Source organism: Mytilus galloprovincialis, chromosome 3, assembly GCF_965363235.1.
Source record: "Mytilus galloprovincialis chromosome 3, xbMytGall1.hap1.1, whole genome shotgun sequence".
Classification (NCBI taxonomy): domain Eukaryota; kingdom Metazoa; phylum Mollusca; class Bivalvia; order Mytilida; family Mytilidae; genus Mytilus; species Mytilus galloprovincialis.
The window spans coordinates 968-289,325 of NC_134840.1; the positions used below are offsets into that span (position 1 = coordinate 968).

General features: G+C 29.1%; 3 protein-coding genes and 3 long non-coding RNA genes across 12 annotated transcripts; 4 read left to right on the plus strand and 2 right to left on the minus strand.

Annotated features, from left to right (window-relative positions):
* The first annotated feature begins 8,592 nt into the window (after positions 1-8,592).
* Positions 8,593-28,523, plus strand: LOC143066882 (uncharacterized). Its single transcript, XR_012975766.1, has 4 exons — positions 8,593-8,731; positions 9,882-10,038; positions 26,614-26,691; positions 27,318-28,523. It is a non-coding gene; the product is annotated as an uncharacterized LOC143066882 (long non-coding RNA).
* Positions 28,524-40,964: 12,441 nt separating this feature from the next.
* LOC143066883 (uncharacterized) lies at positions 40,965-140,876 on the minus strand. Of its 4 annotated transcripts, none has more exons than XR_012975769.1 (4): positions 140,796-140,876; positions 70,612-70,768; positions 42,797-42,874; positions 40,965-42,170 (listed from the first exon to the last, which is right to left on the minus strand). XR_012975769.1 is itself a non-coding variant. In XM_076239692.1 (4 exons), the coding sequence occupies exon 1, from the start codon at positions 73,285-73,287 to the stop codon at positions 72,358-72,360; it is 930 nt and encodes a 309-aa protein (XP_076095807.1). In that variant the 5' UTR covers positions 73,288-73,701; the 3' UTR covers positions 40,965-42,170; positions 42,797-42,874; positions 70,612-70,768; positions 72,306-72,357. The 4 variants fall into 4 exon arrangements, 1 of the variants encoding a protein (XP_076095807.1); XR_012975767.1 differs by lacking the exon at positions 140,796-140,876 and adding an exon at positions 71,919-72,078; XR_012975768.1 differs by lacking the exon at positions 140,796-140,876 and adding an exon at positions 72,000-72,071.
* On the plus strand, positions 82,414-114,061 carry LOC143066884 (uncharacterized). Its single transcript, XR_012975770.1, has 5 exons — positions 82,414-82,587; positions 83,738-83,894; positions 110,907-111,068; positions 111,713-111,823; positions 112,846-114,061. It is a non-coding gene; the product is annotated as an uncharacterized LOC143066884 (long non-coding RNA).
* A 4,388-nt stretch (positions 140,877-145,264) lies between the features above and the next one.
* Positions 145,265-150,143, plus strand: LOC143066276 (uncharacterized). Its single transcript, XM_076239270.1, has 11 exons — positions 145,265-145,329; positions 145,577-145,649; positions 146,338-146,375; positions 146,622-146,694; positions 147,032-147,192; positions 147,771-147,968; positions 148,177-148,336; positions 148,524-148,625; positions 148,725-148,760; positions 149,599-149,654; positions 149,896-150,143. Exons 1-10 carry the CDS (start codon positions 145,294-145,296, stop codon positions 149,646-149,648), a joined length of 927 nt encoding a protein of 308 aa, XP_076095385.1. The 5' UTR covers positions 145,265-145,293; the 3' UTR covers positions 149,649-149,654; positions 149,896-150,143.
* A 6,457-nt stretch (positions 150,144-156,600) lies between these two features.
* On the plus strand, positions 156,601-261,595 carry LOC143066885 (uncharacterized). 4 transcript variants are annotated; one of them, XM_076239693.1, is made up of 6 exons: positions 198,868-198,960; positions 199,510-199,550; positions 234,712-235,963; positions 237,501-237,657; positions 259,701-259,778; positions 260,405-261,595. In XM_076239693.1, exon 3 carries the CDS (start codon positions 234,982-234,984, stop codon positions 235,909-235,911), a length of 930 nt encoding a protein of 309 aa, XP_076095808.1. In that variant the 5' UTR covers positions 198,868-198,960; positions 199,510-199,550; positions 234,712-234,981; the 3' UTR covers positions 235,912-235,963; positions 237,501-237,657; positions 259,701-259,778; positions 260,405-261,595. The 4 variants fall into 4 exon arrangements, 1 of the variants encoding a protein (XP_076095808.1); XR_012975772.1 differs by lacking the exons at positions 198,868-198,960; positions 199,510-199,550; positions 234,712-235,963 and adding an exon at positions 156,601-156,760; XR_012975771.1 differs by lacking the exons at positions 198,868-198,960; positions 199,510-199,550; positions 234,712-235,963 and adding an exon at positions 236,192-236,350.
* LOC143066886 (uncharacterized) lies at positions 190,138-226,037 on the minus strand. The gene is made up of 5 exons (XR_012975774.1): positions 225,878-226,037; positions 224,571-224,727; positions 192,068-192,229; positions 191,313-191,423; positions 190,138-190,290 (listed from the first exon to the last, which is right to left on the minus strand). It is a non-coding gene; the product is annotated as an uncharacterized LOC143066886 (long non-coding RNA).
* Positions 261,596-288,358: the final 26,763 nt, after the last annotated feature.

Below are 288,358 nucleotides of genomic sequence, written 5' to 3' on the forward strand. Positions count from 1 at the left end.
TGTTTTGAAAAAGTAATAAACAAAATTAAAGTGTACTGTCTCTATTTCCGTCGGAACTGCAATTTCTAACTTTTTTTACCTAGATTAATTTAATTCTTGAATATGACAGCAATAAAACAAAAATTAAAATGACCTGGGATTCAGTAAGCTTAATATATATGTAAGATAGCTACATAGTTTGATGAAAATCCAAGTTGTTTTGAAAAAGTAATAAACAAAATTAAAGTGTACTGTCTCTATTTCCGTCGGAACTGCAATTTCTAACTTTTTTTACCTAGATTAATTTAATTCTTGAATATGACAGCAATAAAACAAAAATTAAAATGACCTGGGATTCAGTAACCTTAATATATATCTAAGATAGCTACATAGTTTGATGAAAATCCAAGTTGTTTTGAAAAAGTTATTAAAAAAATTAAAGTGTACTGTCTCTATTTCGTCCAAACTGCAAATTCTAACTTTTTTTTTCCTAGATTAAATTAATTCTTGAATTTGACATCAATACAACAAAAAATAAAATGACCTGGGATTCAGTAACCTTAATATATATGTAAGATAGCTACATAGTTTGATGAAAATCCAAGTTGTTTTGAAAAAGTTATTAACAAAATTAAAGTGTACTGTCTCTATTTCGTCTGAACTGCAAATTCTAACTTTTTTTACCTAGATTAAATTAAGTCTTGAATTTGACAACAATACAACAAAAAATAAAATGACCTGGGATTCAGTAACCTTAATATATATGTAAGATAGCTACATAGTTTGATGAAAATCCAAGTTGTTTTGAAAAAGTAATAGACAAAATTAAAGTGTACTGTCTCTATTTCCGTCGGAACTGCAATTTCTAACTTTTTTTACCTAGATTAATTTAATTCTTGAATATGACAGCAATAAAACAAAAATTAAAATGACCTGGGATTCAGTAACCTTAATATATATGTAAGATAGCTACATAGTTTGATGAAAATCCAAGTTGTTTTGAAAAAGTTATTAAAAAAATTAAAGTGTACAGACTCTATTTCGTCCAAACTGCAAATTCTTGTTTTTTTTCCTAGATTAAATTAATTCTTGAATTTGACAGCAATACAACAAAAAATAAAATGACCTGCGATTCAGTAAGCTTAATCTATATGTAAGATAGCTACATAGTTTGATGATAATCCAAGTTGTTTTGAAAAAGTAATAAACAAAATTAAAGTGTACTGTCTCTATTTCCGTCGGAACTGCAATTTCTAACTTTTTTTACCTAGATTAATTTAATTCTTGAATATGACAGCAATAAAACAAAAAATAAAATGACCTGGGATTCAGTAAGCTTAATATATATGTAAGATAGCTACATAGTTTGATGAAACTCCAAGTTGTTTTGAAAAAGTTATTAAAAAAATTTAAGTGTAATGTCTCTATTTTGTCCGAACTGCAAATTCTAACTTTTTTTACCTAGATTAAATTATTTCTTGAATTTGACAGCAATACAACAAAAAATAAAATGACCTGGGATTCAGTAACCTTAATGTATATGTAAGATAGCTACATAGTTTGATGAAAATCCAAGTTGTTTTGAAAAAGTTATTAAAAAAATTAAAGTGTACTGTCTCTATTTCGTCTGAACTGCAAATTCTAACTTTTTTTACCTAGATTAAATTAATTCTTGAATTTCACAGCAATACAACAAAAAATAAAATGACCTGGGATTCAGTAACCTTAATATATATGTAAGATAGCTACATAGTTTGATGAAAATCCAAGTTGTTTTGAAAAAGTAATAAACAAAATTAAAGTGTACTGTCTCTATTTCCGTCGGAACTGCAATTTCTAACTTTTTTTACCTAGATTAATTTAATTCTTGAATATGACAGCAATAAAACAAAAATTAAAATGACCTGGGATTCAGTAACCTTAATATATATGTAAGATAGCTACATAGTTTGATGAAAATCCAAGTTGTTTTGAAAAAGTTATTAAAAAAATTAAAGTGTACTGTCTCTATTTCGTCCAAACTGCAAATTCTAACTTTTTTTTTCCTAGATTAAATTAATTCTTGAATTTGACATCAATACAACAAAAAATAAAATGACCTGGGATTCAGTAACCTTAATATATATGTAAGATAGCTACATAGTTTGATGAAAATCCAAGTTGTTTTGAAAAAGTTATTAAAAAAATTAAAGTGAACTGTCTCTATTTCGTCCAAACTGCAAATTCTAACTTTTTTTACCTAGATTAAATTAAGTCTTGAATTTGACAACAATACAACAAAAAATAAAATGACCTGGGATTCAGTAACCTTAATATATATGTAAGATAGCTACATAGTTTGATGAAAATCCAAGTTGTTTTGAAAAAGTAATAAACAAAATTAAAGTGTACTGTCTCTATTTCCGTCGGAACTACAATTTCTAACTTTTTTTACCTAGATTAATTTAATTCTTGAATATGACAGAAATAAAACAAAAATTAAAATGACCTGGGATTCAGTAACCTTAATATATATGTAAGATAGCTACATAGTTTGATGAAAATCCAAGTTGTTTTGAAAAAGTTATTAAAAAAATTAAAGTGTACAGACTCTATTTCGTCCAAACTGCAAATTCTTGTTTTTTTTTCCTAGATTAAATTAATTCTTGAATTTGACAGCAATACAACAAAAAATAAAATGACCTGGGATTCATTAACCTTAATATATATGTAAGATAGCTACATAGTTTGATGAAAATCCAAGTTGTTTTGAAAAAGTTATTAAAAAAAATAATGTGTACTGTCTCTATTTTGTCCGAACTGCAAATTCTAACTTTTTTTACCTAGATTAATTTAATTCTTGAATTTGACAGCAATACAACAAAAAATAAAATGACCTGGGATTCAGTAACCTTAATATATATGTAAGATAGCTACATAGTTTGATGAAAATCCAAGTTGTTTTGAAAAAGTTATTAAAAAAATTAAAGTGTACTGTCTCTATTTCGTCCAAACTGCAAATTCTAACTTTTTTTTCCTAGATTAAATTAATTCTTGAATTTGACATCAATACAACAAAAAATAAAATGACCTGGGATTCAGTAACCTTAATATATATGTAAGATAGCTACATAGTTTGATGAAAATCCAAGTTGTTTTGAAAAAGTTATTAAAAAAATTAAAGTGTACTGACTCTATTTCGTCCAAACTGCAAATTCTTGGGTTTTTTTCCTAGATTAAATTAATTCTTGAATATGACAGCAATACAACAAAAAATAAAATGACCTGGGATTCATTAACCTTAATATATATTTAAGATAGCTACATAGTTGGATGAAAATCCAAGTTGTTTTGAAAAAGTTATTAAAAAAAATAATGTGTACTGTCTCTATTTTGTCCGAACTGCAAATTCTAACTTTTTTTACCTAGATTAATTTAATTCTTGAATTTGACAGCAATAAAACAAAAAATAAAATGACCTGGGATTCAGTAACCTTAATATATATGTAAGATAGCTACATAGTTTGATGAAAATCCAAGTTGTTTTGAAAAAGTTATTAAAAAAATTAAAGTGTACTGTCTCTATTTCGTCCAAACTGCAAATTCTAACTTTTTTTTTCCTAGATTAAATTAATTCTTGAATTTGACATCAATACAACAAAAAATAAAATGACCTGGGATTCAGTAGCCTTAATATATATGTAAGATAGCTACATAGTTTGATGAAAATCCAAGTTGTTTTGAAAAAGTTATTAAAAAAATTAAAGTGTACTGTCTCTATTTCGTCCAAACTGCAAATTCTAACTTTTTTTACCTAGATTAAATTAAGTCTTGAATTTGACAGCAATACAACAAAAAATAAAATGACCTGGGATTCAGTAACCTTAATATATATGTAAGATAGCTACATAGTTTGATGAAAATCCAAGTTGTTTTGAAAAAGTTATTAAAAAAAATAATGTGTACTGTCTCTATTTCGTCCGAACTGCAAATTCTAACTTTTTTTACCTAGATTAATTTAATTCTTGAATATGACAGCAATACAACAAAAAATAAAATGACCTGGGATTCAGTAAGCTTAATATATATGTAAGATAGCTACATAGTTTGATGAAAATCCAAGTTGTTTTGAAAAAGTTATTAAAAAAATTAAAGTGTACTGACTCTATTTCGTCCAAACTGCAAATTCTTGGGTTTTTTTCCTAGATTAAATTAATTCTTGAATATGACAGCAATACAACAAAAAATAAAATGACCTGGGATTCAGTAACCTTAATATATATGTAAGATAGCTACATAGTTTGATGAAAATCCAAGTTGTTTTGAAAAAGTTATTAAAAAAATTAAAGTGTACTGTCTCTATTTCGTCCAAACTGCAAATTCTAACTTTTTTTTTCCTAGATTAAATTAATTCTTGAATTTGACATCAATACAACAAAAAATAAAATGACCTGGGATTCAGTAACCTTAATATATATGTAAGATAGCTACATAGTTTGATGAAAATCCAAGTTGTTTTGAAAAAGTTATTAAAAAAATTAAAGTGTACTGTCTCTATTTCGTCCAAACTGCAAATTCTAACTTTTTTTACCTAGATTAAATTAAGTCTTGAATTTGACAGCAATACAACAAAAAATAAAATGACCTGGGATTCAGTCACCTAAATATATATGTAAGATAGCTACATAGTTTGATGAAAATCCAAGTTGTTTTGAAAAAGTTATTAAAAAAATTAAAGTGTACTGTCTCTATTTCGTCCAAACTGCAAATTCTAACTTTTTTTTTCCTAGATTAAATTAATTCTTGAATTTGACATCAATACAACAAAAAATAAAATGACCTGGGATTCAGTAACCTTAATATATATGTAAGATAGCTACATAGTTTGATGAAAATCCAAGTTGTTTTGAAAAAGTAATAAACAAAATTGAAGTGTACTGACTCTATTTCGTCCAAACTGCAAATTCTTGTTTTTTTTCCCTAGATTAAATTAATTCTTGAATTTGACAGCAATACAACAAAAAATAAAATGACCTGGGATTCAGTAACCTTTATATATATGTAAGATAGCTACATAGTTTGATGAAAATCCAAGTTGTTTTGAAAAAGTTATTAAAAAAATTAAAGTGTACTGTCTCTATTTCGTCCAAACTGCAAATTCTAACTTTTTTTACCTAGATTAATTTAATTCTTGAATATGACAGCAATAAAACAAAAAATAAAATGACCTGGGATTCAGTAACTTTAATATATATGTAAGATAGCTACATAGTTTGATGAAAATCCAAGTTGTTTTGAAAAAGTTATTAAAAAAATTAAATTGTACTGACTCTATTTCGTCCAAACTGCAAATTCTTGTTTTTTTTTCCTAGATTAAATTAATTCTTGAATTTGACAGCAATACAACAAAAATTAAATGACCTGAGATTCAGTAACCTTAATATATATGTAAGATAGCTACATAGTTTGATGAAAATCCAAGTTGTTTTGAAAAAGTAATAAACAAAATTAAAGTGTACTGTCTCTATTTCCGTCGGAACTGCAATTTCTAACTTTTTTTACCTAGATTAATTTAATTCTTGAATATGACAGCAATAAAACAAAAAATAAAATGACCTGGGATTCAGTAAGCTTAATATATATGTAAGATAGCTACATAGTTTGATGAAAATCCAAGTTGTTTTAAAAAAGTTATTAAAAAAATTAAAGTGTACTGACTCTATTTCGTCCAAACTGCAAATTCTAACTTTTTTTTTCCTAGATTAAATTAATTCTTGAATTTGACATCAATACAACAAAAAATAAAATGACCTGGGATTCAGTAACCTTAATATATATGTAAGATAGCTACATAGTTTGATGAAAATCCAAGTTGTTTTGAAAAAGTTATTAAAAAAATTAAAGTGTACTGACTCTATTTCGTCCAAACTGCAAATTCTTGTTTTTTTTTCCTAGATTAAATTAATTCTTGAATTTGACAGCAATACAACAAAAATTAAATGACCTGGGATTCAGTAACCTTAATATATATGTAAGATAGCTACATAGTTTGATGAAAATCCAAGTTGTTTTGAAAAAGTTATTAAAAAAAATAATGTGTACTGTCTCTATTTCGTCTGAACTGCAAATTCTAACTTTTTTTACCTAGATTAATTTAATTCTTGAATTTGACAGCAATAAAACAAAAAATAAAATGACCTGGGATTCAGTAACCTTAATATATATGTAAGATAGCTACATAGTTTGATGAAAATCCAAGTTGTTTTGAAAAAGTTATTAAAAAAATTAAAGTGTACTGTCTCTATTTCGTCCAAACTGCAAATTCTTGTTTTTTTTTCCTGGATTAAATTAATTCTTGAATTTGACATCAATACAACAAAAAATAAAATGACCTGGGATTCAGTAACCTTAATATATATGTAAGATAGCTTCATAGTTTGATGAAAATCCAAGTTGTTTTGAAAAAGTTATTAAAAAAATTAAAGTGTAATGTCTCTATTTCGTCCGAACTGCAAATTCTAACTTTTTTTACCTCGATTAAATTAATTCTTGAATTTGACAGCAATACAACAAAAAATAAAATGACCTGGGATTCAGTAAGCCTAATATATATGTAAGATAGCTACATAGTTTGATGAAAATCCAAGTTGTTTTGAAAAAGTTATTAAAAAAATTAAAGTGTACCATCTCTATTTCGTCCGAACTGCAAATTATAGCTTTTTTTTTACCTAGATTGAATTAATTCTTGAATTTGACAGCAATACAACAAAAAATAAAATGACCTGGGATTCAGTAACCTTAATATATATGTAAGATAGCTGTATAGTTTGATGAAAATCCATGTTGATTTGAAAAAGTTATTAAAAAAATTAAAGTGTAATGTCTCTATTTCGTCCGAACTGCAAATTCTAACTTTTTTACCTCGATTAAATTAATTCTTGAATTTGACAGCAATACAACAAAAAATAAAATGACCTGGGATTCAGTAATCCTAATATATATGTAAGATAGCTACATAGTTTGATGAAAATCCAAGTTGTTTTGAAAAAGTTATTAAAAAAATTAAAGTGTACTGTCTCTATTTCCGTCCTAACTGCAAAATCTAGCTTTTTTTTACCTAGATTAATTTAATTCTAAAATTTGACAGCAATAAAACAAAAAATAAAGTGACCTGGGATTCAGTAATCTTAATATATATGTAAGATAGCTACATAGTTTGATGAAAATCCAAGTTGGTTTGAAAAAGTTATTAAAAAAATTAAGGCAGTGTCTGCGCTCACCCGCATGCGGGTACGAATAGTCAAATTGCCGTTCTAGGCTGCGCGTACCCACATCCGGTTTTCTAATAAAATGCCATCGAATCGGGAATGAAACGTGAAATATGTACGAAAATTATTGATAGTATGGGAATTTCGTGTAGAACGAGTGAAGAATATGAAAAAATAATATTTTCAAATTATATTTATTATTTAAAATTAAAAGCACAATGATGGAAAATTAAACTGTACAGTCCCTGAAAAGAAAAAAAAAGAAAAATAAAACTACTAAAATTAAAGCTGGAGTTTATAAAAATTAAAGAAGCAAGTTATAATATCAATTTAAACCAATTACAATAGATTCATGTCACTAATTAAGATTTGTAACATATGATTGTTTTGGCACAGATTTCAACCCCGGGCTGCACATTTCAAATGTTGCCAGCCTACGTTCACGTTTCATTATTCATTATTACTTGCTTCTTTAAATTTAAATTTTAATAAACTCATGCTTTAATTTTAGTAGTTTTATATATTTCAAAATTTTAGTTTCTGTGTTATATTTTACTTAAAGATTAATTCAAAATATCATATGGGTATATTTTTAATTTATAAAAAAAATATTCTTTAAATTTGCATTAAAATTTTATAATAGTATTACTTTCTATCATGTTTTTCTTTTACAGGGACTATTTTCCATCATTGTGCATTTAATTTTGCAATGATTTCTATGTATCATTATTTAATAAATACAATTTGAAAATATTATTTTTCATACTTTTCACTCGTTCTTCCCCATTCTATCGATAATTTCCGTAGATATTTCACATTTTATACTCGATCCAATGGCATTTTATTAGAAAACCGGATGTGGGTACGCGCAGACTAGAACGGCAATTTGACTATTCGTACCCGCATGCGGGTACGCGCAGACACTGCCAAAAATTAAAGTGTACTGTCTCTATTTCGTCCGAACTGCAATTGCTATACATGTAATAAAGTCCATCATGATAATATTTTTTTTTTCAAATCAGATGTGAGTAGCAGACGGTTAAAGATGACCACAAGGTCTGTATGTCCATATTAACAACAGTGATTAATAATGTCTACATGGTCTTCAAGAACGTCTTAGTAATAACTGCTGGTACTTTTTTTCTGAATATTTACGATTTAATTTCTCGTGCTTCATTTTTCCCAATTTTTATTTTTCGTGCTACGTTTTTGCGATTTTTATTTCACATTTTCCGTGTTCAGTACCACCCTCAATTAACGTAGCGATTGGTTTTAATTCTAAATATACATGATACCGGGTTCTGGAAACTATGTTATCTCTGTCCATTCCGATTGGTCCTTAAAACCGGAAGTTCCCAGGGCAATACTATAGAACATGGCGCAAAAACAAATAGAAATACACAACTGTCGAGGGAAAAGGGGAGGTATGGGCTTATCAAGAATAACCCTTAGTGGAAACGTATCTTGGTTACATTAAAGACCCTTAACATGATTGAATAAAACAGGTGAGCAAAAGGGACAAGTGATATACGGGTCAAACTAAAGCTGGGATCCTGTCAAAGTACCCCTCTGGTCAAACAGTGAGAACGAACCCTGTCCTATGATCTATCAATATTTCCCATAAACAATAATATAATACATACAATACAATACGGCCGCGATACCTGAAATATAAAGTGTTCATATGCATAGTCCGTTCATAAATATAACAGTGCAGCTCAGAGTTCTGGAACACGAAAATGAAAGTGAAAGTAGAAATGAATTCTCTGATCAACACAAGAAAAGAATGAAACATGATACATAAAAACCTACCAATCTTAAATCCTACCCTTAGGCATAACAGTATGTCCAATATCAGTCTGTGCTGTTCTATTTCGATATTTTTTGCATGTGTACTTAAAAAGAAGGTGTGGTATAAATATGATTGCCAATGACACAACTATCCACAAGAGACCAACATGACACAGACATTAACAACTATAGGTCACCGTACGACCTTTAACAATGAACATAGTCAGCTATAAAAGGCCCCGATATGGAAATGTAAAACAAATTAAAACGAGAAAACTAACGACCTTATTTGTATAAAAATATGAACGAAAAAACAAATATTTAACACATAAACAACCACTGAATTACAGGCTCCTGACTTGGAACAGGCACATACATAAATAATGTGGCGGGGTTAAACATGTTAGTGGGATCCCATCCCTTCCTTTAACATGCACTTATAGGTGACATCTAAGGAACTCGCCAGAGGGTTTCCTCAGGCTAAATATATGTCATCATTTATCACAGAGTAAGCCTGGATCTGGCCACACTTTACTGAAACTTACTACAACTCAGCCCAATAAAGTCCTATGAAGCAGTAAGTGTGGGTACGTGGCCACACTACACTGCGTTATACAGATAAAAGTTAACTATCTTAAGTAAAACCAGCAAACATGCAGAAGAACGATTTCTGCTGATCATATATATATATACACATGAAAATAAACTGTAAATATCGAGGAAATATTTTAAATTTTAAATTTCAGGACATTGAATTAGCTCATATTTTTATGCCGATACATATGTATAAACAAAACACTTTTAATATTCCTTTAAATGATGATTGATGTCTACCTGTGTGACTTTTATATTTTAATCTTTCAGATATATGTACTTTTGAACTGGTGGTGGAAACTCATTGATTGAGGTGCTCCTTTATTGGAGGAAGTTCTGGAATACAAGTTACAAGTTGATCAAAGATCAGGAAGATGTAAAAAAACAGTTTTAATACTTTTTATGGACAATCGGTGAACATTTTTAGGTAAGATTATGTGATTATCATTGATAAAAACAAACAAATAACATCATTAATGATCGATCGGAGGCTGTTTGTAAGTACAAGGGATAAAAAATCAACCATGTTTGTGGAATGATTTTCTCTGCACACATGCATTTCCGGTAGGCAATGTTTCAATATAAATATTGAATAATAACTAATTTTATTTAAAAAAATAATGATTTTGAGGCACATATATGTAGGTAAGAATGGTTTACATTGAAAGATATAAAATTTATCAGTTTTATTAGAGGAACATATAAAACAAAAGTCAAAGGATAGCAGAAAGAAACACTGAAACAGATTGAATTGCAACAATATATATATAAAATAAAATGGGAAGCAAATACAAGAAAGGTAGCATTTTTGGAAGAGGTCTAGGGAGACGCAGAAGATTTAAAAGAGTAAAACATTTGGGTAGACCAGTATGAAATTTAAAGGCAGAGAAACCAAAAAAAAAAAACAGTTTGAAGTTGAAAATATGCAAAATCATACATGTGATTGACTGTGAAACTCAGATCAAATGCATAAACACCTTGGATTCAGTAAGATCAATATATAAATAAGATAGATGTGTAATTTTATGAAAATCAAGAGTTGTTTGGAAAAGTTATAAATAAAATTAAAGTTTACTTTCTGAATTTAGTCTGAAGTGCAAATTAGAGCTTTTTTGACGAAGATTATTTGCCCTTTTGAATTTGACAGCAATAAACTGAACTGGATAATAACTTGGGATTAAGTAGGGTCAATGTATTACTGACATAACTGTATAGTTTAATGAAAATCCAAGTTGGTTTGAAAAACTTATTAAGAAAATTAAAGTATACTATCTGAATTTAGTCCGAATGGAAATTCAAGATTTTTTGACGAAAATTATTTTAATTTTGAATTTGACAACAATATCTGAAACTGCCTTGTTACTTAGGATTTAGTTAGATAAATAAATAACTCAGTAAGCTGGATAGTTTGATGAAAATCCAAGGTAATTTAAAAAAAAGTCTTTGGTTACATCTTCTGACATCAGACTCGGACTTCTCTTGAACTGAATTTTAATGTGCGTATTGTTATGCGTTTATTTTTCTACATTGGTTAGAGGTATAGAGGGAGGGTTGAGATCTCACAAACATGTTTAACCCCGCCGCATTTTTGCGCCTGTCCCAAGTCAGGAGCCTCTGGCCTTTGTTAGTCTTGTATTATTTTTATATTAGTTTCTTGTGTACAATTTGGAAATTAGTATGGCGTTCATTATCACTGAACTAGTATATATTTGTTTATGGGCCAGCTGAAGGACGCCTCCGGGTGCGGGAATTTCTCGCTACATTGAAGACCTGTTGGTGACCTTCTGCTGTTGTTTTTTATTTGGTCGGGTTGTTGTCTCTTTGACACATTCCCCATTTCCATTCTCAATTTATTTCTAAAAAATTGAGTCGGACAGCAAATTTTTTTTACCAAGATTATTTAAATTCTTGCATTGACAGGAGATTGTACTACATTTACTATCTTAATCAATCTGAAATGCAAATTCTAGGTTTTATGACAACGATTATTTTTATTTTTGAATTGAGGCAATACACAAACTACATGAGATGTATAATTTGATTTAAATCAAAGGGTTGTTAAAAAAAGTTATCAATTAAATTTTTAAGTGTACTATATGGGTTAGTTGGAACATCAAATTCTTGTTTTTTGATTTGACAAGAATATTAATAAAATAAAAGAAGTGTCACTTTCATTGAGGTCAATGTAAATCATACACACCTGACTCTTGTAAAACTTTCAATTTTGTAAAAGTATTCCTCTGTATTTTCCAAAAAAAAACAGAATTGTAATGTCTTTGTATAATTTTCTAATAAAATAGAAAATATTAGCATGTATTTTTTATGCCACATCAATATATTAATTTCTGAACTTAAATTTCTTCTCATTTATGTCTAACAAACCAATCTGAAGTTAGAAAGTAATCAATTATTAGACCAGTTAAAAAATGTATAGATCTATTCTTTAATTCTTTTGTTTCATATAATAATTAACTTTTTTTAAATATTCAAATGTGTTATTTTAACCCAATTAGTATGAGTGTGAATTTATTTACTCAAAGGTCCTTTTATCTCTTAATTAGCCATAAACAATCACAAAAAGAATGAAAAATCAAGGTAGATAATTATTTGGATTAAAAATAAAACATATGAAATTAAAGGGAATATAATTAAATTCTTTTAAGTGATTATTTGTTTTGATAAGTAATTTGTGCATCTTTGTGATTGTAAATGGCTAATCAAGAGATAAAAGGGCTATTTGAGTTGAAGAACTCATACTCATACTCATACTCATTAGGTTAAATAAACACATAAGCATATATATAAAATGTTCATTTTAATATGAAAAATAAAAAAGAATTAAAGAATAGCTATGGATAAGGTAAACTTTTCATTATTGTAACTATACTATATTATATATTTAAAATATTATGTAAAATTGAGAATGGAAATGGGGAATGTGTCAAAGAGAACAACCCGACAATTAAAAAAACAACAGCAGAAGGTCACCAACAGGTGTGTTTATATAAAAAAATAATAATATTAAAATAGGTATCAATAGGTACCAGGATTATAATTTAATGATTTTTTAATTTATAATTTATTATAATTTATAATTATAATTAAAACACCTGCAATATAAACATATTGTAAGTTTTGTATTTACCAATTGTGTCGTGTTTTGTGATTAAGATTTAGAAAACCAGTTTTCCACTCATTTACAATATTATTCTACTCTTAAGCTATTAAAATAGTAAGCAAACCTAAGCTTACTGAATCCCATGTCAATTAGTTATTTGTTGTATTGCTGTAAAATTTAAGAATTAAAGTTATCTTGGTATAAAAAAGGTAGGATTTGCAATTCGGACAAAATAGAGATATTACACTTTAATTTTTTTAATAACTTTTTCAAATCAGCTTGGATTTTCATCAAACTATGTAGGTATCTTACATATATATTAAGCTTAATGAATCCAATGTCATTTAGTTTTTTGTTGTATTGCTGAAAATGAAAAATTTAAAAATTAAATTAATCTAGGTCAAAAAAGCTAGAATTTGCAGTTTGAACAAAATAGAGATAGTACACTTTAATTTTTTTAATAACTTTTTCAAATCAACTTGGATTTTCATCAAACTATGTAAGTATCTTAGATATATATTAAGCTTACTGAATCCCATGTCATTTAGTTGTTTTTTTTTATTGCTGAAAAATTTAAAAATTAAATTAATCTAGGTAAAAAAAGCTAGAATTTGCAGTTCGAACAAAATAGAGATAGTACACTTTAATTTTTTTAATAACTTTTTCAAATCAACTTGAATGTTCATCAAACTATGCAGCTACCTTACATTTATATTAAGCTTACTGAATCCCATGTCAATTAGTTTTTTTGTTGTATTGCTGTAAAATTTAAGAATTAAAGTTATCTTGGTATAAAAAAGCTAGGATTTGCAATTCGGACAAAATAGAAATAGTACACTTGAATTTTTTTAATAACTTTTTCAAATCAACTTGGATTTTCATCAAACTATGTAGGTATCTTAGATATTTATTAAGCTTAATGAATCCCATGTCATTTAGTTTTATGTTGTATTGCTGTAAAATTTAAAAATTAAATTACTCTGGGTCAAAAAAGCTAGAATTTGCAGTTCGAACAAAATGGACATAGTACACTTTAATTTTTTTAATAACTTTTTCAAATCAACTTGGATGTTCATCAAACTATGCAGCAATCTTACATATATATAGTTTTACTGAATCCCATGTCAATTTGTTATTTGTTGTAATGCTGTAAAATTTAAGAATTAAAGTTATCTTGGTATAAAAAAGGTAGGATTTGCAATTCGGACAAAATAGAGATATTACACTTTAATTTTTTTAATAACTTTTTCAAATCAACTTGGATTTTCATCAAACTATGTAGGTATCTTAGATATATATTAAGCTTACTGAATCCCATGTCATTTAGTTTTTTGTTGTATTGCTGTAAAATTTAAAAATTAAATTAATCTAGGTCAAAAAAGCTAGAATTTGCAGTTCGAACAAAATAGAGATAGTACACTTTAATTTTTTTAATAACTTTTTCAAATCAACTTGAATGTTCTTCAAAGTATGCAGCTATCTTACATATATATTAAGCTTACTGAATCCCATGTCAATTAGTTATTTGTTGTATTGCTGTAAAATTTAAGAATTGAAGTTATCTTGGTATAAAAAAGCTAGAATTTGCAGTTCGAACAAAATAGAGATAGTACACTTTAATTTTTTATTAACTTTTTCAAATCAACTTGGATTTTCATCAAACTATGTAGGTATCTTAGATATATATTAAGCTTACTGAATCCCATGTCATTTAGTTTTTTGTTGTATTGCTGTAAAATTTAAAAGTTAAATTACTCTAGGTCAAAAAAGCTAGAATTTGCAGTTCGAACAAAATGGACATAGTACACTTTAATTTTTTTAATAACTTTTTCAAATCAACTTGGATGTTCATCAAACTATGCAGCTATCTAACATATATATTCAGCTTACTGAATCCCATGTCAATTAGTTTTTTGTTGTATTGCTGTAAAATTTAAAAATTAAAGTTATCTTGGTATAAAAAAGCTAGGCTTTGCAATTCGGACAAAATAGAGATAGTACACGTTAATTTTTTTAATAACTTTTTCAAATCAACTTGGATTTTCATCAAACTATGTAGGTATCTTAGATATATATTAAACTTAATGAATCCAATGTCATTTAGTTTTTTGTTGTATTGCTGAAAATGAAAAATTTCAAAGTTAAATTACTCTAGGTCAAAAAAGCTAGAATTTGCAGTTCGAACAAAATGGACATAGTACACTTTAATTTTTTTAATAACTTTTTCAAATCAACTTGGATTTTCATCAAACTATGTAGGTATCTTAGATATATATTAAGCTTACTGAATCCCATGTCATTGAGTTTTTTGTTGTTTTGCTGTAAAATTTAAAAATTAAATTAATCTAGGTAAAAAAAGCTAGAATTTGCAGTTCGAACAAAATAGAGATAGTACACTTTAATTTTTTTAATAACTTTTTCAAATCAACTTGGATGTTCTTCAAAGTATGCAGCAATCTTACATATATATTAAGCTTACTGAATCCCATGTCAATTAGTTATTTGTTGTATTGCTGTAAAATTTAAGAATTGAAGTTATCTTGGTATAAAAAAGCTAGGATTTGCAATTCGGACAAAATAGAGATAGTACACTTTCATTTTTTTAATTACTTTTTCAAATCAACTTGAATTTTCATCAAACTATGTAGGTATCTTAGATATATATTAAGCTTACTGAATCCCATGTCATTTAGTTTTTTGTTGTATTGCTGAAAAATTTAAAAATTAAATTACTCTAGGTCAAAAAAGCTAGAATTTGCAGTTCGAACAAAATAGAGATAGTACACTTTAATTTTTTTAATAACTTTTTCAAATCAACTTGAATGTTCTTCAAACTATGCGGCTATCTTACATATATATTAAGCTTACTGAATCCCATGTCAATTCGTTATTTGTTGTATTGCTGAAAAATTTAAGAATTTAAAGTTATCTTGGTATAAAAAAGCTAGGATTTGCAATTCGGACAAAATAGAGATAGTACACTTTAATTTGTTTAATAACTTTTTCAAATCAACTTGGATTTTCATCAAACTATGTAGGTATCTTAGATATATATTAAGCTTAATGAATCCAATGTCATTTAGTTTTTTGTTGTATTGCTGAAAATGAAAAATTTAAAAATTAAATTAATCTAGGTCAAAAAAGCTAGAATTTGCAATTCGGACTAAATAGAGATATTACACTTTAATTTTTTTAATAACTTTTTCAAATCAACTTGGATTTTCATCAAACTATGTAGGTATCTTAGATATATATTAAGCTTACTGAATCCCATGTCATTGAGTTTTTTGTTGTATTGCTGTAAAATTTAAAAAATAAATTAATCTAGGTCAAAAAAGCTAGAATTTGCAGTTCGAACTAAATAGAGATAGTACACTTTAATTTTTTTAATAACTTTTTCAAATCAACTTGGATGTTCTTCAAACTATGCAGCTATCTTACATATATATTAAGCTTACTGAATCCCATGTCAATTAGTTATTTGTTGTATTGCTGTAAAATTTAAGAATTAAAGTTATCTTGGTATAAAAAAGCTAGGATTTGCAATTCGGACAAAATAGAGATAGTTACCCTAACCCTAACCCTAACTTAATAACTTTTTCAAATCAACTTGGATTTTCATCAAACTATGTAGGTATCTTAGATATATATAAAGCTTACCGAATCCCATGTTATTTAGTTTTTTGTTGTATTGCTGAAAATTTTTTAAATTAAATTAATCTAGGTCAAAAAAGCTAGAATTTGCATTTCGAACAAAATGGACATAGTACACTTTAATTTTTTTAATGACTTTTTCAAATCAACTTGGATTTTCATCAAACTATGTAGGTATCTTAGATATATATTAAGCTTACTGAATCCCATGTCATTGAGTTTTTTGTTGTATTGCTGTAAAATTTAAAAAATAAATTAATCTAGGTCAAAAAAGCTAGAATTTGCAGTTCGAACTAAATAGAGATAGTACACTTTAATTTTTTTAATAACTTTTTCAAATCAACTTGGATTTTCATCAAACTATGTAGGTATCTTAGATATATATAAAGCTTACCGAATCCCATGTCATTTAGTTTTTTGTTGTATTGCTGAAAAATTTTAAAATTAAATTAATCTAGGTCAAAAAAGCTAGAATTTGCATTTCGAACAAAATGGACATAGTACACTTTAATTTTTTTAATAACTTTTTCAAATCAACTTGGATGTTCATCAACTATGCAGCTATCTTACATATATATTAAGCTTACTGAATCCCATGTCAATTAGTTATTTGTTGTATTGCTGTAAAATTAAAGAATTAAGTAATCTTGGTATAAAAAAGCTAGGATTTGCAATTCGGACAAAATAGAGATAGTACACTTTAAATTGTTTAATAACTTTTTCAAATCAACTTGGATTTTCATCAAACTATGTAGGTATCTTAGAAATATATTAAGCTTAATGAATCCAATGTCATTTCGTTTTTTGTTGTATTGCTGAAAATGAAAAATTTAAAAATTTAAAGTTATCTTGGTATAAAAAAGCTAGGATTTGCAATTCGGACAAAATAGAGATAGTACACTTTAAATTTTTTAATTACTTTTTCAAATCAACTTGAATTTTCATCAAACTATGTAGGTATCTTAGATATATATTAAGCTTACTGAATCCCATGTCATTTAGTTTTTTGTTGTATTGCTGAAAAATTTAAGAATTTAAAGTTATCTTGGTATAAAAAAGCTAGGATTTACAATTCGGACAAAATAGAGATAGTACGCTTTAATTTTTTTAATAACTTTTTCAAATCAACTTGGATTTTCATCAAACTATGTAGGTATCTTAGATATATATTAAGCTGACTGAATCCCATGTCATTTAGTTTTTTGTTGTATTGCTGTAAAATTTTAAAATTAAATTACTCTGGGTCAAAAAAGCTAGAATTTGCAGTTCGAACAAAATGGATATAGTACACTTTATTTTTTTTAATAACTTTTTCAAATCAACTTGGATGTTCATCAAACTATGCAGCTATCTAACATATATATTCAGCTTAATGAATCCCATTTCATTTAGTTTTTTGTTGTATTGCTGTAAAATTTAAAAATTAAATTACTCTGGGTCAAAAAAGCTAGAATTTGCAGTTCGAACAAAATGGACATAGTACACTTTAATTTTTTTAATAACTTTTTCAAATCAACTTGGATGTTCATCAAACTATGCAGCAATCTTACATATATATTAAGCTTACTGAATCCCATGTCAATTTGTTATTTGTTGTATTGCTGTAAAATTTAAGAATTAAAGTTATCTTGGTATAAAAAAGCTAGGATTTGCAATTCGGACAAAATAGAGATAGTACACTTTAATTTTTTTAATAACTTTTTCAAATCAACTTGGATTTTCATCAAACTATGTAGGTATCTTAGATATATATTAAGCTTAATGAATCCAATGTCATTTAGTTTTTTGTTGTATTGCTGAAAATGAAAAATTTAAAAATTAAATTAATCTAGGTCAAAAAAGCTAGAATTTGCAGTTCGAACAAAATAGAGATAGTACACTTTAATTTTTTTAATTACTTTTTCAAATCAACTTGGATGTTCATCAAACTATGCAGCTATCTTACATATATATTAAGCTTACTGAATCCCATGTCAATTAGTTATTTGTTGTATTGCTGAAAAATTTAAGAATTTAAAGTTATCTTGGTATAAAAAAGCTAGGATTTACAATTCGGACAAAATAGAGATAGTACACTTTAATTTTTTTAATAACTTTTTCAAATCAACTTGGATTTTCATCAAACTATGTAGGTATCTTAGATATATATTAAGCTGACTGAATCCCATGTCATTTAGTTTTTTGTTGTATTGCTGTAAAATTTTAAAATTAAATTACTCTGGGTCAAAAAAGCTAGAATTTGCAGTTCGAACAAAATGGATATAGTACACTTTATTTTTTTTAATAACTTTTTCAAATCAACTTGGATGTTCATCAAACTATGCAGCTATCTAACATATATATTCAGCTTAATGAATCCCATTTCATTTAGTTTTTTGTTGTATTGCTGTAAAATTTAAAAATTAAATTACTCTGGGTCAAAAAAGCTAGAATTTGCAGTTCGAACAAAATGGACATAGTACACTTTAATTTTTTTAATAACTTTTTCAAATCAACTTGGATGTTCATCAAACTATGCAGCAATCTTACATATATATTAAGCTTACTGAATCCCATGTCAATTTGTTATTTGTTGTATTGCTGTAAAATTTAAGAATTAAAGTTATCTTGGTATAAAAAAGCTAGGATTTGCAATTCGGACAAAATAGAGATAGTACACTTTAATTTTTTTAATAACTTTTTCAAATCAACTTGGATTTTCATCAAACTATGTAGGTATCTTAGATATATATTAAGCTTAATGAATCCAATGTCATTTAGTTTTTTGTTGTATTGCTGAAAATGAAAAATTTAAAAATTAAATTAATCTAGGTCAAAAAAGCTAGAATTTGCAATTCGGACAAAATAGAGATATTACACTTATTTTTTATTAACTTTTTCAAATCAACTTGGATTTTCATCAAACTATGTAGGTATCTTAGATATATATTAAGCTTACTGAATCCCATGTCATTTAGTTTTTTGTTGTATTGCTGTAAAATTTAAAAGTTAAATTACTCTAGGTCAAAAAAGCTAGAATTTGCAGTTCGAACAAAATAGAGATAGTACACTTTAATTTTTTTAATAACTTTTTCAAATCAACTTGGATGTTCTTCAAAGTATGCAGCTATCTTACATATATATTAAGCTTACTGAATCCCATGTCAATTAGTTATTTGTTGTATTGCTGTAAAATTTAAGAATTGAAGTTATCTTGGTATAAAAAAGCTAGGATTTGCAATTCGGACAAAATAGAGATAGTACACTTTCATTTTTTTAATTACTTTTTCAAATCAACTTGAATTTTCATCAAACTATGTAGGTATCTTAGATATATATTAAGCTAACTGAATCCCATGTCATTTAGTTTTTTGTTGTATTGCTGAAAAATTTAAAAATTAAATTACTCTAGGTCAAAAAAGCTAGAATTTGCAGTTCGAACAAAATAGAGATAGTACACTTTAATTTTTTTAATAACTTTTTCAAATCAACTTGAATGTTCTTCAAACTATGCGGCTATCTTACATATATATTAAGCTTACTGAATCCCATGTCAATTCGTTATTTGTTGTATTGCTGAAAAATTTAAGAATTTAAAGTTATCTTGGTATAAAAAAGCTAGGATTTGCAATTCGGACAAAATAGAGATAGTACACCTTAATTTGTTTAATAACTTTTTCAAATCAACTTGGATTTTCATCAAACTATGTAGGTATCTTAGATATATATTAAGCTTAATGAATCCAATGTCATTTAGTTTTTTGTTGTATTGCTGAAAATGAAAAATTTAAAAATTAAATTAATCTAGGTCAAAAAAGCTAGAATTTGCAATTCGGACAAAATAGAGATATTACACTTATTTTTTATTAACTTTTTCAAATCAACTTGGATTTTCATCAAACTATGTAGGTATCTTAGATATATATTAAGCTTACTGAATCCCATGTCATTTAGTTTTTTGTTGTATTGCTGTAAAATTTAAAAGTTAAATTACTCTAGGTCAAAAAAGCTAGAATTTGCAGTTCGAACAAAATAGAGATAGTACACTTTAATTTTTTTAATAACTTTTTCAAATCAACTTGGATGTTCTTCAAAGTATGCAGCTATCTTACATATATATTAAGCTTACTGAATCCCATGTCAATTAGTTATTTGTTGTATTGCTGTAAAATTTAAGAATTGAAGTTATCTTGGTATAAAAAAGCTAGGATTTGCAATTCGGACAAAATAGAGATAGTACACTTTCATTTTTTAATTACTTTTTCAAATCAACTTGAATTTTCATCAAACTATGTAGGTATCTTAGATATATATTAAGCTTACTGAATCCCATGTCATTTAGTTTTTTGTTGTATTGCTGAAAAATTTAAAAATTAAATTACTCTAGGTCAAAAAAGCTAGAATTTGCAGTTCGAACAAAATAGAGATAGTACACTTTAATTTTTTTAATAACTTTTTCAAATCAACTTGAATGTTCTTCAAACTATGCGGCTATCTTACATATATATTACGCTTACTGAATCCCATGTCAATTCGTTATTTGTTGTATTGCTGAAAAATTTAAGAATTTAAAGTTATCTTGGTATAAAAAAGCTAGGATTTGCAATTCGGACAAAATAGAGATAGTACACCTTAATTTGTTTAATAACTTTTTCAAATCAACTTGGATTTTCATCAAACTATGTAGGTATCTTAGATATATTAAGCTTAATGAATCCAATGTCATTTAGTTTTTTGTTGTATTGCTGAAAATGAAAAATTTAAAAATTAAATTAATCTAGGTCAAAAAAGCTAGAATTTGCAATTCAGACAAAATAGAGATATTACACTTTAATTTTTTTAATAACTTTTTCAAATCAACTTGGATTTTCATCAAACTATGTAGGTATCTTAGATATATATTAAGCTTACTGAATCCCATGTCATTGAGTTTTTTGTTGTATTGCTGTAAAATTTAAAAAATAAATTAATCTAGGTCAAAAAAGCTAGAATTTGCAGTTCGAACAAAATAGAGATAGTACACTTTAATTTTTTTAATAACTTTTTCAAATCAACTTGGATGTTCTTCAAACTATGCAGCTATCTTACATATATATTAAGCTTACTGAATCCCATGTCAATTAGTTATTTGTTGTATTGCTGTAAAATTTAAGAATTAAAGTTATCTTGGTATAAAAAAGCTAGGATTTGCAATTCGGACAAAATAGAGATAGTTAACCCTAACCCTAACCCTAACTTAATAACTTTTTCAAATCAACTTGGATTTTCATCAAACTATGTAGGTATCTTAGATATATATAAAGCTTACCGAATCCCATGTCATTTAGTTTTTTGTTGTATTGCTGAAAAATTTAAAAATTAAATTAATCTAGGTCAAAAAAGCTAGAATTTGCATTTCGAACAAAATGGACATAGTACACTTTAATTTTTTTAATAACTTTTTCAAATCAACTTGGATGTTCATCAAACTATGCAGCTATCTTACATATATATTAAGCTTACTGAATCCCATGTCAATTAGTTATTTGTTGTATTGCTGTAAAATTAAAGAATTAAGTAATCTTGGTATAAAAAAGCTAGGATTTGCAATTCGGACAAAATAGAGATAGTACACTTTAAATTTTTTAATAACTTTTTCAAATCAACTTGGATTTTCATCAAACTATGTAGGTATCTTAGATATATATTAAGCTTAATGAATCCAATGTCATTTCGTTTTTTGTTGTATTGCTGAAAATGAAAAATTTAAAAATTTAAAGTTATCTTCGTATAAAAAAGCTAGGATTTGCAATTCGGACAAAATAAAGATAGTACACTTTAAATTTTTTAATTACTTTTTCAAATCAACTTGAATTTTCATCAAACTATGTAGGTATCTTAGATATATATTAAGCTTACTGAATCCCATGTCATTGAGTTTTTTGTTGTATTGCTGAAAAATTTAAAAATTAAATTACTCTAGGTCAAAAAAGCTAGAATTTGCAGTTCGAACAAAATAGAGATAGTACACTTTAAATTTTTTAATAACTTTTTCAAATCAACTTGGATTTTCATCAAACTATGTAGGTATCTTAGATATATATTAAGCTTAATGAATCCAATGTCATTTAGTTTTTTGTTGTATTGCTGAAAATGAAAAATTTAAAAATTTAAAGTTATCTTGGTATAAAAAAGCTAGGATTTGCAATTCGGACAAAATAGAGATAGTACACTTTAATTTTTTTAATAACTTTTTCAAATCAACTTTGATTTTCATCAAACTATGTAGGTATCTTAGATATATATTAAGCTTAATGAATCCAATGTCATTTAGTTTTTTGTTGTATTGCTGTATCTTTTGTAAATTTTTTCATCCTTAGTGCCAAAAACAACGGAATGATAATGCTGTTGTATAATATTCTAACAGAATTTAACATTACAATTTTAGACAACATGTTTTGAATATAAATTAAAGAAAATAAATAGTTCACTTTTTATTGAGATCGATATAGATATTACTCACCTGACTCTTTTAAAGCTATTAATTTAGTAAAATTATTCATCCGTATTGGCAAAAAGAACAGAATTTAAATGTCGTTGTATAATTTTTTAATAAAATAGAAAATATTAGCATCTTCATTGTATGCGACATCATTTGTTTGAATTTCTTTTCATTAATGTCTAACCATATATATCAAAAAGAAGATGTGGTATGATTGCCAATGAGACAACTGTCCACAAGAGACCAAAATGACACTAACATTAACAACTACAGGTCACTGTACAGCCTTCAACAATGAGCAAAGCCCATACTGCATAGTCAGATATAATAGGCCCAAATAAGACCATGTAACAAACCAATCTGAAGTTTAAAAAGTAATCAATTATCAGACCAGTTCAAAAATATATATAGAAACAAAAGAACTTTTGTCACTATTTAATACTTTTAGCAGAAATATAAGTAGCTTTAGACTACTGGAATTTTCATTTTTTGTAAAACATTTCATCTTTAGTACCAAAAATAACAGAATTATAAAGCCGTTGTATAATATTCTTACAGAATTAAACATTACAATTTTAGACTACATGTTTTGAAATAACTAAATATGAAACCAGTTCAAGAATATTAATAAAATAAAAGAAATAGTGTCACTTTTTATTGAGATCGATATAGATATTACTCACCTAACTCTTTTAAAGCTATCAATTAAGTAAAATTATTCCTCCGTATTGGCAAAAAGAACAGAATTTAATGTTGTTTAGTTTTCTAATAAAATTGAAAAAAATAGCATCTTTGTTTTATGCAATGTCAATTTTTTTTTCATTTCTTAACTTAGATTTCTTCTCATTAATGTCTAACAAACCAATCTGAAGTTTATAAAGTAATCAGTTATCAGAAACGTCAGGAATATATAGAAACAAAAGACATTTTACCACTATTTCATGCTTTTAGCATAAAAATAAGTAACTTACAGATGACTAGAACTTTCATTTTTTTTTAATTTTCATCCTTAGTGCTTCAATAACAGAATGATAATGCCGTTGTATAATATTCTAACAGAATTAAACATTTTTCTATAATGAGAGTGCAAGAATATTAATAAAATAAAAGAAGTAGTGTCTCTTTTAATTGAGATTGATATAATTATTACTCATCTGACTCTTCTTAAGCTATTGAATATAAAAAAAACTTAATTTAGATGTTTTCATATAAAATTCTAATAAAATTGAGGGAAAAAAAATGCAATTCTAAACATACATTTATATTAATAAAATAAAAGAAGTGGCATCACTTTTTATTGTGATAGATATGAATATTACTAACTGAAATATTACTTATTTCCATTAATGGGACAACATATTTGCAATTGAAAACTAAAAATTCTTCACTTTCATGTGTAGCAAATCTGAGGTATAAAAATACTCAAATGTCAGGCCAGTACAAAAATATTGTAAAAAGGAAAATCACAAGTAAAATTACAATCATCTTTTATCATTTTGGACATCAATTTAGATTATAGACTCATAGAGCTCTTGTTTTTTTTGTTTAACTATTCATCGTTACATAATTAAACATAATTAAGATGACGTTGTATAGGATTTTAAAACAAATGAAAATTTAGGCACTTCATTTGCATGTGGCAACTCATTTTGCCATTTAAAACTACCTTTTTTATATATATAAAATCTATTCAGTGGAATAAAAATACCCAAATATTAAGGCAGTAAAAAATAATAATAAAATAAAAGAAGTATTGTCACTTTTTAATTGTTATGGATATGCATATTTCTAATAGTACACTTATAGAGCTATCAGTCTTGTAAAACTATTCCTCCTTAGAGAAAAAAAAAAGAACAGAACTTTTATGCAATTTTATTGAAAAAAGAAATATTGTCACTTTTTATCATTATCGACATAATTAATGCTAACATTTGACTTATAAAGCTCTTTATTTTTGTAAAACCACTCATCCTTATGGACATAAAGAACATAATTTAGATGCCCTTTGTATAATTTTCTAAAACAAATGAAAACTTGGCACTTTTTTTGTGTGTGGCAATAAATTTTGCAATTTTAAACTTAAATTTCTTTACCTTTATGTCTTAAAATCAATTCTGTGGAGTATGAATTACCAAAATATGATGGCAGTTCAACAATATTAATGAAATAAAAGAAACTTTAACTTTTTATTGTGATGGATATTCATATTAATAACTGCATCTTTTTGTAATGTCACATCATTTTTTTTTTTAATATTTTTTTCACATTTAGGTTTAACAGACCAATCTGAGGTTTAAAAAGTAATCAATTATCAGACCAGTACAAAGATATTAGTGAGAAAAAGAAATATTGTCACCTTTAATCATTATTGACAAAGTTAATGCTAACCTTATACTTATTCAGCTCTCTAGTTTTGTAAAACCACTCTTCCTTCAGAACAAAAAGAACATAATTTTTAGGCTTTTATATGATATACTGAAACAAATATACATATTGGCAACATTTTTTTTGTGTGGCATCAAAATTTGCAACTTTAGACTTAAATTTCTATACCTGTCTTAAAATCCATGTTGTTGAGTAAGAATTACCAAAATATTGTGGCAGTACAAGAATATAAAAAAAAAGAAGTATCGTCACTTGTTATTGTTATTTATGTACACCCTACTCTTATACATCTCTCTTTTTTTGGTAAAACTATTCTTCCTTAGGGAGAAAAAGAACAGATTTGTAATGCTGTTGTATAGTATTTTAATAAAATGGAACATATGGCACCTTTGTTTTATGCAACAATAATTATTAAATTTCTAAACTTAAACTTCACATTTATGTCTACATAAATCAATCTAAGTTATGAAAAGTACCCAATTAGCAGACTAGTTCAAATTATATAAATAATCAAAGACATATTGTTATTATTTAACGCTATCAACATACATATATGTAACTATAGACTACTGTAAATTCAGAAATTAATGCGAGGTTTTTATTATTGCAAAAAATGCGACAGAGTTGTAAACGCAATAATTTAAACTCGCATTTTGAAATATCTTATATCAATTAAACAAGATTTTTCTCAAAATCGTATAAATTAAAATCGCATTTAAGTCTAAAATGACAAAATTGCCATGATAAATGCACGCAATGATTTCTGATTTTACAGTATTAGAATACTCAATTTTTGCAGAACTATTCATCCTTACTGACAAAAAGAACAGAATTTTAATGTTCTTGTAAAATATTCTAACAAAATTAAAAATATTGATATTTTTTTTATATTGTGAAACAACATGTTTTGCAATTTCGAAAGTAAATATTCTTCACTTTTATGTGTAAATTTCCAACATGAAGTATAAAAATGACTCAAATAACAGACCAGTACAAAAATATTAATGAAAAAAGGAAATATTGTCACTTTTAATCATTATCGACATGATGCTAACTCTAGACTTATACAGCTCTCTTTTTGTTGTTCATCCTTGAGAACAAAAAGAACATCATTTAAATGTTGTTGTATAATTAACCAGCAAGATTAGAAAAACATTTTGGCAAGTGACTTCAAATTATTCAATTGTAAACCTATTTTTTTTACCTATATTTTTAAAAATCATTTCTGTGAAAAAAAATAACCAAATATGAAGCAATTTCATGAATGTTAATAAAATAAACAAAAGTATTGTCACTTTTTATCCTGATTAATATAAATATTATATATATAATTGTCCCCTAAAAATGTGATCATATATTTTAAATGCTTTGTTTTAATATTTCAGACTTATAAGTGTGTCATCTGTACAAAGGATTTTAAATCCAGATATGCTCTACGACGACATGAGAGATTAGTGCATAAGGTAATTATATGGTACAAAATCTTTAAGCAGTATCAAACATGAGTTGATTTTATATAATTGTAATTTGTGTCATACAAATGTAACAGTGAAATGAAATTATATCATATAATTTGTTTCATACAAATGCAGAATGAGATTTCTGGTTTTATTATCGACAATGTTAATGAGAGATATCGTTCTGATTGCATCTGGGATATCTGCACCTATCTTTATCAACTGTTTATTCAAGTTCAATCATTTATCAAATTTCAATAATGGTTTAAATTTTATTCAGTTCTTCGACTATGGATTTTACCTTATTGTACAGAAACGAAAATATGTGATATACTATAAGTCATAAGTTAAAAAAAGTAGGGATCTGTAGACAATTGCATTGTGACAGTTGTTATCCATTCGTTTGATGTGTTTGAACTTTTGATTTTGCCATTTGATTTGGGACTTTCCTTTTTGAATTTTTTTCAGAGTTCAGTATTTTTGTGTTTTTACTTTTTAAACATTTCAAAATCGTATGTATTGGCGTGTTGTTGAACATTTGTTTTTGTAAGATTTTATTAGATATATTAATTGATTACCAATACAAGATATTTTAAGATAACAACTTATATTTCATTTTCATATTTATACAGGCTGGACCACCTTCAACTCCAGCAGTGTCACCTGCCCCAGCAGTGTCACCTGCCCCAGTGTCACCTGCCCCAGCAGTGTCACCTGCCCCAGCAGTGTCACCAACCCTAGCACCGTCACCAACTCCAGGTGCAGTTCAGATAGTAGACTTCAACGACATGTTAGTAATAGACACTCATTTAGATCTGCTGCAAATGGAGCCTTCAGTATTTCTTTTATTTTCAATCCCCCATATGTCTGAGGAGTAGGTCAAAATAACCACTAATACATAGTTTAAAAGGAACATTCTTTATCTTTGAAAAAATTACAATCTTTGTTTTTGTTAGTGTATACTTGTTAGAATGTTTGATGTAAAAATGTAAATATAATTTAACTGTAGATATATTTTTTTCAGTATTATTTTTATTTTCAAACCCCCATATTTCCGAGTAGTAGGTCAAAAAAATAACCACCAATGCATCAAATACAGTCTACCACTTTTTTTTTCGAGCTTAAGAGAAGTTTCCGTTGTAATTATATAGCAGACCAAGATAAACATATGAATCTTTAATTTCAATAATTTCATTACATAGTTTAAAAGGAACATTCTTATGAAACTTTCTCTTTGAAAAAATTACAATCTTTGTTTTTGTTAGTGTATACTTGTTAGAATGTTTGATGTAAAAATGTAAATATAATTTAACTGTAGATATATTTTTTCCAGTATTATTTTTATTTTCAAACCCCCATATTTCCGAGTAGAAGGTCAAAAAAATAACCACCAATGCATCAAATACAGTCTACCACTTTTTTTTTCGAGCTTAAGAGAAGTTTCCGTTATAATTACATAGCAGACCAAGATAAATATATGAATCTTTAATTTCATTACATAGTTTAAAAGGAACATTCTTATGAAACTTTCTCTTTGAAAAAATTACAATCTTTGTTTTTGTTAGTGTATACTTGTTAGAATGTTTGATGTAAAAATGTAAATATTATTTTTTTAGTGCTTGTTTTTTGGGTCTACTTTTTGTGCTATGTGAGTGTGGAGTAGTTTGTATGTGTTATTTATAAGGCATGAGTGTTTGTTTTGAAATGAAATGCAAGGTTTTTAGTGCTAACTGTATGAGAGTGTACGTTTTAGTGTTTACTTTTGTTGTATTTGTTAACTGCATACATACATGTATATTTTGTTGTGAATATCACCACAAATAAAAGATCCATTACTGTTTTGTTCTTATTTCTCCATGAACAATTCATTTATTTCCAGAGAAATAGATCATGAAAAAACACCTCAAAATCTAGCTCATGGTATTCTTTGTCTCTCTGTGTTGTTTCTTGTGTAGTAATTAGGTCTTTCCACTTTTCTGTGGAAAGACCTATTGTATTTGTTCTGATTATTATTATTATTATTAAGTCTTTCCACTTTTCTGTTTCAGTGGAAAGACTTATTGTTTTTGTTCTGATTATTAAGTCTTTCCACTTTTCTTTTCTGTGGAAAGACTTATTGTTTTTCTTCTGATTATTTTTTTTTTTCTTCCGCCTAATTTTGTTCTTGCGATAAATATTTGTTTCACAATATGTCGCTTAGATATTTGGTATATGATATTGAACAGTTTATGCGCTTTTGAAATTTACCCTGCGTAACCGAATACTTTTCTTTATAGGAGTTATCTCCCCAAACACTGTTTTCCTTGTGTTCACTACTCCTTCGCAACCGTAAAAGATTAAGACAAATTTATTTTACAAAATTGCTTGTTATATCCTTCACATGATTTGTCCTATTTTGACCGAAGCGATATGAACGCTCCATATGAAAGTTATTTCCCCTTATGCATTTAATATAAGTGATATGCATTTCTATCTTGTAAACCATAAGTGATAGAGACCTAGGATCTTTTGATTTGAGGTCCTTGGTCCAAAAAAATGAAAATTAGGTCAAGGTCAAAGGTGAAGGTCATATTCTAATATTTTAATTTGGCTCATTTCCACTCATTTCCAGAAACCGTATAAGATATCGACAAATTATTTTTTCTAAATTGTTTGTTGTGACATGTAGTAACACGTAAATTTTGATTGCAAGGGTACGTTGAACGTAAATGTGAGTTTTCTCCCCTCTGTTATTAAAAAATATGCGTATGGTGATATAACTCATTAACCAAATAAAATTAAGACCTATGGTCTTTTGATTTGAGGTCCTTGGTTTATGACCTTGAAATTGTTGTCCATGAAACTTTGGTGAATTGTTTATATCTATTGATGTAAGCTCCCTTTCAATTCTTATAAATTTCAGATTTTAAGTTTTGGATTTATGGGGCTTTATTCATAAAAAAAAGGGGTATTTTCAACACTTCGGACAATAACTCAAAAAGGCTTTCACCAATGTCCATGAAACTGGTGAATTGTTTATATCTATTGATGTAAGCTCCCTTTCAATTTTTATAAATTTCTGATTTTACATTTCTGTGTTATGAATTTTTATGCTTAAAAAAGGGGTGATTTTCCAATTTTGGGACAATAACTAACACTTTCACAAAATTTTATGCAATTTTGATGAATTGTTTATATCTATTGACATAAGCTCCCTTTCCATTTTTATAAATTTTAGATTTTACGTTTTCTTAAGTTATGAATTTTTATACTTAAAAAAGGGGGATTTTATGAAACTTTGGTGAATATATTAATGTAACATCCCTTTTGATTTGTATATATATTTCTAGTTGATCATATAAATTCATTTAAAGCATAAAAGACAAGTTAAAAGAGCAGCGGGCGTATCATGCGCTAAAGCGCAGCTCTTTATTTATTATTATTATTATTTATTTTTTTTTCCGCCAAATTTTGTTCTTGCGATAAATATTTGTTTCGCAATATGTCGCTTAGATATTTCTAATATGGTATCGTATAGTTTATGCGCTTTTAAATTTCACCCTGCTAAGGGGAACCATTTACTTTGTAAGAGTTATCTCCCTATTCCCTGTTTATCATCTGTGTGCATCTCCTTCGTAACAAAAAAAGATAGCAACAAAATTCCTTTTACATATTGTTCGTTACATCCTCAGGAATTTTTGGCTAATTTGGATCAAAGAGATTCGATGACATTTTATAGGAGTTATCTACCTTTACAAAATAAATTTGTCGGTATCTCATGTCATTTTGTGTTATGTTGTATTGCTGTCAAATTTAAGAATTTCATTATTCTAGGTAAAAAAAGCTAGGATTTGCAATTCAGACAAAATAGAGATAGTACACTTTGATTTTGTTTACAACTTTTTTAAATCAACTTGGATTTTCATCAAACTATGCAGCTATCTTAGATATCTATAAGGCTTACTGAATCCACTGTCATTTTGTTTTTTGTTATATTGCTGTCAAATTTTAGAATTAAATTATCTTGGTAAAAAAAAAGCTAGAATTTGCAGGTCGGACAAAATAGAGATAGTACACTAATTTTTTTAATAACTTTTTCCAATCAGATTGGATTTTCATCAAACTATGCAGCTATTTCAGATATATACTAAGTTTACTGAATCCCAGGTCATTTTGTTTTTTGTTGTATTGCTGTAAAATTTAAGAATCGAAAGATGTTTTTTAAATTTTTGTTTTTCGGTCAGTGTTTTACGTTAGGGTCAAGGTTACATGTTAGGGTTAGCTTCAGGGAAGTAACTTTGACGGGGGTAAGTGAGGTGACCTTTTTCAATTCTGCGAATGTTTGCCCTTTTTGTGACTGCGCATGCGTCAGAAATTTCAAAGTACAGAGTATGAAAAGTGCCTTTGACTTCAATCTTAAAACAGGTGTAGAATAGATTTGAGTAGAGATATTTTCTTAAAGTTAACTGTTCCGAAAAGATGCAAAGGCGATCTAGAGGATGGAAACTTATTGGTTTTACTAAAGTGTACGCCGCACTTTCCGACCTCTCTGAAGAAACGTTTGTATTATTATTCTTTTTTGGTCAAGGTTTTAGGTTAGGGTCAAGGTTATATGTTAGGGTTAGGTTCATGTTACTTTCAACTCTGCGAATGTTTGCCCTTTTTGTGACTGCGCATGCGTCAAAAATTTCCAAAATATTTCTAGGTACAGAGTATGAAAAGTGCCTTTGACTTCAATCTTCAAACAGGTGTAGAATTGATTCGAGTAGAGATACTTTCTTAAAGTTAACTGTTCCGAAAAGATGAAAAAGGAATCTAGAGGATGGAAGCTTATTGCATTGACTTAAGTGTACGGCCGCACTTTCCGACTTGTCTGAAGACACGTTTCTGGTGTTTTTTTTTTTTTTTTTTTTTTTGTCAGTGTTTGGGTTTGGGTCAAGGTAAGTGTTAATGTTAGGTTCAAGGTAGTAATTTCGACGAGGAAAGTGGACTTTGACGAGGGTAAGTGAGGTGCACTTTTTCACCTTTTCGAATGTTTGCCCTTTTTGTGACTGCGCATGCGTCAGAAATTTCCAAAATATTTTTAGGTACAGAGTATGAAAAGTGCCTTTGACTTCAATCTTCAAATAGGTGTAGAATGGATTCGAATAGAGATATTTTCTAAAAGTTAACTGTTCTGAAAAGATGAAAAGGCGATCTAGAGGATGTAAACTTATTGGTTTTACTGCAGTGTATGGCCGCACTTTCCGACCTCTCTGAGGAAACGTTTGTATTATATTTTTTTTGGTCAGGGTTTTAGGTTAGGGTTAAGTGTTAGGGTTAGGTTCAGGGAAGTAACTTTGACAAGGGTAAGTGAGGTGCCCTTTTCAACTCTGCGAATGTTTGCCCTTTTTGTGACTGCGCATGCGTCAGAAATTTCCAAAATATTTCTAGGTACAGAGTATGAAAAGTGCCTTTGATTTCAATCTTCAAACAGGTGTAGAATTGATTCGAATAGAGATATTTTCTTAAAGTTAACTGTTCCGAAAAGATGAAAAGGCAATCTAAAGGATGGCAGCTTATTGGATTGACAGAAGTGTACGGACGCACTTTCCGACCTCTCAGAAGACACGTTTCTTTTTTTTTGTTTTTTTTTGTCAGTGTTTGGATTAGGATCTAGGTAAGTGTTGGGGTTAGGTTCAAGGTAGTAATTTTGACGAGGGCAGTGGACTTTGACGAGGGTTTTTGAGGTGCACTTTTTCATCTGTTCGAATGTTTGCCCTTTTTGTGAGTACGCCTGCGTCAGAAATTTCCAAAAATAAATATCTATGTACAGAGTATGAAAAGTGCCTTTGACTTCAATCTTTACACAGGTGTAGAATTGATTCGAATAGAGATATTTTCTTAAAGTTAACTGTTCTGAAAAGATGAAAAGGCGATCTAGAGGATGGAAACTTATTGGTTTTACTGAAGTGTACGGCCGCATTTTCCGACCTCTCCGAAGAAACGTTTGTATTATATTTTTTTTTGGTCAGGGTTTTAGGTTAGGGTCAAGGTTAAGTGTTAGGGTTAGGTTCAGGGAAGTAACTTTGACAAGGGTAAGTGAGGTGCCCTTTTTCAACTCTGCGAATATTTGCCCTTTTTGTGACTACGCATGCGTCAGAAATTTCCAAAATATTTCTAGGTACAGAGTATGAAAAGTGCCTTTGACTTCAATCTTCAAACAGGTGTAGAATTGATTCGAGTAGAGATATTTTCTTAAAATTAACTGTTCCGAAATGATGAAAAGGCAATCTAGAGGATAGAAGCTTATTGGATTGACTGGAGTGTACGGCCGCACTTTCCGACCTCTCTAAGACACGTTTCTGGTTTTTTTTTTGTCAGTGTTTGGATTAGGGTCAAGGTAAGTGTTAGGGTTAAGTTCAAGGTAGTAATTTTGACGAGGGCAGTGGACTTTGACGAGGGTTTTCGAGGTGCACTTTTTCATCTTTTCGAATGTTTGCCCTTTTTGTGACTACGCCTGCGTCAGAAATTTCCAAAAATAAATATCTATGTACAGAGTATGAAAAGTGCCTTTGACTTCAATCTTTACACAGGTGTAGAATTGATTCGAATAGAGATATTTTCTTAAAGTTAACTGTTCTGAAAAGATGAAAAGGCGATCTAGAGGATGGAAACTTATTGGTTTTACTGAAGTGTATGGCCGCAGTTTCCGACCTCTCTGAGGAAACGTTTGTATGATATTTTTTTTTGTCAGGGTTTTAGGTTAGGGTCAAGGTTAAGTGTTAGGGTTAGGTTCAGGGAAGTAACTTTGACAAGGGTAAGTGAGGTGCCCTTTTTCAACTCTGCGAATGTTTGCCCTTTTTGTGACTGCGCATGGGTCAGAAATTTCCAAAATATTTCTAGGTACAGAGTATGAAAAGTGCCTTTGATTTCAATCTTCAAACAGATGTAGAATTGATTCGAGTAGAGATATTTTCTTAAAGTTAACTGTTCCGAATAGATGAAAAGGCAATCTAAAGGATGGCAGCGTATTGGATTGACTGAAGTGTACGGACGCACTTTCCGACCTCTCAGAAGACACGTTTCTGTTTTTTTTTGGGTTTTTTTTGTCAGTGTTTGGATTAGGATCTAGGTTAGTGTTGTGGTTAGGTTCAAGGTAGTAATTTTGACGAGGGCAGTGGACTTTGACGAGGGTTTTTGAGGTGCACTTTTTCATCTGTTCGAATGTTTGCCCTTTTTGTGAGTACGCCTGCGTCAGAAATTTCAAAAAAAAAATATCTATGTACAGAGTATGAAAAGTGCCTTTGACTTCAATTTTCACACAGGTGTAGAATGGATTCGAATAGAGATATTTTCTTAAAGTTAACTGTTCTGAAAAGATGAAAAGGCGATCTAGAGAATACAAGTTTTTGCAATTTGTGAAGGATTTTAATTTTAGAATGTAATGAACAAGTAAGAAGATCGTTAAATCGGAAAATGAGCTATGCACGATGAAAGTTTGGTGCGTCGATAAAAATTTCATGGATTCACTTGATAATTGTAAAGTTTCAAGTCTTTAAAAATAACACCCATTTGTAGAACTGATTATTTCGATCCTTCAAATATGCATGTGTAGAATAATAATAAAAAAAATATATTATTAAGTCTCTTTCATATAGATACTGTAGATTTGTATTTGAACATCGATTGCAAACATAACGTTCAGTGAGAAATATTTCATGTATTCGTACAGAAAACAAATCAACTTCTTTCAGAATACAATTGATTGGTTATTGAAGTAAATGATTTGCGACAGAATCAGTGACACTTGGCCAGAAGCTTACCTCTAAAATAAAGAAATATAAAAAAAGGTTTTCATACTCTGTACATAGATATTTATTTTTGGAAATTTCTGACGCAGGCGTACTCACAAAAAGGGCAAACATTCGAACAGATGAAAAAGTGCACCTCAAAAACCCTCGTCAAAGTCCACTGCCCTCGTCAAAATTACTACCTTGAACCTAACCCTAACACTTACCTTGACCCTCATCCAAACACTGACAAAAAAAACAGAAACGTGTCTTCAGAGAGGTCGGAAAGTGCGGCCATACGCTCCAGTCAATCCAATAAGCTTCTATCCTCTAGATTGCCTTTTCATCATTTCGGAACAGTTAACTTTAAGAAAATATCTCTACTCGAATCAATTCTACACCTGTTTGAAGATTGAAGTCAAAGGCACTTTTCATACTCTGTACCTAGAAATATTTTGGAAATTTCTGACGCATGCGTAGCCACAAAAAGGGCAAATATTCGCAGAGTTGAAAAAGGGCACCTCACTTACCCTTGTCAAAGTTACTTCCCTGAACCTAACCCTAACACTTAACCTTGACCCTAACCTAAAACCCTGACCAAAAAAAATATATACAAACGTTTCTTCAGAGAGGTCGGAAAGTGCGGCCGTACACTTCAGTAAAACCAATAAGTTTCCATCCTCTAGATCGCCTTTTCATCTTTTCAGAACAGTTAACTTTAAGAAAATATCTCTATTCGAATCAATTCTACACCTGTGTGAAAATTGAAGTCAAAGGCACTTTTCATACTCTGTACATAGATATTTTTTTTTGGAAATTTCTGACGCAGGCGTACTCACAAAAAGGGCAAACATTCGAACAGATGAAAAAGTGCACCTCAAAAACCCTCGTCAAAGTCCACTGCCCTCGTCAAAATTACTACCTTGAACCTAACCCCAACACTTACCTAGATCCTAATCCAAACACTGACAAAAAAAAACAAAAAAAACAGAAACGTGTCTTCTGAGAGGTCGGAAAGTGCGTCCGTACACTTCTGTCAATCCAATAAGCTGCCATCCTTTAGATTGCCTTTTTCATCTTTTCGGAACAGTTAACTTTAAGAAAATATCTCTATTCGAATCAATTCTACACCTGTTTGAAGATTGAAATCAAAGGCACTTTTCATACTCTGTACCTAGAAATATTTTGGAAATTTCTGACGCATGCGTAGCCACAAAAAGGGCAAACATTCGCAGAGTTGAAAAGGGCACCTCACTTACCCTTGTCAAAGTTACTTCCCTGAACCTAACCCTAACACTTAACCCTAACCTAAAACCCTGACCAAAAAAAATATAATACAAACGTTTCCTCAGAGAGGTCGGAAAGTGCGGCCATACACTGCAGTAAAACCAATAAGTTTACATCCTCTAGATCGCCTTTTCATCTTTTCAGAACAGTTAACTTTTAGAAAATATCTCTATTCGAATCCATTCTACACCTATTTGAAGATTGAAGTCAAAGGCACTTTTCATACTCTGTACCTAAAAATATTTTGGAAATTTCTGACGCATGCGCAGTCACAAAAAGGGCAAACATTCGAAAAGGTGAAAAAGTGCACCTCACTTACCCTCGTCAAAGTCCACTTTCCTCGTCGAAATTACTACCTTGAACCTAACATTAACACTTACCTTGACCCAAACCCAAACACTGACAAAAAAAAAAAAAAAAAAAAACAACCAGAAACGTGTCTTCAGACAAGTCGGAAAGTGCGGCCGTACACTTAAGTCAATGCAATAAGCTTCCATCCTCTAGATTCCTTTTTCATCTTTTCGGAACAGTTAACTTTAAGAAAGTATCTCTACTCGAATCAATTCTACACCTGTTTGAAGATTGAAGTCAAAGGCACTTTTCATACTCTGTACCTAGAAATATTTTGGAAATTTCTGACGCATGCGCAGTCACAAAAAGGGCAAACATTCGCAGAGTTGAAAGTAACATGAACCTAACCCTAACATATAACCTTGACCCTAACCTAAAACCTTGACCAAAAAAGAATAATAATACAAACGTTTCTTCAGAGAGGTCGGAAAGTGCGGCGTACACTTTAGTAAAACCAATAAGTTTCCATCCTCTAGATCGCCTTTTCATCTTTTCGGAACAGTTAACTTTTAGAAAATATCTCTATTCGAATCCATTCTACACCTATTTGAAGATTGAAGTCAAAGGCACTTTTCATACTCTGTACCTAGAAATATTTTGGAAATTTCTGACGCATGCGTAGTCACAAAAAGGGCAAATATTCGCAGAGTTGAAAAAGGGCACCTCACTTACCCTTGTCAAAGTTACTTCCCTGAAACTAACCCTAACACTTAACCTTGACTCTAACCTAAAACCCTGACCAAAAAAAAATATAATACAAACGTTTCTTCGGAGAGGTCGGAAAATGCGGCCGTACACTTCAGTAAAACCAATAAGTTTCCATCCTCTAGATCGCCTTTTCATCTTTTCAGAACAGTTAACTTTAAGAAAATATCTCTATTCGAATCAATTCTACACCTGTGTAAAGATTGAAGTCAAAGGCACTTTTCATACTCTGTACATAGATATTTATTTTTGGAAATTTCTGACGCAGGCGTACTCACTAAAAGGGCAAACATTCGAACAGATGAAAAAGTGCACCTCAAAAACCCTCGTCAAAGTCCACTGCCCTCGTCAAAATTACTACCTTGAACCTAACCCCAACACTTACCTAGATCCTAATCCAAACACTGACAAAAAAAAACAAAAAAAACAGAAACGTGTCTTCTGAGAGGTCGGAAAGTGCGTCCGTACACTTCTGTCAATCCAATAAGCTGCCATCCTTTAGATTGCCTTTTCATCTTTTCGGAACAGTTAACTTTAAGAAAATATCTCTATTCGAATCAATTCTACACCTGTTTGAAGATTGAAATCAAAGGCACTTTTCATACTCTGTACCTAGAAATATTTTGGAAATTTCTGACGCATGCGCAGTCACAAAAAGGGCAAACATTCGCAGAGTTGAAAAGGGCACCTCACTTACCCTTGTCAAAGTTACTTCTCTGAACCTAACCCTAACACTTAACCCTAACCTAAAACCCTGACCAAAAAAAATATAATACAAACGTTTCCTCAGAGAGGTCGGAAAGTGCGGCCATACACTGCAGTAAAACCAATAAGTTGACATCCTCTAGATCGCCTTTTCATCTTTTCAGAACAGTTAACTTTTAGAAAATATCTCTATTCGAATCCATTCTACACCTATTTGAAGATTGAAGTCAAAGGCACTTTTCATACTCTGTACCTAAAAATATTTTGGAAATTTCTGACGCATGCGCAGTCACAAAAAGGGCAAACATTCGAAAAGGTGAAAAAGTGCACCTCACTTACCCTCGTCAAAGTCCACTTTCCTCGTCGAAATTACTACCTTGAACCTAACATTAACACTTACCTTGACCCAAACCCAAACACTGACAAAAAAAAAAAAAAAAAAAAACAACCAGAAACGTGTCTTCAGACAAGTCGGAAAGTGCGGCCGTACACTTAAGTCAATGCAATAAGCTTCCATCCTCTAGATTCCTTTTTCATCTTTTCGGAACAGTTAACTTTAAGAAAGTATCTCTACTCGAATCAATTCTACACCTGTTTGAAGATTGAAGTCAAAGGCACTTTTCATACTCTGTACCTAGAAATATTTTGGAAATTTCTGACGCATGCGCAGTCACAAAAAGGGCAAACATTCGCAGAGTTGAAAGTAACATGAACCTAACCCTAACATATAACCTTGATCCTAACCTAAAACCTTGACCAAAAAAGAATAATAATACAAACGTTTCTTCAGAGAGGTCGGAAAGTGCGGCGTACACTTTAGTAAAACCAATAAGTTTCCATCCTCTAGATCGCCTTTTCATCTTTTCGGAACAGTTAACTTTAAGAAAATATCTCTACTCAAATCTATTCTACACCTGTTTTAAGATTGAAGTCAAAGGCACTTTTCATACTCTGTACTTTGAAATTTCTGACGCATGCGCAGTCACAAAAAGGGCAAACATTCGCAGAATTGAAAAAGGTCACCTCACTTACCCCCGTCAAAGTTACTTCCCTGAAGCTAACCCTAACATGTAACCTTGACCCTAACGTAAAACACTGACCGAAAAACAAAAATTTAAAAAACATCTTTCGATTCTTAAATTTTACAGCAATACAACAAAAAACAAAATGACCTGGGATTCAGTAAGCTTAGTATATATCTGAAATAGCTGCATAGTTTGATGAAAATCCAATCTGATTGGAAAAAGTTATTAAAAAAATTAGTGTACTATCTCTATTTTGTCCGACCTGCAAATTCTAGCTTTTTTTTTACCAAGATAATTTAATTCTAAAATTTGACAGCAATATAACAAAAAACAAAATGACAGTGGATTCAGTAAGCCTTATAGATATCTAAGATAGCTGCATAGTTTGATGAAAATCCAAGTTGATTTAAAAAAGTTGTAAAAAAAATCAAAGTGTACTATCTCTATTTTGTCTGAATTGCAAATCCTAGCTTTTTTTACCTAGAATAATGAAATTCTTAAATTTGACAGCAATACAACATAACACAAAATGACATGAGATACCGACAAATTTATTTTGTAAAGGTAGATAACTCCTATAAAATGTCATCGAATCTCTTTGATCCAAATTAGCCAAAAATTCCTGAGGATGTAACGAACAATATGTAAAAGGAATTTTGTTGCTATCTTTTTTTGTTACGAAGGAGATGCACACAGATGATAAACAGTGAATAGGGAGATAACTCTTACAAAGTAAATGGTTCCCCTTAGCAGGGTGAAATTTAAAAGCGCATAAACTATACGATACCATATTAGAAATATCTAAGCGACATATTGCGAAACAAATATTTATCGCAAGAACAAAATTTGGCGGAAAAAAAAATAAATAATAATAATAATAAATAAAGGGCTGCGCTTTAGCGCATGATACGCCCGCTGCTCTTTTAACTTGTCTTTTATGCTTTAAATGAATTTATATGATCAACTAGAAATATATATACAAATCAAAAGGGATGTTACATTAATATATTCACCAAAGTTTCATAAAATCCCCCTTTTTTAAGTATAAAAATTCATAACTTAAGAAAACGTAAAATCTAAAATTTATAAAAATGGAAAGGGAGCTTATGTCAATAGATATAAACAATTCATCAAAGTTGCATAAAATTTTGTGAAAGTGTTAGTTATTGTCCCAAAATTGGAAAATCACCCCTTTTTTAAGCATAAAAATTCATAACACAGAAATGTAAAATCAGAAATTTATAAAAATTGAAAGGGAGCTTACATCAATAGATATAAACAATTCACCAGTTTCATGGACATTGGTGAAAGCCTTTTTGAGTTATTGTCCGAAGTGTTGAAAATACCCCTTTTTTTTATGAATAAAGCCCCATAAATCCAAAACTTAAAATCTGAAATTTATAAGAATTGAAAGGGAGCTTACATCAATAGATATAAACAATTCACCAAAGTTTCATGGACAACAATTTCAAGGTCATAAACCAAGGACCTCAAATCAAAAGACCATAGGTCTTAATTTTATTTGGTTTATGAGTTATATCACCATACGCCTATTTTTTAATAACAGAGGGGAGAAAACTCACATTTACGTTCAACGTACCCTTGCAATCAAAATTTACGTGTTACTACATGTCACAACAAACAATTTAGAAAAAATAATTTGTCGATATCTTATACGGTTTCTGGAAATGAGTGGAAATGAGCCAAATTAAAATATTAGAATATGACCTTCACCTTTGACCTTGACCTAATTTTCATTTTTTTGGACCAAGGACCTCAAATCAAAAGATCCTAGGTCTCTATCACTTATGGTTTACAAGATAGAAATGCATATCACTTATATTAAATGCATAAGGGGAAATAACTTTCATATGGAGCGTTCATATCGCTTCGGTCAAAATAGGACAAATCATGTGAAGGATATAACAAGCAATTTTGTAAAATAAATTTGTCTTAATCTTTTACGGTTGCGAAGGAGTAGTGAACACAAGGAAAACAGTGTTTGGGGAGATAACTCCTATAAAGAAAAGTATTCGGTTACGCAGGGTAAATTTCAAAAGCGCATAAACTGTTCAATATCATATACCAAATATCTAAGCGACATATTGTGAAACAAATATTTATCGCAAGAACAAAATTAGGCGGAAGAAAAAAAAAAATAATCAGAAGAAAAACAATAAGTCTTTCCACAGAAAAGAAAAGTGGAAAGACTTAATAATCAGAACAAAAACAATAAGTCTTTCCACTGAAACAGAAAAGTGGAAAGACTTAATAATAATAATAATAATCAGAACAAATACAATAGGTCTTTCCACAGAAAAGTGGAAAGACCTAATTACTACACAAGAAACAACACAGAGAGACAAAGAATACCATGAGCTAGATTTTGAGGTGTTTTTTCATGATCTATTTCTCTGGAAATAAATGAATTGTTCATGGAGAAATAAGAACAAAACAGTAATGGATCTTTTATTTGTGGTGATATTCACAACAAAATATACATGTATGTATGCAGTTAACAAATACAACAAAAGTAAACACTAAAACGTACACTCTCATACAGTTAGCACTAAAAACCTTGCATTTCATTTCAAAACAAACACTCATGCCTTATAAATAACACATACAAACTACTCCACACTCACATAGCACAAAAAGTAGACCCAAAAAACAAGCACTAAAAAAATAATATTTACATTTTTACATCAAACATTCTAACAAGTATACACTAACAAAAACAAAGATTGTAATTTTTTCAAAGAGAAAGTTTCATAAGAATGTTCCTTTTAAACTATGTAATGAAATTAAAGATTCATATATTTATCTTGGTCTGCTATGTAATTATAACGGAAACTTCTCTTAAGCTCGAAAAAAAAAGTGGTAGACTGTATTTGATGCATTGGTGGTTATTTTTTTGACCTTCTACTCGGAAATATGGGGGTTTGAAAATAAAAATAATACTGGAAAAAATATATCTACAGTTAAATTATATTTACATTTTTACATCAAACATTCTAACAAGTATACACTAACAAAAACAAAGATTGTAATTTTTTCAAAGAGAAAGTTTCATAAGAATGTTCCTTTTAAACTATGTAATGAAATTATTGAAATTAAAGATTCATATGTTTATCTTGGTCTGCTATATAATTACAACGGAAACTTCTCTTAAGCTCGAAAAAAAAAGTGGTAGACTGTATTTGATGCATTGGTGGTTATTTTTTTGACCTACTACTCGGAAATATGGGGGTTTGAAAATAAAAATAATACTGAAAAAAATATATCTACAGTTAAATTATATTTACATTTTTACATCAAACATTCTAACAAGTATACACTAACAAAAACAAAGATTGTAATTTTTTCAAAGATAAAGAATGTTCCTTTTAAACTATGTATTAGTGGTTATTTTGACCTACTCCTCAGACATATGGGGGATTGAAAATAAAAGAAATACTGAAGGCTCCATTTGCAGCAGATCTAAATGAGTGTCTATTACTAACATGTCGTTGAAGTCTACTATCTGAACTGCACCTGGAGTTGGTGACGGTGCTAGGGTTGGTGACACTGCTGGGGCAGGTGACACTGCTGGGGCAGGTGACACTGGGGCAGGTGACACTGCTGGGGCAGGTGACACTGCTGGAGTTGAAGGTGGTCCAGCCTGTATAAATATGAAAATGAAATATAAGTTGTTATCTTAAAATATCTTGTATTGGTAATCAATTAATATATCTAATAAAATCTTACAAAAACAAATGTTCAACAACACGCCAATACATACGATTTTGAAATGTTTAAAAAGTAAAAACACAAAAATACTGAACTCTGAAAAAAATTCAAAAAGGAAAGTCCCAAATCAAATGGCAAAATCAAAAGTTCAAACACATCAAACGAATGGATAACAACTGTCACAATGCAATTGTCTACAGATCCCTACTTTTTTTAACTTATGACTTATAGTATATCACATATTTTCGTTTCTGTACAATAAGGTAAAATCCATAGTCGAAGAACTGAATAAAATTTAAACCATTATTGAAATTTGATAAATGATTGAACTTGAATAAACAGTTGATAAAGATAGGTGCAGATATCCCAGATGCAATCAGAACGATATCTCTCATTAACATTGTCGATAATAAAACCAGAAATCTCATTCTGCATTTGTATGAAACAAATTATATGATATAATTTCATTTCACTGTTACATTTGTATGACACAAATTACAATTATATAAAATCAACTCATGTTTGATACTGCTTAAAGATTTTGTACCATATAATTACCTTATGCACTAATCTCTCATGTCGTCGTAGAGCATATCTGGATTTAAAATCCTTTGTACAGATGACACACTTATAAGTCTGAAATATTAAAACAAAGCATTTAAAATATATGATCACATTTTTAGGGGACAATTATATATATAATATTTATATTAATCAGGATAAAAAGTGACAATACTTTTGTTTATTTTATTAACATTCATGAAATTGCTTCATATTTGGTTATTTTTTTTCACAGAAATGATTTTTAAAAATATAGGTAAAAAAAATAGGTTTACAATTGAATAATTTGAAGTCACTTGCCAAAATGTTTTTCTAATCTTGCTGGTAAATTATACAACAACATTTAAATGATGTTCTTTTTGTTCTCAAGGATGAACAACAAAAAGAGAGCTGTATAAGTCTAGAGTTAGCATCATGTCGATAATGATTAAAAGTGACAATATTTCCTTTTTTCATTAATATTTTTGTACTGGTCTGTTATTTGAGTCATTTTTATACTTCATGTTGGAAATTTACACATAAAAGTGAAGAATATTTACTTTCGAAATTGCAAAACATGTTGTTTCACAATATAAAAAAAATATCAATATTTTTAATTTTGTTAGAATATTTTACAAGAACATTAAAATTCTGTTCTTTTTGTCAGTAAGGATGAATAGTTCTGCAAAAATTGAGTATTCTAATACTGTAAAATCAGAAATCATTGCGTGCATTTATCATGGCAATTTTGTCATTTTAGACTTAAATGCGATTTTAATTTATACGATTTTGAGAAAAATCTTGTTTAATTGATATAAGATATTTCAAAATGCGAGTTTAAATTATTGCGTTTACAACTCTGTCGCATTTTTTGCAATAATAAAAACCTCGCATTAATTTCTGAATTTACAGTAGTCTATAGTTACATATATGTATGTTGATAGCGTTAAATAATAACAATATGTCTTTGATTATTTATATAATTTGAACTAGTCTGCTAATTGGGTACTTTTCATAACTTAGATTGATTTATGTAGACATAAATGTGAAGTTTAAGTTTAGAAATTTAATAATTATTGTTGCATAAAACAAAGGTGCCATATGTTCCATTTTATTAAAATACTATACAACAGCATTACAAATCTGTTCTTTTTCTCCCTAAGGAAGAATAGTTTTACCAAAAAAAGAGAGATGTATAAGAGTAGGGTGTACATAAATAACAATAACAAGTGACGATACTTCTTTATTTTTATATTCTTGTACTGCCACAATATTTTGGTAATTCTTACTCAACAACATGGATTTTAAGACAGGTATAGAAATTTAAGTCTAAAGTTGCAAATTTTGATGCCACACAAAAAAAATGTTGCCAATATGTATATTTGTTTCAGTATATCATATAAAAGCCTAAAAATTATGTTCTTTTTGTTCTGAAGGAAGAGTGGTTTTACAAAACTAGAGAGCTGAATAAGTATAAGGTTAGCATTAACTTTGTCAATAATGATTAAAGGTGACAATATTTCTTTTTCTCACTAATATCTTTGTACTGGTCTGATAATTGATTACTTTTTAAACCTCAGATTGGTCTGTTAAACCTAAATGTGAAAAAAATATTAAAAAAAAAAATGATGTGACATTACAAAAAGATGCAGTTATTAATATGAATATCCATCACAATAAAAAGTTAAAGTTTCTTTTATTTCATTAATATTGTTGAACTGCCATCATATTTTGGTAATTCATACTCCACAGAATTGATTTTAAGACATAAAGGTAAAGAAATTTAAGTTTAAAATTGCAAAATTTATTGCCACACACAAAAAAAGTGCCAAGTTTTCATTTGTTTTAGAAAATTATACAAAGGGCATCTAAATTATGTTCTTTATGTCCATAAGGATGAGTGGTTTTACAAAAATAAAGAGCTTTATAAGTCAAATGTTAGCATTAATTATGTCGATAATGATAAAAAGTGACAATATTTCTTTTTTCAATAAAATTGCATAAAAGTTCTGTTCTTTTTTTTTTTTCTCTAAGGAGGAATAGTTTTACAAGACTGATAGCTCTATAAGTGTACTATTAGAAATATGCATATCCATAACAATTAAAAAGTGACAACACTTCTTTTATTTTATTATTATTTTTTACTGCCTTAATATTTGGGTATTTTTATTCCACTGAATAGATTTTATATATATAAAAAAGGTAGTTTTAAATGGCAAAATGAGTTGCCACATGCAAATGAAGTGCCTAAATTTTCATTTGTTTTAAAATCCTATACAACGTCATCTTAATTATGTTTAATTATGTAACGATGAATAGTTAAACAAAAAAAAACAAGAGCTCTATGAGTCTATAATCTAAATTGATGTCCAAAATGATAAAAGATGATTGTAATTTTACTTGTGATTTTCCTTTTTACAATATTTTTGTACTGGCCTGACATTTGAGTATTTTTATACCTCAGATTTGCTACACATGAAAGTGAAGAATTTTTAGTTTTCAATTGCAAATATGTTGTCCCATTAATGGAAATAAGTAATATTTCAGTTAGTAATATTCATATCTATCACAATAAAAAGTGATGCCACTTCTTTTATTTTATTAATATAAATGTATGTTTAGAATTGCATTTTTTTTTCCTCAATTTTATTAGAATTTTATATGAAAACATCTAAATTAAGTTTTTTTTTATATTCAATAGCTTAAGAAGAGTCAGATGAGTAATAATTATATCAATCTCAATTAAAAGAGACACTACTTCTTTTATTTTATTAATATTCTTGCACTCTCATTATAGAAAAATGTTTAATTCTGTTAGAATATTATACAACGGCATTATCATTCTGTTATTGAAGCACTAAGGATGAAAATTAAAAAAACATGAAAGTTCTAGTCATCTGTAAGTTACTTATTTTTATGCTAAAAGCATGAAATAGTGGTAAAATGTCTTTTGTTTCTATATATTCCTGACGTTTCTGATAACTGATTACTTTATAAACTTCAGATTGGTTTGTTAGACATTAATGAGAAGAAATCTAAGTTAAGAAATGAAAAAAAAATTGACATTGCATAAAACAAAGATGCTATTTTTTTCAATTTTATTAGAAAACTAAACAACATTAAATTCTGTTCTTTTTGCCAATACGGAGGAATAATTTTACTTAATTGATAGCTTTAAAAGAGTTAGGTGAGTAATATCTATATCGATCTCAATAAAAAGTGACACTATTTCTTTTATTTTATTAATATTCTTGAACTGGTTTCATATTTAGTTATTTCAAAACATGTAGTCTAAAATTGTAATGTTTAATTCTGTTAGAATATTATACAACGGCTTTATAATTCTGTTATTTTTGGTACTAAAGATGAAATGTTTTACAAAAAATGAAAATTCCAGTAGTCTAAAGCTACTTATATTTCTGCTAAAAGTATTAAATAGTGACAAAAGTTCTTTTGTTTCTATATATATTTTTGAACTGGTCTGATAATTGATTACTTTTTAAACTTCAGATTGGTTTGTTACATGGTCTTATTTGGGCCTATTATATCTGACTATGCAGTATGGGCTTTGCTCATTGTTGAAGGCTGTACAGTGACCTGTAGTTGTTAATGTTAGTGTCATTTTGGTCTCTTGTGGACAGTTGTCTCATTGGCAATCATACCACATCTTCTTTTTGATATATATGGTTAGACATTAATGAAAAGAAATTCAAACAAATGATGTCGCATACAATGAAGATGCTAATATTTTCTATTTTATTAAAAAATTATACAACGACATTTAAATTCTGTTCTTTTTGCCAATATGGATGAATAATTTTACTAAATTAATAGCTTTAAAAGAGTCAGGTGAGTAATATCTATATCGATCTCAATAAAAAGTGAACTATTTATTTTCTTTAATTTATATTCAAAACATGTTGTCTAAAATTGTAATGTTAAATTCTGTTAGAATATTATACAACAGCATTATCATTCCGTTGTTTTTGGCACTAAGGATGAAAAAATTTACAAAAGATACAGCAATACAACAAAAAACTAAATGACATTGGATTCATTAAGCTTAATATATATCTAAGATACCTACATAGTTTGATGAAAATCAAAGTTGATTTGAAAAAGTTATTAAAAAAATTAAAGTGTACTATCTCTATTTTGTCCGAATTGCAAATCCTAGCTTTTTTATACCAAGATAACTTTAAATTTTTAAATTTTTCATTTTCAGCAATACAACAAAAAACTAAATGACATTGGATTCATTAAGCTTAATATATATCTAAGATACCTACATAGTTTGATGAAAATCCAAGTTGATTTGAAAAAGTTATTAAAAAATTTAAAGTGTACTATCTCTATTTTGTTCGAACTGCAAATTCTAGCTTTTTTGACCTAGAGTAATTTAATTTTTAAATTTTTCAGCAATACAACAAAAAACTCAATGACATGGGATTCAGTAAGCTTAATATATATCTAAGATACCTACATAGTTTGATGAAAATTCAAGTTGATTTGAAAAAGTAATTAAAAAATTTAAAGTGTACTATCTTTATTTTGTCCCAATTGCAAATCCTAGCTTTTTTATACCAAGATAACTTTAAATTTTTAAATTTTTCATTTTCAGCAATACAACAAAAAACGAAATGACATTGGATTCATTAAGCTTAATATATATCTAAGATACCTACATAGTTTGATGAAAATCCAAGTTGATTTGAAAAAGTTATTAAAAAATTTAAAGTGTACTATCTCTATTTTGTCCGAATTGCAAATCCTAGCTTTTTTATACCAAGATAACTTAATTCTTTTATTTTACAGCAATACAACAAATAACTAATTGACATGGGATTCAGTAAGCTTATTATATATGTAAGATAGCTGCATAGTTTGATGAACATCCAAGTTGATTTGAAAAAGTTATTAAAAAAATTAAAGTGTACTATGTCCATTTTGTTCGAAATGCAAATTCTAGCTTTTTTGACCTAGATTAATTTAATTTTTAAATTTTTCAGCAATACAACAAAAAACTAAATGACATGGGATTCGGTAAGCTTTATATATATCTAAGATACCTACATAGTTTGATGAAAATCCAAGTTGATTTGAAAAAGTTATTAAGTTAGGGTTAGGGTTAGGGTTAACTATCTCTATTTTGTCCGAATTGCAAATCCTAGCTTTTTTATACCAAGATAACTTTAATTCTTAAATTTTACAGCAATACAACAAATAACTAATTGACATGGGATTCAGTAAGCTTAATATATATGTAAGATAGCTGCATAGTTTGAAGAACATCCAAGTTGATTTGAAAAAGTTATTAAAAAAATTAAAGTGTACTATCTCTATTTTGTTCGAACTGCAAATTCTAGCTTTTTTGACCTAGATTAATTTATTTTTTAAATTTTACAGCAATACAACAAAAAACTCAATGACATGGGATTCAGTAAGCTTAATATATATCTAAGATACCTACATAGTTTGATGAAAATCCAAGTTGATTTGAAAAAGTTATTAAAAAAATTAAAGTGTAATATCTCTATTTTGTCCGAATTGCAAATTCTAGCTTTTTTGACCTAGATTAATTTAATTTTTAAATTTTTCATTTTCAGCAATACAACAAAAAACTAAATGACATTGGATTCATTAAGTTTAATATATATCTAAGATACCTACATAGTTTGATGAAAATCCAAGTTGATTTGAAAAAGTTATTAAAAAAATTAAAGTGTACTATCTCTATTTTGTCCGAATTGCAAATCCTAGCTTTTTTATACCAAGATAACTTTAATTCTTAAATTTTACAGCAATACAACAAATAACAAATTGACATGGGATTCAGTAAGCTTAATATATATGTAAGATAGCTGCATACTTTGAAGAACATCCAAGTTGATTTGAAAAAGTTATTAAAAAAATTAAAGTGTACTATCTCTATTTTGTTCGAACTGCAAATTCTAGCTTTTTTGACCTAGAGTAATTTAACTTTTAAATTTTACAGCAATACAACAAAAAACTAAATGACATGGGATTCAGTAAGCTTAATATATATCTAAGATACCTACATAGTTTGATGAAAATCCAAGTTGATTTGAAAAAGTTAATAAAAAATTAAAGTGTAATATCTCTATTTTGTCCGAATTGCAAATTCTAGCTTTTTTGACCTAGATTAATTTAATTTTTAAATTTTTCATTTTCAGCAATACAACAAAAAACTAAATGACATTGGATTCATTAAGCTTAATATATATCTAAGATACCTACATAGTTTGATGAAAATCCAAGTTGATTTGAAAAAGTTATTAAAAAAATTAAAGTGTACTATCTCTATTTTGTCCGAATTGCAAATCCTAGCTTTTTTATACCAAGATAACTTTAATTCTTAAATTTTACAGCAATACAACAAATAACAAATTGACATGGGATTCAGTAAGCTTAATATATATGTAAGATTGCTGCATAGTTTGATGAACATCCAAGTTGATTTGAAAAAGTTATTAAAAAAATTAAAGTGTACTATGTCCATTTTGTTCGAACTGCAAATTCTAGCTTTTTTGACCCAGAGTAATTTAATTTTTAAATTTTACAGCAATACAACAAAAAACTAAATGAAATGGGATTCATTAAGCTTAATATATATGTTAGATAGCTGCATCGTTTGATGAACATCCAAGTTGATTTGAAAAAGTTATTAAAAAAAATAAAGTGTACTATGTCCATTTTGTTCGAACTGCAAATTCTAGCTTTTTTGACCTAGAGTAATTTAATTTTAAAATTTTACAGCAATACAACAAAAAACTAAATGACATGGGATTCAGTAAGCTTAATATATATCTAAGATACCTACATAGTTTGATGAAAATCCAAGTTGATTTGAAAAAGTTATTAAAAAAATTAAAGTGTACTATCTCTATTTTGTCCGAATTGCAAATCCTAGCTTTTTTATACCAAGATAACTTTAAATTCTTAAATTTTTCAGCAATACAACAAATAACGAATTGACATGGGATTCAGTAAGCTTAATATATATGTAAGATAGCCGCATAGTTTGAAGAACATTCAAGTTGATTTGAAAAAGTTTTTAAAAAAATTAAAGTGTACTATCTCTATTTTGTTCGAACTGCAAATTCTAGCTTTTTTGACCTAGAGTAATTTAATTTTTAAATTTTACAGCAATACAACAAAAAACTAAATGACATGGGATTCAGTAAGCTTAATATATATCTAAGATACCTACATAGTTTGATGAAAATCCAAGTTGATTTGAAAAAGTTATTAAAAAAATTAAAGTGTAATATCTCTATTTTGTCCGAATTGCAAATCCTAGCTTTTTTATACCAAGATAACTTTAATTCTTAAATTTTACAGCAATACAACAAATAACTAATTGACATGGGATTCAGTAAGCTTAATATATATGTAAGATAGCTGCATAGTTTGAAGAACATCCAAGTTGATTTGAAAAAGTTATTAAAAAAATTAAAGTGTACTATCTCTATTTTGTTCGAACTGCAAATTCTAGCTTTTTTGACCTAGATTAATTTATTTTTTAAATTTTACAGCAATACAACAAAAAACTCAATGACATGGGATTCAGTAAGCTTAATATATATCTAAGATACCTACATAGTTTGATGAAAATCCAAGTTGATTTGAAAAAGTTATTAAAAAAATTAAAGTGTACTATCTCTATTTTGTCCGAATTGCAAATCCTAGCTTTTTTATACCAAGATAACTTTAAATTCTTAAATTTTTCAGCAATACAACAAATAACGAATTGACATGGGATTCAGTAAGCTTAATATATATGTAAGATAGCCGCATAGTTTGAAGAACATTCAAGTTGATTTGAAAAAGTTTTTAAAAAAATTAAAGTGTACTATCTCTATTTTGTTCGAACTGCAAATTCTAGCTTTTTTGACCTAGAGTAATTTAATTTTTAAATTTTACAGCAATACAACAAAAAACTAAATGACATGGGATTCAGTAAGCTTAATATATATCTAAGATACCTACATAGTTTGATGAAAATCCAAGTTGATTTGAAAAAGTTATTAAAAAAATTAAAGTGTAATATCTCTATTTTGTCCGAATTGCAAATCCTAGCTTTTTTATACCAAGATAACTTTAATTCTTAAATTTTACAGCAATACAACAAATAACTAATTGACATGGGATTCAGTAAGCTTAATATATATGTAAGATAGCTGCATAGTTTGAAGAACATCCAAGTTGATTTGAAAAAGTTATTAAAAAAATTAAAGTGTACTATCTCTATTTTGTTCGAACTGCAAATTCTAGCTTTTTTGACCTAGATTAATTTATTTTTTAAATTTTACAGCAATACAACAAAAAACTCAATGACATGGGATTCAGTAAGCTTAATATATATCTAAGATACCTACATAGTTTGATGAAAATCCAAGTTGATTTGAAAAAGTTATTAAAAAAATTAAAGTGTAATATCTCTATTTTGTCCGAATTGCAAATTCTAGCTTTTTTGACCTAGATTAATTTAATTTTTAAATTTTTCATTTTCAGCAATACAACAAAAAACTAAATGACATTGGATTCATTAAGTTTAATATATATCTAAGATACTTACATAGTTTGATGAAAATCCAAGTTGATTTGAAAAAGTTATTAAAAAAATTAAAGTGTACTATCTCTATTTTGTCCGAATTGCAAATCCTAGCTTTTTTATACCAAGATAACTTTAATTCTTAAATTTTACAGCAATACAACAAATAACAAATTGACATGGGATTCAGTAAGCTTAATATATATGTAAGATAGCTGCATACTTTGAAGAACATCCAAGTTGATTTGAAAAAGTTATTAAAAAAATTAAAGTGTACTATCTCTATTTTGTTCGAACTGCAAATTCTAGCTTTTTTGACCTAGAGTAATTTAACTTTTAAATTTTACAGCAATACAACAAAAAACTAAATGACATGGGATTCAGTAAGCTTAATATATATCTAAGATACCTACATAGTTTGATGAAAATCCAAGTTGATTTGAAAAAGTTAATAAAAAATTAAAGTGTATTTATTTGTATTGTAGTCCTGTAATATTATGTTGTCATTTCAATGTTATATTTAACTTTGCCATTAAAGTGCGAGGTTTGGCATGCCTTAAAACCAGGTTCAACCCACCACTTTTATTCCCCTTTAAAAGTGTCCTGTACCAAGTCAGGAAGATGGTCATTGTTATATATTGTTCGTTTCTCTTTGTGTTGCATTTTAACGTTGAGTCGTTTGTGTTTTCTCTTATTTTTGAGATATTGAGATAAGACGTGGCACGGTACTTGTCTATCCCAAATTCATGTATTTGGTTTTCATGTTACATTTGTTATTCTCGTGGTGTTTTGTCTGATGATTGGTCTGTTTCTGTGTGTGTTGCGTTTCGATGTTGTGTCGTTGTTCTCCTCTTATATTTAATGCGTTTCGCTCGGTTTTGGTTTGTTACCCCGATTTTGTTTTTTGTCCATGGATTTATGAGTTTTGAACAGCAGTATACTACTGTTGCCTTTATTTAATATCTCTATTTTGTCCGAATTGCAAATTCTAGCTTTTTTGACCTAGATTAATTTAATTTTTAAATTTTTCATTTTCAGCAATACAACAAAAAACTAAATGACATTGGATTCATTAAGCTTAATATATATCTAAGATACCTACATAGTTTGATGAAAATCCAAGTTGATTTGAAAAAGTTATTAAAAAAATTAAAGTGTACTATCTCTATTTTGTCCGAATTGCAAATCCTAGCTTTTTTATACCAAGATAACTTTAATTCTTAAATTTTACAGCAATACAACAAATAACAAATTGACATGGGATTCAGTAAGCTTAATATATATGTAAGATTGCTGCATAGTTTGATGAACATCCAAGTTGATTTGAAAAAGTTATTAAAAAAATTAAAGTGTACTATCTCTATTTTGTCCGAATTGCAAATCCTAGCTTTTTTATACCAAGATAACTTTAAATTCTTAAATTTTTCAGCAATACAACAAATAACGAATTGACATGGGATTCAGTAAACTTAATATATATGTAAGATAGCCGCATAGTTTGAAGAACATTCAAGTTGATTTGAAAAAGTTTTTAAAAAAATTAAAGTGTACTATCTCTATTTTGTTCGAACTGCAAATTCTAGCTTTTTTGACCTAGAGTAATTTAATTTTTAAATTTTCCAGCAATACAACAAAAAACTAAATGACATGGGATTCAGTAAGCTTAATATATATCTAAGATACCTACATAGTTTGATGAAAATCCAAGTTGATTTGAAAAAGTTATTAAAAAAATTAAAGTGTAATATCTCTATTTTGTCCGAATTGCAAATCCTAGCTTTTTTATACCAAGATAACTTTAATTCTTAAATTTTACAGCAATACAACAAATAACTAATTGACATGGGATTCAGTAAGCTTAATATATATGTAAGATAGCTGCATAGTTTGAAGAACATCCAAGTTGATTTGAAAAAGTTATTAAAAAAATTAAAGTGTACTATCTCTATTTTGTTCGAACTGCAAATTCTAGCTTTTTTGACCTAGATTAATTTATTTTTTAAATTTTACAGCAATACAACAAAAAACTCAATGACATGGGATTCAGTAAGCTTAATATATATCTAAGATACCTACATAGTTTGATGAAAATCCAAGTTGATTTGAAAAAGTTATTAAAAAAATTAAAGTGTAATATCTCTATTTTGTCCGAATTGCAAATTCTAGCTTTTTTGACCTAGATTAATTTAATTTTTAAATTTTTCATTTTCAGCAATACAACAAAAAACTAAATGACATTGGATTCATTAAGTTTAATATATATCTAAGATACCTACATAGTTTGATGAAAATCCAAGTTGATTTGAAAAAGTTATTAAAAAAATTAAAGTGTACTATCTCTATTTTGTCCGAATTGCAAATCCTAGCTTTTTTATACCAAGATAACTTTAATTCTTAAATTTTACAGCAATACAACAAATAACAAATTGACATGGGATTCAGTAAGCTTAATATATATGTAAGATAGCTGCATACTTTGAAGAACATCCAAGTTGATTTGAAAAAGTTATTAAAAAAATTAAAGTGTACTATCTCTATTTTGTTCGAACTGCAAATTCTAGCTTTTTTGACCTAGAGTAATTTAACTTTTAAATTTTACAGCAATACAACAAAAAACTAAATGACATGGGATTCAGTAAGCTTAATATATATCTAAGATACCTACATAGTTTGATGAAAATCCAAGTTGATTTGAAAAAGTTAATAAAAAATTAAAGTGTAATATCTCTATTTTGTCCGAATTGCAAATTCTAGCTTTTTTGACCTAGATTAATTTAATTTTTAAATTTTTCATTTTCAGCAATACAACAAAAAACTAAATGACATTGGATTCATTAAGCTTAATATATATCTAAGATACCTACATAGTTTGATGAAAATCCAAGTTGATTTGAAAAAGTTATTAAAAAAATTAAAGTGTACTATCTCTATTTTGTCCGAATTGCAAATCCTAGCTTTTTTATACCAAGATAACTTTAATTCTTAAATTTTACAGCAATACAACAAATAACAAATTGACATGGGATTCAGTAAGCTTAATATATATGTAAGATTGCTGCATAGTTTGATGAACATCCAAGTTGATTTGAAAAAGTTATTAAAAAAATTAAAGTGTACTATCTCTATTTTGTCCGAATTGCAAATCCTAGCTTTTTTATACCAAGATAACTTTAAATTCTTAAATTTTTCAGCAATACAACAAATAACGAATTGACATGGGATTCAGTAAGCTTAATATATATGTAAGATAGCCGCATAGTTTGAAGAACATTCAAGTTGATTTGAAAAAGTTTTTAAAAAAATTAAAGTGTACTATCTCTATTTTGTTCGAACTGCAAATTCTAGCTTTTTTGACCTAGAGTAATTTAATTTTTAAATTTTCCAGCAATACAACAAAAAACTAAATGACATGGGATTCAGTAAGCTTAATATATATCTAAGATACCTACATAGTTTGATGAAAATCCAAGTTGATTTGAAAAAGTTATTAAAAAAATTAAAGTGTAATATCTCTATTTTGTCCGAATTGCAAATCCTAGCTTTTTTATACCAAGATAACTTTAATTCTTAAATTTTACAGCAATACAACAAATAACTAATTGACATGGGATTCAGTAAGCTTAATATATATGTAAGATAGCTGCATAGTTTGAAGAACATCCAAGTTGATTTGAAAAAGTTATTAAAAAAATTAAAGTGTACTATCTCTATTTTGTTCGAACTGCAAATTCTAGCTTTTTTGACCTAGATTAATTTATTTTTTAAATTTTACAGCAATACAACAAAAAACTCAATGACATGGGATTCAGTAAGCTTAATATATATCTAAGATACCTACATAGTTTGATGAAAATCCAAGTTGATTTGAAAAAGTTATTAAAAAAATTAAAGTGTAATATCTCTATTTTGTCCGAATTGCAAATTCTAGCTTTTTTGACCTAGATTAATTTAATTTTTAAATTTTTCATTTTCAGCAATACAACAAAAAACTAAATGACATTGGATTCATTAAGTTTAATATATATCTAAGATACCTACATAGTTTGATGAAAATCCAAGTTGATTTGAAAAAGTTATTAAAAAAATTAAAGTGTACTATCTCTATTTTGTCCGAATTGCAAATCCTAGCTTTTTTATACCAAGATAACTTTAAATTCTTAAATTTTTCAGCAATACAACAAATAACGAATTGACATGGGATTCAGTAAGCTTAATATATATGTAAGATAGCCGCATAGTTTGAAGAACATTCAAGTTGATTTGAAAAAGTTTTAAAAAAAATTAAAGTGTACTATCTCTATTTTGTTCGAACTGCAAATTCTAGCTTTTTTGACCTAGAGTAATTTAATTTTTAAATTTTCCAGCAATACAACAAAAAACTAAATGACATGGGATTCAGTAAGCTTAATATATATCTAAGATACCTACATAGTTTGATGAAAATCCAAGTTGATTTGAAAAAGTTATTAAAAAAATTAAAGTGTACTATCTCTATTTTGTCCGAATTGCAAATCCTACCTTTTTTATACCAAGATAACTTTAATTCTTAAATTTTACAGCAATACAACAAATAACAAATTGACATGGGATTCAGTAAGCTTAATATATATGTAAGATAGCTGCATAGTTTGATGAACATCCAAGTTGATTTGAAAAAGTTATTAAAAAAATTAAAGTGTACTATCTCTATTTTGTTCGAACTGCAAATTCTAGCTTTTTTGACCTAGATTAATTTAATTTTTAAATTTTACAGCAATACAAAAAAAAACTCAATGACATGGGATGAAGTAAGCTTAATATATATCTAAGATACCTACATAGTTTGATGAAAATCCAAGTTGATTTGAAAAAGTTATTAAAAAAATTAAAGTGTAATATCTCTATTTTGTCTGAATTGCAAATTCTAGCTTTTTTGACCTAGATTAATTTAATTTTTAAATTTTTCATTTTCAGCAATACAACAAAAAACTAAATGACATTGGATTCATTAAGTTTAATATATATCTAAGATACCTACATAGTTTGATGAAAATCCAAGTTGATTTGAAAAAGTTATTAAAAAAATTAAAGTGTAATATCTCTATTTTGTCCGAATTGCAAATCCTAGCTTTTTTATACCAAGATAACTTTAATTCTTAAATTTTACAGCAATACAACAAATAACAAATTGACATGGGATTCAGTAAGCTTAATATATATGTAAGATTGCTGCATAGTTTGATGAACATCCAAGTTGATTTGAAAAAGTTATTAAAAAAATTAAAGTGTACTATGTCCATTTTGTTCGAACTGCAAATTCTAGCTTTTTTGACCCAGAGTAATTTAATTTTTAAATTTTACAGCAATACAACAAAAAAACTAAATGAAATGGGATTCATTAAGCTTAATATATGTTAGATAGCTGCATAGTTTGATGAACATCCAAGTTGATTTGAAAAAGTTATTAAAAAAAATAAAGTGTACTATGTCCATTTTGTTCGAACTGCAAATTCTAGCTTTTTTGACCTAGAGTAATTTAATTTTAAAATTTTACAGCAATACAACAAAAAACTAAATGACATGGGATTCAGTAAGCTTAATATATATCTAAGATACCTACATAGTTTGATGAAAATCCAAGTTGATTTGAAAAAGTTATTAAAAAAATTAAAGTGTACTATCTCTATTTTGTCCGAATTGTAAATCCTAGCTTTTTTATACCAAGATAACTTTAAATTCTTAAATTTTTCAGCAATACAACAAATAACTAATTGACATGGGATTCAGTAAGCTTAATATATATGTAAGATAGCTGCATAGTTTGATGAACATCCAAGTTGATTTGAAAAAGTAATTAAAAAAATTAAAGTGTACTATCTCTATTTTGTTCGAACTGCAAATTCTAGCTTTTTTGACCTAGAGTAATTTAATTTTTAAATTTTTCAGCAATACAACAAAAAACTAAATGACATGGGATTCAGTAAGCTTAATATATATCTAAGATACCTACATAGTTTGATGAAAATTCAAGTTGATTTGAAAAAGTAATTAAAAAATTTAAAGTGTACTATCTCTATTTTGTCCGAATTGCAAATCCTAGCTTTTTTATACCAAGATAACTTTAAATTTTTAAATTTTTCATTTTCAGCAATACAACAAAAAACTAAATGACATTGGATTCATTAAGCTTAATATATATCTAAGATACCTACATAGTTTGATGAAAATCCAAGTTGATTTGAAAAAGTTATTAAACAAATTAAAGTGTACTATCTCTATTTTGTCCGAATTGCAAATCCTAGCTTTTTTATACCAAGATAACTTTAAATTCTTAAATTTTTCAGCAATACAACAAATAACGAATTGACATGGGATTCAGTAAGCTTAATATATATGTAAGATAGCCGCATAGTTTGAAGAACATTCAAGTTGATTTGAAAAAGTTATTAAAAAAATTAAAGTGTACTATCTCTATTTTGTTCGAACTGCAAATTCTAGCTTTTTTGACCTAGAGTAATTTAATTTTTAAATTTTTCAGCAATACAACAAAAAACTAAATGACATGGGATTCAGTAAGCTTAATATATATCTAAGATACCTACATAGTTTGATGAAAATTCAAGTTGATTTGAAAAAGTAATTAAAAAAATGAAAGTGTACTATCTCTATTTTGTCCGAATTGCAAATCCTAGCTTTTTTATACCAAGATAACTTCAATTCTTAAATTTTACAGCAATACAACAAATAACTAATTGACATGGGATTCAGTAAGCTTAATATATATGTAAGATAGCTGCATACTTTGAAGAACATCCAAGTTGATTTGAAAAAGTTATTAAAAAAATTCAAGTGTACTATCTCTATTTTGTTCGAACTGCAAATTCTAGCTTTTTTTACCTAGATTAATTTAATTTTTAAATTTTACAGCAAAACAACAAAAAACTCAATGACATGGGATTCAGTAAGCTTAATATATATCTAAGATACCTACATAGTTTGATGAAAATCCAAGTTGATTTGAAAAAGTTATTAAAAAAATTAAAGTGTAATATCTCTATTTTGTCCGAATTGCAAATTCTAGCTTTTTTGACCTAGATTAATTTAATTTTTAAATTTTTCATTTTCAGCAATACAACAAATAACTAAATGACATTGGATTCATTAAGTTTAATATATATCTAAGATACCTACATAGTTTGATGAAAATCCAAGTTGATTTGAAAAAGTTATTAAAAAAATTAAAGTGTACTATCTCTATTTTGTCCGAATTGCAAAGCCTAGCTTTTTTATACCAAGATAACTTTAATTTTTAAATTTTACAGCAATACAACAAAAAACTAATTGACATGGGATTCAGTAAGCTTAATATATATGTTAGATAGCTGCATAGTTTGATGAACATCCAAGTTGATTTGAAAAAGTTATTAAAAAAATTAAAGTGTACTATGTCCATTTTGTTCGAACTGCAAATTCTAGCTTTTTTGACCTAGAGTAATTTAACTTTTAAATTTTACAGCAATACAACAAAAAACTAAATGACATGGGATTCAGTAAGCTTAATATATATCTAAGATACCTACATAGTTTGATGAAAATCCAAGTTGATTTGAAAAAGTTAATAAAAAATTAAAGTGTAATATCTCTATTTTGTTCGAACTGCAAATTCTAGCTTTTTTATACCAAGATAACTTCAATTCTTAAATTTTACAGCAATACAACAAATAACGAATTGACATGGGATTCAGTAAGCTTAATATATATGTAAGATAGCCGCATAGTTTGAAGAACATTCAAGTTGATTTGAAAAAGTTATTAAAAAAATTAAAGTGTACTATCTCTATTTTGTTCGAACTGCAAATTCTAGCTTTTTTGACCTAGAGTAATTTAATTTTTAAATTTTACAGCAATACAACAAAAAACTAAATGACATGGGATTCAGTAAGCTTAATATATATCTAAGATACCTACATAGTTTGATGAAAATCCAAGTTGATTTGAAAAAGTTATTAAAAAAATTAAAGTGTAATATCTCTATTTTGTCCGAATTGCAAATCCTACCTTTTTTATACCAAGATAACTTTAATTCTTAAATTTTACAGCATTACAACAAATAACAAATTGACATGGGATTCAGTAAGCTTAATATATATGTAAGATTGTTGCATAGTTTGATGAACATCCAAGTTGATTTGAAAAAGTTATTAAAAAAATTAAAGTGTACTATGTCCATTTTGTTCGAACTGCAAATTCTAGCTTTTTTGACCCAGAGTAATTTAATTTTTAAATTTTACAGCAATACAACATAAAACTAAATGACATGGGATTCATTAAGCTTAATAAATATCTAAGATACCTACATAGTTTGATGAAAATCCAAGTTGATTTGAAAAAGTTATTAAAAAATTTAAAGTGTACTATCTCTATTTTGTCCGAATTGCAAATCCTAGCTTTTTTATACCAAGATAACTTTAATTCTTAAATTTTACAGCAATACAACAAAAAAACTAATTGACATGGGATTCAGTAAGCTTAATATAAATGTAAGGTAGCTGCATAGTTTGATGAACATTCAAGTTGATTTGAAAAAGTTATTAAAAAAATTAAAGTGTACTATCTCTATTTTGTTCGAACTGCAAATTCTAGCTTTTTTTACCTAGATTAATTTAATTTTTAAATTTTTCAGCAATAAAAAAAAACAACTAAATGACATGGGATTCAGTAAGCTTAATATATATCTAAGATACTTACATAGTTTGATGAAAATCCAAGTTGATTTGAAAAAGTTATTAAAAAAATTAAAGTGTACTATCTCTATTTTGTTCAAACTGCAAATTCTAGCTTTTTTGACCTAGATTAATTTAATTTTTAAATTTTTCATTTTCAGCAATACAACAAAAAACTAAATGACATTGGATTCATTAAGCTTAATAAATATCTAAGATACCTACATAGTTTGATGAAAATCCAAGTTGATTTGAAAAAGTTATTAAAAAAATTAAAGTGTAATATCTCTATTTTGTCCGAATTGCAAATCCTACCTTTTTTATACCAAGATAACTTTAATTCTTAAATTTTACAGCAATACAACAAATAACTAATTGACATGGGATTCAGTAAGCTTAGGTTTACTTACTATTTTAATAGCTTAAGAGTAGAATAATATTGTAAATGAGTGGAAAACTGGTTTTCTAAATCTTAATCACAAAACACGACACAATTGGTAAATACAAAACTTACAATATGTTTATATTGCAGGTGTTTTAATTATAATTATAAATTATAATAAATTATAAATTAAAAAATCATTAAATTATAATCCTGGTACCTATTGATACCTATTTTAATATTATTATTTTTTTATATAAACACACCTGTTGGTGACCTTCTGCTGTTGTTTTTTTATTTGTCGGGTTGTTCTCTTTGACACATTCCCCATTTCCATTCTCAATTTTACATAATATTTTAAATATATAATATAGTATAGTTACAATAATGAAAAGTTTACCTTATCCATAGCTATTCTTTAATTCTTTTTTATTTTTCATATTAAAATGAACATTTTATATATATGCTTATGTGTTTATTTAACCTAATGAGTATGAGTATGAGTATGAGTTCTTCAACTCAAATAGCCCTTTTATCTCTTGATTAGCCATTTACAATCACAAAGATGCACAAATTACTTATCAAAACAAATAATCACTTAAAAGAATTTAATTATATTCCCTTTAATTTCATATGTTTTATTTTTAATCCAAATAATTATCTACCTTGATTTTTCATTCTTTTTGTGATTGTTTATGGCTAATTAAGAGATAAAAGGACCTTTGAGTAAATAAATTCACACTCATACTAATTGGGTTAAAATAACACATTTGAATATTTAAAAAAAGTTAATTATTGTATGAAACAAAAGAATTAAAGAATAGATCTATACATTTTTTAACTGGTCTAATAATTGATTACTTTCTAACTTCAGATTGGTTTGTTAGACATAAATGAGAAGAAATTTAAGTTCAGAAATTAATATATTGATGTGGCATAAAAAATACATGCTAATATTTTCTATTTTATTAGAAAATTATACAAAGACATTACAATTCTGTTTTTTTTTGGAAAATGCAGAGGAATACTTTTACAAAATTGAAAGTTTTACAAGAGTCAGGTGTGTATGATTTACATTGACCTCAATGAAAGTGACACTTCTTTTATTTTATTAATATTCTTGTCAAATCAAAAAACAAGAATTTGATGTGCCAACTAACCCATATAGTACACTTAAAAATTTAATTGATAACTTTTTTTAACAACCCTTTGATTTAAATCAAATTATACATCTCATGTAGTTTGTGTATTGCCTCAATTCAAAAATAAAAATAATCGTTGTCATAAAACCTAGAATTTGCATTTCAGATTGATTAAGATAGTAAATGTAGTACAATCTCCTGTCAATTCAAGAATTTAAATAATCTTGGTAAAAAAAATTTGCTGTCCGACTCAATTTTTTAGAAATAAATTGAGAATGGAAATGGGGAATGTGTCAAAGAGACAACAACCCGACCAAATAAAAAACAACAGCAGAAGGTCACCAACAGGTCTTCAATGTAGCGAGAAATTCCCGCACCCGGAGGCGTCCTTCAGCTGGCCCATAAACAAATATATACTAGTTCAGTGATAAATCGAGAGATTTGTCATTGCCGATCTATTTATATGAGACGTCCTAAAATTATACTCAATGCGCACTTAAATGAAACAGTTGCCACTTGACGTTTAACTATAAACAAAATCAATCAACCGACATAATAGATTCCAAGAAGAGAACCTCGTATACTTTTTTTTTATTAAATCATTGTAAATAGTACAAATGAATTCAGACATGTCAGTGTTGGTACGGATTCGTTGGTACTTTGATGATGTGGCATAATAGTTTTGTTTTACACGTACACCATCATGAACTCCTATATATGATGTGACTGTTATTATAAATAAAGAGATGAAATTCTGACATTCTCAATTTATTCAGAATATTTTTTGCATTAATGGTTTTCCAATATTATTGATTACGTCTACATTTACGGTCCTACTAAAATGTGAACAGGAGCGCCAGGAGAAGACATTAAGGCGCTCGGTACAATGGTATTCGGGTATATAGATTTGCAAATAAAAGTGCACATATGATCAGTTTTGGTCAAATAGTTTTGTTTTCCAAGTCAGCATGAGGTATTAAAACTACTGAAATTTTGTTACGTATCAATATTTTGAATAAAAGGAGGACACGCTGGTATCCTAAATTTATGCGAACAAAAATTTGTTGTTATTAAATTGCAATATTGCTGTCCATTGTCATGATTATATTATACAATGATTCCTGACATAAAAAATATGGCTGATTAATACTATGCGGGTATGCCATGGTGTATATAGATTTACAAATTAAAGTGCACATATGGTCAGTTTTGGTAATGCGGTCAAATAATTTTGTTGTACAAGTCAGCTGGAGGTATCAAAACTACTGAAATTTAGTTACGTATCAATATTTTGAATAAAATGAGGACATGCTGGTATTATAAATTTATGTGAACAAAAATTTGTTGTTATTATATTGCAATATTGCTGTCCATTGTCATGATTGTATTATACATTGATTCTGGCATAAAAAATATGGCTGATTAACTATGCGGGTATATAGATTTACAAATTAAAGTGCACAAATGGTCAGTTTTGGTGGATGTGGTCAAATAATTTTGTTGTACAAGTCAACTGGAGGTATCAAAACTACTGAAATTTTGATAAGATCAATATTTTGAATAAAATGAGGACATGCTGGTATCCTAAATTTATGCGAACCAAAATTTGTTGTTATTATATTGCAATATTGCTGTCCATTGTGATGATTGTATTATACATTGAATCCTGACATCAAAAATATGGCTGATTTACTATGCGGGTATATAGATTTACAAATTAAAGTGCATATATGGTCAGTTTTGGTGGATGCGGTCAAATAATTTTGTTGTACAAGTCAACTGGAGGCATTAAAACTTCTGAAATTTTGTTACGTATCAGTATTTTAAGTAAAAAGAGGACATGCTGGCACCCTTAATTTAGGTGAACAAAAATTTGTTGTTATTATATTGCAATATTGCTGTCCATTGTCATGATTGTATTATACATTGAATCCTGACATAAAAAAATAAGGCTGATTTTCTATGCTGGTATATAGATTTACAATTTAAAGTTCACATATGGTCAGTTTTGGTAATGTGGTCAAATAATTTTGTTGTACAAGTCAGCTGGAGGTATCAAAACTACTGAAATTTTGTTACGTATCAATATTTTGAATAAAATGAGGACATGCTGGTATCCTAAATTTATGCAAACCAAATTTTTTTGTTATTATATTGCAATTTGGCTGTCCATTGTCATGATTGTATTATACATTGAATCCTGACATAAAAAATAGGGCTGATTAACTATGCGGGTATATAGATTTACAAATTAAAATGCACATATGGTCAGTTTTGGTGGATGCGGTCAAATAATTTTGTTGTACAAGTCAACTGGAGGTATCAAAACTACTGAAATTTTGTTACGTATCAGTATTTTAAGTAAAAAGAGGACATGCTGGTATCCTAAATTTATGCGAACCAAAATTTTTTGTTATTATATTGCAATTTTGCTGTCCATTGTCATGATTGTATTATACATTGAATCCTGACATAAAAAATATGGCTGATTAACGATGCGGGTATAAAGATTTACAAATTAAAGTGCACATATGGTCAGTTTTGGTGGATGCGGTCAAATAATTTTGTTGTACAAGTCAACTGGAGGTATCAAAACTACTGAAATTTTGTTACGTTTCAATATTTTGAATAAAATGAGGACATGCTGGTATCCTAAATTTATGCGAACCAAAATTTGTTGTTATTATATTGCAATATTGCTGTCCATTGTCATGATTGTATTATACATTGAATCCTGACATAAAAAATATGGCTGATTTACTATGCTGGTATAAAGATTTACAAATTAAAGTGCATATATGGTCAGTTTTGGTGGATGCGGTCAAATAATTTTGTTGTACAAGTCAACTGGAGGCATCAAAACTACTGAAATTTTGTTACGTATCAGTATTTTAAGTAAAAAGAGGACATGCTGGCACCCTTAATTTAATTAGGCTAACAAAAATTTGTTGTTATTATATTGCAATATTGCTGTCCATTGTCATGATTGTATTATACATTGAATCCTGACATTAAAAATAAGGCTGATTTTCTATGCTGGTATATAGATTTACAATTTAAAGTTCACATATGGTCAGTTTTGGTAATGTGGTCAAATAATTTTGTTGTACAAGTCAGCTGGAGGTATCAAAACTACTGAAATTTTGTTACGTATCAATATTTTGAATAAAATGAGGACATGCTGGTATCCTAAATTTATGCAAACCAAAATTTTTTGTTATTATATTGCAATTTGGCTGTCCATTGTCATGATTGTATTATACATTGAATCCTGACATAAAAAATAGGGCTGATTTACTATGCGGGTATATAGATTTACAAATTAAAATGCACATATGGTCAGTTTTGGTGGATGCGGTCAAATAATTTTGTTGTACAAGTCAACTGGAGGTATCAAAACTACTGAAATTTTGTTACGTATCAGTATTTTAAGTAAAAAGAGGACATGCTGGTATCCTAAATTTATGCGAACCAAAATTTTTTGTTATATTATATTGCAATTTTGCTGTCCATTGTCATGATTGTATTATACATTGAATCCTGACATAAAAAATATGGCTGATTAACGATGCGGGTATAAAGATTTACAAATTAAAGTGCACATATGGTCAGTTTTGGTGGATGCAGTCAAATAATTTTGTTGTACAAGTCAACTGGAGGTATCAAAACTACTGAAATTTTGTTACGTATCAATATTTTGAATAAAATGAGGACATGCTGGTATCCTAAATTTATGCAAACCAAAATTTTTTGTTATTATATTGCAATTTGGCTGTCCATTGTCATGATTGTATTATACATTGAATCCTGACATAAAAAATAGGGCTGATTAACTATGCGGGTATATAGATTTACAAATTAAAATGCACATATGGTCAGTTTTGGTGGATGCGGTCAAATAATTTTGTTGTACAAGTCAACTGGAGGTATCAAAACTACTGAAATTTTGTTACGTATCAGTATTTTAAGTAAAAAGAGGACATGCTGGTATCCTAAATTTATGCGAACCAAAATTTTTTGTTATTATATTGCAATTTTGCTGTCCATTGTCATGATTGTATTATACATTGAATCCTGACATAAAAAATATGGCTGATTAACGATGCGGGTATAAAGATTTACAAATTAAAGTGCACATATGGTCAGTTTTGGTGGATGCGGTCAAATAATTTTGTTGTACAAGTCAACTGGAGGTATCAAAACTACTGAAATTTTGTTACGTTTCAATATTTTGAATAAAATGAGGACATGCTGGTATCCTAAATTTATGCGAACCAAAATTTGTTGTTATATATTGCAATATTGCTGTCCATTGTCATGATTGTATTATACATTGAATCCTGACATAAAAAATATGGCTGATTTACTATGCTGGTATAAAGATTTACAAATTAAAGTGCATATATGGTCAGTTTTGGTGGATGCGGTCAAATAATTTTGTTGTACAAGTCAACTGGAGGCATCAAAACTACTGAAATTTTGTTACGTATCAGTATTTTAAGTAAAAAGAGGACATGCTGGCACCCTTAATTTAATTAGGCTAACAAAAATTTGTTGTTATTATATTGCAATATTGCTGTCCATTGTCATGATTGTATTATACATTGAATCCTGACATTAAAAATAAGGCTGATTTTCTATGCTGGTATATAGATTTACAATTTAAAGTTCACATATGGTCAGTTTTGGTAATGTGGTCAAAAATTTTGTTGTACAAGTCAGCTGGAGGTATCAAAACTACTGAAATTTTGTTACGTATCAATATTTTGAATAAAATGAGGACATGCTGGTATCCTAAATTTATGCAAACCAAAATTTTTTGTTATTATATTGCAATTTGGCTGTCCATTGTCATGATTGTATTATACATTGAATCCTGACATAAAAAATAGGGCTGATTTACTATGCGGGTATATAGATTTACAAATTAAAATGCACATATGGTCAGTTTTGGTGGATGCGGTCAAATAATTTTGTTGTACAAGTCAACTGGAGGTATCAAAACTACTGAAATTTTGTTACGTATCAGTATTTTAAGTAAAAAGAGGACATGCTGGTATCCTAAATTTATGCGAACCAAAATTTTTTGTTATATTATATTGCAATTTTGCTGTCCATTGTCATGATTGTATTATACATTGAATCCTGACATAAAAAATATGGCTGATTAACGATGCGGGTATAAAGATTTACAAATTAAAGTGCACATATGGTCAGTTTTGGTGGATGCAGTCAAATAATTTTGTTGTACAAGTCAACTGGAGGTATCAAAACTACTGAAATTTTGTTACGTTTCAATATTTTGAATAAAATGAGGACATGCTGGTATCCTAAATTTATGTGAACAAAAATTTGTTGTTATTATATTGCAATATTGCTGTCCATTGTCATGATCACATGTATTATACATTAAATCCTGACATAAAAAATATGGCTGATTTACTATGCTGGTATATAGATTTACAAATTAAAGTGCATATATGGTCAGTTTTGGTGGATGCGGTCAAATAATTTTGTTGTACAAGTCAACTGGAGGCATCAAAACTACTGAAATTTTGTTACGTATCAGTATTTTAAGTAAAAAGAGGACATGCTGGCACCCTTAATTTAGGCTAACAAAAATTTGTTGTTATTATATTGCAATATTGCTGTCCATTGTCATGATTGTATTATACATTGAATCCTGACATTAAAAATAAGGCTGATTTACTATGCTGGTATATAGATTTACAATTTAAAGTTCACATATGGTCAGTTTTGGTAATGCGGTCAAATAATTTTGTTGTACAAGTCAGCTGGAGGTATCAAAACTACTGAAATTTTGTTACGTATCAAAATTTTGAATAAAATGAGGACATGCTGGTATCCTAAATTTATGCGAACCAAAATTTTTTGTTATTATATTGCAATTTTGCTGTCCATTGTCAGGATTGTATTATACATTGAATCCTGACATAAAAAATATTGCTGATTTACTATGCTGGTATATAGATTTACAAATTGAAGTGCATATATGGTCAGTTTTGGTGGATGCGGTCAAATAATTTTGTTGTACAAGTCAACTGGAGGCATCAAAACTACTGAAATTTTGTTACGTATCAGTATTTTGAGTAAAAAGAGGACATGCTTATACCCTTAATTTAGGCGAACACAAATTTGTTGTTATTATATTGCAATATTGCTGTCCATTGTCATGATTGTATTATACATTAAATCCTGACATTAAAAATAAGGCTGATTTTCTATGCTGGTATATAGATTTACAATTTAAAGTTCACATATGGTCAGTTTTGGTAATGTGGTCAAATAATTTTGTTGTACAAGTCAGCTGGAGGTATCAAAACTACTGAAATTTTGTTACGTATCAATATTTTAAATAAAATGAGGACATGCTGGTATCCTAAATTTATGCGAACCAAAATATTTTGTTATTATATTGCAATTTTGCTGTCCATTGTCATGATTGTATTATACATTGAATCCTGACATAAAAAATATGGCTGATTAACTATGCGGGTATATAGATTTACAAATTAAAGTGCACATATGGTCAGTTTTGGTGGATGCGGTCAAATAATTTTGTTGTACAAGTCAACTGGAGGTATCAAAACTACTGAAATTTTGTTACGTTTCAATATTTTGAATAAAATGAGGACATGCTGGTATCCTAAATTTATGCAAACCAAAATTTTTTGTTATTATATTGCAATTTTGCTGTCCATTGTCATGATTGTATTATACATTGAATCCTGACATAAAAAATAGGGCTGATTAACTATGCGGGTATATAGATTTACAAATTAAAATGCACATATGGTCAGTTTTGGTGGATGCGGTCAAATAATTTTGTTGTACAAGTCAACTGGAGGTATCAAAACTACTGAAATTTTGTTACGTATCAGTATTTTAAGTAAAAAGAGGACATGCTGGTATCCTAAATTTATGCGAACCAAAATTTTTTGTTATTATATTGCAATTTTGCTGTCCATTGTCATGATTGTATTATACATTGAATCCTGACATAAAAAATATGGCTGATTAACGATGCGGGTATATAGATTTACAAATTAAAGTGCACATATGGTCAGTTTTGGTGGATGCGGTCAAATAATTTTGTTGTACAAGTCAACTGGAGGTATCAAAACTACTGAAATTTTGTTACGTTTCAATATTTTGAATAAAATGAGGACATGCTGGTATCCTAAATTTATGCGAACAAAAATTTGTTGTTATTATATTGCAATATTGCTGTCCATTGTCATGATTGTATTATACATTGAATCCTGACATAAAAAATATGGCTGATTTACTATGCTGGTATAAAGATTTACAAATTAAAGTGCATATATGGTCAGTTTTGGTGGATGCGGTCAAATAATTTTGTTGTACAAGTCAACTGGAGGCATCAAAACTACTGAAATTTTGTTACGTATCAGTATTTTAAGTAAAAAGAGGACAAGCTGGCACCCTTAATTTAGGCTAACAAAAATTTGTTGTTATTATATTGCAATATTGCTGTCCATTGTCATGATTGTATTATACATTGAATCCTGACATTAAAAATAAGGCTGATTTACTATGCTGGTATATAGATTTACAATTTAAAGTTCACATATGGTCAGTTTTGGTAATGCGGTCAAATAATTTTGTTGTACAAGTCAGCTGGAGGTATCAAAACTACTGAAATTTTGTTACGTATCAAAATTTTGAATAAAATGAGGACATGCTGGTATCCTAAATTTATGCGAACCAAAATTTTTTGTTATTATATTGCAATTTTGCTGTCCATTGTCAGGATTGTATTATACATTGAATCCTGACATAAAAAATATTGCTGATTTACTATGCAGGTATATAGATTTACAAATTAAAGTGCATATATGGTCAGTTTTGGTGGATGCGGTCAAATAATTTTGTTGTACAAGTCAACTGGAGGTATCAAAACTACTGAAATTTTGTTACGTATCAGTATTTTGAGTAAAAAGAAGACATGCTGGCACCCTTAATTTAGGCGAACAAAAATTTGTAGTCATTATTTAAATGAATTAAACTATTGCTGATTGTAGCTGCATAGTTCAAGGATGTATAACTAACAAGGACGTATACACCTAACATCAAATATACTTATTTTCAAAAATATACATAATATGATTGAATTTGATATCGGAATATATATATATATTCAGTGCCTGTTATCATTGTAACCGAGATCGTTTTTATAATAGATAGATTGTCAGATCACAGATAAATTTGTGTTACGTTCTGTGCGTACTTATTTTCAATTATTTGTGTTTAATCCTGTTCATAAAACGGAAGTATTAATTTTCAAATTACTTTATTTTCGATGTTTCTACTACGAAACAAAGATATTAAAAATATATTTTTTTTTAAATCAACGAAGAGCGGTCCTGGTTACAAGTTAACTTAGTGTTGACCAGACCAGTCAAAAGTTAACTTGGGAACAGGTCTGGTTTTGATCGGATTTGTTCAAGCAGAAGTTAACTTTGTGGCAGGACCGGTTTCCAAGTTAACTTAGGTTAACTTTATGACAGGACTGGTTCCGAAGTTAACTTATGTTAACTTATGACAGGACTGGTTCGAAGTTAACTTATATCAATAGCGGACCTGTTTCCAAGTTAACTTTTTGGCAGACATAAAAACAGTCCTAGGTCCAAGTCCGCTTTTCAAGTTAACTAGATTTTGGTCCTAGGACTGGTCAGAGCAGTCCTACATTCGGTCACAGGTTAACTTTGACCAGTCCAAATGACTGGTTATCAAGTTAACTTGCTGTACAGGTTAGGAGTGCACCCATCTGTACATATATGTGCCTCAAAATCATTATTTTTTTAAATAAAATTAGTTATTATTCAATATTTATATTGAAACATTGCCTACCGGAAATGCATGTGTGCAGAGAAAATCATTCCACAAACATGGTTGATTTTTTATCCCTTGTACTTACAAACAGCCTCCGATCGATCATTAATGATGTTATTTGTTTGTTTTTATCAATGATAATCACATAATCTTACCTAAAAATGTTCACCGATTGTCCATAAAAAGTATTAAAACTGTTTTTTTACATCTTCCTGATCTTTGATCAACTTGTAACTTGTATTCCAGAACTTCCTCCAATAAAGGAGCACCTCAATCAATGAGTTTCCACCACCAGTTCAAAAGTACATATATCTGAAAGATTAAAATATAAAAGTCACACAGGTAGACATCAATCATCATTTAAAGGAATATTAAAAGTGTTTTGTTTATACATATGTATCGGCATAAAAATATGAGCTAATTCAATGTCCTGAAATTTAAAATTTAAAATATTTCCTCGATATTTACAGTTTATTTTCATGTGTATATATATATATGATCAGCAGAAATCGTTCTTCTGCATGTTTGCTGGTTTTACTTAAGATAGTTAACTTTTATCTGTATAACGCAGTGTAGTGTGGCCACGTACCCACACTTACTGCTTCATAGGACTTTATTGGGCTGAGTTGTAGTAAGTTTCAGTAAAGTGTGGCCAGATCCAGGCTTACTCTGTGATAAATGATGACATATATTTAGCCTGATGAAACCCTCTGGCGAGTTCCTTAGATGTCACCTATAAGTGCATGTTAAAGGAAGGGATGGGATCCCACTAACATGTTTAACCCCGCCACATTATTTATGTATGTGCCTGTTCCAAGTCAGGAGCCTGTAATTCAGTGGTTGTTTATGTGTTAAATATTTGTTTTTTCGTTCATATTTTTATACAAATAAGGTCGTTAGTTTTCTCGTTTTAATTTGTTTTACATTTCCATATCGGGGCCTTTTATAGCTGACTATGTTCATTGTTAAAGGTCGTACGGTGACCTATAGTTGTTAATGTCTGTGTCATGTTGGTCTCTTGTGGATAGTTGTGTCATTGGCAATCATATTTATACCACACCTTCTTTTTAAGTACACATGCAAAAAATATCGAAATAGAACAGCACAGACTGATATTGGACATACTGTTATGCCTAAGGGTAGGATTTAAGATTGGTAGGTTTTTATGTATCATGTTTCATTCTTTTCTTGTGTTGATCAGAGAATTCATTTCTACTTTCACTTTCATTTTCGTGTTCCAGAACTCTGAGCTGCACTGTTATATTTATGAACGGACTATGCATATGAACACTTTATATTTCAGGTATCGCGGCCGTATTGTATTGTATGTATTATATTATTGTTTATGGGAAATATTGATAGATCATAGGACAGGGTTCGTTCTCACTGTTTGACCAGAGGGGTACTTTGACAGGATCCCAGCTTTAGTTTGACCCGTATATCACTTGTCCCTTTTGCTCACCTGTTTTATTCAATCATGTTAAGGGTCTTTAATGTAACCAAGATACGTTTCCACTAAGGGTTATTCTTGATAAGCCCATACCTCCCCTTTTCCCTCGACAGTTGTGTATTTCTATTTGTTTTTGCGCCATGTTCTATAGTATTGCCGTGGGAACTTCCGGTTTTAAGGACCAATCGGAATGGACAGAGATAACCTAGTTTCCAGAACCCGGTATCATGTATATTTAGAATTAAAACCAATCGCTACGTTAATTGAGGGTGGTACTGAACACGGAAACACGTGAAATAAAAATTGGGAAAAATGAAGCACGAGAAATAAAATCGTAAATATTCAGAAAAAAAGTACCAGCAGTTATTACTAAGACGTTCTTGAAGACCATGTACTTACTTAGGTTTACTTAGGTTCGTTTACTGATGTATACAGGAACTACAGTCCCTCTTCAATCATCAGTCTCTATATCTAAATCTTCTCCACTTCCGGTGATTGGTGATTTATAGTCTTCGTACATCATTGTTTGGTTCTTCCAGTATTTGTCTAGTCTATTCTTAAATGTATTTGTGGTTGGTGATGTTACTATAATTTCGGGTAGTGTATTCCATGTTTTTACCACTCGTAGAGCAAAGGCATTCCTCCTTAATTCTGTTCTTGCTCTCTGTGGAAATATTTTCAGACTGTTGCCGCGTGACCCTGTTCGTGTTGTCATATCCTTCCATAATTTAACAAATTGTGCCGCCTCTTTATCATATTTTCCATTCAGTGTTTTATATAATTCAATCATGTCACCTCGGACTCGTCTAAAATTTAGAGATGGTAGTTTCAATTTTTGCAGTCTTTCTGAGTATGTTAAATTCTTTAATCCTGGTAGTTGTTTAGTTGCCCGGCGCTGCACATTTTCAATCATATCAACATATTTTATTTTATATGGATGCCATACTGAGCTTGCAAATTCTAAATGTGTTCTAACGAGTGTCTTGTATAGTGGTACAAAGGTATCTGTATCTAAATATTGAAAAGTTCTTCTCAGTAGTGCAAACATGGAATTTGCCTTATTAACTTTCTCACTTATATGTTTTTCGAAATTTAATTCAGAGTCAATAATTACTCCAATGTCTTTTTCTTCAGTAACTTTTTGTAGTATTGTCGATTTCAGTGTATATTTTGAGTCTGGTTCCGGTCCCGGTTTACCTATGTGCATATGTTTGCACTTGTCGGAGTGAAACTTTAATAGCCAGGTATCACTCCATTGCGATAGTTTATTTAAAGTCACTTTGTAATTGAGTTTTATCTTCTTTCTGACTAATTGTGTTAAAAATTTTAGTATCATCTGCAAAGAGGTATACGTCGGAATCAACCAGGTTTGGAAGGTCATTTATGAAAATTACAAAAAGTAGAGGCCCAAGCACAGATCCTTGAGGTATACCTGAGGTTACTTTTGTCCATGATGATGTTTTATTGTTTATTGAAACGTGTTGTATCCTGTCACTTAGAAAACTATCGACCCAATTCAGAACTGAAAGTTCTGTGCCATATGCTCTGAGTTTGTTCATTAGTCTTTTCTGCGGAACAGTGTCGAATGCTTTAGACATTGTTAATGGACATAAAGACCTTGTGGTCATCTTTAAGCGTCTGCTACTCGCATCTGATTTGAAAAAAAAATATTATCATGATGGACTTTATTACATGTATAGCATATACATATACAATAGATGTTGAATGGTAACAATGTATAAATTTCTATTATAGTACACAAGTTTCAAAAGTTACTATGCCTATACAAGGATTTCTAACTATACACATCCTTGGTCTATATGTCACCAGTTTACTTTGAGTTAGTTCCAGTTTACTTTTTAATCAAATGTGGAAAAGGCAAGAACGAGAAATTCGGAGCACCAACACGAAACACGGAAAATAAATAAGGGGAAATACGAAGCACGCACATCAAACCGAACAACGAGAAAACGAGAAATAAAACACCAAAACACGAAAACACTCGAAATTAAAAAGCTGAAAACGTTGCACGAAAATAACCCTTTACCACCCTCTTAATTTTACGGACACACTTATCGTTATAGTAACAGACACATATTATGTGTCCACGGACTTCCGGACGATGTAAACGGTTGGAGCAGAAGATTCTGAACCGCACAGCACACAGCTCACATTACCCTGACCATTTCGATAGCTAGACCATTATTACCAGAGCCTACCACTTGTGAACCATACCCATCACAAAGGGAGTATAAATAGTAAAACCATTTTATCATGTTTACACACGACGATTAACATCCAAGGGGGGCTCTGAACCGTTTTTGCTTTGGGATATTTATTCATAACATATTATAATATATTGATTTATGACTGATTAAATAGTCATTGCTAAACTTATAACTGTTTTTGTTATATTTTGTCTTGAAATGAATAAGAAACCAGTGTCTAAGACTCTTAAATTACTTAGTCCAGCTACCAAGGTTTGCAAGTTACCATTGCATGTTTCACAATTACCAGTGACAGATTATAAAAGGCCTACAACAAGGTTCTAGTGTTAAACAAGTAAACATACACACACACATTTAATTTAGCTTCGTAATGCTAGACCAGAGGCGTTACATACAAACAACGAAATATTAAGCTAGATAAAGTACCTTGACACATAAAACAAATATTGGACGAGGGTAAGGACTGAGCAGTTGCTATAAGCATGTGTATAAACTCTAATACTGAGACAAATATCCCCTATGGAAAGAATAATTGTCAACAAGACTGACAACCACACATACCATAGAGAACAGAGTTGGTCTTTTTAGAGATAATTTACCCATACTATAAAAAACGCATTCAAGTGTCGGAATAATGGGCTGTCGGAGTCATGGGTTGTCGGAGTAATGGGCTGTCGGAATAATGGTTGTCGGACTAATGGGATGTCACCAGCAGATGCTCCCAGCGCCATTGATGTGAAAATCCATGGATTTCGGGATATAAAGGCAACGCTCTAACCAATTGAGCCAAAGAAGATCTCCCCTAACTCAACTAGTTAGACTACCTTTATATCTCCAGATCTACAACATGATATTATGCGTGTCCAGATGTCTCAGTATGTTACTTAAACAATGTGTTCATGACAAGCAGATTGCATTTTTGTGTAAATAAAGGCAACAATAGTATACAACTGTTCTTAATATCAAAAATCGTTTTCAGAAGAAAACAAATCTGGGTGACAAACTATAACTGATGGAAATGTAGTAGGTGGTTTTCTATGCGTTAATGAATAACACCAACAAGAGCTAAGGGTTCTGATGCTTTATTGTACCAGTATGTAAATAACAAGTCTGAAATAGCAATACAACGTATATAAATAACACCATACTAAACGGCAACACACAGAAACGAACTATAGTATTACTATGGCAATTTTTCTGACTTGGGACAGGACATTTTAAGAAAAAAATTGTAAGGGTTTCGCGGAACCCAGTGTCTTGCCTACTTTTGCTGTAAATCGCAGGCCCATGAAAAATGAGGGAAAAAAATCAATAAAAATATTCCTCTTGATACTATCTTATGATTGTAAAAAGCTTCTGTTCAAGTTTGGTAAAAATCTAGGATAGTTGATGAATTTAATAAATGTTTAGAAAACTTTATCTGCAGACTGTATGTTATGTTAACTGGAAGAAAATCTAAGTCCGTTTAAAAGTAAAATACAGAAAAAATGGAGTTATCTTTTTACAAAACTTACTTCTGGATACTATCTTATGATCATAAATAGGCTTCTGTCCAAGTTTGGTACACTACAAGGATAGTTTTAAGAAAGTTATTAAAATTCTAAAAAATTTAACCACAGAGTGAATGTAATGTTTCACGCAGAAAAAACTAAGTCCATTTATAAGTAAAATACGGAAAAAAAGGAAATTTATTTTTACAATATTTACTTCTGGATACTATCTTATGATCATACACAAGCTTCTGTACAAGTTTGGTAGAAATCCAGTTTAGTTAAAGAAAGTTATTAAATTTTAAAAACTTTTACAACAGAGCTAGTGAATGTGGTGTTTCCCCACAGAAAAAATTAAGTCCATTTAAAAGTAAAATATGAAAAAAATAGATTTATCTTTTTACAAAATTTACTTCTGGATACTATCTTATGATCATAAACAAGCTTCTGTCCAAGTTTTGTTCTAACCCAGGATAGTTTGAGAAAGTTATTAAAATTTTATTGTGAACCCCATTAAACCTTTCCATAGATTCACCTGATAGTTACCTGTCCATTTAAACTTTTGGCAGTTCTATTGTCCCATTGAACAAATACAACAGGTATTGTTCTCTGTAAAGTTTATTCACCAGGACCTTTAAATTTCTTCTAAGAGAAATCTATCACTCATTGATTCATGTTTTCTTAAATTTGAGGATCGAGTGTATAATTAAATCTTAAGTGGAAAAAATAATTATAGTACATGTATGATATAGGTAAAACATGAACAGGTATGATATAATGGTAAAAAATATTTGCAGGTATATGTGGCACAATTAATATCATCAAAATAAAAGAGATTGGCACAATTTTAATACTTTTCCAAAACTGCAATTGGCCCAAATTGATTCTGCCCGAATTTAGTAAGATTAATACATCACCAAGGTAGCTATATAGTTTGAAGAAAATCCAAGTTGATTTGAAAAACTTATTAAAAAAATTAAAGTGTACTATCTCTATTTTGTCCGAACTACAAATTCTAGCTTTTTTTACCTAGATTAATTTAATTCTTAAAATTTACAGCAATACAACAAAAACAAAATGACCTGAGATTCAGTAAGCTTAATATATATGTAAGATAGCTACATAGTTTGATGAAAATCCAAGTTGGTTTGAAAAAGTTATTAAAAAAATTAAAGTGTACTGTCTCTATTTCGTCTGAACTGTAAATTCTAACTTTTTTTACCTAGATTAAATTAATTCTTGAATTTCACAGCAATACAACAAAAAATTAAATGACCTGGGATTCAGTAACCTTAATTTATATGTAAGATAGCTACATAGTTTGATGAAAATCCAAGTTGTTTTGAAAAAGTTATTAAAAAAATTAAAGTGTACTGTCTCTATTTCGTCCAAACTGCAAATTCTAACTTTTTTTTTCCTAGATTAAATTAATTCTTGAATTTGACATCAATACAACAAAAAATAAAATGACCTGGGATTCAGTAACCTTAATATATATGTAAGATAGCTACATAGTTTGATGAAAATCCAAGTTGGTTTTGAAAAAGTAATAAACAAAATTAAAGTGTACTGTCTCTATTTCCGTCAGAACTGCAATTTCTAACTTTTTTTACCTAGATTAATTTAATTCTTGAATATGACAGCAATAAAACAAAAATTAAAATGACCTGGGATTCAGTAACCTTAATATATATGTAAGATAGCTACATAGTTTGATGAAAATCCAAGTTGTTTTGAAAAAGTTATTAAAAAAATTAAAGTGTACAGACTCTATTTCGTCCAAACTGCAAATTCTTGTTTTTTTTTCCTAGATTAAATTAATTCTTGAATTTGACAGCAATACAACAAAAAATAAAATGACCTGGGATTCAGTAAGCTTAATATATTTGTAAGATAGCTACATAGTTTGATGAAAATCCAAGTTGTTTTGAAAAAGAAATAAACAAAATTAAAGTGTACTGTCTCTATTTGTGTCGGAACTGCAATTTCTAACTTTTTTTACCTAGATTAATTGAATTCTTGAATATGACAGCAATAAAACAAAAAATAAAATGACCTGGGATTCAGTAACCTTAATATATATGTAAGATAGCTACATAGTTTGATGAAAATCCAAGTTGTTTTGAAAAAGTTATTAAAAAAAATAATGTGTACTGTCTCTATTTCGTTCGAACTGCAAATTCTAACTTTTTTTACCTAGATTAATTTAATTCTTGAATTTGACAGCAATAAAACAAAAAATAAAATGACCTGGGATTCAGTAACCTTAATATATATGTAAGATAGCTACATAGTTTGATGAAAATCCAAGTTGTTTTGAAAAAGTTATTAAAAAAATTAAAGTGTACTGTCTCTATTTCGTCCAAACTGCAAATTCTAACTTTTTTTTTCCTAGATTAAATTAATTCTTGAATTTGACATCAATACAACAAAAAATAAAATGACCTGGGATTCAGTAACCTTAATATATATGTAAGATAGCTACATAGTTTGATGAAAATCCAAGTTGTTTTGAAAAAGTAATAAACAAAATTAAAGTGTACTGTCTCTATTTCCGTCAGAACTGCAATTTCTAACTTTTTTTACCTAGATTAATTTAATTCTTGAATATGACAGCAATAAAACAAAAATTAAAATGACCTGGGATTCAGTAACCTTAATATATATGTAAGATAGCTACATAGTTTGATGAAAATCCAAGTTGTTTTGAAAAAGAAAAAAAACAAAATTAAAGTGTACAGACTCTATTTCGTCCAAACTGCAAATTCTTGTTTTTTTTTCCTAGATTAAATTAATTCTTGAATTTGACAGCAATACAACAAAAAATAAAATGACCTGGGATTCAGTAAGCTTAATATATTTGTAAGATAGCTACATAGTTTGATGAAAATCCAAGTTGTTTTGAAAAAGAAAAAAAACAAAATTAAAGTGTACTGTCTCTATTTGTGTCGGAACTGCAATTTCTAACTTTTTTTACCTAGATTAATTGAATTCTTGAATATGACAGCAATAAAACAAAAAATAAAATGACCTGGGATTCAGTAACCTTATTATATATGTAAGATAGCTACATAGTTTGATGAAAATCCAAGATGTTTTGAAAAAGTTATTAAAAAAATTAAAGTGTACTGACTCTATTTCGTCCAAACTGCAAATTCTTGTTTTTTTTCCCTAGATTAAATTAATTCTTGCATTTGACAGCAATACAACAAAAAATATAATGACCTGGGATTCAGTAACCTTAATATATATGTAAGATAGCTACATAGTTTGATGAAAATCCAAGTTGTTTTGAAAAAGTTATTAAAAAAAATAATGTGTACTGTCTCTATTTCGTCCGAACTGCAAATTCTAACTTTTTTTACCTAGATTAATTTAATTCTTGAATTTGACAGCAATAAAACAAAAAATAAAATGACCTGGGATTCAGTAACCTTAATATATATGTAAGATAGCTACATAGTTTGATGAAAATCCAAGTTGTTTTGAAAAAGTTATTAAAACAATTAAAGTGTACTGTCTATTTCGTCCAAACTGCAAATTCTAACTTTTTTTTCCCTAGATTAAATTAATTCTTGAATTTGACATCAATACAACAAAAAGTAAAATGACCTGGGATTCAGTAACCTTAATATATATGTAAGATAGCTACATAGTTTGATGAAAATCCAAGTTGTTTTGAAAAAGTTATTAAAAAAATTAAAGTGTACTGTCTCTATTTCGTCCAAACTGCAAATTCTAACTTTTTTTACCTAGATTAATTTAATTCTTGAATATGACAGCAATAAAACAAAAAATAAAATGACCTGGGATTCATTAACCTTAATATATTTGTAAGATAGCTACATAGTTTGATGAAAATCCAAGTTGTTTTGAAAAAGTTATTAAAAAAATTAAAGTGTACTGACTTTATTTCGTCCAAACTGCAAATTCTTGTTTTTTTTCCCTAGATTAAATTAATTCTTGAATTTGACAGCAATACAACATAAAATAAAATGACCTGGGATTCAGTAACCTTAATATATATGTAAGATAGCTACATAGTTTGATGAAAATCCAAGTTGTTTTGAAAAAGTTATTAAAAAAATTAAAGTGTACTGACTCTATCTCGTTCAAACTGCAAATTCTTGGTTTTTTTTCCTAGATTAAATTAATTCTTGAATTTGACAGCAATACAACAAAAATAAAATGACCTGGGATTCAGTAACCTTAATATATATGTAAGATAGCTACATAGTTTGATGAAAATCCAAGTTGTTTTGAAAAAGTTATTAAAAAAAATAATGTGTACTGTCTCTATTTCGTCCGAACTGCAAATTCTAACTTTTTTTACCTAGATTAATTTAATTCTTGAATTTGACAGCAATAAAACAAAAAATAAAATGACCTGGGATTCAGTAACCTTAATATATATGTAAGATAGCTACATAGTTTGATGAAAATCCAAGTTGTTTTGAAAAAGTTATTAAAAAAATTAAAGTGTACTGTCTCTATTTCGTCCAAACTGCAAATTCTAACTTTTATTTTCCTCGATTAAATTAATTCTTGAATTTGACATCAATAAAACAAAAAATAAAATGACCTGGGATTCAGTGACCTTAATATATATGTAAGATAGCTACATAGTTTGATGAAAATCCAAGTTGTTTTGAAAAAGTTATTAAAAAAATTAAAGTGTAATGTCTCTATTTCGTCCAAACTGCAAATTCTAACTTTTTTTACCTCGATTAAATTAATTCTTGAATTTGACAGCAATACAACAAAAAATAAAATGACCTGGGATTCAGTAAGCCTAATATATATGTAAGATAGCTACATAGTTTGATGAAAATCCAAGTTGTTTTGAAAAAGTTATTAAAAAAATTAAAGTGTACCATCTCTATTTTGTCCGAACTGCAAATTATAGCTTTTTTTTTTACCTAGATTGAATTAATTCTTGAATTTGACAGCAATACAACAAAAAATAAAATAACTTGGGATTCAGTAACCTTAATACATATGTAAGATAGCTGTATAGTTTGATGAAAATCCATGTTGATTTGAAAAAGTTATTAAAAAAATTAAAGTGTAATGTCTCTATTTCGTCCGAACTGCAAATTCTAACTTTTTTACCTCGATTAAATTAATTCTTGAATTTGACAGCAATACAACAAAAAATAAAATGACCTGGGATTCAGTAATCCTAATATATATGTAAGATAGCTACATAGTTTGATGAAAATCCAAGTTGTTTTGAAAAAGTTATTAAAAAAATTAAAGTGTACTGTCTCTATTTCCGTCCTAACTGCAAAATCTAGCTTTTTTTTACCTAGATTAATTTAATTCTAAAATTTGACAGCAATAAAACAAAAAATAAAGTGACCTGGGATTCAGTAATCTTAATATATATGTAAGATAGCTACATAGTTTGATGAAAATCCAAGTTGGTTTGAAAAAGTTATTAAAAAAATTAAGGCAGTGTCTGCGCTCACCCGCATGCGGGTACGAATAGTCAAATTGCCGTTCTAGGCGCGCGTACCCACATCCGGTTTTTTAATAAAATGCCATCGAATCAGGAATGAAACGTGAAATATGTACGAAAATTATTGATAGTATGGGAATTTCGTGTAGAACGAGTGAAGAATATGAAAAAATAATATTTTCAAATTATATTTATTATTTAAAATTAAAAGCACAATGATGGAAAATTAAACTGTACAGTCCCTGAAAAGAAAAAAAAGAAAAATAAAACTACTAAAATTAAAGCTGGAGTTTATAAAAATTAAAGAAGCAAGTTATAATATCAATTTAAACCAATTACAATAGATTCATGTCACTAATTAAGATTTGTAACATATGATTGTTTTGGCACAGATTTCAACCCCGGGCTGCACATTTCAAATGTTGCCAGCCTACGTTCACGTTTCATTATTCATTATTACTTGCTTCTTTAAATTTAAATTTTAATAAACTCATGCTTTAATTTTAGTAGTTTTATATATTTCAAAATTTTAGTTTCTGTGTTATATTTTACTTAAAGATTAATTTAAAATATCATATGGGTATATTTTTAATTTATAAAAAAAATATTCTTTAAATTTGCATTAAAATTTTGTAATAGTATTACTTTCTATCATGTTTTTCTTTTTATAGGGACTATTTTCCATCATTGTGCATTTAATTTTGCAATGATTTCTATGTATCATTATTTAATAAATACAATTTGAAAATATTATTTTTCATACTTTTCACTCGTTCTTCCCCATTCTATCGATAATTTCCGTAGATATTTCACGTTTTATACCCGATCCAATGGCATTTTATTAGAAAACCGGATGTGGGTACGCGCAGCCTAGAACGGCAATTTGACTATTCGTACCCGCATGCGGGTACGCGCAGACACTGCCAAAAATTAAAGTGTACTGTCTCTATTTCGTCCGAACTGCAATTGCTATACATGTAATAAAGTCCATCATGATAATATTTTTTTTTCAAATCAGATGTGAGTAGCAGACGGTTAAAGATGACCACAAGGTCTTTTATGTCCATATTAACAACAGTGATTAATAATGTCTACATGGTCTTCAAGAACGTCTTAGTAATAACTGCTGGTACTTTTTTTCTGAATATTTACGATTTAATTTCTCGTGCTTCATTTTTCCCAATTTTTATTTTTCGTGCTACGTTTTTGCGATTTTTATTTCACATTTTCCGTGTTCAGTACCACCCTCAATTAACGTAGCGATTGGTTTTAATTCTAAATATACATGATACCGGGTTCTGGAAACTATGTTATCTCTGTCCATTCCGATTGGTCCTTAAAACCGGAAGTTCCCACGGCAATACTATAGAACATGGCGCAAAAACAAATAGAAATACACAACTGTCGAGGGAAAAGGGGAGGTATGGGCTTATCAAGAATAACCCTTAGTGGAAACGTATCTTGGTTACATTAAAGACCCTTAACATGATTGAATAAAACAGGTGAGCAAAAGGGACAAGTGATATACGGGTCAAACTAAAGCTGGGATCCTGTCAAAGTACCCCTCTGGTCAAACAGTGAGAACGAACCCTGTCCTATGATCTATCAATATTTCCCATAAACAATAATATAATACATACAATACAATACGGCCGCGATACCTGAAATATAAAGTGTTCATATGCATAGTCCGTTCATAAATATAACAGTGCAGCTCAGAGTTCTGGAACACGAAAATGAAAGTGAAAGTAGAAATGAATTCTCTGATCAACACAAGAAAAGAATGAAACATGATACATAAAAACCTACCAATCTTAAATCCTACCCTTAGGCATAACAGTATGTCCAATATCAGTCTGTGCTGTTCTATTTCGATATTTTTTGCATATGTACTTAAAAAGAAGGTGTGGTATAAATATGATTGCCAATGACACAACTATCCACAAGAGACCAACATGACACAGACATTAACAACTATAGGTCACCGTACGACCTTTAATAATGAACATAGTCAGCTATAAAAGGCCCCGATATGGAAATGTAAAACAAATTAAAACGAGAAAACTAACGACCTTATTTGTATAAAAATATGAACGAAAAAACAAATATTTAACACATAAACAACCACTGAATTACAGGCTCCTGACTTGGAACAGGCACATACATAAATAATGTGGCGGGGTTAAACATGTTAGTGGGATCCCATCCCTTCCTTTAACATGCACTTATAGGTGACATCTAAGGAACTCGCCAGAGGGTTTCCTCAGGCTAAATATATGTCATCATTTATCACAGAGTAAGCCTGGATCTGGCCACACTTTACTGAAACTTACTACAACTCAGCCCAATAAAGTCCTATGAAGCAGTAAGTGTGGGTACGTGGCCACACTACACTGCGTTATACAGATAAAAGTTAACTATCTTAAGTAAAACCAGCAAACATGCAGAAGAACGATTTCTGCTGATCATATATATATATACACATGAAAATAAACTGTAAATATCGAGGAAATATTTTAAATTTTAAATTTCAGGACATTGAATTAGCTCATATTTTTATGCCGATACATATGTATAAACAAAACACTTTTAATATTCCTTTAAATGATGATTGATGTCTACCTGTGTGACTTTTATATTTTAATCTTTCAGATATATGTACTTTTGAACTGGTGGTGGAAACTCATTGATTGAGGTGCTCCTTTATTGGAGGAAGTTCTGGAATACAAGTTACAAGTTGATCAAAGATCAGGAAGATGTAAAAAAACAGTTTTAATACTTTTTATGGACAATCGGTGAACATTTTTAGGTAAGATTATGTGATTATCATTGATAAAAACAAACAAATAACATCATTAATGATCGATCGGAGGCTGTTTGTAAGTACAAGGGATAAAAAATCAACCATGTTTGTGGAATGATTTTCTCTGCACACATGCATTTCCGGTAGGCAATGTTTCAATATAAATATTGAATAATAACTAATTTTATTTAAAAAAATAATGATTTTGAGGCACATATATGTACAGATGGGTGCACTCCTAACCTGTACAGCAAGTTAACTTGATAACCAGTCATTTGGACTGGTCAAAGTTAACCTGTGACCGAATGTAGGACTGCTCTGACCAGTCCTAGGACCAAAATCTAGTTAACTTGAAAAGCGGACTTGGACCTAGGACTGTTTTTATGTCTGCCAAAAAGTTAACTTGGAAACAGGTCCGCTATTGATATAAGTTAACTTCGAACCAGTCCTGTCATAAGTTAACATAAGTTAACTTCGGAACCAGTCCTGTCATAAAGTTAACCTAAGTTAACTTGGAAACCGGTCCTGCCACAAAGTTAACTTCTGCTTGAACAAATCCGATCAAAACCAGACCTGTTCCCAAGTTAACTTTTGACTGGTCTGGTCAACACTAAGTTAACTTGTAACCAGGACCGCTCTTCGTTGATTTAAAAAAAAATATATTTTTAATATCTTTGTTTCGTAGTAGAAACATCGAAAATAAAGTAATTTGAAAATTAATACTTCCGTTTTATGAACAGGATTAAACACAAATAATTGAAAATAAGTACACACAGAACGTAACACAAATTTATCTGTGATCTGACAATCTATCTATTATAAAAACGATCTCGGTTACAATGATAACAGGCACTGAATATATATATATATTCCGATATCAAATTCAATCATATTATGTATATTTTTGAAAATAAGTATATTTGATGTTAGGTGTATACGTCCTTGTTAGTTATACATCCTTGAACTATGCAGCTACAATCAGCAATAGTTTAATTCATTTAAATAATGACTACAAATTTTTGTTCGCCTAAATTAAGGGTGCCAGCATGTCTTCTTTTTACTCAAAATACTGATACGTAACAAAATTTCAGTAGTTTTGATACCTCCAGTTGACTTGTACAACAAAATTATTTGACCGCATCCACCAAAACTGACCATATATGCACTTTAATTTGTAAATCTATATACCTGCATAGTAAATCAGCAATATTTTTTATGTCAGGATTCAATGTATAATACAATCCTGACAATGGACAGCAAAATTGCAATATAATAACAAAAAATTTTGGTTCGCATAAATTTAGGATACCAGCATGTCCTCATTTTATTCAAAATTTTGATACGTAACAAAATTTCAGTAGTTTTGATACCTCCAGCTGACTTGTACAACAAAATTATTTGACCGCATTACCAAAACTGACCATATGTGAACTTTAAATTGTAAATCTATATACCAGCATAGTAAATCAGCCTTATTTTTAATGTCAGGATTCAATGTATAATACAATCATGACAATGGACAGCAATATTGCAATATAATAACAACAAATTTTTGTTAGCCTAAATTAAGGGTGCCAGCTTGTCCTCTTTTTACTTAAAATACTGATACGTAACAAAATTTCAGTAGTTTTTATGCCTCCAGTTGACTTGTACAACAAAATTATTTGACCGCATCCACCAAAACTGACCATATATGCACTTTAATTTGTAAATCTTTATACCAGCATAGTAAATCAGCCATATTTTTTATGTCAGGATTCAATGTATAATACAATCATGACAATGGACAGCAATATTGCAATATAATAACAACAAATTTTTGTTCGCATAAATTTAGGATACCAGCATGTCCTCATTTTATTCAAAATATTGAAACGTAACAAAATTTCAGTAGTTTTGATACCTCCAGTTGACTTGTACAACAAAATTATTTGACCGCATCCACCAAAACTGACCATATGTGCACTTTAATTTGTAAATCTATATACCCGCATCGTTAATCAGCCATATTTTTTATGTCAGGATTCAATGTATAATACAATCATGACAATGGACAGCAAAATTGCAATATAATAACAAAAAATTTTGGTTCGCATAAATTTAGGATACCAGCATGTCCTCTTTTTACTTAAAATACTGATACGTAACAAAATTTCAGTAGTTTTGATACCTCCAGTTGACTTGTACAACAAAATTATTTGACCGCATCCACCAAAACTGACCATATGTGCATTTTAATTTGTAAATCTATATACCCGCATAGTTAATCAGCCCTATTTTTTATGTCAGGATTCAATGTATAATACAATCATGACAATGGACAGCAAAATTGCAATATAATAACAAAAAATTTTGGTTTGCATAAATTTAGGATACCAGCATGTCCTCATTTTATTCAAAATATTGAAACGTAACAAAATTTCAGTAGTTTTGATACCTCCAGTTGACTTGTACAACAAAATTATTTGACCGCATCCACCAAAACTGACCATATGTGCACTTTAATTTGTAAATCTATATACCCGCATAGTTAATCAGCCATATTTTTTATGTCAGGATTCAATGTATAATACAATCATGACAATGGACAGCAAAATTGCAATATAATAACAAAATATTTTGGTTCGCATAAATTTAGGATACCAGCATGTCCTCATTTTATTTAAAATATTGATACGTAACAAAATTTCAGTAGTTTTGATACCTCCAGCTGACTTGTACAACAAAATTATTTGACCACATTACCAAAACTGACCATATGTGAACTTTAAATTGTAAATCTATATACCAGCATAGAAAATCAGCCTTATTTTTAATGTCAGGATTTAATGTATAATACAATCATGACAATGGACAGCAATATTGCAATATAATAACAACAAATTTGTGTTCGCCTAAATTAAGGGTATAAGCATGTCCTCTTTTTACTCAAAATACTGATACGTAACAAAATTTCAGTAGTTTTGATGCCTCCAGTTGACTTGTACAACAAAATTATTTGACCGCATCCACCAAAACTGACCATATATGCACTTCAATTTGTAAATCTATATACCAGCATAGTAAATCAGCAATATGTTTTATGTCAGGATTCAATGTATAATACAATCCTGACAATGGACAGCAAAATTGCAATATAATAACAAAAAATTTTGGTTCGCATAAATTTAGGATACCAGCATGTCCTCATTTTATTCAAAATTTTGATACGTAACAAAATTTCAGTAGTTTTGATACCTCCAGCTGACTTGTACAACAAAATTATTTGACCGCATTACCAAAACTGACCATATGTGAACTTTAAATTGTAAATCTATATACCAGCATAGTAAATCAGCCTTATTTTTAATGTCAGGATTCAATGTATAATACAATCATGACAATGGACAGCAATATTGCAATATAATAACAACAAATTTTTGTTAGCCTAAATTAAGGGTGCCAGCATGTCCTCTTTTTACTTAAAATACTGATACGTAACAAAATTTCAGTAGTTTTGATGCCTCCAGTTGACTTGTACAACAAAATTATTTGACCGCATCCACCAAAACTGACCATATATGCACTTTAATTTGTAAATCTATATACCAGCATAGTAAATCAGCCATATTTTTTATGTCAGGATTTAATGTATAATACATGTGATCATGACAATGGACAGCAATATTGCAATATAATAACAACAAATTTTTGTTCACATAAATTTAGGATACCAGCATGTCCTCATTTTATTCAAAATATTGAAACGTAACAAAATTTCAGTAGTTTTGATACCTCCAGTTGACTTGTACAACAAAATTATTTGACTGCATCCACCAAAACTGACCATATGTGCACTTTAATTTGTAAATCTTTATACCCGCATCGTTAATCAGCCATATTTTTTATGTCAGGATTCAATGTATAATACAATCATGACAATGGACAGCAAAATTGCAATATAATATAACAAAAAATTTTGGTTCGCATAAATTTAGGATACCAGCATGTCCTCTTTTTACTTAAAATACTGATACGTAACAAAATTTCAGTAGTTTTGATACCTCCAGTTGACTTGTACAACAAAATTATTTGACCGCATCCACCAAAACTGACCATATGTGCATTTTAATTTGTAAATCTATATACCCGCATAGTAAATCAGCCCTATTTTTTATGTCAGGATTCAATGTATAATACAATCATGACAATGGACAGCCAAATTGCAATATAATAACAAAAAATTTTGGTTTGCATAAATTTAGGATACCAGCATGTCCTCATTTTATTCAAAATATTGATACGTAACAAAATTTCAGTAGTTTTGATACCTCCAGCTGACTTGTACAACAAAATTTTTGACCACATTACCAAAACTGACCATATGTGAACTTTAAATTGTAAATCTATATACCAGCATAGAAAATCAGCCTTATTTTTAATGTCAGGATTCAATGTATAATACAATCATGACAATGGACAGCAATATTGCAATATAATAACAACAAATTTTTGTTAGCCTAATTAAATTAAGGGTGCCAGCATGTCCTCTTTTTACTTAAAATACTGATACGTAACAAAATTTCAGTAGTTTTGATGCCTCCAGTTGACTTGTACAACAAAATTATTTGACCGCATCCACCAAAACTGACCATATATGCACTTTAATTTGTAAATCTTTATACCAGCATAGTAAATCAGCCATATTTTTTATGTCAGGATTCAATGTATAATACAATCATGACAATGGACAGCAATATTGCAATATATAACAACAAATTTTGGTTCGCATAAATTTAGGATACCAGCATGTCCTCATTTTATTCAAAATATTGAAACGTAACAAAATTTCAGTAGTTTTGATACCTCCAGTTGACTTGTACAACAAAATTATTTGACCGCATCCACCAAAACTGACCATATGTGCACTTTAATTTGTAAATCTTTATACCCGCATCGTTAATCAGCCATATTTTTTATGTCAGGATTCAATGTATAATACAATCATGACAATGGACAGCAAAATTGCAATATAATAACAAAAAATTTTGGTTCGCATAAATTTAGGATACCAGCATGTCCTCTTTTTACTTAAAATACTGATACGTAACAAAATTTCAGTAGTTTTGATACCTCCAGTTGACTTGTACAACAAAATTATTTGACCGCATCCACCAAAACTGACCATATGTGCATTTTAATTTGTAAATCTATATACCCGCATAGTTAATCAGCCCTATTTTTTATGTCAGGATTCAATGTATAATACAATCATGACAATGGACAGCCAAATTGCAATATAATAACAAAAAATTTTGGTTTGCATAAATTTAGGATACCAGCATGTCCTCATTTTATTCAAAATATTGATACGTAACAAAATTTCAGTAGTTTTGATACCTCCAGTTGACTTGTACAACAAAATTATTTGACTGCATCCACCAAAACTGACCATATGTGCACTTTAATTTGTAAATCTTTATACCCGCATCGTTAATCAGCCATATTTTTTATGTCAGGATTCAATGTATAATACAATCATGACAATGGACAGCAAAATTGCAATATAATATAACAAAAAATTTTGGTTCGCATAAATTTAGGATACCAGCATGTCCTCTTTTTACTTAAAATACTGATACGTAACAAAATTTCAGTAGTTTTGATACCTCCAGTTGACTTGTACAACAAAATTATTTGACCGCATCCACCAAAACTGACCATATGTGCATTTTAATTTGTAAATCTATATACCCGCATAGTAAATCAGCCCTATTTTTTATGTCAGGATTCAATGTATAATACAATCATGACAATGGACAGCCAAATTGCAATATAATAACAAAAAATTTTGGTTTGCATAAATTTAGGATACCAGCATGTCCTCATTTTATTCAAAATATTGATACGTAACAAAATTTCAGTAGTTTTGATACCTCCAGCTGACTTGTACAACAAAATTATTTGACCACATTACCAAAACTGACCATATGTGAACTTTAAATTGTAAATCTATATACCAGCATAGAAAATCAGCCTTATTTTTAATGTCAGGATTCAATGTATAATACAATCATGACAATGGACAGCAATATTGCAATATAATAACAACAAATTTTTGTTAGCCTAATTAAATTAAGGGTGCCAGCATGTCCTCTTTTTACTTAAAATACTGATACGTAACAAAATTTCAGTAGTTTTGATGCCTCCAGTTGACTTGTACAACAAAATTATTTGACCGCATCCACCAAAACTGACCATATATGCACTTTAATTTGTAAATCTTTATACCAGCATAGTAAATCAGCCATATTTTTTATGTCAGGATTCAATGTATAATACAATCATGACAATGGACAGCAATATTGCAATATAATAACAACAAATTTTGGTTCGCATAAATTTAGGATACCAGCATGTCCTCATTTTATTCAAAATATTGAAACGTAACAAAATTTCAGTAGTTTTGATACCTCCAGTTGACTTGTACAACAAAATTATTTGACCGCATCCACCAAAACTGACCATATGTGCACTTTAATTTGTAAATCTTTATACCCGCATCGTTAATCAGCCATATTTTTTATGTCAGGATTCAATGTATAATACAATCATGACAATGGACAGCAAAATTGCAATATAATAACAAAAAATTTTGGTTCGCATAAATTTAGGATACCAGCATGTCCTCTTTTTACTTAAAATACTGATACGTAACAAAATTTCAGTAGTTTTGATACCTCCAGTTGACTTGTACAACAAAATTATTTGACCGCATCCACCAAAACTGACCATATGTGCATTTTAATTTGTAAATCTATATACCCGCATAGTTAATCAGCCCTATTTTTTATGTCAGGATTCAATGTATAATACAATCATGACAATGGACAGCCAAATTGCAATATAATAACAAAAAATTTTGGTTTGCATAAATTTAGGATACCAGCATGTCCTCATTTTATTCAAAATATTGATACGTAACAAAATTTCAGTAGTTTTGATACCTCCAGCTGACTTGTACAACAAAATTATTTGACCACATTACCAAAACTGACCATATGTGAACTTTAAATTGTAAATCTATATACCAGCATAGAAAATCAGCCTTATTTTTAATGTCAGGATTCAATGTATAATACAATCATGACAATGGACAGCAATATTGCAATATAATAACAACAAATTTTTGTTCACCTAAATTAAGGGTGCCAGCATGTCCTCTTTTTACTTAAAATACTGATACGTAACAAAATTTCAGAAGTTTTAATGCCTCCAGTTGACTTGTACAACAAAATTATTTGACCGCATCCACCAAAACTGACCATATATGCACTTTAATTTGTAAATCTATATACCCGCATAGTAAATCAGCCATATTTTTGATGTCAGGATTCAATGTATAATACAATCATCACAATGGACAGCAATATTGCAATATAATAACAACAAATTTTGGTTCGCATAAATTTAGGATACCAGCATGTCCTCATTTTATTCAAAATATTGATCTTATCAAAATTTCAGTAGTTTTGATACCTCCAGTTGACTTGTACAACAAAATTATTTGACCACATCCACCAAAACTGACCATTTGTGCACTTTAATTTGTAAATCTATATACCCGCATAGTTAATCAGCCATATTTTTTATGCCAGAATCAATGTATAATACAATCATGACAATGGACAGCAATATTGCAATATAATAACAACAAATTTTTGTTCACATAAATTTATAATACCAGCATGTCCTCATTTTATTCAAAATATTGATACGTAACTAAATTTCAGTAGTTTTGATACCTCCAGCTGACTTGTACAACAAAATTATTTGACCGCATTACCAAAACTGACCATATGTGCACTTTAATTTGTAAATCTATATACACCATGGCATACCCGCATAGTATTAATCAGCCATATTTTTTATGTCAGGAATCATTGTATAATATAATCATGACAATGGACAGCAATATTGCAATTTAATAACAACAAATTTTTGTTCGCATAAATTTAGGATACCAGCGTGTCCTCCTTTTATTCAAAATATTGATACGTAACAAAATTTCAGTAGTTTTAATACCTCATGCTGACTTGGAAAACAAAACTATTTGACCAAAACTGATCATATGTGCACTTTTATTTGCAAATCTATATACCCGAATACCATTGTACCGAGCGCCTTAATGTCTTCTCCTGGCGCTCCTGTTCACATTTTAGTAGGACCGTAAATGTAGACGTAATCAATAATATTGGAAAACCATTAATGCAAAAAATATTCTGAATAAATTGAGAATGTCAGAATTTCATCTCTTTATTTATAATAACAGTCACATCATATATAGGAGTTCATGATGGTGTACGTGTAAAACAAAACTATTATGCCACATCATCAAAGTACCAACGAATCCGTACCAACACTGACATGTCTGAATTCATTTGTACTATTTACAATGATTTAATAAAAAAAAAGTATACGAGGTTCTCTTCTTGGAATCTATTATGTCGGTTGATTGATTTTGTTTATAGTTAAACGTCAAGTGGCAACTGTTTCATTTAAGTGCGCATTGAGTATAATTTTAGGACGTCTCATATAAATAGATCGGCAATGACAAATCTCTCGATTTATCACTGAACTAGTATATATTTGTTTATGGGCCAGCTGAAGGACGCCTCCGGGTGCGGGAATTTCTCGCTACATTGAAGACCTGTTGGTGACCTTCTGCTGTTGTTTTTTATTTGGTCGGGTTGTTGTCTCTTTGACACATTCCCCATTTCCATTCTCAATTTATTTCTAAAAAATTGAGTCGGACAGCAAATTTTTTTTACCAAGATTATTTAAATTCTTGAATTGACAGGAGATTGTACTACATTTACTATCTTAATCAATCTGAAATGCAAATTCTAGGTTTTATGACAACGATTATTTTTATTTTTGAACTGAGGCAATACACAAACTACATGAGATGTATAATTTGATTTAAATCAAAGGGTTGTTAAAAAAAGTTATAAATTAAATTTTTAAGTGTACTATATGGGTTAGTTGGAACATCAAATTCTTGTTTTTTGATTTGACAAGAATATTAATAAAATAAAAGAAGTGTCACTTTCATTGAGGTCAATGTAAATCATACACACCTGACTCTTGTAAAACTTTCAATTTTGTAAAAGTATTCCTCTGTATCTTCCACAAAAAAAACAGAATTGTAATGTCTTTGTATAATTTTCTAATAAAATAGAAAATATTAGCATGTATTTTTTATGCCACATCAATATATTAATTTCTGAACTTAAATTTCTTCTCATTTATGTCTAACAAACCAATCTGAAGTTAGAAAGTAATCAATTATTAGACCAGTTAAAAAATGTATAGATCTATTCTTTAATTCTTTTGTTTCATATAATAATTAACTTTTTTTAAATATTCAAATGTGTTATTTTAACCCAATTAGTATGAGTGTGAATTTATTTACTCAAAGGTCCTTTTATCTCTTAATTAGCCATAAACAATCACAAAAAGAATGAAAAATCAAGGTAGATAATTATTTGGATTAAAAATAAAACATATGAAATTAAAGGGAATATAATTAAATTCTTTTAAGTGATTATTTGTTTTGATAAGTAATTTGTGCATCTTTGTGATTGTAAATGGCTAATCAAGAGATAAAAGGGCTATTTGAGTTGAAGAACTCATACTCATACTCATACTCATTAGGTTAAATAAACACATAAGCATATATATAAAATGTTCATTTTAATATGAAAAATAAAAAAGAATTAAAGAATAGCTATGGATAAGGTAAACTTTTCATTATTGTAACTATACTATATTATATATTTAAAATATTATGTAAAATTGAGAATGGAAATGGGGAATGTGTCAAAGAGAACAACCCGACAAATAAAAAAACAACAGCAGAAGGTCACCAACAGGTGTGTTTATATAAAAAAATAATAATATTAAAATAGGTATCAATACGTACCAGGATTATAATTTAATGATTTTTTAATTTATAATTTAATGATTTTTTAATTTATAATTTATCATAATTTATAATTATAATTAAAACACCTGCAATATAAACATATTGTAAGTTTTGTATTTACCAATTGTGTCGTGTTTTGTGATTAAGATAAAGAAAACCAGTTTTCCACTCATTTACAATATTATTCTACTCTTAAGCTATTAAAATAGTAAGTAAACCTAAGCTTACTGAATCCCATGTCAATTAGTTATTTGTTGTATTGCTGTAAAATTTAAGAATTAAAGTTATCTTGGTATAAAAAAGGTAGGATTTGCAATTCGGACAAAATAGAGATATTACACTTTAATTTTTTTAATAACTTTTTCAAATCAACTTGGATTTTCATCAAACTATGTAGGTATCTTACATATATATTAAGCTTAATGAATCCAATGTCATTTAGTTTTTTGTTGTATTGCTGAAAATGAAAAATTTAAAAATTAAATTAATCTAGGTCAAAAAAGCTAGAATTTGCAGTTTGAACAAAATAGAGATAGTACACTTTAATTTTTTTAATAACTTTTTCAAATCAACTTGAATTTTCATCACACTACTTAAGTATCTTAGATATATATTAAGCTTACTGAATCCCATGTCATTTAGTTGTTTTTTTTTATTGCTGAAAAATTTAAAAATTAAATTAATCTAGGTAAAAAAAGCTAGAATTTGCAGTTCGAACAAAATAGAGATAGTACACTTTAATTTTTTTAATAACTTTTTCAAATCAACTTGAATGTTCATCAAACTATGCAGCTACCTTACATTTATATTAAGCTTACTGAATCCCATGTCAATTAGTTTTTTTGTTGTATTGCTGTAAAATTTAAGAATTAAAGTTATCTTGGTATAAAAAAGCTAGGATTTGCAATTCGGACAAAATAGAGATATTACACTTTAATTTTTTTAATAACTTTTTCAAATCAACTTGGATTTTTATCAAACTATGTAGGTATCTTAGATATATATTAAGCTTACTGAATCCCATGTCATTGAGTTTTTTGTTGTATTGCTGTAAAATTTAAAAATTAAATTAATCTAGGTCAAAAAAGCTAGAATTTGCAGTTCGAACAAAATAGAGATAGTACACTTTAATTTTTTTAATAACTTTTTCAAATCAACTTGGATTTTCATCAAACTATGTAGGTATCTTAGATATATATTAAACTTAATGAATCCAATGTCATTTAGTTTTTTGTTGTATTGCTGAAAATGAAAAATTTAAAAATTAAATTAATCTAGGTCAAAAAAGCTAGAATTTACAATTCGGACAAAATAGAGATATTACACTTTAATTTTTTTAATAACTTTTTCAAATCAACTTGGATTTTCATCAAACTATGTAGGTATCTTAGATATATATTAAGCTTACTGAATCCCATCTCATTGAGTTTTTGTTGTATTGCTGTAAAATTTAAAAATTAAATTACTCTAGGTCAAAAAAGCTAGAATTTGCAGTTCGAACAAAATAGAGATAGTACACTTTAATTTTTTTAATAACTTTTTCAAATCAACTTGAATGTTCTTCAAACTATGCGGCTATCTTACATATATATTAAGCTTACTGAATCCCATGTCAATTCGTTATTTGTTGTATTGCTGAAAAATTTAAGAATTTAAAGTTATCTTGGTATAAAAAAGCTAGGATTTGCAATTCGGACAAAATAGAGATAGTACACTTTAATTTTTTTAATAACTTTTTCAAATCAACTTGGATTTTCATCAAACTATGTAGGTATCTTAGATATATATTAAGCTTACTGAATCCCATGTCATTTAGTTTTTTGTTGTATTGCTGTAAAATTTTAAAATTAAATTACTCTAGGTCAAAAAAGCTAGAATTTGCAGTTCGAACAAAATGGACATAGTACACTTTATTTTTTTTAATAACTTTTTCAAATCAACTTGGATGTTCATCAAACTATGCAGCTATCTAACATATATATTAAGCTTAATGAATCCCATTTCATTTAGTTTTTTGTTGTATTGCTGTAAAATTTAAAAATTAAATTACTCTGGGTCAAAAATGCTAGAATTTGCAGTTCGAACAAAATGGACATAGTACACTTTAATTTTTTTAATAACTTTTTCAAATCAACTTGGATGTTCATCAAACTATGCAGCAATCTTACATATATATTAAGCTTACTGAATCCCATGTCAATTTGTTATTTGTTGTATTGCTGTAAAATTTAAGAATTAAGGTTATCTTGATATAAAAAAGCTAGGATTTGCAATTCGGACAAAATAGAGATATTACACTTTAATTTTTTTAATAACTTTTTCAAATCAACTTGGATTTTTATCAAACTATGTAGGTATCTTAGATATATATTAAGCTTACTGAATCCCATGTCATTGAGTTTTTTGTTGTATTGCTGTAAAATTTAAAAATTAAATTAATCTAGGTCAAAAAAGCTAGAATTTGCAGTTCGAACAAAATAGAGATAGTACACTTTAATTTTTTTAATAACTTTTTCAAATCAACTTGGATTTTCATCAAACTATGTAGGTATCTTAGATATATGTTAAACTTAATGAATCCAATGTCATTTAGTTTTTTGTTGTATTGGTGAAAATGAAAAATTTAAAAATTAAATTAATCTAGGTCAAAAAAGCTAGAATTTGCAATTCGGACAAAATAGAGATAGTACACTTTAATTTTTTTAATAACTTTTTCAAATCAACTTGGATTTTCATCAAACTATGTAGGTATCTTAGATATATATTAAGCTTACTGAATCCCATGTCATTGAGTTTTTTGTTGTATTGCTGTAAAATTTAAAAATTAAATTAATCTAGGTCAAAAAAGCTAGAATTTGCAGTTCGAACAAAATAGAGATAGTACACTTTAATTTTTTTAATAACTTTTTCAAATCAACTTGGATGTTCATCAAACTATGCAGCTATCTTACATATATATTAAGCTTACTGAATCCCATGTCAATTTGTTATTTGTTGTATTGCTGTAAAATTTAAGAATTAAGGTTATCTTGATATAAAAAAGCTAGGATTTGCAATTCGGACAAAATAGAGATATTACACTTTAATTTTTTTAATAACTTTTTCAAATCAACTTGGATTTTTATCAAACTATGTAGGTATCTTAGATATATATTAAGCTTACTGAATCCCATGTCATTGAGTTTTTTGTTGTATTGCTGTAAAATTTAAAAATTAAATTAATCTAGGTCAAAAAAGCTAGAATTTGCAGTTCGAACAAAATAGAGATAGTACACTTTAATTTTTTTAATAACTTTTTCAAATCAACTTGGATTTTCATCAAACTATGTAGGTATCTTAGATATATATTAAACTTAATGAATCCAATGTCATTTAGTTTTTTGTTGTATTGCTGAAAATGAAAAATTTAAAAATTAAATTAATCTAGGTCAAAAAAGCTAGAATTTGCAATTCGGACAAAATAGAGATATTACACTTTAATTTTTTTAATAACTTTTTCAAATCAACTTGGATTTTCATCAAACTATGTAGGTATCTTAGATATATATTAAGCTTACTGAATCCCATGTCATTTAGTTTTTTGTTGTATTGCTGTAAAATTTAAAAATTAAATTACTCTAGGTCAAAAAAGCTAGAATTTGCAGTTCGAACAAAATAGAGATAGTACACTTTAATTTTTTTAATAACTTTTTCAAATCAACTTGAATGTTCTTCAAACTATGCGGCTATCTTACATATATATTAAGCTTACTGAATCCCATGTCAATTCGTTATTTGTTGTATTGCTGAAAAATTTAAGAATTTAAAGTTATCTTGGTATAAAAAAGCTAGGATTTGCAATTTGAACAAAATAGAGATAGTACACTTTAATTTTTTTAATAACTTTTTCAAATCAACTTGGATTTTCATCAAACTATGTAGGTATCTTAGATATATATTAAGCTTACTGAATCCCATGTCATTTAGTTTTTTGTTTTATTGCTGTCAAATTCAAGAATTAAATTACTCTAGGTCAAAAAAGCTAGAATTTGCAGTTCGAACAAAATGGACATAGTACACTTTATTTTTTTAATAACTTTTTCAAATCAACTTGGATGTTCATCAAACTATGCAGCTATCTAACATATATATTAAGCTTAATGAATCCCATTTCATTTAGTTTTTTGTTGTATTGCTGTAAAATTTAAAAATTAAATTACTCTGGGTCAAAAAAGCTAGAATTTGCAGTTCGAACAAAATGGACATAGTACACTTTAATTTTTTTAATAACTTTTTCAAATCAACTTGGATGTTCATCAAACTATGCAGCAATCTTACATATATATTAAGCTTACTGAATCCCATGCCAATTTGTTATTTGTTGTATTGTTGTAAAATTTAAGAATTAAAGTTATCTTGGTATAAAAAAGCTAGGATTTGCAATTCGGACAAAATAGAGATAGTACACTTTAATTTTTTTAATAACTTTTTCAAATCAACTTGGATTTTCATCAAACTATGTAGGTATCTTAGATATATATTAAGCTTAATGAATCCAATGTCATTTAGTTTTTTGTTGTATTGCTGAAAATGAAAAATTTAAAAATTAAATTAATCTAGGTCAAAAAAGCTAGAATTTGCAATTCGGACAAAATAGAGATATTACACTTTAATTTTTTAATAACTTTTTCAAATCAACTTGGATTTTCATCAAACTATGTAGGTATCTTAGATATATATTAAGCTTACTGAATCCCATGTCATTTAGTTTTTTGTTGTATTGCTGTAAAATTTAAAAGTTAAATTACTCTAGGTCAAAAAAGCTAGAATTTGCAGTTCGAACAAAATAGAGATAGTACACTTTAATTTTTTTAATAACTTTTTCAAATCAACTTGGATGTTCTTCAAAGTATGCAGCTATCTTACATATATATTAAGCTTACTGAATCCCATGTCAATTAGTTATTTGTTGTATTGCTGTAAAATTTAAGAATTGAAGTTATCTTGGTATAAAAAAGCTAGGATTTGCAATTCGGACAAAATAGAGATAGTACACTTTCATTTTTTTAATTACTTTTTCAAATCAACTTGAATTTTCATCAAACTATGTAGGTATCTTAGATATATATTAAGCTTACTGAATCCCATGTCATTTAGTTTTTTGTTGTATTGCTGAAAAATTTAAAAATTAAATTACTCTAGGTCAAAAAAGCTAGAATTTGCAGTTCGAACAAAATAGAGATAGTACACTTTAATTTTTTTAATAACTTTTTCAAATCAACGTGAATGTTCTTCAAACTATGCGGCTATCTTACATATATATTAAGCTTACTGAATCCCATGTCAATTCGTTATTTGTTGTATTGCTGAAAAATTTAAGAATTTAAAGTTATCTTGGTATACAAAAGCTAGGATTTGCAATTCGGACAAAATAGAGATAGTACACTTTAATTTGTTTAATAACTTTTTCAAATCAACTTGGATTTTCATCAAACTATGTAGGTATCTTAGATATATATTAAGCTTAATGAATCCAATGTCATTTAGTTTTTTGTTGTATTGCTGAAAATGAAAAATTTTAAAATTAAATTAATCTAGGTCAAAAAAGCTAGAATTTGCAATTCGGACAAAATAGAGATATTACACTTTAATTTTTTTAATAACTTTTTCAAATCAACTTGGATTTTCATCAAACTATGTAGGTATCTTAGATATATATTAAGCTTACTGAATCCCATGTCATTGAGTTTTTTGTTGTATTGCTGTAAAATTTAAAAAATAAATTAATCTAGGTCAAAAAAGCTAGAATTTGCAGTTCGAACTAAATAGAGATAGTACACTTTAATTTTTTTAATAACTTTTTCAAATCAACTTGGATGTTCTTCTAAGTATGCAGCTAGCTTACATATATATTAAGCTTACTGAATCCCATGTCAATTAGTTATTTGTTGTATTGCTGTAAAATTTAAGAATTAAAGTTATCATGGTATAAAAAAGCTAGGATTTGCAATTCGGACAAAATAGAGATAGTTACCCTAACCCTAACCCTAACTTAATAACTTTTTCAAATCAACTTGGATTTTCATCAAACTATGTAGGTATCTTAGATATATATAAAGCTTACGGAATCCCATGTCATTTAGTTTTTTGTTGTATTGCTGAAAAATTTTAAAATTAAATTAATCTAGGTCAAAAAAGCTAGAATTTGCATTTCGAACAAAATGGACATAGTACACTTTAATTTTTTTAATAACTTTTTCAAATCAACTTGGATTTTCATCAAACTATGTAGGTATCTTAAATATATATTAAGCTTACTGAATCCCATGTCATTGAGTTTTTTGTTGTATTGCTGTAAAATTTAAAAAATAAATTAATCTAGGTCAAAAAAGCTAGAATTTGCAGTTCGAACTAAATAGAGATAGTACACTTTAATTTTTTTAATAACTTTTTCAAATCAACTTGGATGTTCTTCTAAGTATGCAGCTAGCTTACATATATATTAAGCTTACTGAATCCCATGTCAATTAGTTATTTGTTGTATTGCTGTAAAATTTAAGAATTAAAGTTATCTTGGTATAAAAAAGCTAGGATTTGCAATTCGGACAAAATAGAGATAGTTACCCTAACCCTAACCCTAACTTAATAACTTTTTCAAATCAACTTGGATTTTCATCAAACTATGTAGGTATCTTAGATATATATAAAGCTTACGGAATCCCATGTCATTTAGTTTTTTGTTGTATTGCTGAAAAATTTTAAAATTAAATTAATCTAGGTCAAAAAAGCTAGAATTTGCATTTCGAACAAAATGGACATAGTACACTTTAATTTTTTTAATAACTTTTTCAAATCAACTTGGATTTTCATCAAACTATGTAGGTATCTTAAATATATATTAAGCTTACTGAATCCCATGTCAATTAGTTATTTGTTGTATTGCTGTAAAATTAAAGAATTAAGTTATCTTGGTATAAAAAAGCTAGGATTTGCAATTCGGACAAAATAGAGATAGTACACTTTAAATTTTTTAATAACTTTTTCAAATCAACTTGGATTTTCATCAAACTATGTAGGTATCTTAGATATATATTAAGCTTACTGAATCCCATGTCATTGAGTTTTTTGTTGTATTGCTGTAAAATTTAAAAATTAAATTAATCTAGGTCAAAAAAGCTAGAATTTGCAGTTCGAACAAAATAGAGATAGTACACTTTAATTTTTTTAATAACTTTTTCAAATCAACTTGGATGTTCATCAAACTATGCAGCTATCTTACATATATATTAAGCTTACTGAATCCCATGTCAATTTGTTATTTGTTGTATTGCTGTAAAATTTAAGAATTAAAGTTATCTTGGTATAAAAATGGTAGGATTTGCAATTCGGACAAAATAGAGATATTACACTTTAATTTTTTTAATAACTTTTTCAAATCAACTTGGATTTTCATCAAACTATGTAGGTATCTTAGATATATATTAAGCTTAATGAATCCAATGTCATTTAGTTTTTTGTTGTATTGCTGTAAAATTTAAAAAATTAAATTACTCTAGGTCAAAAAAGCTAGAATTTGCAGTTCGAACAAAATAGAGATAGTACACTTTAATTTTTTTAATAACTTTTTCAAATCAACTTGAATGTTCTTCAAACTATGCGGCTATCTTACATATATATTAAGCTTACTGAATCCCATGTCAATTCGTTATTTGTTGTATTGCTGAAAAATTTAAGAATTTAAAGTTATCTTGGTATAAAAAAGCTAGGATTTGCAATTCGGACAAAATAGAGATAGTACACTTTAATTTTTTTAATAACTTTTTCAAATCAACTTGGATTTTCATCAAACTATGTAGGTATCTTAGATATATATTAAGCTTACTGAATCCCATGTCATTTAGTTTTTTGTTGTATTGCTGTAAAATTTTAAAATTAAATTACTCTAGGTCAAAAAAGCTAGAATTTGCAGTTCGAACAAAATGGACATAGTACACTTTATTTTTTTTAATAACTTTTTCAAATCAACTTGGATGTTCTTCAAAGTATGCAGCTATCTTACATATATATTAAGCTTACTGAATCCCATGTCAATTAGTTATTTGTTGTATTGCTGTAAAATTTAAGAATTAAAGTTATCTTGGTATAAAAAAGCTAGGATTTGCAATTCGGACAAAATAGAGATAGTTACCCTAACCCTAACCCTAACTTAATAACTTTTTCAAATCAACTTGGATTTTCATCAAACTATGTAGGTATCTTAGATATATATAAAGCTTACGGAATCCCATGTCATTTAGTTTTTTGTTGTATTGCTGAAAATGAAAAATTTAAAAATTAAATTAATCTAGGTCAAAAAAGCTAGAATTTGCAATTCGGACAAAATAGAGATATTACACTTTAATTTTTTTAATAACTTTTTGAAATCAACTTGGATTTTCATCAAACTATGTAGGTATCTTAGATATATATTAAGCTTACTGAATCCCATGTCATTGAGTTTTTTGTTGTATTGCTGTAAAATTTAAAAAATAAATTAATCTAGGTCAAAAAAGCTAGAATTTGCAGTTCGAACTAAATAGAGATAGTACACTTTAATTTTTTTAATAACTTTTTCAAATCAACTTGGATGTTCTTCAAAGTATGCAGCTATCTTACATATATATTAAGCTTACTGAATCCCATGTCAATTAGTTATTTGTTGTATTGCTGTAAAATTTAAGAATTGATTTTATCTTGGTATAAAAAAGCTAGGATTTGCAATTCGGACAAAATAGAGATAGTACACTTTCATTTTTTTAATTACTTTTTCAAATCAACTTGAATTTTCATCAAACTATGTAGGTATCTTAGATATATATTAAGCTTACTGAATCCCATGTCATTTAGTTTTTTGTTGTATTGCTGAAAAATTTAAGAATTTAAAGTTATCTTGGTATAAAAAAGCTAGGATTTACAATTCGGACAAAATAGAGATAGTACACTTTAATTTTTTTAATAACTTTTTCAAATCAACTTGGATTTTCATCAAACTATGTAGGTATCTTAGATATATATTAAGCTTACTGAATCCCATGTCATTTAGTTTTTTGTTGTATTGCTGAAAAATTAAAAAATTAAATTACTCTAGGTCAAAAAAGCTAGAATTTGCAGTTCGAACAAAATAGAGATAGTACACTTTAATTTTTTTAATTACTTTTTCAAATCAACTTGGATGTTCATCAAACTATGCAGCTATCTTACATATATATTAAGCTTACTGAATCCCATGTCAATTAGTTATTTGTTGTATTGCTGAAAAATTTAAGAATTTAAAGTTATCTTGGTATAAAAAAGCTAGGATTTACAATTCGGACAAAATAGAGATAGTACACTTTAATTTTTTTAATAACTTTTTCAAATCAACTTGGATTTTCATCAAACTATGTAGGTATCTTAGATATATATTAAGCTTACTGAATCCCATGTCATTTAGTTTTTTGTTGTATTGCTGTAAAATTTTAAAATTAAATTACTCTAGGTCAAAAAAGCTAGAATTTGCAGTTCGAACAAAATAGAGATTATGATAGTAAGCTATTAAAATAGTAAGTAAACCTACAAATCAAGAGTTACAAAATATTGTTAAAATATACCAAGGAAATACAAAATCAACCCCGAAAATTTCAATTTTTTAAAGTACCACCTATATCTTTAAATTTATCACAAATTTATTTGCAGAATAAAATTTTTTTAATTTTTGGGATACGATTGCTTTCAAGCAATCGGTAGACTTATACCGGTGTCTCAGAGCTTTGCCCTCACATCAATCGCTTTATTCTAAACATAAAGGAATATCTCAGATTCTTATAAAAAAAAAAAAATATTGATATTTTTTTTTAAGACAACTTCTTATTTTTTTGCATGAAACTTAAAATCTTCATTGTATATGTTATAAATTAAAACTGAAGTATACACAGTAGGTCCAAGGACATAGTTATCGTCCTTTGGTTTTTGTTGTCTACGAATATAGTCCCTAGTGTAAACAGTGTATAACTTGCATGTTTTATTTAAGACACTTTTCCAATTTATTTATTTATATTAAATGCTTGAAATATTTAAGTAGGGGAATGAAATTACATGTCAAAAAAATTTGGGTGCTGAAACTTTATGTTAAGTAGTGAATGGGTCCAGTTCTAAAAGGTCAAATTGATCACGTTTGAAGCTGTCAAACTGAATTTTTCACCCCCTTAACACAGAATTGTCTTTATTTTGAGTTAAAGCAAGTAGAAGTTTCTATAATTTTGATATTATTTGTCTCACTGGTAGTACACTACATTGTAAAAATATTTTTGAGAAAGAGCAGGTGCGATTTTTTTAATTTGAATTTTTTGTCTAAAAGAAATGCACTACAAAACAATTGTGTTCTCGGGCCAGTACTCAAATCTGGCCAGTATAAAAATGTAAATGAAAAAAAATATATTTTCACTTTATTGCACTGTCAACATAAATACTAGTAACCGTAAACTTAAGCATCTCTTGATGTTTAAAATTAGGGCAACAGTAGTTTATTGCTGTGCAAAAAAACTTTTCAGCCTTACGCACAAAAAGAACATAATTTAGATGCTGTTTTATCATATTCTAACATAAGTGAAGAGACCAGTTCAAGATTACATATAGAAAAATATATATTGTCATTTTTTAAGGCTATCAGCATTAATATTTGTAATGTAAGACTGTTAGAACTCTCAATTTTTGTAAAACTATTCATCCTTAAGGACACAAGGAATAGAATTTTAAATGCTGTTTTATGATATTTAAAAAATAACAACATACAAATATTTCTATTTTTCTTTAAATGAAACAACATGTTTTGATATTAAGAACTAAAAATCCTTCATTTATCTGACTAACTTATTGCCTGTTAAAATAAATTTTGCAATTTTGCAATTAAATTTATTTACCATTGTTCAACATATGTTCAAATATTCATTCTATGAAAGAAAAAATAATTAAATATGCAGCCAGTACAAAGCTAAGAAAATAAAAAATAAAAAAGTAGTGTCACATTCTATTGAGATTGTTATAAATTTATATTACACACCTGACTCTTCTAAAGCCATCAATTTAGTAAATTCATTCTTCTGTATTTCCACAAAGAACAGAATTTTAATGTCGTTGTATAATTTTCTAATAAAATAGATCTTTATTTTATGCAGCAACATTTTCTAAATTTCTTAATTTAAATTTTTACTCATTAATGTCTAACAAACCAAGTTGAAGTTTAAAAAAAGTAATCAATTATCAGACCAGTTTAAGATTACATAGAAACAAAAGAAATTTATCACTATTTATCGCTTTTTAATGCCTTTAGCATAAATATAAGTAAATTAAGACTACTAAAACTTTCATTTTTTGTAAAACTTTTCATCCTTAGTGCCAAAAATAACAGAATGATAATGCTGTTGTATAATATTCTAGCATAATACATTTGTAATAAAACCAGTTTAAGATTATATAGAAACAAAAGAAATTTTATCACCCTTTAATGCCTTTAGCATAAATATAAGTAAGTTAAAACTACTAAAACTTTCATTTTTTGTAAAACTTTTCATCCTTAGAACCAAAAATAACAGAATGATAATGCCGTTGTATAATATTCTAACAGAATTAATCATTACAATTTTCTATAAAGAGACAACATGTTTTGAAATAACTAAATATGAAACCAGTACAAGAATATTAATAAAATACAAGAAGTAGTGTCATTTTTTATTGAGATCAATATCAATTTTACTCCCCTCACTCTTCTGAGGTTATCAATTTATTAAAATCATTCCTACATATTGGTAAAAAGAACAGAATTTAAATGTTGTTGTGTAATTTTCTAATTAAATAGAAAATAATAGCATCTTTATTTTATGCGACATAATATTTTTAATTTCTTAACTTAAATTTCTTCCATTTATGTCAAACAAACCAATCTGAAGTTTAAAAAGTAATCAATTATTAGACCAGTTCAAGAATATATAGAATCAAAAGAAATTTTGTCACTATTACATGATTTTAGTATAACTAGAAGTAATTTTAGATTACTAGAACTTTCATTTTTTTAAATTTTCTCCCTTAGTGCTTCAATAACAGAATGATAATGATGTTTGGGGAGAGTTTGGATCCCACTAACATGTTTTGCCCAACCACATTATTTATATATGTGCCTGTCCCAAGTTAGGAGCCTGTAATTCAGTGGTTGTCGTCTGTTTATGTGTTACATATTTGTTTTCGATCATTTTTTTTTACTTAAATAAGGCTGTTAATTTTCTGGTTTGAATTGTTTAACATTCTCTTATCGGGGCCTTTTATAGCTGACTATGCGGTATGGGCTTTGCTCATTGTTGAAGGCCATACAGTGACCTATAGTTGTTAATATTTGTGTCATTTTAAAAAAAGTAATCAATTATCAGACAAGTTTAAGATTATATAGAAACAAAAGAAATTTATCACTATTTATCGCTCTTTAATGCCTTTAGCATAAATATAAGTAAATTAAGACTACTAAAACTTTCATTTTTTGTAAAACTTTTCATCCTTAGTGCCAAAAATAACAGAATGATAATGCTGTTGTATAACATTCTAACATAATACATTTGTATAAAACCAGTTTAAGATTATATAGAAACAAAAGAAATTTTATCACTCTTTAATGCTTTAGCATAAATATAAGTAAAAACTACTAAAACTTTCATTTTTTGTTAAACTTTTTATCTTTAGTGCCAAAAATGACACAATGGTAATGCAATTGTATAAAATTCTAACATAATTAAACATCACAATTTGAAACAGCATATTTTGAAATAAGTAAATACATAAAATATGAAACCAGTACAAGCATATTAATAAAATAAAATAGGTAGTGTCATTTTTAATTGAGATTGATATAAATATCACTCACCTCACTCTTCTAAAGCTAACAATTTAGAATAATTATTCTTTTGTCTTGGCAAAAAGAACAAAATTTTAATGTCGTTGTACAATTTTCTAATAGAATAGAAAAAATAAGCATCTTTGTTTTATGCAACATCATTTTGTTTTAATTTCTTAACTTAAATTTCTTCTTATTAATGTCTAATAAACCAATCATCCTTAGTACCAAAAACAACAGAATGATAATGTGTTGTATATTATTTTGATATGAGCGTCACTGATGAGTCTTATGCAGATGAAACGCGCGCGTCTGGCGTATAAAATTGTAATCCTGGTACTTTTGATAACTATTGTATAATATTATAACAGAATTAAATATTACAATTTGATATAATGAGACAACATTTTTTGAAATGTTGAAATATGAAACAAATACAAGAATAATAAAAGAAAAGAAATAGTTCACTTTTTATTTAGATCGATATAGATATTACTCACCTGACTCTTTTAAAGCTATCAGTTTAATAAAATTATTCATCCGTATTGGCCAAAAAGAACAGAATTTAAATGTCTTTATATGATTTTTTAATAAAATAGAAAATATTAGCTTTTTTAATTTATGCAACATCATTTGTTTGAATTTCTTTTCATTAATGTGTAACCATATATATCAAAAAGATGTGGTATGATTGCCAATGAGACAACTGTCTGCAAGAGACCAAAATGACACTACCATTAACAACTATTAGTCACCGTACAGCCTTCAACAATGAGCAAAGCCCATCCTGCATAGTCAAGATATAAAAGGCCCAGATAAGACCATGTAACAAACCAATCTGTAGTTTGAAAAGTAATCAATTATCAGAACAGTTCAAGAATATATAGAAACAAAAGAAATTTTGTCACTATTTGATGCTTTTAGCAGAAATATAAGTAACTTTAGACTACTAGAACTTCAATTGCTTGTAAAAAAAATTCATCCTTAGTGCCAAAAATAACAGAATGCTAATGCCATTGTATAATATTCTTACAGAATTAAGAATAACAATTTTAGACAACATGTTTTGAAATAACTCAATATAAAACCAGTACAAGAATATTAAAAGAATTATAAAAGTAGTGTCAGTTTTTATTGAGATCAATATAAATATTACTCACCTGACTCTTCTAAAGCTATTAATTTTAGTAAATTTATGTCTCTGTATTGGCTAAAAGAACAGAGTTTTAATGTCGTTGTATTATTTTCTAATAATATTGAAAATATTAGCATCTTTATTTTATGCAACAACATTTTTTAAAATTTCTTAACTTAAATTTCTTCTCATTAATGTCTAACAAACCAATTTGAAGTTTAAAAAGTAATCAATTATCAGAACAGTTCAAGAATATATAGAAACAAAAGACATTTTGTCACTATTTGATGCTTTTATCATAAATATAAGTAACTTTAGACTACTAGAACTTCAATTGCTTGTAAAAAAAATTCATCCTTAGTGCCAAAAATAACAGAATGATAATGCCATTGTATAATATTCTTACAGAATTAAGAATAACAATTTTAGACAACATGTTTTGAAATAACTCAATATAAAACCAGTACAAGAATATTAAAAGAATTATAGAAGTAGTGTCACTTTTTATTGAGATCAATATAAATATTACTCACCTGACTCTTCTAAAGCTATTAATTTTAGTAAATTTATGTCTCTGTATTGGCTAAAAGAACAGAGTTTTAATGTCGTTGTATTATTTTCTAATAATATTGAAAATATTAGCATCTTTATTTTATGCAACAACATTTTTTAAAATTTCTTAACTTAAATTTCTTCTCATTAATGTCTAACAAACCAATTTGAAGTTTAAAAAGTAATCAATTATTAGACCAGTTCAAGAATATATAGAAACAAAAGAAATTGTGTCACTATTTGATGCTTTTAGCAGAAAAATAAGTAACTTTAGACTACTAGAACTTTAATTTTTTGTAAAATTGTTCATCCTTTAAGTGCCAAAAATAACAGAATGATAATGCCGTTGTATGATATTCTAACAGAATTTAGCATAACAATTTTAGACAACATGTTTAGAGATAACTGAATATGACACCAGTACAAGAATATTAATAGAATACAAGAAGTAGTGTCACTTTTTATTGAGATCAATATCAATATTACTCACCTCACTCTTTTGAGGCTATCAATTTAGTGAAAACATTCCTCCAAATTGGTAAAAAGAACAGTATTTAAATGTTGTTGTATAATTTTCTAATTTAATAGAAAATAATAGCATCTTTATTTTATGCGACATCAATTTTTTATTTCTTTACTTAAATTTCTTCGATTAATGTCTAACAAACCAATCTGAAGTTTAAAAAGTAATCAATTATTAGACCAGTTCAAGAATATATAGAAACAAAAGAAATGTTGTCACTATTTAATGATTTTAGCATAAATAGAAGTAACTTTAGATTACTAGAACTTTCATTTTTTTTAAATTTTCTTCCTTAGTGCTTCAATAACAGAATGATAATGCTGTTGTATAATATTCTAACAGAATTGAACATTACAATTTGAGACAGCATGTTTTAAAATATCTGAATATGAAACCAGTACAAGAATATTAATAAAATACAAGAAGTAGTGTCACTTTTTATTGAGATCAATATCAATATTACTCACCTCACTCCTTTTGAGGCTATCAATTTAGTGAAAACATTCCTCCATATTGGTAAAAAGAACAGTATTTAAATGTTGTTGTATAATTGTCTAATTTAATAGAAAATAATAGCATCTTTATTTTATGCGACATCAATTTTTTATTTCTTAACTTAAATTTCTTCGATTAATGTCTAACAAACAAATCTGAAGTTTAAAAAGTAATCAATTATTAGACCAGTTCAAGAATATATAGAAACAAAAGAAATTTTGTCACTATTTAATGATTTTAGCATAAATAGAAGTAACTTTAGATTACTAGAACTTTCATTTTTTTTAATTTTCTTCCTTAGTGCTTCAATAACAGAATGATAATGCTGTTGTATAATATTCTAACAGAATTGAACATTACAATTTGAGACAGCATGTTTTAAAATATCTGAATATGAAACCAGTACAAGAATATTAATAAAATACAAGAAGTAGTGTCACTTTTTATTGAGATCAATATTAATATTACTCACCTGACTCTTCTAAATCTATCAGTTTTAGTAAATTTATTTCTCTGTATTGGGTAAAAGAACAGAATTTTGATGTCTTTGTATTATTTTCTAATAAAATAGAAAATATAAGCATCTTTATTTTATGCGACAACATTTTTTAAAAATTTCTTAACTTAAATTTCTTCTAATTAATGTCTAACAAACCAATTTGAAGTTTAAAAAGTAATCAATTATCAGACCAGTTTAAGATTATATAGAAACGAAAGAAATTCTGTCACTATTTAATGCCTTTAGCATGAATATGAGTAAATTAAGACTACTAGAACTTTCTTTTTTTGTAAAACTTTTCATCCTTAGTGGCAAAAATAACAGAATAATAATGCTGTGGTATAACATTCTAACAGAATTAAGCATAACAATTTTAGACAACATGTTTTGAAATAACTGAATAAGAAACCAGTACAAGAATATTAATAAAATACAAGAAGTAGTGTCACCTTTTATTGAGATCAATATCAAAATCATATGACTTTAGTACAGGGCTCTGCAGGCCATTTATGCATGCTAATAAGTCGATGTTATTTCTTTTAAATATTTCTTCCATGGTTATATTAATCTAAAGATCTGTATACTTTTTGGTTTTGATTCAAAATTTTATTTTTGTGATATTTAGTTTTTTATTAAAAAAAAAAACAGGGTGAGGGGTTTCCCTCTGTGTCTCAAAAACTATATATGGTTATTGCTTAAAACTTTCTCAGAAACTATTGATGATTATTGCATATAATTTCCACATAAGACGACAGGCGTATCATGCGCTCATGGCTCAGCTGTTTATTACCAATATTTTTAAAAATCATTTCTGTGAAAAAAAATAACCAAATATGAAACAATTTCATGAATATTAATAAAATAAAAAAAAAGTATTGTCACTTTTTATCGTAATTAATATAAATATTATATATATAAATGTCCCCTAAAATGTGATCATATATATTTTAAATGCTTTGTTTTAATATTTCAGACTTATAATTGTGATATTTGTGCAAAAGTATTAAAATCCAGATCTGGTCTTAGGAGACACAAGTTATATTTCCACACAGAAAGCAAAATAAGTTGTGGAATATGCCCAAAATTCTTCAAATCAAAAGATGCTCTACGGAAACATGAGAAAACTGTTCATCAGGTAATTATATGGTACAAAATCTTTAAGCAGTATCAAACATGAGTCGATTTTATATAATTGTAATTTGTTTCATACAAATGTAACAGTGAAATGGAATTACATCATATAATTGTTTCATACAAATGCAGAATGAGATTTCTGGTTTTATTATCGACAATGTTAATGAGAGATATTGTTCTGATTGCATCTGGGATATCTTCACCTATCTTTATCAACTGTTTATTCAAGTTCAATAGTTATCAAAAGTACCAGGATTATAATTTATTCGCCAGATGCGCGTTTCCACCGCATAAGACTCATCAGTGACCAGTCAGGGATATAAGTCTATAGGGTTATTACAGAAAATAATATACATTAGTTATTGTGGACTAAAAAATCAAAGAACTCTGATAACATATGTATGTTACATGTTTCAAAGGGACAATATACATCATATGTTTAGTTAAATGGTATTCAAGTTCTGTTTTTACTATTGTCTTTATGTATACTTAACTATTGAAAGATGTAACAGTTCATAGAATAGTACACTTATATCTTATTAAGGATTTTACCTTATTGTACAGAAACGAAAATATGTGATATACTATAAGTCATAAGTTAATAAGTAGGGATCTGTAGACATCACCATTGTTTTTTTTTTATAGAAAGACAGTCAAAAGACATACCAAGGTGTAGGCAAGTTTCCTTGTGCTACATGCAAATCAGTTTACCGTAGAAATGAAGACTTACAAATTCATCTTGCCAGGTACCATCAGGTAATAATATGTACACTCAATGACATACAGTTCAATATAGTAGCCAACAAAAACTGGTTACTTTAGGTAACACAGAATATGGCACTACTTTTACAGAAAATGCCTGTACTAAGTCAGGAATATGACAGTTGTTATCCTTTCGTTTGATGTGTTTGAACTTTTGATTTTGCCATTTGATTTGGGACTTTCCTTTTTGAATTTTTCTCAGAGTTCAGTATTTTTGTGTTTTTACTTTTTAAACATTTCAAAATCGTATGTACTGGCGTGTTGTTGAACATTTGTTTTTGTAAGATTCTAATAGATATGAGCCAGTCCATACGAAAAGGTACATAGTTTTATCAAGATTTTTAGTGAATTATTTCATATATTGCAATCATTTTCAAAGTACAGTTGAAATTGCTTGATTTGCCAATTGATAATGTTAACCCCTGTAGCAGTGGGGATAAGGCTCTCGCTTACGATGCGGATACCAATGCAATCAAACGGAGCAACAGTTCGAATCCCCGTGCAACTGAGGTTGATTTATATTTTATTAAATAACTTAACTTAACTTGAATTTCAAATTTCTAAAACACAAGATGTCATAGTTTTTGTAATTTCCCTCATGTTTTTATGTTGTCTTACTTTTTTTAAACCTGTAGAACTGACAGAAATTATTGACTTTTGTCTCTGTAGTGTCATAAATTTTTAAGTTTCTGGTCGGTATAGCATTAATCCGGGGAACAAATGATTTTACACTTGCTCAAATACCAAAAATTCAGATATTTCTACGTCTTTTTCTGTTTTGGTTGACAAATTCGGGATAGAATTGACAATCTTATGAATGTTTACATTAATGTAAAAAAAATTTCAAATAAAATCTTTTTTCAAAAAAACAATAACAAACTTTGATAACGTTTCCTGTAAAGTTTACCAAAAGGACTTTTTGTACCTTTTCGCATGGACTGGCTCATATATTAATTGATTACCAATACAAAATTTTTTAAGATAACAACTTATATTTCATTTTCATATTTATACAGGCTGGACCACCTTCAACTCCAGCAGTGTCACCAGCAGTGTCACAAGCAGTGTCACCAGCACTGTCACCAGCACTGTCACCAGCACTGCCACCAGTAGCACTGTCACCAGCACCAACTCCAGCTGTTCTTCAAGTTATAGACTTCGAAGACATGATGGTCATTGACAATAATCTCGATTTACTGGAATTGGAGCCATTTCGTTTTTTTGAATCTTAACCTTTATGTTTATACAGTTTTAACCGATAGTTGTGTATATAATTTGTTGCTATCTTGTCCCAAAAATATTCCAATTTTAACTTGATTTGTAGTTCAAGTGGAAATCTTCAAAGTTCCCCATACACCTTAATATTTGGCGTAGACGATCACACCCCCAAAATGCCCTTACAAAACTGTAGATATATTTTTTTAAGTATTATTTTTATTTTCAAACCCCCATATTTCCAAAGAGTAGGTCAAAATAGTAACCACCAATGCATCAAATACAGTCTACCAGCTTTTTTTCGAGCTTAAGAGAATTTTCCGTTATAATTACATAGCAAACAGAGATTAAAATATGAACCTTTAATTTCTTTACATTTAAAAGTAACATTCTTATTAAACTTTCTCTTTGAAAATATTTCAATCTTTTGTTTTTGTTAGTGTATACTTGTTAGAATGTTTGATGTAAAAATGTAAATATACTTTAACTGCAGATATATTTTTTTTCAGTATTATTTTTATTTTCAAACCCCCATATTTCCAAAGAGTAGGTCAAAATAACCACCAATGCATCAAATACAGTCTACCATTTTTTTTCGAGCTTAAGAGAAGTTTCCGTTATAATTACATAGCAGACCAAGATAAACATATCAATTTTTAATTTCAATAATGTCATTACATTTAAAAGTAACTTCCTTATGAAACATTCTCTTTGAAAAAATTACAATCTTTGTTTTTGTCAGTGTATAGTTGTTAGAATGTTCGATGTAAAAATGTAAATATTATTTTTTCAGTGCTTGCTTTTTGAGTCTACATATTGTGCTATGTGAGTGTGTAGTAGTTTGTGTGTGTTATTTATAAGGCATGAGTGTTTGTTGTGAAATGAAATGCAAGGTTTTTAGTGCTAACTGTATGAGAGTGTATGTTTTAGTGTTTACTTTTGTTGTATTTGTTAACTGCATACATACATGTATATTTTATTGTGAATATCACACCACAAATAAAAGATCCATTACTGTTTTGTTCTTATTTCTCCATGAACAACTCATCTGTTTCCAGAAAAATAGATCATAAAAAAACACCTCAAAATCTAGTTCATGGTATTCTTTGTCTCTCTGTGTTGTTTCTTGTGTAGTAATTTTACATATTTTTATAATGATTAAATGCCGTACATATCCTATTGCATATAACATTGGCTTAAACTAAATGCAAACAGAAGAAATCAGTATATAATTATTTTCTTAATTAAAATACCTATAATTGGCATTGAAAGCATCTCTGAAGAGTGAATTTATATATAATTATACATGAGGAAACTCCTGAACTAAGTCAGGGTCAGGGTAAGAAGAAGTGAACTTGAGCGAATATTTGACAACTGAAGTGCCATTTGTCAATTCCACACATACGTGACATTTCCCCAAAAGTACAGTGTTTAAAAAGTGACTTCACTATTCAATCATGTGTTAAATTCATTTGCACAGAGATATTTTCTTAAAATTAACTGTTCTTAAAAACAGAAAAAAATATGATCTAGAGAACTAAAACTTCTGAGTAACACTGAGGTGTACGACCTCACTTTCCGACTTGAAAAGTACCAAAAACCATAACCTGACCCCCTGACCCCAACCCATCAGAAACCCTGACCTTTGAGACGTTCATGAAAATTCTTTATAAAAAAAAAAAAAATCGGATACCCCCAAGACTACTTATCCTTATTCGTAGAGATAAAGTAAGGCTTTCAAAATACTGAATTTAACTAATTCTGGGTTTGCATTACCTTCTCACAGTGTCTGGTAAACCTAATATGTATGCTTTTAATCTTAATCAAAGTAACAAATAGCGGGAGGAAGCATAATAGGTTAAAAAGTTAGAAATTGCAGTTCCGACGGAAATAGAGACATTACACTTTAATTTTGTTAATATCTTTTTCAAAACAACTTGGATTTTCATCAAACTATATAGCTATCTTAAATGTATATTAAGGTTACTGAATCCCAGGTCATTTTATTTTTTGTTGTATTGCTGTGAAATTCAAGAATTAATTTAATCTAGGTAAAAAAAGTTAGAATTTGCAGTTCAGACGAAATAGAGACAGTACACTTTAATTTTTTTAATAACTTTTTCAAAACAACTTGGATTTTCATCAAACTATGTAGCTATCTTACATATACATTAAGGTTACTGAATCCATGGTCATTTTATTTTTTGTTGTATTGCTGTCAAATTCAAGAAATAATTTAATCTAGGTAAAAAAAGTTAGAATTTGCAGTTCGGACAAAATAGAGACATTACACTTAAATTTTTTTAATAACTTTTTCAAAACAACTTGGATTTTCATCAAACTATGTAGCTATCTTACATATATATTAAGGTTACTGAATCCCAGGTCATTTTATTTTTTGTTGTATTGCTGTCAAATTCAAGAATTAATTCAATCTAGGTAAAAAAAAAGCTAGAATTTGCAGTTCGGACAAAATAGAGACAGTACACTTTAATTCTTTTAATAACTTTTTCAAAACAACTTGGATTTTCATCAAACTAAGTAGCTATCTTACATATATATTAAGGTTACTTAATCCCAGGTCATTTTATTTTTTGTTGTATTGCTGTCAAATTCAAGAATTAATTCAATCTAGGTAAAAAAAAGCTAGAATTTGCAGTTCGGACGAAATAGAGACATTACACTTTATTTTTTTTAATAACTTTTTCAAAACAACTTGGATTTTCATCAAACTATGTAGCTATCTTACATATATATTAAGCTTACTGAATCCCAGGTCATTTAATTTTTTGTTTTATTGCTGTCAAATTCAAGAATTAATTTAATCTAGGTAAAAAAAGTTAGAAATTGCAGTTCGGACGAAATAGAGACATAAAATTGAGAATGGAAATAGTACACTTTAATTTTTTTAATATCTTTTTCAAAACAACTTGGATTTTCATCAAACTATATAGCTATCTTACAAATATATTAAGCTTACTGAATCCGAGGTCATTTAATTTTTTGTTTTATTGCTGTCAAATTCAAGAATTAATTTAATCTAGGTAAAAAAAGTTAGAATTTGCAGTTTGGACGAAATAGAGACAGTACACTTTAATTTTTTTAATAACTTTTTCAAAACAACTGATTTTCATCAAACTATGTAGCTATCTTACATATATATTAAGGTTACTGAATCCCAGGTCATTTTATTTTTTGTTTTATTGCTGTCAAATTCAAGAATTAAATTAATCTAGGTAAAAAAAGTTAGAATTTGCAGTTCGGACGAAATAGAGACAGTACACATTATTTTTTTTAATAACATTTTTTAAAACAACTTGGATTTTCATCAAACTATGTAGCTATCTTACATATATATTAAGGTTAATGAATCCCAGGTCATTTTATTTTTTGTTGTATTGCTGTCAAATTCAAGAATTAATTTAATCTAGGAAAAAAAAACAAGAATTTGCAGTTTGGACGAAATAGAGTCAGTACACTTTAATTTTTTTAATAACTTTTTCAAAACAACTTGGATTTTCATCAAACTATGTAGCTATCTTACAAATATATTAAGCTTACTGAATCCCAGGTCATTTTATTTTTTGTTTTATTGCTGTCATATTCAAGAATTAAATTAATCTAGGTAAAAAAAGTTAGAAATTGCAGTTCCGACGGAAATAGAGACAGTACACTTTAATTTTATTTATTACTTTTTCAAAACAACTTGGATTTTCATCAAACTATGTAGCTATCTTACATATATATTAAGGTTACTGAATCCCAGGTCATTTTATTTTTTGTTGTATTGCTGTGAAATTCAAGAATTAATTTAATCTAGGTAAAAAAAGTGAGAATTTGCAGTTCAGACGAAATAGAGACAGTACACTTTAATTTTTTTAATAACTTTTTCAAAACAACTTGGATTTTCATCAAACTATGTAGCTATCTTACATATACATTAAGGTTACTGAATCCTAGGTCATTTTATTTTTTGTTGTATTGCTGTCAAATTCAAGAAATAATTTAATCTAGGTAAAAAAAGTTAGAATTTGCAGTTCGGACAAAATAGAGACATTACACTTAAATGTTTTTTAATAACTTTTTCAAAACAACTTGGATTTTCATCAAACTATGTAGCTATCTTACATATATATTAAGGTTACTGAATCCCAGGTCATTTTATTTTTTGTTGTATTGCTGTCAAATTCAAGAATTAATTCAATCTAGGTAAAAAAAAAGCTAGAATTTGCAGTTCGGACGAAATAGAGACAGTACACTTTAATTCTTTTAATAACTTTTTCAAAACAACTTGGATTTTCATCAAACTAAGTAGCTATCTTACATATATATTAAGGTTACTTAATCCCAGGTCATTTTATTTTTTGTTGTATTGCTGTCAAATTCAAAAATTAATTCAATCTAGGTAAAAAAAAGCTAGAATTTGCAGTTCAGACGAAATAGAGACATTACACTTTAATTTTTTTAATAACTTTTTCAAAACAACTTGGATTTTCATCAAACTATGTAGCTATCTTACATATATATTAAGCTTACTGAATCCCAGGTCATTTAATTTTTTGTTTTATTGCTGTCAAATTCAAGAATTAATTTAATCTAGTTAAAAAAAGTTAGAATTTGCAGTTTGGACGAAATAGAGACAGTACACTTTAATTTTTTTAATAACTTTTTCAAAACAACTTGGATTTTCATCAAACTATGTAGCTATCTTACATATATATTAAGGTTACTGAATCCCAGGTCATTTTATTTTTTGTTTTATTGCTGTCAAATTCAAGAATTAAATTAATCTAGGTAAAAAAAGTTAGAATTTGCAGTTCGGACGAAATAGAGACAGTACACATTATTTTTTTTAATAACATTTTTTAAAACAACTTGGATTTTCATCAAACTATGTAGCTATCTTACATATATATTAAGGTTAATGAATCCCAGGTCATTTTATTTTTTGTTGTATTGCTGTGAAATTCAAGAATTAATTTAATCTAGGAAAAAAAAACAAGAATTTGCAGTTTGGACGAAATAGAGTCAGTACACTTTAATTTTTGTAATTACTTTTTCAAAACAACTTGGATTTTCATCAAACTATGTAGCTATCTTACATATATATTAAGCTTACTGAATCCCAGGTCATTTTATTTTTTGTTTTATTGCTGTCATATTCAAGAATTAAATTAATCTAGGTAAAAAAAGTTAGAAATTGCAGTTCCGACGGAAATAGAGACAGTACACTTTAATTTTGTTTATTACTTTTTCAAAACAACTTGGATTTTCATCAAACTATGTAGCTATCTTACATATATATTAAGGTTACTGAATCCCAGGTCATTTTATTTTTTGTTGTATTGCTGTGAAATTCAAGAATTAATTTAATCTAGGTAAAAAAAGTTAGAATTTGCAGTTCAGACGAAATAGAGACAGTACACTTTAATTTTTTTAATAACTTTTTCAAAACAACTTGGATTTTCATCAAACTATGTAGCTATCTTACATATACATTAAGGTTACTGAATCCCAGGTCATTTTATTTTTTGTTGTATTGCTGTCAAATTCAAGAAATAATTTAATCTAGGTAAAAAAAAGTTAGAATTTGCAGTTCGGACAAAATAGAGACATTACACTTAAATTTTTTTAATAACTTTTTCAAAACAACTTGGATTTTCATCAAACTATGTATCTATCTTACATATATATTAAGCTTACTGAATCGCAGGTAATTTTATTTTATTTGTATTGCTGTCAAATTCAAGAATTAATTTAATCTAGGGAAAAAAAAAAAAAATTTGCAGTTTGGACGAAATAGAGACAGTACACTTTAATTTTTTTAATAACTTTTTCAAAACAACTTGGATATTCATCAAACTATGTAGCTATCTTAAATGTATATTAAGGTAACTGAATCCCAGGTCATTTTATTTTTTGTTGTATTGCTGTCAAATTCAAGAATTAAATTAATCTAGGTAAAAAAAAGTTAGAAATTTGCAGTTCTGACGGAAATAGAGACAGTACACTTTAATTTTGTCAATAACTTTTTCAAAACAACTTAGATTTTCATCAAACTATATAGCTATCTTACAAATATATTAAGCTTACTGAATCTGAGGTTATTTTATTTTTTGTTCTATTGCTGTCAAATTCAAGAATTAATTTAATCTAGGTAAAAAAAGTTAGAAATTGCAGTTCGGACGAAATAGAGACATAAAATTGAGAATGGAAATAGTACACTTTAATTTTTTTAATAACTTTTTCAAAACAACATGGATTTTCATCAAACTATACAGCTATCTTACATATATATTAAGGTTACTGAATCCCAGGTCATTTTATTTTTTGTTGTATTGCTGTCAAATTCAAGAATTAATTCAATCTAGGTAAAAAAAAAGCTATAATTTACAGTTCGGACAAAATAGAGATGGTACACTTTAATTTTTTTAATAACTTTTTCAAAACAACTTGGATTTTCATCAAACTATGTTGCTATCTTACATATATATTAAAGTAACTGAATCCCAGGTCATTTTATTTTTTGTTTTATTGCTGTCATATTCAAGAATTAAATTAATCTAGGTAAAAAAAGTTAGAATTTGCAGTTTGGACGAAATAGAGACAGTACACTTTAATTTTTTTAATAACTTTTTCAAAACAACTTGGATTTTCATCAAACTATGTAGCTATCTTACATATATATAAAGGTTACTGAATCCCAGGTCATTTTATTTTTTGTTGTATTGCTGTCAAATTCAAGAATTAATTTAATCTAGGGAAAAAAAACAAGAATTTGCAGTTTGGACGAAATAGAGTCAGTACACTTCAATTTTGTTTATTACTTTTTCAAAACAACTTGGATTTTCATCAAACTATGTAGCTATCTTACATATATATTAAGGTTACTGAATCCCAGGTCATTTTATTTTTTGTTGTATTGCTGTCAAATTCAAGACTTAATTTAATCTAGGTAAAAAAAGTTAGAATTTGCAGTTTGGACGAAATAGAGACAGTACACTTTAATTTTTTTAATAACTTTTTCAAAACAACTTGGATTTTCATCAAACTATGTAGCTATCTTACATATATATTAAGGTTACTGAATCCCAGGTCATTTTATTTTTTGTTGTATTGATGTCAAATTCAAGAATTAATTTAATCTAGGAAAAAAAAAGTTAGAATTTGCAGTTTGGACGAAATAGAGACAGTACACTTTAATTTTTTTAATAACTTTTTCAAAACAACTTGGATTTTCATCAAACTATGTAGCTATCTTACATATATATTAAGGTTACTGAATCCCAGGTCATTTTATTTTTTGTTTTATTGCTGTCAAATTCAAGAATTAAATTAATCTAGGTAAAAAAAGTTAGAATTTGCAGTTCAGACGAAATAGAGACAGTACACATTATTTTTTTTAATAACATTTTTTAAAACAACTTGGATTTTCATCAAACTATGTAGCTATCTTACATATATATTAAGGTTAATGAATCCCAGGTCATTTTATTTTTTGTTGTATTGCTGTCAAATTCAAGAATTAATTTAATCTAGGAAAAAAAAACAAGAATTTGCAGTTTGGACGAAATAGAGTCAGTACACTTTAATTTTTTTAATTACTTTTTCAAAACAACTTGGATTTTCATCAAACTATGTAGCTATCTTACATATATATTAAGCTTACTGAATCCCAGGTCATTTTATTTTTTGTTTTATTGCTGTTATATTCAAGAATTAAATTAATCTAGGTAAAAAAAGTTAGAAATTGCAGTTCCAAGGGAAATAGAGACAGTACACTTTAATTTTGTTTATTACTTTTTCAAAACAACTTGGATTTTCATCAAACTATGTAGCTATCTTACATATATATTAAGGTTACTGAATCCCAGGTCATTTTATTTTTTGTTGTATTGCTGTGAAATTCAAGAATTAATTTAATCTTGGTAAAAAAAGTTAGAATTTGCAGTTCAGACGAAATAGAGACAGTACACTTTAATTTTTTTAATAACTTTTTCAAAACAACTTGGATTTTCATCAAACTATGTAGCTATCTTACATATATATTAAGGTTAATGAATCCCAGGTCATTTTATTTTTTGTTGTATTGCTGTCAAATTCAAGAATTAATTTAATCTAGGAAAAAAAACCAAGAATTTGCAGTTTGGACGAAATAGAGTCAGTACACTTTAATTTTTTTAATAACTTTTTCAAAACAACTTGGATTTTCATCAAACTATGTAGCTATCTTACATATATATTAAGGTTACTGAATCCCAGGTCATTTTATTTTTTGTTTTATTGCTGTCATATTCAAGAATTAAATTAATCTAGGTAAAAAAAGTTAGAATTTGCAGTTCGGACGAAATAGAGACAGTACACATTATTTTTTTTAATAACTTTTTCAAAACAACTTGGATTTTCATCAAACTATGTAGCTATCTTACATATATATTAAGGTTACTGAATCCCAGGTCATTTTATTTTTTGTTGTATTGCTGTCAAATTCAAGACTTAATTTATTCTAGGTAAAAAAAGTTAGAATTTGCAGTTTGGACGAAATAGAGACGGTACACTTTAATTTTTTTAATAACTTTTTCAAAACAACTTGGATTTTCATCAAACTATGTAGCTATCTTACATATATATTAAGGTTACTGAATCCCAGGTCATTTTATTTTTTGTTTTATTGCTGTCAAATTCAAGAATTAAATTAATCTAGGTAAAAAAAGTTAGAATTTGCAGTTCGGACGAAATAGAGACAGTACACATTATTTTTTTTAATAACTTTTTCAAAACAACTTGGATTTTCATCAAACTATGTAGCTATCTTACATATATATTAAGGTTAATGAATCCCAGGTCATTTTTTTTTTGTTGTATTGCTGTCAAATTCAAGAATTAATTTAATCTAGGAAAAAAAAACAAGAATTTGCAGTTTGGACGAAATAGAGTCAGTACACTTTAATTTTTTTAATAACTTTTTCAAAACAACTTGGATTTTCATCAAACTATGTAGCTATCTTACATATATATTAAGCTTACTGAATCCCAGGTCATTTTATTTTTTGTTGTATTGCTGTGAAATTCAAGAATTAATTTAATCTAGGTAAAAAAAGTTAGAATTTGCAGTTCAGACGAAATAGAGACAGTACACTTTAATTTTTTTAATAACTTTTTCAAAACAACTTGGATTTTCATCAAACTATGTAGCTATCTTACATATACATTAAGGTTACTGAATCCAAGGTCATTTTATTTTTTGTTGTATTGCTTTCAAATTCAAGAAATAATTTAATCTAGGTAAAAAAAAGTTAGAATTTGCAGTTCGGACGAAATAGAGACAGTACACTTTAATTCTTTTAACAACTTTTTCAAAACAACTTGGATTTTCATCAAACTATGTAGCTATCTTACATATATATTAAGGTTACTGAATCCAAGGTCATTTTATTTTTTGTTTTATTGCTGTCAAATTCAAGAATTAAATTAATCTAGGTAAAAAAAGTTAGAATTTGCAGTTCGGACGAAATAGAGACAGTACACATTATTTTTTTTAATAACTTTTTCAAAACAACTTGGATTTTCATCAAACTATGTAGCTATCTTACATATATATTAAGGTTAATGAATCCCAGGTCATTTTTTTGTTGTTGTATTGCTGTCAAATTCAAGAATTAATTTAATCTAGGAAAAAAAAACAAGAATTTGCAGTTTGGACGAAATAGAGTCAGTACACTTTAATTCTTTTAACAACTTTTTCAAAACAACTTGGATTTTCATCAAACTATGTAGCTATCTTACATATATATTAAGGTTACTGAATCCCAGGTCATTTTATTTTTTGTTTTATTGCTGTCAAATTCAAGAATTAAATTAATCTAGGTAAAAAAAGTTAGAATTTGCAGTTCGGACGAAATAGAGACAGTACACATTATTTTTTTTTAATAACTTTTTCAAAACAACTTGGATTTTCATCAAACTATGTAGCTATCTTACATATATATTAAGGTTAATGAATCCCAGGTCATTTTTTTGTTGTTGTATTGCTGTCAAATTCAAGAATTAATTTAATCTAGGAAAAAAAAACAAGAATTTGCAGTTTGGACGAAATAGAGTCAGTACACTTTAATTTTTTTAATAACTTTTTTAAAACAACTTGGATTTTCATCAAACTATGTAGCTATTATACATATATATTAAGCTTACTGAATCCCAGGTCATTTTATTTTTTGTTGTATTGCTGTGAAATTCAAGAATTAATTTAATCTAGGTAAAAAAAGTTAGAATTTGCAGTTCAGACGAAATAGAGACAGTACACTTTAATTTTTTTAATAACTTTTTCAAAACAACTTGGATTTTCATCAAACTATGTAGCTATCTTACATATACATTAAGGTTACTGAATCCCAGGTCATTTTATTTTTTGTTGTATTGCTGTCAAATTCAAGAAATAATTTAATCTAGGTAAAAAAAGTTAGAATTTGCAGTTCGGACGAAATAGAGACAGTACACTTTAATTCTTTTAATAACTTTTTCAAAACAACTTGGATTTTCATCAAACTATGTAGCTATCTTACATATACATTAAGGTTACTGAATCCCAGGTCATTTTATTTTTTGTTGTATTGCTGTCAAATTCAAGAAATAATTTAATCTAGGTAAAAAAAGTTAGAATTTGCAGTTCGGACAAAATAGAGACATTACACTTAAATTTTTTTAATAACTTTTTCAAAACAACTTGGATTTTCATCAAACTATGTAGCTATCTAACATATATATTAAGCTTACTGAATCCCAGGTCATTTTATTTTTTGTTGTATTGCTGTCAAATTTTAGAAAAAGATACTTCCCTGAACCTAACCCTAACACTTAACCTTGACCCCAACCTAAAACCCTGACAAAAAAAAATTATAGTACAACATTTCCTTCAGAGAGGTTGGAAAGTCCGGCAGTACACTTGAGTAAAACCAATAAGTTTCTATCCTCTCTATTGCATTTTTATCTTTTCAGAACAGTTCACATTAAGAAAATATCTCTACTCGAATCCATTATACACCTGTTTGAAGATTGAAATGAAAAGCACTTTTAATACTTTGTACCTTAAAATATTTTGGAAATTTCTGACGCATGCGCAGTCACAAAAACGACAAATATTCGCAGAGTTGAAATTGGCACCTCACTTACCCTTGTCAAAGTGATTCCCTGAACCTAACTCTTACATTGAACCATGACCCTAACCTAAAACCCCGACTTAAAAAAAAAATACAAATACAAAAAAGAAGATCTGGTATGATTGCCAATGAGACAGCTATCCACAAAGGAATGAAATGACACACTCATGAACAACTGTAAGTAACCGTACGGCCTTCAACAATGAGCAAAACACATACCGCATAGTCAGCTATAAAACGCTCCAATAAGACAATGTGAAACAATTCTAAGGAAAAACGGTTTCTTCAGAGTGGTCTGAAAAGTGCGGCCGTACACTGCAGTGATACCAATAAGGATCCACCCTCTAAATCGCCTTTAAGTCTTTTCGGAACAGTTTACTTTCAGGAAATATCTCTCTTCAAATCCATTTTATACCTGTTAGAAGATTGAAGTCTGAGGCACTCTTCATTCTTTGTACTTAGATATATTTTTGGAAATTTCTGACGCATGCGCAGTCCAAGAAAAAGGCAGACATGCACAGAAATTAAACAGGACACCTAACTAACAGTCGTCAAGACAACTTCCCTCGTCAAAGTTACTTTCCTAAACCTAGCCCTAAGACTTAACCTTGACCCTAACCTAAAACCGTGACAAAAAGACAAAAAAATATATACTACAAACGTTTCTTCAGAGAGGTCGGAAAGTGCGGCCGTACACTTTTGTAAAACCAATAAGTTTCCATCCTCTATATCGCCTTTTCGTCTTTTCGGAACAGTTAACTTTAAGAAAATATCTCTATTCGAATCCATTCTACACCTGATTGAAGGTTGAATTCAAAGGCACTTTTCATACTCTGTACTTTGAAATATTTTTTGGAAATTTCTGACGCATACGCATACGCATACGCATACGCAAATAGGGCAAATATTGGAAGAGATAAAAAGGTGCACCTCACTCACCCTCTTCAAAATCCACTGCCCTCGTCAAAGTTACTACCCTGACCCTTACCCTATCACTAACCTTGATCCTAACCCAAACACTGACCAAAAAAAACCCCAAAAAAACCAGAAACGTGTCTTCAGAGAAGTCTGAAAGTGCGGCTTTACACTTAAGTAAATCCAATAAGTTTACATCCTTTACTCTGTCTTTGCATCTTTTCGGAACAGTCAACATTAAGAAAATATCTCTATTCGAATCCATTCTACACCTGTTTGAAGATTGAAGTCTGAGGCACTTTTCATTTTCTGTACTTAAATATATTTTTATAAATTTCTGACGCATGCGCAGTCACAAGAAAAAGGCAGACATGCGCAAAGTTCAAAAGGACACCTCACTTACACTCGTCAACTTCCCTCGTCAAAGATACTTCCCTGAACCTAACCCTTACACTTAACCTTGACCCAAACCTTAAACCCTGACAAAAAATATATTACAACCGTTTCTTCAGAGAGGTCGGAAAGTGCGGCAGTCCACTTGAGTAAAAACAATAAGTTTCCATCCTCTATACTGCATTTTTATTTTTTCAGAACAGTTAGCATTAAGAAAATATCTCTACTCGAATCCATTATACACCTGTTTGAAGATTGAAATGAAAGGCACTTTTAATACTTTGTACCTGGAAATATTTTGGAAATTTCTGACGCATGCGCAGTCATAAAAAGGACAAACATTTGCAGAGTTGAAAAGGGCACCTCACTTACCCTTGTCAAAGTCACTTCCCTGAACCTAACTCAAACATTGAACCTTGACCCTAACCTAAAACCCTGACTTAATTTTTTTTTTATAAAAATACAAAAAAGAAGATCTGGTATGATTGCCTATGAGACAACTATCCACAAAAGAACAAAATGACACAGACATGAACAACTGTAAGTCACTGTACGGCCTTCAACAATGAGCAAAACACATACCGCATAGTCAGCTATAAAACGCCCCAATAAGACAATGTAAAACAATTCTAAGGAGAAACTTTTTTTCAGAGAGGTCGGAAAGTGCGGCCGTACACTGCAGTGATACCAATAAGGTTTCACCCTCTAGATCGCCTTTTAGTCTTTTCGGAACAGTTTACTTTCAGGAAATATCTCTCTTCAAATCCATTTTATACCTGTTAGAAGATTGAAGTCTGAGGCACTCTTCATTCTCTGTACTTAGAATGAACTTAAATATATTTTTGGAAATTTCTGACGCATGCGCAGTCCAAGAAAAAGGCAGACATGCACAGAAATTAAACAGGACACCTTACAAACAGTCGTCAACTTCCCTCGTCAAAGTTACTTTCCTAAACCTAGCCCTAAGACGTAACCTAGCCCTAAGACTTAACCTTGACCCTAACCTAAAACCCTGACAAAAAGACAAAAAAATATATACTACAAACGTTTCTTCAGAGAGGTCGGAAAGTGCGGCCGTACACTTTTGTAAAACCAATAAGTTTCCATCCTCTATATCGCCTTTTCGTCTTTTCGGAACAGTTAACTTTAAGAAAATATCTCTATTCGAATCCATTCTACACCTAATTGAAGGTTGAATTCAAAGGCACTTTTCATACTCTGTACTTGAATATATTTTTGGAAATTTCTGACGCATGCGCAGTTACAAGAAAAAGGCAGACATGTACAGAAGTTAAAAAGGACACCTCACTCACACTCGTCAACTTCCCTCGTCAAAGATACTTCCCTGAACCTAATCCTTACACTTAACCTTGACCCCAACCTAAAACCCTGACAAAAAATATATTACAACCGTTTCTTCAGAGAGGTCGGAAAGTGAGGCAGTCCATTTGAGTAAAAACAATAAGTTTCCATCCTCTATATTGCATTTTTATCTTTTCAGAACAGTTAACATTAAGAAAATATCTCTACTCGAATCCATTATACACCTGTTTGAAGATTGAAATGAAAGGCACTTTTAATACTTTGTACCTGGAAATATTTTGGAAATTTCTGACGCATGCGCAGTCATAAAAAGGACAAAAATTCGCAGAGTTGAAAAGGGCACCTCACCTACCCTTGTCAAAGTCACTTCCCTGAACTTACTCAAACATTGAACCTTGACCCTAACCTAAAACCCTGACTTAATTTTTTTTTTTTTATAAAAATACAAAAAAGAAGACCTGGTATGATTGCCTATGAGACAACTATCCACAAAAGAACAAAATGACACAGACATGAACAACTGTAAGTCACTGTACGGCCTTAACAATGAGCAAAACACATACCGCATAGTCAGCTATAAAACGCCCCAATAAGACAATGTAAAACAATTCTAAGGAGAAACTTTTTTTCAGAGAGGTCGGAAAGTGCGGCTGTACACTGCAGTGATACCAATAAGGTTCCACCCTCTAGATCACCTTTTAGTCTTTTCGGAACAGTTTACTTTCAGGAAATATCTCTCTTCAAATCTATTTTATACCTGTTAGAAGATTGAAGTCTGAGGCACTCTTCATTCTCTGTACTTAGATATATTTTTGGAAATTTCTGACGCATGCGCAGTCCAAGAAAAAGGCAGACATGCACAGAAATTAAACAGGACACCTTACAAACAGTCGTCAACTTCCCTCGTCAAAGTTACTCTCCTAAACCTAGCCCTAAGACGTAACCTAGCCCTAAGACTTAACCTTGACCCTAACCTAAAACCCTGACAAAAAGACAAAAAAATATATACTACAAACGTTTCTTCAGAGAGGTCGGAAAGTGCGGCCGTACACTTTTGTAAAACCAATAAGTTTCCATCCTCTATATCGCCTTTTCGTCTTTCCGAAACAGTTAACTTTAAGAAAATATCACTATTCGAATCCATTCTACACCTAATTGAAGGTTGAATTCAAAGGCACTTTTCATACTCTGTACTTGAATATATTTTTGGAAATTTCTGACGCATGCGCAGTTACAAGAAAAAGGCAGACATGTACAGAAGTTAAAAAGGACACCTCACTCACACTCGTCAACTTCCCTCGTCAAAGATACTTCCCTGAACCTAACCCTTACACTTAACCTTGACCCCAACCTAAAACCCTGACAAAAAATATATTACAACCGTTTCTTCAGAGAGGTCGGAAAGTGAGGCAGTCCATTTGAGTAAAAACAATAAGTTTCCATCCTCTATATTGCATTTTTATCTTTTCAGAACAGATTACATTAAGAAAATATCTCTACTCGAATCCATTATACACCTGTTTGAAGATTGAAATGAGAGGCACTTTTAATACTTTGTACCTGGAAATATTTTGGAAATTTCTGACGCATGCGCAGTCATAAAAAGGACAAAAATTCGCAGAGTTGAAAAGGGCACCTCACTTACCCTTGTCAAAGTCACTTCCCTGAACCTAACTCAAACATTGAACCTTGACCCTAACCTAAAACCCTGACTTAATTTTTTTTTTCATAAAAATACAAAAAAGAAGATCTGGTATGATTGCCTATGAGACAACTATCCACAAAAGAACAAAATGACACAGACATGAACAACTGTAAGTCACTGTACGGCCTTCAACAATGAGCAAAACACATACCGCATAGTCAGCTATAAAACGCCCCAATACGACAATGTAAAACAATTCTAAGGAGAAACTTTTTTTCAGAGAGGTCGAAAAGTGCGGCCGTACACTGCAGTGATACCAATAAGGTTCCACCCTCTAGATCGCCTTTTAGTCTTTTCGGAACAGTTTGCTTTCAGGAAATATCTCTCTTCAAATTCATTTTATACCTGTTAGAAGATTGAAGTCTGAGGCACTCTTCATTCTCTGTACTTAGATATATTTTTGGAAATTTCTGACGCATGCGCAGTCCAAGAAAAAGGCAGACATGCACAGAAATTAAAGAGGACACCTGACTAACAGTCGTCAACTTCCCTCGTCAAAGTTACTTTCCAAAACCTAGCCCTAAGACTTAACCTTGACCCTAACCTAAAACCCTGACAAAAAGACAAAAAAATATATACTACAAACGTTTCTTCGGAGAGGTCAGAAAGTGCGACCGTACACTTTTGTAAAACCAATAAGTTTACATCCTCTATATCGCCTTTTCGTTTTTTCGGAACAGTTAACTTTAAGAAAATATCTCTATTCGAATCCATTCTACACCTAATTGAAGGTTGAATTCAAAGGCACTTTTCATACTCTGTACCTAAAAGCATTAAAAAGTGATAAAATTATGTGTTTCTATATATTCTTGAACTGGTCTGATAATTGATTACTTTAGAAGAGTCAGGTGAGTAATATTTATATCGATCTAAATAAAAAGTGACACTACTTCTTTAATTTTATTAATATTCTTGTACTGATTTCACATTTCATGTATTTACTTATTTCAAAACATGCTGTTTCAAATTGTAATGTTTAATAATGTTAGAATATTATGCAACGGCTTTACCATTGTGTCAGTTTTGGCACTAAGTATGAAAAGTTTTACAAAAAAGGAAAGTTCTAGTAGTCTTAATTTACTTATATTTATGCTAAAGGCATTAAATAGTGACAAAATTTCTTTTGTTTCTAAATAATCTTAAACTGGTCTGATAATTGATTACTTTTTTAAACTTCAAATTGGTTTGTTAGACATTAATGACAAGAAATTTAAGTTAAGAAATTTTAAACAATGTTGTCGCATAAAATAAAGATGCTAATATTTTCTATTTATTAGAAAATAATACAACGACATTAAAATTCTGTTCTTTTAGCCAATACAGAGAAATAAATTTACTAAAATTGATAGCTTTAGAAGAGTCAGGTGAGTAATATTTATATCGATCTCAATAAAAAGTGACACTACTTCTTGTATTTTATTAATATTCTTGTACTGGTTTCATATTCAGATATTTTAAAACATGCTGTCTCAAATTGTAATGTTTAATTCTGTTAGAATATTATACAACAGCATTATCATTCTGTTATTGAAGCACTTAGGAAGAAAAGATTTACAAAAAATGAAAGTTCTAGTAGTCTTATGTTACTTATATTTAAGCTAAAAGCATTAAAAAGTGATAAAATTATGTGTTTCTTTATATTCTTGAACTGGTCTGATAATTGACTACTTTTTAAACTTCAGATTGGTTTGTTAGACATTAATCGAAGAAATTTAAGTTAAGAAAAAAAAAATTGATGTCGCATAAAATAAAGATGCTATTATTTTCTATTTAACTAGAAAATTATACAACAACATTTAAATTCTGTTCTTTTTGCCAATATGGATGAATAATTTCACTAAATTGATAGCTTTAGAAGAGTCAGGTTAGTAATATTGATATTGATCTCGATAAAAAGTGACACTACTTCTTGTATTTTATTAATATTCTTCTACTGGTTTCATATTCAGATATTTTAAAACATGCTGTCTCAAATACCTACATAGTTTGATGAAAATTCCAGTTGATTTGAAAAAGTTATTAAAAAATTTAAAGTGTACTATCTCTATTTTGTCCGAATTGCAAATCCTAGCTTTTTTATACCAAGATAACTTTAAATTCTTAAATTTTACAGCAATACAACAAATAACTAATTGACATGGGATTCAGTAAGCTTAATATATATATAGGATAGCCGCATAGTTTGAAGAACATCCAAGTTGTTTGAAAAAGTTATTAAAAAAATTAAAGTGTACTATGTCCATTTTGTTCAAACTGCAAATTCTAGCTTTTTTGACCTAGAGTAATTTAATTTTTAAATTTTTCAGCAATACAACAAAAAACTAAATGACATGGGATTCAGTAAGCTTAATATATATCTAAGATACCTACATAGTTTGATGAAAATTCAAGTTGATTTGAAAAAGTTATTAAAAAAATTAAAGTGTACTATCTCTATTTTGTCCGAATTGCAAATCCTAGCTTTTTTATACCAAGATAACTTTAATTCTTAAATTTTACAGCAATACAACAAATAACTAATTGACATGGGATTCAGTAAGCTTAATATATATGTAAGATAGCTGCAAAGTTTGAAGAACATCCAAGTTGATTTGAAAAAGTTATCAAAAAAATTAAAGTGTACTATCTCTATTTTGTTCGAACTGCAAATTCTAGCTTTTTTGACCTAGATTAATTTAATTTTTAAATTTTACAGCAATACAACAAAAAATTCAATGACATGGGATTCAGTAAGCTTAATATATATCTAAGATACCTACATAGTTTAATGAAAATTCAAGTTGATTTGAAAAAGTTATTAAAAAATTTAAAGTGTACTATCTCTATTTTGTCCGAATTGCAAATCCTAGCTTTTTTATACCAAGATAACTTTAATTCTTAAATTTTACAGCAATACAACAAATAACTAATTGACATGGGATTCAGTAAGCTTAATATATATGTAAGATAGCTGCAAAGTTTGAAGAACATCCAAGTTGATTTGAAAAAGTTATCAAAAAAATTAAAGTGTACTATCTCTATTTTGTTCGAACTGCAAATTCTAGCTTTTTTTGACCTAGATTAATTTAATTTTTAAATTTTACAGCAATACAACAAAAAACTCAATGACATGGGATTCAGTAAGCTTAATATATATCTAAGATACCTACATAGTTTGATGAAAATCCAAGTTGATTTGAAAAAGTTATTAAAAAATTTAAAGTGTACTATCTCTATTTTGTCCGAATTGCAAATCCTAGCTTTTTTATACCAAGATAACTTTAATTTTTAAATTTTACAGCAATACAACAAATAACGAATTGACATGGGATTCAGTAAGCTTAATATATATGTAAGATAGTTGCATAGTTTGATGAACATCCAAGTTGATTTGAAAAAGTTATTAAAAAAATTAAAGTGTACTATGTCCATTTTGTTCGAACTGAAAATTCTAGCTTTTTTGACCCAGAGTAATTTAATTTTTAAATTTTACAGCAATACAACAAAAAACTAAATGACATGGAATTCAGTAAGCTTAATAAATATCTAAGATACCTACATAGTTTGATGAAAATCCAAGTTGATTTGAAAAAGTTATTAAAAAATTTAAAGTGTACTATCTCTATTTTTTCCGAATTGCAAATCCTAGCTTTTTTTATACCAAGATAACTTTAAATTCTTAAATTTTACAGCAATACAACAAATAACTAATTGACATGGGATTCAGTAAGCTTAATATATATATAGGATAGCCGCATAGTTTGAAGAACATCCAAGTTGTTTGAAAAAGTTATTAAAAAAATTAAAGTGTACTATGTCCATTTTGTTCAAACTGCAAATTCTAGCTTTTTTGACCTAGAGTAATTTAATTTTAAAATTTTTCAGCAATACAACAAAAAACTAAATGACATGGGATTCAGTAAGCTTAATATATATCTAAGATACCTACATAGTTTGATGAAAATTCAAGTTGATTTGAAAAAGTTATTAAAAAAATTAAAGTGTACTATGTCTATTTTGTCCGAATTGCAAATCCTAGCTTTTTTATACCAAGATAACTTTAATTCTTAAATTTTACAGCAATACAACAAATAACTAATTGACATGGGATTCAGTAAGCTTAATATATATGTAAGATAGCTGCAAAGTTTGAAGAACATCCAAGTTGATTTGAAAAAGTTATCAAAAAAATTAAAGTGTACTATCTCTATTTTGTTCGAACTGCAAATTCTAGCTTTTTTGACCTAGATTAATTTAATTTTTAAATTTTACAGCAATACAACAAAAAACTCAATGACATGGGATTCAGTAAGCTTAATATATATCTAAGATACCTACATAGTTTAATGAAAATTCAAGTTGATTTGAAAAAGTTATTAAAAAATTTAAAGTGTACTATCTCTATTTTGTCCGAATTGCAAATCCTAGCTTTTTTATACCAAGATAACTTTAATTCTTAAATTTTACAGCAATACAACAAATAACTAATTGACATGGGATTCAGTAAGCTTAATATATATGTAAGATAGCTGCAAAGTTTGAAGAACATCCAAGTTGATTTGAAAAAGTTATCAAAAAAATTAAAGTGTACTATCTCTATTTTGTTCGAACTGCAAATTCTAGCTTTTTTGACCTAGATTAATTTAATTTTTAAATTTTACAGCAATACAACAAAAAACTCAATGACATGGGATTCAGTAAGCTTAATATATATCTAAGATACCTACATAGTTTGATGAAAATTCAAGTTGATTTGAAAAAGTTATTAAAAAATTTAAAGTGTACTATCTCTATTTTGTCCGAATTGCAAATCCTAGCTTTTTTATACCAAGATAACTTTAATTCTTAAATTTTACAGCAATACAACAAATAACGAATTGACATGGGATTCAGTAAGCTTAATATATATGTAAGATAGTTGCATAGTTTGATGAACATCCAAGTTGATTTGAAAAAGTTATTAAAAAAATTAAAGTGTACTATGTCCATTTTGTTCGAACTGAAAATTCTAGCTTTTTTGACCCAGAGTAATTTAATTTTTAAATTTTACAGCAATACAACAAAAAACTAAATGACATGGAATTCAGTAAGCTTAATAAATATCTAAGATACCTACATAGTTTGATGAAAATCCAAGTTGATTTGAAAAAGTTATTAAAAAATTTAAAGTGTACTATCTCTATTTTGTCCGAATTGCAAATCCTAGCTTTTTTATACCAAGATAACTTTAATTCTTAAATTTTACAGCAATACAACAAATAACTAATTGACATGGGATTCAGTAAGCTTAATATATATATAGGATAGCCGCATAGTTTGAAGAACATCCAAGTTGTTTGAAAAAGTTATTAAAAAAATTAAAGTGTACTATGTCCATTTTGTTCAAACTGCAAATTCTAGCTTTTTTGACCTAGAGTAATTTAATTTTTAAATTTTTCAGCAATACAACAAAAAACTAAATGACATGGGATTCAGTAAGCTTAATATATATCTAAGATACCTACATAGTTTGATGAAAATTCAAGTTGATTTGAAAAAGTTATTAAAAAAATTAAAGTGTACTATCTCTATTTTGTCCGAATTGCAAATCCTAGCTTTTTTATACCAAGATAACTTTAATTTTTAAATTTTACAGCAATACAACAAATAACTAATTGACATGGGATTCAGTAAGCTTAATATATATGTAAGATAGCTGCAAAGTTTGAAGAACATCCAAGTTGATTTGAAAAAGTTATCAAAAAAATTAAAGTGTACTATCTCTATTTTGTTCGAACTGCAAATTCTAGCTTTTTTGACCTAGATTAATTTAATTTTTAAATTTTACAGCAATACAACAAAAAACTCAATGACATGGGATTCAGTAAGCTTAATATATATCTAAGATACCTACATAGTTTGATGAAAATTCAAGTTGATTTGAAAAAGTTATTAAAAAATTTAAAGTGTACTATCTCTATTTTGTCCGAATTGCAAATCCTAGCTTTTTTATACCAAGATAACTTTAATTCTTAAATTTTACAGCAATACAACAAATAACGAATTGACATGGGATTCAGTAAGCTTAATATATATGTAAGATAGTTGCATAGTTTGATGAACATCCAAGTTGATTTGAAAAAGTTATTAAAAAAATTAAAGTGTACTATGTCCATTTTGTTCGAACTGAAAATTCTAGCTTTTTTGACCCAGAGTAATTTAATTTTTAAATTTTACAGCAATACAACAAAAAACTAAATGACATGGAATTCAGTAAGCTTAATAAATATCTAAGATACCTACATAGTTTGATGAAAATCCAAGTTGATTTGAAAAAGTTATTAAAAAATTTAAAGTGTACTATCTCTATTTTGTCCGAATTGCAAATCCTAGCTTTTTTATACCAAGATAACTTTAAATTCTTAAATTTTACAGCAATACAACAAATAACTAATTGACATGGGATTCAGTAAGCTTAATATATATATAGGATAGCCGCATAGTTTGAAGAACATCCAAGTTGTTTGAAAAAGTTATTAAAAAAATTAAAGTGTACTATGTCCATTTTGTTCAAACTGCAAATTCTAGCTTTTTTGACCTAGAGTAATTTAATTTTTAAATTTTTCAGCAATACAACAAAAAACTAAATGACATGGGATTCAGTAAGCTTAATATATATCTAAGATACCTACATAGTTTGATGAAAATTCAAGTTGATTTGAAAAAGTTATTAAAAAAATTAAAGTGTACTATCTCTATTTTGTCCGAATTGCAAATCCTAGCTTTTTTATACCAAGATAACTTTAATTTTTAAATTTTACAGCAATACAACAAATAACTAATTGACATGGGATTCAGTAAGCTTAATATATATGTAAGATAGCTGCAAAGTTTGAAGAACATCCAAGTTGATTTGAAAAAGTTATCAAAAAAATTAAAGTGTACTATCTCTATTTTGTTCGAACTGCAAATTCTAGCTTTTTTCACCTAGATTAATTTAATTTTTAAATTTTACAGCAATACAACAAAAAACTCAATGACATGGGATTCAGTAAGCTTAATATATATCTAAGATACCTACATAGTTTAATGAAAATTCAAGTTAATTGAAAAAGTTATTAAAAAATTTAAAGTGTACTATCTCTATTTTGTCCGAATTGCAAATCCTAGCTTTTTTATACCAAGATAACTTTAATTTTTAAATTTTACAGCAATACAACAAATAACTAATTGACATGGGATTCAGTAAGCTTAATATATATGTAAGATAGCTGCAAAGTTTGAAGAACATCCAAGTTGATTTGAAAAAGTTATCAAAAAAATTAAAGTGTACTATCTCTATTTTGTTCGAACTGCAAATTCTAGCTTTTTTCACCTAGATTAATTTAATTTTTAAATTTTACAGCAATACAACAAAAAACTCAATGACATGGGATTCAGTAAGCTTAATATATATCTAAGATACCTACATAGTTTAATGAAAATTCAAATTAATTGAAAAAGTTATTAAAAAATTTAAAGTGTACTATCTCTATTTTGTCCGAATTGCAAATCCTAGCTTTTTTATACCAAGATAACTTTAATTCTTAAATTTTACAGCAATACAACAAATAACTAATTGACATGGGATTCAGTAAGCTTAATATATATGTTAGATAGCTGCAAAGTTTGAAGAACATCCAAGTTGATTTGAAAAAGTTATCAAAAAAATTAAAGTGTACTATCTCTATTTTGTTCGAACTGCAAATTCTAGCTTTTTTGACCTAGATTAATTTAATTTTTAAATTTTACAGCAATACAACAAAAAACTCAATGACATGGGATTCAGTAAGCTTAATATATATCTAAGATACCTACATAGTTTGATGAAAATTCAAGTTGATTTGAAAAAGTTATTAAAAAATTTAAAGTGTACTATCTCTATTTTGTCCGAATTGCAAATCCTAGCTTTTTTATACCAAGATAACTTTAATTCTTAAATTTTACAGCAATACAACAAATAACTAATTGACATGGGATTCAGTAAGCTTAATATTTATGTAAGATAGTTGCATAGTTTGATGAACATCCAAGTTGATTTGAAAAAGTTATTAAACAAATTAAAGTGTACTATGTCCATTTTGTTCGAACTGAAAATTCTAGCTTTTTTGACCCAGAGTAATTTAATCTTTAAATTTTACAGCAATACAACAAAAAACTAAATGACATGGAATTCAGTAAGCTTAATAAATATCTAAGATACCTACATAGTTTGATGAAAATCCAAGTTGATTTGAAAAAGTTATTAAAAAATTTAAAGTGTACTATCTCTATTTTGTCCGAATTGCAAATCCTAGCTTTTTTATACCAAGATAACTTTAAATTCTTAAATTTTACAGCAATACAACAAATAACTAATTGACATGGGATTCAGTAAGCTTAATATATATATAGGATAGCCGCATAGTTTGAAGAACATCCAAGTTGCTTGAAAAAGTTATTAAAAAAATTAAAGTGTACTATGTCCATTTTGTTCAAACTGCAAATTCTAGCTTTTTTGACCTAGAGTAATTTAATTTTTAAATTTTTCAGCAATACAACAAAAAACTAAATGACATGGGATTCAGTAAGCTTAATATATGTCTAAGATACCTACATAGTTTGATGAAAATTCAAGTTGATTTGAAAAAGTTATTAAAAAAATTAAAGTGTACTATCTCTATTTTGTCTGAATTGCAAATCCTAGCTTTTTTATACCAAGATAACTTTAATTTTTAAATTTTACAGCAATACAACAAATAACTAATTGACATGGGATTCAGTAAGCTTAATATATATGTAAGATAGCTGCAAAGTTTGAAGAACATCCAAGTTGATTTGAAAAAGTTATCAAAAAAATTAAAGTGTACTATCTCTATTTTGTTCGAACTGCAAATTCTAGCTTTTTTATACCAAGATAACTTTAATTCTTAAATTTTACAGCAATACAACAAATAACGAATTGACATTGGATTCAGTAAGCTTAATATTTATGTAAGATAGTTGCATAGTTTGATGAACATCCAAGTTGATTTGAAAAAGTTATTAAAAAAATTAAAGTGTACTATGTCCATTTTGTTCGAACTGAAAATTCTAGCTTTTTTGACCCAGAGTAATTTAATTTTTAAATTTTACAGCAATACAACAAAAAACTAAATGACATGGAATTCAGTAAGCTTAATAAATATCTAAGACACCTACATAGTTTGATGAAAATCCAAGTTGATTTGAAAAAGTTATTAAAAAATTTAAAGTGTACTATCTCTATTTTGTCCGAATTGCAAATCCTAGCTTTTTTATACCAAGATAACTTTAAATTCTTAAATTTTACAGCAATACAACAAATAACTAATTGACATGGGATTCAGTAAGCTTAATATATATATAGGATAGCCGCATAGTTTGAAGAACATCCAAGTTGTTTGAAAAAGTTATTAAAAAAATTAAAGTGTACTATGTCCATTTTGTTCAAACTGCAAATTCTAGCTTTTTTGACCTAGAGTAATTTAATTTTTAAATTTTTCAGCAATACAACAAAAAACTAAATGACATGGGATTCAGTAAGCTTAATATATGTCTAAGATACCTACATAGTTTGATGAAAATTCAAGTTGATTTGAAAAAGTTATTAAAAAAATTAAAGTGTACTATCTCTATTTTGTCTGAATTGCAAATCCTAGCTTTTTTATACCAAGATAACTTTAATTTTTAAATTTTACAGCAATACAACAAATAACTAATTGACATGGGATTCAGTAAGCTTAATATATATGTAAGATAGCTGCAAAGTTTGAAGAACATCCAAGTTGATTTGAAAAAGTTATCAAAAAAATTAAAGTGTACTATCTCTATTTTATTCGAACTGCAAATTCTAGCTTTTTTATACCAAGATAACTTTAATTCTTAAATTTTACAGCAATACAACAAATAACTAATTGACATGGGATTCAGTAAGCTTAATATTTATGTAAGATAGTTGCATAGTTTGATGAACATCCAAGTTGATTTGAAAAAGTTATTAAAAAAATTAAAGTGTACTATGTCCATTTTGTTCGAACTGAAAATTCTAGCTTTTTTGACCCAGAGTAATTTAATTTTTAAATTTTACAGCAATACAACAAAAAACTAAATGACATGGAATTCAGTAAGCTTAATAAATATCTAAGATACCTACATAGTTTGATGAAAATCCAAGTTGATTTGAAAAAGTTATTAAAAAATTTAAAGTGTACTATCTCTATTTTGTCCTAATTGCAAATCCTAGCTTTTTTATACCAAGATAACTTTAAATTCTTAAATTTTACAGCAATACAACAAATAACTAATTGACATGGGATTCAGTAAGCTTAATATATATATAGGTTAGCCGCATAGTTTGAAGAACATCCAAGTTGTTTGAAAAAGTTATTAAAAAAATTAAAGTGTACTACATGTATGTCCATTTTGTTCAAACTGCAAATTCTAGCTTTTTTGACCTAGAGTAATTTAATTTTTAAATTTTTCAGCAATACAACAAAAAACTAAATGACATGGGATTTAGTAAGCTTAATATATATCTAAGATACCTACATAGTTTGATGAAAATTCAAGTTGATTTGAAAAAGTTATTAAAAAAATTAAAGTGTACTATCTCTATTTTGTCCGAATTGCAAATCCTAGCTTTTTTATACCAAGATAACTTTAATTCTTAAATTTTACAGCAATACAACAAATAACTAATTGACATGGGATTCGGTAAGCTTAATATATATGTAAGATAGCTGCAAAGTTTGAAGAACATCCAAGTTGATTTGAAAAAGTTATTAAAAATTTAAAGTGTACTATCTCTATTTTGTCCGAATTGCAAATTCTAGCTTTTTTATACCAAGATAACTTTTTAATTCTTAAATTTTACAGCAATACAACAAATAACGAATTGACATGGGATTCAGTAAGCTTAATATTTATGTAAGATAGTTGCATAGTTTGATGAACATCCAAGTTGATTTGAAAAAGTTATTAAAAATTTAAAGTGTACTATCTCTATTTTGTCCGAATTGCAAATCCTAGCTTTTTTATACCAAGATAACTTTTTAATTCTTAAATTTTACAGCAATACAACAAATAACGAATTGACATGGGATTCAGTAAGCTTAATATTTATGTAAGATAGTTGCATAGTTTGATGAACATCCAAGTTGATTTGAAAAAGTTATTAAAAAAATTAAAGTGTACTATGTCCATTTTGTTCGAACTGAAAATTCTAGCTTTTTTGATCCAGAGTAATTTAATTTTTAAATTTTACAGCAATACAACAAAAAACTAAATGACATGGAATTCAGTAAGCTTAATAAATATCTAAGATACCTACATAGTTTGATGAAAATCCAAGTTGATTTGAAAAAGGTATTAAAAAATTTAAAGTGTACTATCTCTATTTTGTCCGAATTGCAAATCCTAGCTTTTTTATACCAAGATAACTTAATTCTTAAATTTTACAGCAATACAACAAATAACTAATTGACATGGGATTCAATAAGCTTAATATATATGTAAGATAGCTGCATAGTTTGATGAACATCCAAGTTGATTTGAAAAAGTTAATAAAAAAATTAAAGTGTACTATCTCTATTTTCTCCGAATTGCAAATCCTAGCTTTTTTTATACCAAGATAACTTTAAATTCTTAAATTTTACAGCAATACAACAAATAACTAATTGACATGGGATTCAGTAAGCTTAATATATATGTAAGATAGCTGCAAAGTTTGAAGAACATCCAAGTTGATTTGAAAAAGTTATCAAAAAAATTAAAGTGTACTATCTCTATTTTGTTCAGTTTGTTTCACCCTCAGCTGCCACTATATGTAATGCTAAAATTGAAAGAAAAAAATTGTTTTTGACTTGTCGCGAAAAAAATAGATTGTTTTTCGCCACTGGCGAAAAAAAAAATTGTCCAGAAAAAAAACCCATGGCCCCCCCCAGAAAATCAAATGGTTGCTGCCTTATTGACATAATTTAGAATGAAAAAATAACATTTTATAAAAAGGAATATATAGCGCAACAATTAAAATAAAGAAATGAATAAATAGATTAATAAATAACTTGATAAATAAAGAAAAGAAAGAATTTTAAAAATTCGGAACGCCTATAATTTATGTGCAATAAATTTATATAGTACTTAATGAATAAGACACGTAATGTAAGTTGACCTTTTTGCGGTGTATGACAAGATTCAAATAACATACGTCCATTTATGTTAGGGTACTCTTTGTAACAGTAAGTCAATTGATATATGTTCTTACATTGCAAGCAAAACAGTTTTTATTGCGTGTGTTGAGTATTTACTGCTTAATATTTCTTATTCTGTATAAGCCAATTGACCTCTCGAAGGAGTATTTGAATATCTAAAAGATGGATGATTTGTTTCAATAAAGAGTGTTGAAGTTTGTCATACACTGTGCGAAGAAATTTTTTTGTTAATCTTCATAGAATCCAGGGGACATTGTCGTCCCGAACCAGCTGGTCGTCCCGATTACGATTGTCGTCCCGAACCAGCTGGTCGTCCCGATTACGATTGTCGTCCCGAACCAGCTGGTCGTCCCGATTACGATTGTCGTCCCGAAAAAGCTGATCGTCCAGCATCTGCGGGACGACGACTTATGCTTCCGTACGATAATTGTCACATAAAAAGGAAAATTTTAAAAAAGTTTTCAGTATAAGTTTGTCCAGCACAAAGATAAGGTCAGTTTTATTTATATATGTTCTTGTCCAATTATGTTAGGGTAAACTTTGAAATAGCAAGCCAGTTGCATATGTTACACACTGTAAGAAAGACAGTTTACATTGCGTGTCTTTTTTCTAAACTATACGATATTTCGTATTGTATATAGGCCAATTGCCGTCTCGAACAATTATTTGCCCATCACAGTAGATTGTGTTTCAATAAAGCGTATTGAGGTTTGTCGCTGTCCGAAGATAATTTTTTGATGCATTACTTATTCACTCATCTGACATTGCGTGTCTTTAAACTACTTTTTATTTCTATTGTACATAGACCAATCGTCATTTTTTAGTATAAATCCTTAAATAATATTGGGGGTAACACAGTTATTTAAAAGTGTTAGGGTTTGGCAAACACTCCCAGCACATCAGTTTTTGTTCCATTACTTGAGATCACATATTAAACATCCGGAAGGACATTGTCGTCCCGACAAAAATTGTCGTCCCGAAAAGTTGATCGATCCGTATCTGCGGGACGACGATTTATGCTTCCGTGCGAAAATTGTCACATATATAAAGACAAATTTCAAAAAGATATCAAAAAGAGGCTTTTCATACACTTTAAGAAGGTCAGTTTTTATATTTACTTTCGTCCATTAATATTCGGGGTTACAAAGTCAATTTAATGTTTTCTTCCACCACTAGAGGGACAATTGACATTGTGTGTCTTATTGATCAATTACTTTTTATTTTTAATGTGCATAGACCAATTGGCGTCTTAAACTAGTGTTGTATAAATCATTTCGTCCATTAATATTTGGGGTAACACAGTCAATTTAAAGTGTTAAGGTTTGGCAAACACTTCCCATCCCATACATCAGTTTTGTTCCATTACTTGAGATCACATATTAAGCATCCGAAAGGACATTGTCGTCCCGAAAAGTTGATCGATCCGTATCTGCGGGACGACGATTTATGCTTCCGCGCGAAAATTGTCACATATATAAAGACAAATTTTAAAAAAGATATCAAAAAGAGGCTTTTCATACACTTTAAGAAGGTCAGTTTTTATATTTACTTTCGTCCATTAATATTCGGGGTTACAAAGTCAATTATGTTTTCTTCCACCAATAGAGGGACAATTGACATAGTGTGTCTCATTGATCAATTACTTTTTATTTTTAATGTGCATAGACCAATTGGCGTCTTAAACTAGTGTTGTATAAATCATTTCGTCCATTAATATTTTGGGTAACATAGTCTTAAAGTGTTAAGGTTTGGCAAACACTTCCCACCCCATACATCAGTTTTGTTCCATTACTTGATCACATATTTAGCATCCGGGAGGACATTGTCGTCCCGACCAAAATTGTCGTCCCGAAAAGTTGATCGATCCGTATCTGCGGGACGACGATTTATGCTTTCGCGCGAAAATTGTCACATATAGAAAGACAAATTTCAAAAAGATATCAAAAAGAGGCTTTTCATACACTTTAAGAAGGTCAGTTTTTATATTTACTTTCGTCCATTAATATTCGGGGTTACCAAGTCAATTTAATGTTTTCTTCCACCACTAGAGGGACAATTGACATTGTGTGTCTTATTGATCAATTATTTGTTATTTTTAATGTGCATAGACCAATTGGCGTCTTAAACTAGTGTTGTATAAATCATTTCGTCCATTAATATTTGGGGTAACACAGTCAATTTAAAGTGTTAAGGTTTGGCAAACACTTCCCACCCCATACATCAGTTTTGTTCCATTACTTGGGATCACATATTTAGCATCAAGGAGGACATTGTCGTCCCGACCAAAATTGTCGTCCCGAAAAGTTGATCGAGCCGTATCTGCGGGACGACGATTTATGCTTCCGCGCGAAAATTGTCACATATATAAAGACAAATTTCAAAAAGATATCAAAAAGAGGCTTTTCATACACTTTAAGAAGGTCAGTTTTTATATTTACTTTCGTCCATTAATATTCGGGGTTACAAAGTCAATTTAATGTTTTCTTCCACCACTAGAGGGACAATTGACATTGTGTGTCTTATTGATCAATTACTTTTTATTTTTAATGTGCATAGACCAATTGGCGTCTTAAACTAGTGTTGTATAAATCATTTCGTCCATTAATATTTGGGGTAACACAGTCAATTTAAAGTGTTAAGGTTTGGCAAACACTTCCCACCCCATACATCAGTTTTGTTCAATTACTTGATCACATATTTAGCATCCGGGAGGACATTGTCGTCCCGACAAAAATTTAATGTTGTCTTCCATCATGATAGGGACAATTGACATTGTGTGTCTTATTGATCAATTACTATTTATTTTTAATGTGCATAGACCAATTGGCGTCTTAAACTAGTGTTGTATAAATCATTTCGTCCATTAATATTTGGGGTAACACAGTCAGTTTAAAGTGTTAAGGTTTGGCAAACACTTCCAACCCCATACATCAGTTTTGTTCCATTACTTGAGATCACATATTTAGCATCAAGGAGGACATTGTCGACCCGACTAAAATTGTCGTCCCGAAAAGTTGATCGATCCGTATCTGCGGGACGACGATTTATGCTTTCGCGCGAAACTTGTCACAAATATAAAGACAAATTTCAAAAAGATATCAAAAAGAGGCTTTTCATACACTTTAAGAAGGTCAGTTTTTATATTTACTTTCGTCCATTAATATTCGGGGTTACAAAGTCAATTTAATGTTTTCTTCCACCACTAGAGGGACAATTGAAATTGTGTGTCTTATTGATCAATTACTTTTTATTTTTAATGTACATAGATGTGCATAGACTAATTGTCGTCTTAAACTAGTGTTGTATTCATTTCGTCCATTAATATTTGGGGTAACACAGTCAATTTAAAGTGTTAAGGTTTGGCAAACACTTCCCACCCCATACATCAGTTTTGTTCCATTACTTGAGATCACATAGTTAGCATCAAGGAGGACATTGTCGTCCCGACCAAAATTGTCGTCCCGAAAAGTTGATCGATCCGTATCTGCGGGACGACGATTTATGCTTTCGCGCGAAACTTGTCACAAATATAAAGACAAATTTCAAAAAGATATAAAAAAGAGGCTTTTCATACACTTTAAGAAGGTCAGTTTTTATATTTACTTTCGTCCATTAATATTCGGGGTTACAAAGTCAATTTAATGTTTTCTTCCACCACTAGATGGACAATTGACATTGTGTGTCTTATTGATCAATTACTTGTTATTTTTAATGTGCATAGACCAATTGTCGTCTTAAACTAGTGTTGTATAAATCATCTCGTCCATTAATATTTGGGGTAACACAGTCAATTTAAAGTGTGAAGGTTTGGAAAAAACTTCCCACCCAACACAATAGTTTTATTCCATTACTTGATCTCATATTAAGCATCCGGGAGGACATTGTCATCCCGACAAAAAATCAATGTACATATAATTATTTAATTACTATTGTATATCAATAAATATTGTGATGGCAAACACTTCCAATTCCAACACCAATATATTGTCCCATTGTACATAAGCCTATTGACGTCTCGAACGATTATTTGTATACAAAATCGTTCATTTTAGGTTAGTATAAGCTTTGTAACAGTAAGGCCGTAAAGTGTTTTCATGCACCACGATAAAGACAGTTTACGTTTCGCGACTTGTACCTTCACAGTTAGATAATACATATAATTAACCAATTACTACCACAATTTTATATTAATAAGTACTTTAATGGCTTAACACTTGCAACACCAAAATATTGTACCATTGTACATAAGCCAATGGACGTCTCGAACCATTTTTTGTACGAACATTTGTTCTTGTATGTCAGTGTAAACTTTACAACAGTTACTTATTAAATGTTTTGATACATCCCAAACAGTTGATCAATCCTCTTCTTCGGGACGAAGACTTGTTGCTTCTGCACGACACATTTCACATAAAAAGGAAAATTTATAAAAGTAATCAGACACTGTGAGAAGGTCAGTTTTTATATTTCTTTTCATCCATTTATTTGTATAAAAATTCGTACATTATGTTATTCTTTCAATCATAAATTTACTGGATATCTTTTTAAGAAATGGAAAATTGGATGAAAACGCAGTTGGCACAAGTGGTAAGTAAAACAGGGAAAATAATCTGGGAACTACTACGATAAACAAAATTAGATAAGATGGTTGAACATAATAAGTCTCCTGCAGGCAGGTGAAATTAAAAAGAGAGACAACTTATGTATATATTGAAAATTAGATGAAAACACATTTAAAACAAGTTGTAAGATAGACATTGAAAAATACGTAGAGTATAAGCAGATAGTATATATGATAAAGTGATAACACATAACGTGTATTTTTTTCTTTCAGGTACATGAATTAAGAGGAGATATAAACACTGGGAATATCAATTTGCAAAGAATTATTTCAGAATTAAAGGATGGTAAATAAGTTGGTTTCTTCTTGTTGCATTACTCAGATTTTCGTTTTAAATTGAAGAACTTATAATAATAATACATGTGTTATATTAATAAGTATTGTAATGGCAAACTTCCAACACCAACATATTGTACCATTGTACATACGCCTATTGACATCTTGAACGATTATTTGTATACAAAATCGGTCATTTATGTAAGGGTAAGCTTTGTAACAGTAAGGCAGTACAATATTTTCATACATCGGAAGAAAGACAATTTACATTTCGCGTCTTGTACCTACACAGTTAGATAATATATATAATTAACCAATTACTACCGCAATTTTATATTATTAAGTACTTTAATGGCTTAACACTTCCAACACCAAGATATTGTACCATTGTACATAAGCCAATGGACGTCTCGAACCATTTTTTGTACGAACATTTGTTCTTTTATATCAGTGTAAACTTTACAACAGTTACTTATTAAATGTTTAGATACATCCCAAACAGTTCATCAATCCTCATCTTCGGGACGAAGACTTTTTGCTTCTGCACGACACATTTCACATCAAAAGGAAAATTTATAAAAGTAATCAGACACTGTGAGAAGGTCAGTTTTTATATTTCTTTTCATCCATTTATTTGTAAAAAAAGTCGTACATTATGTTATTCTTTCAATCATAAATGTACTGAATATCTTTTTAAGAAATGGAAAATGGGATGAAAACGCAGTTGGCACAAGTGGTAAGTAAAACAGGGAAAATAATCTGGGAACTACTACGATAAAAAAAATAGATAAGGTGGTTGAACATAATAAGTCTCCTGCAGGCGATGAAATTAAAAAGAGAGACAACTTATGTAAATATTGAAAATATATGAAAACACATTTACAACAAGTTGTAAGGTAAAAATTGAAAAATACGTAGAGTAAAAGCAGATAGCATATAGAATGAAGTGATAACACATAACGTGTGTTTTTTTTTCTTTCAGGTACATGAACTAAAAGGAGATATAAACACTGGGAATATCAATTTGCAAAGAACTATTTCAGAATTAAAGAATGGTAAATAAGTTCGTTTCTTTCTGTTGCATTACTCAGTTTTGAATTGAAGAACTTATAATAATAATACTTGTGTTATATTAATAAGTATTGTAATAGCAAACTTTTAAATTTAAGAACTTATAGTAATAATACTGTGGAAAAGTTATCTCTAATTTCATATAAAATATAAGTGGACACGACACAAAATTCTTCATAACCTCAGCTTGTTAGTTGAAATGTCTTAATAAAATGTGAAGAAATGTTGTGACAAGCATTGCGAGGTTAACTTGTAAGTTTTTTATGTTGTGTTTTTATATGCCTTGTTTGTTCGAGTTTGATTAAGATGATTTCTTTGCAGCTAACAAAGACCATATATCTCATGAAACAGTATATGAAAGTGCTGACAAAAGATCTGATGAGAAAGACGTTAAGCAAAACGTAAATGAAAAGAAAGATAGTGAACATGGCAATCTGAATGGTGGCAAAAAATTAGAAACACTTGAGACGTCATTAAACATGGTAGGTCAAACGCAGAAACATACGGACAGTAATGGGTTTATTCATATTCTAATAAACGTTGTATATGTACCAGTCCTATGTCAGGAACCTGATGTTTGGTTCTTTATGATTGTTGATGTGGTCCAAAAAAGTGTTATTTTGTAGATAAGACTGTTTCTGTTAATGTTCAGTATGAGCACAGGCTATTTCGTGTTCAAGACCATTCTTTGTGACATATAATGGTTTAGTTTAAAAAATCTAAGGAGAGTTTTCTTATTTGCACTCATTCCCTTCTTACATCATGAAAAACTACAATCACACACATAAAACCCTAACCCTAACCTCAGATAAGGCGGCTAAACATAATAAGTTTCATCTCTTGCAGACAAATGAGGTTAAGGAACAGAAATCTTATGGATATATTGAAAATTGGATGAAAATATAGTTAACTAAACAGTTGAGTCAGACATTGCAGAATACTTATTGACAGATTTCAGCTTTTTATATTTATAAAACATAATATAGTTGGTTAAACAAAACAAAAGTACTTAATATATTGGATGAAGTGATAAAAAAAAACATATATTATTTTTATTCAGATACATGAAATAGGAGGAGAAGTAAACAGTGAGATTAAAGGCCAGATATATCATCGAACCGTGAACGAAAGTGTTGTCAAAAGATCTGATGATAGACAAATCGAAAATGATAAGAAATATAATGAATATGGCAATCTGACTGATGACAAAAATGAAGGCGCACCTAAGACATTAAGTTTAACACAGTTGACAAAGATGGTAAGTGAAAAAAGGCGGTAACATACGGAAAGTCAGAGGAAGAATTCTGGGTTTATTTATATTATATTTAACATTTTATCTGTAAAATGAAAAATATATAACTAAAGGAAAAAAATATCATATGTACTCAAATCATAAAACAATCCAAAGAACATACTCCTTATATACTATAAGTATGTGATATAATAAACACTATATGTTCTTTCAGGCAGGTGAATTAAGAGGCAAAACAAAAAGTGAGCATATGCAAATAAGTAGAATGCGCACAGAACTTATGGATGAAAATGATTATTATGGTAATGAGAATGAATTGCAAGAGATGGAAATAGAACTCGAAGAGTTAGGATTAACCCCTACAGCATCTTCAGGTAAACTTGAATTGCATATATGTCTACGTATGTTTATGAGCCTTTAATAGAAAATCCATACATATTTCGTTATTTGGCTTACTTTTTTATGTACTTGTTTTGAAGAAACTGTTTACAAAAATCAATTCTTTATCGTTACCATCGTACGTTTTATTCCTTATTCTTATATTTTACTTTATTTCTACAGTTATTGCCAAGCTCTGCCTTGACCCCACCAATTGGTCACCAATTTCGCCCAGGCAGAACAGTCACTCGCATCAAATTATACCAGAAAAAAGGAAACTAAAAAGTAAGTACATATGAAATATACCTGTAGTACATGACCCGTATATTAACTTGACGTGTATAAAACAATACAAGATACTAACAACTTCGCTTTTTTTTATAGGAAGAAATTCAACAGAGGTTATAAAAGATATTAAAAGTACGTATAGTATATTTTGAAAAAATAGCTGTCTTTTGGATCAAGTGGTGATCGTGATATTTGACAAATGCTTAGAGTTTTTTTATAAACAGAAGATTTACTGATAACCCACATGAATGTCAAAATCAGTTTTAAATATATACCTGCGAACTTCTCATCTTAATTGCAAACAAATTTATACGTATACCAAATTTGTCTTTTTCAATTCATCTCATATACAGATGCTATTAGAAAGAAAAAAGTAAAAACACAAAAATACCGAACTCCGAGGAAAATTCAAAAGGAAAATCCAAAATCAAAAGGCAGAATCAAAAGTCCAAACACATCAAACGAATGGATAACAACTGTCATATTCCTGACTTGGTACAGGCATTTTCTAATGTAGAAAATGGTGGATTGAACCTGGTTTTATTGCTAGCTAAACCTCTCACTTGTATGACAGTCGCATCAAATTCCATTACATTGTCAACGATGTATGAACAAAACAAACATACTCAAAGAGTAAAAATGTCAAAAATAGGGGTACAGCAGTCATTATTGTGTTATCATCTTAATATCACTATAAAAACAACAAATGTAACGAAGAATCACAAAAAGGCATACATCAAAATTAACATACTCATTTTGCTTTTCTTGTACCACTTAATTTATGTATATAAAGTCTACCCGTCAAGGAAAGAAGGTTTTCATTGCTGGTGTAAAAATGCGCGTTTGAAATTCGTACAGGTAGACATAAAAATAATTTTGTCGTTAAAAGTATGAACAAAACAAACATACTTGCATCACGTTTTGAACAAAATGTCATTTTCTGCTTAACAACACAGCATTCCTTTTGCAGTACCAAAGTTTAACGAAAGCACTATCAAAACAGAAAAGACAGAAACTTAATGGATGGTTAGTATTATAATAATAATCGATAAAAATGTATTCTTTTAAAGAAGAATGCACCAAAATAGCAAATGACATTGTTTCGCAGATAAATGTTATATTACAGACAATAACGGCTCGAAGACGTCATCAGATATAGTTGTAACAATTGTTTAATATAGTAATGCAAAGGACAAAAATAGGTTTCATTCCATAATAAATAAAACAATTATATAAAATAACATTAGCCCTTTTATATACCTTTCAGGAGAGAAGACATGACAGAGAGGAGCATATTAACACTGAATGAGAAGTGGGAACACGAACAAGTGTATGAGACGTTGCAATTGAGTCGAAATTGTTATTCAACGAATATGGACAATGAATGATTTCAGAGCGGTTATATTTTTGAACTTTTTTTTCTATGAGGCATGTCTATTTTTGTTTTTGTTTAAACGGGTTACACTATTATATTCTGTTAAAAATGTTGTGTTAGTATTTATATTTTGTAGAACAAATAAAGAAAAAAAAGAGGAAAATACATCAATTGTTTATTGTATATATAACAATTAAGTTCAAACATGTTTGTACCGATTAAGATGGTCATCTCGAAAAGGCTGATCAACCCGTATCCCTGGTACGATAAGACATGGAATGTAATTTGTCTTATCACCGTGTATGAAATACTGAACTGAGTTTTTCACTAAAACTTCGTGTTTTGGAGGGTAGAGGGTCAGGTTATGGTTATTGGATTGACTGAAGTGTACGGCCGCACTTTCCGACCTCTCTGTAAACACGTTTCTATTTGTTTTTTTTTGTTTTTTTTTGGTCAGCGTTTGGGTTAGGGTCAAGGTAAGTGTTAGTGTTAGGTTCAAGGTAGTAATTTTAACGAGGGCAGTGGACTTTGACGAGGGTTAGCAGATTCAACTCTACATATGGCACCATTCGTGTCGCTCATGTTATTAAAAACCCAGCACAAATTCTTATTTGGTAGGTCACTTTCATGAAAAGGACAGGGGTTTGAAACATATCCATATATGTGTTGAAATCGTTGTATTTACGGCCTTGCTTTATCTTGGAATGGGTAGGTTATTGAGTTTTTCACTAAGGAGGGTAGAGGGTCAGGTTATGGTTATTGGATTGACTGAAGTGTACGGCCGCACTTTTCGTCTTCTCTGTTTGTTTTTTTTTTGTTTTTTTTTTTGGTCAGTGTGTTAACGTGGGCAGTGGACTTTGACGAGGGTTAGTAAGGTGCACTGTTTCATCTTTTCGAATGTTTGCCCTTTTTGTGACTGCGCATGCGTCAGAAATTTCAAAAAATTATATCTATGTACAAAGTATGAAAAGTGCCTTTGACTTCAATCGTCAAACAGGTGTAGAATGAATTCGAATAGAGATATTTTCTTAAAGTTGAAAAGACGATCTAGAGGATAGCAACTTATTGGTTTTACTAAAGTGTACGGCTGCACTTTCCGACCTCACTTAAGAAATGTTTGTTTGAGATTAAAGCCTATCGCCAACATTAACCCAAACACCTATACAAAATATAACGATAATCTTTGCCGTAGTCTTGGTTTAGATATTCTAATTAACGCAAACGTTAAACTTAATCCTGACCTAAACCCTTATTCTAACCCTTACCCTATCTCTAAATTGTTATGTTGAAGGTCTTACTTGGTCTGATCGGATTGAAATAATTAAAATATGACCTCAAAGGGCCAACATAACAATAAATTTCCGTCCTGTAGATTTTCTATTTATCTTTTCGGAAAAGTTAACTTTCAAAAAAAATATCTATATTTAAATCCATTGTCGTTACGAAAGAGATGCTCGTCCCGAAAAAGGTGATGAATCTTATCGCAAACCTTAACATTGACCCTTACTATTACCCTTACCCTAACGGTAATTCTAACTATAAACTGTTATTTTGGAGGTCTTGTGGATCGGATTAAATGAGTTTCCGGCCTCTAGACCGCTTTTTTTTTATCTTTATTAACAGTTTACTTTAAAAAAAATTTCTCTATTCAAATACATTGTCGTCCCGAAACAGATGATCTTCCCGTTTAAGATGGTCGTCCCGAAAAAGATGCTGGACAAGTATCCTCGAAACGACGACTTATGTTTCAATAATTGTCACATCATTTAGGAATAAAGACCCAAACAAAAAATTCTTTAAAATAAATATGTTGAAGGCCTTACTTTATCTCGGCAGGGATATATATTACTAGTCTTTGGGGAAAATAAAGGTAACAGTAGTATACCGCTGTTCGAAATTCATAAATCGATTGAGAAAACATCAAATCCGGGTTACAAACTAAATCTGAGGGAAACACATCAAATATAAGAGGTGGACTACGATACAACAGAAACACATAATTAAAAGAGGGACGAAAGATACCAAAGGGACAGTCAAACTCATAAATCTAAAACAAACTGACAACGCCATGGCTAAAAATGAAAAAGACAAACAGAAAAGCAATAGTACATATGAAACACCATAGAAAACCTAAGAATAAACAACACGAACCCCATTAAAATATAATACACACAGAAACGAACTATGATTTAACAATGGACATTGTCCTGACTAAGAGAAAAAATGGCGGATTAAACCTGGCTTTGTTGCATGCCAAACCTCCTGCTTTTATGGCAATATTAAATATAACATTAAAATGATAACACTACATGTCAGGACTACAATACAAATAAATTGGAGAAAATATACGACAGAGCAACAAACAATTAATAGCCAACAAAAGAAACCTAGGTAAAAAAAATAATACGGCTGACGTGCGCCACGTCCACACAAAACCAACCATCGACGACCAGATGAAAAAGGTTTGAAATCTAAAACAAGTACAAAGCCAAACCTAGTAGTTAAGGCACGAGTCAATAGAGATATTGTCAAACATATCTCTTTATTAATCATGATTTATTGTAATCAAATCATGAATTAGATTAAATCATCTTACAATTGAATAATGTAGCTCGTGTATTGTAATATTTCATTTCAAGTACACATGTATTTCCTTTGAAAAATCAAAGAAAAATAAAAAAAGAAAAAGACTTTGCATGAATAAACGATACACAAAATATCATTTCGGAAAAGTTAACTTTCAAAAAAAAAAAATAATTTAAATCCATTGTCGTTACGAAAGAGATGCTCGTCCCGATTACGATGGTCGTCCCGAAAAAGGTGATGAACCTTATCGCAAACCTTAACATTGACCCTTACTATTACCCTTACCCTAACGGTAATTCTAACTATAAACTGTTATTTTGGAGGTCTTACTTTATCAGTGGATCGGATTAAATGACTTTCCGGCCTCTAGATCGCTTTTTTTTTTATCTTTATTAACAGTTAACTTTAAAAAAAAATCTCTCTATTCAAATACATTGTCGTCCCGAAACAGATGATCTTCCCGCTTAAGATGGTCGTCCCGAAAAAGATGCTGGACAAGTATCCTCGAAACGACGACTTATGTTTCAATAATTGTCACATCATTTAGGAATAAAGACCCAAACAAAAAATTCTTTAAAATAAATATGTTGAAGGTCTTACTTTATCTCGGCAGGGATATATATTACTAGTCTTTGGGGAAAATAAAGGTAACAGTAGTATACCGCTGTTCGAAATTCATAAATCGATTGAGAAAACATCAAATCCGGGTTACAAACTAAATCTGAGGGAAACACATCAAATATAAGAGGTGGACTACGATACAACAGAAACACATAATTAAAAGAGGGACGAAAGATACCAAAGGGACAGTCAAACTCATAAATCTAAAACAAACTGACAACGCCATGGCTAAAAATGAAAAAGACAAACAGAAAAGCAATAGTACATATGAAACACCATAGAAAACCTAAGAATAAACAACACGAACCCCATTAAAATATAATACACACAGAAACGAACTATGATTTAACAATGGACATTGTCCTGACTAAGACAAAAAATGGCGGATTGAACCTGGCTTTGTTGCATGCCAAACCTCCTGCTTTTATGGCAATATTAAATATAACATTAAAATGATAACACTACATGTCAGGACTACAATACAAATAAATTGGAGAAAATATACGACAGAGAAACAAACAATTAATAGCCAACAAAAGAAACCTAGGTAAAAAAAATAATACGGCTGACGTGCGCCACGTCCACACAAAACCAACCATCGACGACCAGATGAAAAAGGTTTGAAATCTAAAACTAGTACAAAGCCAAACCTAGTAGTTAAGGCACGAGTCAGTAGAGATATTGTCAAACATATCTCTTTATTAATCATGATTTATTGTAATCAAATCATGAATTTGATTAAATCATCTTACAATTGAATAAATGTAGCTCGTGTATTGTAATATTTTATTTCAACTACACATGTATTTCCTTTGAAAAATCAAAGAAAAATAAAAAAGAAAAAGACTTTTGCATGAATAATCGATACACAAAATATCACTTTTTTCCATCTATTCTACCGTCTTCAAGCATACATCTCAGTGTCTGCTTAATGATCTTCTGAAATAATGTCAACTACTTCATCGAACAGTTCTTGCCTAATTTCGGCCACGGATTCTGCTTTCTGGTAAGCGTAGCCGTAGAACATGTTGCGCACTCCTTCAACAACTGCTATACGTAGACGTAGAGAGTATTGGAAAGACTTGTTGTCAGTCATGGCTTTTTTGTATCTGTTTCCAAGTGCGTCTAAAGAGTGATTCAAATGGACAATCTGTTCACATGCTCTCTTGAATCGACGTTCATTCTCAACCAGTTTAAACCTCTTGTTGAAGTTACTTATTTGTACGATAGCTTTCATGATTGTAGTTGCTAGCACTAAATAATTGAAATGATAGATCTTCTAAGTGACAATCTGAAATTTAGAATTAATAGAGTTAAAAGATAAAACGCGAAATGTCATCAATCTTTTTCACGGTGTATGAGAACATTTTTGACTGACTTACTGTTAACCCCAACATAAATGGGCGATATTTTGTTTAAGAATAATCGTTCAAGACATCAATTGACTAATGCACAAACAAATTAGGAAGTACTTAATAAATAAGACGCGGAATGTAATATATCTTTCTCGCGTTGTATGAAAACATTTAATATAACACAGTTTTCTCTAACATAAAAGGACGAATTAATTAAATAAAATATTGTTCAAGATGTCTATTGGCATCTATACAATAAAAATATGATGTAGTTTATAAATAAGACACGCAATGTTAACTGGCTGTCTCTTGGGGGATGACAACATTTGATGGACTTAATGTTTAAACATTTCCTTTAAAATAAATTGAACAAAAATCATATTGAAACTGATCTTATTACAGAGTATGACAAGCCTATAGTGAATACTTTTATAAATTTTCCCTTTTATGTGTTAATTTTCGTGCAGAAGCATAGACATCGCGCCGAAGGTGCGGGTTGATCATTTTCTTCTGGTATAACTGGTAGGTATAATCCTAGCCCTGTGTTACCCCAAATATTAATGGACGAAATGATTATTACAACACTAGTTTAAGACGACATTTTCTACGGATCGATCAACTTTTCGGGACGACAATGTCCTCCCGGATGCTTAATATGTGATCTCAAGTAATGCAACAAAAACTGATGTGCTGGGAGTATTTGCCAAACCTTAACACTTTTTAATAACTGTGTTAACACCAATATTAATTAAGGATTTATACAAAAAAATGACGATTGGTCTATGTACAATAGAAATAAAAAAGTAGTTTGTAAATAAGACACGCTATGGCAATTGTCCCTATCATGATGGAAGACAACATTAAATTTTTGAAGGGACGACAATTTTTGTCGGGACGACAATGTCCTCCCGGATGCTAAATATGTGATCAAGTAATGGAACAAAACTGATGAATGGGAAGTGTTTGCCAAACCTTAACACTTTAAATTGACTGTGTTACCCCAAATATTAATGAACGAAATGATTTATACAACACTAGTTTAAGACAACAATTGGTATATGTACATTAAAAATACAACAGTAATTGATCAATAAGACACACAATGTTAATTGTCCCTCAAATTGACTTTGTAACCCCGAATATTAATGGACGAAAGTTAATATAAAAACTGACTTTCTTAAAGTGTATGAAAAGAATCTTTTTGATATCATTTTGAAATTTGTCTTTCTATATGTGACAATTTTCGTGCGGAAGCATCAATCGTCGTCCCGCAGATACGGATCGATCAACTTTTCGGGACGACAATTTTGGTCGGGACGACAATGTCCTCCCGGATGCTTAATATGTGATCGCAAGTAATGGAACAAAAACTGATGTGCTGGGAGTGTTTGCCAAACCTTAACACTTTTAAATAACTGTGTTATCCCCAATATTAATTAAGGATTTATACCAAAAAATGACGATTGGTCTATGTACAATAGAAATAAAAAGTAGTTTGTAAATAAGACACGCAATGTCAGATGAGTGAATAAGTAATGCATCAAAAAATTATCTTCGGACAGTGACAAACCTCAACACGCTTTATTGAAACACAATCTACTGTGATGGGCAAATAATTGTTCGAGACGGCAATTGGCCTATATACAATACGAAATATGGTATAGTTTAGAAAGAAGACACGCAATGTAAACTGTCTTTCTTACAGTGTATAACATATGCAATTGCAACTGGCTTGCTATTTCAAAGTTTACCCTAACATAATTGGACAAGAACATATATAAATAAAACTGACCTTATCTTTGTGCTTGACAAACTTATACTGAAGACTTTTTTAAAATTTTCCTTTTTATGTGACAATTATCGTACGGAAGCATAAGTCGTCGTCCCGCAGATGCTGGACGATCATCTTTTTCGGGACGACATTCGTAATCGGGACGACCAGCTGGTTCGGGACGACAATCGTAATCGGGACGACCAGCTGGTTCGGGACGACAATGTCCCCTGGATTCTATGAAGATTAACAAAAAAATTTCTTCGCACAGTGTATGACAAACTTCAACACTCTTTATTGATACAAATCATCCATCTTTTAGATATTCAAATACTCCTTCGAGAGGTCAATTGGCTTATGCAGAATAAGAAATATTAAGCAGTAAATACTCAACACACGCAATAAAAACTGTTTTGCTTGCAATGTAAGAACATATATCAATTGACTTACTGTTACAAAGAGTACCCTAACATAAATGGACGTATGTTATTTGAATCTTGTCATACACCGCAAAAAGGTCAACTTACATTACGTGTCTTATGCATTAAGTACTATATAAATTTATTGCACATATAGGCGTTCCGATTTTTTAAAATTCTTTCTTTTCTTTATTTATCAAGTTATTCATTAATCTATTTATTCATTTCTTTATTTTAATTGTTGCTCGATATATTCCTTTTTATAAAATGTTATTTTTTCATTCTAAATTATGTCAATAAGGCAGCAACCATTTGATTTTCTGGGGGGGGGCCATGGTTTTTTTTTCTGGACAATTTTTTTTTTCACCAATGGCGAAAAACAATCTATTTTTTTCGCGACAAGTCAAAAACAATTTTTTTCTTTCAATTTTAGCATTACATATAGTGGCAGCTGAGGGTGAAACAAACTGAACAAAATAGAGATAGTACACTTTAATTTTTTTGATAACTTTTTCAAATCAACTTGGATGTTCTTCAAACTTTGCAGCTATCTTACATATATATTAAGCTTACTGAATCCCATGTCAATTAGTTATTTGTTGTATTGCTGTAAAATTTAAGAATTTAAAGTTATCTTGGTATAAAAAAAGCTAGGATTTGCAATTCGGAGAAAATAGAGATAGTACACTTTAATTTTTTTATTAACTTTTTCAAATCAACTTGGATGTTCATCAAACTATGCAGCTATCTTACATATATATTAAGCTTATTGAATCCCAGGTCAATTAGTTATTTGTTGTATTGCTGTAAAATTTAAGAATTAAGTTATCTTGGTATAAAAAAGCTAGGATTTGCAATTCGGACAAAATAGAGATAGTACACTTTAAATTTTTTAATAACTTTTTCAAATCAACTTGGATTTTCATCAAACTATGTAGGTATCTTAGATATTTATTAAGCTTACTGAATTCCATGTCATTTAGTTTTTTGTTGTATTGCTGTAAAGTTTAAAAATTAAATTACTCTGGGTCAAAAAAGCTAGAATTTTTAGTTCGAACAAAATGGACATAGTACACTTTAATTTTTTTAATAACTTTTTCAAATCAACTTGGATGTTCATCAAACTATGCAACTATCTTACATAAATATAAAGCTTACTGAATCCCGTGTCAATTCGTTATTTGTTGTATTGCTGTAAAATTCAAGAATTAAAAAGTTATCTTGGTATAAAAAAGCTAGGATTTGCAATTCGGACAAAATAGAGATAGTACACTTTAAATTTTTAATAACTTTTTCAAATCAACTTGGATGTTCATCAAACTATGCAACTATCTTACATAAATATTAAGCTTACTGAATCCCATGTCAATTCGTTATTTGTTGTATTGCTGTAAAATTTAAGAATTAAAAAGTTATCTTGGTATAAAAAAGCTAGGATTTGCAATTCGGACAAAATAGAGATAGTACACTTTAAATTTTTAATAACTTTTTCAAATCAACTTGGATGTTCTTCAAACTTTGCAGCTATCTTACATATATATTAAGCTTACTGAATCCCATGTCAATTAGTTATTTGTTGTATTGCTGTAAAATTTAAGAATTAAAGTTATCTTGGTATAAAAAAGCTAGGATTTGCAATTCAGACAAAATAGAGATAGTACACTTTAATTTTTTTAATAACTTTTTCAAATCAACTTGAATTTTCATCAAACTATGTAGGTATCTTAGATATATATTAAGCTTACTGAATCCCATGTCATTTAGTTTTTTGTTGTATTGCTGAAAAATTTAAAAATTAAATTACTCTAGGTCAAAAAAGCTAGAATTTGCAGTTTGAACAAAATGGACATACATGTAGTACACTTTAATTTTTTTAATAACTTTTTCAAACAACTTGGATGTTCTTCAAACTATGCGGCTATCCTATATATATATTAAGCTTACTGAATCCCATGTCAATTAGTTATTTGTTGTATTGCTGTAAAATTTAAGAATTTAAAGTTATCTTGGTATAAAAAAGCTAGGATTTGCAATTAGGACAAAATAGAGATAGTACACTTTAAATTTTTTAATAACTTTTTCAAATCAACTTGGATTTTCATCAAACTATGTAGGTGTCTTAGATATTTATTAAGCTTACTGAATTCCATGTCATTTAGTTTTTTGTTGTATTGCTGTAAAATTTAAAAATTAAATTACTCTGGGTCAAAAAAGCTAGAAATTTCAGTTCGAACAAAATGGACATAGTACACTTTAATTTTTTTAATAACTTTTTCAAATCAACTTGGATGTTCATCAAACTATGCAACTATCTTACATAAATATTAAGCTTACTGAATCCCATGTCAATTCGTTATTTGTTGTATTGCTGTAAAATTTAAGAATTAAAGTTATCTTGGTATAAAAAAGCTAGAATTTGCAGTTCGAACAAAATAGAGATAGTACACTTTAATTTTTTTGATAACTTTTTCAAATCAACTTGGATGTTCTTCAAACTTTGCAGCTATCTTACATATATATTAAGCTTACTGAATCCCATGTCAATTAGTTATTTGTTGTATTGCTGTAAAATTTAAAAATTAAAGTTATCTTGGTATAAAAAAGCTAGGATTTGCAATTCGGACAAAATAGAGATAGTACACTTTAATTTTTTTAATAACTTTTTCAAATCAACTTGAATTTTCATCAAACTATGTAGGTATCTTAGACATAAATTAAGCTTACTGAATCCAATGTCATTTAGTTTTTTGTTGTATTGCTGAAAAATTTAAAAATTAAATTACTCTAGGTCAAAAAAGCTAGAATTTGCAGTTTGAACAAAATGGACATAGTACACTTTAATTTTTTTAATAACTTTTTCAAACAACTTGGATGTTCTTCAAACTATGCGGCTATCCTATATATATATTAAGCTTACTGAATCCCATGTCAATTAGTTATTTGTTGTATTGCTGTAAAATTTAAGAATTTAAAGTTATCTTGGTATAAAAAAGCTAGGATTTGCAATTCGGACAAAATAGAGATAGTACACTTTAAATTTTTTAATAACTTTTTCAAATCAACTTGGATTTTCATCAAACTATGTAGGTATCTTAGATATATATTAAGCTTACTGAATTCCATGTCATTTAGTTTTTTGTTGTATTGCTGTAAAATTTAAAAATTAAATTACTCTGGGTCAAAAAAGCTAGAATTTTCAGTTCGAACAAAATGGACATAGTACACCTTAATTTTTTTAATAACTTTTTCAAATCAACTTGGATGTTCATCAAACTATGCAACTATCTTACATAAATATTAAGCTTACTGAATCCCATGTCAATTCGTTATTTGTTGTATTGCTGTAAAATTTAAGAATTAAAGTTATCTTGGTATAAAAAAGCTAGGATTTGCAATTCAGACAAAATAGAGATAGTACACTTTAAATTTTTTAATAACTTTTTCAAATCAACTTGAATTTTCATCAAACTATGTAGGTATCTTAGATATATATTAAGCTTACTGAATCCCATGTCATTGAGTTTTTTGTTGTATTGCTGTAAAATTTAAAAATTAAATTAATCTAGGTGAAAAAAGCTAGAATTTGCAGTTCGAACAAAATAGAGATAGTACACTTTAATTTTTTTGATAACTTTTTCAAATCAACTTGGATGTTCTTCAAACTTTGCAGCTATCTTACATATATATTAAGCTTACTGAATCCCATGTCAATTAGTTATTTGTTGTATTGCTGTAAAATTTAAAAATTAAAGTTATCTTGGTATAAAAAAGCTAGGATTTGCAATTCGGACAAAATAGAGATAGTACACTTTAATTTTTTTAATAACTTTTTCAAATCAACTTGAATTTTCATCAAACTATGTAGGTATCTTAGATATATATTAAGCTTACTGAATCCCATGTCATTTAGTTTTTTGTTGTATTGCTGAAAAATTTAAAAATTAAATTACTCTAGGTCAAAAAAGCTAGAATTTGCAGTTTGAACAAAATGGACATAGTACACTTTAATTTTTTTAATAACTTTTTCAAACAACTTGGATGTTCTTCAAACTATGCGGCTATCCTATATATATATTAAGCTTACTGAATCCCATGTCAATTAGTTATTTGTTGTATTGCTGTAAAATTTAAGAATTTAAAGTTATCTTGGTATAAAAAAGCTAGGATTTGCAATTCGGACAAAATAGAGATAGTACACTTTAAATTTTTTAATAACTTTTTCAAATCAACTTGGATTTTCATCAAACTATGTAGGTATCTTAGATATTTATTAAGCTTACTGAATTCCATGTCATTTAGTTTTTTGTTGTATTGCTGTAAAATTTAAAAATTAAATTACTCTGGGTCAAAAAAGCTAGAATTTTCAGTTCGAACAAAATGGACATAGTCCTCTTTAATTTTTTTAATAACTTTTTCAAATCAACTTGGATGTTCATCAAACTATGATGTCAATTCGTTATTTGTTGTATTGCTGTAAAATTTAAGAATTAAAGTTATCTTGGTATAAAAAAGCTAGGATTTGCAATTCGGACAAAATAGAGATAGTACACTTTAAATTTTTTAATAACTTTTTCAAATCAACTTGGATGTTCATCAAACTATGCAACTATCTTACATAAATATTAAGCTTACTGAATCCCATGTCAATTCGTTATTTGTTGTATTGCTGTAAAATTTAAGAATTAAAGTTATCTTGGTATAAAAAAGCTAGGATTTGCAATTCAGACAAAATAGAGATAGTACACTTTAAATTTTTTAATAACTTTTTCAAATCAACTTGAATTTTCATCAAACTATGTAGGTATCTTAGATATATATTAAGCTTACTGAATCCCATGTCATTGAGTTTTTTGTTGTATTGCTGTAAAATTTAAAAATTAAATTAATCTAGGTGAAAAAAGCTAGAATTTGCAGTTCGAACAAAATAGAGATAGTACACTTTAATTTTTTTGATAACTTTTTCAAATCAACTTGGATGTTCTTCAAACTTTGCAGCTATCTTACATATATATTAAGCTTACTGAATCCCATGTCAATTAGTTATTTGTTGTATTGCTGTAAAATTTAAAAATTAAAGTTATCTTGGTATAAAAAAGCTAGGATTTGCAATTCGGACAAAATAGAGATAGTACACTTTAATTTTTTTAATAACTTTTTCAAATCAACTTGAATTTTCATCAAACTATGTAGGTATCTTAGATATATATTAAGCTTACTGAATCCCATGTCATTTAGTTTTTTGTTGTATTGCTGAAAAATTTAAAAATTAAATTACTCTAGGTCAAAAAAGCTAGAATTTGCAGTTTGAACAAAATGGACATAGTACACTTTAATTTTTTTAATAACTTTTTCAAACAACTTGGATGTTCTTCAAACTATGCGGCTATCCTATATATATATTAAGCTTACTGAATCCCATGTCAATTAGTTATTTGTTGTATTGCTGTAAAATTTAAGAATTTAAAGTTATCTTGGTATAAAAAAGCTAGGATTTGCAATTCGGACAAAATAGAGATAGTACACTTTAAATTTTTTAATAACTTTTTCAAATCAACTTGGATTTTCATCAAACTATGTAGGTATCTTAGATATTTATTAAGCTTACTGAATTCCATGTCATTTAGTTTTTTGTTGTATTGCTGTAAAATTTAAAAATTAAATTACTCTGGGTCAAAAAAGCTAGAATTTTCAGTTCGAACAAAATGGACATAGTCCTCTTTAATTTTTTTAATAACTTTTTCAAATCAACTTGGATGTTCATCAAACTATGATGTCAATTCGTTATTTGTTGTATTGCTGTAAAATTTAAGAATTAAAGTTATCTTGGTATAAAAAAGCTAGGATTTGCAATTCGGACAAAATAGAGATAGTACACTTTAAATTTTTTAATAACTTTTTCAAATCAACTTGGATTTTCATCAAACTATGTAGGTATCTTAGATATATATTAAGCTTACTGAATCCCATGTCATTGAGTTTTTTGTTGTATTGCTGTAAAATTTAAAAATTAAATTAATCTAGGTCAAAAAAAGCTAGAATTTGCAGTTCGAACAAAATAGAGATAGTACACTTTAATTTTTTTGATAACTTTTTCAAATCAACTTGGATGTTCTTCAAACTTTGCAGCTATCTTACATATATATTAAGCTTACTGAATCCCATGTCAATTAGTTATTTGTTGTATTGCTGTAAAATTTAAGAATTAAAGTTATCTTGGTATAAAAAAGCTAGGATTTGCAATTCGGACAAAATAGAGATAGTACACTTTAAATTTTTTAATAACTTTTTCAAATCAACTTGAATTTTCATTAAACTATGTAGGTATCTTAGATATATATTAAGCTTACTGAATCCCATGTCATTGAATTTTTTGTTGTATTGCTGTAAAATTTAAAAATTAAATTAATCTAGGTCAAAAAAGCTAGAATTTGCAGTTCGAACAAAATAGAGATAGTACACTTTAATTTTTTTGATAACTTTTTCAAATCAACTTGGATGTTCTTCAAACTTTGCAGCTATCTTACATATATATTAAGCTTACTGAATCCCATGTCAATTAGTTATTTGTTGTATTGCTGTAAAATTTAAGAATTAAAGTTATCTTGGTATAAAAAAGCTAGGATTTGCAATTCGGACAAAATAGAGATAGTACACTTTAATTTTTTTAATAACTTTTTCAAATCAACTTGAATTTTCATCAAACTATGTAGGTATCTTAGATATATATTAAGCTTACTGAATCCCATGTCATTTAGTTTTTTGTTGTATTGCTGAAAAATTTAAAAATTAAATTACTCTAGGTCAAAAAAGCTAGAATTTGCAGTTTGAACAAAATGGACATAGTACACTTTAATTTTTTTAATAACTTTTTCAAACAACTTGGATGTTCTTCGAACTATGCGGCTATCCTATATATATATTAAGCTTACTGAATCCCATGTCAATTAGTTATTTGTTGTATTGCTGTAAAATTTAAGAATTTAAAGTTAGCTTGGTATAAAAAAGCTAGGATTTGCAATTCGGACACAATAGAGATAGTACACTTTAAATTTTTTAATAACTTTTTCAAATCAACTGGAATTTTCATCAAACTATGTAGGTATTTGAGACAGCATGTTTTAAAATATCTGAATATGAAACCAGTAGAAGAATATTAATAAAATACAAGAAGTAGTGTCACTTTTTATCGAGATCAATATCAATATTACTAACCTGACTCTTCTAAAGCTATCAATTTAGTGAAATTATTCATCCATATTGGCAAAAAGAACAGAATTTAAATGTTGTTGTATAATTTTCTAATTAAATAGAAAATAATAGCATCTTTATTTTATGCGACATCAATTTTTTTTTTCTTAACTTAAATTTCTTCGATTAATGTCTAACAAACCAATCTGAAGTTTAAAAAGTAGTCAATTATCAGACCAGTTCAAGAATATAAAGAAACACATAATTTTATCACTTTTTAATGCTTTTAGCTTAAATATAAGTAACATAAGACTACTAGAACTTTCATTTTTTGTAAATCTTTTCTTCCTAAGTGCTTCAATAACAGAATGATAATGCTGTTGTATAATATTCTAACAGAATTAAACATTACAATTTGAGACAGCATGTTTTAAAATATCTGAATATGAAACCAGTACAAGAATATTAATAAAATACAAGAAGTAGTGTCACTTTTTATTGAGATCGATATAAATATTACTCACCTGACTCTTCTAAAGCTATCAATTTTAGTAAATTTATTTCTCTGTATTGGCTAAAAGAACAGAATTTTAATGTCGTTGTATTATTTTCTAATAAATAGAAAATATTAGCATCTTTATTTTATGCGACAACATTGTTTAAAATTTCTTAACTTAAATTTCTTGTCATTAATGTCTAACAAACCAATTTGAAGTTTAAAAAAGTAATCAATTATCAGACCAGTTTAAGATTATTTAGAAACAAAAGAAATTTTGTCACTATTTAATGCCTTTAGCATAAATATAAGTAAATTAAGACTACTAGAACTTTCCTTTTTTGTAAAACTTTTCATCCTTAGTGCCAAAACTGACACAATGGTAAAGCCGTTGCATAATATTCTAACATTATTAAACATTACAATTTGAAACAGCATGTTTTGAAATAAGTAAATACATGAAATGTGAAATCAGTACAAGAATATTAATAAAATTAAAGAAGTAGTGTCACTTTTTATTTAGATCGATATAAATATTACTCACCTGACTCTTCTAAAGTAATCAATTATCAGACCAGTTCAAGAATATATAGAAACACATAATTTTATCACTTTTTAATGCTTTTAGGTACAGAGTATGAAAAGTGCCTTTGAATTCAACCTTCAATTAGGTGTAGAATGGATTCGAATAGAGATATTTTCTTAAAGTTAACTGTTCCGAAAAAACGAAAAGGCGATATAGAGGATGTAAACTTATTGGTTTTACAAAAGTGTACGGTCGCACTTTCTGACCTCTCCGAAGAAACGTTTGTAGTATATATTTTTTTGTCTTTTTGTCAGGGTTTTAGGTTAGGGTCAAGGTTAAGTCTTAGGGCTAGGTTTTGGAAAGTAACTTTGACGAGGGAAGTTGACGACTGTTAGTCAGGTGTCCTCTTTAATTTCTGTGCATGTCTGCCTTTTTCTTGGACTGCGCATGCGTCAGAAATTTCCAAAAATATATCTAAGTACAGAGAATGAAGAGTGCCTCAGACTTCAATCTTCTAACAGGTATAAAATGAATTTGAAGAGAGATATTTCCTGAAAGCAAACTGTTCCGAAAAGACTAAAAGGCGATCTAGAGGGTGGAACCTTATTGGTATCACTGCAGTGTACGGCCGTACTTTTCGACCTCTCTGAAAAAAAGTTTCTCCTTAGAATTGTTTTACATTGTCTTATTGGGGCGTTTTATAGCTGACTATGCGGTATGTGTTTTGCTCATTGTTGAAGGCCGTACAGTGACTTACAGTTGTTCATGTCTGTGTCATTTTGTTCTTTTGTGGATAGTTGTCTCATAGGCAATCATACCAGATCTTCTTTTTTGTATTTTTATGAAAAAAAAAATTAAGTCAGGGTTTTAGGTTAGGGTCAAGGTTCAATGTTTGAGTTAGGTTCAGGGAAGTGACTTTGACAAGGGTAAGTGAGGTGCCCTTTTCAACTCTGCGAATTTTTGTCCTTTTTATGACTGCGCATGCGTCAGAAATTTCCAAAATATTTCCAGGTACAAAGTATTAAAAGTGCCTCTCATTTCAATCTTCAAACAGGTGTATAATGGATTCGAGTAGAGATATTTTCTTAATGTAATCTGTTCTGAAAAGATAAAAATGCAATATAGAGGATGGAAACTTATTGTTTTTACTCAAATGGACTGCCTCACTTTCCGACCTCTCTGAAGAAACGGTTGTAATATATTTTTTGTCAGGGTTTTAGGTTGGGGTCAAGGTTAAGTGTAAGGGTTAGGTTCAGGGAAGTATCTTTGACGAGGGAAGTTGACGAGTGTGAGTGAGGTGTCCTTTTTAACTTCTGTACATGTCTGCCTTTTTCTTGTAACTGCGCATGCGTCAGAAATTTCCAAAAATATATTCAAGTACAGAGTATGAAAAGTGCCTTTGAATTCAACCTTCAATTAGGTGTAGAATGGATTCGAATAGTGATATTTTCTTAAAGTTAACTGTTTCGGAAAGACGAAAAGGCGATATAGAGGATGGAAACTTATTGGTTTTACAAAAGTGTACGGCCGCACTTTCCGACCTCTCTGAAGAAACGTTTGTAGTATATATTTTTTTGTCTTTTTGTCAGGGTTTTAGGTTAGGGTCAAGGTTAAGTCTTAGGGCTAGGTTACGTCTTAGGGCTAGGTTTAGGAGAGTAACTTTGACGAGGGAAGTTGACGACTGTTTGTAAGGTGTCCTGTTTAATTTCTGTGCATGTCTGCCTTTTTCTTGGACTGCGCATGCGTCAGAAATTTCCAAAAATATATCTAAGTACAGAGAATGAAGAGTGCCTCAGACTTCAATCTTCTAACAGGTATAAAATAGATTTGAAGAGAGATATTTCCTGAAAGTAAACTGTTCCGAAAAGACTAAAAGGTGATCTAGAGGGTGGAACCTTATTGGTATCACTGCAGTGTACAGCCGCACTTTCCGACCTCTCTGAAAAAAAGTTTCTCCTTAGAATTGTTTTACATTGTCTTATTGGGGCGTTTTATAGCTGACTATGCGGTATGTGTTTTGCTCATTGTTAAGGCCGTACAGTGACTTACAGTTGTTCATGTCTGTGTCATTTTGTTCTTTTGTGGATAGTTGTCTCATAGGCAATCATACCAGGTCTTCTTTTTTGTATTTTTATAAAAAAAAAAAAATTAAGTCAGGGTTTTAGGTTAGGGTCAAGGTTCAATGTTTGAGTAAGTTCAGGGAAGTGACTTTGACAAGGGTAGGTGAGGTGCCCTTTTCAACTCTGCGAATTTTTGTCCTTTTTATGACTGCGCATGCGTCAGAAATTTCCAAAATATTTCCAGGTACAAAGTATTAAAAGTGCCTTTCATTTCAATCTTCAAACAGGTGTATAATGGATTCGAGTAGAGATATTTTCTTAATGTTAACTGTTCTGAAAAGATAAAAATGCAATATAGAGGATGGAAACTTATTGTTTTTACTCAAATGGACTGCCTCACTTTCCGACCTCTCTGAAGAAACGGTTGTAATATATTTTTTGTCAGGGTTTTAGGTTGGGGTCAAGGTTAAGTGTAAGGATTAGGTTCAGGGAAGTATCTTTGACGAGGGAAGTTGACGAGTGTGAGTGAGGTGTCCTTTTTAACTTCTGTACATGTCTGCCTTTTTCTTGTAACTGCGCATGCGTCAGAAATTTCCAAAAATATATTCAAGTACAGAGTATGAAAAGTGCCTTTGAATTCAACCTTCAATTAGGTGTAGAATGGATTCGAATAGAGATATTTTCTTAAAGTTAACTGTTCCGAAAAGACGAAAAGGCGATATAGAGGATGGAAACTTATTGGTTTTACAAAAGTGTACGGCCGCACTTTCCGACCTCTCTGAAGAAACGTTTGTAGTATATATTTTTTTGTCTTTTTGTCAGGGTTTTAGGTTAGGGTCAAGGTTAAGTCTTAGGGCTAGGTTACGTCTTAGGGCTAGGTTTAGGAAAGTAACTTTGACGAGGGAAGTTGACGACTGTTTGTAAGGTGTCCTGTTTAATTTCTGTGCATGTCTGCCTTTTTCTTGGACTGCGCATGCGTCAGAAATTTCCAAAAATATATCTAAGTACAGAGAATGAAGAGTGCCTCAGACTTCAATCTTCTAACAGGTATAAAATAGATTTGAAGAGAGATATTTCCTGAAAGTAAACTGTTCCGAAAAGACTAAAAGGTGATCTAGAGGGTGAAACCTTATTGGTATCACTGCAGTGTACAGCCGCACTTTCCGACCTCTCTGAAAAAAAGTTTCTCCTTAGAATTGTTTTACATTGTCTTATTGGGGCGTTTTATAGCTGACTATGCGGTATGTGTTTTGCTCATTGTTGAAGGCCGTACAGTGACTTACAGTTGTTCATGTCTGTGTCATTTTGTTCTTTTGTGGATAGTTGTCTCATAGGCAATCATACCAGATCTTCTTTTTTGTATTTTTATAAAAAAAAAATTAAGTCAGGGTTTTAGGTTAGGGTCAAGGTTCAATGTTTGAGTTAGGTTCAGGGAAGTGACTTTGACAAGGGTAAGTGAGGTGCCCTTTTCAACTCTGCAAATGTTTGTCCTTTTTATGACTGCGCATGCGTCAGAAATTTCCAAAATATTTCCAGGTACAAAGTATTAAAAGTGCCTTTCATTTCAATCTTCAAACAGGTGTATAATGGATTCGAGTAGAGATATTTTCTTAATGCTAACTGTTCTGAAAAAATAAAAATGCAGTATAGAGGATGGAAACTTATTGTTTTTACTCAAGTGGACTGCCGCACTTTCCGACCTCTCTGAAGAAACGGTTGTAATATATTTTTTGTCAGGGTTTAAGGTTTGGGTCAAGGTTAAGTGTAAGGGTTAGGTTCAGGGAAGTATCTTTGACGAGGGAAGTTGACGAGTGTAAGTGAGGTGTCCTTTTGAACTTTGCGCATGTCTGCCTTTTTCTTGTGACTGCGCATGCGTCAGAAATTTATAAAAATATATTTAAGTACAGAAAATGAAAAGTGCCTCAGACTTCAATCTTCAAACAGGTGTAGAATGGATTCGAATAGAGATATTTTCTTAATGTTGACTGTTCCGAAAAGATGCAAAGACAGAGTAAAGGATGTAAACTTATTGGATTTACTTAAGTGTAAAGCCGCACTTTCAGACTTCTCTGAAGACACGTTTCTGGTTTTTTTGGGGTTTTTTTTGGTCAGTGTTTGGGTTAGGATCAAGGTTAGTGATAGGGTAAGGGTCAGGGTAGTAACTTTGACGAGGGCAGTGGATTTTGAAGAGGGTGAGTGAGGTGCACCTTTTTATCTCTTCCAATATTTGCCCTATTTGCGTATGCGTATGCGTATGCGTATGCGTCAGAAATTTCCAAAAAATATTTCAAAGTACAGAGTATGAAAAGTGCCTTTGAATTCAACCTTCAATCAGGTGTAGAATGGATTCGAATAGAGATATTTTCTTAAAGTTAACTGTTCCGAAAAGACGAAAAGGCGATATAGAGGATGGAAACTTATTGGTTTTACAAAAGTGTACGGCCGCACTTTCCGACCTCTCTGAAGAAACGTTTGTAGTATATATTTTTTTGTCTTTTTGTCACGGTTTTAGGTTAGGGTCAAGGTTAAGTCTTAGGGCTAGGTTTAGGAAAGTAACTTTGACGAGGGAAGTTGTCTTGACGACTGTTAGTTAGGTGTCCTGTTTAATTTCTGTGCATGTCTGCCTTTTTCTTGGACTGCGCATGCGTCAGAAATTTCCAAAAATATATCTAAGTACAAAGAATGAAGAGTGCCTCAGACTTCAATCTTCTAACAGGTATAAAATGGATTTGAAGAGAGATATTTCCTGAAAGTAAACTGTTCCGAAAAGACTTAAAGGCGATTTAGAGGGTGGATCCTTATTGGTATCACTGCAGTGTACGGCCGCACTTTTCAGACCACTCTGAAGAAACCGTTTTTCCTTAGAATTGTTTCACATTGTCTTATTGGAGCGTTTTATAGCTGACTATACGGTATGTGTTTTGCTCATTGTTGAAGGCCGTACGGTTACTTACAGTTGTTCATGAGTGTGTCATTTCATTCCTTTGTGGATAGCTGTCTCATTGGCAATCATACCAGATCTTCTTTTTTGTATTTGTATTTTTTTTTTAAGTCGGGGTTTTAGGTTAGGGTCATGGTTCAATGTAAGAGTTAGGTTCAGGGAATCACTTTGACAAGGGTAAGTGAGGTGCCAATTTCAACTCTGCGAATATTTGTCGTTTTTGTGACTGCGCATGCGTCAGAAATTTCCAAAATATTTTAAGGTACAAAGTATTAAAAGTGCTTTTCATTTCAATCTTCAAACAGGTGTATAATGGATTCGAGTAGAGATATTTTCTTAATGTGAACTGTTCTGAAAAGATAAAAATGCAATAGAGAGAATAGAAACTTATTGGTTTTACTCAAGTGTACTGCCGGACTTTCCAACCTCTCTGAAGGAAATGTTGTACTATAATTTTTTTTTGTCAGGGTTTTAGGTTGGGGTCAAGGTTAAGTGTTAGGGTTAGGTTCAGGGAAGTATCTTTTTCTAAAATTTGACAGCAATACAACAAAAAATAAAATGACCTGGGATTCAGTAAGCTTAATATATATGTTAGATAGCTACATAGTTTGATGAAAATCCAAGTTGTTTTGAAAAAGTTATTAAAAAAATTTAAGTGTAATGTCTCTATTTTGTCCGAACTGCAAATTCTAACTTTTTTTACCTAGATTAAATTATTTCTTGAATTTGACAGCAATACAACAAAAAATAAAATGACCTGGGATTCAGTAACCTTAATGTATATGTAAGATAGCTACATAGTTTGATGAAAATCCAAGTTGTTTTGAAAAAGTTATTAAAAGAATTAAAGTGTACTGTCTCTATTTCGTCCGAACTGCAAATTCTAACTTTTTTTACCTAGATTAAATTATTTCTTGAATTTGACAGCAATACAACAAAAAATAAAATGACCTGGGATTCAGTAACCTTAATGTATATGTAAGATAGCTACATAGTTTGATGAAAATCCAAGTTGTTTTGAAAAAGTTATTAACAAAATTAAAGTGTACTGTCTCTATTTCGTCTGAACTGCAAATTCTAACTTTTTTTACCTAGATTAAATTAATTCTTGAATTTCACAGCAATACAACAAAAAATAAAATGACCTGGGATTCAGTAAGCTTAATATATATGTAAGATAGCTACATAGTTTGATGAAAATCCAAGTTGTTTTAAAAAAGTTATTAAAAAAATTAAAGTGTACTGACTCTATTTCGTCCAAACTGCAAATTCTTGTTTTTTTTTCCTAGATTAAATTAATTCTTGAATTTGACAGCAATACAACAACAAAAAAATGACCTGGGATTCATTAACCTTAATATATATGTAAGATAGCTACATAGTTTGATGAAAATCCAAGTTGTTTTGAAAAAGTTATTAAAAAAAATAATGTGTACTGTCTCTATTTCGTCCGAACTGCAAATTCTAACTTTTTTTACCTAGATTAATTTAATTCTTGAATTTGACAGCAATAAAACAAAAAATAAAATGACCTGGGATTCAGTAACCTTAATATATATGTAAGATAGCTACATAGTTTGATGAAAATCCAAGTTGTTTTGAAAAAGTTGTTAAAAGAATTAAAGTGTACTGACTCTATTTCGTCCAAACTGCAAATTCTTGTTTTTTTTTCCTAGATTAAATTAATTCTTGAATTTGACAGCAATACAACAACAAAAAAATGACCTGGGATTCATTAACCTTAATATATATGTAAGATAGCTACATAGTTTGATGAAAATCCAAGTTGTTTTGAAAAAGTTATTAAAAAAAATAATGTGTACTGTCTCTATTTCGTCCGAACTGCAAATTCTAACTTTTTTTACCTAGATTAATTTAATTCTTGAATTTGACAGCAATAAAACAAAAAATAAAATGACCTTGGATTCAGTAACCTTAATATATATGTAAGATAGCTACATAGTTTGATGAAAATCCAAGTTGTTTTGAAAAAGTTGTTAAAAGAATTAAAGTGTACTGTCTCTATTTCGTCCGAACTGCAAATTCTAACTTTTTTTACCTAGATTAAATTATTTCTTGAATTTGACAGCAATACAACAAAAAATAAAATGACCATGGATTCAGTAACCTTAATGTATATGTAAGATAGCTACATAGTTTGATGAAAATCCAAGTTGTTTTGAAAAAGTTATTAAAAAAATTAAAGTGTACTGTCTCTATTTCGTCTGAACTGCAAATTCTAACTTTTTTTACCTAGATTAAATTAATTCTTGAATTTCACAGCAATACAACAAAAAATAAAATGACCTGGGATTCAGTAAGCTTAATATATATGTAAGATAGCTACATAGTTTGATGAAAATCCAAGTTGTTTTGAAAAAGTTATTAAAAAAATTAAAGTGTACTGACTCTATTTCGTCCAAACTGCAAATTCTTGTTTTTTTTTCCTAGATTAAATTAATTCTTGAATTTGACAGCAATACAACAAAAAAAAAATGACCTGGGATTCATTAACCTTAATATATATGTAAGATAGCTACATAGTTTGATGAAAATCCAAGTTGTTTTGAAAAAGTTATTAAAAAAAATAATGTGTACTGTCTCTATTTCGTCCGAACTGCAAATTCTAACTTTTTTTACCTAGATTAATTTAATTCTTGAATTTGACAGCAATAAAACAAAAAATAAAATGACCTGGGATTCAGTAACCTTAATATATATGTAAGATAGCTACATAGTTTGATGAAAATCCAAGTTGTTTTGAAAAAGTTATTAAAAAAATTAAAGTGTACCGTCTCTATTTCGTCCAAACTGCAAATTCTAACTTTTTTTACCTAGATTAAATTAAGTCTTGAATTTGACAGCAATACAACAAAAAATAAAATGACCTGGGATTCAGTAACCTTAATATATATGTAAGATAGCTACATAGTTTGATGAAAATCCAAGTTGTTTTGAAAAAGTTATTAAAAAAAATAATGTGTACTGTCTCTATTTCGTCCGAACTGCAAATTCTAACTTTTTTTACCTAGATTAATTTAATTCTTGAATATGACAGCAATAAAACAAAAAATAAAATGACCTGGGATTCAGTAACCTTAATATATATGTAAGATAGCTACATAGTTTGATGAAAATCCAAGTTGTTTTGAAAAAGTTATTAAAAAAATTAAAGTGTACTGACTCTATTTCGTCCAAACTGCAAATTCTTGGTTTTTTTTCCTAGATTAAATTAATTCTTGAATTTGACAGCAATACAACAAAAAATAAAATGACCTGGGATTCATTAACCTTAATATATATGTAAGATAGCTACATAGTTTGATGAAAATCCAAGTTGTTTTAAAAAAGTTATTAAAAAAAATAATGTGTACTGTCTCTATTTCGTCCAAACTGCAAATTCTAACTTTTTTTACCTAGATTAATTTAAGTCTTGAATTTGACAGCAATAAAACAAAAAATAAAATGACCTGGGATTCAGTAACCTTAATATATATGTAAGATAGCTACATAGTTTGATGAAAATCCAAGTTGTTTTGAAAAAGTTATTAAAAAAATTAAAGTGTACTGTCTCTATTTCGTCCAAACTGCAAATTCTAACTTTTTTTTTCCTAGATTAAATTAATTCTTGAATTTGACATCAATACAACAAAAAATAAAATGACCTGGGATTCAGTAAGCTTAATATATATGTAAGATAGCTACATAGTTTGATGAAAATCCAAGTTGTTTTAAAAAAGTTATTAAAAAAATTAAAGTGTACTGACTCTATTTCGTCCAAACTGCAAATTCTTGTTTTTTTTTCCTAGATTAAATTAATTCTTGAATTTGACAGCAATACAACAACAAAAAAATGACCTGGGATTCATTAACCTTAATATATATGTAAGATAGCTACATAGTTTGATGAAAATCCAAGTTGTTTTGAAAAAGTTATTAAAAAAAATAATGTGTACTGTCTCTATTTTGTCCGAACTGCAAATTCTAACTTTTTTTACCTAGATTAATTTAATTCTTGAATTTGACAGCAATAAAACAAAAAATAAAATGACCTGGGATTCAGTAACCTTAATATATATGTAAGATAGCTACATAGTTTGATGAAAATCCAAGTTGTTTTGAAAAAGTTGTTAAAAGAATTAAAGTGTACTGACTCTATTTCGTCCAAACTGCAAATTCTTGTTTTTTTTTCCTAGATTAAATTAATTCTTGAATTTGACAGCAATACAACAACAAAAAAATGACCTGGGATTCATTAACCTTAATATATATGTAAGATAGCTACATAGTTTGATGAAAATCCAAGTTGTTTTGAAAAAGTTATTAAAAAAAATAATGTGTACTGTCTCTATTTCGTCCGAACTGCAAATTCTAACTTTTTTTACCTAGATTAATTTAATTCTTGAATTTGACAGCAATAAAACAAAAAATAAAATGACCTTGGATTCAGTAACCTTAATATATATGTAAGATAGCTACATAGTTTGATGAAAATCCAAGTTGTTTTGAAAAAGTTGTTAAAAGAATTAAAGTGTACTGTCTCTATTTCGTCCGAACTGCAAATTCTAACTTTTTTTACCTAGATTAAATTATTTCTTGAATTTGACAGCAATACAACAAAAAATAAAATGACCTTGGATTCAGTAACCTTAATGTATATGTAAGATAGCTACATAGTTTGATGAAAATCCAAGTTGTTTTGAAAAAGTTATTAAAAAAATTAAAGTGTACTGTCTCTATTTCGTCTGAACTGCAAATTCTAACTTTTTTTACCTAGATTAAATTAATTCTTGAATTTCACAGCAATACAACAAAAAATAAAATGACCTGGGATTCAGTAAGCTTAATATATATGTAAGATAGCTACATAGTTTGATGAAAATCCAAGTTGTTTTGAAAAAGTTATTAAAAAAATTAAAGTGTACTGACTCTATTTCGTCCAAACTGCAAATTCTTGTTTTTTTTTCCTAGATTAAATTAATTCTTGAATTTGACAGCAATACAACAAAAAAAAAATGACCTGGGATTCATTAACCTTAATATATATGTAAGATAGCTACATAGTTTGATGAAAATCCAAGTTGTTTTGAAAAAGTTATTAAAAAAAATAATGTGTACTGTCTCTATTTCGTCCGAACTGCAAATTCTAACTTTTTTTACCTAGATTAATTTAATTCTTGAATTTGACAGCAATAAAACAAAAAATAAAATGACCTGGGATTCAGTAACCTTAATATATATGTAAGATAGCTACATAGTTTGATGAAAATCCAAGTTGTTTTGAAAAAGTTATTAAAAAAATTAAAGTGTACCGTCTCTATTTCGTCCAAACTGCAAATTCTAACTTTTTTTACCTAGATTAAATTAAGTCTTGAATTTGACAGCAATACAACAAAAAATAAAATGACCTGGGATTCAGTAACCTTAATATATATGTAAGATAGCTACATAGTTTGATGAAAATCCAAGTTGTTTTGAAAAAGTTATTAAAAAAAATAATGTGTACTGTCTCTATTTCGTCCGAACTGCAAATTCTAACTTTTTTTACCTAGATTAATTTAATTCTTGAATATGACAGCAATAAAACAAAAAATAAAATGACCTGGGATTCAGTAACCTTAATATATATGTAAGATAGCTACATAGTTTGATGAAAATCCAAGTTGTTTTGAAAAAGTTATTAAAAAAATTAAAGTGTACTGACTCTATTTCGTCCAAACTGCAAATTCTTGGTTTTTTTTCCTAGATTAAATTAATTCTTGAATTTGACAGCAATACAACAAAAAATAAAATGACCTGGGATTCATTAACCTTAATATATATGTAAGATAGCTACATAGTTTGATGAAAATCCAAGTTGTTTTAAAAAAGTTATTAAAAAAAATAATGTGTACTGTCTCTATTTCGTCCAAACTGCAAATTCTAACTTTTTTTACCTAGATTAATTTAAGTCTTGAATTTGACAGCAATAAAACAAAAAATAAAATGACCTGGGATTCAGTAACCTTAATATATATGTAAGATAGCTACATAGTTTGATGAAAATCCAAGTTGTTTTGAAAAAGTTATTAAAAAAATTAAAGTGTACTGTCTCTATTTCGTCCAAACTGCAAATTCTAACTTTTTTTTTCCTAGATTAAATTAATTCTTGAATTTGACATCAATACAACAAAAAATAAAATGACCTGGGATTCAGTAACCTTAATATATATGTAAGATAGCTACATAGTTTGATGAAAATCCAAGTTGTTTTGAAAAAGTTATCAAAAAAATTAAAGTGTACTGTCTCTATTTCGTCCAAACTGCAAATTCTAACTTTTTTTACCTAGATTAAATTAAGTCTTGAATTTGACAGCAATACAACAAAAAATAAAATGACCTGGGATTCAGTAACCTTAATATATATGTAAGATAGCTACATAGTTTGATGAAAATCCAAGTTGTTTTGAAAAAGTAATAAACAAAATTGAAGTGTACTGACTCTATTTCGTCCAAACTGCAAATTCTTGTTTTTTTTCCCTAGATTAAATTAATTCTTGAATTTGACAGCAATACAACAAAAAATAAAATGACCTGGGATTCAGTAACCTTTATATATATGTAAGATAGCTACATAGTTTGATGAAAATACAAGTTGTTTTGAAAAAGTTATTAAAAAAATTAAAGTGTACTGTCTCTATTTCGTCCAAACTGCAAATTCTAACTTTTTTTTCCTAGATTAAATTAATTCTTGAATTTGACAGCAATACAACAAAAAAAAAATGACCTGGGATTCATTAACCTTAATATATATGTAAGATAGCTACATAGTTTGATGAAAATCCAAGTTGTTTTGAAAAAGTTATTAAAAAAAATAATGTGTACTGTCTCTATTTCGTCCGAACTGCAAATTCTAACTTTTTTTACCTAGATTAATTTAATTCTTGAATTTGACAGCAATAAAACAAAAAATAAAATGACCTGGGATTCAGTAACCTTAATATATATGTAAGATAGCTACATAGTTTGATGAAAATCCAAGTTGTTTTGAAAAAGTTATTAAAAAAATTAAAGTGTACCGTCTCTATTTCGTCCAAACTGCAAATTCTAACTTTTTTTACCTAGATTAAATTAAGTCTTGAATTTGACAGCAATACAACAAAAAATAAAATGACCTGGGATTCAGTAACCTTAATATATATGTAAGATAGCTACATAGTTTGATGAAAATCCAAGTTGTTTTGAAAAAGTTATTAAAAAAAATAATGTGTACTGTCTCTATTTCGTCCGAACTGCAAATTCTAACTTTTTTTACCTAGATTAATTTAATTCTTGAATATGACAGCAATAAAACAAAAAATAAAATGACCTGGGATTCAGTAACCTTAATATATATGTAAGATAGCTACATAGTTTGATGAAAATCCAAGTTGTTTTGAAAAAGTTATTAAAAAAATTAAAGTGTACTGACTCTATTTCGTCCAAACTGCAAATTCTTGGTTTTTTTTCCTAGATTAAATTAATTCTTGAATTTGACAGCAATACAACAAAAAATAAAATGACCTGGGATTCATTAACCTTAATATATATGTAAGATAGCTACATAGTTTGATGAAAATCCAAGTTGTTTTGAAAAAGTTATTAAAAAAAATAATGTGTACTGTCTCTATTTCGTCCAAACTGCAAATTCTAACTTTTTTTACCTAGATTAATTTAAGTCTTGAATTTGACAGCAATAAAACAAAAAATAAAATGACCTGGGATTCAGTAACCTTAATATATATGTAAGATAGCTACATAGTTTGATGAAAATCCAAGTTGTTTTGAAAAAGTTATTAAAAAAATTAAAGTGTACTGTCTCTATTTCGTCCAAACTGCAAATTCTAACTTTTTTTTTCCTAGATTAAATTAATTCTTGAATTTGACATCAATACAACAAAAAATAAAATGACCTGGGATTCAGTAACCTTAATATATATGTAAGATAGCTACATAGTTTGATGAAAATCCAAGTTGTTTTGAAAAAGTTATCAAAAAAATTAAAGTGTACTGTCTCTATTTCGTCCAAACTGCAAATTCTAACTTTTTTTACCTAGATTAAATTAAGTCTTGAATTTGACAGCAATACAACAAAAAATAAAATGACCTGGGATTCAGTAACCTTAATATATATGTAAGATAGCTACATAGTTTGATGAAAATCCAAGTTGTTTTGAAAAAGTAATAAACAAAATTGAAGTGTACTGACTCTATTTCGTCCAAACTGCAAATTCTTGTTTTTTTTCCCTAGATTAAATTAATTCTTGAATTTGACAGCAATACAACAAAAAATAAAATGACCTGGGATTCAGTAACCTTTATATATATGTAAGATAGCTACATAGTTTGATGAAAATACAAGTTGTTTTGAAAAAGTTATTAAAAAAATTAAAGTGTACTGTCTCTATTTCGTCCAAACTGCAAATTCTAACTTTTTTTACCTAGATTAATTTAATTCTTGAATATGACAGCAATAAAACAAAAAATAAAATGACCTGGGATTCAGTTACTTTAATATATATGTAAGATAGCTACATAGTTTGATGAAAATCCAAGTTGTTTTGAAAAAGTTATTAAAAAAATTAAAGTGTACCATCTCTATTTTGTCCGAATTGTAAATTATAGCTTTTTTTTTACCTAGATTGAATTAATTCTTGAATTTGACAGCAATACCACAAAAAATAAAATGACCTGGGATTCAGTAACCTTAATATATATGTAAGATAGCTGTATAGTTTGATGAAAATCCATGTTGTTTTGAAAAAGTTATTAAAAAAATTAAAGTGTACTATTTCCATTCTCAATTTTATGTCTCTATTTCGTCCGAACTGCAATTTCTAACTTTTTTTACCTAGATTAAATTAATTCTTGAATTTGACAGCAATAGAACAAAAAATAAAATAACCTCAGATTCAGTAAGCTTAATATATTTGTAAGATAGCTATATAGTTTGATGAAAATCTAAGTTGTTTTGAAAAAGTTATTGACAAAATTAAAGTGTACTGTCTCTATTTCCGTCAGAACTGCAAATTTCTAACTTTTCTTTACCTAGATTAATTTAATTCTTGAATTTGACAGCAATACAACAAAAAATAAAATGACCTGGGATTCAGTTACCTTAATATACATTTAAGATAGCTACATAGTTTGATGAATATCCAAGTTGTTTTGAAAAAGTTATTAAAAAAATTAAAGTGTACTGTCTCTATTTCGTCCAAATTGCAAATTTTTTTTTTTTTTCCCTAGATTAAATTCATTCTTGAATTTCACAGCAATACAAATAAAATAAAATTACCTGCGATTCATTAACCTTAATATATATGTAAGATAGCTACATAGTTTGATGAAAATCCAAGTTGTTTTGAAAAAGTTATTAAAAAAATTTAAGTGTAATGTCTCTATTTTGTCCGAACTGCAAATTCTAACTTTTTTTACCTAGATTAAATTATTTCTTGAATTTGACAGCAATACAACAAAAAATAAAATGACCTGGGATATAGTAACCTTAATGTATATGTAAGATAGCTACATAGTTTGATGAAAATCCAAGTTGTTTTGAAAAAGTTATTAAAAAAATTAAAGTGTACTGTCTCTATTTCGTCTGAACTGCAAATTCTAACTTTTTTTACCTAGATTAAATTAATTCTTGAATTTCACAGCAATACAACAAAAAATAAAATGACCTGGGATTCAGTAACCTTAATATATATGTAAGATAGCTATATAGTTTGATGAAAATCCAAGTTGTTTTGAAAAAGTAATAAACAAAATTAAAGTGTACTGTCTCTATTTCCCTTGGAACTGCAATTTCTAACTTTTTTTACCTAGATTAATTTAATTCTTGAATATAACAGCAATAAAACAAAAAATAAAATGACCTGGGATTCAGTAAGCTTAATATATATGTAAGATAGCTACATAGTTTGATGAAAATCCAAGTTGTTTTGAAAAAGTAATTAAAAAAATTAAAGTGTACTGACTCTATTTCGTCCAAACTGCAAATTCTTGTTTTTTTTTCCTAGATTAAATTAATTCTTGAATTTGACAGCAATACAACAAAAAATAAAATGACCTGGGATTCATTAACCTTAATATATATGTAAGATAGCTACATAGTTTGATGAAAATCCAAGTTGTTTTAAAAAATGTTATTAAAAAAAATAATGTGTACTGTCTCTATTTCGTCTGAACTGCAAATTCTAACTTTTTTTACCTAGATTAATTTAATTCTTGAATTTGACAGCAATAAAACAAAAAATAAAATGACCTGGGATTCAGTAACCTTAATATATATGTAAGATAGCTACATAGTTTGATGAAAATCCAAGTTGTTTTGAAAAAGTTATTAAAAAAATTAAAGTGTACTGTCTCTATTTCGTCCAAACTGCAAATTCTAACTTTTTTTTTCCTAGATTAAATTAATTCTTGAATTTGACATCAATACAACAAAAAATAAAATGACCTGGGATTCAGTAACCTTAATATATATGTAAGATAGCTACATAGTTTGATGAAAATCCAAGTTGTTTTGAAAAAGTTATTAAAAAAATTAAAGTGTACTGTCTCTATTTCGTCCAAACTGCAAATTCTAACTTTTTTTACCTAGATTAAATTAAGTCTTGAATTTGACAGCAATACAACAAAAAATAAAATGACCTGGGATTCAGTAACCTTAATATATATGTAAGATAGCTACATAGTTTGATGAAAATCCAAGTTGTTTTGAAAAAGTAATAAACAAAATTGAAGTGTACTGACTCTATTTCGTCCAAACTGCAAATTCTTGTTTTTTTTCCCTAGATTAAATTAATTCTTGAATTTGACAGCAATACAACAAAAAATAAAATGACCTGGGATTCAGTAACCTTAATATATATGTAAGATAGCTACATAGTTTGATGAAAATCCAAGTTGTTTTGAAAAAGTTATTAAAAAAATTAAAGTGTACTGTCTCTATTTCGTCCAAACTGCAAATTCTAACTTTTTTTACCTAGATTAATTTAATTCTTGAATATGACAGCAATAAAACAAAAAATAAAATGACCTGGGATTCAGTTACTTTAATATATATGTAAGATAGCTACATAGTTTGATGAAAATCCAAGTTGTTTTGAAAAAGTTATTAAAAAAATTAAAGTGTACCATCTCTATTTTGTCCGAACTGTAAATTATAGCTTTTTTTTTACCTAGATTGAATTAATTCTTGAATTTGACAGCAATACAACAAAAAATAAAATGACCTGGGATTCAGTAACCTTAATATATATGTAAGATAGCTGTATAGTTTGATGAAAATCCATGTTGTTTTGAAAAAGTTATTAAAAAAATTAAAGTGTACTATTTCCATTCTCAATTTTATGTCTCTATTTCGTCCGAACTGCAATTTCTAACTTTTTTTACCTAGATTAAATTAATTCTTGAATTTGACAGCAATAGAACAAAAAATAAAATAACCTCAGATTCAGTAAGCTTAATATATTTGTAAGATAGCTATATAGTTTGATGAAAATCTAAGTTGTTTTGAAAAAGTTATTGACAAAATTAAAGTGTACTGTCTCTATTTCCGTCAGAACTGCAAATTTCTAACTTTTTTTTACCTAGATTAATTTAATTCTTGAATTTGACAGCAATACAACAAAAAATAAAATGACCTGGGATTCAGTTACCTTAATATACATTTAAGATAGCTACATAGTTTGATGAATATCCAAGTTGTTTTGAAAAAGTTATTAAAAAAATTAAAGTGTACTGTCTCTATTTCGTCCAAACTGCAAATTTTTTTTTTTTTTCCCTAGATTAAATTAATTCTTGAATTTGACAGCAATACAAATAAAATAAAATTACCTGCGATTCAGTAAGCTTAATATATATGTAAGATAGATACATAGTTTGATGAAAATCCAAGTTGTTTTGAAAAAGTTATTAAAAAAATTTAAGTGTAATGTCTCTATTTTGTCCGAACTGCAAATTCTAACTTTTTTTACCTAGATTAAATTATTTCTTGAATTTGACAGCAATACAACAAAAAATAAAATGACCTGGGATTCAGTAACCTTAATGTATATGTAAGATAGCTACATAGTTTGATGAAAATCCAAGTTGTTTTGAAAAAGTTATTAAAAAAATTAAAGTGTACTGTCTCTATTTCGTCTGAACTGCAAATTCTAACTTTTTTTACCTAGATTAAATTAATTCTTGAATTTCACAGCAATACAACAAAAAATAAAATGACCTGGGATTCAGTAACCTTAATATATATGTAAGATAGCTACATAGTTTGATGAAAATCCAAGTTGTTTTGAAAAAGTAATAAACAAAATTAAAGTGTACTGTCTCTATTTCCGTCGGAACTGCAATTTCTAACTTTTTTTACCTAGATTAATTTAATTCTTGAATATGACAGCAATAAAACAAAAAATAAAATGACCTGGGATTCAGTAAGCTTAATATATATGTAAGATAGCTACATAGTTTGATGAAAATCCAAGTTGTTTTGAAAAAGTAATTACAAAAATTAAAGTGTACTGACTCTATTTCGTCCAAACTGCAAATTCTTGTTTTTTTTTCCTAGATTAAATTAATTCTTGAATTTGACAGCAATACAACAAAAAATAAAATGACCTGGGATTCATTAACCTTAATATATATGTAAGATAGCTACATAGTTTGATGAAAATCCAAGTTGTTTTAAAAAATGTTATTAAAAAAAATAATGTGTACTGTCTCTATTTCGTCCGAACTGCAAATTCTAACTTTTTTTACCTAGATTAATTTAATTCTTGAATTTGACAGCAATAAAACAAAAAATAAAATGACCTGGGATTCAGTAACCTTAATATATATGTAAGATAGCTACATAGTTTGATGAAAATCCAAGTTGTTTTGAAAAAGTTATTAAAAAAATTAAAGTGTACTGTCTCTATTTCGTCCAAACTGCAAATTCTAACTTTTTTTAACTAGATTAAATTAATTCTTGAATTTGACAGCAATAAAACAAAAAATTAAATGACCTGGGATTCAGTAAGCTTAATATATATGTAAGATAGCTACATAGTTTGATGAAAATCCAAGTTGTTTTGAAAAAGTTATTAAAAAAATTAAAGTGTAATGTCTCTATTTCGTCTGAACTGCAAATTCTAGCTTTTTTTTACCTAGATTGAATTAATTTTTGAATTTGACAGCAATACAACAAAAAATAAAATGACCTGGGATTAAGTAACCTTAATATATATGTAAGATAGCTACTTAGTTTGATGAAAATCCAAGTTGTTTTGAAAAAGTTATTAAAAGAATTAAAGTGTACTGTCTCTATTTCGTCCGAACTGCAAATTCTAGCTTTTTTTTTACCTAGATTGAATTAATTCTTGAATTTGACAGCAATACAACAAAAAATAAAATGACCTGGGATTCAGTAACCTTAATATATATGTAAGATAGCTACATAGTTTGATGAAAATCCAAGTTGTTTTGAAAAAGTTATTAAAAAAATTAAAGTGTACTGTCTCTATTTCGTCCAAACTGCAAATTCTAACTTTTTTTACCTAGATTAATTTAATTCTTGAATATGACAGCAATAAAACAAAAAATAAAATGACCTGGGATTCAGTTACTTTAATATATATGTAAGATAGCTACATAGTTTGATGAAAATCCAAGTTGTTTTGAAAAAGTTATTAAAAAAATTAAAGTGTACCATCTCTATTTTGTCCGAACTGTAAATTATAGCTTTTTTTTTACCTAGATTGAATTAATTCTTGAATTTGACAGCAATACAACAAAAAATAAAATGACCTGGGATTCAGTAACCTTAATATATATGTAAGATAGCTGTATAGTTTGATGAAAATCCATGTTGTTTTGAAAAAGTTATTAAAAAAATTAAAGTGTACTATTTCCATTCTCAATTTTATGTCTCTATTTCGTCCGAACTGCAATTTCTAACTTTTTTTACCTAGATTAAATTAATTCTTGAATTTGACAGCAATAGAACAAAAAATAAAATAACCTCAGATTCAGTAAGCTTAATATATTTGTAAGATAGCTATATAGTTTGATGAAAATCTAAGTTGTTTTGAAAAAGTTATTGACAAAATTAAAGTGTACTGTCTCTATTTCCGTCAGAACTGCAAATTTCTAACTTTTTTTTACCTAGATTAATTTAATTCTTGAATTTGACAGCAATACAACAAAAAATAAAATGACCTGGGATTCAGTTACCTTAATATACATTTAAGATAGCTACATAGTTTGATGAATATCCAAGTTGTTTTGAAAAAGTTATTAAAAAAATTAAAGTGTACTGTCTCTATTTCGTCCAAACTGCAAATTTTTTTTTTTTTTCCCTAGATTAAATTAATTCTTGAATTTGACAGCAATACAAATAAAATAAAATTACCTGCGATTCAGTAAGCTTAATATATATGTAAGATAGATACATAGTTTGATGAAAATCCAAGTTGTTTTGAAAAAGTTATTAAAAAAATTTAAGTGTAATGTCTCTATTTTGTCCGAACTGCAAATTCTAACTTTTTTTACCTAGATTAAATTATTTCTTGAATTTGACAGCAATACAACAAAAAATAAAATGACCTGGGATTCAGTAACCTTAATGTATATGTAAGATAGCTACATAGTTTGATGAAAATCCAAGTTGTTTTGAAAAAGTTATTAAAAAAATTAAAGTGTACTGTCTCTATTTCGTCTGAACTGCAAATTCTAACTTTTTTTACCTAGATTAAATTAATTCTTGAATTTCACAGCAATACAACAAAAAATAAAATGACCTGGGATTCAGTAACCTTAATATATATGTAAGATAGCTACATAGTTTGATGAAAATCCAAGTTGTTTTGAAAAAGTAATAAACAAAATTAAAGTGTACTGTCTCTATTTCCGTCGGAACTGCAATTTCTAACTTTTTTTACCTAGATTAATTTAATTCTTGAATATGACAGCAATAAAACAAAAAATAAAATGACCTGGGATTCAGTAAGCTTAATATATATGTAAGATAGCTACATAGTTTGATGAAAATCCAAGTTGTTTTGAAAAAGTAATTACAAAAATTAAAGTGTACTGACTCTATTTCGTCCAAACTGCAAATTCTTGTTTTTTTTTCCTAGATTAAATTAATTCTTGAATTTGACAGCAATACAACAAAAAATAAAATGACCTGGGATTCATTAACCTTAATATATATGTAAGATAGCTACATAGTTTGATGAAAATCCAAGTTGTTTTAAAAAATGTTATTAAAAAAAATAATGTGTACTGTCTCTATTTCGTCCGAACTGCAAATTCTAACTTTTTTTACCTAGATTAATTTAATTCTTGAATTTGACAGCAATAAAACAAAAAATAAAATGACCTGGGATTCAGTAACCTTAATATATATGTAAGATAGCTACATAGTTTGATGAAAATCCAAGTTGTTTTGAAAAAGTTATTAAAAAAATTAAAGTGTACTGTCTCTATTTCGTCCAAACTGCAAATTCTAACTTTTTTTAACTAGATTAAATTAATTCTTGAATTTGACAGCAATAAAACAAAAAATTAAATGACCTGGGATTCAGTAAGCTTAATATATATGTAAGATAGCTACATAGTTTGATGAAAATCCAAGTTGTTTTGAAAAAGTTATTAAAAAAATTAAAGTGTAATGTCTCTATTTCGTCTGAACTGCAAATTCTAGCTTTTTTTTACCTAGATTGAATTAATTTTTGAATTTGACAGCAATACAACAAAAAATAAAATGACCTGGGATTAAGTAACCTTAATATATATGTAAGATAGCTACTTAGTTTGATGAAAATCCAAGTTGTTTTGAAAAAGTTATTAAAAGAATTAAAGTGTACTGTCTCTATTTCGTCCGAACTGCAAATTCTAGCTTTTTTTTTACCTAGATTGAATTAATTCTTGAATTTGACAGCAATACAACAAAAAATAAAATGACCTGGGATTCAGTAACCTTAATATATATGTAAGATAGCTACATAGTTTGATGAAAATCCAAGTTGTTTTGAAAAAGTTATTAAAAAAATTTAAGTGTAATGTCTCTATTTTGTCCGAACTGCAAATTCTAACTTTTTTTACCTAGATTAAATTATTTCTTGAATTTGACAGCAATACAACAAAAAATAAAATGACCTAGGATTCAGTAACCTTAATGTATATGTAAGATAGCTACATAGTTTGATGAAAATCCAAGTTGTTTTGAAAAAGTTATTAAAAAAATTAAAGTGTACTGTCTCTATTTCGTCTGAACTGCAAATTCTCACTTTTTTTACCTAGATTAAATTAATTCTTGAATTTCACAGCAATACAACAAAAAATAAAATGACCTGGGATTCAGTAACCTTAATATATATGTAAGATAGCTACATAGTTTGATGAAAATCCAAGTTGTTTTGAAAAAGTAATAAATAAAATTAAAGTGTACTGTCTCTATTTCCGTCGGAACTGCAATTTCTAACTTTTTTTACCTAGATTAATTTAATTCTTGAATATGACAGCAATAAAACAAAAAATAAAATGACCTGGGATTCAGTAAGCTTAATATATTTGTAAGATAGCTACATAGTTTGATGAAAATCCAAGTTGTTTTGAAAAAGTTATTAAAAAAATTAAAGTGTACTGACTCTATTTCGTCCAAACTGCAAATTCTTGTTTTTTTTTCCTAGATTAAATTAATTCTTGAATTTGACAGCAATACAACAAAAAATAAAATGACCTGGGATTCATTAACCTTAATATATATGTAAGATAGCTACATAGTTTGATGAAAATCCAAGTTGTTTTAAAAAATGTTATTAAAAAAAATAATGTGTACTGTCTCTATTTCGTCCGAACTGCAAATTCTAACTTTTTTTACCTAGATTAATTTAATTCTTGAATTTGACAGCAATAAAACAAAAAATAAAATGACCTGGGATTCAGTAACCTTAATATATATGTAAGATAGCTACATAGTTTGATGAAAATCAGTTGTTTTGAAAAAAGTTATTAAAAAAATTAAAGTGTACTGTCTCTATTTCGTCCAAACTGCAAATTCTAACTTTTTTTACCTAGATTAAATTAATTCTTGAATTTGACAGCAATAAAACAAAAAATTAAATGACCTCGGATTCAGTAAGCTTAATATATTTGTAAGATAGCTATATAGTTTGATGAAAATCCAAGTTGTTTTGAAAAAGATATTAAAAAAATTAAAGTGTACTATTTCCATTCTCAATTTTATGTCTCTATTTCGTCCGAACTGCAATTTCTAACTTTTTTTACCTAGATTAAATTAATTCTTGAATTTGACAGCAATAAAACAAAAAATTAAATGACCTGGGATTCAGTAAGCTTAATATATATGTAAGATAGCTACATAGTTTGATGAAAATCCAAGTTGTTTTGAAAAAGTTATTAAAAAAAATAAAGTGTAATGTCTCTATTTCGTCCGAACTGCAAATTCTAGCTTTTTTTAACCTAGATTGAATTAATTCTTGAATTTGACAGCAATACAACAAAAAATAAAATGACCTGGGATTAAGTAACCTTAATATATATGTAAGATAGCTACTTAGTTTGATGAAAATCCAAGTTGTTTTGAAAAAGTTATTAAAAGAATTAAAGTGTACTGTCTCTATTTCGTCCGAACTGCAAATTCTAGCTTTTTTTTTACCTAGATTGAATTAATTCTTGAATTTGACAGCAATACAACAAAAAATAAAATGACCTGGGATTCAGTAACCTTAATATATATGTAAGATAGCTACATAGTTTGATGAAAATCCAAGTTGTTTTGAAAAAGTTATTAAAAAAATTTAAGTGTAATGTCTCTATTTTGTCCGAACTGCAAATTCTAACTTTTTTTACCTAGATTAAATTATTTCTTGAATTTGACAGCAATACAACAAAAAATAAAATGACCATGGATTCAGTAACCTTAATGTATATGTAAGATAGCTACATAGTTTGATGAAAATCCAAGTTGTTTTGAAAAAGTTATTAAAAAAATTAAAGTGTACTGTCTCTATTTCGTCTGAACTGCAAATTCTAACTTTTTTTACCTAGATTAAATTAATTCTTGAATTTCACAGCAATACAACAAAAAATAAAATGACCTGGGATTCAGTAACCTTAATATACATTTAAGATAGCTATATAGTTTGATGAAAATCCAAGTTGTTTTGAAAAAGATATTAACAAAATTAAAGTGTAATGTCTCTATTTCCGTCGGAACTGCAATTTCTAACTTTTTAACCTATTATGCTTCCTCCCGCTATTTGTTACTTTGATTAAGATTAAAAGCATACATATTAGGTTTACCAGACACTGTGAGAAGGTAATGCAAACCCAGAATTAGTTAAATTCAGTATTTTGAAAGCCTTACTTTATCTCTACGAATAAGGATAAGTAGTCTTGGGGGTATCCGATTTTTTTTTTTTTTATAAAGAATTTTCATGAACGTCTCAAAGGTCAGGGTTTCTGATGGGTTGGGGTCAGGGGGTCAGGTTATGGTTTTTGGTACTTTTCAAGTCGGAAAGTGAGGTCGTACACCTCAGTGTTACTCATAAGTTTTAGTTCTCTAGATCATATTTTTTTCTGTTTTTAAGAACAGTTAATTTTAAGAAAATATCTCTGTGCAAATGAATTTAACACATGATTGAATAGTGAAGTCACTTTTTAAACACTGTACTTTTGGGGAAATGTCACGTATGTGTGGAATTGACAAATGGCACTTCAGTTGTCAAATATTCGCTCAAGTTCACTTCTTCTTACCCTGACCCTGACTTAGTTCAGGAGTTTCCTCATGTATAATTATATATAAATTCACTCTTCAGAGATGCTTTCAATGCCAATTATAGGTATTTTAATTAAGAAAATAATTATATACTGATTTCTTCTGTTTGCATTTAGTTTAAGCCAATGTTATATGCAATAGGATATGTACGGCATTTAATCATTATAAAAATATGTAAAATTACTACACAAGAAACAACACAGAGAGACAAAGAATACCATGAACTAGATTTTGAGGTGTTTTTTTATGATCTATTTTTCTGGAAACAGATGAGTTGTTCATGGAGAAATAAGAACAAAACAGTAATGGATCTTTTATTTGTGGTGTGATATTCACAATAAAATATACATGTATGTATGCAGTTAACAAATACAACAAAAGTAAACACTAAAACATACACTCTCATACAGTTAGCACTAAAAACCTTGCATTTCATTTCACAACAAACACTCATGCCTTATAAATAACACACACAAACTACTACACACTCACATAGCACAATATGTAGACTCAAAAAGCAAGCACTGAAAAAATAATATTTACATTTTTACATCGAACATTCTAACAACTATACACTGACAAAAACAAAGATTGTAATTTTTTCAAAGAGAATGTTTCATAAGGAAGTTACTTTTAAATGTAATGACATTATTGAAATTAAAAATTGATATGTTTATCTTGGTCTGCTATGTAATTATAACGGAAACTTCTCTTAAGCTCGAAAAAAAATGGTAGACTGTATTTGATGCATTGGTGGTTATTTTGACCTACTCTTTGGAAATATGGGGGTTTGAAAATAAAAATAATACTGAAAAAAAATATATCTGCAGTTAAAGTATATTTACATTTTTACATCAAACATTCTAACAAGTATACACTAACAAAAACAAAAGATTGAAATATTTTCAAAGAGAAAGTTTAATAAGAATGTTACTTTTAAATGTAAAGAAATTAAAGGTTCATATTTTAATCTCTGTTTGCTATGTAATTATAACGGAAAATTCTCTTAAGCTCGAAAAAAAGCTGGTAGACTGTATTTGATGCATTGGTGGTTACTATTTTGACCTACTCTTTGGAAATATGGGGGTTTGAAAATAAAAATAATACTGAAAAAAATATATCTACAGTTTTGTAAGGGCATTTTGGGGGTGTGATCGTCTACGCCAAATATTAAGGTGTATGGGGAACTTTGAAGATTTCCACTTGAACTACAAATCAAGTTAAAATTGGAATATTTTTGGCAAAAGATAGCAACAAATTATATACACAACTATCGGTTAAAACTGTATAAACATAAAGGTTAAGATTCAAAAAAACGAAATGGCTCCAATTCCAGTAAATCGAGATTATTGTCAATGACCATCATGTCTTCGAAGTCTATAACTTGAAGAACAGCTGGAGTTGGTGCTGGTGACAGTGCTACTGGTGGCAGTGCTGGTGACAGTGCTGGTGACAGTGCTGGTGACACTGCTGGTGACACTGCTGGTGACACTGCTGGAGTTGAAGGTGGTCCAGCCTGTATAAATATGAAAATGAAATATAAGTTGTTATCTTAAAAAATTTTGTATTGGTAATCAATTAATATATGAGCCAGTCCATGCGAAAAGGTACAAAAAGTCCTTTTGGTAAACTTTACAGGAAACGTTATCAAAGTTTGTTATTGTTTTTCTGAAAAAAGATTTTATTTGAAATTTTTTTTACATTAATGTAAACATTCATAAGATTGTCAATTCTATCCCGAATTTGTCAACCAAAACAGAAAAAGACGTAGAAATATCTGAATTTTTGGTATTTGAGCAAGTGTAAAATCATTTGTTCCCCGGACTAATGCTATACCGACCAGAAACTTAAAAATTTATGACACTACAGAGACAAAAGTCAATAATTTCTGTCAGTTCTACAGGTTTAAAAAAAGTAAGACAACATAAAAACATGAGGGAAATTACAAAAACTATGACATCTTGTGTTTTAGAAATTTGAAATTCAAGTTAAGTTAAGTTATTTAATAAAATATAAATCAACCTCAGTTGCACGGGGATTCGAACTGTTGCTCCGTTTGATTGCATTGGTATCCGCATCGTAAGCGAGAGCCTTATCCCCACTGCTACAGGGGTTAACATTATCAATTGGCAAATCAAGCAATTTCAACTGTACTTTGAAAATGATTGCAATATATGAAATAATTCACTAAAAATCTTGATAAAACTATGTACCTTTTCGTATGGACTGGCTCATATCTATTAGAATCTTACAAAAACAAATGTTCAACAACACGCCAGTACATACGATTTTGAAATGTTTAAAAAGTAAAAACACAAAAATACTGAACTCTGAGAAAAATTCAAAAAGGAAAGTCCCAAATCAAATGGCAAAATCAAAAGTTCAAACACATCAAACGAAAGGATAACAACTGTCATATTCCTGACTTAGTACAGGCATTTTCTGTAAAAGTAGTGCCATATTCTGTGTTACCTAAAGTAACCAGTTTTTGTTGGCTACTATATTGAACTGTATGTCATTGAGTGTACATATTATTACCTGATGGTACCTGGCAAGATGAATTTGTAAGTCTTCATTTCTACGGTAAACTGATTTGCATGTAGCACAAGGAAACTTGCCTACACCTTGGTATGTCTTTTGACTGTCTTTCTATAAAAAAAAAACAATGGTGATGTCTACAGATCCCTACTTATTAACTTATGACTTATAGTATATCACATATTTTCGTTTCTGTACAATAAGGTAAAATCCTTAATAAGATATAAGTGTACTATTCTATGAACTGTTACATCTTTCAATAGTTAAGTATACATAAAGACAATAGTAAAAACAGAACTTGAATACCATTTAACTAAACATATGATGTATATTGTCCCTTTGAAACATGTAACATACATATGTTATCAGAGTTCTTTGATTTTTTAGTCCACAATAACTAATGTATATTATTTTCTGTAATAACCCTATAGACTTATATCCCTGACTGGTCACTGATGAGTCTTATGCGGTGGAAACGCGCATCTGGCGAATAAATTATAATCCTGGTACTTTTGATAACTATTGAACTTGAATAAACAGTTGATAAAGATAGGTGAAGATATCCCAGATGCAATCAGAACAATATCTCTCATTAACATTGTCGATAATAAAACCAGAAATCTCATTCTGCATTTGTATGAAACAATTATATGATGTAATTCCATTTCACTGTTACATTTGTATGAAACAAATTACAATTATATAAAATCGACTCATGTTTGATACTGCTTAAAGATTTTGTACCATATAATTACCTGATGAACAGTTTTCTCATGTTTCCGTAGAGCATCTTTTGATTTGAAGAATTTTGGGCATATTCCACAACTTATTTTGCTTTCTGTGTGGAAATATAACTTGTGTCTCCGAAGACCAGATCTGGATTTTAATACTTTTGCACAAATATCACAATTATAAGTCTGAAATATTAAAACAAAGCATTTAAAATATATATGATCACATTTTAGGGGACATTTATATATATAATATTTATATTAATTACGATAAAAAGTGACAATACTTTTTTTTTATTTTATTAATATTCATGAAATTGTTTCATATTTGGTTATTTTTTTTCACAGAAATGATTTTTAAAAATATTGGTAATAAACAGCTGAGCCATGAGCGCATGATACGCCTGTCGTCTTATGTGGAAATTATATGCAATAATCATCAATAGTTTCTGAGAAAGTTTTAAGCAATAACCATATATAGTTTTTGAGACACAGAGGGAAACCCCTCACCCTGTTTTTTTTTTTATAAAAAACTAAATATCACAAAAATAAAATTTTGAATCAAAACAAAAAGTATACAGATCTTTAGATTAATATAACCATGGAAGAAATATTTAAAAGAAATAACATCGACTTATTAGCATGCATAAATGGCCTGCAGAGCCCTGTACTAAAGTCATATGATTTTGATATTGATCTCAATAAAAGGTGACACTACTTCTTGTATTTTATTAATATTCTTGTACTGGTTTCTTATTCAGTTATTTCAAAACATGTTGTCTAAAATTGTTATGCTTAATTCTGTTAGAATGTTATACCACAGCATTATTATTCTGTTATTTTTGCCACTAAGGATGAAAAGTTTTACAAAAAAAGAAAGTTCTAGTAGTCTTAATTTACTCATATTCATGCTAAAGGCATTAAATAGTGACAGAATTTCTTTCGTTTCTATATAATCTTAAACTGGTCTGATAATTGATTACTTTTTAAACTTCAAATTGGTTTGTTAGACATTAATTAGAAGAAATTTAAGTTAAGAAATTTTTAAAAAATGTTGTCGCATAAAATAAAGATGCTTATATTTTCTATTTTATTAGAAAATAATACAAAGACATCAAAATTCTGTTCTTTTACCCAATACAGAGAAATAAATTTACTAAAACTGATAGATTTAGAAGAGTCAGGTGAGTAATATTAATATTGATCTCAATAAAAAGTGACACTACTTCTTGTATTTTATTAATATTCTTGTACTGGTTTCATATTCAGATATTTTAAAACATGCTGTCTCAAATTGTAATGTTCAATTCTGTTAGAATATTATACAACAGCATTATCATTCTGTTATTGAAGCACTAAGGAAGAAAATTAAAAAAAATGAAAGTTCTAGTAATCTAAAGTTACTTCTATTTATGCTAAAATCATTAAATAGTGACAAAATTTCTTTTGTTTCTATATATTCTTGAACTGGTCTAATAATTGATTACTTTTTAAACTTCAGATTTGTTTGTTAGACATTAATCGAAGAAATTTAAGTTAAGAAATAAAAAATTGATGTCGCATAAAATAAAGATGCTATTATTTTCTATTAAATTAGACAATTATACAACAACATTTAAATACTGTTCTTTTTACCAATATGGAGGAATGTTTTCACTAAATTGATAGCCTCAAAAGGAGTGAGGTGAGTAATATTGATATTGATCTCAATAAAAAGTGACACTACTTCTTGTATTTTATTAATATTCTTGTACTGGTTTCATATTCAGATATTTTAAAACATGCTGTCTCAAATTGTAATGTTCAATTCTGTTAGAATATTATACAACAGCATTATCATTCTGTTATTGAAGCACTAAGGAAGAAAATTTAAAAAAAATGAAAGTTCTAGTAATCTAAAGTTACTTCTATTTATGCTAAAATCATTAAATAGTGACAACATTTCTTTTGTTTCTATATATTCTTGAACTGGTCTAATAATTGATTACTTTTTAAACTTCAGATTGGTTTGTTAGACCGAAGAAATTTAAGTAAAGAAATAAAAAATTGATGTCGCATAAAATAAAGATGCTATTATTTTCTATTAAATTAGAAAATTATACAACAACATTTAAATACTGTTCTTTTTACCAATATGGAGGAATGTTTTCACTAAATTGATAGCCTCAAAAGAGTGAGGTGAGTAATATTGATATTGATCTCAATAAAAAGTGACACTACTTCTTGTATTCTATTAATATTCTTGTACTGGTGTCATATTCAGTTATCTCTAAACATGTTGTCTAAAATTGTTATGCTAAATTCTGTTAGAATATCATACAACGGCATTATCATTCTGTTATTTTTGGCACTTAAAGGATGAACAATTTTACAAAAAATTAAAGTTCTAGTAGTCTAAAGTTACTTATTTTTCTGCTAAAAGCATCAAATAGTGACACAATTTCTTTTGTTTCTATATATTCTTGAACTGGTCTAATAATTGATTACTTTTTAAACTTCAAATTGGTTTGTTAGACATTAATGAGAAGAAATTTAAGTTAAGAAATTTTAAAAAATGTTGTTGCATAAAATAAAGATGCTAATATTTTCAATATTATTAGAAAATAATACAACGACATTAAAACTCTGTTCTTTTAGCCAATACAGAGACATAAATTTACTAAAATTAATAGCTTTAGAAGAGTCAGGTGAGTAATATTTATATTGATCTCAATAAAAAGTGACACTACTTCTATAATTCTTTTAATATTCTTGTACTGGTTTTATATTGAGTTATTTCAAAACATGTTGTCTAAAATTGTTATTCTTAATTCTGTAAGAATATTATACAATGGCATTATCATTCTGTTATTTTTGGCACTAAGGATGAATTTTTTTTACAAGCAATTGAAGTTCTAGTAGTCTAAAGTTACTTATATTTATGATAAAAGCATCAAATAGTGACAAAATGTCTTTTGTTTCTATATATTCTTGAACTGTTCTGATAATTGATTACTTTTTAAACTTCAAATTGGTTTGTTAGACATTAATGAGAAGAAATTTAAGTTAAGAAATTTTAAAAAATGTTGTTGCATAAAATAAAGATGCTAATATTTTCAATATTATTAGAAAATAATACAACGACATTAAAACTCTGTTCTTTTAGCCAATACAGAGACATAAATTTACTAAAATTAATAGCTTTAGAAGAGTCAGGTGAGTAATATTTATATTGATCTCAATAAAAACTGACACTACTTTTATAATTCTTTTAATATTCTTGTACTGGTTTTATATTGAGTTATTTCAAAACATGTTGTCTAAAATTGTTATTCTTAATTCTGTAAGAATATTATACAATGGCATTAGCATTCTGTTATTTTTGGCACTAAGGATGAATTTTTTTTACAAGCAATTGAAGTTCTAGTAGTCTAAAGTTACTGATATTTCTGCTAAAAGCATCAAATAGTGACAAAATTTCTTTTGTTTCTATATATTCTTGAACTGTTCTGATAATTGATTACTTTTCAAACTACAGATTGGTTTGTTACATGGTCTTATCTGGGCCTTTTATATCTTGACTATGCAGGATGGGCTTTGCTCATTGTTGAAGGCTGTACGGTGACTAATAGTTGTTAATGGTAGTGTCATTTTGGTCTCTTGCAGACAGTTGTCTCATTGGCAATCATACCACATCTTTTTGATATATATGGTTACACATTAATGAAAAGAAATTCAAACAAATGATGTTGCATAAATTAAAAAAGCTAATATTTTCTATTTTATTAAAAAATCATATAAAGACATTTAAATTCTGTTCTTTTTGGCCAATACGGATGAATAATTTTATTAAACTGATAGCTTTAAAAGAGTCAGGTGAGTAATATCTATATCGATCTAAATAAAAAGTGAACTATTTCTTTTCTTTTATTATTCTTGTATTTGTTTCATATTTCAACATTTCAAAAAATGTTGTCTCATTATATCAAATTGTAATATTTAATTCTGTTATAATATTATACAATAGTTATCAAAAGTACCAGGATTACAATTTTATACGCCAGACGCGCGCGTTTCATCTGCATAAGACTCATCAGTGACGCTCATATCAAAATAATATACAACACATTATCATTCTGTTGTTTTTGGTACTAAGGATGATTGGTTTATTAGACATTAATAAGAAGAAATTTAAGTTAAGAAATTAAAACAAAATGATGTTGCATAAAACAAAGATGCTTATTTTTTCTATTCTATTAGAAAATTGTACAACGACATTAAAATTTTGTTCTTTTTGCCAAGACAAAAGAATAATTATTCTAAATTGTTAGCTTTAGAAGAGTGAGGTGAGTGATATTTATATCAATCTCAATTAAAAATGACACTACCTATTTTATTTTATTAATATGCTTGTACTGGTTTCATATTTTATGTATTTACTTATTTCAAAATATGCTGTTTCAAATTGTGATGTTTAATTATGTTAGAATTTTATACAATTGCATTACCATTGTGTCATTTTTGGCACTAAAGATAAAAAGTTTAACAAAAAATGAAAGTTTTAGTAGTTTTTACTTATATTTATGCTAAAGCATTAAAGAGTGATAAAATTTCTTTTGTTTCTATATAATCTTAAACTGGTTTTATACAAATGTATTATGTTAGAATGTTATACAACAGCATTATCATTCTGTTATTTTTGGCACTAAGGATGAAAAGTTTTACAAAAAATGAAAGTTTTAGTAGTCTTAATTTACTTATATTTATGCTAAAGGCATTAAAGAGCGATAAATAGTGATAAATTTCTTTTGTTTCTATATAATCTTAAACTTGTCTGATAATTGATTACTTTTTTTAAAATGACACAAATATTAACAACTATAGGTCACTGTATGGCCTTCAACAATGAGCAAAGCCCATACCGCATAGTCAGCTATGAAAGGCCCCGATAAGAGAATGTTAAACAATTCAAACCAGAAAACTAACAGCCTTATTTAAGTAAAAAAAATGATCAAAAACAAATATGTAACACATAAACAAACGACAACCACTGAATTACAGGCTCCTAAGGGACGACATCAAAAGATCGATGTAGGATAAAAAACTTAAATCAAATAGTTTGGGGGTGGGAGGGTCAACATTGATGCAAGTTTTGTTAATCTGAAATCGATTTTACATATATCCCTATTGGTCAATCAATTTTTTCCAAATTAAGTTAAGAGGGGGGTGTGGGGGTCAGTGAAAAAACTATGTGAATTAAGTTTTTTATCCTTCATTGAACTTTTGATGTCGTCCCTAACTTGGGACAGGCACATAAATAAATAATGTGGTGGGGTAAAACATGTTACTGGAATCCAAACTCTCCCCAAACATCATTATCATTCTGTTATTGAAGCACTAAGGAAGAAAATTAAAAAAAATGAAAGTTCTAGTAATCTAAAATTACTTCTATTTATACTAAAATCATTTAATAGTGACAAAATTTCTTTTGATTCTATATATTCTTGAACTGGTCTAATAATTGATTACTTTTTAAACTTCAGATTGGTTTGTTTGACATAAATGGAAGACATTGAAGTTAATAAATTAAAAATATTATTTTGCATAAAATAAAGATGCTATTATTTTCTATTTAATTAGAAAATTATACAACAACATTTAAATTCTGTTCTTTTTACCAATATGTAGGAATGATTTTAATAAATTGATAACCTCAGAAGAGTGAGGGGAGTAAAATTGATATTGATCTCAATAAAAAATGACACTACTTCTTGTATTTTATTTATATTCTTGTACTGGTTTCATATTTAGTTATTTCAAAACATGTTGTCTCATTATAGAAAATTGTAATGATTCATTCTGTTAGAATATTATACAACAGCATTATCGTTCTGTTATTTTTGGTACTAAGGATGAAAAGTTTTACAAAAAATGAAAGTTTTAGTAGTTTTAACTTACTTATATTTATGCTAAAGGCATTAAAGGGTGATAAAATTTCTTTTGTTTCTACATAATCTTAAACTGGTTTTATTACAAATGTATTATGTTAGAATATTATACAACAGCATTATCATTCTGTTATTTTTGGCACTAAGGATGAAAAGTTTTACAAAAAATGAAAGTTTTAGTAGTCTTAATTTACTTATATTTATGCTAAAGGCATTAAAGAGCGATAAATAGTGATAAATTTATTTTGTTTCTATGTAATCTTAAACTGGTCTGATAATTGATTACTTTTTTTAAACTTCAACTTGGTTTGTTAGACATTAATGAGTAAAAATTTAAATTAAGAAATTTAGAAAATGTTGCTGCATAAAATAAAGATCTATTTTATTAGAAAATTATACAACGACATTAAAATTCTGTTCTTTGTGGAAATACAGAGGAATGAATTTACTAAATTGATTGCTTTAGAAGAGTCAGGTGTGTAATATTTATAACAATCTCAATAGAATGTGACACTACTTTTATTTTTTTAATTAATATTCTTGCACTGATTTCATGTTTCATGCATTTACTTATTTCAAAACATGCTGTTTCAAATTGTAATGTTTAATTATGTTAGAATATTATACCATGGCATTACCATTGTGTCATTTTTGGCACTAAGGATGAAAAGTTTTACAAAAAAAGAAAGTTCTTGTAGTCTTAATTTTCTTATATTTATGCAAAAGGCATTAAATAGTGACAAAATTTCTATTATTTCTATATAATCTTAAACTGGTCTGATAATTGATTACTTTTTAACTTCAAATTGGTTTGTTAGAAATTAATGAGAAGAAATTTAAGTTAAGAAATTGAAAAAAATGTTGTCGCATAAAATAAAAAGCTTATATTTTCTATTTTTTTAGAAAATAATACAACGACATTAAAATTCTGTTCTTTTACCCAATACAGAGAAATAAATTTACTGAAATTGACAGCTTTAGAAGAGTCAGGTGAGTAATATTAATATTGATCTTAATAAAAATAAACTCATCATAGATACCAGGACTAAAATTTGTATATCCGCCAGACGCGTGTTTCGTCTACAAAAGACTCATCAGTGACGCTCGAATAAAAAGTGACACTACTTCTTGTATTTTATTAATATTCTTGTACTGGTTTCATATTTAGTTATTGCAAAACATGTTGTCTCTTTATAGAAAATTGTAATGTTTAATTCTGTTAGAATACTATACAACGGCATTATCGTTCTGTTATTTTTGGTACTAAGGATGAAAAGTTTTACAAAAAATGAAAGTTTTAGTAGTCTTAACTTACTTATATTTATGCTAAAGGCGTTAAAGAGTGATAAAATTTCTTTTGTTTCTATATAATCTTAAACTGGTCTGATAATTGATTACTTTTTATCTTCAAATTGGTTTGTTAGAAATTAATGAGCAGAAAGTTAAGTTAAGTGTCGCATAAAATAAAAAGCTCATATTTTCTATTTTATTAGAAAATAATACAATGACATTAAAATTCTGTTCTTTAACCCAATACAGAGAAATAAATTTACTAAAATTGACAGCTTTAGAAGAGTCAGGTGAGTAATATAAATATTGATCTCAATAAAAAGTGACACTACTTCTTGTATTTTATTAATATTCTTGTACTGGTTTCATATTTAGTTATTGCAAAACATGTTGTCTAAAATTGTTATGCTTAATTCTGTTAGAATATTATACAACAGCATTATCATTCTGTTATTTTTGGTACTAAGGATGAAAAGTTTTACAAAAAATGAAAGTTTTAGTAGTCTTAATTTACTTATATTTATGCTAAAGGCATTAAAGAGCGATAAATAGTGATACATTTCTTTTGTTTCTATATAATCTTAAACTTGTCTGATAATTGATTACTTTTTTTTAAATGACACAAATATTAACAACTATAGGTCACTGTATGGCCTTCAACAATGAGCAAAGCCCATACCGCATAGTCAGCTATAAAAGGCCCCGATAAGAGAATGTTAAACAATTCAAACCAGAAAATTAACAGCCTTATTTAAGTAAAAAAAAATGATCGAAAACAAATATGTAACACATAAACAGACGACAACCACTGAATTACAGGCTCCTAACTTGGGACAGGCACATATATAAATAATGTGGTTGGGCAAAACATGTTAGTGGGATCCAAACTCTCCCCAAACATCATTATCATTCTGTTATTGAAGCACTAAGGGAGAAAATTTAAAAAAATGAAAGTTCTAGTAATCTAAAATTACTTCTAGTTATACTAAAATCATGTAATAGTGACAAAATTTCTTTTGATTCTATATATTCTTGAACTGGTCTAATAATTGATTACTTTTTAAACTTCAGATTGGTTTGTTTGACATAAATGGAAGAAATTTAAGTTAAGAAATTAAAAATATTATGTCGCATAAAATAAAGATGCTATTATTTTCTATTTAATTAGAAAATTACACAACAACATTTAAATTCTGTTCTTTTTACCAATATGTAGGAATGATTTTAATAAATTGATAACCTCAGAAGAGTGAGGGGAGTAAAATTGATATTGATCTCAATAAAAAATGACACTACTTCTTGTATTTTATTAATATTCTTGTACTGGTTTCATATTTAGTTATTTCAAAACATGTTGTCTCTTTATAGAAAATTGTAATGATTAATTCTGTTAGAATATTATACAACGGCATTATCATTCTGTTATTTTTGGTTCTAAGGATGAAAAGTTTTACAAAAAATGAAAGTTTTAGTAGTTTTAACTTACTTATATTTATGCTAAAGGCATTAAAGGGTGATAAAATTTCTTTTGTTTCTATATAATCTTAAACTGGTTTTATTACAAATGTATTATGCTAGAATATTATACAACAGCATTATCATTCTGTTATTTTTGGCACTAAGGATGAAAAGTTTTACAAAAAATGAAAGTTTTAGTAGTCTTAATTTACTTATATTTATGCTAAAGGCATTAAAAAGCGATAAATAGTGATAAATTTCTTTTGTTTCTATGTAATCTTAAACTGGTCTGATAATTGATTACTTTTTTTAAACTTCAACTTGGTTTGTTAGACATTAATGAGTAAAAATTTAAATTAAGAAATTTAGAAAATGTTGCTGCATAAAATAAAGATCTATTTTATTAGAAAATTATACAACGACATTAAAATTCTGTTCTTTGTGGAAATACAGAAGAATGAATTTACTAAATTGATGGCTTTAGAAGAGTCAGGTGTGTAATATAAATTTATAACAATCTCAATAGAATGTGACACTACTTTTTTATTTTTTATTTTCTTAGCTTTGTACTGGCTGCATATTTAATTATTTTTTCTTTCATAGAATGAATATTTGAACATATGTTGAACAATGGTAAATAAATTTAATTGCAAAATTGCAAAATTTATTTTAACAGGCAATAAGTTAGTCAGATAAATGAAGGATTTTTAGTTCTTAATATCAAAACATGTTGTTTCATTTAAAGAAAAATAGAAATATTTGTATGTTGTTATTTTTTAAATATCATAAAACAGCATTTAAAATTCTATTCCTTGTGTCCTTAAGGATGAATAGTTTTACAAAAATTGAGAGTTCTAACAGTCTTACATTACAAATATTAATGCTGATAGCCTTAAAAAATGACAATATATATTTTTCTATATGTAATCTTGAACTGGTCTCTTCACTTATGTTAGAATATGATAAAACAGCATCTAAATTATGTTCTTTTTGTGCGTAAGGCTGAAAAGTTTTTTTGCACAGCAATAAACTACTGTTGCCCTAATTTTAAACATCAAGAGATGCTTAAGTTTACGGTTACTAGTATTTATGTTGACAGTGCAATAAAGTGAAAATATATTTTTTTTCATTTACATTTTTATACTGGCCAGATTTGAGTACTGGCCCGAGAACACAATTGTTTTGTAGTGCATTTCTTTTAGACAAAAAATTCAAATTAAAAAAATCGCACCTGCTCTTTCTCAAAAATATTTTTACAATGTAGTGTACTACCAGTGAGACAAATAATATCAAAATTATAGAAACTTCTACTTGCTTTAACTCAAAATAAAGACAATTCTGTGTTAAGGGGGTGAAAAATTCAGTTTGACAGCTTCAAACGTGATAAATTTGACCTTTTAGAACTGGACCCATTCACTACTTAACATAAAGTTTCAGCACCCAAATTTTTTTGACATGTAATTTCATTCCCCTACTTAAATATTTCAAGCATTTAATATAAATAAATAAATTGGAAAAGTGTCTTAAATAAAACATGCAAGTTATACACTGTTTACACTAGGGACTATATTCGTAGACAACAAAAACCAAAGGACGATAACTATGTCCTTGGACCTACTGTGTATACTTCAGTTTTAATTTATAACATATACAATGAAGATTTTAAGTTTCATGCAAAAAAATAAGAAGTTGTCTTAAAAAAAAATATCAATATTTTTTTTTTTTTATAAGAATCTGAGATATTCCTTTATGTTTAGAATAAAGCGATTGATGTGAGGGCAAAGCTCTGAGACACCGGTATAAGTCTACCGATTGCTTGAAAGCAATCGTATCCCAAAAATTAAAAAAATTTTATTCTGCAAATAAATTTGTGATAAATTTAAAGATATAGGTGGTACTTTAAAAAATTGAAATTTTCGGGGTTGATTTTGTATTTCCTTGGTATATTTTAACAATATTTTGTAACTCTTGATTTGTAGGTTTACTTACTATTTTAATAGCTTACTATCATAATCTCTATTTTGTTCGAACTGCAAATTCTAGCTTTTTTGACCTAGAGTCATTTAATTTTAAAATTTTACAGCAATACAACAAAAAACTAAATGACATGGGATTCAGTAAGCTTAATATATATCTAAGATACCTACATAGTTTGATGAAAATCCAAGTTGATTTGAAAAAGTTATTAAAAAAATTAAAGTGTACTATCTCTATTTTGTCCGAATTGTAAATCCTAGCTTTTTTATACCAAGATAACTTTAAATTCTTAAATTTTTCAGCAATACAACAAATAACTAATTGACATGGGATTCAGTAAGCTTAATATATATGTAAGATAGCTGCATAGTTTGATGAACATCCAAGTTGATTTGAAAAAGTAATTAAAAAAATTAAAGTGTACTATCTCTATTTTGTTCGAACTGCAAATTCTAGCTTTTTTGACCTAGAGTAATTTAATTTTTTAATTTTTCAGCAATACAACAAAAAACTAAATGACATGGGATTCAGTAAGCTTAATATATATCTAAGATACCTACATAGTTTGATGAAAATCCAAGTTGATTTGAAAAAGTTATTAAAAAAATTAAAGTGTACTATCTCTATTTTGTCCGAATTGTAAATCCTAGCTTTTTTATACCAAGATAACTTTAAATTCTTAAATTTTTCAGCAATACAACAAAAAACTAAATGACATGGGATTCAGTAAGCTTAATATATATCTAAGATACCTACATAGTTTGATGAAAATTCAAGTTGATTTGAAAAAGTAATTAAAAAAATGAAAGTGTACTATCTCTATTTTGTCCGAATTGCAAATCCTAGCTTTTTTATACCAAGATAAAATCAATTCTTAAATTTTACAGCAATACAACAAATAACTAATTGACATGGGATTCAGTAAGCTTAATATATATGTAAGATAGCTGCATACTTTGAAGAACATCCAAGTTGATTTGAAAAAGTTATTAAAAAAATTAAAGTGTACTATCTCTTTTGTTCGAACTGCAAATTCTAGCTTTTTTGACCTAGATTAATTTATTTTTTAAATTTTACAGCAATACAACAAAAAACTCAATGACATGGGATTCAGTAAGCTTAATATATATCTAAGATACCTACATAGTTTGATGAAAATCCAAGTTGATTTGAAAAAGTTATTAAAAAAATTAAAGTGTAATATCTCTATTTTGTCCGAATTGCAAATTCTAGCTTTTTTTACCTAGATTAATTTAATTTTTAAATTTTACATTTTCAGCAATACAACAAAAAACTAAATGACATGGGATTCCGTAAGCTTTATATATATCTAAGATACCTACATAGTTTGATGAAAATCCAAGTTGATTTGAAAAAGTTATTAAGTTAGGGTTAGGGTTAGGGTAACTATCTCTATTTTGTCCGAATTGCAAATCCTAGCTTTTTTATACCAAGATAACTTTAATTCTTAAATTTTACAGCAATACAACAAATAACTAATTGACATGGGATTCAGTAAGCTTAATATATATGTAAGATAGCTGCATACTTTGAAGAACATCCAAGTTGATTTGAAAAAGTTATTAAAAAAAATAAAGTGTACTATGTCCATTTTGTTCGAACTGCAAATTCTAGCTTTTTTGACCTAGAGTAATTTAATTTTAAAATTTTACAGCAATACAACAAAAAACTAAATGACATGGGATTCAGTAAGCTTAATATATATCTAAGATACCTACATAGTTTGATGAAAATCCAAGTTGATTTGAAAAAGTTATTAAAAAAATTAAAGTGTACTATCTCTATTTTGTCCGAATTGCAAATCCTAGCTTTTTTATACCAAGATAACTTTAAATTCTTAAATTTTTCAGCAATACAACAAATAACGAATTGACATGGGATTCAGTAAGCTTAATATATATGTAAGATAGCCGCATAGTTTGAAGAACATTCAAGTTGATTTGAAAAAGTTATTAAAAAAATTAAAGTGTACTATCTCTATTTTGTTCGAACTGCAAATTCTAGCTTTTTTGACCTAGAGTAATTTAATTTTTTAAATTTTACAGCAATACAACAAAAAACTAAATGACATTGGATTCATTAAGCTTAATATATATCTAAGATACCTACATAGTTTGATGAAAATCCAAGTTGATTTGAAAAAGTTATTAAAAAAATTAAAGTGTAATATCTCTATTTTGTCCGAATTGCAAATTCTACCTTTTTTATACCAAGATAACTTTAATTCTTAAATTTTACAGCAATACAACAAATAACAAATTGACATGGGATTCAGTAAGCTTAATATATATGTAAGATAGCTGCATAGTTTGATGAACATCCAAGTTGATTTGAAAAAGTTATTAAAAAAATTAAAGTGTACTATCTCTATTTTGTTCGAACTGCAAATTCTAGCTTTTTTGACCTAGATTAATTTAATTTTTAAATTTTACAGCAATACAACAAAAAACTCAATGACATGGGATTCAGTAAGCTTAATATATATCTAAGATACCTACATAGTTTGATGAAAATCCAAGTTGATTTGAAAAAGTTATTAAAAAATTTAAAGTGTACTATCTCTATTTTGTCCGAATTGCAAATCCTAGCTTTTTTATACCAAGATAACTTAATTCTTTAATTTTACAGCAATACAACAAATAACTAATTGACATGGGATTCAGTAAGCTTAATATATATTTAAGATACCTACATAGTTTGATGAAAATCCAAGTTGATTTGAAAAAGTTATTAAAAAAATTAAAGTGTACTATGTCCATTTTGTTCGAAATGCAAATTCTAGCTTTTTTGACCTAGATTAATTTAATTTTAAAATTTTTCAGCAATACAACAAAAAACTAAATGACATGGGATTCCGTAAGCTTTATATATATCTAAGATACCTACATAGTTTGATGAAAATCCAAGTTGATTTGAAAAAGTTATTAAGTTAGGGTTAGGGTTAGGGTAACTATCTCTATTTTGTCCAAATTGCAAATCCTAGCTTTTTTATACCAAGATAACTTTAATTCTTAAATTTTACAGCAATACAACAAATAACTAATTGACATGGGATTCAGTAAGCTTAATATATATGTAAGCTAGCTGCATACTTAGAAGAACATCCAAGTTGATTTGAAAAAGTTATTAAAAAAATTAAAGTGTACTATCTCTATTTAGTTCGAACTGCAAATTCTAGCTTTTTTGACCTAGATTAATTTATTTTTTAAATTTTACAGCAATACAACAAAAAACTCAATGACATGGGATTCAGTAAGCTTAATATATATTTAAGATACCTACATAGTTTGATGAAAATCCAAGTTGATTTGAAAAAGTTATTAAAAAAATTAAAGTGTACTATGTCCATTTTGTTCGAAATGCAAATTCTAGCTTTTTTGACCTAGATTAATTTAATTTTAAAATTTTTCAGCAATACAACAAAAAACTAAATGACATGGGATTCCGTAAGCTTTATATATATCTAAGATACCTACATAGTTTGATGAAAATCCAAGTTGATTTGAAAAAGTTATTAAGTTAGGGTTAGGGTTAGGGTAACTATCTCTATTTTGTCCGAATTGCAAATCCTAGCTTTTTTATACCATGATAACTTTAATTCTTAAATTTTACAGCAATACAACAAATAACTAATTGACATGGGATTCAGTAAGCTTAATATATATGTAAGCTAGCTGCATACTTAGAAGAACATCCAAGTTGATTTGAAAAAGTTATTAAAAAAATTAAAGTGTACTATCTCTATTTAGTTCGAACTGCAAATTCTAGCTTTTTTGACCTAGATTAATTTATTTTTTAAATTTTACAGCAATACAACAAAAAACTCAATGACATGGGATTCAGTAAGCTTAATATATATCTAAGATACCTACATAGTTTGATGAAAATCCAAGTTGATTTGAAAAAGTTATTAAAAAAATTAAAGTGTAATATCTCTATTTTGTCCGAATTGCAAATTCTAGCTTTTTTGACCTAGATTAATCTAATTTTTAAATTTTTCATTTTCAGCAATACAACAAAAAACTAAATGACATTGGATTCATTAAGCTTAATATATATCTAAGATACCTACATAGTTTGATGAAAATCCAAGTTGATTTGAAAAAGTTATTAAACAAATTAAAGTGTACTATCTCTATTTTGTCCGAATTGCAAATCCTAGCTTTTGTATACCAAGATAACTTTAAATTCTTAAATTTTTCAGCAATACAACAAATAACGAATTGACATGGGATTCAGTAAGCTTAATATATATGTAAGATAGCCGCATAGTTTGAAGAACATTCACGTTGATTTGAAAAAGTTATTAAAAAAATTAAAGTGTACTATCTCTATTTTGTTCGAACTGCAAATTCTAGCTTTTTTGACCTAGAGTAATTTAATTTTTAAATTTTTCAGCAATACAACAAAAAACTAAATGACATGGGATTCAGTAAGCTTAATATATATCTAAGATACCTACATAGTTTGATGAAAATTCAAGTTGATTTGAAAAAGTAATTAAAAAAATGAAAGTGTACTATCTCTATTTTGTCCGAATTGCAAATCCTAGCTTTTTTATACCAAGATAACTTCAATTCTTAAATTTTACAGCAATACAACAAATAACTAATTGACATGGGATTCAGTAAGCTTAATATATATGTAAGATAGCCGCATAGTTTGAAGAACATTCAAGTTGATTTGAAAAAGTTATTAAAAAAATTAAAGTGTACTATCTCTATTTTGTTCGAACTGCAAATTCTAGCTTTTTTGACCTAGAGTAATTTAATTTTTTAAATTTTACAGCAATACAACAAAAAACTAAATGACATTGGATTCATTAAGCTTAATATATATCTAAGATACCTACATAGTTTGATGAAAATCCAAGTTGATTTGAAAAAGTTATTAAAAAAATTAAAGTGTAATATCTCTATTTTGTCCGAATTGCAAATTCTACCTTTTTTATACCAAGATAACTTTAATTCTTAAATTTTACAGCAATACAACAAATAACAAATTGACATGGGATTCAGTAAGCTTAATATATATGTAAGATAGCTGCATAGTTTGATGAACATCCAAGTTGATTTGAAAAAGTTATTAAAAAAATTAAAGTGTACTATCTCTATTTTGTTCGAACTGCAAATTCTAGCTTTTTTGACCTAGATTAATTTAATTTTTAAATTTTACAGCAATACAACAAAAAACTCAATGACATGGGATTCAGTAAGCTTAATATATATCTAAGATACCTACATAGTTTGATGAAAATCCAAGTTGATTTGAAAAAGTTATTAAAAAATTTAAAGTGTACTATCTCTATTTTGTCCGAATTGCAAATCCTAGCTTTTTTATACCAAGATAACTTAATTCTTTAATTTTACAGCAATACAACAAATAACTAATTGACATGGGATTCAGTAAGCTTAATATATATTTAAGATACCTACATAGTTTGATGAAAATCCAAGTTGATTTGAAAAAGTTATTAAAAAAATTAAAGTGTACTATGTCCATTTTGTTCGAAATGCAAATTCTAGCTTTTTTGACCTAGATTAATTTAATTTTAAAATTTTTCAGCAATACAACAAAAAACTAAATGACATGGGATTCCGTAAGCTTTATATATATCTAAGATACCTACATAGTTTGATGAAAATCCAAGTTGATTTGAAAAAGTTATTAAGTTAGGGTTAGGGTTAGGGTAACTATCTCTATTTTGTCCAAATTGCAAATCCTAGCTTTTTTATACCAAGATAACTTTAATTCTTAAATTTTACAGCAATACAACAAATAACTAATTGACATGGGATTCAGTAAGCTTAATATATATGTAAGCTAGCTGCATACTTAGAAGAACATCCAAGTTGATTTGAAAAAGTTATTAAAAAAATTAAAGTGTACTATCTCTATTTAGTTCGAACTGCAAATTCTAGCTTTTTTGACCTAGATTAATTTATTTTTTAAATTTTACAGCAATACAACAAAAAACTCAATGACATGGGATTCAGTAAGCTTAATATATATTTAAGATACCTACATAGTTTGATGAAAATCCAAGTTGATTTGAAAAAGTTATTAAAAAAATTAAAGTGTACTATGTCCATTTTGTTCGAAATGCAAATTCTAGCTTTTTTGACCTAGATTAATTTAATTTTAAAATTTTTCAGCAATACAACAAAAAACTAAATGACATGGGATTCCGTAAGCTTTATATATATCTAAGATACCTACATAGTTTGATGAAAATCCAAGTTGATTTGAAAAAGTTATTAAGTTAGGGTTAGGGTTAGGGTAACTATCTCTATTTTGTCCGAATTGCAAATCCTAGCTTTTTTATACCATGATAACTTTAATTCTTAAATTTTACAGCAATACAACAAATAACTAATTGACATGGGATTCAGTAAGCTTAATATATATGTAAGCTAGCTGCATACTTAGAAGAACATCCAAGTTGATTTGAAAAAGTTATTAAAAAAATTAAAGTGTACTATCTCTATTTAGTTCGAACTGCAAATTCTAGCTTTTTTGACCTAGATTAATTTATTTTTTAAATTTTACAGCAATACAACAAAAAACTCAATGACATGGGATTCAGTAAGCTTAATATATATCTAAGATACCTACATAGTTTGATGAAAATCCAAGTTGATTTGAAAAAGTTATTAAAAAAATTAAAGTGTAATATCTCTATTTTGTCCGAATTGCAAATTCTAGCTTTTTTGACCTAGATTAATCTAATTTTTAAATTTTTCATTTTCAGCAATACAACAAAAAACTAAATGACATTGGATTCATTAAGCTTAATATATATCTAAGATACCTACATAGTTTGATGAAAATCCAAGTTGATTTGAAAAAGTTATTAAACAAATTAAAGTGTACTATCTCTATTTTGTCCGAATTGCAAATCCTAGCTTTTGTATACCAAGATAACTTTAAATTCTTAAATTTTTCAGCAATACAACAAATAACGAATTGACATGGGATTCAGTAAGCTTAATATATATGTAAGATAGCCGCATAGTTTGAAGAACATTCACGTTGATTTGAAAAAGTTATTAAAAAAATTAAAGTGTACTATCTCTATTTTGTTCGAACTGCAAATTCTAGCTTTTTTGACCTAGAGTAATTTAATTTTTAAATTTTTCAGCAATACAACAAAAAACTAAATGACATGGGATTCAGTAAGCTTAATATATATCTAAGATACCTACATAGTTTGATGAAAATTCAAGTTGATTTGAAAAAGTAATTAAAAAAATGAAAGTGTACTATCTCTATTTTGTCCGAATTGCAAATCCTAGCTTTTTTATACCAAGATAACTTCAATTCTTAAATTTTACAGCAATACAACAAATAACTAATTGACATGGGATTCAGTAAGCTTAATATATATGTAAGATAGCTGCATACTTTGAAGAACATCCAAGTTGATTTGAAAAAGTTATTAAAAAAATTAAAGTGTACTATCTCTATTTTGTTCGAACTGCAAATTCTAGCTTTTTTGACCTAGAGTAATTTAACTTTTAAATTTTACAGCAATACAACAAAAAACTAAATGACATGGGATTCAGTAAGCTTAATATATATCTAAGATACCTACATAGTTTGATGAAAATCCAAGTTGATTTGAAAAAGTTAATAAAAAATTAAAGTGTAATATCTCTATTTTGTCCGAATTGCAAATTCTAGCTTTTTTGACCTAGATTAATTTAATTTTTAAATTTTTCATTTTCAGCAATACAACAAAAAACTAAATGACATTGGATTCATTAAGCTTAATATATATCTAAGATACCTACATAGTTTGATGAAAATCCAAGTTGATTTGAAAAAGTTATTAAAAAAATTAAAGTGTACTATCTCTATTTTGTCCGAATTGCAAATCCTAGCTTTTTTATACCAAGATAACTTTAATTCTTAAATTTTACAACAATACAACAAATAACAAATTGACATGGGATTCAGTAAGCTTAATATATATGTAAGATTGCTGGATAGTTTGATGAACATCCAAGTTGATTTGAAAAAGTTATTAAAAAAATTAAAGTGTACTATGTCCATTTTGTTCGAACTGCAAATTCTAGCTTTTTTGACCCAGAGTAATTTAATTTTTAAATTTTACAGCAATACAACAAAAAACTAAATGAAATGGGATTCATTAAGCTTAATATATATGTTAGATAGCTGCATAGTTTGATGAACATCCAAGTTGATTTGAAAAAGTTATTAAAAAAATAAAGTGTACTATGTCCATTTTGTTCGAACTGCAAATTCTAGCTTTTTTGACCTAGAGTAATTTAATTTTAAAATTTTACAGCAATACAACAAAAAACTAAATGACATGGGATTCAGTAAGCTTAATATATATCTAAGATACCTACATAGTTTGATGAAAATCCAAGTTGATTTGAAAAAGTTATTAAAAAAATTAAAGTGTACTATCTCTATTTTGTCCGAATTGCAAATCCTAGCTTTTTTATACCAAGATAACTTTAAATTCTTAAATTTTTCAGCAATACAACAAATAACGAATTGACATGGGATTCAGTAAGCTTAATATATATGTAAGATAGCCGCATAGTTTGAAGAACATTCAAGTTGATTTGAAAAAGTTATTAAAAAAATTAAAGTGTACTATCTCTATTTTGTTCGAACTGCAAATTCTAGCTTTTTTGACCTAGAGTAATTTAATTTTTAAATTTTACAGCAATACAACAAAAAACTAAATGACATGGGATTCAGTAAGCTTAATATATATGTTAGATAGCTGCATAGTTTGATGAACATCCAAGTTGATTTGAAAAAGTTATTAAAAAAAATAAAGTGTACTATGTCCATTTTGTTCGAACTGCAAATTCTAGCTTTTTTGACCTAGAGTAATTTAATTTTAAAATTTTACAGCAATACAACAAAAAACTAAATGACATGGGATTCAGTAAGCTTAATATATATCTAAGATACCTACATAGTTTGATGAAAATCCAAGTTGATTTGAAAAAGTTATTAAAAAAATTAAAGTGTACTATCTCTATTTTGTTCAAATTGCAAATCCTAGCTTTTTTATACCAAGATAACTTTAAATTCTTAAATTTTTTAGCAATACAACAAATAACGAATTGACATGGGATTCAGTAAGCTTAATATATATGTAAGATAGCCGCATAGTTTGAAGAACATTCAAGTTGATTTGAAAAAGTTATTAAAAAAATTAAAGTGTACTATCTCTATTTTGTTCGAACTGCAAATTCTAGCTTTTTTGACCTAGAGTAATTTAATTTTTAAATTTTACAGCAATACAACAAAAAACTAAATGACATGGGATTCAGTAAGCTTAATATATATCTAAGATACCTACATAGTTTGATGAAAATCCAAGTTGATTTGAAAAAGTTATTAAAAAAATTAAAGTGTAATATCTCTATTTTGTCCGAATTGCAAATCCTACCTTTTTTATACCAAGATAACTTTAATTCTTAAATTTTACAGCAATACAACAAATAACTAATTGACATGGGATTCAGTAAGCTTAATATATATGTAAGATAGCTGCATAGTTTGATGAACATCCAAGTTGATTTGAAAAAGTTATTAAAAAAATTAAAGTGTACTATCTCTATTTTGTTCGAACTGCAAATTCTAGCTTTTTTGACCTAGATTAATTTAATTTTTAAATTTTACAGCAATACAACAAAAAACTCAATGACATGGGATTCAGTAAGCTTAATATATATCTAAGATACCTACATAGTTTGATGAAAATCCAAGTTGATTTGAAAAAGTTATTAAAAAAATTAAAGTGTAATATCTCTATTTTGTCCGAATTGCAAATTCTAGCTTTTTTGACCTAGATTAATTTAATTTTTAAATTTTTCATTTTCAGCAATACAACAAAAAACTAAATGACATTGGATTCATTAAGTTTAATATATATCTAAGATACCTACATAGTTTGATGAAAATCCAAGTTGATTTGAAAAAGTTATTAAAAAAATTAAAGTGTACTATCTCTATTTTGTTCGAACTGCAAATTCTAGCTTTTTTGACCTAGATTAATTTAATTTTTAAATTTTACAGCAATACAACAAAAAACTCAATGACATGGGATTCAGTAAGCTTAATATATATCTAAGATACCTACATAGTTTGATAAAAATCCAAGTTGATTTGAAAAAGTTATTAAAAAAATTAAAGTGTAATATCTCTATTTTGTCCGAATTGCAAATCCTAGCTTTTTTATATCAAGATAACCTTAATTCTTAAATTTTACAGCAATACAACAAATAACAAATTGACATGGGATTCAGTAAGCTTAATATATATGTAAGATTGCTGCATAGTTTGATGAACATCCAAGTTGATTTGAAAAAGTTATTAAAAAAATTAAAGTGTACTATGTCCATTTTGTTCGAACTGCAAATTCTAGCATTTTTGACCCAGAGTAATTTAATTTTTAAATTTTACAGCAATACAACAAAAAACTAAATGAAATGGGATTCATTAAGCTTAATATATATGTTAGATAGCTGCATAGTTTGATGAACATCCAAGTTGATTTGAAAAAGTTATTAAAAAAAATAAAGTGTACTATGTCCATTTTGTTCGAACTGCAAATTCTAGCTTTTTTGACCTAGAGTAATTTAATTTTAAAATTTTACAGCAATACAACAAAAAACTAAATGACATGGGATTCAGTAAGCTTAATATATATCTAAGATACCTACATAGTTTGATGAAAATCCAAGTTGATTTGAAAAAGTTATTAAAAAAATTAAAGTGTACTATCTCTATTTTGTTCGAACTGCAAATTCTAGCTTTTTTGACCTAGATTAATTTAATTTTTAAATTTTACAGCAATACAACAAAAAACTCAATGACATGGGATTCAGTAAGCTTAATATATATCTAAGATACCTACATAGTTTGATAAAAATCCAAGTTGATTTGAAAAAGTTATTAAAAAAATTAAAGTGTAATATCTCTATTTTGTCCGAATTGCAAATCCTAGCTTTTTTATACCAAGATAACTTTAATTCTTAAATTTTACAGCAATACAACAAAAAAACTAATTGACATGGGATTCAGTAAGCTTAATATAAATGTAAGGTAGCTGCATAGTTTGATGAACATTCAAGTTGATTTGAAAAAGTTATTAAAAAAATTAAAGTGTACTATCTCTATTTTGTTCGAACTGCAAATTCTAGCTTTTTTTACCTAGATTAATTTAATTTTTAAATTTTTCAGCAATAAAAAAAAACAACTAAATGACATGGGATTCAGTAAGCTTAATATATATCTAAGATACTTAAGTAGTGTGATGAAAATTCAAGTTGATTTGAAAAAGTTATTAAAAAAATTAAAGTGTACTATCTCTATTTTGTTCAAACTGCAAATTCTAGCTTTTTTGACCTAGATTAATTTAATTTTTAAATTTTTCATTTTCAGCAATACAACAAAAAACTAAATGACATTGGATTCATTAAGCTTAATATATATGTAAGATACCTACATAGTTTGATGAAAATCCAAGTTGATTTGAAAAAGTTATTAAAAAAATTAAAGTGTAATATCTCTATTTTGTCCGAATTGCAAATCCTACCTTTTTTATACCAAGATAACTTTAATTCTTAAATTTTACAGCAATACAACAAATAACTAATTGACATGGGATTCAGTAAGCTTAGGTTTACTTACTATTTTAATAGCTTAAGAGTAGAATAATATTGTAAATGAGTGGAAAACTGGTTTTCTAAATCTTAATCACAAAACACGACACAATTGGTAAATACAAAACTTACAATATGTTTATATTGCAGGTGTTTTAATTATAATTATAAATTATAATAAATTATAAATTAAAAAATCATTAAATCATAAATTAAAAAATCATTAAATTATAATCCTGGTACGTATTGATACCTATTTTAATATTATTATTTTTTTATATAAACACACCTGTTGGTGACCTTCTGCTGTTGTTTTTTTATTTGTCGGGTTGTTCTCTTTGACACATTCCCCATTTCCATTCTCAATTTTACATAATATTTTAAATATATAATATAGTATAGTTACAATAATGAAAAGTTTACCTTATCCATAGCTATTCTTTAATTCTTTTTTATTTTTCATATTAAAATGAACATTTTATATATATGCTTATGTGTTTATTTAACCTAATGAGTATGAGTATGAGTATGAGTTCTTCAACTCAAATAGCCCTTTTATCTCTTGATTAGCCATTTACAATCACAAAGATGCACAAATTACTTATCAAAACAAATAATCACTTAAAAGAATTTAATTATATTCCCTTTAATTTCATATGTTTTATTTTTAATCCAAATAATTATCTACCTTGATTTTTCATTCTTTTTGTGATTGTTTATGGCTAATTAAGAGATAAAAGGACCTTTGAGTAAATAAATTCACACTCATACTAATTGGGTTAAAATAACACATTTGAATATTTAAAAAAAGTTAATTATTATATGAAACAAAAGAATTAAAGAATAGATCTATACATTTTTTAACTGGTCTAATAATTGATTACTTTCTAACTTCAGATTGGTTTGTTAGACATAAATGAGAAGAAATTTAAGTTCAGAAATTAATATATTGATGTGGCATAAAAAATACATGCTAATATTTTCTATTTTATTAGAAAATTATACAAAGACATTACAATTCTGTTTTTTTTGTGGAAAATACAGAGGAATACTTTTACAAAATTGAAAGTTTTACAAGAGTCAGGTGTGTATGATTTACATTGACCTCAATGAAAGTGACACTTCTTTTATTTTATTAATATTCTTGTCAAATCAAAAAACAAGAATTTGATGTTCCAACTAACCCATATAGTACACTTAAAAATTTAATTTATAACTTTTTTTAACAACCCTTTGATTTAAATCAAATTATACATCTCATGTAGTTTGTGTATTGCCTCAGTTCAAAAATAAAAATAATCGTTGTCATAAAACCTAGAATTTGCATTTCAGATTGATTAAGATAGTAAATGTAGTACAATCTCCTGTCAATTCAAGAATTTAAATAATCTTGGTAAAAAAAATTTGCTGTCCGACTCAATTTTTTAGAAATAAATTGAGAATGGAAATGGGGAATGTGTCAAAGAGACAACAACCCGACCAAATAAAAAACAACAGCAGAAGGTCACCAACAGGTCTTCAATGTAGCGAGAAATTCCCGCACCCGGAGGCGTCCTTCAGCTGGCCCATAAACAAATATATACTAGTTCAGTGATAAATCGAGAGATTTGTCATTGCCGATCTATTTATATGAGACGTCCTAAAATTATACTCAATGCGCACTTAAATGAAACAGTTGCCACTTGACGTTTAACTATAAACAAAATCAATCAACCGACATAATAGATTCCAAGAAGAGAACCTCGTATACTTTTTTTTTATTAAATCATTGTAAATAGTACAAATGAATTCAGACATGTCAGTGTTGGTACGGATTCGTTGGTACTTTGATGATGTGGCATAATAGTTTTGTTTTACACGTACACCATCATGAACTCCTATATATGATGTGACTGTTATTATAAATAAAGAGATGAAATTCTGACATTCTCAATTTATTCAGAATATTTTTTGCATTAATGGTTTTCTAATATTATTGATTACGTCTACATTTACGGTCCTACTAAAATGTGAACAGGAGCGCCAGGAGAAGACATTAAGGCGCTCGGTACAATGGTATTCGGGTATATAGATTTGCAAATAAAAGTGCACATATGATCAGTTTTGGTCAAATAGTTTTGTTTTCCAAGTCAGCATGAGGTATTAAAACTACTGAAATTTTGTTACGTATCAATATTTTGAATAAAAGGAGGACACGCTGGTATCCTAAATTTATGCGAACAAAAATTTGTTGTTATTAAATTGCAATATTGCTGTCCATTGTCATGATTATATTATACAATGATTCCTGACATAAAAAATATGGCTGATTAATACTATGCGGGTATGCCATGGTGTATATAGATTTACAAATTAAAGTGCACATATGGTCAGTTTTGGTAATGCGGTCAAATAATTTTGTTGTACAAGTCAGCTGGAGGTATCAAAACTACTGAAATTTAGTTACGTATCAATATTTTGAATAAAATGAGGACATGCTGGTATTATAAATTTATGTGAACAAAAATTTGTTGTTATTATATTGCAATATTGCTGTCCATTGTCATGATTGTATTATACATTGATTCTGGCATAAAAAATATGGCTGATTAACTATGCGGGTATATAGATTTACAAATTAAAGTGCACAAATGGTCAGTTTTGGTGGATGTGGTCAAATAATTTTGTTGTACAAGTCAACTGGAGGTATCAAAACTACTGAAATTTTGATAAGATCAATATTTTGAATAAAATGAGGACATGCTGGTATCCTAAATTTATGCGAACCAAAATTTGTTGTTATTATATTGCAATATTGCTGTCCATTGTGATGATTGTATTATACATTGAATCCTGACATCAAAAATATGGCTGATTTACTATGCGGGTATATAGATTTACAAATTAAAGTGCATATATGGTCAGTTTTGGTGGATGCGGTCAAATAATTTTGTTGTACAAGTCAACTGGAGGCATTAAAACTTCTGAAATTTTGTTACGTATCAGTATTTTAAGTAAAAAGAGGACATGCTGGCACCCTTAATTTAGGTGAACAAAAATTTGTTGTTATTATATTGCAATATTGCTGTCCATTGTCATGATTGTATTATACATTGAATCCTGACATTAAAAATAAGGCTGATTTTCTATGCTGGTATATAGATTTACAATTTAAAGTTCACATATGGTCAGTTTTGGTAATGTGGTCAAATAATTTTGTTGTACAAGTCAGCTGGAGGTATCAAAACTACTGAAATTTTGTTACGTATCAATATTTTGAATAAAATGAGGACATGCTGGTATCCTAAATTTATGCAAACCAAAATTTTTTGTTATTATATTGCAATTTGGCTGTCCATTGTCATGATTGTATTATACATTGAATCCTGACATAAAAAATAGGGCTGATTAACTATGCGGGTATATAGATTTACAAATTAAAATGCACATATGGTCAGTTTTGGTGGATGCGGTCAAATAATTTTGTTGTACAAGTCAACTGGAGGTATCAAAACTACTGAAATTTTGTTACGTATCAGTATTTTAAGTAAAAAGAGGACATGCTGGTATCCTAAATTTATGCGAACCAAAATTTTTTGTTATTATATTGCAATTTTGCTGTCCATTGTCATGATTGTATTATACATTGAATCCTGACATAAAAAATATGGCTGATTAACGATGCGGGTATAAAGATTTACAAATTAAAGTGCACATATGGTCAGTTTTGGTGGATGCGGTCAAAAAATTTTGTTGTACAAGTCAACTGGAGGTATCAAAACTACTGAAATTTTGTTACGTTTCAATATTTTGAATAAAATGAGGACATGCTGGTATCCTAAATTTATGCGAACCAAAATTTGTTGTTATTATATTGCAATATTGCTGTCCATTGTCATGATTGTATTATACATTGAATCCTGACATAAAAAATATGGCTGATTTACTATGCTGGTATAAAGATTTACAAATTAAAGTGCATATATGGTCAGTTTTGGTGGATGCGGTCAAATAATTTTGTTGTACAAGTCAACTGGAGGCATCAAAACTACTGAAATTTTGTTACGTATCAGTATTTTAAGTAAAAAGAGGACATGCTGGCACCCTTAATTTAATTAGGCTAACAAAAATTTGTTGTTATTATATTGCAATATTGCTGTCCATTGTCATGATTGTATTATACATTGAATCCTGACATTAAAAATAAGGCTGATTTTCTATGCTGGTATATAGATTTACAATTTAAAGTTCACATATGGTCAGTTTTGGTAATGTGGTCAAATAATTTTGTTGTACAAGTCAGCTGGAGGTATCAAAACTACTGAAATTTTGTTACGTATCAATATTTTGAATAAAATGAGGACATGCTGGTATCCTAAATTTATGCAAACCAAAATTTTTTGTTATTATATTGCAATTTGGCTGTCCATTGTCATGATTGTATTATACATTGAATCCTGACATAAAAAATAGGGCTGATTTACTATGCGGGTATATAGATTTACAAATTAAAATGCACATATGGTCAGTTTTGGTGGATGCGGTCAAATAATTTTGTTGTACAAGTCAACTGGAGGTATCAAAACTACTGAAATTTTGTTACGTATCAGTATTTTAAGTAAAAAGAGGACATGCTGGTATCCTAAATTTATGCGAACCAAAATTTTTTGTTATATTATATTGCAATTTTGCTGTCCATTGTCATGATTGTATTATACATTGAATCCTGACATAAAAAATATGGCTGATTAACGATGCGGGTATAAAGATTTACAAATTAAAGTGCACATATGGTCAGTTTTGGTGGATGCAGTCAAATAATTTTGTTGTACAAGTCAACTGGAGGTATCAAAACTACTGAAATTTTGTTACGTATCAATATTTTGAATAAAATGAGGACATGCTGGTATCCTAAATTTATGCAAACCAAAATTTTTTGTTATTATATTGCAATTTGGCTGTCCATTGTCATGATTGTATTATACATTGAATCCTGACATAAAAAATAGGGCTGATTAACTATGCGGGTATATAGATTTACAAATTAAAATGCACATATGGTCAGTTTTGGTGGATGCGGTCAAATAATTTTGTTGTACAAGTCAACTGGAGGTATCAAAACTACTGAAATTTTGTTACGTATCAGTATTTTAAGTAAAAAGAGGACATGCTGGTATCCTAAATTTATGCGAACCAAAATTTTTTGTTATTATATTGCAATTTTGCTGTCCATTGTCATGATTGTATTATACATTGAATCCTGACATAAAAAATATGGCTGATTAACGATGCGGGTATAAAGATTTACAAATTAAAGTGCACATATGGTCAGTTTTGGTGGATGCGGTCAAATAATTTTGTTGTACAAGTCAACTGGAGGTATCAAAACTACTGAAATTTTGTTACGTTTCAATATTTTGAATAAAATGAGGACATGCTGGTATCCTAAATTTATGCGAACCAAAATTTGTTGTTATATATTGCAATATTGCTGTCCATTGTCATGATTGTATTATACATTGAATCCTGACATAAAAAATATGGCTGATTTACTATGCTGGTATAAAGATTTACAAATTAAAGTGCATATATGGTCAGTTTTGGTGGATGCGGTCAAATAATTTTGTTGTACAAGTCAACTGGAGGCATCAAAACTACTGAAATTTTGTTACGTATCAGTATTTTAAGTAAAAAGAGGACATGCTGGCACCCTTAATTTAATTAGGCTAACAAAAATTTGTTGTTATTATATTGCAATATTGCTGTCCATTGTCATGATTGTATTATACATTGAATCCTGACATTAAAAATAAGGCTGATTTTCTATGCTGGTATATAGATTTACAATTTAAAGTTCACATATGGTCAGTTTTGGTAATGTGGTCAAAAATTTTGTTGTACAAGTCAGCTGGAGGTATCAAAACTACTGAAATTTTGTTACGTATCAATATTTTGAATAAAATGAGGACATGCTGGTATCCTAAATTTATGCAAACCAAAATTTTTTGTTATTATATTGCAATTTGGCTGTCCATTGTCATGATTGTATTATACATTGAATCCTGACATAAAAAATAGGGCTGATTTACTATGCGGGTATATAGATTTACAAATTAAAATGCACATATGGTCAGTTTTGGTGGATGCGGTCAAATAATTTTGTTGTACAAGTCAACTGGAGGTATCAAAACTACTGAAATTTTGTTACGTATCAGTATTTTAAGTAAAAAGAGGACATGCTGGTATCCTAAATTTATGCGAACCAAAATTTTTTGTTATATTATATTGCAATTTTGCTGTCCATTGTCATGATTGTATTATACATTGAATCCTGACATAAAAAATATGGCTGATTAACGATGCGGGTATAAAGATTTACAAATTAAAGTGCACATATGGTCAGTTTTGGTGGATGCAGTCAAATAATTTTGTTGTACAAGTCAACTGGAGGTATCAAAACTACTGAAATTTTGTTACGTTTCAATATTTTGAATAAAATGAGGACATGCTGGTATCCTAAATTTATGTGAACAAAAATTTGTTGTTATTATATTGCAATATTGCTGTCCATTGTCATGATCACATGTATTATACATTAAATCCTGACATAAAAAATATGGCTGATTTACTATGCTGGTATATAGATTTACAAATTAAAGTGCATATATGGTCAGTTTTGGTGGATGCGGTCAAATAATTTTGTTGTACAAGTCAACTGGAGGCATCAAAACTACTGAAATTTTGTTACGTATCAGTATTTTAAGTAAAAAGAGGACATGCTGGCACCCTTAATTTAGGCTAACAAAAATTTGTTGTTATTATATTGCAATATTGCTGTCCATTGTCATGATTGTATTATACATTGAATCCTGACATTAAAAATAAGGCTGATTTACTATGCTGGTATATAGATTTACAATTTAAAGTTCACATATGGTCAGTTTTGGTAATGCGGTCAAATAATTTTGTTGTACAAGTCAGCTGGAGGTATCAAAACTACTGAAATTTTGTTACGTATCAAAATTTTGAATAAAATGAGGACATGCTGGTATCCTAAATTTATGCGAACCAAAATTTTTTGTTATTATATTGCAATTTTGCTGTCCATTGTCAGGATTGTATTATACATTGAATCCTGACATAAAAAATATTGCTGATTTACTATGCTGGTATATAGATTTACAAATTGAAGTGCATATATGGTCAGTTTTGGTGGATGCGGTCAAATAATTTTGTTGTACAAGTCAACTGGAGGCATCAAAACTACTGAAATTTTGTTACGTATCAGTATTTTGAGTAAAAAGAGGACATGCTTATACCCTTAATTTAGGCGAACACAAATTTGTTGTTATTATATTGCAATATTGCTGTCCATTGTCATGATTGTATTATACATTAAATCCTGACATTAAAAATAAGGCTGATTTTCTATGCTGGTATATAGATTTACAATTTAAAGTTCACATATGGTCAGTTTTGGTAATGTGGTCAAATAATTTTGTTGTACAAGTCAGCTGGAGGTATCAAAACTACTGAAATTTTGTTACGTATCAATATTTTAAATAAAATGAGGACATGCTGGTATCCTAAATTTATGCGAACCAAAATATTTTGTTATTATATTGCAATTTTGCTGTCCATTGTCATGATTGTATTATACATTGAATCCTGACATAAAAAATATGGCTGATTAACTATGCGGGTATATAGATTTACAAATTAAAGTGCACATATGGTCAGTTTTGGTGGATGCGGTCAAATAATTTTGTTGTACAAGTCAACTGGAGGTATCAAAACTACTGAAATTTTGTTACGTTTCAATATTTTGAATAAAATGAGGACATGCTGGTATCCTAAATTTATGCAAACCAAAATTTTTTGTTATTATATTGCAATTTTGCTGTCCATTGTCATGATTGTATTATACATTGAATCCTGACATAAAAAATAGGGCTGATTAACTATGCGGGTATATAGATTTACAAATTAAAATGCACATATGGTCAGTTTTTGTGGATGCGGTCAAATAATTTTGTTGTACAAGTCAACTGGAGGTATCAAAACTACTGAAATTTTGTTACGTATCAGTATTTTAAGTAAAAAGAGGACATGCTGGTATCCTAAATTTATGCGAACCAAAATTTTTTGTTATTATATTGCAATTTTGCTGTCCATTGTCATGATTGTATTATACATTGAATCCTGACATAAAAAATATGGCTGATTAACGATGCGGGTATATAGATTTACAAATTAAAGTGCACATATGGTCAGTTTTGGTGGATGCGGTCAAATAATTTTGTTGTACAAGTCAACTGGAGGTATCAAAACTACTGAAATTTTGTTACGTTTCAATATTTTGAATAAAATGAGGACATGCTGGTATCCTAAATTTATGCGAACAAAAATTTGTTGTTATTATATTGCAATATTGCTGTCCATTGTCATGATTGTATTATACATTGAATCCTGACATAAAAAATATGGCTGATTTACTATGCTGGTATAAAGATTTACAAATTAAAGTGCATATATGGTCAGTTTTGGTGGATGCGGTCAAATAATTTTGTTGTACAAGTCAACTGGAGGCATCAAAACTACTGAAATTTTGTTACGTATCAGTATTTTAAGTAAAAAGAGGACAAGCTGGCACCCTTAATTTAGGCTAACAAAAATTTGTTGTTATTATATTGCAATATTGCTATCCATTGTCATGATTGTATTATACATTGAATCCTGACATTAAAAATAAGGCTGATTTACTATGCTGGTATATAGATTTACAATTTAAAGTTCACATATGGTCAGTTTTGGTAATGCGGTCAAATAATTTTGTTGTACAAGTCAGCTGGAGGTATCAAAACTACTGAAATTTTGTTACGTATCAAAATTTTGAATAAAATGAGGACATGCTGGTATCCTAAATTTATGCGAACCAAAATTTTTTGTTATTATATTGCAATATTGCTATCCATTGTCATGATTGTATTATACATTGAATCCTGACATTAAAAATAAGGCTGATTTACTATGCTGGTATATAGATTTACAAATTAAAGTGCATATATGGTCAGTTTTGGTGGATGCGGTCAAATAATTTTGTTGTACAAGTCAACTGGAGGTATCAAAACTACTGAAATTTTGTTACGTATCAGTATTTTGAGTAAAAAGAAGACATGCTGGCACCCTTAATTTAGGCGAACAAAAATTTGTAGTCATTATTTAAATGAATTAAACTATTGCTGATTGTAGCTGCATAGTTCAAGGATGTATAACTAACAAGGACGTATACACCTAACATCAAATATACTTATTTTCAAAAATATACATAATATGATTGAATTTGATATTGGAATATATATATATATTCAGTGCCTGTTATCATTGTAACCGAGATCGTTTTTATAATAGATAGATTGTCAGATCACAGATAAATTTGTGTTACGTTCTGTGCGTACTTATTTTCAATTATTTGTGTTTAATCCTGTTCATAAAACGGAAGTATTAATTTTCAAATTACTTTATTTTCGATGTTTCTACTACGAAACAAAGATATTAAAAATATATTTTTTTTTAAATCAACGAAGAGCGGTCCTGGTTACAAGTTAACTTAGTGTTGACCAGACCAGTCAAAAGTTAACTTGGGAACAGGTCTGGTTTTGATCGGATTTGTTCAAGCAGAAGTTAACTTTGTGGCAGGACCGGTTTCCAAGTTAACTTAGGTTAACTTTATGACAGGACTGGTTCCGAAGTTAACTTATGTTAACTTATGACAGGACTGGTTCGAAGTTAACTTATATCAATAGCGGACCTGTTTCCAAGTTAACTTTTTGGCAGACATAAAAACAGTCCTAGGTCCAAGTCCGCTTTTCAAGTTAACTAGATTTTGGTCCTAGGACTGGTCAGAGCAGTCCTACATTCGGTCACAGGTTAACTTTGACCAGTCCAAATGACTGGTTATCAAGTTAACTTGCTGTACAGGTTAGGAGTGCACCCATCTGTACATATATGTGCCTCAAAATCATTATTTTTTTAAATAAAATTAGTTATTATTCAATATTTATATTGAAACATTGCCTACCGGAAATGCATGTGTGCAGAGAAAATCATTCCACAAACATGGTTGATTTTTTATCCCTTGTACTTACAAACAGCCTCCGATCGATCATTAATGATGTTATTTGTTTGTTTTTATCAATGATAATCACATAATCTTACCTAAAAATGTTCACCGATTGTCCATAAAAAGTATTAAAACTGTTTTTTTACATCTTCCTGATCTTTGATCAACTTGTAACTTGTATTCCAGAACTTCCTCCAATAAAGGAGCACCTCAATCAATGAGTTTCCACCACCAGTTCAAAAGTACATATATCTGAAAGATTAAAATATAAAAGTCACACAGGTAGACATCAATCATCATTTAAAGGAATATTAAAAGTGTTTTGTTTATACATATGTATCGGCATAAAAATATGAGCTAATTCAATGTCCTGAAATTTAAAATTTAAAATATTTCCTCGATATTTACAGTTTATTTTCATGTGTATATATATATATGATCAGCAGAAATCGTTCTTCTGCATGTTTGCTGGTTTTACTTAAGATAGTTAACTTTTATCTGTATAACGCAGTGTAGTGTGGCCACGTACCCACACTTACTGCTTCATAGGACTTTATTGGGCTGAGTTGTAGTAAGTTTCAGTAAAGTGTGGCCAGATCCAGGCTTACTCTGTGATAAATGATGACATATATTTAGCCTGAGGAAACCCTCTGGCGAGTTCCTTAGATGTCACCTATAAGTGCATGTTAAAGGAAGGGATGGGATCCCACTAACATGTTTAACCCCGCCACATTATTTATGTATGTGCCTGTTCCAAGTCAGGAGCCTGTAATTCAGTGGTTGTTTATGTGTTAAATATTTGTTTTTTCGTTCATATTTTTATACAAATAAGGTCGTTAGTTTTCTCGTTTTAATTTGTTTTACATTTCCATATCGGGGCCTTTTATAGCTGACTATGTTCATTGTTAAAGGTCGTACGGTGACCTATAGTTGTTAATGTCTGTGTCATGTTGGTCTCTTGTGGATAGTTGTGTCATTGGCAATCATATTTATACCACACCTTCTTTTTAAGTACATATGCAAAAAATATCGAAATAGAACAGCACAGACTGATATTGGACATACTGTTATGCCTAAGGGTAGGATTTAAGATTGGTAGGTTTTTATGTATCATGTTTCATTCTTTTCTTGTGTTGATCAGAGAATTCATTTCTACTTTCACTTTCATTTTTGTGTTCCAGAACTCTGAGCTGCACTGTTATATTTATGAACGGACTATGCATATGAACACTTTATATTTCAGGTATCGCGGCCGTATTGTATTGTATGTATTATATTATTGTTTATGGGAAATATTGATAGATCATAGGACAGGGTTCGTTCTCACTGTTTGACCAGAGGGGTACTTTGACAGGATCCCAGCTTTAGTTTGACCCGTATATCACTTGTCCCTTTTGCTCACCTGTTTTATTCAATCATGTTAAGGGTCTTTAATGTAACCAAGATACGTTTCCACTAAGGGTTATTCTTGATAAGCCCATACCTCCCCTTTTCCCTCGACAGTTGTGTATTTCTATTTGTTTTTGCGCCATGTTCTATAGTATTGCCGTGGGAACTTCCGGTTTTAAGGACCAATCGGAATGGACAGAGATAACATAGTTTCCAGAACCCGGTATCATGTATATTTAGAATTAAAACCAATCGCTACGTTAATTGAGGGTGGTACTGAACAAGGAAAATGTGAAATAAAAATCGCAAAAACGTAGCACGAAAAATAAAAATTGGGAAAAATGAAGCACGAGAAATTAAATCGTAAATATTCAGAAAAAAAGTACCAGCAGTTATTACTAAGACGTTCTTGAAGACCATGTAGACATTATTAATCACTGTTGTTAATATGGACATAAAAGACCTTGTGGTCATCTTTAACCGTCTGCTACTCACATCTGATTTGAAAAAAAAATATTATCATGATGGACTTTATTACATGTATAGCAATTGCAGTTCGGACGAAATAGAGACAGTACACTTTAATTTTTGGCAGTGTCTGCGCGTACCCGCATGCGGGTACGAATAGTCAAATTGCCGTTCTAGGCTGCGCGTACCCACATCCGGTTTTCTAATAAAATGCCATTGGATCGGGTATAAAACGTGAAATATCTACGGAAATTATCGATAGAATGGGGAAGAACGAGTGAAAAGTATGAAAAATAATATTTTCAAATTGTATTTATTAAATAATGATACATGGAAATCATTGCAAAATTAAATGCACAATGATGGAAAATAGTCCCTGTAAAAGAAAAACATGATAGAAAGTAATACTATTACAAAATTTTAATGCAAATTTAAAGAATATTTTTTTTATAAATTAAAAATATACCCATATGATATTTTAAATTAATCTTTAAGTAAAATATAACACAGAAACTAAAATTTTGAAATATATAAAACTACTAAAATTAAAGCATGAGTTTATTAAAATTTAAATTTAAAGAAGCAAGTAATAATGAATAATGAAACGTGAACGTAGGCTGGCAACATTTGAAATGTGCAGCCCGGGGTTGAAATCTGTGCCAAAACAATCATATGTTACAAATCTTAATTAGTGACATGAATCTATTGTAATTGGTTTAAATTGATATTATAACTTGCTTCTTTAATTTTTATAAACTCCAGCTTTAATTTTAGTAGTTTTATTTTTCTTTTTTTTCTTTTCAGGGACTGTACAGTTTAATTTTCCATCATTGTGCTTTTAATTTTAAATAATAAATATAATTTGAAAATATTATTTTTTCATATTCTTCACTCGTTCTACACGAAATTCCCATACTATCAATAATTTTCGTACATATTTCACGTTTCATTCCTGATTCGATGGCATTTTATTAAAAAACCGGATGTGGGTACGCGCGCCTAGAACGGCAATTTGACTATTCGTACCCGCATGCGGGTGAGCGCAGACACTGCCTTAATTTTTTTAATAACTTTTTCAAACCAACTTGGATTTTCATCAAACTATGTAGCTATCTTACATATATATTAAGATTACTGAATCCCAGGTCACTTTATTTTTTGTTTTATTGCTGTCAAATTTTAGAATTAAATTAATCTAGGTAAAAAAAAGCTAGATTTTGCAGTTAGGACGGAAATAGAGACAGTACACTTTAATTTTTTTAATAACTTTTTCAAAACAACTTGGATTTTCATCAAACTATGTAGCTATCTTACATATATATTAGGATTACTGAATCCCAGGTCATTTTATTTTTTGTTGTATTGCTGTCAAATTCAAGAATTAATTTAATCGAGGTAAAAAAGTTAGAATTTGCAGTTCGGACGAAATAGAGACATTACACTTTAATTTTTTTAATAACTTTTTCAAATCAACATGGATTTTCATCAAACTATACAGCTATCTTACATATATATTAAGGTTACTGAATCCCAGGTCATTTTATTTTTTGTTGTATTGCTGTCAAATTCAAGAATTAATTCAATCTAGGTAAAAAAAAAAGCTATAATTTGCAGTTCGGACAAAATAGAGATGGTACACTTTAATTTTTTTAATAACTTTTTCAAAACAACTTGGATTTTCATCAAACTATGTAGCTATCTTACATATATATTAGGCTTACTGAATCCCAGGTCATTTTATTTTTTGTTGTATTGCTGTCAAATTCAAGAATTAATTTAATCGAGGTAAAAAAAGTTAGAATTTGCAGTTTGGACGAAATAGAGACATTACACTTTAATTTTTTTAATAACTTTTTCAAAACAACTTGGATTTTCATCAAACTATGTAGCTATCTTACATATATATTAAGGTCACTGAATCCCAGGTCATTTTATTTTTTGTTTTATTGATGTCAAATTCAAGAATTAATTTAATCGAGGAAAATAAAAGTTAGAATTTGCAGTTTGGACGAAATAGAGACAGTACACTTTAATTTTTTTAATAACTTTTTCAAAACAACTTGGATTTTCATCAAACTATGTAGCTATCTTACATATATATTAAGGTTACTGAATCCCAGGTCATTTTATTTTTTGTTTTATTGCTGTCAAATTCAAGAATTAAATTAATCTAGGTAAAAAAAGTTAGAATTTGCAGTTCGGACGAAATAGAGACAGTACACATTATTTTTTTTAATAACTTTTTCAAAACAACTTGGATTTTCATCAAACTATGTAGCTATCTTACATATATATTAAGGTTACTGAATCCCAGGTCATTTTATTTTTGTTGTATTGCTGTCAAATTCAAGAATTAATTTAATCTAGGAAAAAAAACCAAGAATTTGCAGTTTGAACGAAATAGAGTCAGTACACTTTAATTTTTTTAATAACTTTTTCAAAACAACTTGGATTTTCATCAAACTATGTAGCTATCTTACATATATATTAAGGTTACTGAATCCCAGGTCATTTTATTTTATGTTGTATTGCTGTCAAATTCAAGAATTAATTTAATCTAGGGAAAAAAAACAAGAATTTGCAGTTTGGACGAAATAAAGTCAGTACACTTTAATTTTTTTAATAACTTTTTCAAAACAACTTGGATTTTCATCAAACTATGTAGCTATCTTACATATATATTAAGGTTACTGAATCCCAGGTCATTTTACTTTTTGTTGTATTGAAGTCAAATTCAAGAATTAATTTAATCTAGGGAAAAAAAAGTTAGAATTTGCAGTTTGGACGAAATAGACAGTACACTTTAATTGTTTTAATAACTTTTTCAAAACAACTTGGATTTTCATCAAACTATGTAGCTATCTTACATATATATTAAGGTTACTGAATCCCAGGTCATTTTATTTTTTGTTTTATTGCTGTCAAATTCAAGAATTAAATTAATCTAGGTAAAAAAAGTTAGAATTTGCAGTTCGGACGAAATAGAGACAGTACACATTATTTTTTTTAATAACTTTTTCAAAACAACTTGGATTTTCATCAAACTATGTAGCTATCTTACATATATATTAAGGTTACTGAATCCCAGGTCATTATATTTTTTGTTGTATTGCTGTCAAATGCAAGAATTAATTTAATCTAGGGAAAAAAAACAAGAATTTGCAGTTTGGACGAAATAGAGTCAGTACACTTTAATTTTTTTAATAACTTTTTCAAAACAACTTGGATTTTCATCAAACTATGTAGCTATCTTACATATATAATAAGGTTACTGAATCCCAGGTCATTTTATTTTTTGTTTTATTGCTGTCATATTCAAGAATTCAATTAATCTAGGTAAAAAAAGTTAGAAATTGCAGTTCCGACACAAATAGAGACAGTACACTTTAATTTTGTTTTTTTTCTTTTTCAAAACAACTTGGATTTTCATCAAACTATGTAGCTATCTTACAAATATATTAAGCTTACTGAATCCCAGGTCATTTTATTTTTTGTTGTATTGCTGTCAAATTCAAGAATTAATTTAATCTAGGAAAAAAAAACAAGAATTTGCAGTTTGGACGAAATAGAGTCTGTACACTTTAATTTTGTTTTTTTTCTTTTTCAAAACAACTTGGATTTTCATCAAACTATGTAGCTATCTTACATATATATTAAGGTTACTGAATCCCAGGTCATTTTAATTTTTGTTTTATTGCTGTCATATTCAAGAATTAAATTAATCTAGGTAAAAAAAGTTAGAAATTGCAGTTCTGACGGAAATAGAGACAGTACACTTTAATTTTGTTTATTACTTTTTCAAAACAACTTGGATTTTCATCAAACTATGTAGCTATCTTACATATATATTAAGGTTACTGAATCCCAGGTCATTTTATTTTTTGTTGTATTGATGTCAAATTCAAGAATTAATTTAATCTAGGAAAAAAAAAGTTAGAATTTGCAGTTTGGACGAAATAGAGACAGTACACTTTAATTTTTTTAATAACTTTTTCAAAACAACTTGGATTTTCATCAAACTATGTAGCTATCTTACATATATATTAAGGTTACTGAATCCCAGGTCATTTTATTTTTTGTTTTATTGCTGTCAAATTCAAGAATTAAATTAATCTAGGTAAAAAAAGTTAGAATTTGCAGTTCGAACGAAATAGAGACAGTACACATTATTTTTTTTAATAACTTTTTCAAAACAACTTGGATTTTCATCAAACTATGTAGCTATCTTACATATATATTAAGGTTACTGAATCCCAGGTCATTTTATTTTTTGTTTTATTGCTGTCATATTCAAGAATTCAATTAATCTAGGTAAAAAAAGTTAGAAATTGCAGTTCCGACACAAATAGAGACAGTACACTTTAATTTTGTTTATTTCTTTTTCAAAACAACTTGGATTTTCATCAAACTATGTAGCTATCTTACAAATATATTAAGCTTACTGAATCCCAGGTCATTTTATTTTTTGTTGTATTGCTGTCAAATTCAAGAATTAATTTAATCTAGGAAAAAAAAACAAGAATTTGCAGTTTGGACGAAATAGAGTCTGTACACTTTAATTTTTTTAATAACTTTTTCAAAACAACTTGGATTTTCATCAAACTATGTAGCTATCTTACATATATATTAAGGTTACTGAATCCCAGGTCATTTTAATTTTTGTTTTATTTCTGTCATATTCAAGAATTAAATTAATCTAGGTAAAAAAAGTTAGAAATTGCAGTTCTGACGGAAATAGAGACAGTACACTTTAATTTTGTTTATTACTTTTTCAAAACCAACTTGGATTTTCATCAAACTATGTAGCTATCTTACATATATATTAAGGTTACTGAATCCCAGGTCATTTTATTTTTTGTTGTATTGATGTCAAATTCAAGAATTAATTTAATCTAGGAAAAAAAAAGTTAGAATTTGCAGTTTGGACGAAATAGAGACAGTACACTTTAATTTTTTTAATAACTTTTTCAAAACAACTTGGATTTTCATCAAACTATGTAGCTATCTTACATATAAATTAAGGTTACTGAATCCCAGGTCATTTAATTTTTTGTTGTATTGCTGTGAAATTCAAGAATTAATTTAATCTAGGTAAAAAAAGTTAGAATTTACAGTTCAGACGAAATAGAGACAGTACACTTTAATTTTTTTAATAACTTTTTCAAACCAACTTGGATTTTCATCAAACTATGTAGCTATCTTACATATATATTAAGCTTACTGAATCTCAGGTCATTTTGTTTTTGTTGTATTGCTGTAAATTTTAAGAATTAAATTAATCTAGGTAAAAAAAGCTAGAATTTGTAGTTCGGACAAAATAGAGATAGTACACTTTAATTTTTTTAATAAGTTTTTCAAATCAACTTGGATTTTCTTCAAACTATATAGCTACCTTGGTGATGTATTAATCTTACTAAATTCGGGCAGAATCAATTTGGGCCAATTGCAGTTTTGGAAAAGTATTAAAATTGTGCCAATCTCTTTTATTTTGATGATATTAATTGTGCCACATATACCTGCAAATATTTTTTACCATTATATCATACCTGTTCATGTTTTACCTATATCATACATGTACTATATTATTTTTTCCACTTAAGATTTAATTATACACTCGATCCTCAAATTTAAGAAAACATGAATCAATGAGTGATAGATTTCTCTTAGAAGAAATTTAAAGGTCCTGGTGAATAAACTTTACAGAGAACAATACCTGTTGTATTTGTTCAATGGGACAATAGAACTGCCAAAAGTTTAAATGGACAGGTAACTATCAGGTGAATCTATGGAAAGGTTTAATGGGGTTCACAATAAAATTTTAATAACTTTCTCAAACTATCCTGGGTTAGAACAAAACTTGGACAGAAGCTTGTTTATGATCATAAGATAGTATCCAGAAGTAAATTTTGTAAAAAGATAAATCTATTTTTTTCATATTTTACTTTTAAATGGACTTAATTTTTTCTGTGGGGAAACACCACATTCACTAGCTCTGTTGTAAAAGTTTTTAAAATTTAATAACTTTCTTTAACTAAACTGGATTTCTACCAAACTTGTACAGAAGCTTGTGTATGATCATAAGATAGTATCCAGAAGTAAATATTGTAAAAATAAATTTCCTTTTTTTCCGTATTTTACTTATAAATGGACTTAGTTTTTTCTGCGTGAAACATTACATTCACTCTGTGGTTAAATTTTTTAGAATTTTAATAACTTTCTTAAAACTATCCTTGGTGTGTACCAAACTTGGACAGAAGCCTATTTATGATCATAAGATAGTATCCAGAAGTAAGTTTTGTAAAAAGATAACTCCATTTTTTCTGTATTTTACTTTTAAACGGACTTAGATTTTCTTCCAGTTAACATAACATACAGTCTGCAGATAAAGTTTTCTAAACATTTATTAAATTCATCAACTATCCTAGATTTTTACCAAACTTGAACAGAAGCTTTTTACAATCATAAGATAGTATCAAGAGGAATATTTTTATTGATTTTTTTCCCTCATTTTTCATGGGCCTGCGATTTACAGCAAAAGTAGGCAAGACACTGGGTTCCGCGAAACCCTTACAATTTTTTTCTTAAAATGTCCTGTCCCAAGTCAGAAAAATTGCCATAGTAATACTATAGTTCGTTTCTGTGTGTTGCCGTTTAGTATGGTGTTATTTATATACGTTGTATTGCTATTTCAGACTTGTTATTTACATACTGGTACAATAAAGCATCAGAACCCTTAGCTCTTGTTGGTGTTATTCATTAACGCATAGAAAACCACCTACTACATTTCCATCAGTTATAGTTTGTCACCCAGATTTGTTTTCTTCTGAAAACGATTTTTGATATTAAGAACAGTTGTATACTATTGTTGCCTTTATTTACACAAAAATGCAATCTGCTTGTCATGAACACATTGTTTAAGTAACATACTGAGACATCTGGACACGCATAATATCATGTTGTAGATCTGGAGATATAAAGGTAGTCTAACTAGTTGAGTTAGGGGAGATCTTCTTTGGCTCAATTGGTTAGAGCGTTGCCTTTATATCCCGAAATCCATGGATTTTCACATCAATGGCGCTGGGAGCATCTGCTGGTGACATCCCATTAGTCCGACAACCATTATTCCGACAGCCCATTACTCCGACAACCCATGACTCCGACAGCCCATTATTCCGACACTTGAATGCGTTTTTTATAGTATGGGTAAATTATCTCTAAAAAGACCAACTCTGTTCTCTATGGTATGTGTGGTTGTCAGTCTTGTTGACAATTATTCTTTCCATAGGGGATATTTGTCTCAGTATTAGAGTTTATACACATGCTTATAGCAACTGCTTAGTCCTTACCCTCGTCCAATATTTGTTTTATGTGTCAAGGTACTTTATCTAGCTTAATATTTCGTTGTTTGTATGTAACGCCTCTGGTCTAGCATTACGAAGCTAAATTAAATGTGTGTGTGTATGTTTACTTGTTTAACACTAGAACCTTGTTGTAGGCCTTTTATAATCTGTCACTGGTAATTGTGAAACATGCAATGGTAACTTGCAAACCTTGGTAGCTGGACTAAGTAATTTAAGAGTCTTAGACACTGGTTTCTTATTCATTTCAAGACAAAATATAACAAAAACAGTTATAAGTTTAGCAATGACTATTTAATCAGTCATAAATCAATATATTATAATATGTTATGAATAAATATCCCAAAGCAAAAACGGTTCAGAGCCCCCCTTGGATGTTAATCGTCGTGTGTAAACATGATAAAATGGTTTTACTATTTATACTCCCTTTGTGATGGGTATGGTTCACAAGTGGTAGGCTCTGGTAATAATGGTCTAGCTATCGAAATGGTCAGGGTAATGTGAGCTGTGTGCTGTGCGGTTCAGAATCTTCTGCTCCAACCGTTTACATCGTCCGGAAGTCCGTGGACACATAATATGTGTCTGTTACTATAACGATAAGTGTGTCCGTAAAATTAAGAGGGTGGTAAAGGGTTATTTTCGTGCAACGTTTTCAGCTTTTTAATTTCGAGTGTTTTCGTGTTTTGGTGTTTTATTTCTCGTTTTCTCGTTGTTCGGTTTGATGTGCGTGCTTCGTATTTCCCCTTATTTATTTTCCGTGTTTCGTGTTGGTGCTCCGAATTTCTCGTTCTTGCCTTTTCCACATTTGATTAAAAAGTAAACTGGAACTAACTCAAAGTAAACTGGTGACATATAGACCAAGGATGTGTATAGTTAGAAATCCTTGTATAGGCATAGTAACTTTTGAAACTTGTGTACTATAATAGAAATTTATACATTGTTACCATTCAACATCTATTGTATATGTATATGCTATACATGTAATAAAGTCCATCATGATAATATTTTTTTTTCAAATCAGATGCGAGTAGCAGACGCTTAAAGATGACCACAAGGTCTTTATGTCCATTAACAATGTCTAAAGCATTCGACACTGTTCCGCAGAAAAGACTAATGAACAAACTCAGAGCATATGGCACAGAACTTTCAGTTCTGAATTGGGTCGATAGTTTTCTAAGTGACAGGATACAACACGTTTCAATAAACAATAAAACATCATCATGGACAAAAGTAACCTCAGGTATACCTCAAGGATCTGTGCTTGGGCCTCTACTTTTTGTAATTTTCATAAATGACCTTCCAAACCTGGTTGATTCCGACGTATACCTCTTTGCAGATGATACTAAAATTTTTAACACAATTAGTCAGAAAGAAGATAAAACTCAATTACAAAGTGACTTTAAATAAACTATCGCAATGGAGTGATACCTGGCTATTAAAGTTTCACTCCGACAAGTGCAAACATATGCACATAGGTAAACCGGGACCGGAACCAGACTCAAAATATACACTGAAATCGACAATACTACAAAAAGTTACTGAAGAAAAAGACATTGGAGTAATTATTGACTCTGAATTAAATTTCGAAAAACATATAAGTGAGAAAGTTAATAAGGCAAATTCCATGTTTGCACTACTGAGAAGAACTTTTCAATATTTAGATACAGATACCTTTGTACCACTATACAAGACACTCGTTAGAACACATTTAGAATTTGCAAGCTCAGTATGGCATCCATATAAAATAAAATATGTTGATATGATTGAAAATGTGCAGCGCCGGGCAACTAAACAACTACCAGGATTAAAGAATTTAACATACTCAGAAAGACTGCAAAAATTGAAACTACCATCTCTAAATTTTAGACGAGTCCGAGGTGACATGATTGAATTATATAAAACACTGAATGGAAAATATGATAAAGAGGCGGCACAATTTGTTAAATTATGGAAGGATATGACAACACGAACAGGGTCACGCGGCAACAGTCTGAAAATATTTCCACAGAGAGCAAGAACAGAATTAAGGAGGAATGCCTTTGCTCTACGAGTGGTAAAAACATGGAATACACTACCCGAAATTATAGTAACATCACCAACCACAAATACATTTAAGAATAGACTAGACAAATACTGGAAGAACCAAACAATGATGTACGAAGACTATAAATCACCAATCACCGGAAGTGGAGAAGATTTAGATATAGAGACTGATGATTGAAGAGGGACTGTAGTTCCTGTATACATCAGTAAACGAACCTAAGTAAACCTAAGTAAGTACATGGTCTTCAAGAACGTCTTAGTAATAACTGCTGGTACTTTTTTTCTGAATATTTACGATTTTATTTCTCGTGCTTCATTTTTCCCAATTTTTATTTCACGTGTTTCCGTGTTCAGTACCACCCTCAATTAACGTAGCGATTGGTTTTAATTCTAAATATACATGATACCGGGTTCTGGAAACTAGGTTATCTCTGTCCATTCCGATTGGTCCTTAAAACCGGAAGTTCCCACGGCAATACTATAGAACATGGCGCAAAAACAAATAGAAATACACAACTGTCGAGGGAAAAGGGGAGGTATGGGCTTATCAAGAATAACCCTTAGTGGAAACGTATCTTGGTTACATTAAAGACCCTTAACATGATTGAATAAAACAGGTGAGCAAAAGGGACAAGTGATATACGGGTCAAACTAAAGCTGGGATCCTGTCAAAGTACCCCTCTGGTCAAACAGTGAGAACGAACCCTGTCCTATGATCTATCAATATTTCCCATAAACAATAATATAATACATACAATACAATACGGCCGCGATACCTGAAATATAAAGTGTTCATATGCATAGTCCGTTCATAAATATAACAGTGCAGCTCAGAGTTCTGGAACACGAAAATGAAAGTGAAAGTAGAAATGAATTCTCTGATCAACACAAGAAAAGAATGAAACATGATACATAAAAACCTACCAATCTTAAATCCTACCCTTAGGCATAACAGTATGTCCAATATCAGTCTGTGCTGTTCTATTTCGATATTTTTTGCATGTGTACTTAAAAAGAAGGTGTGGTATAAATATGATTGCCAATGACACAACTATCCACAAGAGACCAACATGACACAGACATTAACAACTATAGGTCACCGTACGACCTTTAACAATGAACATAGTCAGCTATAAAAGGCCCCGATATGGAAATGTAAAACAAATTAAAACGAGAAAACTAACGACCTTATTTGTATAAAAATATGAACGAAAAAACAAATATTTAACACATAAACAACCACTGAATTACAGGCTCCTGACTTGGAACAGGCACATACATAAATAATGTGGCGGGGTTAAACATGTTAGTGGGATCCCATCCCTTCCTTTAACATGCACTTATAGGTGACATCTAAGGAACTCGCCAGAGGGTTTCATCAGGCTAAATATATGTCATCATTTATCACAGAGTAAGCCTGGATCTGGCCACACTTTACTGAAACTTACTACAACTCAGCCCAATAAAGTCCTATGAAGCAGTAAGTGTGGGTACGTGGCCACACTACACTGCGTTATACAGATAAAAGTTAACTATCTTAAGTAAAACCAGCAAACATGCAGAAGAACGATTTCTGCTGATCATATATATATATACACATGAAAATAAACTGTAAATATCGAGGAAATATTTTAAATTTTAAATTTCAGGACATTGAATTAGCTCATATTTTTATGCCGATACATATGTATAAACAAAACACTTTTAATATTCCTTTAAATGATGATTGATGTCTACCTGTGTGACTTTTATATTTTAATCTTTCAGATATATGTACTTTTGAACTGGTGGTGGAAACTCATTGATTGAGGTGCTCCTTTATTGGAGGAAGTTCTGGAATACAAGTTACAAGTTGATCAAAGATCAGGAAGATGTAAAAAAACAGTTTTAATACTTTTTATGGACAATCGGTGAACATTTTTAGGTAAGATTATGTGATTATCATTGATAAAAACAAACAAATAACATCATTAATGATCGATCGGAGGCTGTTTGTAAGTACAAGGGATAAAAAATCAACCATGTTTGTGGAATGATTTTCTCTGCACACATGCATTTCCGGTAGGCAATGTTTCAATATAAATATTGAATAATAACTAATTTTATTTAAAAAAATAATGATTTTGAGGCACATATATGTACAGATGGGTGCACTCCTAACCTGTACAGCAAGTTAACTTGATAACCAGTCATTTGGACTGGTCAAAGTTAACCTGTGACCGAATGTAGGACTGCTCTGACCAGTCCTAGGACCACAATCTAGTTAACTTGAAAAGCGGACTTGGACCTAGGACTGTTTTTATGTCTGCCAAAAAGTTAACTTGGAAACAGGTCCGCTATTGATATAAGTTAACTTCGAACCAGTCCTGTCATAAGTTAACATAAGTTAACTTCGGAACCAGTCCTGTCATAAAGTTAACCTAAGTTAACTTGGAAACCGGTCCTGCCACAAAGTTAACTTCTGCTTGAACAAATCCGATCAAAACCAGACCTGTTCCCAAGTTAACTTTTGACTGGTCTGGTCAACACTAAGTTAACTTGTAACCAGGACCGCTCTTCGTTGATTTAAAAAAAAATATATTTTTAATATCTTTGTTTCGTAGTAGAAACATCGAAAATAAAGTAATTTGAAAATTAATACTTCCGTTTTATGAACAGGATTAAACACAAATAATTGAAAATAAGTACGCACAGAACGTAACACAAATTTATCTGTGATCTGACAATCTATCTATTATAAAAACGATCTCGGTTACAATGATAACAGGCACTGAATATATATATATATTCCGATATCAAATTCAATCATATTATGTATATTTTTGAAAATAAGTATATTTGATGTTAGGTGTATACGTCCTTGTTAGTTATACATCCTTGAACTATGCAGCTACAATCAGCAATAGTTTAATTCATTTAAATAATGACTACAAATTTTTGTTCGCCTAAATTAAGGGTGCCAGCATGTCTTCTTTTTACTCAAAATACTGATACGTAACAAAATTTCAGTAGTTTTGATACCTCCAGTTGACTTGTACAACAAAATTATTTGACCGCATCCACCAAAACTGACCATATATGCACTTTAATTTGTAAATCTATATACCTGCATAGTAAATCAGCAATATTTTTTATGTCAGGATTCAATGTATAATACAATCCTGACAATGGACAGCAAAATTGCAATATAATAACAAAAAATTTTGGTTCGCATAAATTTAAGATACCAGCATGTCCTCATTTTATTCAAAATTTTGATACGTAACAAAATTTCAGTAGTTTTGATACCTCCAGCTGACTTGTACAACAAAATTATTTGACCGCATTACCAAAACTGACCATATGTGAACTTTAAATTGTAAATCTATATACCAGCATAGTAAATCAGCCTTATTTTTAATGTCAGGATTCAATGTATAATACAATCATGACAATGGACAGCAATATTGCAATATAATAACAACAAATTTTTGTTAGCCTAAATTAAGGGTGCCAGCTTGTCCTCTTTTTACTTAAAATACTGATACGTAACAAAATTTCAGTAGTTTTGATGCCTCCAGTTGACTTGTACAACAAAATTATTTGACCGCATCCACCAAAACTGACCATATATGCACTTTAATTTGTAAATCTTTATACCAGCATAGTAAATCAGCCATATTTTTTATGTCAGGATTCAATGTATAATACAATCATGACAATGGACAGCAATATTGCAATATAATAACAACAAATTTTTGTTCGCATAAATTTAGGATACCAGCATGTCCTCATTTTATTCAAAATATTGAAACGTAACAAAATTTCAGTAGTTTTGATACCTCCAGTTGACTTGTACAACAAAATTATTTGACCGCATCCACCAAAACTGACCATATGTGCACTTTAATTTGTAAATCTATATACCCGCATCGTTAATCAGCCATATTTTTTATGTCAGGATTCAATGTATAATACAATCATGACAATGGACAGCAAAATTGCAATATAATAACAAAAAATTTTGGTTCGCATAAATTTAGGATACCAGCATGTCCTCTTTTTACTTAAAATACTGATACGTAACAAAATTTCAGTAGTTTTGATACCTCCAGTTGACTTGTACAACAAAATTATTTGACCGCATCCACCAAAACTGACCATATGTGCATTTTAATTTGTAAATCTATATACCCGCATAGTTAATCAGCCCTATTTTTTATGTCAGGATTCAATGTATAATACAATCATGACAATGGACAGCAAAATTGCAATATAATAACAAAAAATTTTGGTTTGCATAAATTTAGGATACCAGCATGTCCTCATTTTATTCAAAATATTGAAACGTAACAAAATTTCAGTAGTTTTGATACCTCCAGTTGACTTGTACAACAAAATTATTTGACCGCATCCACCAAAACTGACCATATGTGCACTTTAATTTGTAAATCTATATACCCGCATAGTTAATCAGCCATATTTTTTATGTCAGGATTCAATGTATAATACAATCATGACAATGGACAGCAAAATTGCAATATAATAACAAAATATTTTGGTTCGCATAAATTTAGGATACCAGCATGTCCTCATTTTATTTAAAATATTGATACGTAACAAAATTTCAGTAGTTTTGATACCTCCAGCTGACTTGTACAACAAAATTATTTGACCACATTACCAAAACTGACCATATGTGAACTTTAAATTGTAAATCTATATACCAGCATAGAAAATCAGCCTTATTTTTAATGTCAGGATTTAATGTATAATACAATCATGACAATGGACAGCAATATTGCAATATAATAACAACAAATTTGTGTTCGCCTAAATTAAGGGTATAAGCATGTCCTCTTTTTACTCAAAATAGTGATACGTAACAAAATTTCAGTAGTTTTGATGCCTCCAGTTGACTTGTACAACAAAATTATTTGACCGCATCCACCAAAACTGACCATATATGCACTTCAATTTGTAAATCTATATACCAGCATAGTAAATCAGCAATATTTTTTATGTCAGGATTCAATGTATAATACAATCCTGACAATGGACAGCAAAATTGCAATATAATAACAAAAAATTTTGGTTCGCATAAATTTAGGATACCAGCATGTCCTCATTTTATTCAAAATTTTGATACGTAACAAAATTTCAGTAGTTTTGATACCTCCAGCTGACTTGTACAACAAAATTATTTGACCGCATTACCAAAACTGACCATATGTGAACTTTAAATTGTAAATCTATATACCAGCATAGTAAATCAGCCTTATTTTTAATGTCAGGATTCAATGTATAATACAATCATGACAATGGACAGCAATATTGCAATATAATAACAACAAATTTTTGTTAGCCTAAATTAAGGGTGCCAGCATGTCCTCTTTTTACTTAAAATACTGATACGTAACAAAATTTCAGTAGTTTTGATGCCTCCAGTTGACTTGTACAACAAAATTATTTGACCGCATCCACCAAAACTGACCATATATGCACTTTAATTTGTAAATCTATATACCAGCATAGTAAATCAGCCATATTTTTTATGTCAGGATTTAATGTATAATACATGTGATCATGACAATGGACAGCAATATTGCAATATAATAACAACAAATTTTTGTTCACATAAATTTAGGATACCAGCATGTCCTCATTTTATTCAAAATATTGAAACGTAACAAAATTTCAGTAGTTTTGATACCTCCAGTTGACTTGTACAACAAAATTATTTGACTGCATCCACCAAAACTGACCATATGTGCACTTTAATTTGTAAATCTTTATACCCGCATCGTTAATCAGCCATATTTTTTATGTCAGGATTCAATGTATAATACAATCATGACAATGGACAGCAAAATTGCAATATAATATAACAAAAAATTTTGGTTCGCATAAATTTAGGATACCAGCATGTCCTCTTTTTACTTAAATACTGATACGTAACAAAATTTCAGTAGTTTTGATACCTCCAGTTGACTTGTACAACAAAATTATTTGACCGCATCCACCAAAACTGACCATATGTGCATTTTAATTTGTAAATCTATATACCCGCATAGTAAATCAGCCCTATTTTTTATGTCAGGATTCAATGTATAATACAATCATGACAATGGACAGCCAAATTGCAATATAATAACAAAAAATTTTGGTTTGCATAAATTTAGGATACCAGCATGTCCTCATTTTATTCAAAATATTGATACGTAACAAAATTTCAGTAGTTTTGATACCTCCAGCTGACTTGTACAACAAAATTTTTGACCACATTACCAAAACTGACCATATGTGAACTTTAAATTGTAAATCTATATACCAGCATAGAAAATCAGCCTTATTTTTAATGTCAGGATTCAATGTATAATACAATCATGACAATGGACAGCAATATTGCAATATAATAACAACAAATTTTTGTTAGCCTAATTAAATTAAGGGTGCCAGCATGTCCTCTTTTTACTTAAAATACTGATACGTAACAAAATTTCAGTAGTTTTGATGCCTCCAGTTGACTTGTACAACAAAATTATTTGACCGCATCCACCAAAACTGACCATATATGCACTTTAATTTGTAAATCTTTATACCAGCATAGTAAATCAGCCATATTTTTTATGTCAGGATTCAATGTATAATACAATCATGACAATGGACCGCAAGATTGCAATATATAACAACAAATTTTGGTTCGCATAAATTTAGGATACCAGCATGTCCTCATTTTATTCAAAATATTGAAACGTAACAAAATTTCAGTAGTTTTGATACCTCCAGTTGACTTGTACAACAAAATTATTTGACCGCATCCACCAAAACTGACCATATGTGCACTTTAATTTGTAAATCTTTATACCCGCATCGTTAATCAGCCATATTTTTTATGTCAGGATTCAATGTATAATACAATCATGACAATGGACAGCAAAATTGCAATATAATAACAAAAAATTTTGGTTCGCATAAATTTAGGATACCAGCATGTCCTCTTTTTACTTAAAATACTGATACGTAACAAAATTTCAGTAGTTTTGATACCTCCAGTTGACTTGTACAACAAAATTATTTGACCGCATCCACCAAAACTGACCATATGTGCATTTTAATTTGTAAATCTATATACCCGCATAGTTAATCAGCCCTATTTTTTATGTCAGGATTCAATGTATAATACAATCATGACAATGGACAGCCAAATTGCAATATAATAACAAAAAATTTTGGTTTGCATAAATTTAGGATACCAGCATGTCCTCATTTTATTCAAAATATTGATACGTAACAAAATTTCAGTAGTTTTGATACCTCCAGTTGACTTGTACAACAAAATTATTTGACTGCATCCACCAAAACTGACCATATGTGCACTTTAATTTGTAAATCTTTATACCCGCATCGTTAATCAGCCATATTTTTTATGTCAGGATTCAATGTATAATACAATCATGACAATGGACAGCAAAATTGCAATATAATATAACAAAAAATTTTGGTTCGCATAAATTTAGGATACCAGCATGTCCTCTTTTTACTTAAAATACTGATACGTAACAAAATTTCAGTAGTTTTGATACCTCCAGTTGACTTGTACAACAAAATTATTTGACCGCATCCACCAAAACTGACCATATGTGCATTTTAATTTGTAAATCTATATACCCGCATAGTAAATCAGCCCTATTTTTTATGTCAGGATTCAATGTATAATACAATCATGACAATGGACAGCCAAATTGCAATATAATAACAAAAAATTTTGGTTTGCATAAATTTAGGATACCAGCATGTCCTCATTTTATTCAAAATATTGATACGTAACAAAATTTCAGTAGTTTTGATACCTCCAGCTGACTTGTACAACAAAATTATTTGACCACATTACCAAAACTGACCATATGTGAACTTTAAATTGTAAATCTATATACCAGCATAGAAAATCAGCCTTATTTTTAATGTCAGGATTCAATGTATAATACAATCATGACAATGGACAGCAATATTGCAATATAATAACAACAAATTTTTGTTAGCCTAATTAAATTAAGGGTGCCAGCATGTCCTCTTTTTACTTAAAATACTGATACGTAACAAAATTTCAGTAGTTTTGATGCCTCCAGTTGACTTGTACAACAAAATTATTTGACCGCATCCACCAAAACTGACCATATATGCACTTTAATTTGTAAATCTTTATACCAGCATAGTAAATCAGCCATATTTTTTATGTCAGGATTCAATGTATAATACAATCATGACAATGGACAGCAATATTGCAATATAATAACAACAAATTTTGGTTCGCATAAATTTAGGATACCAGCATGTCCTCATTTTATTCAAAATATTGAAACGTAACAAAATTTCAGTAGTTTTGATACCTCCAGTTGACTTGTACAACAAAATTATTTGACCGCATCCACCAAAACTGACCATATGTGCACTTTAATTTGTAAATCTTTATACCCGCATCGTTAATCAGCCATATTTTTTATGTCAGGATTCAATGTATAATACAATCATGACAATGGACAGCAAAATTGCAATATAATAACAAAAAATTTTGGTTCGCATAAATTTAGGATACCAGCATGTCCTCTTTTTACTTAAAATACTGATACGTAACAAAATTTCAGTAGTTTTGATACCTCCAGTTGACTTGTACAACAAAATTATTTGACCGCATCCACCAAAACTGACCATATGTGCATTTTAATTTGTAAATCTATATACCCGCATAGTTAATCAGCCCTATTTTTTATGTCAGGATTCAATGTATAATACAATCATGACAATGGACAGCCAAATTGCAATATAATAACAAAAAATTTTGGTTTGCATAAATTTAGGATACCAGCATGTCCTCATTTTATTCAAAATATTGATACGTAACAAAATTTCAGTAGTTTTGATACCTCCAGCTGACTTGTACAACAAAATTATTTGACCACATTACCAAAACTGACCATATGTGAACTTTAAATTGTAAATCTATATACCAGCATAGAAAATCAGCCTTATTTTTAATGTCAGGATTCAATGTATAATACAATCATGACAATGGACAGCAATATTGCAATATAATAACAACAAATTTTTGTTCACCTAAATTAAGGGTGCCAGCATGTCCTCTTTTTACTTAAAATACTGATACGTAACAAAATTTCAGAAGTTTTAATGCCTCCAGTTGACTTGTACAACAAAATTATTTGACCGCATCCACCAAAACTGACCATATATGCACTTTAATTTGTAAATCTATATACCCGCATAGTAAATCAGCCATATTTTTGATGTCAGGATTCAATGTATAATACAATCATGACAATGGACAGCAATATTGCAATATAATAACAACAAATTTTGGTTCGCATAAATTTAGGATACCAGCATGTCCTCATTTTATTCAAAATATTGATCTTATCAAAATTTCAGTAGTTTTGATACCTCCAGTTGACTTGTACAACAAAATTATTTGACCACATCCACCAAAACTGACCATTTGTGCACTTTAATTTGTAAATCTATATACCCGCATAGTTAATCAGCCATATTTTTTATGCCAGAATCAATGTATAATACAATCATGACAATGGACAGCAATATTGCAATATAATAACAACAAATTTTTGTTCACATAAATTTATAATACCAGCATGTCCTCATTTTATTCAAAATATTGATACGTAACTAAATTTCAGTAGTTTTGATACCTCCAGCTGACTTGTACAACAAAATTATTTGACCGCATTACCAAAACTGACCATATGTGCACTTTAATTTGTAAATCTATATACACCATGGCATACCCGCATAGTATTAATCAGCCATATTTTTTATGTCAGGAATCATTGTATAATATAATCATGACAATGGACAGCAATATTGCAATTTAATAACAACAAATTTTTGTTCGCATAAATTTAGGATACCAGCGTGTCCTCCTTTTATTCAAAATATTGATACGTAACAAAATTTCAGTAGTTTTAATACCTCATGCTGACTTGGAAAACAAAACTATTTGACCAAAACTGATCATATGTGCACTTTTATTTGCAAATCTATATACCCGAATACCATTGTACCGAGCGCCTTAATGTCTTCTCCTGGCGCTCCTGTTCACATTTTAGTAGGACCGTAAATGTAGACGTAATCAATAATATTGGAAAACCATTAATGCAAAAAATATTCTGAATAAATTGAGAATGTCAGAATTTCATCTCTTTATTTATAATAACAGTCACATCATATATAGGAGTTCATGATGGTGTACGTGTAAAACAAAACTATTATGCCACATCATCAAAGTACCAACGAATCCGTACCAACACTGACATGTCTGAATTCATTTGTACTATTTACAATGATTTAATAAAAAAAAAGTATACGAGGTTCTCTTCTTGGAATCTATTATGTCGGTTGATTGATTTTGTTTATAGTTAAACGTCAAGTGGCAACTGTTTCATTTAAGTGCGCATTGAGTATAATTTTAGGACGTCTCATATAAATAGATCGGCAATGACAAATCTCTCGATTTATCACTGAACTAGTATATATTTGTTTATGGGCCAGCTGAAGGACGCCTCCGGGTGCGGGAATTTCTCGCTACATTGAAGACCTGTTGGTGACCTTCTGCTGTTGTTTTTTATTTGGTCGGGTTGTTGTCTCTTTGACACATTCCCCATTTCCATTCTCAATTTATTTCTAAAAAATTGAGTCGGACAGCAAATTTTTTTTACCAAGATTATTTAAATTCTTGAATTGACAGGAGATTGTACTACATTTACTATCTTAATCAATCTGAAATGCAAATTCTAGGTTTTATGACAACGATTATTTTTATTTTTGAATTGAGGCAATACACAAACTACATGAGATGTATAATTTGATTTAAATCAAAGGGTTGTTAAAAAAAGTTATCAATTAAATTTTTAAGTGTACTATATGGGTTAGTTGGCACATCAAATTCTTGTTTTTTGATTTGACAAGAATATTAATAAAATAAAAGAAGTGTCACTTTCATTGAGGTCAATGTAAATCATACACACCTGACTCTTGTAAAACTTTCAATTTTGTAAAAGTATTCCTCTGCATTTTCCAAAAAAAAACAGAATTGTAATGTCTTTGTATAATTTTCTAATAAAATAGAAAATATTAGCATGTATTTTTTATGCCACATCAATATATTAATTTCTGAACTTAAATTTCTTCTCATTTATGTCTAACAAACCAATCTGAAGTTAGAAAGTAATCAATTATTAGACCAGTTAAAAAATGTATAGATCTATTCTTTAATTCTTTTGTTTCATACAATAATTAACTTTTTTTAAATATTCAAATGTGTTATTTTAACCCAATTAGTATGAGTGTGAATTTATTTACTCAAAGGTCCTTTTATCTCTTAATTAGCCATAAACAATCACAAAAAGAATGAAAAATCAAGGTAGATAATTATTTGGATTAAAAATAAAACATATGAAATTAAAGGGAATATAATTAAATTCTTTTAAGTGATTATTTGTTTTGATAAGTAATTTGTGCATCTTTGTGATTGTAAATGGCTAATCAAGAGATAAAAGGGCTATTTGAGTTGAAGAACTCATACTCATACTCATACTCATTAGGTTAAATAAACACATAAGCATATATATAAAATGTTCATTTTAATATGAAAAATAAAAAAGAATTAAAGAATAGCTATGGATAAGGTAAACTTTTCATTATTGTAACTATACTATATTATATATTTAAAATATTATGTAAAATTGAGAATGGAAATGGGGAATGTGTCAAAGAGAACAACCCGACAAATAAAAAAACAACAGCAGAAGGTCACCAACAGGTGTGTTTATATAAAAAAATAATAATATTAAAATAGGTATCAATAGGTACCAGGATTATAATTTAATGATTTTTTAATTTATAATTTATTATAATTTATAATTATAATTAAAACACCTGCAATATAAACATATTGTAAGTTTTGTATTTACCAATTGTGTCGTGTTTTGTGATTAAGATTTAGAAAACCAGTTTTCCACTCATTTACAATATTATTCTACTCTTAAGCTATTAAAATAGTAAGTAAACCTAAGCTTACTGAATCCCATGTCAATTAGTTATTTGTTGTATTGCTGTAAAATTTAAGAATTAAAGTTATCTTGGTATAAAAAAGGTAGGATTTGCAATTCGGACAAAATAGAGATATTACACTTTAATTTTTTTAATAACTTTTTCAAATCAACTTGGATTTTCATCAAACTATGTAGGTATCTTAGATATTTATTAAGCTTAATGAATCCAATGTCATTTAGTTTTTTGTTGTATTGCTGAAAATGAAAAATTTAAAAATTAAATTAATCTAGGTCAAAAAAGCTAGAATTTGCAGTTTGAACAAAATAGAGATAGTACACTTTAATTTTTTTAATAACTTTTTCAAATCAACTTGGATTTTCATCAAACTATGTAAGTATCTTAGATATATATTAAGCTTACTGAATCCCATGTCATTTAGTTGTTTTTTTTTATTGCTGAAAAATTTAAAAATTAAATTAATCTAGGTAAAAAAAGCTAGAATTTGCAGTTCGAACAAAATAGAGATAGTACACTTTAATTTTTTTAATAACTTTTTCAAATCAACTTGAATGTTCATCAAACTATGCAGCTACCTTACATTTATATTAAGCTTACTGAATCCCATGTCAATTAGTTTTTTTGTTGTATTGCTGTAAAATTTAAGAATTAAAGTTATCTTGGTATAAAAAAGCTAGGATTTGCAATTCGGACAAAATAGAGATAGTACACTTTAATTTTTTTAATAACTTTTTCAAATCAACTTGGATTTTCATCAAACTATGTAGGTATCTTAGATATATGTTAAGCTTAATGAATCCAATGTCATTTAGTTTTTTGTTGTATTGCTGTAAAATTTAAAAATTAAATTACTCTGGGTCAAAAAAGCTAGAATTTGCAGTTCGAACAAAATGGACATAGTACACTTTAATTTTTTTAATAACTTTTTCAAATCAACTTGGATTTTCATCAAACTATGTAGGTATCTTAGATATATATTAAGCTTACTGAATCCCATGTCATTGAGTTTTTTGTTGTTTTGCTGTAAAATTTAAAAATTAAATTAATCTAGGTAAGAAAAGCTAGAATTTGGAGTTCGAACAAAAAAGAGATAGTACACTTTGATTTTTTTAATAACTTTTTCAAATCAACTTGGATGTTCTTCAAAGTATGCAGCTATCTTACATATATATTAAGCTTACTGAATCCCATGTCAATTAGTTATTTGTTGTATTGCTGTAAAATTTAAGAAATGAAGTTATCTTGGTATAAAAAAGCTAGGATTTGCAATTCGGACAAAATAGAGATAGTACACTTTCATTTTTTTAATTACTTTTTCAAATCAACTTGAATTTTCATCAAACTATGTAGGTATCTTAGATATATATTAAGTTTACTGAATCCCATGTCATTTAGTTTTTTGTTGTATTGCTGAAAAATTTAAAAATTAAATTACTCTAGGTCAAAAAAGCTAGAATTTGCAGTTCGAACAAAATAGAGATAGTACACTTTAATTTTTTTAATAACTTTTTCAAATCAACTTGAATGTTCTTCAAACAATGCGGCTATCTTACAGATATATTAAGCTTACTGAATCCCATTTCAATTCGTTATTTGGTGTATTGCTGAAAAATTTAAGAATTTAAAGTTATCTTGGTATAAAAAAGCTAGGATTTGCAATTCGGACAAAATAGAGATAGTACACTTTAATTTGTTTAATAACTTTTTCAAATCAACTTGGATTTTCATCAAACTATGTAGGTATCTTAGATATATATTAAGCTTAATGAATCCAATGTCATTTAGTTTTTTGTTGTATTGCTGAAAATGAAAAATTTAAAAATTAAATTAATCTAGGTCAAAAAAGCTAGAATTTGCAATTCGGACAAAATAGAGATATTACACTTTAATTTTTTTAATAACTTTTTCAAATCAACTTGGATTTTCATCAAACTATGTAGGTATCTTAGATATATATTAAGCTTACTGAATCCCATGTCATTTAGTTTTTTGTTGTATTGCTGAAAAATTTTAAAATTAAATTAATCTAGGTCAAAAAAGCTAGAATTTGCATTTCGAACAAAATGGACATAGTACACTTTAATTTTTTTAATGACTTTTTCAAATCAACTTGGATTTTCATCAAACTATGTAGGTATCTTAGATATATATTAAGCTTACTGAATCCCATGTCATTGAGTTTTTTGTTGTATTGCTGTAAAATTTAAAAAATAAATTAATCTAGGTCAAAAAAGCTAGAATTTGCAGTTCGAACTAAATAGAGATAGTACACTTTAATTTTTTTAATAACTTTTTCAAATCAACTTGGATTTTCATCAAACTATGTAGGTATCTTAGATATATATAAAGCTTACCGAATCCCATGTCATTTAGTTTTTTGTTGTATTGCTGAAAAATTTTAAAATTAAATTAATCTAGGTCAAAAAAGCTAGAATTTGCATTTCGAACAAAATGGACATAGTACACTTTAATTTTTTTAATAACTTTTTCAAATCAACTTGGATTTTCATCAAACTATGTAGGTATCTTAAATATATATTAAGCTTACTGAATCCCATGTCATTGAGTTTTTTGTTGTATTGCTGTAAAATTTAAAAAATAAATTAATCTAGGTCAAAAAAGCTAGAATTTGCAGTTCGAACTAAATAGAGATAGTACACTTTAATTTTTTTAATAACTTTTTCAAATCAACTTGGATTTTCATCAAACTATGTAGGTATCTTAGATATATATAAAGCTTACCGAATCCCATGTCATTTAGTTTTTTGTTGTATTGCTGAAAATGAAAAATTTAAAAATTAAATTAATCTAGGTCAAAAAAGCTAGAATTTGCAATTCGGACAAAATAGAGATATTACACTTTAATTTTTTTAATAACTTTTTCAAATCAACTTGGATTTTCATCAAACTATGTAGGTATCTTAGATATATATTAAGCTTACTGAATCCCATGTCATTGAGTTTTTTGTTGTTTTGCTGTAAAATTTAAAAATTAAATTAATCTAGGTAAGAAAAGCTAGAATTTGCAGTTCGAACAAAAAAGAGATAGTACACTTTAATTTTTTTAATAACTTTTTCAAATCAACTTGGATGTTCTTCAAAGTATGCAGCTATCTTACATATATATTAAGCTTACTGAATCCCATGTCAATTAGTTATTTGTTGTATTGCTGTAAAATTTAAGAAATGAAGTTATCTTGGTATAAAAAAGCTAGGATTTGCAATTCGGACAAAATAGAGATAGTACACTTTCATTTTTTTAATTACTTTTTCAAATCAACTTGAATTTTCATCAAACTATGTAGGTATCTTAGATATATATTAAGTTTACTGAATCCCATGTCATTTAGTTTTTTGTTGTATTGCTGAAAAATTTAAAAATTAAATTACTCTAGGTCAAAAAAGCTAGAATTTGCAGTTCGAACAAAATAGAGATAGTACACTTTAATTTTTTTAATAACTTTTTCAAATCAACTTGAATGTTCTTCAAACAATGCGGCTATCTTACAGATATATTAAGCTTACTGAATCCCATTTCAATTCGTTATTTGGTGTATTGCTGAAAAATTTAAGAATTTAAAGTTATCTTGGTATAAAAAAGCTAGGATTTGCAATTCGGACAAAATAGAGATAGTACACTTTAATTTGTTTAATAACTTTTTCAAATCAACTTGGATTTTCATCAAACTATGTAGGTATCTTAGATATATATTAAGCTTAATGAATCCAATGTCATTTAGTTTTTTGTTGTATTGCTGAAAATGAAAAATTTAAAAATTAAATTAATCTAGGTCAAAAAAGCTAGAATTTGCAATTCGGACAAAATAGAGATATTACACTTTAATTTTTTTAATAACTTTTTCAAATCAACTTGGATTTTCATCAAACTATGTAGGTATCTTAGATATATATTAAGCTTACTGAATCCCATGTCATTTAGTTTTTTGTTGTATTGCTGAAAAATTTTAAAATTAAATTAATCTAGGTCAAAAAAGCTAGAATTTGCATTTCGAACAAAATGGACATAGTACACTTTAATTTTTTTAATGACTTTTTCAAATCAACTTGGATTTTCATCAAACTATGTAGGTATCTTAGATATATATTAAGCTTACTGAATCCCATGTCATTGAGTTTTTTGTTGTATTGCTGTAAAATTTAAAAAATAAATTAATCTAGGTCAAAAAAGCTAGAATTTGCAGTTCGAACTAAATAGAGATAGTACACTTTAATTTTTTTAATAACTTTTTCAAATCAACTTGGATTTTCATCAAACTATTTAGGTATCTTAGATATATATAAAGCTTACCGAATCCCATGTCATTTAGTTTTTTGTTGTATTGCTGAAAAATTTTAAAATTAAATTAATCTAGGTCAAAAAAGCTAGAATTTGCATTTCGAACAAAATGGACATAGTACACTTTAATTTTTTTAATAACTTTTTCAAATCAACTTGGATTTTCATCAAACTATGTAGGTATCTTAAATATATATTAAGCTTACTGAATCCCATGTCATTGAGTTTTTTGTTGTATTGCTGTAAAATTTAAAAAATAAATTAATCTAGGTCAAAAAAGCTAGAATTTGCAGTTCGAACTAAATAGAGATAGTACACTTTAATTTTTTTAATAACTTTTTCAAATCAACTTGGATTTTCATCAAACTATGTAGGTATCTTAGATATATATAAAGCTTACCGAATCCCATGTCATTTAGTTTTTTGTTGTATTGCTGAAAAATTTTAAAATTAAATTAATCTAGGTCAAAAAAGCTAGAATTTGCATTTCGAAACCAAATGTCTGAACCTGCGGTTCCTCTCGTACTGAGCAGGATTACCATTGCAACGACTTGTCATCAGTAGGGTAAAACTAACCTGTCTCAAAATGGACATAGTACACTTTAATTTTTTTAATAACTTTTTCAAATCAACTTGGATGTTCATCAAAGTATGCAGCTATCTTACATATATATTAAGCTTACTGAATCCCATGTTAATTTGTTATTTGTTGTATTGCTGTAAAATTTAAGAATTAAAGTTATCTTGGTATAAAAAAGCTAGGATTTGCAATTCGGACAAAATAGAGATATTACACTTTAATTTTTTTAATAACTTTTTCAAATCAACTTGGATTTTCATCAAACTATGTAGGTATCTTAGATATATATTAAGCTTACTGAATCCCATGTCATTGAGTTTTTTGTTGTATTGCTGTAAAATTTAAAAATTAAATTAATCTAGGTCAAAAAAGCTAGAATTTGCAGTTCGAACAAAATAGAGATAGTACACTTTAATTTTTTTAATAACTTTTTCAAATCAACTTGGATTTTCATCAAACTATGTAGGTATCTTAGATATATATTAAACTTAATGAATCCAATGTCATTTAGTTTTTTGTTGTATTGCTGAAAATGAAAAATTTAAAAATTAAATTAATCTAGGTCAAAAAAGCTAGAATTTGCAATTCGGACAAAATAGAGATATTACACTTTAATTTTTTTAATAACTTTTTCAAATCAACTTGGATTTTCATCAAACTATGTAGGTATCTTAGATATATATTAAGCTTACTGAATCCCATGTCATTGAGTTTTTTGTTGTATTGCTGTAAAATTTAAAAATTAAATTAAACTAGGTCAAAAAAGCTAGAATTTGCAGTTCGAACAAAATAGAGATAGTACACTTTAATTTTTTTAATAACTTTTTCAAATCAACTTGGATGTTCATCAAACTATGCAGCTATCTTACATATATATTAAGCTTACTGAATCCCATGTCAATTTGTTATTTGTTGTATTGCTGTAAAATTTAAGAATTAAAGTTATCTTGGTATAAAAAAGCTAGGATTTGCAATTCGGACAAAATAGAGATATTACACTTTAATTTTTTTAATAACTTTTTCAAATCAACTTGGATTTTCATCAAACTATGTAGGTATCTTAGATATATATTAAGCTTACTGAATCCCATGTCATTTAGTTTTTTGTTGTATTGCTGTAAAATTTAAAAATTAAATTACTCTAGGTCAAAAAAGCTAGAATTTGCAGTTCGAACAAAATAGAGATAGTACACTTTAATTTTTTTAATAACTTTTTCAAATCAACTTGAATGTTCTTCAAACTATGCGGCTATCTTACATATATATTAAGCTTACTGAATCCCATGTCAATTCGTTATTTGTTGTATTGCTGAAAAATTTAAGAATTTAAAGTTATCTTGGTATAAAAAAGCTAGGATTTGCAATTCGGACAAAATAGAGATAGTACACTTTAATTTTTTTAATAACTTTTTCAAATCAACTTGGATTTTCATCAAACTATGTAGGTATCTTAGATATATATTAAGCTTACTGAATCCCATGTCATTTAGTTTTTTGTTGTATTGCTGTAAAATTTTAAAATTAAATTACTCTAGGTCAAAAAAGCTAGAATTTGCAGTTCGAACAAAATGGACATAGTACACTTTATTTTTTTTAATAACTTTTTCAAATCAACTTGGATGTTCATCAAACTATGCAGCTATCTAACATATATATTAAGCTTAATGAATCCCATTTCATTTAGTTTTTTGTTGTATTGCTGTAAAATTTAAAAATTAAATTACTCTGGGTCAAAAAAGCTAGAATTTGCAGTTCGAACAAAATGGACATAGTACACTTTAATTTTTTTAATAACTTTTTCAAATCAACTTGGATGTTCATCAAACTATGCAGCAATCTTACATATATATTAAGCTTACTGAATCCCATGTCAATTAGTTATTTGTTGTATTGCTGTAAAATTTAAGAATTAAAGTTATCTTGGTATAAAAAAGCTAGGATTTGCAATTCGGACAAAATAGAGATAGTTAACCCTAACCCTAACCCTAACTTAATAACTTTTTCAAATCAACTTGGATTTTCATCAAACTATGTAGGTATCTTAGATATATATAAAGCTTACCGAATCCCATGTCATTTAGTTTTTTGTTGTATTGCTGAAAAATTTAAAAATTAAATTAATCTAGGTCAAAAAAGCTAGAATTTGCATTTCGAACAAAATGGACATAGTACACTTTAATTTTTTTAATAACTTTTTCAAATCAACTTGGATCATCATCAAACTATGCAGCTATCTTACATATATATTAAGCTTACTGAATCCCATGTCAATTAGTTATTTGTTGTATTGCTGTAAAATTAAAGAATTAAGTTATCTTGGTATAAAAAAGCTAGGATTTGCAATTCGGACAAAATAGAGATAGTACACTTTAAATTTTTTAATAACTTTTTCAAATCAACTTGGATTTTCATCAAACTATGTAGGTATCTTAGATATATATTAAGCTTAATGAATCCAATGTCATTTAGTTTTTTGTTGTATTGCTGAAAATGAAAAATTTAAAAATTTAAAGTTATCTTGGTATAAAAAAGCTAGGATTTGCAATTCGGACAAAATAAAGATAGTACACTTTAAATTTTTTAATTACTTTTTCAAATCAACTTGAATTTTCATCAAACTATGTAGGTATCTTAGATATATATTAAGCTTACTGAATCCCATGTCATTGAGTTTTTTGTTGTATTGCTGAAAAATTTAAAAATTAAATTACTCTAGGTCAAAAAAGCTAGAATTTGCAGTTCGAACAAAATAGAGATAGTACACTTTAAATTTTTTAATAACTTTTTCAAATCAACTTGGATTTTCATCAAACTATGTAGGTATCTTAGATATATATTAAGCTTAATGAATCCAATGTCATTTAGTTTTTTGTTGTATTGCTGAAAATGAAAAATTTAAAAATTTAAAGTTATCTTGGTATAAAAAAGCTAGGATTTGCAATTCGGACAAAATAGAGATAGTACACTTTAATTTTTTTAATAACTTTTTCAAATCAACTTTGATTTTCATCAAACTATGTAGGTATCTTAGATATATATTAAGCTTAATGAATCCAATGTCATTTAGTTTTTTGTTGTATTGCTGTATCTTTTGTAAATTTTTTCATCCTTAGTGCCAAAAACAACGGAATGATAATGCTGTTGTATAATATTCTAACAGAATTTAACATTACAATTTTAGACAACATGTTTTGAATATAAATTAAAGAAAATAAATAGTTCACTTTTAATTGAGATCGATATAGATATTACTCACCTGACTCTTTTAAAGCTATTAATTTAGTAAAATAATTCATCCGTATTGGCAAAAAGAACAGAATTTAAATGTCGTTGTATAATTTTTTAATAAAATAGAAAATATTAGCATCTTCATTGTATGCGACATCATTTGTTTGAATTTCTTTTCATTAATGTCTAACCATATATATCAAAAAGAAGATGTGGTATGATTGCCAATGAGACAACTGTCCACAAGAGACCAAAATGACACTAACATTAACAACTACAGGTCACTGTACAGCCTTCAACAATGAGCAAAGCCCATACTGCATAGTCAGATATAATAGGCCCAAATAAGACCATGTAACAAACCAATCTGAAGTTTAAAAAGTAATCAATTATCAGACCAGTTCAAAAATATATATAGAAACAAAAGAACTTTTGTCACTATTTAATACTTTTAGCAGAAATATAAGTAGCTTTAGACTACTGGAATTTTCATTTTTTGTAAAACATTTCATCTTTAGTACCAAAAATAACAGAATTATAAAGCCGTTGTATAATATTCTAACAGAATTAAACATTACAATTTTAGACTACATGTTTTGAAATAACTAAATATGAAACCAGTTCAAGAATATTAATAAAATAAAAGAAATAGTGTCACTTTTTATTGAGATCAATATAGATATTACTCACCTAACTCTTTTAAAGCTATCAATTAAGTAAAATTATTCCTCCGTATTGGCAAAAAGAACAGAATTTAATGTTGTTTAGTTTTCTAATAAAATTGAAAAAAATAGCATCTTTGTTTTATGCAATGTCAATTTTTTTTTCATTTCTTAACTTAGATTTCTTCTCATTAATGTCTAACAAACCAATCTGAAGTTTATAAAGTAATCAGTTATCAGAAACGTCAGGAATATATAGAAACAAAAGACATTTTACCACTATTTCATGCTTTTAGCATAAAAATAAGTAACTTACAGATGACTAGAACTTTCATTTTTTTTTAATTTTCATCCTTAGTGCTTCAATAACAGAATGATAATGCCGTTGTATAATATTCTAACAGAATTAAACATTTTTCTATAATGAGAGTGCAAGAATATTAATAAAATAAAAGAAGTAGTGTCTCTTTTAATTGAGATTGATATAATTATTACTCATCTGACTCTTCTTAAGCTATTGAATATAAAAAAAAACTTAATTTAGATGTTTTCATATAAAATTCTAATAAAATTGAGGGAAAAAAAATGCAATTCTAAACATACATTTATATTAATAAAATAAAAGAAGTGGCATCACTTTTTATTGTGATAGATATGAATATTACTAACTGAAATATTACTTATTTCCATTAATGGGACAACATATTTGCAATTGAAAACTAAAAATTCTTCACTTTCATGTGTAGCAAATCTGAGGTATAAAAATACTCAAATGTCAGGCCAGTACAAAAATATTGTAAAAAGGAAAATCACAAGTAAAATTACAATCATCTTTTATCATTTTGGACATCAATTTAGATTATAGACTCATAGAGCTCTTGTTTTTTTTGTTTAACTATTCATCGTTACATAATTAAACATAATTAAGATGACGTTGTATAGGATTTTAAAACAAATGAAAATTTAGGCACTTCATTTGCATGTGGCAACTCATTTTGCCATTTAAAACTACCTTTTTTATATATATAAAATCTATTCAGTGGAATAAAAATACCCAAATATTAAGGCAGTAAAAAATAATAATAAAATAAAAGAAGTATTGTCACTTTTTAATTGTTATGGATATGCATATTTCTAATAGTACACTTATAGAGCTATCAGTCTTGTAAAACTATTCCTCCTTAGAGAAAAAAAAAAGAACAGAACTTTTATGCAATTTTATTGAAAAAAGAAATATTGTCACTTTTTATCATTATCGACATAATTAATGCTAACATTTGACTTATAAAGCTCTTTATTTTTGTAAAACCACTCATCCTTATGGACATAAAGAACATAATTTAGATGCCCTTTGTATAATTTTCTAAAACAAATGAAAACTTGGCACTTTTTTTGTGTGTGGCAATAAATTTTGCAATTTTAAACTTAAATTTCTTTACCTTTATGTCTTAAAATCAATTCTGTGGAGTATGAATTACCAAAATATGATGGCAGTTCAACAATATTAATGAAATAAAAGAAACTTTAACTTTTTATTGTGATGGATATTCATATTAATAACTGCATCTTTTTGTAATGTCACATCATTTTTTTTTTTTTTTAATTTTTTTCACATTTAGGTTGAACAGACCAATCTGAGGTTTAAAAAGTAATCAATTATCAGACCAGTACAAAGATATTAGTGAGAAAAAGAAATATTGTCACCTTTAATCATTATTGACAAAGTTAATGCTAACCTTATACTTATTCAGCTCTCTAGTTTTGTAAAACCACTCTTCCTTCAGAACAAAAAGAACATAATTTTTAGGCTTTTATATGATATACTGAAACAAATATACATATTGGCAACATTTTTTTTGTGTGGCATCAAAATTTGCAACTTTAGACTTAAATTTCTATACCTGTCTTAAAATCCATGTTGTTGAGTAAGAATTACCAAAATATGGTGGCAGTACAAGAATATAAAAAAAAAGAAGTATCGTCACTTGTTATTGTTATTTATGTACACCCTACTCTTATACATCTCTCTTTTTTTGGTAAAACTATTCTTCCTTAGGGAGAAAAAGAACAGATTTGTAATGCTGTTGTATAGTATTTTAATAAAATGGAACATATGGCACCTTTGTTTTATGCAACAATAATTATTAAATTTCTAAACTTAAACTTCACATTTATGTCTACATAAATCAATCTAAGTTATGAAAAGTACCCAATTAGCAGACTAGTTCAAATTATATAAATAATCAAAGACATATTGTTATTATTTAACGCTATCAACATAAATATATGTAACTATAGACTACTGTAAATTCAGAAATTAATGCGAGGTTTTTATTATTGTAAAAAATGCGACAGAGTTGTAAACGCAATAATTTAAACTCGCATTTTGAAATATCTTATATCAATTAAACAAGATTTTTCTCAAAATCGTATAAATTAAAATCGCATTTAAGTCTAAAATGACAAAATTGCCATGATAAATGCACGCAATGATTTCTGATTTTACAGTATTAGAATACTCAATTTTTGCAGAACTATTCATCCTTACTGACAAAAAGAACAGAATTTTAATGTTCTTGTAAAATATTCTAACAAAATTAAAAATATTGATATTTTTTTTATATTGTGAAACAACATGTTTTGCAATTTCGAAAGTAAATATTCTTCACTTTTATGTGTAAATTTCCAACATGAAGTATAAAAATGACTCAAATAACAGACCAGTACAAAAATATTAATGAAAAAAGGAAATATTGTCACTTTTAATCATTATCGACATGATGCTAACTCTAGACTTATACAGCTCTCTTTTTGTTGTTCATCCTTGAGAACAAAAAGAACATCATTTAAATGTTGTTGTATAATTTACCAGCAAGATTAGAAAAACATTTTGGCAAGTGACTTCAAATTATTCAATTGTAAACCTATATTTTTTTACCTATATTTTTAAAAATCATTTCTGTGAAAAAAAATAACCAAATATGAAGCAATTTCATGAATGTTAATAAAATAAACAAAAGTATTGTCACTTTTTATCCTGATTAATATAAATATTATATATATAATTGTCCCCTAAAAATGTGATCATATATTTTAAATGCTTTGTTTTAATATTTCAGACTTATAAGTGTGTCATCTGTACAAAGGATTTTAAATCCAGATATGCTCTACGACGACATGAGAGATTAGTGCATAAGGTAATTATATGGTACAAAATCTTTAAGCAGTATCAAACATGAGTTGATTTTATATAATTGTAATTTGTGTCATACAAATGTAACAGTGAAATGAAATTATATCATATAATTTGTTTCATACAAATGCAGAATGAGATTTCTGGTTTTATTATCGACAATGTTAATGAGAGATATCGTTCTGATTGCATCTGGGATATCTGCACCTATCTTTATCAACTGTTTATTCAAGTTCAATCATTTATCAAATTTCAATAATGGTTTAAATTTTATTCAGTTCTTCGACTATGGATTTTACCTTATTGTACAGAAACGAAAATATGTGATATACTATAAGTCATAAGTTAAAAAAAGTAGGGATCTGTAGACAATTGCATTGTGACAGTTGTTATCCATTCGTTTGATGTGTTTGAACTTTTGATTTTGCCATTTGATTTGGGACTTTCCTTTTTGAATTTTTTTCAGAGTTCAGTATTTTTGTGTTTTTACTTTTTAAACATTTCAAAATCGTATGTATTGGCGTGTTGTTGAACATTTGTTTTTGTAAGATTTTATTAGATATATTAATTGATTACCAATACAAGATATTTTAAGATAACAACTTATATTTCATTTTCATATTTATACAGGCTGGACCACCTTCAACTCCAGCAGTGTCACCTGCCCCAGCAGTGTCACCTGCCCCAGCAGTGTCACCTGCCCCAGCAGTGTCACCAACCCTAGCACTGTCACCAACTCCAGGTGCAGTTCAGATAGTAGACTTCAACGACATGTTAGTAATAGACACTCATTTAGATCTGCTGCAAATGGAGCCTTCAGTATTTCTTTTATTTTCAATCCCCCATATGTCTGAGGAGTAGGTCAAAATAACCACTAATACATAGTTTAAAAGGAACATTCTTTATCTTTGAAAAAATTACAATCTTTGTTTTTGTTAGTGTATACTTGTTAGAATGTTTGATGTAAAAATGTAAATATAATTTAACTGTAGATATATTTTTTTCAGTATTATTTTTATTTTCAAACCCCCATATTTCCGAGTAGTAGGTCAAAAAAATAACCACCAATGCATCAAATACAGTCTACCACTTTTTTTTTTCGAGCTTAAGAGAAGTTTCCGTTGTAATTATATAGCAGACCAAGATAAACATATGAATCTTTAATTTCAATAATTTCATTACATAGTTTAAAAGGAACATTCTTATGAAACTTTCTCTTTGAAAAAATTACAATCTTTGTTTTTGTTAGTGTATACTTGTTAGAATGTTTGATGTAAAAATGTAAATATAATTTAACTGTAGATATATTTTTTCCAGTATTATTTTTATTTTCAAACCCCCATATTTCCGAGTAGAAGGTCAAAAAAATAACCACCAATGCATCAAATACAGTCTACCACTTTTTTTTCGAGCTTAAGAGAAGTTTCCGTTATAATTACATAGCAGACCAAGATAAATATATGAATCTTTAATTTCATTACATAGTTTAAAAGGAACATTCTTATGAAACTTTCTCTTTGAAAAAATTACAATCTTTGTTTTTGTTAGTGTATACTTGTTAGAATGTTTGATGTAAAAATGTAAATATTATTTTTTTAGTGCTTGTGTTTTGGGTCTACTTTTTGTGCTATGTGAGTGTGGAGTAGTTTGTATGTGTTATTTATAAGGCATGAGTGTTTGTTTTGAAATGAAATGCAAGGTTTTTAGTGCTAACTGTATGAGAGTGTACGTTTTAGTGTTTACTTTTGTTGTATTTGTTAACTGCATACATACATGTATATTTTGTTGTGAATATCACCACAAATAAAAGATCCATTACTGTTTTGTTCTTATTTCTCCATGAACAATTCATTTATTTCCAGAGAAATAGATCATGAAAAAACACCTCAAAATCTAGCTCATGGTATTCTTTGTCTCTCTGTGTTGTTTCTTGTGTAGTAATTAGGTCTTTCCACTTTTCTGTGGAAAGACCTATTGTATTTGTTCTGATTATTATTATTATTATTAAGTCTTTCCACTTTTCTGTTTCAGTGGAAAGACTTATTGTTTTTGTTCTGATTATTAAGTCTTTCCACTTTTCTTTTCTGTGGAAAGACTTGTTGTTTTTCTTCTGATTTTTTTTTTTTTTTCTTCCGCCTAATTTTGTTCTTGCGATAAATATTTGTTTCACAATATGTCGCTTAGATATTTGGTATATGATATTGAACAGTTTATGCGCTTTTGAAATTTACCCTGCGTAACCGAATACTTTTCTTTATAGGAGTTATCTCCCCAAACACTGTTTTCCTTGTGTTCACTACTCCTTCGCAACCGTAAAAGATTAAGACAAATTTATTTTACAAAATTGCTTGTTATATCCTTCACATGATTTGTCCTATTTTGACCGAAGCGATATGAACGCTCCATATGAAAGTTATTTCCCCTTATGCATTTAATATAAGTGATATGCATTTCTATCTTGTAAACCATAAGTGATAGAGACCTAGGATCTTTTGATTTGAGGTCCTTGGTCCAAAAAAATGAAAATTAGGTCAAGGTCAAAGGTGAAGGTCATATTCTAATATTTTAATTTGGCTCATTTCCACTCATTTCCAGAAACCGTATAAGATATCGACAAATTATTTTTTCTAAATTGTTTGTTGTGACATGTAGTAACACGTAAATTTTGATTGCAAGGGTACGTTGAACGTAAATGTGAGTTTTCTCCCCTCTGTTATTAAAAAATATGCGTATGGTGATATAACTCATTAACCAAATAAAATTAAGACCTATGGTCTTTTGATTTGAGGTCCTTGGTTTATGACCTTGAAATTGTTGTCCATGAAACTTTGGTGAATTGTTTATATCTATTGATGTAAGCTCCCTTTCAATTCTTATAAATTTCAGATTTTAAGTTTTGGATTTATGGGGCTTTATTCATAAAAAAAAGGGGTATTTTCAACACTTCGGACAATAACTCAAAAAGGCTTTCACCAATGTCCATGAAACTGGTGAATTGTTTATATCTATTGATGTAAGCTCCCTTTCAATTTTTATAAATTTCTGATTTTACATTTCTGTGTTATGAATTTTTATGCTTAAAAAAGGGGTGATTTTCCAATTTTGGGACAATAACTAACACTTTCACAAAATTTTATGCAACTTTGATGAATTGTTTATATCTATTGACATAAGCTCCCTTTCCGTTTTTATAAATTTTAGATTTTACGTTTTCTTAAGTTATGAATTTTTATACTTAAAAAAGGGGGATTTTATGAAACTTTGGTGAATATATTAATGTAACATCCCTTTTGATTTGTATATATATTTATAGTTGATCATATAAATTCATTTAAAGCATAAAAGACAAGTTAAAAGAGCAGCGGGCGTATCATGCGCTAAAGCGCAGCCCTTTATTTATTATTATTAAGTCTTTCCACTTTTCTGTGGAAAGACTTATTGTTTTTGTTCTGATTATTATTTTTTTTTTTTTTTTCTTCCGCCTAATTTTGTTCTTGCGCAAAATGTTTGTTTCGCAATATGTCGCTTAGATATTTCTCATAGGGTATCGTATAGTTTATGCGCTTTTAAATTTCACCCTGCTAAGGCGAACCATTTTCTATGTAAGAGTTATCTCCCTTTTCACTGTTTATCCTCTGTGTGCATCTCCTTTGTAACAAAACAAGATAGCGACATAATTCTTTTACAAATTGTTCGTTACATCCTCAGTAATTTTTGGCGTATTTGGATCGAAGCGATTCGATGAAATTTTATAGGAGTTATGTACCTTTACGGAATAAATTTGTCGGTATGTCTTTTTAACTCATAAACCGTTAACCGTATAACCCTGGAATGTTTTTATTTGAGTCCCCTGGGTCCTAACTTAGAAAATTAGGTCAAGGTCAAAGGTCAAGGTCAAGTTCTCAATTGTGACTTTTGCTTGTTTTTGCATTTTCTCTGACACTTTGAGAGATACATATAAAAGAACAAGTGCAAAATGTCAGCTTTATTGTAGTGAAGATATGCTACATTTAGTCTTATACAATTAAATGGCATCTTATAGGAGTTGATGCCCCTGAAATGTCTTGATATGAGGTTATTTGATAATAACTTCAATTAAGTTCATTATAAAGACATTTGACCTTATACAAAAGGTTAAGTGACAAATGACCTTGAAAAATGGCTACCGGAAGTGACCTTGGGAAAACCGGAAGTAGCTTTTTTTGCAATTTTTTCACATAAAAGTACTCAGAATCCATATATTTTGTCATAAAGATACATGAACAGATAACTGAAGACTAAAAATGACTTCCAACAAACCGGAAGTGGCCAATTATCTCCCATTCTACATTCAAAAGTATATAGAAACTATATATTTTTGGAATCAGTGTGAAAGAAGCTATCATATGAGACCGGATGTGACATTCATTTCACCGGAAGTAGCATATTATCTCCCTTATATCACTGAAAAAGATAATTAAACCATTATTTATCGCATCAGTATGAAGAAACTACCTTCTTATCCAAATTTCTTTGGTGTGGAAAGACTTTCAATTGTTCTCTGAACAATTGGTTTTTAATTATTATTTATTTTTTTTTCCGCCAAATTTTGTTCTTGCGATAAATATTTGTTTCGCAATATGTCGCTTAGATATTTCTAATATGGTATCGTATAGTTTATGCGCTTTTAAATTTCACCCTGCTAAGGGGAACCATTTACTTTGTAAGAGTTATCTCCCTATTCACTGTTTATCATCTGTGTGCATCTCCTTCGTAACAAAAAAAGATAGCAACAAAATTCCTTTTACATATTGTTCGTTACATCCTCAGGAATTTTTGGCTAATTTGGATCAAAGAGATTCGATGACATTTTATAGGAGTTATCTACCTTTACAAAATAAATTTGTCGGTATCTCATGTCATTTTGTGTTATGTTGTATTGCTGTCAAATTTAAGAATTTCATTATTCTAGGTAAAAAAAGCTAGGATTTGCAATTCGGACAAAATAGAGATTGTACACTTTAATTTTTTTAATAACTTTTTCAAATCAACTTTGATTTTCATCAAACTATGTAGGTATCTTAGATATATATTAAGCTTAATGAATCCAATGTCATTTAGTTTTTTGTTGTATTGCTGTATCTTTTGTAAATTTTTTCATCCTTAGTGCCAAAAACAACGGAATGATAATGCTGTTGTATAATATTCTAACAGAATTTAACATTACAATTTTAGACAACATGTTTTGAATATAAATTAAAGAAAATAAATAGTTCACTTTTTACAACTTTTTTAAATCAACTTGGATTTTCATCAAACTATGCAGCTATCTTAGATATCTATAAGGCTTACTGAATCCACTGTCATTTTGTTTTTTGTTATATTGCTGTCAAATTTTAGAATTAAATTATCTTGGTAAAAAAAAAGCTAGAATTTGCAGGTCGGACAAAATAGAGATAGTACACTAATTTTTTTAATAACTTTTTCCAATCAGATTGGATTTTCATCAAACTATGCAGCTATTTCAGATATATACTAAGCTTACTGAATCCCAGGTCATTTTGTTTTTTGTTGTATTGCTGTAAAATTTAAGAATCGAAAGATGTTTTTTAAATTTTTGTTTTTCGGTCAGTGTTTTACGTTAGGGTCAAGGTTACATGTTAGGGTTAGCTTCAGGGAAGTAACTTTGACGGGGGTAAGTGAGGTGACCTTTTTCAATTCTGCGAATGTTTGCCCTTTTTGTGACTGCGCATGCGTCAGAAATTTCAAAGTACAGAGTATGAAAAGTGCCTTTGACTTCAATCTTAAAACAGGTGTAGAATAGATTTGAGTAGAGATATTTTCTTAAAGTTAACTGTTCCGAAAAGATGAAAAGGCGATCTAGAGGATGGAAACTTATTGGTTTTACTAAAGTGTACGCCGCACTTTCCGACCTCTCTGAAGAAACGTTTGTATTATTATTCTTTTTTGGTCAAGGTTTTAGGTTAGGGTCAAGGTTATATGTTAGGGTTAGGTTCATGTTACTTTCAACTCTGCGAATGTTTGCCCTTTTTGTGACTGCGCATGCGTCAGAAATTTCCAAAATATTTCTAGGTACAGAGTATGAAAAGTGCCTTTGACTTCAATCTTCAAATAGGTGTAGAATTGATTCGAGTAGAGATACTTTCTTAAAGTTAACTGTTCCGAAAAGATGAAAAAGGAATCTAGAGGATGGAAGCTTATTGCATTGACTTAAGTGTACGGCCGCACTTTCCGACTTGTCTGAAGACACGTTTCTGGTTTTTTTTTTTTTTTTTTTTTTTGTCAGTGTTTGGGTTTGGGTCAAGGTAAGTGTTAATGTTAGGTTCAAGGTAGTAATTTCGACGAGGAAAGTAGACTTTGACGAGGGTAAGTGAGGTGCACTTTTTCACCTTTTCGAATGTTTGCCCTTTTTGTGACTGCGCATGCGTCAGAAATTTCCAAAATATTTTTAGGTACAGAGTATGAAAAGTGCCTTTGACTTCAATCTTCAAATAGGTGTAGAATGGATTCGAATAGAGATATTTTCTAAAAGTTAACTGTTCTGAAAAGATGAAAAGGCGATCTAGAGGATGTAAACTTATTGGTTTTACTGCAGTGTATGGCCGCACTTTCCGACCTCTCTGAGGAAACGTTTGTATTATATTTTTTTTGGTCAGGGTTTTAGGTTAGGGTTAAGTGTTAGGGTTAGGTTCAGGGAAGTAACTTTGACAAGGGTAAGTGAGGTGCCCTTTTCAACTCTGCGAATGTTTGCCCTTTTTGTGACTGCGCATGCGTCAGAAATTTCCAAAATATTTCTAGGTACAGAGTATGAAAAGTGCCTTTGATTTCAATCTTCAAACAGGTGTAGAATTGATTCGAATAGAGATATTTTCTTAAAGTTAACTGTTCCGAAAAGATGAAAAGGCAATCTAAAGGATGGCAGCTTATTGGATTGACTGAAGTGTACGGACGCACTTTCCGACCTCTCAGAAGACACGTTTCTGTTTTTTTTGTTTTTTTTTGTCAGTGTTTGGATTAGGATCTAGGTAAGTGTTGGGGTTAGGTTCAAGGTAGTAATTTTGACGAGGGCAGTGGACTTTGACGAGGGTTTTTGAGGTGCACTTTTTCATCTGTTCGAATGTTTGCCCTTTTTGTGAGTACGCCTGCGTCAGAAATTTCCAAAAATAAATATCTATGTACAGAGTATGAAAAGTGCCTTTGACTTCAATCTTTACACAGGTGTAGAATTGATTCGAATAGAGATATTTTCTTAAAGTTAACTGTTCTGAAAAGATGAAAAGGCGATCTAGAGGATGGAAACTTATTGGTTTTACTGAAGTGTACGGCCGCATTTTCCGACCTCTCCGAAGAAACGTTTGTATTATATTTTTTTTTGGTCAGGGTTTTAGGTTAGGGTCAAGGTTAAGTGTTAGGGTTAGGTTCAGGGAAGTAACTTTGACAAGGGTAAGTGAGGTGCCCTTTTTCAACTCTGCGAATATTTGCCCTTTTTGTGACTACGCATGCGTCAGAAATTTCCAAAATATTTCTAGGTACAGAGTATGAAAAGTGCCTTTGACTTCAATCTTCAAACAGGTGTAGAATTGATTCGAGTAGAGATATTTTCTTAAAATTAACTGTTCCGAAATGATGAAAAGGCAATCTAGAGGATAGAAGCTTATTGGATTGACTGGAGTGTACGGCCGCACTTTCCGACCTCTCTGAAGACACGTTTCTGTTTTTTTTTGTCAGTGTTTGGATAAGGGTCAAGGTAAGTGTTAGGGTTAAGTTCAAGGTAGTAATTTTGACGAGGGCAGTGGACTTTGACGAGGGTTTTCGAGGTGCACTTTTTCATCTTTTCGAATGTTTGCCCTTTTTGTGACTACGCCTGCGTCAGAAATTTCCAAAAATAAATATCTATGTACAGAGTATGAAAAGTGCCTTTGACTTCAATCTTCACATAGGTGTAGAATGGATTCGAATAGAGATATTTTCTTAAAGTTAACTGTTCTGAAAAGATGAAAAGGCGATCTAGAGGATGGAAACTTATTGGTTTTACTGAAGTGTATGGCCGCAGTTTCCGACCTCTCTGAGGAAACGTTTGTATGATATTTTTTTTTGTCAGGGTTTTAGGTTAGGGTCAAGGTTAAGTGTTAGGGTTAGGTTCAGGGAAGTAACTTTGACAAGGGTAAGTGAGGTGCCCTTTTTCAACTCTGCGAATGTTTGCCCTTTTTGTGACTGCGCATGGGTCAGAAATTTCCAAAATATTTCTAGGTACAGAGTATGAAAAGTGCCTTTGATTTCAATCTTCAAACAGATGTAGAATTGATTCGAGTAGAGATATTTTCTTAAAGTTAACTGTTCCGAATAGATGAAAAGGCAATCTAAAGGATGGCAGCGTATTGGATTGACTGAAGTGTACGGACGCACTTTCCGACCTCTCAGAAGACACAATTCTGTTTTTTTGTCAGTGTTTGGATTAGGGTCAAGGTAAGTGTTAGGGTTAGGTTCAAGGTAGTAATTTTGACGAGGGCAGTGGACTTTGACGAGGGTTTTTGAGGTGCACTTTTTCATCTGTTCGAATGTTTGCCCTTTTTGTGAGTACGCCTGCGTCAGAAATTTCCAAAAATAAATATCTATGTACAGAGTATGAAAAATGCCTTTGACTTCAATCTTCACACAGGTGTAGAATGGATTCGAATAGAGATATTTTCTTAAAGTTAACTGTTCTGAAAAGATGAAAAGGCGATCTAGAGGATGGAAACTTATTGGTTTTACTGAAGTGTACGGCCGCACTTTCTGACCTCTCTGAAGAAACGTTTGTATTATATTTTTTTTTTTTGGTCAGGGTTTAAGGTTAGGGTCAAGGTTAAGTGTTAGGGTTAGGTTCAGGGAAGTAACTTTGACAAGGGTAAGTGAGGTGCCCTTTTTCAACTCTGCGAATATTTGCCCTTTTTGTGACTACGCATGCGTCAGAAATTTCCAAAATATTTCTAGGTACAGAGTATGAAAAGTGCCTTTGACTTCAATCTTCAAACAGGTGTAGAATTGATTCGAGTAGAGATATTTTCTTAAAGTTAACTGTTCCGAAATGATGAAAAGGCAATCTAGAGGATAGAAGCTTATTGGATTGACTGAAGTGTACGGCCGCACTTTCCGACCTCTCTGAAGACACGTTTCTGGTTTTTTTTGTCAGTGTTTAGATTAGGGTCAAGGTAAGTGTTAGGGTTAGGTTCAAGGTAGTAATTTTGACGAGGGCAGTGGACTTTGACGAGGGTTTTTGAGGTGCACTTTTTCATCTTTTCGAATGTTTGCCCTTTTTGTGACTACGCCTGCGTCAGAAATTTCCCAAAATAAATATCTATGTACAGAGTATGAAAAGTGCCTTTGACTTCAATCTTCACATAGGTGTAGAATGGATTCGAATAGAGATATTTTCTTAAAGTTAACTGTTCTGAAAAGATGAAAAGGCGATCTAGAGGATGGAAACTTATTGGTTTTACTGAAGTGTACGGCCTCTCTGAAGAAACGTTTGTATTATATTTTTTTTTGGTCAGGGTTTTAGGTTAGAGTCAAGGTTAAGTGTTAGGGTTAGGTTCAGGGAAGTAACTTTGACAAGGGTAAGTGAGATGCCCTTTTTCAACTCTGCGAATATTTGCCCTTTTTGTGACACGTTTCTGTTTATTTTGGTTTTTTTTTGTCAGTGTTTGGATTAGGATCTAGGTAAGTGTTGGGGTTAGGTTCAAGGTAGTAATTTTGACGAGGGCAGTGGACTTTGACAAGGGTTTTTGAGGTGCACTTTTTCATCTGTTCGAATATTTGCCCTTTTTGTGACTACGCATGCGTCAGAAATTTCCAAAATATTTCTAGGTACAGAGTATGAAAAGTGCCTTTGACTTCAATCTTCAAACAGGTGTAGAATTGATTCGAGTAGAGATATTTTCTTAAAGTTAACTGTTCCGAAATGATGAAAAGGCAATCTAGATGATAGAAGCTTATTGGATTGACTGAAGTGTACGGCCGCACTTTCCGACCTCTCTGAAGACACGTTTCTGTTTTTTTTTGTCAGTGTTTAGATTAGGGTCAAGGTAAGTGTTAGGGTTAGGTTCAAGGTAGTAATTTTGACGAGGGCAGTGGACTTTGACGAGGGTTTTTGAGGTGCACTTTTTCATCTTTTCGAATGTTTGCCCTTTTTGTGACTACGCCTGCGTCAGAAATTTCCCAAAATAAATATCTATGTACAGAGTATGAAAAGTGTCTTTGACTTCAATCTTCACATAGGTGTAGAATGGATTCGAATAGAGATATTTTCTTAAAGTTAACTGTTCTGAAAAGATGAAAAGGCGATCTAGAGGATGGAAACTTATTGGTTTTACTGAAGTGTACGGCCGCACTTTCCGACCTCTCTGAAGAAACGTTTGTATTATATTTTTTTTTTGGTCAGGGTTTTAGGTTAAGGTCAAAGTTAAGTGTTAGGGTTAGGTTCAGGGAAGTAACTTTGACAAGGGTAAGTGAGGTGCCCTTTTTCAACTCTGCGAATATTTGCCCTTTTTGTGACTACGCATGCGTCAGAAATTTCCAAAATATTTCTAGGTACAGAGTATGAAAAGTGCCTTTGACTTCAATCTTCAAACAGGTGTAGAATTGATTCGAGTAGAGATAATTTCTTAAAGTTAACTGTTCCGAAATGATGAAAAGGCAATCTAAAGGATGGCAGCTTATTGGATTGACTGAAGTGTACGGACGCACTTTCCGACCTCTCAGAAGACATGTTTCTGTTTTTTTTTGTTTTTTTTGTCAGTGTTTGGATTAGGATCTAGGAAAGTGTTGGGGTTAGGTTCAAGGTAGTAATTTTGACGAGGGCAGTGGACTTTGACGAGGGTTTTTGAGGTGCACTTTTTCATCTGTTCGAATGTTTGCCCTTTTTGTGAGTACGCCTGCGTCAGAAATTTCCAAAAATAAATATCTATGTACAGAGTATGAAAAGTGCCTTTGACTTCAATCTTCACACAGGTGTAGAATGGATTCGAATAGAGATATTTTCTTAAAGTTAACTGTTCTGAAAAGATGAAAAGGCGATCTAGAGGATGGAAACTTATTGGTTTTACTGAAGTGTACGGCCGCACTTTCCGACCTCTCTGAAGAAACGTTTGTATTATATTTTTTTTTTGGTCAGGGTTTTAGGTTAGGGTCAAGGTTAAGTGTTAGGGTTAGGTTCAGGGAAGTAACTTTGACGAGGGTAAGTGAGGTGCCCTTTTTCAACTCTGCGAATATTTGCCCTTTTTGTGACTACGCATGCGTCAGAAATTTCCAAAATATTTCTAGGTACAGAGTATGAAAAGTGCCTTTGATTTCAATCTTCACACAGATGTAGAATTGATTCGAGTAGAGATATTTTCTTAAAGTTAACTGTTCCGAAAAGATGAAAAGGCAATCTAAAGGATGGCAACTTATTGGATTGACTGAAGTGTACGGACGCACTTTCCGACCTCTCTGAAGACACGTTTCTGTTTATTTTGGTTTTTTTTGTCAGTGTTTGGATTAGGATCTAGGTAAGTGTTGGGGTTAGGTTCAAGGTAGTAATTTTGACGAGGGCAGTGGATTTTGACGAGGGTTTTTGAGGTGCACTTTTTCATCTGTTCGAATGTTTGCCCTTTTTGTGACTACGCCTGCGTCAGAAATTTCCAAAAATAAATATCTATGTACAGAGTATGAAAAGTGCCTTTGACTTCAATCTTCACACAGGTGTAGAATGGATTCGAATAGAGATATTTTCTTAAAGTTAACTGTTCTGAAAAGATGAAAAGGCGATCTAGAGGATGGAAACTTATTGGTTTTACTGAAGTGTACGGCCGCACTTTCCGACCTCTCTGAAGAAACGTTTGTATTATATTTTTTTTTTGGTCAGGGTTTTAGGTTAGGGTCAAGGTTAAGTGTTAGGGTTAGGTTCAGGGGAGTAACTTTGACGAGGGTAAGTGAGGTGCCCTTTTTCAACTCTGCGAATATTTGCCCTTTTTGTGACTACGCATGCGTCAGAAATTTCCAAAATATTTCTAGGTACAGAGTATGAAAAGTGCCTTTGATTTCAATCTTCACACAGATGTAGAATTGATTCGAGTAGAGATATTTTCTTAAAGTTAACTGTTCCGAAAAGATGAAAAGGCAATCTAAAGGATGGCAGCTTATTGGATTGACTGAAGTGTACGGACGCACTTTCCGACCTCTCTGAAGACACGTTTCTGTTTATTTTGGTTTTTTTTGTCAGTGTTTGGATTAGGATCTACGTAAGTGTAGGGGTTAGGTTCAAGGTAGTAATTTTGACGAGGGCAGTGGACTTTGACGAGGGTTTTTGAGGTGCACTTTTTCATCTGTTCGAATGTTTGCCCTTTTTGTGACTACGCCTGCGTCAGAAATTTCCAAAAATAAATATCTATGTACAGAGTATGAAAAATGCCTTTGACTTCAATCTTCACACAGGTGTAGAATGGATTCGAATAGAGATATTTTCTTAAAAATAACTGTTCTGAAAAGATGAAAAGGCGATCTAGAGGATGGAAACTTATTGGTTTTACTGAAGTGTACGGCCGCACTTTCCGACCTCTCTGAAGAAACGTTTGTATTATATTTTTTTTTTGGTGAGGGTTTTAGGTTAGGGTCAAGGTTAAGTGTTAGGGTTAGGTTCAGGGAAGTAACTTTGACAAGGGTAAGTGAGGTGCCCTTTTTCAACTCTGCGAATATTTGCCCTTTTTGTGACTACGCATGCGTCAGAAATTTCCAAAATATTTCTAGGTACAGAGTATGAAAAGTGCCTTTGACTTCAATCTTCAAACAGGTGTAGAATTGATTCGAGTAGAGATATTTTCTTAAAGTTAACTGTTCCGAAATGATGAAAAGGCAATCTAGAGGATAGAAGCTTATTCGATTGACTGAAGTGTACGGCCGCACTTTCCGACCTCTCAGAAGACACGTTTCTGTTTTTTTTTGTCAGTGTTTAGATTAGGGTCAAGGTAAGTGTTAGGGTTAGGTTCAAGGTAGTAATTTTGACGAGGGCAGTGGACTTTGACGAGGGTTTTTGAGGTGCACTTTTTCATCTTTTCGAATGTTTGCCCTTTTTGTGACTACGCCTGCGTCAGAAATTTCCAAAAATAAATATCTATGTACATAGTATGAAAAATGCCTTTGACTTCAATCTTCACACAGGTGTAGAATGGATTCGAATAGAGATATTTTCTTAAAGTTAACTGTTCTGAAAAGATGAAAAGGCGATCTAGAGGATGGAAACTTATTGGTTTTACTGAAGTGTACGGCCGCACTTTCCGACCTCTCTGAAGAAACGTTTGTATTATATTTTTTTTTGGTCAGGGTTTTAGGTTAGGGTCAAGGTTAAGTGTTAGGGTTAGGTTCAGGGAAGTAACTTTGACAAGGGTAAGTGAGGTGCCCTTTTTCAACTCTGCTAATATTTGCCCTTTTTGTGACTACGCATGCGTCAGAAATTTCCAAAATATTTCTAGGTACAGAGTATGAAAAGTGCCTTTGACTTCAATCTTCAAACAGGTGTAGAATTGATTCGAGTAGAGATAATTTCTTAAAGTTAACTGTTCCGAAATGATGAAAAGGCAATCTAAAGGATGGCAGCTTATTGGATTGACTGAATTGTACGGACGCACTTTCCGACCTCTCAGAAGACATGTTTCTGTTTTTTTTGGGTTTTTTTTGTCAGTGTTTGGATTAGGATCTAGGTAAGTGTTGGGGTTAGGTTCATGGTAGTAATTTTGACGAGGGCAGTGGATTTTGACGAGGGTTTTTGAGGTGCACTTTTTCATCTGTTCGAATGTTTGCCCTTTTTTGTGAGTACGCCTGCGTCAGAAATTTCCAAAAATAAATATCTATGTACAGAGTATGAAAAGTGCCTTTGACTGCAATCTTCACACAGGTGTGGAATGGATTCGAATAGAGATATTTTCTTAAAGTTAACTGTTCTGAAAAGATGAAAAGGCGATCTAGAGGATGGAAACTTATTGGTTTTACTGAAGTGTACGGCCGCACTTTCCGACCTCTCTGAAGAAACGTTTGTATTATATTTTTTTTTTGTCAGGGTTTTAGGTTAGGGTCAAGGTTAAGTGTTAGGGTTAGGTTTAGGGAAGTAACTTTGACAAGGGTAAGTGAGGTGCCCTTTTTCAACTCTGCGAATATTTGCCCTTTTTGTGACTACGCATGCGTCAGAAATTTCCAAAATATTTCTAGGTACAGAGTATGAAAAGTGCCTTTGACTTCAATCTTCAAACAGGTGTAGAATTGATTCGAGTAGAGATATTTTCTTAAAGTTAACTGTTCCGAAATGATGAAAAGGCAATCTAGAGGATAGAAGCTTATTGGATTGACTGGAGTGTACGGCCGCACTTTCCGACCTCTCTGAAGACACGTTTCTGTTTTTTTTGTCAGTGTTTGGATTAGGGTCAAGGTAAGTGTTAGGGTTAGGTTCAAGGTAGTAATTTTGACGAGGGCAGTGGACTTCGACGAGGGTTTTCGAGGTGCACTTTTTCATCTTTTCGAATGTTTGCCCTTTTTGTGACTACGCCTGCGTCAGAAATTTCCAAAAATAAATATCTATGTACAGAGTATGAAAAGTGCCTTTGACTTCAATCTTCACATAGGTGTAGAATGGATTCGAATAGAGATATTTTCTTAAAGTTAACTGTTCTGAAAAGATGAAAAGGCGATCTAGAGGATGGAAACTTATTGGTTTTACTGAAGTGTACGGCCGCACTTTCCGACCTCTCTGAAGAAACGTTTGTATTATATTTTTTTTTGGTCAGGGTTTTAGGTTAGGGTCAATGTTAAGTGTTAGGGTTAGGTTCAGGGAAGTAACTTTGACAAGGTTAAGTGAGGTGCCCTTTTTCAACTCTGCAATTATTTGCCTTTTTTGTGACTACGCATGCGTCAGAAATTTCCAAAATATTTCTAGGTACAGAGTATGAAAAGTGCCTTTGATTTCAATCTTCACACAGATGTAGAATTGATTCGAGTAGAGATATTTTCTTAAAGTTAACTGTTCCGAAAAGATGAAAAGGCAATCTAAAGGATGGCAGCTTATTGGATTGACTGAAGTGTACGGACGCACTTTCCGACCTCTCAGAAGACATGTTTCTGTTTTTTTTTGTTTTTTTTTTGTCAGTGTTTGGATTAGGATCTAGGTAAGTGTTGGGGTTAGGTTCAAGGTAGTAATTTTGACGAGGGCAGTGGACTTTGACGAGGGTTTTTGAGGTGCACTTTTTCATCTGTTCGAATGTTTGCCCTTTTTGTGACTACGCCTGCGTCAGAAATTTCCAAAAATAAATATCTATGTACAGAGTATGAAAAGTGCCTTTGACTTCAATCTTCACATAGGTGTAGAATGGATTCGAATAGAGATATTTTCTTAAAGTTAACTGTTCTGAAAAGATGAAAAGGCGATCTAGAGGATGGAATCATTTTGGTTTTACTGAAGTGTACGGCTGCAGTTTCCGACCTCTCTGAGGAAACGTTTGTATGATATTTTTTTTTTGTCAGGGTTTTAGGTTAGGGTCAAGGTTAAGTGTTAGGGTTAGGTTCAGGGAAGTAACTTTGACAAGGGTAAGTGAGGTGCCCTTTTTCAACTCTGCGAATGTTTGCCCTTTTTGTGACTGCGCATGGGTCAGAAATTTCCAAAATATTTCTAGGTACAGAGTATGAAAAGTGCCTTTGATTTCAATCTTCAAACAGATGTAGAATTGATTTGAGTAGAGATATTTTCTTAAAGTTAACTGTTCCGAAAAGATGAAAAGACAATCTAAAGGATGGCAGCTTATTGGATTGACTGAAGTGTACGGACGCACTTTCCGACCTCTCAGAAGACATGTTTCTGTTTTTTTTTGGTTTTTTTTGTCAGTGTTTGGATTAGGATCTAGGTAAGTGTTGGGGTTAGGTTCAAGGTAGTAATTTTGACGAGGGCAGTGGACTTTGACGAGGGTTTTTGAGGTGGACTTTTTCATCTGTTCGAATGTTTGCCCTTTTTGTGAGTACGCCTGCGTCAGAAATTTCCAAAAATAAATATCTATGTACAGAGTATGAAAAGTGCCTTTGACTTCAATCTTCACACAGGTGTAGAATGAATTCGAATAGAGATATTTTCTTAAAGTTAACTGTTCTGAAAAGATGAAAAGGCGATCTAGAGGATGGAAACTTATTGGTTTTACTGAAGTGTACGGCCGCACTTTCCGACCTCTCTGAAGAAACGTTTGTATTATATTTTTTTTTTGGTCAGGGTTTTAGGTTAGGGTCAAGGTTAAGTGTTAGGGTTAGGTTCAGGGAAGTAACTTTGACAAGGGTAAGTGAGGTGCCCTTTTTCAACTCTGCGAATATTTGCCCTTTTTGTGACTACGCATGCGTCAGAAATTTCCAAAATATTTCTAGGTACAGAGTATGAAAAGTGCCTTTGACTTCAATCTTCAAACAGGTGTAGAATTGATTCGAGTAGAGATATTTTCTTAAAGTTAACTGTTCCGAAATGATGAAAAGGCAATCTAGAGGATAGAAGCTTATTGGATTGACTGGAGTGTACGGCCGCACTTTCCGACCTCTCTGAAGACACGTTTCTGTTTTTTTTTTCAGTGTTTGGATTAGGGTCAAGGTAAGTGTTAGGGTTAGGTTCATGGTAGTAATTTTGACGAGGGCAGTGGACTTTGACGAGGGTTTTCGAGGTGCACTTTTTCATCTTTTCGAATGTTTGCCCTTTTTGTGACTACGCCTGCGTCAGAAATTTCCAAAAATAAATATCTATGTACAGAGTATGAAAAGTGCCTTTGACTTCAATCTTCACACAGGTGTAGAATGGATTCGAATAGAGATATTTTCTTAAAGTTAACTGTTCTGAAAAGATGAAAAGGCGATCTACAGGATGGAAACTTATTGGTTTTACTGAAGTGTACGGCCGCACTTTCCGACCTCTCTGAAGAAACGTTTGTATTATATTTTTTTTTTGGTCAGGGTTTTAGGTTAGGGTCAAGGTTAAGTGTTAGGGTTAGGTTCAGGGAAGTAACTTTGACAAGGGTAAGTGAGGTGCCCTTTTTCAACTCTGCGAATATTTGCCCTTTTTGTGACTACGCATGCGTCAGAAATTTCCAAAATATTTCTAGGTACAGAGTATGAAACGTGCTTTTGACTTCAATCTTCAAACAGGTGTAGAATTGATTCGAGTAGAGATATTTTCTTAAAGTTAACTGTTCCGAAATAATGAAAAGGAAATCTAAAGGATGGAAGCTTATTGGATTGACTAAAGTGTACGGCCGCACTTTCCGACCTCTCTGAAGACACGTTTCTGTTTTTTTTTTGGTCAGTGTTTGAATTAGGGTCAAGGTAAGTGTTAGGGTTAGGTTCAAGGTAGTAATTTTGACGAGGGCAGTGGACTTTGACGAGGGTTTTTGAGGTGCACTTTTTCATCTTTTCGAATGTTTGCCCTTTTTGTGACTACGCCTGCGTCAGAAATTTCCAAAAATAAATATCTATGTACAGAGTATGAAAAGTGCCTTTGACTTCAATCTTCAAACAGGTGTAGAATTGATTCGAGTAGAGATATTTTCTTAAAGTTAACTGTTCCGAAATGATGAAAAGGCAATCTAAAGGATGGAAGCTTATTGGATTGACTGAAGTGTACGGCCGCACTTTCCGACCTCTCTGAAGACACGTTTCTGTTTTTTTTTTGTTTTTTTTGGTCAGTGGTTGGGTTAGGGTCAAGGTAAATGTTAATGTTAGGTTCAAGGTAGTAATTTCGACGAGGGCAGTGGACTTTGACGAGGGTTAGGGAGGTGCATTTTTTCATCTTTTCGAATGTTTTCCCTTTTTGTGACTGCGCATGCGTCAGAAATTTCCAAAAATAAATATCTATGTACAGAGTATGAAAAGTGCCTTTGACTTCAATCTTCAAACAGGTGTAGAATTGATTCGAGTAGAGATAATTTCTTAAAGTTAACTGTTCCGAAATGATGAAAAGGCAATCTAAAGGATGGCAGCTTATTGGATTGACTGAAGTGTACGGACGCACTTTCCGACCTCTCAGAAGACATGTTTCTGTTTTTTTTGGGGTTTTTTTTGTCAGTGTTTGGATTAGGATCTAGGTAAGTGTTGGGGTTAGGTTCAAGGTAGTAATTTTGACGAGGGCAGTGGACTTTGACGAGGGTTTTGAGGTGCACTTTTTCATCTGTTCGAATGTTTGCCCTTTTTGTGAGTACGCCTGTGTCAGAAATTTCCAAAAATAAATATCTATGTACAGAGTATGAAAAGTGCCTTTGACTTCAATCTTCAAACAGGTGTAAAATTGATTCGCGTAGAGATAATTTCTTAAAGTTAACTGTTCCGAAATGATGAAAAGGCAATCTAAAGGATGGCAGCTTATTGGATTGACTGAAGTGTACGGCCGCACTTTCCGACCTCTCTGAAGACACGTTTCTGTTTTTTTTTTGTTTTTTTTTGGTCAGTGGTTGGGTTAGGGTCAAGGTAAATGTTAATGTTAGGTTCAAGGTAGTAATTTCGACGAGGGCAGTGGACTTTGACGAGGGTTAGGGAGGTGCACTTTTTCATCTATTCAAATGTTTTCCCTTTTTGTGACTGCGCATGCTACAGAAATTTCCAAAAATAAATATCTATGTACAGAGTATGAAAAGTGCCTTTGACTTCAATCTTCAAACAGGTGTAAAATTGATTCGAGTAGAGATATTTTCTTAAAGTTAACTGTTCCGAAATGATAAAAAGGCAATCTAAAGGATGGAAGCTTATTGGATTGACTGAAGTGTCTGGCCGCACTTTCCGACCTCTCTGAAGACACGTTTCTGGTTTTTTGGTCAGTGTTTGGGTTAGGGTCAAGGTAAATGTTAGGGTTAGGTTCAAGGTAGTAATTTCGACGAGGGCAGTGGACTTTGACGAGGGTTTTTGAGGTGCACTTTTTCATCTTTTCGAATGTTTGCCCTTTTTGTGACTGCGCCTGCGTCAGAAATTTTCAAAAATAAATATCTATGTACAGAGTATGAAAAGTGCCTTTGACTTCAATCTTCACACAGGTGTAGAATGGATTCAAATAGAGATATTTTCTTAAAGTTAACTGTTCTGAAAAGATGAAAAGGCGATCTAGAGGATGGAAACTTATTGGTTTTACTGAAGTGTACGGCCGCACTTTCCGACCTCTCTGAAGAAACGTTTGTATTATATTTTTTTTTTGGTCAGGGTTTTAGGTTAGGGTCAAGGTTAAGTGTTAGGGTTAGGTTCAGGGAAGTAACTTTGACAAGGGTAAGTGAGGTGCCCTTTTTCAACTCTGCGAATATTTGCCCTTTTTGTGACTACGCATGCGTCAGAAATTTCCAAAATATTTCTAGGTACAGAGTATGAAAAGTGCCTTTGACTTCAATCTTCAAACAGGTGTAGAATTGATTCGAGTAGAGATATTTTCTTAAAGTTAACTGTTCCGAAATGATGAAAAGGCAATCTAGAGGATAGAAGCTTATTGGATTGGCTGAAGTGTACGGCCGCACTTTCCGACCTCTCTGAAGACACGTTTCTGGTTTTTTTTTGGTTTTTTTTTGGTCAGTCTTTGGGTTAGGGTCAAGGTAAATGTTAATGTTAGGTTCAAGGTAGTAATTTTGACAAGGGCAGTGGACTTTGACGAGGGTAAGTGAGGTGCACTTTTTCATCTTTTCGAATGTTTTGCCTTTTTGTGACTGCGCATGCGTCAGAAATTTCCAAAAATAAATATCGAAGTACAGAGTATGAAAAGTGCCTTTAACTTCAACCTTCAAACAGGTGTAGAATGGATTCGAATAGAGATATTTTCTTAAAGTTAACTGTTCTAAAAAGATGAAAAGGCGATCTAGAGGATGGAAACTTATCTGTTTTATTGAAGTGTACGGCCGCACGTTTCGACTGGTGAGTCTTGTGTGGACGAGGCGCGTATTGAATTTTAAACCTGATGCCTTTTGTGATCAATTAATCATGTGTTTCTTTGTTTAATACGTTCTCTTATTTATTCGTCTTGTAGTCCTGTAAAATTATGTTGTCATTTCAATGTTATATTTAACATTGCCATTAAAGTGCGAGGTTTGGCATGCCACAAAACCAGGTTCAACCCACCATTTTTATCTTTAAAAATGTCCTGTACCAAGTCAGGAAAATGGCCATTGTTTTAATCATAGTTCGTTTCTGTGTGTGTAACATTCTGACGTTGTGTTTCCGTTGTGTCGTTTGTTGTCTCTTATATTTGAGTGTGAATTCACATTACTATTGATATGGTTATATTTATGAATTTACAGTTTACACATTTTTGAATTTTTTAAATACTAAGGCTTTTCTACCTCAGGCATAGATTACCTTAGCTGTAATTGGCAAAACTTGTAGGAATTTTGGTCCTCAATGCTCTTCAACTTCGTACTTTATTTGGCCTTTTTTGAAACTTTTTTGGATTCGAGCGTCTCTGATGAGTCTTTTGTAGACGAAACGCGCGTCTGGCGTATACTAAATTTATTCCTGGTATCTATGATGGGTTTAATTATAAGACTTGTCACGGTACTTTTCTATCCCAAATTCATGTATTTGGTTTTGATGTTATATTTGTTATTATCATCGGATTTTGTCTACTGCATAGTCCGTTTCTGTGTGTGTTACATTTTAATGTTGTGTCGTTGTTCTCCTCTTATATTTAATGCGTTTCCCTCAGTTTTAGTTTGTTACCCCAATTTTTTTTTTGAACAGCGGTATACTACTGTTGCCTTTATTTACATAAACCGACGATGATTAAAATCTTAAAAATCTGTATGTGTCTGAAAACTGCCTTTGACTTTCAGACAAAAGAATTGATTCGAGTTAACTGTTCTTAATAGCGAAAACGGCGATCTAAGGACGGCATTTTATTAGTTTCACTGAGGTGTACGGCAGCAATTTCCGACCTCAATCAAGAAAAGTCAGTGTGAGAGTAAAGGCTTAGCCCGATATTAACTTCAACTCCTAAACTAAAAGATAAAAACATTCAGTTTTCACCATAGGCTTGTTCGTCTAAAAATACTGTTCCTGAGAAGTTCGTTAAAAAATTTAAGAATAGTCCTCCCGGATGCTTAATATGTGATCTCAAGTAATGGAACAAAACTGATGTATTGGGTGGGAAGTGTTTGCCAAACCTTAACACTTTAAATTGACTGTGAAACCTAAAATATTAATGGACGAAATGATTTATACAACACTAGTTTAAGACGACAATTGGTCTATATACATTAAAAATAAAAAATAATTGACCAATAAGACACGCAATGTCAATTGTCCCTCTAGTGGTGGAAGAAAACATGAAATTGACTTTGTTACCCCGAATTATAATGGACGAAAATAAATGTAAACCTGACCTTCTCACAGTGTATGAAAAGCCTCTTCTTGATTTCTGTTTGAAATTTGTCTTTATATATGGGACAATTGTCGTGCGGAAGCATACATCGTCGTCCCGCATATACGGATCGATCAACTTTTCGGGACGACAATTTTGGTCGGGACGACAATGTCCTCCCGGATGCTTAATATGTGATCTCAAGTAATGCAACAAAAACTGATGTGCTGGGAGTATTTGCCAAACCTTAACACTTTTAAATTGACTGTGTTACCCCCAATATTAATTGAGGATTTATACAAAAAAAATGACGATTGGTCTATGTACAATAGAAATAAAAAGTAGTTTGTAAATAAGACACGCTATGGCAATTGTCCCTATCATGATGGAAGACAACATTAAATTTTTGAAGGGACGACAATTTTTGTCGGGACGACAATGTCCTCCCGGATGCTAAATATGTGATCAAGTAATGGAACAAAACTGATGTGTGGGAAGTGTTTGCCAAACCTTAACACTTTAAATTGACTGTGTTACCCCAAATATTAATGAACGAAATGATTTATACAACACTAGTTTAAGACGACAATTGGTCTATGTACATTAAAAATAAAAAGTCATTGATCAATAAGACACACAATGTCAATTGTCCCTCTAGTGGTGGAAGAAAACATTAAATTGACTTTGTAACCTCGAATATTAATGGACGAAAGTAAATATAAAAACTGACCTTCTTAAAGTGTATTAAAAGGCTCTTTTTGATAAAAAAAAAAATTGATCAATAAGACACACAATGTCAATTGTCCCTCTAGTGGTGGAAGAAAACATTAAATTGACTTTGTTACCCCCAATTATAATGGACGAACATAAATGTAAAAACTGACCTTCTCACAGTTTATAAAAAGCTAGGTCGGGACGACAATGTCCTCCCGGATGCCTAATATGTGATCTCAAGTAATGGGACAAAAACTGATTTGTTAGAAGTGTTTGTCAAACCTATACACTTTGAATTGAACGTGTTACCCCCAATATTAATTGACGAGAGGATTTACACAAATAATCGTTAAGGCGACAATTGGTCTATGTGCAATAGAAATAAAAAGTAATTTAAAGATAAGACACGCAATGTCAATTGACCCTCTAGTGGTGGAGGAAAACATTAAAATACATTGCTATCCCTAATTATAATGAACGAAAGTAAATATAAAAACTGACCTTCTCACAGTGTATGAAAAGCCACTTCTTGATATCTTTTTAACTTTTTTCTTGATAATATGTGCCTTTTTTCGTGCGGAAGCATCAATCGTCGTCCCGAAGATGCGTACCTATCAGCTTTTCGGGACGACATTTTAGGTACGACCAATGCTTTCCACACGATATTTTTTTTCCAACTAGATTATTACACACTACTGTATCATGTTACTTCATATGTTGAAAATAATATACGAACAATCTTTTGTTTAATTTAAGTGGTTGTATAAAAACAGATACAATATTAACTCTTCATCAGTTGTAAAAAGTTGGGGTTAATGTTGGGGTTAGGCTTCACTTCATTTAACATTAATCTTTTCCATTCCTCAACATGATCCTGTGCTTCGATCGGATTGAAATTTAAAAAATAGACCCAAAAGTGTCAGTTTTTTTTTTGATGAACAAGCCTATGTGGAAGACCGCATGTCTTTATCTTTTGTAGTTTCGGAGATTATTTTTATGTTGTGGTTAAGGCTTGACTCTCAAACAAACGTTTCTTCAGGGAAGTCGGATAGTGCGGCCGTACACTTCAGTGATACGAAACAGTTTGCTTCCTCTAGAACGCTTTTGCAGCTTTTCAGAACAGGGAACTTTAAGAAAATATGTCTATTTGAACCCAATCTAAACCTGTTTAAAAATGAGGTCAAAGGCACTTTTTATACGACCGCAAAACTTTTGCGATCGTATATTGGTATCACGTCGTCGTCGTCAGCGTGGTCCTAAGACTGATTGTTTCCGGATAATAACTTTAGTATAAGTAACTAATAATCGATTAAATTTTAACACAATGTTTATAACCATAAAAGGAAGCTTGAGATTGATTTTGAGGCTTAAGGTCAATAAAGGTTGAAGAATTAAGGGCCCAATGGGCCCAAAAGAAGCATGCATCTACTAGAGTGGCATGACAATAGGTTTAGTATAAGTATTTCAATTGCTCAATTGTACCACAATGTTTAATACCATAAGTAGAAGGTTGGGATATATTTTGAGGGTTATGGGGCATAAAGTCTAGAAATAAAAGATTAAAAAGGGATCAAAGACAAGCATTTTAGTAGTTTCAAGGCAATGAATTGGAATTATCCTTCTTTGTCTAGAAAGGCTGTTGAATCACCTTTACCCAATGCTTTATGAAATATTCTTTTAAAAATTGGAGTGATCTTTTTTTTGTCCAGAATGGTAGTTGAATCAACTTAAACCAATGCATTATACAATATACAATGCACTTTTGGCCATTTTTGGATTCGAGCGTCACTGATGAGTCTTTAGTAGACGAAACGCGCGTCTGTCGTATATACAAAATTTAGTCCTGGTATCTATGATGAGTTTATATACAGTGATTACAAGTACTATTTTATATTTAAGTATTTTATGATGTATTTAAATGAGTAGTCATTGTTGCACTCCATAAGAAATTTAAATTCAGATCAGTTTTGGAATTAAGGAAAGGGGGAGGTGAAAAAAATATGGGGAGAGGGGTCAATTTTTCTCATTTTAGATTTCAAAAATACAAATGAAATTTCTTCGAACATTTTTTTGAGAGGATTAATATTCAACAGCAAAGTGAATTGCTCAAAGGCATATTTCGTTCTAAGTTCATTAGACAACATTCATTCTGTGTCAGAAATCTATGCTCTGTCAACTATTTAATCACAATCCAAATTCAGAGCTGAATAAAGCTTGAATATTGTGTTCATTCTTGCCCCAACCGTTCAGGGTTCGATCTCTGCGGTCGTAAAAAGCTGCGCTCTGCGGAGCATCTGATTATACCCTTTTCTTATACATTTCACGCATGCAAAATCCCTAAAAAACTAAAGACTAAGAAGCACTAACCCCATCAAAAACTTGGGGTGATCTCAGGTGCTACGAAAGAGTAGGCAGATCATGCGTCACATGTGGTACCCGTCGTGTTGTTCGTGTTTATACCAACCCAATAAATAGTCTTATTCAGTAGTCACATTCATAAAAGGGAAGGGGATTGTAGTTACGACGTAAGAAACCGATATCATCTGTGAAACGGTTATTTCATAACGGTCAACCAACTCGTGATAGCGTCCGTAAAATTTACGATGGATGATTTCAACTTCATCATTGAGAACTCTTGGTTTAAAAGCTTCCTTGTGAGCAGCAACCTCTGTCAAGAAAATCATGATAAGAAATACAAGCACGGGAATATACAACTGATAGGTGAATGTCTAAGGTCCAGAAAAGCTGAAAAGGCCCAGATTGGTTAACCCTCGGTTAGTCTTCATCATAGGTCCAAACTTATGTCTAAACAGTCCATCATGCCTACTCTCTCTATGACAAAGTCTATAACAAATTATCTACGGCTAGACTTATTTGCACACTAGGTGATTATGATGTGTAAAAGTTTAATGTCCAAGGGACAAAAACCCAAACGACCAGGTTGGATAGTTTTCGGTTCATTCGTGACCAACATCCTCCCCCCATACACACATGAAGCTCCCTTTTGTTACTGAATACCATCCTCCTTCCTTTTTTCTAAAACGCACCTTCCTCCTTCATCTTATCACAACACATCTTCCTTCTTCCTCATCTCGCCACACACCTTCCTCCTTCCTCTTTGAACAATACACACACATACACACACATACCCTCCTCCTCCCTTTTGTTATCGAATACCTTTCTCCTTCTTTTTCCCTTTATCACATTTTCTTCTAAAACACACCTTTCTCGTTCCTTTTTTCTTTTCAATCGCACCTTCCTCTTTCCTTTTTCCCCCCACTTATTACCGCATACCTTCCTCCTGTCTTTTGTAACAACACATCTTCTTCCTTTTGCTTCTCTCTGCAGACCTTCCTCCGTCCTCTTTTTACTACACACCTTTATTCTTCCTCTTTATAAGATAAATTTACGCAGAAAGAAAAGGAGGAAGAATGTAAAACGTTATAAGTGGATGGATGAAACTCGATCATTAAAAACGATAGAAAGAAAGAGAAACATCAATCATTACAAAGTCATACTGATAACAGGTCAGTAAATGTATACCTCTCTTACTACTACCATTGCTTAATGAACACTTCAATAATGAATTGTTTGAATTAATGTTTTATTTACTTGGGAAAACACGAATAATTTGCAATAAAATATGTTTTCATTGGGATGTATACATTTTCGTATCCTTATACGTATAATCAACATAAGAAATGTACAATAAGCACATGCGCAATGCATATGCATATTATTGTAAAAATCAGAATTTCTACTATAATCTTTTTCGTTCAAAAAACTTATTACAGGTTTTAAATATTGAAAATTGGCATCAAAACAATTTATAGATCTGATATGCATCAACTTACTGTTTGTCGATATTTTTTAATTCAACCACTTAACGACAAGGGCAGTTTTTACATGACCGCAAACAATTGTTTGCATCGTATAATGCTATTATGTCCTCTGCGTCATCGTCCGAAGACGCATTTAGTGTCCGGAAAATAATTTTAGATTTAGTTAATTGATCTCTAAAATATTTAACCAGAAAGTTCAATACCACTAAAGAAAAGTTGGGATTGATTTTGAGGGTTATGGTCCAAATAGTCTAATAATTGGTGGCAAAACGGGGGCCAAAAATAATAATTTTTGTAGTTTTCAAACAATAACTTGTGTTTAAGTGCATATATTTCTCTTAAATTATACCACAAGTTTCCATACCATGAAGAGATGGTTAGTATTGACTTTTAGGGGTTATTGCTCAAAATGTTTTGGGATTAGGGAAAACTAGGTTTGCTGGTCAATGGACAATAACTGTAAGACAATTTAAAAACAGTGAAAGGGTTGTAATAAAAAAACATTAAACCTACAATGTTGGGTATATTCGGATTTACCTCCCTAACACTACTTGTAAATTATATATAGAGAAATGTCAGGTTTTTGAGCAAATTCTAAAAAAAATGGTGTGGTGGTAGTTTCCAATTTTCTTTCTCCAAATTTTTCAAATTTCAAATTTTAGAAATGTTTAAAGAAAAAATCTTTAATTGCACAATATTGCAGAATAGATTTTTAAGATCTTGACATTTTTGTTGTGTCAGTAACCCACATTATGTCAAAAATTTGATCACAATCCAAATTCAGAGCTGTATTAAGCTGGAATGGAGTGTCCATACTTGCCCCAACTGTTCAGGATATAAAGCTGAGCCCTCTGGAACAACTGTGTGCAATGGCGGAGGTCCAGACTATGTTTTTGTATTATTTTCATGTCTCCTAAAAATGAACAGAAATGACAGATACAATACATATCATAACGTTAATGTACACTGGCTGTAAATGATAGGTAAAGTTATAAGGTCCAAAATGTAAAAAAGGCCCAGATGGGTTAGATCTCGGTTAGTCTTACCGGTAATCCTGGTTCAAACTTTTATCTAAACAGTCCATCATGCCTTACCCATATCTACCAAAGTCTATACATTTTACCCACGGCAAGACTTATTTACACACTTTTTTATACTTTAGTTTAGACATATGTTTAAAAGAACCCGATTGTTAACCCACTTTGGCCTGTTGACACACAAAGTAAGTTTTAACAATCACATGCATACCCCTTATTTTTTAAAAAGTCTTTAAAAAATGCCTCACGAAAATCTTTTCTTTTTAAATTTGAAGATTTTACATATTTACATTAAGTTTTTTTTAGATCCGATATGCACCAACTTCCTGTTATCCTATATTTGATAATTCAACCATTGTACACCAATGAAAGTTTTACGTAAATGGTTTTCTTTGTTCCCTTAAAAAAGAAAGATTTTGTATTTGTTTTGAGGTTTGGTGATTTTGAGTTGTAGGACATGAATGGAAATTCTTTGTCAATGTTTTATTGGCTTCTTTACAAAGAAATTGTTGACGTATTGCTTCAGAACAACTTATTCAGTAATGCATGTTGATACCCTGTTTTTTTTATATTGTTTACACGTGTTCTCAAAATTTTGCAGTACTAAACATTTTAGTAATTTTTCCGCACTGAAAATTTCAGTCCTTTTTAAATATTAACGATTTCAATCCTTTATGAGTACTAAAATTATCAGTCATTATTTTAAAAATATTCTAAGACATATGAATGAATGAGATTAAACAGTCAGAATACACACATGCTTTATTGCCGTTTTAATCTTGCTGACGACAACTTCAAAATATACACATTGTGATGAGAATTACAAACTGAGAACTGTCAACAGAATAAGGAAACTGAAAATTTTAAATAACGAATTACGACTTAAAACAAGAAAGTTTACATTGAATAGTGATAAAGTTGAATATGCTGTTCAAACTAAGTACATTTTTAGATTACTACACTGCCACAACAGAAACATAACATTTAAATGTAACACACACAGACACTAACTATGATATAACAGTGGCCAATTCCATGACTTGGTACAGGGCATTTTGAGATAAAAGTGGTTGGTTGAACCTGGTTTGTTGGCATGCCAAGTATACCATTAAAATGATAACATTACATGGCAGGACTACACTACGTATAAATAGGAGAAAATAAAGGACAGAGAAACAAACGATAAATAGTAAACAAAAAGTTATCTGGTTAAAAATTTAATACACCAGACATGCGCCTCACAAAATTAGCGACGGCCAGATAAAAAAAGTTTGAAAACCACAACAAGTACATAGCTGAAAAGCATTGAGGACCGAAAGTTCCAAAATTGTCATTATCTAGATCGCCTTTTCATCCTTTCGGAACAGTCAACATTTATATAATATTTTTATTCAAATCTTTTTTACACATGTTTCAAGATTAAAGACAAAGGCACTTTTGATACTCTGTACTTTGAAATATTTGAGAAAATTTCACGCATTTGTAGTAACAAAGAAGGGAAGACATGCTCAGAAGTTAAAAAAAGCCACCTAATTAACTCTTGCCAAAGTCCACTACCCCTGCCCCAAACCTTGACCCTAATTCTAACTATAATCCTTATCCTAACACTGACTCTAGCTCTAACCCTGAACTTAACCCTACCCCT

What these genes read in the sequence shown, in the direction of transcription:
- LOC143066885 (XM_076239693.1), top strand. Translation starts at nt 234,982, where the DNA reads ATGACCTTCCAAACCTGGTTGATTCCGACGTATACCTCTTTGCAGATG.
- LOC143066276 (XM_076239270.1), top strand. Translation starts at nt 145,294, where the DNA reads ATGGAAAATTGGATGAAAACGCAGTTGGCACAAGTG. An exon ending in TATTTCAGAATTAAAGGATG is followed by an intron (nt 145,650 to 146,337) that starts GTAAATAAGTTG and finishes TATCTTTTTAAG; the next exon opens with AAATGGAAAATGGGATGAAA. An exon ending in AAACGCAGTTGGCACAAGTG is followed by an intron (nt 146,376 to 146,621) that starts GTAAGTAAAACA and finishes TTTTTCTTTCAG; the next exon opens with GTACATGAACTAAAAGGAGA.
- LOC143066883 (XM_076239692.1), bottom strand. Translation starts at nt 73,287, where the DNA reads ATGACCTTCCAAACCTGGTTGATTCCGACGTATACCTCTTTGCAGATG.